Here is a 288,358-nt window from a genome sequence, read left to right as displayed (position 1 = left end):
TGCACAACTTACTACAGCAGTAATAGTCAGCCCAGAGGCATGTTTCATATTTACAGCAGTAACACTCTGTGCTCTAGGCTACTGCTTAAATATTTGATGGGTCTGAAGTCCACTGTTTATTTTAAAAATAACGGTTGCCTGTTTTTGTTCGGCAGTTTGTTCAGCTCTTTTTGTTTGGAACAAAGAATGTAAAATGTTGGAACAGTCAAAGCTAATGTTACAAAAAAAATAAAACCCTCTGTAAACTGCATGTTTATTATGCCACAGAAATAACTGTCCTCTCAGAATCTGTGTGTACTGTTAGTCTTGATAATGATGTGTTCTTCACTCTCAGTACAATGACATGATTTCTTACTTTAATAAAAGTACTAAGGAGTCTTTACAGCAAGTGGAATGAATTTTATTTTTTTTTATCTTACCTTGAAGACCGGGGGGGGGCAAAAGAAAAGAGGGTTTCTTTGAATGTGCACAGAATAACAAGTAGTGCTTTAGATCAATAGCTGTAAGACTGTGGTTTCAGCTAGTATAGTTGAAAAGTGTAACAACACATAATGTGTTTGGATGACTGAGCAGATCTCTTAAATAGATTAGTTTTTGTGGTGGTTGTTTTGTTTTTTTGTTTTTCTTAATTGTTTTGATTACAGGTTTTTTACGACCTGATTTCATGAAGCTGTTGCTTCAGGATAACTGCCCTGACCTCTGCAATCTCTGTGCTTTTCATCTGTATGTTTTTCAAGCAATTGTTAGGGGAAATCCCATGGTCAAGGCTGTTTGAAGGTAAAGGGGCCCAAGATAGTTGGTTGGCATTCAAGGATTGCTTTTTTGGAGCTCAAGATCAGAGCATCCCGACACGTAGGAAGTCAAGGAAGAGGGCCAGGAGATCTGCGTGGCTAAATAGGGAATTGCTGGGCATGCTGAAGTGGAAGAGGAGAGTTTACAGGTCATGGGAGGGGCTGGCCACTTGGGAGGAATATAAGGCTGCTGCTAGAGGATGTAGGAAGGCAGCTAGGATGACTAAGGCCTCCTTAGAATTAAACCTGGCGAGAAGGGTCAAGGACAGCAAAAAGAGCTTTTCAAATACATGGCAGACAAAACTAACACCAGAGGCAATGTAGGCCCACTGATGAACGCGATGGGTGCCCTGGTGACAGAAGATACAGAGATGGCAGAGGTACTGAATGCCTTCTTTGTCTCTGTCTACTCTGCTGCAGGCAGTCCTGAAGAGCCCTGTACCCCTGAGACCTCAGATGAAGTCAGGTCAACGGAGCGGTTTGCCTTAGTTGATGAAGAATGGGTTAGAGACCAGTTGAGCAATCTGGACATCCATAAATCCATGGGTCCAGATGGGATGCACCCGCGGGTGCTGAGGGAACTGGCGGAAGTCATTGCTAGACCACTCTCCATCATCTTTACCAAGTCTTGGGAAACGGGAGAGGTGCCTGAGGACTGGAGGAAAGCAAATGTCACTCCAGTCTTCAAAAAGGGCAAGGAGGAGGACCCGGGTAACTATAGACCGGTCAGCCTCACCTCCATCCCTGGGAAAGTGGTGGAACACCTTATCCTTGGTGCCATCTTAAGGCATATCAAGGATAAGAGGGTTATGAGGGGCAGTCAACATAGCTTCACCAAGGGGAAATCATGCTTGACCAATCTCTTAGCCTTTTATGAGGAAATAACACAGTGGATGGATGATGGCAGAGCGATGGATGTGGTCTACCTTGACTTCAGCAAAGCATTTGACACAGTCTCCCACAGCATCCTCATAGCTAAATTGAGGAAGTGTGGTCTGGATGATCGGGTAGTGAGGTGGACTGTGAACTGGCTGAGGGAGAGAAGCCAGAGAGTTGTAGTCTATGGGGCGGAGTCTAGTTGGAGGCCTGTAACTAGTGGAGTGCCTCAAGGGTGAGTACTGGGACCAGTATTATTTAATATATTCATCAACGGTTTAGATGAGGGAATTGAGTGTACTATCAGCAAGTTTGCTGATGACACTGAGCTGGGAGGAGTGGTTGACACGCCAGAAGGCTGTGCTGCCATCCAGCGAGACCTGGACAGGCTGGAGAGTTGGGCAGGGAGTAACTTGATGAAATATAACAAGGGAAAGTGTAGAGTCCTGCATCTGGGCAGGAACAACCCCAGGTTCCAGTATAGGTTGGGGAACGACCTGTTAGAGAGCAGTGTAGGGGAGAGGGACCAGGGGGTCCTAGTGGACAACAGGATGACCATGAGCCAACACTGTGCCCTTGTGGCCAAGAAGGCCAATGGCATCCTGGGCTGTATTAGAAGGGGGGTGGTTAGTAGGTCGAGAGGGGTCCTCCTTCCCCTCTACTCTGCCCTGGTGAGACCACACCTGGAATATTGTGTCCAGTTCTGGGCCCCTCAGTTCAAGAAGGACAGGGAGCTGCTGGAGAGAGTCCAGCGCAGGGCAACTAAGATGATTAAGGGAGTGGAGCATCTCCCTTAATGAGGAAAGACTGAGGGAGCTGGGTCTCTATAGTTTAGAGAAGAGGAGACTGAGGGGTGACCTTATTAGTGTATATAAATATATAAAGGGGGAGTGTCACGAGGATGGAGCCAGGCTCTACTCAGTGGCAATGATAGGACAAGGGGTAATGGGTACAAACTGGAACACAAGAGGTTCCACTTAAACTTGAGAAGAAACTTCTTCTCAGTGAGGGTGACAGAACACTGGAACAGGCTGCCCAGGGAGGTTGTGGAGTCTCCTTCCCTGGAGACATTCAAAACCCGCCTGGACACATTCCTGTGTAACATTATTTAGGTGTTCCTGCTCCGGCAGGGGGATTGGACTAGATGATCTTTTGAGGTCCCTTCCAATCTCTAGCATACTGTGATACTGTGATATGTTACAGATGCGGGAGGAACATACCCAGAATTTGAAGTGCAAAATATCGTCTGATTTTGAACATTGGATTTAAATCTCTTTAGGCCTGAATACTGTTCAGCTGAATCACATATTGGGAACCACCTACTGCTGATTCCCATTGTGTCTGTGAGCACTTAATGGCTTTGCTGAGGTCAGCTGAAGCATCTCAGTTTGGGTGTAGGGGAACACATGTTTAAGGTTTCCTAGAACAAGTTTGTCCAGCAGCAGCCTACTGTGACCACAGAAGCAGAGACTGAAGCTACTTCACTAGGATGTCTGCATGACTGTTACCTCTTCCGTTTGATTACCAAAGCCTTTCCATGCCTTCCAGTTTCTGCATCAAATGAGCACATCATAAGCTTGCAGACAACACCTGTCTCACAACATGTGTTCTCTGTGCCTACAGGGGAAATGGTCATTTTTAGGTAGTGTCACCTAAATACGTTCAAAACCAGTCTAATTGAGGTTTGAAATGCACTCAGAAGTCTCATACTTTTTATATTGTATGTGACTCATCAGCTTGTATGTTATTTCACCAATTGTGTTCAGTGAGGGTGGGGAATTTGTAACTTTATTTTATTTTATATTTTAAAGTAAATTAAAAGATCCATAGACAGACATACTAAGGTATGAGAAGTCAGTATTTGGACTTCAGAAGGACTAATGCCTTTCCTGCTTGAAACCATCAGTTTGGAACTTCCATCATTTTCTATGTGCACTTGAGTTGTAACAAAGCATGAGAAGTGTGGGACCTGAATCAATTTATGTTGTTTGGTTAATATCTCTTTTGTATTTGTGTTTAATTTCTAGTTACGTCTATTTTACACAGATACAAAAAAAGCTGTCCCCAGAGCAGAAGAAGTTTGAAATCAAGCCGTCCCCGGTATGGGGCCGTCACTTCCTTTTTGCAATCACTGGTCACTCAGGCAGAACCTCGCTTTGCTATGTTTGGGCCAGGTTTGGAAGAGCTGGATGACTCTTTAGTACAAAAGATGATGACATGCCCAGAAATTCTGCTGCTGGCTGGCCTACCTCAAAGGCAAATTCATGGTAATGCTGTTTTTGTTTTTGGCTTTTTTGTTGTATAAATATAGCAGAAAAAACTTTGGGGAGAAATGGAGAAAAAGGATGCTTTATTCTTCGCTTGAAACTCATAATAATAGTAGAAAATATAATGGTAGAAAAATAATCTGTATTACTTTGGATAACTGCAGTAAGCGTTTGAGAGAAAATTATAGCTTCAGTGAATTTATGATTAAATTTGGACAATGTCAGAGGATTCATTTTGTTTCTTATAGTTCTATTTTGATCCTGAATTCCATGTTATGCCTGTTTTTGTAATAGATAAATGCAGACAGAACTTTATTTATGCACTGCCTGCAGTAAGTGGCTAAAAAACACATTTCTGTTTTTATACAAGAAGTCAAGAATGATCCTTTATATGATTCAGTATTTTGGTGTCAAATGGTTTAAATTTAGTTTAGAAGAGTTACAGGAGGAGGGAAGGATTTTTTTTCAATGTTTAAAAAAAATCGGCTTGAACATCTGTAATTTTATTTCAGTCCAAACCAGAGTAAAAAATTTCTTAATTTTAACTAGTGTTTCTTTCAGCACAGGAGAATTTTAATAATTACACTATGTGTAGAAGGTGTGAAAATACTGTTTTAGTAGTGTTATCCTTTTTCTCTCTCATGTCCTCTTCAATACAGTTTGTAGTAAATAGACTAGAGCCTTTCATTTCCCTATTTCAGCTGAAGAATGCAAGTCTGGCTCCTCTCTGATTTAGGTTTCAAGGTTCATTATAAGTATCAGAAATATAGAAATTCCTTCTTGTGATGTTTTAATACCATTTAATTGATTTTAGTTAAATTATTATATCAGTTAGAGCATGTATAAAATTTAATTGTAAAATAGAAAATATGCTACGCTTAACAGCAACACCATAGGCTTGGATGAACCCATTTTATACCATCACTGACATTTTCAGCCTACCACTTGGTTGAATTCAGCAACCAATTGGTTGTAACCTCATATAATCATTTTTCCCTGTAGGAATTGGATCAGGAGTCAGTTTTCAGCTTAATAACAATCAAAAATTCAATATTCTGACATTGTATTCAACCACCAGGTAAGATATGGTCTTCACCAAAAAAAAGAGTAAGTACAATTTCTAGTTTAGTTTATACTTTTCCTCATATTTTCATAATGTGATTTTTATGTGTGCGTTCACATGCATAGCTGTCTCTTACAATCTGAAGCTTCAATGCATATTGTCACTTTTTCCAGCTGTTAAATTTTCATGTGCGCATAATAAATGTCCATGAAAACTTTTTCCAAACTTTACACACAGTAAATTGCTATGACAAATACATGACAGGTGCTTCTGTCCCACTTCATGCATTGATTGAGTCCCTTCTGCAGCACTGTATAAACTCATCTGCGGGGTAGTTTCATATGCATCTTTCAGATTGCTAACCATCTGCGTAGGCACACTAGAAAAAAAAGTAAGGATGGGAGCAGGCGGGGAGAAAGAAAACTGTTTTGCTGGCTCAGGCTGTTTTCTTTCCCTCTCCTGTGCTGCCAGGACTCACAAAATGTGCTTTTTGCTTTCTCAAATAACCTGACTGCTGAAATAATGAAATATCTTTCAGTGTGGAAAGGAGGAGAGCAAAGGCAGAACAAGCTGTTGCTGTGAATAAGATGTTCTACCAAGAGAACAGCATCATAGGGAACCAGCAAGCCGTGCACTACAGTGTAATAGCTCAAGTGAAAAAGGTGTGCGAAGTAGTGGATGGATTCATTTACGTTGCTAATGCAGAAGCTCATAAAAGTAAGGGTTTTCTCTTTATCTATTCATATTTTGCAAATGATTGGAATGTCATAAGATGCAAAGAATGTGCAATACATCAAAATCCATGTTCTGATTCTTTAAAAATTTCTTCACTAATAGCTTTACTAATGCTATTTCCTCATGGGTTATCCAGTAAAAGAGGTTCCCTATCTGAGATACTCTCCCTCGTTTCCCTATCTGAGATACTCTCCCTCGTTTCCCTTTGAGGAGTTATGGCACTTTTTCTTGTGACAGATACTGATAAGGTTGCTATTTAAGCTACGGGATTAAAATGACCTAGATTAAAAACAAAGCAGACAAAACCAATAAAATAACAAAACAAAAAAAAAAACCCAAACCAAAAAACCCTAGGCATGGCTATTAGAAGCAGCCTGAAATGGATTGGTGTTGGCGTAATAGCCTTAATAGCCTCAAAATAGAACCTTCACCAGTAAAACTGCAGTAAAGACGCAATTGGTCCAAATCAGGGTAGTCCTATAAGAGGATAAGCCAAATACCTATTCTGATAATTGTCTTTATGTTCATAAACTTTAAATGGAGAGAAGGGGATTGCTCAGAAGAGAGTGAAAAAGAGTGAAGGAGAAAAGTATGGCCAGTGGGAAAGGGCTGCTGACTTTGCAGCGTTTATTAGTGGCTTATTGCAGTTTTGATCTCTTTGAGGTACTTGAAAAACACACAGATGCTGAGGATGGGAATAGGCTGCCTGTAGAATCCGTGGAGATCTTTTGATAATATCCAAGTATTACATGATCCATCTGTGTGATGACATGAACGTGGATGATCCACCCTTGGGACAAGGAAGGTCATGTCCCTTCCAGCCCTCTGTTTCCTCACCTGTGAAATTGTAAATTCTTGTAAAAAAGATAGTTCCTTGCGATTTGCATGTGTTTAATACTCTTGTATTTAAAAATTATTTCCTAGAGCATGATCGTCAAGAGGAATTGGCTCGTATTTTGGCAATGATTGATCCAGCCCTTGGGCCTCCATACAGACCTCTACTGGTTTTGTCTTGTGTCTCTCACACTGATGTGAAAAGAATTCCATGTGTTTACATGGCACATCAGTTGCAACTAAATCTGCTACATCGGCCCTGGATGGTACCTGCTTTTAAACCTTTTATTATTTTTTTTCCCATATCTCTGTGGCTGAAATTTAATTTAGGCTTGTATTTCTGAGCTGTACCTGCCTAAGCAAGTGTGCAGCTTTCAAAACTAGTACATGAGGTCTCCACTGAAGTGAAGAATTTTGTTTCTCTGGTCCCCTAGGATGAAGCATTAGCCTGGCTGAACATAGGGGAGCTAAGTGGCTTGCCCACTTACACACGAGAAAGTTAAGATGGACCCAGAATGTAAGGAAGGACAAAATGCTGGTCATGAAGAGACTAAAAGGAAGCTTCAGTTAATTTAAATATGAATTTTCTGAGTCATGATCCAGGGTCTTGGACACATGGTAGATTTTTCTGCCATTTTCAGGGCACAGTTAATTGTCACTTGCTTGATGAGTTTTTGACAAATCAGTTTTTACCTAGCATGTGAGGCCCTGAACCTGTTCCTTTATGCTTGTCAAGCACAGTATATATCAGTATGTCTCAGCCACACAAAATTTCTTTTTTGTGGTGTTGTGTAGCCAAAGAGTAATACTTAGTAAAACCCCCCCAAATTCTGATTTAATTCCTTTGATTTCATAAGGAAAATGTTTACAGGCTTTTTTAAAAACATACCTCTTTATACTGCGTTACAAAATCTGAGAAGAATGTGCATTGAATTGTAAAGCTAGCAGCTTTTTTACTTTTAAGAGTTATGAGAAGAATTTTTAAGTAGATTCTCATTCATAAAGTAAGTATAATGTTCCAGAATAGCTGATTGAATGAATAGAATTCACCTTGACACAAAGAATGAAAGGATTGCCTAATGGGTCTTGCAATTAATTTTGTACAGTAGTATTTTCTTTTTGTACCTAACTCTTAAGAAATCTCTTTTGTCTAAGGGACCATTAAACCAGTGATAAAAATTTAGACTTGGTATGAGTATTTCTCACTTTAAGGATAGATGGAGTGATGCTAAAATGTTAGATCTTGTTATATGTTATCTCTGTAGTCTAAGAGAGCTGGGGCTGTTTAGCCTGAAGGAGAGAGGTCTGAGAGAGGATCTTGCCAAGGGGTGCAAATGTCCTAAGGGTGGATATGGACAGGACAGGAACAGGCTCTTTTCAGTGGGGCCCAGTGATGAGAAAAGGGTCAAAAGGCACAAACTGAAACATGGGAAGTTCCACCTGAACATGAGGAAGAACTTCACTGTGAGAGTGATCGCACTGGAATGGGCTACCCAGAGAGGTTGTGGAGTCTCCTCTGGAGACACTCAGAACCCCCCTGCATACAATCCTGTGCAGCCTGCTTTACATGAAGCTGCTTTAGCAAGAGGGTTGGACTAGATGTGGTCACTTCCAACCCCCACCATTTTGTAATTCTGCGATCTCCACTGCAGCTTTTTTTATTTTCACAGGTGCAGGACACTGTAGCTGCAACTTTAGCTGGATTGCTAAATGGAATTGAGTGGCTCCTGGAAGAGGCAAATTGTAAAAATGCACAGTAATGGAACTGTGCATTGTTTTACTGTAGAGAGGTTTTGTGTCCTGACAGAGCACTGTTGGAGATTTTAAAGACAAACCTGCATGTATTTCTCTGCACATACTTTAATAATTAATGTTCTTCCAACTGTAGTCCTGAATTAGAAGTACAAGTAGGATTACCTGGATTCCAGCAGCTGATGCAGAAGTTATTTGGGGGGCACTCTGGGTGTTCTGTTTTTTTCTTTCTTTCAAGATGGGGCATTTAAGATTCAATCTCAGTATATCAATCTAATCTCTTCTGTAAGTATACCTAACACTATGGCACACATCGCTCATTTACTAAATACTTCTGGTGGAGATCTTGACAGTGACGGTTCCCAACCAAAGAAGATGCACTGTATGTTGTAGGGTGATAGGTTGACAGAAAGACACTATCTCTTTCAAAAGAGTAAATTCCCATGTATTTTTTTCCAGAAATAATGCTAAGACAAGAAATAGCACCTACACAATAAGTGATTCCAGACCAAAATTCTTAGAAGTAAACAAACAAGGTACCATATATGAGTTGTTTCTTGTTTGTGATCATATTTAGTAGCCAACCACAAAATACTTCAACTGATCTTCTGTTTTCTGTGGCAGTGAAATTATTATTTTGAACCTTTGATGTAGTGTGAAAATGTTGAATAGAATTGTTAGTGCTTCAGGACATTTATTGAATACATAGGACCTATCAGTTATTTGAGTAGTTGTGGTTTGAAATTTTCTACATGGTTACAAGTATTTTTATAAAAAGGACAGCAACATTTTAGAGCTGGAATTGCGTTTTCTCTGTTAACGTCATTTGGGATAGTTCTAGTCTTTGCCTTGTAAAATGCTTTTTGGATTTTTTGCCTATGCATTTGTTTGTTTTGTTCTGGTTTTCTAGGTGGTTTTTTGTTGTTTTTTTGTTTGTTTGTTGTTGTTTTCTCATCTCCATGGAAATACGAAAGTCTTACAGTCTTGTCTTGGGCCTAAATATATGACTGTATTCAGCTGTAACTGCCCTCAGTCTGGTTTATGTGATGCACAACACAGCTATGTCAGAAACATTCCCTTTAAGCATTTGAGAAATTTTTATATTTTTAAATAAAAAAAGACACAGGAACTGTGTATTTTATTTTATTTTTTAATTTTTATTTCCATCTTTGCACAGCTCGCCTTTCTAGATAATTTTGTATGTTTTCTAACCAGGACATAAGGGAGTTTCAAGGGAAAATCCATGGGAAGTTATAATATGGTAATTCTGTGTTTTATCCTTGGTTGCTTTTGTTTTGCGGATTTTTTTTTGGTAGGGTATGTGTGCTTTGCCCTTTAAAATGGAGAAGGCACAAAAGCTTGTAAGTATCTGGGGGAAAATTCCATGCTTTCTGGCTGGCTGTATGTGATTTTCCTGCTAGTCATCATAATTCCGTAATGATCTGTCTGTAGGGTGTTGAAACCAGCAACCAGTTGCAATGTTAACTACAACAAATACATTTTTTTAATGCAGAATCTTTCTTCTGCTTACTTCATAGGGAATAAATTAATTTTTAAAGAACAGTATTCCCAGTCTTTCTCAGTGTGTTAAGCCGCACATATCTTCACACACACATGTGCACACACACAATGTCTGCAATTATGCTGTCATAACAGATAACATTATAATTGTCATCATTAGTTGTTAATGAACAATACTGTTGTATGTTTTCTGATTAACATACAGTAATTCACTGTAATTTTAAATGGTCAAGATAATGTAGGGATTTTCATTTTTCTTAATCTAAAGAACATCAGTTTTATTAGGTTAAAGATAGGTAACTTAAAGAATTAAGAATTGCAAGTTTTAAGGATGCAACCTAGGAAACAAACCCAGGAAATCCTAGGTGCTGAGCTGATACTCCTCCAGCTACTTAGGAATTGCAGAGCTGATGGTGGAGTAGTTTGTGTGACTGAGTACTGCGGTGGATCAATGCAGACAAGGTAGATGAGTGTGTGTGCTGTGCAGATGAACAGCTTACATGCACAGAGGTATGCTATGGAAGAGGCAACCAGCCTGTTAAGAATTCATGTGTCAGATAGCTACAGCGATGGATGCACTGCAGATTTCACCTAGCACTATGTCTTAGATTTCACCTAAAAGCCTTCCTACTATTTAAATTCCCAAGTCTACTAGTTCAGAACTCTAAGTCAATTATGCTTGCCACTTAAATTTTTACGAATTCAAAATTAGTTTGATATGGAATTAGAACATCACTAAAATGTATTTTTAAACACGTGTATGTGTATATATGTATATATAATAGATTTGGGTTTGTATTTATCACAGTAAAGGCAACTGTGATGCATTTGTGTGAAATAAAACTGGGGGGGGGGGGGGGGGGAATCAGGATCTGGAGCCCAGAAATCTCCTTGTGATGAAGGATTCTAATGGTATTATAAAGAAAATCACTTTCCTGCCCACAGGATGTTTATCTAAACAGCATTCACAAAATAAAAGCAAAACGTGAAAATGGCAATACCTGTGATTTCTAAGACTGAATTACTGAGGCTTCACTTGAGCAGCTTTCCCAAAAAGAAAGGGGCTGTGGGGGTGCTAATTTTCAAGCCTTTGAAACTTCGAATTACCGAAGTGCCTGCTGCCATCTCAAAGGCAGTACGTGAGGGTACCTACCCAGCTCACAGGTCAGAGGCCGCAGCACATTGACAGCGTTCCCAAAACTTGTGGGGTTTCTCGCCATTTCTTCTAATGGAGTGGACCTTCGGGTCTAAGTAGGAGTGGCAGTGGGGACTCCGTGCTCCCCTACAGCTTCAGAGGGGAGTTGTGTTTCATTGTGTCCCACTGGATGGCACTGCTGGTCCACATCAGCCTCTGATGCTTTTCAGACAGCATCCCCGCACCACCCTGTGCCAAAACTGCTTGAAGTAATCAATTTATCCCTTCTCAGATACGGCAGAAGCAGCTGCAGAAGAGCCTGTGAGAAAATCAGCATGCTTTTCAAGGGCTTATAAACAGGGGATGTGCTGCCTATTCCTTCATGCTGGTGGGTATCAGTATCAATTTGTATGGTAGGATGAGTAGAACAGAAAATAGCTGGAGTCACTGTCAGGGAGCTGTATGGAAATAATTGCTGGTGTCATTTCAAGGTGATCGATACTTTGTGATTTATTTGTCTTTTGTGTCATTTTAGCACTAGTGGTTCTGGATAAGTAATTTTCCTCATGTATGAGAGTAAAGATATAATATTCCTCAGCCAGTTACAGAAGATGATATTATAGCCAGAACTTATGCTTAAATCTGCGGCCAAAGGATGTTTGCACACAGGCTGCTCTCAGTTCCCTTGAGAGGATGAAACTACAAATCAAGCATGCAGGCAGGTATATAGCAGAGATGTTCTACAGGTGAGATGGAGCAAACAGCAAAATAAAGTGGGTCTGGCTAGAGGGGTATATTTAAGAACCAGTGATAGACTATCCCCTTCCAGCATTATGTTTGCTACCTCTGTCCTTCTCAAGAGGGAAGTCACAGCTGATCGATTGGTCAGGCAGAAAGCCCTGTTTGTTTGTCCTGTGCAACTGCTTGCAGGTCCCAGTCTGAGCATTGCTGGCCAAGGTCCCTGGGCAGGTGCTCAAGCCTCTTGACCTTTTCTAGATTCTGTGTAGTTTATATCTCACATGCTGCAGCCTTTAAACCAGGCATCCTGCTCCAGACTGAGACCCACAAGTCCTGGGCAGAGGGGAATGAGCACTTGTCCTCAGTGTAGCCCAGTATGTGGTTAGCCTTTATCACTGCATGGGTACACTGCTGAATTCAGGTTCACTGGTTCACCAGGAGCTCAGGTATCTTTTGCAGAGCTGCTCCCAAAAGTCAGTCCCTGGCCTGCATTGGTGCATACTCTGTTCCTTCCTGGATGCAGGACTTCGCATTCATCTTTGCTCAACATCTGGAGGTTCCTGAAGCACCTGTTGGCCGACTGAATGCATGCAATCTTTCTGGCTGGCTGTGCACAAGGAGCCTAGTATCTCTGGGAGCACTGGCCTCGCACATGAGAGCATGCAGAATCAGTCCCCTGATGGGGAGAGAGGCATTCAGTGTTTCTGGAAGGTTGAAAACTATCAAGCCATCTGCTTCATCAAAAAGGTTGAACAATGCAGTATTAAAGCCTCAAATTCCATGGTTTGACAAACTGGGAGATGATGGCTGTGAGTATGCAAAGCTGATATTGTTCCAGAAGTACATTTCACCAGCCTCTGAAAAGTGTAGCATTGTGAAATGATCCTGGTGACAACACAGAAACACCTACTGTATTCACTAAATTATTTAGTACTGCTCTGCAAAATTATAACAATAAAATAAACTCTCTGTTCTCAGCAATCACAATCAAGGAACTGAGTTAGATAGGGAAGGACCGAGGGGTAGGGCTGTATTTCTTTATCAGTAATTTTCTGTTGTAAAAAGATACAATTTTAGTGTAGCATCTTTCATGTCTTCTCCACAGACTTGAATTACAAAGGCAAGCCTACAGCCTGATGTCAGGGGAGACATGTTCTACAAATGTGAGCATATAATGGCTACTCACCAAGAACAAAGCCAAGCCTTTTTCTCTACTTTGAATCAAATCCAGCTTGTCTTATGAAAGGTTTTTATACAGGTTTCCTAAGGAAATGAGTTTAGAAACAGCAGTTGCTTAGAGAGTTCTCCTGTAAGAGTGATAGTATTCACAGCCAGTTAACTTTGAAATTCAACTGGTTTCTTCTTATATTTTGTGGAGATTTAGAGCAAGTAATTTAAATTCACATGAAAGCAATAGTTTAACTTGCATATGTGCTATACATTAAATTCTGTGGGATAAATTATTTCAGATTTTGCCATGAATTGGAATCAAGAGGATTTAAGTAAATGAGTTGCCTGAGAATCCTCATTTTAGAATATAAACTTCATTCATCATGTCCAAACCTTGCACAACAGAACATAAGGATACACTGACACAGATGCACATTATGCTTCTTTTAAAAAGCACAATTTATTTGCAAGACGATAAATGCAAATTACAATTTTAACTCACAAAAATCTTAAAGAATCTTGTATCTTTTTCTGCAATTAGAGACTCAAATTTTGTAAAAACATAAATTATTGAGAGCAAAGTAGCTAATTACCTGATTACTGCTACATTTATGTAAAATAAGATGGGCAACGTGGTTGAATTGTGCTCTTAAATTCAGTCATCTTTCAGTCTTTTGTTGGAAAGAATTGCTGCTGAGAAAATATCAGTATCCTTCTTTTTAGCTGACAGACTTAAACTGCTTTTGAGCTCACTAAAACCAAAAACTTCCACTAAGTATTTATGTGTTTTAATTTGCTTTTCACCACAGGAAGTGAGTTGATGTACATCAGCTGGTGTACAGACACACAATGACACATTTTTTCTCCTAGCAATTCTCTCACCAGTTGTTCTAGTCACAAGTAGCTAATAACTTAGAAATAAATAAGCTTAAGGAAGTATTGGGATAAAGATTTTTGAGAGTATCTTGGTATGCTTGAGTATGCAGAGGCATAAAAGGAGGCATTGGAAACTGCTGCCACAGGAGCCAACAAGATTCATGGTAGGCACTCAAAATCACCAAAAATGGAAAATTCTGCCTAACATCTCAACCCTCAATACTGATATTTTCACAGTGTCCATTGTCTATGGGTGTCCCTACTGCCACCTGAGTCATCTGCCATGTCTCACATGCTGAGTACTGTCTTGTCAGCTCCTGTCTCACTTTCTCCCAGGGGTATACTCCGTGTGTCTCTGATCTCTAAGCAGTACAGCACAGCAGTTTCCTTCCTGCTCTATTATTCGGTGCACCAAATTCATTTCATTGACCTGACCCGTGATTTGCTGAGCAGATGATCCTGAAATCAGGAGTGGAAGAAAATGCAGAACTGAGCCAAATCCACAGAAATGTCACAATATCCTGTGAAATTCCTGAAGTCTGATCTTGTATTCCTGGTGAAAATGTTGCCCAGGCATTTCTGTGCATTTGTACCTTACTAGTTCAATTTCTTCCAAGGTGAAATGGAGATATTTGGATGCTGGAATATCAGTGTTGTCACACTGCTACCTTCATGGCAAAAAGGCCAGTTTGCTCCAGAGGCACTTGCAATCATACTGAGAGAATGTCAGGCTGCATATTTATCTGTGTGCAGGTAGAAGCTGGCATGACAGCTAGGGCAACACTCCTAAGAAAGGGTATCTTTTCCTTGACTCCTCTGTGAAATACCTTAACAGACTGTCCACATTTGAAAGCTGCCTTCCGTTATAGAGTGAATTCAGGACCAATTTGCTGTTCTCGAAAAACTGCAAGTTTATTACTGTGTAACTATTCCAAAATAAGAGCACTTTGTTCATTCAGACTACACCAGAACAACATACTTGCATCCTGGGAAAAGAGCATCTGCACACTGGGTTTAACTCAGGGTTAAAATGTTATGAAATAGTTCCAAAATAAATTAATGTATGGTAAGCCTTAAGTAATAATGTCCTGTAAGCTAAACAAATATTGTATTTCCAAAATACAAGTGCAGTTGAGTTAAATCTTTGAATTAGGTCTCTGTGTTTCTTCCTGGGTCATTGTTTGACACACTGTGATCACAAGGGTCCCGTGAACCCTGTCCTGTGGCCCATGCAGGCCATGCTTGTACTGTACATCAGCTGCAGCACATCCCAGAGAGACATACTGCAGCACTGCTCACAGCTTGACAGCCCTGGGTGGTTGCTTATTGTCAAGAGAGTGCATTGTGAGCTGTATGTTTGTGGACCCAGGTCCAGAAGGCGCAGCTTGCACAGTCCATCAAGGGTGACAGCAAGCCATAACAAGGAGTAACCTGGTCTAATCTCCTCTGAGGTGCCAGACTACTGGATCCCACTGAATATCTAAAACTTAGTCATAATGATAGTGAGCCAGTGCCTAAACAGAGCATTGACATAGCCTGGATCCACTAAAAGTGTGTTCCTTCTGGCTCAAGTTGAGAGGGGATTGGGATCCTCTAACTTGTTACTCCAGATTAAGGAATCATTAAATAGTGTGTCACCCCACCACCTCCCCTTCTCTCTTTCTCCCCCCCCCCCCCCCCCCCCCATTTATCAGCAAGGTTTCTAAAGATAGGTTTTCATCATATAACTATTCAAGGGTAATTAAGTAGTACATTGTTGAGATTATGTAAAGTTAGTAACACACAGTTCCTATACAGAGAGAAAGGGGGTGTATGGGAGGGAGAGGAAGAGAGAGAGAGAGAGGCAGAGAGGGGGGCAGAGACAGGGAGAGAGATGCATCCCCAGTGAGAATTTTTGAGATTCTGCTTTACTTTAGCATATTGCAACATCACTGCTCCTAAAGAATTTGGTTTATGATATTTAATTATTTTTTGCTTTATCTCTTTGAGACAGCCTGAAAGTCTTGGGTAAAACAGTGCTGGAGTCTCTTCCAACTAATACTCTGCTGTTGTCTGGACACTGGCAATATCGTGTCTTGCTCCTTGCTATCAGTCACACACAGAGGTCACAGTGCTGTTCCCTCCAGAAAACTACCCCATTGTTTGCAGAATAACAAGGCCTTCCAGTACAGACTGTTTATTTTAAAGTCTAGGACATCAGAGTGGGTTTTTGTCATAAATGTGATGAGGTCAGTGTTATTACTCCTTTAATATGCTTAATATGCTCTAGAATCTGACTACAGATTCAAATCCTTCAACTACCACGTATGTGGCAAGGGTCATCAAAGTCAAGAGTACTCACATGCCTTAAATTTAGTCTGTGATGTTTTGCAAAATGAGTGACTTGGTTGCCCTTTAGAAATTTTAAGGGATATATATATGTAGATGTAATAATTTATCAAATTTGTTCCTTGTTCAGTTGAAGTATTGTAATCAGATTGATTTTGAAGCTTTATGTTTAGGTTCAGCTGGTTACTGGCATAACTCGGTCAACAGCATAATGAAGAATCTCTCTAACCAGGGGTGGCTAGAAGAACTAGGTTTAACAATAAACAAAAATGAATTAGCAGTATAATTTTCTGCCAAAGGACATAAATCAATACCAGTAAGGGAAAAAAAAATCTACTCAAGTCACTATTCACTGAAGACTGTTTACTTCGATTCAAGAGCTGAATGCATTTTTATTGATCTGTGCATGGACCCTTTTTCAAGTAACAATCATTCTCCCCTCCCTCCCTCCCTGCTTCCTTCCCTTCTTCCCTCCTTTCCTTCCTTTCCTTCCTTTCTTTTCCTTCCTTTCCCTCCCTCCTTCCCTCCCTCCCTCCCTCCCTCCCTCTCTTCCTTCTTTCCTTCTCTCCTTCCAACCTTCCTTCCTTCCTTCCCTCCTTCCTTCCTTCTTTCTTTCCTTCCAACCTGCTTGCAATGGGTTTGAATAGAGTGGACATAGGTGTATCACATTCTCCATATCCTCAGCATATGTACTCTTCCAGCACTCAGTATCCATGCTTCACACTTGTCCTCACAACTCCTCTGACCTTCTTCTTTCTCCCACCACACCTAATCCTGGCCCCACAGTGCCAGGGAGAGCATAGATTATCCGTTCTGATTCTCCTCTGTCTCCATGCAGAGTGTGTCTGACTTCTCAGTACCAAGGTTGGTGAAATCCAGGAGGGCTTGACCTGCCAAACCCCAGTCCCTCTTCCTCCTATCTCAAGATATCCTGGTTGTTATTCAGTTCTAACAGTTGCCTTTTAGATTGAGCTTCGACTTTCTGCCATTACCTGTACTTCTCAGAATTGCACCTTTCCTGGGCTTTCCAGACTTTCCAGTTTTCTTTTCCTTCTTTGACTGCTCATCATACCTCTGTCTGTTTCCTCAAGTATCTCTTTATCATTTACATAAGGCCATCAAAATGCCTGTTGTGGGTCAGCTATCATTTCCAGCAGATAGATGTATCATCTACAGTGGCTGGACATGAAATGTACTTTCCTGGCCCCCAGCTAGTCATTTTTGCAGACATTCTGAAGCAATCATGCTATCTTTGCATTTATTATCGGTAGTAATTTATCGTCTTTCCCCTTTTTTATACGGCTGTCTCATTTCCTTTTACATGTTTTTGAAGCCAAGCTCATCTGTTATCTCTTTGTCTAGGTGAATCATGGTATCTCTTTATCAATGTCTCTGGATCCAGATTTTATTTTTATTTCTGCAGCACCTACTGTTCTCAGCCGGACACATTGGAGCAATATGTGCAAGGTACTGTTCACACACAAAGCAGCAAGGTAAATCTTAACTCCAGTGCACTCACCGTTTAATTATAAGATGAGAAACAGAGGTAGATAAAAGTAAGTGGGAGTGCTTGGGTGGGATGAGAGTGGATGGCTCTGTGCAGCGATACAGACAACTCAATAAAACCAGTTTTAAAGACATTTTCCTTTACTTACCCACTTCCTTTCTGATATTGCTTTATGTAAACACTCATCTCCTCTATGTTTCAGGATTGTTCATTTGTTAGTTATCTTCATGGTGGCTTCTTCCTCTTTGCAAAACCAGATTGTGTAAACTTTCATTGCTGCTTCTTTCATTTTATTGAGAAGAATCAAATCTTATTTTCCTGTTCACATCTCTAAATTGGGGGAGTGCAAAGAAGCTGGAAACTCTACCACCTAAAAAAAATCCCAACTTACTTATGTTTGATAACTGAAGAGTGTCTTTTGAAGTGTTCTATCTGAATAGACCTTACACAAATTCTATAATCCACTCTTTTGATGATCATCAGTTTTAGATATTACATGAGGAGAGCCATTTCATATACTGCCCTTGAAAAGAGCTTGTGGGTTTCTGGGCCATGTGATGATCTGCTGGCTAATACGAAATAATAAAAACTGAAGCTGGAGACTTAAGTGAAAACATGAGCTGGAGGCTGGGAGAGAAACTGAGTAGTCTAGACATATTTTTTTTCTGTGGTGCTGCTCTCAGATTCACTGAATTCTTAGAATTTAAAAGGCAAACAAAATCAGACATATTTCAATGCATGTCTGATCAGAGTCTTCCCTCTCAACTCAGAATGAAGTCTTATAAAAATATCAGACTGACAATCTCTTACTTTCTATTTGCTCTGTAGGTAAAAGATCAGGAAATAGATTTTTATTTCAAAAAACTCTGTGAGTTATTTTAACTATTGTATCAAATGTGCTAATTTCATATGAAAATATAGCTTTCTTGAACACAAGAAAATTACTTTGTACTCCTAAAAATAACTGTGATACTCCTAATTAAAGCTACTCAGTAAAGAAGTTAGAAATACATTCTCATAAGGGTCATACATGAATTTGTCCTGTTGATTTTTTTTTTCCATTTATTTTGTTAAATCCAGAAGAAGACTTTGGTTATGGTCATTTTCCCTAGAGCTAGCCAAACAAGAAAAGGGTGCAGAAAATATTGGAAAATGAATTTTAAATATGTGGTAACAATTTATCCATTGTCTGCAGGCATTGTGATGGAAAGAATATGCATCTTCGAAACTGTTTATGGAAAACAGAATATGGAAATGTTGGGGCAATGTGTAATAGCAGACAGCACCTCTCAAATTAAGGATCAACAGCCAGATATCCACAGGCTTAAAGTTCTATCTTTCTAACAGAATTTTACACAAAGTGATCAATATTTCTCTCCTTATTGACACTGAGAATATCACTGCTGTCTAATTAGTTCTGTATCTGCTGCAGAAATGACAATGGATGTGCTTATCACTGAGAAAAGAGCAGAAAACACAAAACCAAATAGCTGCCACTGTGGTGACACATAGAATCAGAAAATGTTTTGAGTTGGAAGGAATCTTTAAAGGTCATCTAGTCCAGCCCTCATGTTGCAGGGGGAATACTAATAAGCCTGAACAGTACCACTGGAGAGAAAAGACCTCATATTTCACAGAGTACTGTAAAAAACAGCCTCAGTACTTGAAAGGGATCATTAACAGTATGGCAAGAGGCAATTCAGTACCGGCTTTGCAGTACTTATACCAAGTGTTTTCTTTCATTTACCTAGAAGTAAAAAAGAAACTTTAAGAGTTTGAGATTGGTATGCTTATTTCTAAATGTAAAAACAGCAGTGCAGCAATATGGGGAACATTTTGCTTTTTTTGTTTTTACTCAAGTACAGCTGCTCTTGTGTGACTAGTGGCAGAATTCACCATAAAAATAGATTTAACTACTTTATGAATGCTTACTATTTCATATTGATTACTGGTGGTTTAAGCCAAAAGTTGCACCATTTCCACCAGACCAATGAATATTATTAAATCCTAAAATTAATTTTGAGTAAAACTTGCCACATAGTTACAAAAAAATAGAAAGTTTTTTTTTCCCCTTTTGTTCTTCCCATACAGCCCGGTATGTTAGACAGTATGGTCTAGCTTAGGCAATTTGGGAAGGATGCAAATAAGATGAACTGGAAGACAGAAGGTGGAGAATAAGTTGGACAACTTTTCTCGTGGAGGATAAAGAGCTAAAGGTATATCCTACCTGGAGGAGGATGTTTGTTTGTTTGCTTGGTTTGGATGTTGTTATTCAGTTATTTTGTTCTTAGGTGTGGAGATACCTAAAATTAACTATTTTAGGTGTGGAAATACCTAAAATAGTTGTGCATACCTAAAATAGGATGGGAGTGCAGCATTATTAATAGGAAAGAAAATGCATATACACACCATGCAAGAGTCCTGGTGGCATTTTGCCTTCTCAAGAGCACCCTGCTTGTTTTGTCTGTGGGTCTGTAAAGAAACTTATTACCTGATTGTTAAAAGTCAGTGCACCCAGAACTGCTGTTACCGATTTCATGTGCATCCTCAAATATTTCTTTGTATTTCACATGTAGCTTTATCGATTCTAAGTGTCACTAACATGCCCATGTTACTCAGTAATTAAGGACCTCTGATGGAAGACTGCAAAATCTAGTAATTCAAGAATACTACTTTGTGTTTCAGTTCTGAGTCTTTACTAAATCACATCTGCTGTAAATTCAGCACATTATATAGCAACATTGGAACAGCAACCATGTCTGTAATTTAATACCACCATTGTAAATAGGCTGCTTGGCTGCAGACAGTGCTATAAAGTCCATTCACATACAGATTTCCTGAAGCACAAATAAACCAAACAAACTTAATAACCTGAACAACATAAATTCAATTAATTATCACTCCAATCTATTTCTGGAGGTCTTCATTGCCACTAGGAGGAAAAAGGAAGGGATTAAATGGAAAACCTGGCTTTTATCTATAAACTGGGTGAGGTCATCAGACTGCAATGCCTTCTAGGTATAATGTATTTTCAGTTTTATTTGAAAAAAGAAGTTCATACTTCTGTCTCCATTTAGATTTTTAAACCTTGGGCCTAAATACGTGTAACTATTGGATCATAAAGTGTGATTGTTAGAATATCAGGGTATGACACAACAGGATCCTGCAGCCTTAACAGAAAGACGGACTGAGTACCTCAAGAGATCTACATTACTGCACCCAGTTGAGCCCAGTGGTATTTTGTTTATGCAATGCCATGTAGGCGTACAAGGTCACTCAGAAGGAGCTGACACAGTTCTGAGTGGCATGTTCTGTATACCATGACCCTGCATGGCTCATGAAGTTGTCAGTTCACATGTACATGTCTAGGGCTGCACATGACTCTATGACAAGAATATGTATGACTTTTTTAAAGGGTTGAGCCAAACCTCTCTATTAATGAGAGCTTCAGGCTGTTTTTTCAGCAGGTGGAAATCTTGGTTCAAACCAGGCACTCAGTCAGGCAGAGGAGGAACTAGAATTTCTGTTTCTTCTGAAGACTGGGTGAACTTCTTACGGTCTATACTGTGTAAAAGACAGCAACACCATTGATGCAACTGCCTCTTCCTCATCTGCATTTCTTTAGTTACAGTCTAAACATTTGAAATATTCTGTTATGATAATTGTAAAATAATTCTTTTGCCACCCTGGACATTTATTCCTTGTTCTTTTTCCCTTTGGCAAATACTATTCACTGAATTCAGTCATCACTGAAACTGGAAAAATGGTTGTCAAATAAACTGCCTAAACCCCCGTTAAAAAAAAACAAAACAGTTTGTCTAGCCATGCTTGTCTGGCTAGAGACAATCATGGCTAGACAAGCATCAGACAGATTTCTCCAAACAAACTGTAGTCTTCAGAGTGGGTCTCACAAACAACCGAAAAATCTGGACATACATGACATAAGGTATTTCAGGTGCATCACCAGCAGATGTGGTACAAATAGCAGTTGTAAGATCTTTAAAGTAGTGCTACTCAGCAATACTGATAGAACAACAAGATACTTTCCAATGGAAAGAGCTAAATAAGACTGAAGAAGAAAGAGTTTGGGATTCAGAACTTAAGATCGTTTTTGTATATAATGGAGAAGCTTTCAAGGAGGAGAAAAATTTCTTTAGTTCAATAGTTTTGTGCTGTGACATGTCCCAACATGAGGAAGCACACTGTTGACTCTCAACAGCCTGCAGAGACTTTACCCCAATGCTCCAGCTAAAGAAAGAGGACAACACTCTGCAAGGCTAAGCCAGTGCAAGGGAATGCAAAACTCATAGCACCAAAGAGACAATAATCAAGAGGAATTCTGAATTAGCCACTCAGTGGGAAGACTGTCTTAAGTTCTATTTCTTGCTCCCAGAGCTTATTCAACTGCTTTTAAGTGGAAAACAAGCACATGGTTCTCCCAGAGATCAGAAATGATTTTTTTTCCTTATCTACCTAAGAGTAAGTTGATCACAGGCTCTTGCATTTCTGGTTGTGTATTGGTGTTTCTTTGCCTTCAGTCTGATGAGGAATCACACTCTCACGCACTGTCGTGCCAAACTGAAGGGCTTGATCCTTAATCTCCTGTTTCCTTTGCAAGTGTTTTGCCACTAAGCTACTTTGGAAAGGTCCTGTCAACCTCCTCTTTCATTTTCAAGTGTATTCTATTTGAACAGGGTATGATAGCATGTAAGAGGGAATGTAGGTAAAGTACGTTTGAATTGCAACAGAACTTAGACACGATGCATTTCAGGCAACTTTAGCAATTAAGAAATGGTTGACAGTGGTTGGGTTTTTTTGCACCTCTTAGAAAGTCCCAGCTGTGACACCTGAGCATGGCCTAAGTTTGCTCATAGTAGCACAGAAACTGTAGATGAGCAATGAATTCAACCCATATTGAAGAATTCAGTGGCAGTCTTGCACTTTCAATTTTAATTTGGGTAACTCATTGAATAGCTGGAGACAGTTTGTCAAGTAAAAATATGAATGACAAATTGGATTCCCTCCCTGTAGAGAAAGGAGATATTAACCCATAATAAAACTTTTCTTAGCTGCAAAGGAGCTAATAAGACGCAATAATAATTGTATTACAAGTATTCATATTATTCAAAATCCTGATGCCAGCTGGTGTTCAAACCGTCTTTGTCAGTTCAGAGACAGGGAGATTAGTGTTATGTGAATAGTACATTATGAGTCCAATTCTCTGCTGCCAGCAAGGGGTTTTCTCCTCAGCAGTCTTAAATTGCTTTTCTATCCAATTTTCTTATCACACTAATTAAATTTCAGAAGGTGATTTAATGTCCTTCTCTGTGCCATTACAAGACGAAACGCTATACTGTGTAAATGACAGAAGAAAGCACATTTCACTGGAAGAGGACGTCAAACCTTCTTCCATACCAGAGGCCCCATGATAGACAATCCAGAGCAGGACCTGGGGCTGGCTGTGGAGGAGAGAGGGACATAAGTGGCTTAGTGATTTCTGTTCACCAGTTCAAGGGGAATGGCACTATGTTGAGACCATCTTTACCACCCGAACCAAAAGTTAAACAAAACCCCAAAACACCATCCAAACTTGTAGCTGCCCCACTTTCGAAAGGAAAAAAATACAGCACACTTTCTGAGCTTTGCTCTGCCTATGGCTTCTCTGCCATATGGGAAATGACTATGTTATCTTCATACAGGAATGACTATGTCATCTCATTTGACTTGCATGTTGGGTTACAAAGCTTAATGATTGAGAAAAATGCATATAGAGATTGGGCGGAAAAGGTAATAAATTCCTTTTGGCTTATCTGTAGTGACAGATACACAGAAGTTCACCCTGAAGACTGATTGCCCCATTCCCATTTACATCACAGGTCTGACCATTCCTCTGGCACAGTAGTAGCATTACACTGGGTAGAAATTGCATTAGTTAAATATATGCCTGCTTAGAGCAGGCTCTTTTATGCAGCCCAAAGAAGACAGCTGCCTCCCAGCTGCTCCTCTGAGGGCCCTGGGCCTGGGCCACCACACAGGGACCAGCCATGTTCAGATTGCCTCAGCGAGCTCTGGGCTGGCTGGGGTGTCTTGCTGCAGCCTCCTGTTGAGCTGCAGACCCTCCTGCTGAGGGAAGATGCCAGGCTTTAAAAGGCAAAAAGTGTTGTGTTTAGGTGGTGAAGGTTCCAGCTGGCTGCCAGGAATGTTCCATTGAGTGTTTTTGCATGAAGCCTGTGAGAGATACCACATCGGGCTGCCCTCTGAGGCACCTCTTTGCAGTGACAATGGCCAACATGGCGCTCCCAGTGAGGCAGCAGTGCCGCTGCTGCTCCCTCTGGGCTTGCACAGAACACAGATGCTTTTAGAAAGTCAAGGTATTAGCTGGCTTTGCTGGGTATTGAAGCAATGCTGCTGGAGAGCAGAGGAGCTTGGTTTTGTCCATTGTGTTTCCTGACCTGCCTCCCTGCTTTGCCTTCAGACAGCACCTAAGGAGACAGAGGAGAATGGAAAAGAAGGGGAGCAGATATTACTACTTTAAATCAACAAGTAATAATAAAATTGAAAGATTCAGCTGCACCATTGATCTTCTCAGAAATGAGGCGCATGCAAGACTCAATTCTGATGTTACTGCCATTTCTCTAGAGCAGTGGAGTCCGTAAAGTTGTTTATTGCACACAGAACTAAAATAAATTGAAATAATTTGGAAAAAAGACCGTGTAGGCTCTTTGTCAGCAGTGTGCCCCTGCAGTGAGGAAGATTTCCTGTATACTGGGATGCAGCGCAAGGCAAGAGCCTGCAAGCTGAAGGAAGTGATATGTTTCTCCTGTGCCATGTTTTGGAGGCCACTTCTGGAGCATCACACCTGGTTTGGGGTGGTGATGTACTGGACGTACAGAGGTGGTGATCTACTGGAGGGCAGCAAAATCCCATTCAGTGGATTAAGGGACGGTCAGATACTGAATTTATAGAGCCCTTGTAATTTGTGGTAGTAACACAGAAGATCATGAACCCCTCAGTGGAGGTGTTTTAAAATGAGCAAATCAGAGATCTTTTACTAATTGCAATACTTAAAACCATAATTTTGCTTGCAAGATAGTTCTCAAGGCTGCTCTGCATTTACCTGGTATGAAGCAAGAGGAGAATGCCAATATAAAAATCTCACTACAAAGTTTTAAAATACATGTCAGCAGCCTCCAAATCACGCAGACCCAACATTCTCTTTCCTTTCCCTTGTGTGAGAACTGGATGTCAGGATGTGCATGCCCCATCCTTGCTGAGTGTTCCTGCCACATCACTTACACTCACTTAAACTAATCATGAAGGTCTACAGGACAGAGAGCTTAAGGGCTGAAAGTGCCCCTTCTTCTCGGCTGGAATACCTGTCAGACTATATGGGTATCAGAAAGCCAGAAGCTGCCATAGAGCTTTAACTTTTACCCAACATAAGTGTCTAGACAACAGAAATCATCTGACAACAGTTGCTGGAGCAGTTTGGCCCCATGAGGTCACTGCAGATGGAATTGTCCTACACACAGAAATGTGGTTCTCATTTTCTGAAGTGAAACAGAAGGTGATATAAACCATTCTTGTAAATAAATTGTATGCATATAAGGCAGCTCTAAGGCACTTACTGTGTGTGCTTAACATTCCCATTGAACAGGTATGTACATATGTCAATGTGACTGCATATTAATTTAGGTAATTGCATAATTTTCATGGGTATTTTTTTTAGTTATTTAGTATTTTTCAAGGAAGACAAGGTCTTCTTTAACACTGCAATACCTACATTTACTGATAAGGTAACAGGATGTTGAAAGTGTAATTGGTCAGTTGCTTCAGACATCTACATCTCTAACAGGAATTAATAGGAAACTTTGACTTTTGAAATTTAGCATTATCTTCTAGGGAAAAAAAAAAAAAGCTTATGAACTGTGAAAGGATCAAAGTAATAACACATTCATAGGCAGACTTTTCATCTGTATTCCTGGCTTTGGGAGACTAATTACTTCAGAACTTCAGCTGTGACAAACATTTTATGAGTACTAAAGGACTTAAGACATTTTCTCTCCAACCCAGGGAAGCTGGGTTTGGTTTTTGTTCCTACCCCTCTAGTCTAGAGAAATGTGTTCTCTCTGGATATACTTAGTTTATATTCTGGCACCAGATGGATATTCAGTTCACATTATAACCCCAACTGCTTTGTCCCCTCTCCTTTAGCACTGAAATTCAAAAGTTATCCACCCTGCATTTCACCTCTCATTATCAGTGACAGTACAGCCTAGCTAGCTAACACCTTTCAGGCTCATTTTAGCAAATTCTTACAAAATGGGCTATTGCTATAAAATAGTTTTTTCTAATACTTTTTAATTACAAATCACTGAAAAATATTGGGACTGCATTGAAATGATATTACATTTCTTCAACTCCTGTTAGAGATTGCTTTAATTAGTAGTAGTGAGGGGGTTGTGCATCTTACTTTTCAGTGGGTTTATGGAATACAGGAAATAAATTCTTTGATGTATTCATATAGTTGTTGTGTTTCAAGAATATAGGCAGAGGGAGCTTTTGCTTACAGATCAGCCATTGGACCCGACTTCTGATACAATTGAAACCTTGCAAATGCAAGACAGTTTCATTTCCAGGGTGTTTTTTGTAAACAAAGTATTCATGTCAAAATGGTATAAATTTATTAAATATGAATAAGTGTGCATATGCATATATGGAACACAAACACTGCATTGCTAATGTCCCCATTCAGTATGCACAGCAAACCTTCAGAAAAATCTCAAAATTCTAACTGAAAAAAAAAAAAAATCTAAAAAGACAGCGAAAAAAGACCTGTTGAATACAATGAAAAATGTTCAGTGAAATTCACTGAGCAAATATGTCTTGTTTTACAAGATTGGATAAACAGTAAAAGTATTAGCAAAAAAAAAACCCAAACTGACAGAAGTACATGTAAAAGAGAGTATTACTAGCACGAATATTCTACAGTAAATATGTTTAGTAGATAAGTGCAAGATAGATATTTATTATTATTATTATTATTATGCATTTACAGATTATAAGAACACATTAATAAAAGACCTAGTGCTGTAAATCTCCAATTTAATTGCTGCTGGCCAAGAAGAAGACTTCAGTTTTGTAAAACTTGAGCATATCACAACTTTATACAAAGTTTATTTTCTGTTTTCAGTTTGCATGTGCAAAGAGAGAAAAATCTGCCTTGTTTTCATAGGAGGAATTTAGTAGAAATGTAAGCAGAAGTAAAAACTAGGAAACAAAATAGAAATTTAATTTGCTAACCTATGCATTTCTTGGTCTCAGGTTTGGGAATGGACACACAAGATTTCACCAGTTCAGTATTTCAGAACTTGCTCCATATTCATTTCACATTTAGAAGTACTTCAGCAAAACTGTAATAAATTTTGTACTCAAATGCTTATTTTGCCTCTTTCACTAGAGGCTTACTAGTTACTACTGATCACATTTAAACCAGTACATCTGTTCCTACTTTAGAAGTCTAGCTCAAAACGTTGAGCAAACTCTGTGTGGGTGCACCATGCTTTACGTAATGCAACATCTAATGAACATGAGATCCTGTATATTCTATGTAAGAAGTATTTGGTCTAAATATTCTCAATCAGGTATTTTGACTCTCTTCCAGACTTCCAGGAGGCTTTGGTGAGACATTAGCTTTTGTCTTTATGATGAACTTGCAATATATTTACTTTTTTTAACTCTTTGGAATCTTAATACCTATATGAGCCATGGAGTTTGCTGCCATAAGAAATTAATAAAATGGTAAATATAATAAGCTTAAACTGGTCTGAGAGATTAGAATGCATTCATGCAGTTTATATTGTTTTCTTTGTTTGAGATTCTTGCAGTCTTTTGGCATATTAACTGTTTTCTCGTGACAGAGTCAGGAAAACAAACTAGTTGTTTGGATCAATTTCTGAATGGCAAATTAAAATGTTAAATCATCTTTATTACTTTAAGATAATGGGAAATGATCTGAAAGTTCAGTGTAGACTTATCTGAGGCTGACAATTTTGTCTAAATTTGCCCTTCTAGGTTCTATGTATTTATAGTAAAAGCAGTATCCGGGACAGTAAACTTAGGTCAGGAATTTCTCCATTATTCCGTGGTCACTGCTTTAGCTGCATCATAGACACATTCTTTCCCTCTCTTCTTATTTTTATTTGTCTCCTGACTGGAGCCTGAAACTGCCCCATCTTTCTGTTCCTATTAAAGATAAAAGATTCTTTTGTGCTTTCTGGAATTAAATTCTACACTGTTTCCGAACAGTGTTGAAAATACTTTAAACATCTCTTTTTCTGTTTCATCTTACAGGAATCCCATTGTTTTTATTTGCCTTGCTCTAAGTCAGATCAGGTAATTCTCTAGAAGAAGAAACAAGGAAGGAGGCTTCAATTGTGCAGTATCTGCCTCCAAACTCCCCTCTTCTCAGTGAACATTAAAAAGTACTGATTTGAGGATTGATCAACATGCCTTTTTCTCTTCTCTGACTCATTCTCTGTCTTTTCAGAATGGTTTGAAAAACGAAGTATAAATTGATGAATAAACCTTTGCAGTCTTGGACTGCAATTAGATGCACATAATGGAACAGAAGGAGATCCCTGCTGTTGTGTTAAAAGGCTAGGTACTTACTTTCTGGTTTGAATTTCTTTGATTAAATCAAAAGATTGCAGTTGCAGATCAGATGCTAGAACTCAAATGAGATCATGCACTCATAGAATGGTTGGGGTGGGAAGGGACCTTAAAGATCGTTTAGTTCCAACCCGCCTGCCATGGGCAGGGACACCTTCCCTGATGACATTTTATCTATTGCTGAGGTGAGTAGCTCGAGAGAGGACGCCTTCAACACCGGAGCGGGGGGGAAGTTCAGCGTCCGGGAGCCTCAACTCAGAGCGGCGAGAGCCACCGAGGGAGCCTCAAGTCCTCGACGGGACCTGCCCAGGAGCCGGCTGCTCAGCTGAGGCGAGCAGGGACTCACAGCGGGCGGAGCCAGGAGGAGCGGCACCGGCCCTGACTGGGTAAAAACCTGCCCCAGGGAGCGCGAGCGAGCAGGAGCGTGGCTAACAGAGCGGGTCGAGGCAGTTTGTGTGGGCAGGCGAGTGGGATGGTGAGCACTCGTCGTATGAGCAGGGCCCGGTCCGGGAGCTCTGCTCTGGCTGCCCCGGCGGTGGCCAGCGTAGGCACCCAGACAGAGCCGATGGGAGGGGAGGCTGCAGTGCAGAGCTCGGAGTGCAGAGAGGGCCTGCACTGGTCTGGTGAGGGGAGGGTGCGCAATGGGCAGGGCTGCACCCGGTGCTCCCTGGTGGAGGTCCTCCTGCAGCAGGGGCTGAGCTGCCGGATGCTGTCAGTAGGCTGCGAGATGTCAGGGAAGCTGAGAGGAAGCAGGAATGCTTGCTCCTGGCCCAAACTGGGCAGGGGCCTTGAGCTTCCCCTCTAGCTCATGAAGGAAAGAAGGAGGTCATTAACCTGGGAAGCTGGGAATTAGTGTGAGTTACATCGGAGCGATTCGTGTCAGCAACTCAGGGGTCCTAGTGATCATTGCACTTTGTGTGGAGATGGAATCCCTTGTGATCATTGTGCTGTGTGCAAAGGGTATGATAAGTGTCCCTGTCAATACCACAGTGAGGAGGAAGAAGAAACAAGGGAATAATTCCCCCGGGTTAAAACTTAAACAGGGGAAGTTTAGATTGGATATAAGAAGGAAATTCTTTCCTGTTAAGGTGGTGAGGCACTGGAATGGGTTGCCCAGGGAGGTTTTGAATGCTCCATCCCTGGCAGTGTTCAAGACCAGGTTGGATGAGGCCTTGGGTGATATGGTTTAGTGGGAGGTGTCCCTGCCCATGGCGGGGGGGTTGGAACTAGATGACCTTAAGGTCCTTTCCAACCCTAACGATTCGATGACTCTATGATTATTTTAATGCATTACAGTGTGTTCTTTGGATATTACAAATACAGCAGGTTTTGGTTTGCTTCCCAGTATTTGCTGTGCTTTTTGTGCCTCACCTGGTTCTGTTAAACCAATCCAGGTTGGTTAATTCATCTGCAGTAGTAGTAGGCGTCCTAAACCTACACCAAGAAACACTACACAGTATCTATAGAAGCCGAAAAATGGCCCATTGAACTGAGTGGTAGCTTCTGGAAGGATGGCTGCAGCCAGTACTGGATAGGACTAGCAACCTGTTTACCCAGCCTGACAAGCAGAACCGTGTTTCTGACTTAAGTTTGAGATTCTTGGGTGACCTATTTTGGAAATTCAAATCAAACGCTCTCTTTTCATGCTACCTGCTTCTCATCTCTCATCTACTATGTCTTTAGGGCTTCACCTCTTCAAAAGACATCAAATCTGTAAGACGCTGAAAAATCCAGTACTCCTGCCTCATTTTGCAGAATGCTTGAGGTTTTGTGCCTTGTGTTCAGGAAAGGTCTCTGTTGAAGTCGGCTCTCTGGAGGCCAAAACTGGTCACGTTTTTAAGTGGTAGGTTACCTTCCAGAGCTCTGAATACAGGGAAAAGAAGCCCAAGCCTTCACGTGTGCCTGGTATTGTGATGCTATACAGCTCACTGTCTGATTAGGCAGTAGAAATTTTATTTGTTGTTTTCAGATTGGTACAGTGAGCTGCAATGATTTTAAAATTTTCTTCAGCTGCAGAAAACACCTATCTAACCACAGTAAGAAGCAGGCCCCTGTAGTGAGATGCTATTCAGCTTACACTGCAGCTTACAGGAATCTTTTTCATTCGTGTTACTTGAATACAGCTTTGCAGATTTTCACACAAAATAGGCTATTCTGATGTGACATGTTTATTTAAAGAAAAGGCAGTCACAGTGGGTTTATACACATTTGTCTGTAAATTGTCTAATGGAAGAGCATGCTGGAAGTTTAATATAGTTACATTTTCTTTTTAATGTGGATTGTTTGCCAAGAAACAAACAGTGTGAAGGACCAGCAGGTGAGACAACTACAATGAGCTTGCTCTCCAGATGCTCATATTTTCAAACTAATAAAAAGAGATCATAGCTTGTAAACTCTTGAGTAGAGCCCTAACAGCTGCCCTGCAGTTGCTTTCTCTCTCCTTTTACGCACCACTGTGACTTTTTAGGCCAAGACACATTAATTTCATCTGCAGTGGTAACTTCACAAAAAATTTCAATGAATTTTCTTCATTGTCTTTACCTTAAAACGTCTTTAAGATTAAAAATGAAAGAAAGAAAGAGTTTTGCCTAGGAAGATGCTTCCTGGTTATTTGCACAATTCTCCAAGAAAAAATAATCTACTTTTTCAGGAATCATGGAAAAAGAGAATCACTGAGGTTGGAAAAGACCTTGAAGATCACTCAGTCTAAACTTTTAACATAACACTGCCAAGTCCACCACTAAACCATGTCCCTGAGTGCCACATCTACATGTCTTTTAACTAGCTCCAGGGATGGTGACTCTACCACTTCCCTGGGCAGCCTGTTCCAATGCTTGACAGCCCATTCCATGAAAAAGTTTTGCCTAACATCCAATCTAAACTTCCCCTAGTGCAACTTGAGTTTGTTTCCTTTTTCCCACCACTTCTTACTTGGGAGAAAAGACCAACACCCACCTCACTCCATCCTCCTTTCAGGTCCTTGTAGAGAGCAGTAACATCTCCTCTGAACCTTGTTTTCTCCAGGCTAAACAGCTCCAGTTCCCTTGGTTGTTCCTCATCAGACTTGTGCTCTAAACCCTTCACTAGCTTTGTTACCCTTCTTTGTACCTGCTGTAGCACCTCAGTTTCTGGCTCGCAGTGAGGGGCTGTGCTGATTTTGGCTGGGGCAGCTCAGTGTATGAAGCTGGGGGAAAAAGGAAGGGGGCACATTCAGAGTGGTGGCGTTTGTCTTCCCAAGTAACCATTACGTGTGATGGAGCCCTGTTTTCCTGGGAATGGCTGAACACCTGCCTGATTGTTGGAAGTAATGAATGTATTCTTTGCTTGGCTTGCATGCATGGCTTTTGCTTTACATGTTAAATCCTGTGGTGCTTAGTTGCCATCTGGGACTAAGCCATGACAGTGGCCCAAAACTGAACACAGTATTTAAGGTGCCAGAAGAACCTCAGGTTCAGACCCCTGATGCGTGCGCTTGGCTGAGGAGCCACTGGCACGAGGCTACCATCTGCGGGCTTATGACTGAACGCCTCTAAGTCAGAATCCCGCCTAGACGCTTTATGTTGTGCTGTTGCATCATCGGTCGCTCGAGATTGACCCAGGAGATGACAGTCGTGTTCAGAATGTGTGGGTAAAGCCCTTCCTGAATCTTCGTTAGCGAAGAGAAGCCTTCCTCATAGGAGAAGGAAAAGTCCTATCTTCAAACCCGGACAGATGGAGGTCACCTAGCCTTGTAAGGTCTTCCATGTAAGAGAAGGACACTCTTACAAAACCTACGACCTGAGGACTTTGCTGTCCACCGTCCTAGCTAGCTAGGCAGTGGCAGATAAACCTCAGGTGTAAAGGGTGGAGCCAGTTCTGTTCATGCTGTCCCTCACCTAAAAAATCCACTGCACAGGCTGGAAGGGTTTACTCTCACTTGTCTGTATGGACAGGCAAGGTTTGAAACGGCAGGTGACAAGGTGCATTGGAAGCTGCAGATCCAGCCTTGTATGTGGGCGGTTCAGGGCATGGGTCACTCGAGATTGCCCCAGGAGTTGCCAGTCCTGGTTGGAAACCTCCTGATTGCCTAAGCAGCCTTTTTCCAACCGGATTTGCCTATCCCACATGCCCTTGGTAATCGTGCTTGTAATAAGTGTGGGTAAAGCCCTTCCCAAATCTTTGCTTGTGAAGCCAAGCAATCAAACAGGGTGACAATCACTCTCCCAGTCCTGCTGACCACATTTTTTTGTGATACAAAACAGGATGTTATTGGTCTTCTTGTCATCCAGTTATGCTGCCAGCTCATCTTCAGCCAGCTGAATACGAAGCAATGCTATCGTTTATTTATTTGGCATTTTGTTCAATATACTTTCCCTTTGAAGAAAAATTCAGGATAGCTCAAATTTGTTTCTGGAAGTCTTGAACTCTTACATCATAAGTCCTAGATACCCTAGTGTGGCAGGCTTTTTAATGGAATAGGGTAAGTTACAATAAGTAAAAAGGATTCACACAACATGTGTGCCTTCTTTTCTGCCCTGTAGAAGAGTCCAGGTCTCAGTGCAAGTTTGTGGAGCAGCTCATGTGTTTATGAACCCAGGGTTTTATAGTCTTTTTCTAATGTTATGGAAATTACTACAGACTGCCTCTCCCCTTCCTGAGTTCTCAGAGTTCCCGTCTGAAGTTAACCATGCCCTTATTTCAGAACTTATATTCCTTTTGAGTTCCTAAGTGAAATAATGCTGATTTGAGTGCTATTATTTCTGCATTATTTTAAAACTGTATAAAACCTTTCAGACTTGTCAACATGCATACACCTTAAAAACATTAATTATTTCCACTTCATTTTTGGTTTTGCTTGGAAGCCACACATTAAAAATACCAGGTTCTCTCTAAGATCTACGAGTTAGAATACTTTTGCACCTCTTTCCCCCCCACTACAAGTCACAGAATCCTTGTAGAATAGACTCATAGAAGCATAGAATCATAGAATTATATCTGCAGGTCTCTAAGGACAGCTTGCAGTGTACATACTCAACACTTCTCCACTCAGAGGCATGAAGGACAGAACAGCTGTCACTCTAAACTGCCTCTTTAAAACAGCACAGTGTCAGTAGTTCTCCCCTTGCTATTCTCAATGACTTCTCTATTGCCAATCTGGTAAAGCTTGAGGAACTTCTCTCATTCATTTTCACATGTGCTTTCAGACCACTTCTCAGTCTTAACACTCTCTCTCTAGGGATCAATCTGTCCTTAGAAAAAGAGTGTTTCAAAGGCTTCAAGTATCCTAAACTTCTCATGATACGGAAGCTGATGATGCTATCTCAATTTCCTGGCTAAGCACTGGAAAAAGAAACCAAAACTGGAACTGGTGCCACCTTCAGCAACATCTACACCACCTATATCTAATCTAGCCAAAATAATGGAAGTCACTGGGGATAGCTGGTAAATGCTAATAGTGTAAATATGACTTATTCCTTATAAGAACAAAAATTATCTTGATGGATAGTCCACTTTGGGTCCCTCTCCCATGACTGCTGCGTTAAGGTGGAGAACTTGAGACCCTCTCCATGGGAAAAGTCCTTAGAGTGAGTGGGGAAAGAAACAACTAATAGTCATGGTTTTGGTGTGAAAGGGAAGATTTGGATTCATGGCTTCCATTAAGTATCTGCTGTTGTTACGGAAAAGTAGCCTGCTGGGCCCTTCAGAGATTTTGTCTGTGATTTTTTAAGTGTGGAAACCTGTGTATGCATAAACAAAGACACAACATTGTATTTGATCTAATTTGATAGAATTATATCAATCTGTGTGTCTCCAGATATACTATATCCTTTCTTGGTAGTTAAATGTTAGAGCTTTGTGATACAGCAGTAAGTAACTTCTGTTCATAAGTATGGAGGTTAGATTGTTGTTAATATTAGGCTATTGAAAACAAAATGTAGCAAAGACTTGAGAAAAGTAAGTCTTGTAATAATGACCAGGTACTAAAACAGTAAGTGGACTGTAGAGGTAAAGTAACCTATGTTGAAAAACAGTTCTCACTTCACATGTGCACTATAGTCTGTGATAGTTCCTTTTCCTTCTAGTCATATCCATTGAGTGAGCATCCTTGTGTAATCTACTTTAACAGATGTTAACAGCACTTAGCAATCTCTGGCTTTCTCTTTAAGCATGAAGTCTTCTGACTAGCAATCAGTAGTTCAGGCACTTTACACCTCTGCAACAAACCTATAAAAATGCTGATTTTTTTGTTTGTTTGTTTGTGGCTAAAACAGGAACAATATAGAAACTGGCAGAAGCTTACTTGTTTTGTAAGTATTCATAGCAGGCTTCCAAAAGATTTTGCTGGTTTTGAATATCGATCAATGCTGTTAATGATCTCTTCAGTGTAGGTGGAATTCTGACCTTTCTCATGTTAGCCAATTTTGCCATTGTGTTTCATAGAGCCAAAAATCATATTTTGCTTTCAGATGAGTTTACTAATTCTTGGTTCTGCATCTAGGCAGTCCCAGTCACTATTATGAGATCTCTTCAGGACTGGGCATGGTCATTTTCCTCATGTGTTTTTGTAATCAGTGCAGAAGCTTAAGAAGGTTTTGCAGAAAATTAAATTTTCAGAAGAGAAGCGTTAGGATGCTGCATGTCACAACTGTTATTCTTACATACTAATTAATTATAGGTCATCTTATTAAAAAAGCTGATGATGTAATATAAAGTGAAACCTTTATTTCATATTGACTATAATTGCTGTTATAGGTAGTTGTTTCTGTATGTTGAATTAAAAATTATAGTGACACAACTATGTGTATAAATAAAAGCGACAGAGTCAATGTCTGGGAAAGTTTTGTTTTTTTTACTTATACCAGCTTTACTTATATAATGCAAAGGCCCCAGGTAAAGTCAGAATTCAGCTGAAGTGGCTATTGTGGATTTCTACCTCAAATAATTTACCATGAGAATAGCTTTCAAAGAGTAGGAAAATTATAGAATCATAGAATCATAGAATATACGTATACATACATCCACAGAGAGAGAGAGATCATTCCTTAGTGCATGGACTAATCCCTATAAAGCTGCTGAGTCCATTCGATCCATAATGTTGGGCTGCATCTCCTGTAACAGTCTTTCAGAGCAGGAGACTCTGTGTGCAGTGTTGAATCGTTGCCTGCTGATGCTGATCGTTCCTTTACCTCAGAACTCGTCTTGTTTCATCAAAGTTCATTCTTTGTTGAGATGATGGTGAGAGGGAAGTCAGGGCCAGTCGCTGCTGACCTGAAGACATCTAGTTGATGGGCTATAAAAGCATTACATAGCAGGCAACAGCATACAATTGAGTTCATTGGCTGTTTTCCCCTAAAATCAAATCCCCTTGACGTATACATTGGACTTCCCCATCTTCCTGCATTACCCACCATGTATATCCAGGTCCCTGAGAAAAGCAATCCCATGAGTGGGTTTGCCTTTACCTGAAGCAGGAATAACCCAAACTGTCTTCCCCAGCAAATTCTTTATGTGCACCACAGGAACTTTATCCCCCTCTACAGTACGTTAAGGTTCTGACTGGGCTGGGCCAGCCCTGCTGGCAGATCCTCTGGTATTGACCAACTGGGTGGCCTTTGGTAAGTGTGTATCCCAATGTTTGAAAGTCCCACCACCCATTGCTCCCAGTGTAGTTTTTGACAGCCCATTGTACTGTTCCATTTTCCCAGAGGCTGGTGCATGGTAGGGGATGTGATATACCCACTCAATGCCATGTTCTTTGGCTCAAGTGTCTATAAAGTTGTTCCAGAAATGAGTCCCGTTGTCTGACTCATTTCTCTCTGGGGTGCCGTGTCGCCACAAAATCCGTTTCTCTAGGCTCAGGATAGTGTTCCGGGCAGTGGTGTGGGGCACAGCGTATGTTTCCAGCCACCCGGTGGTTGCTTCCACCATGGTAAGCACATGGCACTTGCCTTGGGGGGTTGATGGGAGTGTGATACAGTCAATCTGCTAGGCCTCCCCATATTTGTACTTCAGCCATCATCCTCCATACCAAAGAGGCTTTAAGCACTTGGTTTGCTTAATTGCAGCACGTGTTTCACACTCATGAATAACCTGGGCAATAGTGTCCACTGTTAAGTCCACCCCTCGATCACGGGCCCATCTATATGTTACATCTCTGCCCTGACGGCCTGAAGTGTCATGGGCCCACAAGGCAAAAAATAATTCACCCTTATGTTGCCAATCTAAGTCCATCTTTGCCACTTCAGTCTTAGCAGCTTTATCCACTTGTTGGTTGTTCTGGAGTTCCTCAGTGGCCCAGCTCTTGGGTTCATGAGCACCTACATTGCGTACCTTCACCACCAGGTTCTGCACCCGGGCAGCAATATCTTTCCACAGTGCAGCAGCCCAGATGGGTTTACCTCTGCATTGCCAGTTGCTCTGCTTCCATTGCTTCAACCACCCCCACAGGGCATTTGTCACCATCCATGACTCAGTATAAAGTACTGGCCACTTTTCTCGTTCAGCAATGTCCAGGGCCAGCTGGATGGCTTTCACCTCGGCAAACTGACTCGATTCACCCTCTCCGTCAGCAGCTTCCGCAACTTGTCGTCCAGGACTCCATACAGCTGCCTTCCATCTCCGATGCTTTCCCACAGTACGGCAAGAGCCATCAGTAAACAAGGCATGCTGCTTTTCACTTTCTGACAGTTTATTGTATGGTGGGGCCTCTTCAGCGCGCACCACCTCCTCCTCTGGTGACATTCCAAAATCTTTGCCCTCTGGCCAGTCCATGATGACTTCTAGAATGCCTGGATGATTGGGACTTTGTATTTGAGCCTGCTGTGTAATTAGTGCAGCCCACTTACTCCATGTAGCATCGGTTGCATAATGTGTAGAGGAGATGCTGCCTTTGAACATCCAGCCCAGCACAGGCAACCGGGGTGCCAGGAGGAGCTGTGCTTCAGTGCTAATCACTTCTGAAGCAGCTCAAACCCCTTCATAGGCTGCCAGTATCTCTTCTTCAGTTGGGGTTTAGCTGGCCTCAGATCCTCTGTATCCCCGACTCCAAAAGCCGAGAGGTCAACCTCAAGTCTCCCCTAGAGTTTTTTGCCAGAGGCTCCAGGTAGGACCGTTCCCCCCAGCTGCAGTGTACAGTACATTTTTTACATCTGGCCCCATCTGGACTGGTCCAAGTCCTACTGCATGAACTGTCTTGCGTTTAATTTGTTCAAAGGCTTGTTGCTGCTCAGGGCCCCATTTAAAATCATTCTTCTTCCGGGTCACATGATAGAGAGGGCTTACAATCAAACTGTAATTTGGGATGTGCATGCTCTAGAACCCCAAAACACCCAAGAACACTTGTGTTTCATGAATGAGATACGCAAGCTCTTCCTTACGCTTCCTTTGGAAGACAGCTTTTTGCCCAGGCAACTTTTACCCTGTCAGATACCTTAGTTTTCATTAAAATAAATTAAAATTATCACCAGGGTACAATATGAACCCCAAATTTTTTTCTTAATGTAACTCTCCCTTCCTCCATATTTAAATAGTTCTGGCATTATGAAATTGAGTCCATTTTTCCCTGGAAACATCAGCACTTCGTTTGCTGTCTGATAATGCTGAGAAGTATGTTATAATAAAGAATCACAAAAAGAAAGATGCAAGGAAGATCCTGCTTTCTAGTAATTCTCACAGAATTGCATGGCGATTGAGATTTGAAGGGACCTTTGGAGGTCATTTTAGTAACATTCAATCCAAACAGTACATACAGAGGCGGATGCATCTTCTGTGGGGTTAAAATTTGTTGCAGAGTATAATACGTCATACAGATTGGCTTTATCTGGTACTGTTTTATATTTTCTTGTCTCATAAGGTGGTGAGATGGGAAATTGCAGTTTGTATGTATGTATAAATATAAGACAGGTTTTAATTTGTTTTTTATGTAATTCAGTTTTCTTTCATGGGAGCTGATTTGCCATGATTTAGGTCTTAACTGGTTTGTTTCAGTTTTCTGTACACTCATGTAAATAGAAAGCAAATAGGCTGTATATTAAACAGCCTGAAATACTGAAAGACACTTTGAAGCAGACTAACTGTATTCAAAGATATTAACACACACAGGCAAGCAACTGGCTTGCTTAGGAGAAAAGATTTTTTTTTCTTTTGTGGTGTTTGTTTTCTTCTGCAGAACTTGGATTTCTTTTTCATCCATGTAGTAGGCAATTGACTGCTGCTTGTTTCCTTCACACCTTTATCACAAGAAGTGGTTGAATGTTTCCTTTCATTTTCCAGCCTGAGTCTTAGAACAAAGGCTGTATCTTGTTTTCACATATAAGGGACATTCTTCTTTGTTCCTACTGTAGCTTACACCCACAATCCAAAATAACATTTTGGTTCTGTTCCTGCATACAGAACTAGAAATAAAATAGATATTATTTGCTTGAGAGCTTGTTAAACCTTTATGTTTCCAAACTCCATGGCCTTTCATGGGGCCGTAGCATTGAGGACTAAAGAGAACATGTTGTTTTGAAAGGAAGACCCTGAAAACAGGGAAGCAGCAGTCTCTCATAATTTTCTTGTTCCCAGTTCATGCATTTATTACTGGAATTAGCTCACAAGAAAACCTCATTAAGTCTCTTCTCCTTACTAAAGAGGAACCTTGTAGGGATAGGAAGCGTGGTTTTCAATAGAAAACACTTAGTTTCAATAATGACTGTTAGCAACATCAGAACACACAATGACCTGAATGGTATTCTAAATGAAACAACAAAACCAGCTTGGGACAGAGGTCAAGTAGAGGACATTCTCAGTCCAGACAACATGTTTTGAAAGCTGGAATTTTCCTGAATTTTAAGGTTGGGGCTTTTCTTAAGGAAATATGAACTGCATGATAGATTTCTCCTTTTTATCTTCTGATCTTTCCATTGATTTTACCAAGTAGCTGTATTTCATAAAGTTTGAGTATCTACTTGGTTATTCTTTCGGATGTGATAGAGGACATCTTCTTCCAGAATAATTTAAAAGTCCTCATGGCCAGCAGCAGATGCTGGTCTTGCTTTATCTTAAGTTTTTGTTTTGTCATTTGGATACAAGAGAACTTTGGAAGGAAAAATACTGTGTTTTTTTTCCAAAGGATCCTTTTTGTCATGATTGATATAGTTAGTTGCCTGTTTATCATAAGGATTCCACCTGTACAGCCAACTTCTTTTCTCTGTTTCATTATTACTGTTGTTTGAACATAATGTTATGATGGAAATATGAAAAAAGAGGACAATGGTGTTAGAAAACCCAGGGAAACACTGGAATTAAAAACTCCTAATTTTAATCTGGATTTCTCTGAGGTGTTTTATGAAGAAATTCAGCAAAAAACTGCATGAGAAAAGGCTCTCTGAGACTCCAGTTACAACTAAGTTATACCTAAAGCATTGCCTCCATTGTGTCATTTTGTGGCTGTGCTGGAAACCAAATGAAGCAAATAGTTCTCTCGAAGTGGCAGCTGAAAACTGGGATCTTTACATCCCAAATTTCTCACATGTACAGAACAGTGTGTTCAAATAGATTTGGAAAGGGAACAAAAGCATCTTATCATGTTCTGCCACTGAATGACTACAAAATTGTCAGGCAAGTCACTAAGTGTTAGTGGTCCTGTTCCTCTTCTTGACCAAATTGGGCAGTATTAATTCCAGCTTTTAGAACTGAGCCTTAAAATAATGTAAATATTACTTATGTTTTGATGGCAAATCAACAGAAGTTTTGCTGTTATTTGAATGAAGCAGAGTTTTTTTCTTAGGAAAATAGAAAATCAGTGGGAATACATAACTAGCCAGATCAAATGCTATTTATCTTTTAGCAGGCTCTATGAGGTGAATGATTTGAAATATATAGTACTAGCTATGGACTAGTACTTTGAGACTGAATTTGTAATACTGGACCTTAAGATAAAGACCACAACAAACCAGCCCCTTTTGAACTGTTTTTTTTCATCTCATTTCCAAACAGCTGACTGATGCCATTTGCTGCTCTTCATTAAATTCCTATGAAATGGCAGGAGCCCTCTGCAGCTGCACTTAAGGGCTTCGAGATGCCACAGATGTGACAACCAATCTACTTTTAACCTTAGTATTTCTGGGTAGTTTCAAGCAAAGCATAACTACTCTTTACCTCTAAAACCACACGAAGAGTTCAGAATGGAAGTAGGGCCCTTAGGCTTCCTGTTTTACTCAGACCTATGCCTTTGACTCCACTGTCTGGCAATCTTAAAGAAATTTCTGAGATAAGTCATGAAAGGAACTACAGTTTGTTGTTTGCAGATGAAAACTAGATTGGCATTGCATGTTGCTTGCTTAAATTTGAAAATTTTGTAATGCCCCAGAATAGAAGAATAAAATCCAGCTATTTATTTAGATCTTGTGTGACTAGAGTTACCATTTTAATCTCATTAGTAAAGACATCAAAAAGGGAAAAGATCTTAATATATATTGCTGCAGTTCTTTAAGATGCAATAATGCCTTAAAGATTTTGTATGGAAACACAATAATATGTACTAAACATACCTTTATTGGAAGTCATTAATAGCAGGTTGTACACTGAGCAGAATCACAGAGGTGTATGTTATTGTTTGTTAGTTACAATATGTAGATTAGTAAAAACTAAATTGTGGCACATAATTTTATGCGTAAGTTCTTTTATAATAATGCATTTTGACAAGTCTTAGTTTATTGTGAAATATTGGTATTAGGCTTCAAATTTCCTCTGAAAATTTTTCTTTTTCTAGTTTGTTAGGTAAAAGATGTTATGTGCCTGTGACAACTTGCAATCTGAAATCTTATTTAAATCTTTGTTATATGGGAAAACAGTGCAACTTTCTTATCTAATGCTATTTTGTACAATTTATTTACTAAACGTATATATATACATATAAATTTATTGCCATTATTAAGAAAAAAAGGCAAAAAATGACAGAATTATTGTAGGTGTACAGAAGATCAGTATCCACACAAGAATTTAGTTTTTGAGACAGAAAATTGGTTGCATGTGCAGAAAGTGTTGAGATTGAAGAACAACCATAATTTAAATGTAATAACTGTGTTTCTACTTCTCCATCCTGCACCCTAATGTAGCTCACATAACTGAATTGTTTTCATCTTTAAATTAATGTGGCTGTCATGTGTGACATGGCTTGTATTCTAGATTGCTGTGGAGGAACTTACTATGTGCTCACAGATGTTACACACACACTTACAGAATGTAGGATGGGCCAATGACTGACAACTGGTCCTGATTACATTACGTGTCCTATTACCTTCCTATCTTTTAGGAAATGCCCTATTTTTAAGGCACCATGGCAGTGGAGTGAAAGGTGCTCAAAGATATGGGCATTAGGCAGCAGTCAATGAATTCCAGGGGCCATAATTGCTGTAGTATTAGCAAGAGGGCACCATAAGTACTATTTCTGTTTACAAAGCCTTTTGGGATTCTGTAGAAAGAAGGGACCCAAGAATTACAAGGAGATCAGGTTCTGATTTTAGCTACATTGTACCAGTGCAGCTGATCTTGGTTGAATTTGATCAAATGACATCAGACTCTGGCCAGTGTTATTTACAAACCATGACCATATAATTTCATGGCAAGGTTGAGAATTTTTTGGAAAATGTTGGTGATCTCACAGAAACCTAACAATTTTACTGACTCTTTTTGTTCGGTCTTACCTTCTGATAGTAGAAATACTAAAATTGCTGTAGTTTTTCTCCATTTCTCTCCAGCATTTTTTTAAAAAATCATCTAGTTGTCAGTGTAACTCGAGAGAAGACAAAGATAGGGACAGGATATAATAGACACTGCACTCCCATTTAAAGAAAAAAAAAGTGAGATTACTAGTCTTCAGTAGCTAAACAACGCTTGGGAGTCTGAGTACCACATACTGTTCTATAGGAGAGCAAGGACATGAATTCCAACCCAGTCCCTTATTCCTCAATAATTAGGTTCCCAAATAAAGATAGGACAATTTTTGTAGCACGTCATATGAAGTCTTGTCATCGTACACATTTCTCTGTAACAGAATAATCAAATCTTTTACCTTTGCATTACACACTGTTGGGAGATGAAGGACACGTTGACAGTGCTCCTTATGTTTGACGTCTTTGCCTCCCTAATGTAAGATGTGAGAGCACAGTCCTTCTGTCGCATAATTGCACAATTCTTAGGCACCTACGATGGTGACTAAGCTGCAGGTATGCAAGTTGAGGCTCCAGGACCTGGGCAATGAAAGGGAAGAAGTATCTTTAAGGAACAAAAGTTCTGAGATTATAGCTTAGAAGAAGTTTTGGAGGATTTGGGAGGAAATTAAAATGACATTTGAATCCCTTCTGTCTCTAGTAAGATGAACAAATGACCAGTGACAGAATGCAGAATCAGTACTGTATCTCTTGGGTGGCCAGCTGTGTAGTTTTGTATCTTTCTGGCTGATATTTAAGGACATCATAGCAGAGTTACAGAGCAAATGCATACTACTTACCTAACAAATAAATAAATATAAACCCCTGAGAAAGGGCAAAAGGGTTCTGGCATGACTAAATATCAACATAAGAGGAAAAGCGTTATTAAAAGCAAAAAGGTATCTTTCAGAAAGTTCAAGCAGCACTGGAAGCTTTTGCTAGTTAAATGTAAAACAGAATAAAATAGGCAAGAAAGCTAGAAGAACAACTAACAAAAGGTAGAAAGCAAAATCCAAGTCTAATGTAAAAACTTTTTTTAATGGTGTTGGGAGGAAGTAAGACTTCTAGACGGTATGCTGGGTCAATAGATGCCACTATTTGAAAAGAGCACTCAGGGAACATAAGCATCTGTCAGAAAAACTGAATGAGGTTTTTGCCCAATGCACATGAGTTTCAAGAGGTTTTTATGCTGGAATTCTTTTGAGGGAGAATTCATCAGTATTTCACACAAAGTGAAGTGTTACTGGGAGAAATTGTGAAACAAATAGAAACTGACTACAGCAGGTTGCTAGGAGCAGACAATATTTAACGAGAACTTACAAAAGTTCAGTTCAAGGATGAAATCTCTGAACTAGTTAACTGGAGTAGGTGGCCACGTGTTTAACATTTCCTTACACGTCAGGACTCAAAAGTCTCACATGTGATGGCAATTTTTAGAAAGAGCTGTATGGGACCCCTATGTATGTAGAAATATTTTATAGGAGATCTAGGGAAACAAAATTTCTAATCCTGGGACCTGTTAAAGGCAAATTAGTAGAAAACTGTAATAAAGAATGATTCCTGGATAAATGTGCAGAAAGGAGTAATTTTGTATAGGCTTTAGGAATCTTGAGCCACAGGGATCAAGATCTGCTCAATCTGGTCTACATGTACAGATTGGTACATGTAGACCAAAGGTGTTCTTTGAGCTTCCTTACCACAGGATCCTAAAGAAACTGCCTTTGAATAAAAACAATATTCTGTTCTGGGATAGGGAGACAAGAAAGAGGCGAGATGAGAATAATTAGAAGTTTTGTATGTGACTGTATCTCTCTCCATGTTGAAAAAAACCCCCAACATTCTAGTAGAACTAGCAAAAATGCAATGAGGAAATGTAGCAAGGTCAATAAGAAATATGACATGTCTTACATTTCAGGAACTATGCATTACACCAAAGATCCTCCAGCCCAGAACAGTGTTGACAGGTGTGTTAGATGAAAGTAGTTTGGAGATGATGCAAAATAATTGATTGCTACGATCTTTTCATATATAGGAATTTAAGTCCTCAAATTAAGTTAATAGAAGCCAGGTTTGAGAGATGTGATGATGATGACACTCCTTATACACCATATTGGTGACTTGAGAAGCCCCTTACTTCAGGGCATTGTGAGTGCTGGAAGCGTTAGTCCAGATATGACATTATAATGGCAGAGAAATCCTCTGGAATTGTTAAATAGGTTTGGCTCAAGGGTCCCTGAACTGCAAATTGTTGGAGTCCAGGTGAATGCATTTTAGAATCATAGAATCATAGAATAGTTAGGGTTGGAAAGGATCTTAAGATCATCTACTTCCAACCCCCCTGCCATGGGCAGGGACGCCTCCCACTAAACCATATCACACAAGGCTTCATCCAGCTGGTCTTGAACACTGCCAGGGATGGAGCATTCAAAACCTCCATGGACAACCTCTTCCAGTGCCTCACCACCCTCACAGGAAAGAATTTACTCCTTATATCCAATCTAAACTTCCCCTGTTTAAATTTTAACCCGTTACCCCTTGTCCTGTCACAACAGTCCCTAATGAAGAGTCCCTCCCCAGCATCCTTATAGGCCCCCTTCAGATACTGGAAGGCTGCTATGAGGTGTCCATGCAACCTTCTCTTCTCCAGGATGAACAGCCCCAACTTCCTCAGCCCATCTTCATACAGGAGGTGCTCCAGTCCCCTGATCATCCTCATGGCCCTTCTCTGGACTTGTTCCAACAGTTCCATGTCCTTTTTATGTTGAGGACACCAGAACTGCACACAATACTCCAGGTGAGGTCTCACAAGAGCAGAGTAGAGGGGCAGGATCACCTCCTTCAACCTGCTGGTCACGCTGCTTCTGATGCAGCCCAGGATACAGTTGGCTTTCTGGGCTGTGAGCGCACACTGCTGGCTTATGTTCATTTTCTCATCAACCAACACCCCCAGGTCCTTCTCTGCAGGGCTGCTCTGAATCTCTTCTTCACCCAGCCTGTAGCTGTGCCTGGGATTGCTCTGACCCAGGTTTAGGACCTTGCACTTGGCATGGTTAAACTTCATGAGGTTGGCATCAGCCCACCTCACAAGCGTTTCAAGGTCCCTCTGGATGGCATTCCTTCCCTCCAGCATATCAACCGAACCACACAACTTGGTGTCATCAGCAAACTTGCTGAGGGCACACTCAATCCCACTGTCCATGTCAGCAACAAAGATGTTAAACAAGACCAGTCCCAACACCGATCCCTGAGGGACACCACTCGTTACTGGTCTCCAGCTGGTCATTGAGCCATTGACCACAACACTTTGTGTGCGGCCATCCAACCAGTTCTTTATCCACCGAGTGGTCCATTCATCAAATTGATGCCTCTCCAATTTAGAGACAAGGATGTTGTGTGGGACAGTGTCAAACACTTTGCGCAAGTCCAGGTAGATGACATCAACTTCACATCCATGAGGGTGTGAAGGCACCCTAGAATGGCAGGGCAGGAGTCTTGCAGTCAGGCCACATCCCAGCAGCCAGTCTGGGCAGTGCCAGTCATAGGTATCAGACACCTTCTGGGTACAGGGAAGGGCTGAGGCTTGGCCAGGGACATTGTCCCACTGGTAGGGGTCACATTCAGTGTTGCCCACAGCCAAGCAGGATCATGAACTGGTGGCTCTGGGCTGGGTGAAATGGACTCATAGGCTATGATCAGCGATGGGGAGGCCCTGGGGGATGCTGGGCTGGGGTGTAAGGTGTGCAGGTGCCCTCAGAACCATGACATGAATAGGATATCAGTCAGAAAAACAAATTCGCATAACACTGGGATACAACTGTATTTTGAAATGTAGCAACTTTGGGAGAATATTCATACTGAGGTGTTCATCCTTCTCACAGCTCAAATGTATTGCAGATTTGGACAAAATATTCTGCCAATATTATTTGCCAGAAATTACCTGAAATGCTGCATAACATTCTTTTGCCTAACTCTTTCTGCTAGGAACATTTTTTCCTATCATTAATGCTAATATTAATGGTATTAAAACCCCTAAGCAGTTGCATAAATATAATATAAAGTCATCCATGTAAAAAGAGCTCCTGGCTGTGTTCCTTTATCTTCTGGTTATGTGTTTTAAACATGAGGTTATTAAATGTGGGTGTCTGTATACCCTGGTGAAGCTGATGTCATTTGAAATCAGTCATGGATAATACATCCTCCATAGATCTTTCTGTGCTCCTCCATGTTTCTCTGGTGGTAGGCTCTGGAAAATGAGACACTGCTGTATTATGCAGAACATACAGCAGTGATACCATTGCCCATTTGTGGCATTTTACAGCTCTGCCCTTGCTTTGGAAAGTCAGTCCCCAGATTTCTGGAAGTTTTTCCTGCATGGTAATCCGAGTGAAGAACTGGGAAATGAAGGACTGGGAAATGAAAGAGTATAGCGCAACTTACGTCAAGATCTTCTGGATAGCTAATGACATATACAGCACAAGGCTGTATATTGCACCATTTAATGTTTTATGCACTTGTGGTATTAAAGAGTTCTAAGTAGTTAATAAGTATCTGAAGACATTCTTTCCTCAAATATTTTGTCAGCTGCTTGGTAGGGCACTGTAGAGCACTGCAGAGCACTGCTAGATGACACCTCATTTTCCCAGAGAGAAGAGGAACCACCTCCTTGTATATGTTTTGGATTGAACATGGCCAACCTGCTTTTTTCTAGTTTTTGTTTGTTTTTGCGGTGGGCTTTTTCTGTTGAACAGACCCCACCCCAGAAGTAGTCATACCTGAACTGAAAATCTGTGAGAAGACGGCAAAAGTGAAGACCTCCAAACCAGCTGAGGGCTAGAAACTGGCAGAGGTGAAGCTCCCTTTGTCTTTCAGCAAACATACTGCAGCTCCCTCTTGTATGTATCCCTTATGATCCTAGATTGTTCTTGCTGTATTATTGGTGAACATTTCTGCCAAAGTATTGTCCAGGGAAGTGATCATTAGATAACAACAATCCTGTGTCCAGCTTATTTGCTACAGTATAAAAAAAAAAATAAATTACCCAAAACCAAACAATAAAAGCATAATTATTTCCTTCTGAATAATTCAGTAGAAGAGCTGTTTATATCCCAGGCTGGGATACTACTGTTAACCTGAGCATGCAAGTGGCATTCTAAAAAAATCATATGGGAATCAAAAAATCGTATGTGAATTTAATTCTGGTGCACTCATGATTGTTCTGCTGTGGTTCATCTGACACTTGGGCAACTTTTCACAGAGTATAAATTATTGCAGTGTTGGGGCTTCCCTTAAATTAGAGCAGTGAAATAATTTAGAGCGTTAAGTACAGAGATGTAAATTCACTTTGCAATTTTCCCTCTTTCACAGCATGAAGCTCAGCTTGGTCAGAGGGGAAAGACAGGCTCAGGCAGCCAGGAGGACTATTTGGGAACTGGCAGTCTTTGGCAGCTAGAGCTGTTTGGAAAGTTTCTATGACTGCTACTTAGGGATCTTCTAGAAGGACAAGTATGTGAGAGCTGATTCACTGAAGATAATAAAATGCTGAGCAACTAATACTTTTCTGAGTGCAGAAGTCTTGCGCAGGATCTGTAAACTGGCTGCTGTGTATCTTAGATAACTGCCAAGTTACTGGGTTTTTCCCTCAGCAAAGTCCTTAGTGTTGTGAGAAATTACTGGGTGATCATCACACATCATACCTCAGTTAACTCGGATCAGTTAAAGGATTTGAGATAGCCTTGAACTTCATGAGCACCTATGATACACTAAGTCATCCACAACTAGCCATGTCAAAAATAGCTCTTGGAGAAGCCCTTTCAGAAGTGATTTACCAGATTACAGATGTAGTTTTCTGCCTTCACCCAATCTGATTCTCCCATGACTGGTAGCTGGCATACTGCTGGTGCCTGTGGGCACCAAATATTCTGCTCTCAATTAACAGATCACTTCACTGATTTTTTTTTTTTTCCATTTCCTTTTATTAATACCCTCATCTTTCCCTTATCTTCCTCCCTCACTTACCATGTTGATGTATCTTACTGTTCTTATTTCCAACAAGAGTTCCAAAGTTCTTTATGTCAGCAAACTGAGAAACAGCCTCTGGACACAATTCCTGGCACCTAATCTAGAATGATTTTGTAATTTTTCTGGGAAATATAGTCTTCTGAATGGGCAAAATTTTAAAGAATCTTCTGGATTCAGAAGCTGACCCTGGAAAGGCTCATATTACATCCCTCGTTATACCCTACACTCAGGAATGCAGTTTCTTAATTTACTTTAATCTGGCTGTATTCAAATGTCTTTGTTAAGATCCCAGAGAATTTTATTGATAATTTAAATCTTGTGTTCTTTTTTTGCCAGAAGTTTAATGCTGCCTCAACGTGTTCTAGAGAGAGATGGAAGGCTCTTATTAGCTAAAATTTTGCACAATAGTTAATATTGATTTTCACTGATCTCAAAACTGATTTTCCTTTTATCATTAACTGAATGTTATTTTTACTAGTGATTCACTACAAACAAAGATTGTCTGTATTTGCAGTTGTAGTTAATTCTAGACCCACTGTCAGCATTTTGCCAGACTGTTTTGTCTGCTTTAGTTTGTTTAATATATCTCTTAGATGAAGCAAATAAACTTTTGCTCTGTTTTTCCAACTCAGCAGTGTTCAATTCATTATAATATACATTAATCAATAATGAATGTAGTTGCATTTTATCTTGTAATATAGGGAATTCTGATTACAAAACCATAGAATTCATTTTCATTCTACTGTCTGCATATAAACAGAAATATCTTTATCTACTTCCTGTCATGCTGTAAGCAAGTGGGTTGAGATCTGATTGAATGCTCTAGTTGCCACTGTTTCATACAATGCATAGGGAACTTAGTATTCAGACCCAGATGTTCTGGGCATCAGTTAATGATTTAATTGACAATTACATCTAGAACAAAGGGAATGTTCTTCCTGACAAACAACATAAGGAGACCACGAAGAAAGTAAGTTTTAGGAAGCAGGGAAAAATAGTGTGAAAGGAAAATATGATTAGACAGAGAAGAAAGCACTGAACTGTAAAGTGTGGGTTTTAACCATTAAGGTTTACAAATAACATTGTAGTCTGGAACCAACATTTGGTTCATCCAGGCTGACACATGGCCCTGGTACCTTCTGCCTACTCTGTCTCTGAACAACCACTCTTACACCCCATTTTCAGGCTGCTGGAGAACATTTGGCAGCACATGGGTATGTCAACGGTCACTTATGTATCAAACTTTGGTGGCATATTTCTATTCCCATGGAAATGTCAGTGTAATGGACATGCTTTGCTATGATATACATGAAAAGAAATTGTGTCCTATTGATCACACCAGCTGTATACTAAAAACTGATAGTACAAATCAGCTCCTTCTAGAGAGATGGTGTGTGAAAGCTGCTGATGAAATATATTTGTAATCTAACACAGATTATTCCAGGATTATTTTACAAGAATTCATGGTAAAATTTCTATGAGCCATCCTTTCACTCAGTATTTAATTAGAATTCAAGGGTCATCTACCCTGCTCACTGAATGTAACACTGTCATGCAGCTGCAGCTTTGTGCTGAAAGCCTTTACACACAGCAAGAAATCAAGAAGTGGTATTTCTGGGTATAATAAAGGCTGACAAATGAGCAGGTATAAGTATGAAAGGCACAACATGTATCAAAACAAAGGTGTTACTGGTATACTGTGCATGCCCAGTGCTTACATCTTCAGAAGCATTGAAGCCTTTAAAATACGCTATTTTTCACCATCATTGGCTGTGGATCATACACTGGTGTGTGATTGTTGAGGATCACTCACAACTGGAATTTCTTCTCACACCTCACTGGCTGCAGTGTTGGGTCCTGTCAGGGTAGGTCTCCCATATTTCCATGTGAGATCATTGGGATTTTTTTTCATGGAGCCAGAGATGCTCAGTGACAGACTGAACAGTTTGCTAACTTTGTGGGACATTATGTGTCTTGCATCTGTCTCTGCTGTGGCTTCTGGACAAGGCCTTTTTAAAAGAAAAAGGTTATTTTTCTTAAAAAAAAAATAAGTAAGCCCTTGCCGCCTTATGCTGTACTCTCTAACCAAACATGGAAATGTCAAAGACAACTCAGACACATCATTGCTAGCTGAGACGGTGATTGGTGATGCAGACTTCGGTAATAAAACTCAGTTATAAGAGTAAGAAGAGTTAATACAGTTTGACTGGGCACTTCTTTTTCCTTTTTCTTTTTCTTTTTTCTTTTTTCTTTTTCTTTTTCTTTTTCTTTTTATTTTTATTTTTATTTTTATTTTTCCTTTTTCTTTTTTCTTTTTCTTTTTTTCTCTTCTTTTTCTTTTTCTTTTTCTTTTTTTTTTTCATGTAGCTGATTATCCAGTCAAAAGAATATCACTATAAGTAGTAGATTTCACAAAAATACAGTGAGTGGAAGATTCATAGATACCATTTTTCAAGGAAAGCACTAACAAATAATGAAAGAACAGAAGTGCTGATTATGAAATGATGTAGAATATGGTAGACTAAAAGTCACCAATATAAGGTTCATTCACCTACAAGCAGAAAAAATTAAATTCTAAAGAACTGAGTTTGTGTATTTGTGAACAACCCAACCACAGGCTCATAAAAGTCAGTGAGACTGAACAATCAGAACTCACACCTTTCAAAATCAGAACACTGCCTTTTTACGAGATACGTAAGAAGAGTAGAATCAAGGTACTAAGAGGTAGCTTCTAGCAGAAATTGAAGCCTTGACTCTGCTGAACTCATTATGTACCACAAAGTTACCAAACTGTTCCTAAAATAATTGTCTATAAAGTGAAACAACTTATTTCTAGGGCCTAAATAAATTATTATTTTAACAGTCACAATAACATAATTTGAAAAGAGTGGTAAAATTGGAAAATCAACCGCTGAAAAAATTAGAGAGCACCAAAAAATCAAATTATTTGGTCAGTGTTACCTTGACAGCAGAGTATATCCTGTAGGCTTTCTGTTGAATATATAGTTACACTTAACCTTTCCACTTGACAATGAAGATGAGAATTGGCTTTTCTTTCCAAATACTAGCAATAAAACACTGGAAGAGCAGGAATTATAACTAGAATATCTTTATTTTCAAAAGTAGATTTTTAAAAATGTTTGCGGCTTTGTAGTAAGTGTTCTTGGGTATTGTCTCCCCTCCACCACCTCATTGCTTCCTAGAAATATTTTACAAACATAAGAAGAGGTCTTCACAGCTAATCCATGAAATGGAGCTATCTATTAAGAGTCATGTAAATACTTAACAGTTTCTAGAGATGCTTGGTCAGAACTTCCAGAAAACCTTGACTAAATAGGTGATCAGTCATAATTAAAGCAGGTGTATTTCTTTGATGTCAAAAATAATACTGAAATATTTCTGATAGGCAGACTAGTGGAAAGAGAATACGTATGTCTTATACTGTGACTAACCTACTCAGATCCTTTAAACTACCAGCTTGTTCAGAAAATCTAATTTTTTTTGTTTGAGTCATTTTGCATGTGCATATTAGGCATGGGTTAGTTCTTTGATGAAGTGATATTAGCATTAGAACTCTTTGGAATGAATCATAAATTTTCATGCATTATGTCATCTTTTACAGTCCTTCACCCACCTCAGAAGAATCATTTGTAAAGTGTCTTTGAATAATCCTGAATTAAAAATAAACACAGGAATGTGTGACCAGCAGGTCAGAGGAGGTGATCCTGCCCCTCTACTCTGCTCTTGTGAGACCTCATCTGGAGTATTGTGTCAGTTCTGGTGTCCTCAACATCAAAAGGACCTGGAACTGTTGGAACAAGTCCAGAGAAGGGCCATGAGGATGAGCAGGGGACTGGAGCACCTCCTGTATGAAGATAGGCTGAGAAAGTTGGGGTTGTTCAGCCTGGAGAAGAGAAGGCTGCTTGGAGACCTCATAGCAGCCTTCCAGTATCTGAAGGGGGTCTATAGGGATGCTGTGGAGGGACTCTTTATTAGGGACTGTAATGACAGCACAATGGGTAACTGGTTAAAACTTAAACAGGGGAAGTTCAGATTTGATATAAGGAGTAAATTCTTTCCTGTGAGGGTGGTGAGGCACTGGAAGAGGTTGCCCAGGGAGGTTTTGAATGCTCCATCCCTCACAGTGTTCAAGGTCAGGTTGGACAGAGCCTTGGGTGATATGGTTTAGTGGGAGGTGACCCTGCCCATGAGAGGGGGTTTGGAACTAGGTGATCTTAAGATCCTTTCCAACCCTAACTATTCTATGAAATAAAGCTTATTTTTTGAAGTTAATCATAGAATGAAAAATAAACAGAATTCTCCATACAGAAAAAATGAATTCAAAGAGTACTTGGAGGTTTTTTAGGTGAGTCATATATCATAAGCCAGTTCACATAAAATGAGTACATAATAAAATGAAATACATTCCAAAACAGTAAAAGCTGATAGGTGCACAGGTGATCCAACCTAAGTAACCTGAGGTGAGTAACTGAATTTCAATACATTAGTCTCTGTAAATGATGAAACCATCCCACAGATAAAGCTGTTTGGGGTGCACGTGTACAGTCTGGCATATTACTAACACTACATAGCCCTCCATTGTATCTTTGATGTTTAGAGACTAAGAGCAGTTGTATTTGTCTTCTGATAAGTAGTGAGGGGTGTAACTTTGTGCAATTGCCAATGTGTGAGTCAAAGGTTTAAAGAAACTGAGATACTGAACTTTGCTCATGGTTACTGCAGTTTCCCAGCCTCAGAGTTGCAGTTTGGCAAGAGAATAACTGAGACATTGGCAGTTTTACAGAATTCAAACAGAATTCATGTGTGCATACATGGCAGTAAAGAATAACTACAGAAATAATAACCTCCCTATCAGATAAAAAGAGTTTTCTGTTAGATTTGATGCTTTGGAATTATATTGACTACTTATATTGCCAAATAAAATTGTAAGGGAGCAAAACTGAGCACTGGATCACTGATGATCCCTATTGCTTAGCTGCTAGAAAACAACAGTTATGGATGTGCCAACCAGTGTTTGACTTATCTGTCCACTAAATTATGACATCTAGTCAAGGCACAAGGTGTAGCATGCACCAAGATCATGCTCAATAGGTAGTATGAAATAGATACACTGCACTGCCCTCCAACACTGTCCCTGCATTTTCAGATACTCATGTCTTTCTGGCCATACTCTTGGGCATTCAGCAAGTACCCTCACCTTCCAGCTTCCTGTTATGAAAACATCACTCTGAAAAGCTGCAGAACAACGCTCATTCTTTCAGGCACTTTGAACTGAAAATAATAGCAATAATATCTCAGGATACCATATATGGCTTCAAAGAGCCATATGAACTGGTATGTGCCTCCTATCACAGGGTCAGGATGTGGTTCTTTTTGGTCATATCCTGACCATATATGCTCAGATTTCTGTGAGTTTTGCAGTTGGTAACTTCTCTGACACTTGCATTTGTGTAACAGAGTGCTGAGAGGTCACTTCTGCAATATGCGGTTTTACTGCTGTGCTATGGTCACTACTGTTGACTAAGAAGGACTCCCCTTCGTAGGCCCCATCTGAGCATTGGAATAGTCCAGAGCGTTTAATTCACAGAAGTAAACAAATAAAAATAGTGGAGTATTAACAGTATTCACACTGGCTGCTTTAAGTATAGTATCTGACTTCAATGCAACTTGTGGCTCCTGACTTTAGGAACCTATGTTTCCTATATCTTGTCAAAGAAGTGATGAACTTCTATAAAGCGATCTGGATAAGCTATGTTAAAAACTTAAATTTAAGAGGATTTATCATGAAGAACATATTTGCAAACATGTTTGCTAAGACTGAAATGAAATTCTTCACCTAGAAGTCAAAAATGGTGACATTTACTGGAAAAAGCCTATGTACTTCTCATTTTCTTAATAGTTATAGATTTGGAAAGAGAATTCAATTAGGGATGTGTCTGTGCTTGTCAGTTGTAGTCTGTCACTTATTATCTGGAATTTAATTCTTCTGTCAACTTAAGTGTCTCTGACTTTGTAAGGCTTGCCCTGCACTGCTTATGGCACGTGTTCTCGTATTGCCATATGGGTCCCTGAACCTAAAGGCATATTTGATGATGATGATTCCAAGAATCCAAATGGTGGAGAATGTAATACCTAAGAGGAATGGCACTTTATTGTATCCGCTGGACAATTGAAAGTTATATAAGGCATCTTTTCCAGGAGTTCACTATAACATTCCTCTTTCCATCTAGGCTTGGCCTTCTGGCTCCTTGCTCTCCATGCACTATGGTGTGTTGAGTGTACATATGGTTATTGTTTTGCAACTTCTCTACAAGTAAAAATTCCCAAAATTATTTGCATTCTTGTAGAAAACACTTTCCAAAAGAGATTAATTTGAGAAAGAGGGAAAAATATTATCAAGTTTGCAATGTAAATTATTTTTAGGCTAGCACAAAGCCCATTACAAACTGATAAAAATATTTGGTTCATTCTTTTTAGACATGGATAGTACTATGTATAAGTTGCCTCTGTAAGATTCTAATTAAAGATTCTTTACATATTGGCATAGTCTAACAACTGAAGAACAGCTGTGAAGGATGAAATAAGATATCTGGAAAGGAACAAAAATTCTGTAGCCATTTTCTTACCATAGTATTTATAAAGTGTGCAGTATCAGCCATATGGGTTCATAAAGCAGAAGACTATGCATGTATCCAGGGGTAATACATTTATGAAATTAAGAAATGTAGGTAACATGACCCTCTAAGTGATTGAATGTGTTTGTTAAAATTTTCAGAAGAGTCAAAGGGCCAGATTTTAGTTATAAAAAATTTAGTTATAAAGATTTTAGGACTATTTATTGGCAACTCAGGCAACTGTAGGGAGGAGCCTTACACTGATTGGACTTACACATCCAAGACACTGCTGAAACCAAACTTAGGTGATGCAAATCCTTTGCACAAATGTAGGTTGCAGTTTGACTATTCCCATGAAATATAGCTGAAGATGATAAAAAAAGGTGAAGCTGAAGAGCAAGCTAGAAAATGAGTGAAGTATCTCCAGTGATGACACAGAGATCAGAAGGAAAGGCCTGTCTAAATATTCATTTTCATTTATCTTTTGAGTGTGGGAGTACACTGAGTCACTGAGCTAGAGGGGAAGTGGTAATACATCACATAGGCATATGATGTATTACTAGATTCTTTTATTTAATCTAGTTTTGTGTTCAAGCAATTAGCACCACCCTGTTAAAACCTGAGGCATTTCCTAAGGTATGTACTTTCTTATTGATCAAAGGCATTTGTTGCAATTCACTTGATAGTGTTTCAGAAGTTTCCTGCTAGGTTATGTACTCACTGATGTTTTTGCTAGTGAAGTACTGAAGAATACAGTTTTTACTTTGCTTTGTAAAGGCTCCCAGCAGACTATAAAGTGCAAATGATCAACAACAAGAATATTGTTCCCAAGGGAGTATCATTGCAAGATTGCTATGAGTCAATACCTGTTGCATTTTAATAGTAATTTTACTAGTTATTTGCTCTATTAAAACTCTTTGGAATTTAGTTCTGTTTCTTTGTCTCTTTGAAGACTGCAATGCCAGCCATAGTAATCTCTTCATGCAGAAGAATCTGAATCTCTAAGTGTTAGATGAATTTGAAATGAGCAACAACTATGCAAACTTCAGAAGACAGAACAACTTCAGTGAGCATCCTGTAGCCAACCAAATTTTTCAAGTCCAGCTATATAAATCCAGGTTACCAGAACTACTTGCAGAAGTTGCTTAAAACCAGTCTGGGCTGGTATGAAAGAATGGCTAATGAGCAGCTGGTCTATGTAAAAGAGCTTAGAAGAACATGTCCATATCAGTTAGAACCACAGAATTAAGGGAAAACTTACATTTGAAGGGACCATCTAATTTATCCCCTGCTCATGTTGAAACTGGATCAAGTTGTTCAGGGCCTTGTCCCTAGAGTGTTCTAGAAATCTGGAAGGATAAGATTGCAAAGTCTAAGGCACCTCTTCAGTGTTTAAAACCCTTATTACAAAAGTTTTTTTCTTTTCTTTTTCCTGCTATCTAGTCAGAATCTCTTTTGCAGCAATTTCTGCCAATTGCCTCTTGACTTACTGCTGTGTACCTCTGAGAAGAGTCTGTCTTGGTCTTCACTAAAACCTACAGCTGAAGCTTAAGACAGCAGCTAGATCCTCTTGACCCTTCTTTTCTCCACTGTGAACAAGCTCAAGTCCTGCAGCCTGTCCTCATACGTCACATGCTTCATCCTTTCAAACACCTTTGCTCTCTTTTTCTACTTACGCTTCAACTGGTCAATGTCTATCTTGTGCCAGGGGATCAAAACCTGGCTCCAAGCCTGGTGCCACCAACAGAATTTTGGGAGTTTTCATCATGGGTTGGTCTACATGACACCAGGTCTGCTGGTGACGGGGTACACATCTCAAAGAAGGAAAATCACCTTTGTGTAGGAGTTAGCAGGGCTCATTGGAAGAGCTTTACACTAGATTTGAAGGGGGAAAGCCAGGGTTCCTGGAGATAAGCCTGGGGACTGCATGCCAGTGTTTGAGAGATGGTGTGCTAGCAAGGTCCTTCAGTCTGCCATTTCACTGGAAGCAGTGGAGGGAGATTCACATGGGAGCAAAGACACAAGGGTTATTGATGTGTGAGAAACCATGGAAACACGTGAAAACGGTCACATAGGAATTAGAGCTTCTCCCCCTCAAAAAGATGGTGGGATCAATAGCCCAGCAGAAGTGCATCTACACCAAAGAACGCAGCATAAGCAACAAACACAAGCAGGAAGCAGCGGCACAGGCAGAAAACTATGATATAGCTGCAATCAGAGAACTGTGGTGAGTTGACTCACACAACTGGAGTGCTACAATGTATGGTTATGAATTCTTCAGAAGGAATTGGCAAAGAAGGAGAGGTAGTGGGAGAGTGTATGTTAGGGAGTGTTTTGACTGTCTAGAGCTTTACAATGAAGGTGAAAGAGTTAGCAGTTTGTGGGTAAGAATCATGGGGAAGGCCAACAAAGCAGGTAGTACGGTTGAGTCTGTTACAAACCACCCAATCAGGATGAAGAGGCAGAGGAAATATTCTGTAATTAGCCAGAAGAAGTCTCACAATTTCTAGCCCTTGCTCTTGTGAGGGATTTCAATTTACCAGATGTCTGCTGGAAATACAATACAGTGGAGAGGAAACAGTCCATGAGGTTCCCGGAGTGTGTAGAAGGTAACCCTGACACAGCTGGTGAGTGAACCAGTGAGGGAAGGCACACACTGGACGTGTTGTTTGCAGAGGACTTGTGGAACATGTGATGGTTGGAAGCCTTCTTGGGCAAAGCAGTCACAAAATGATTGATAGAATTTTGATTATGGGAGAGGTAAGGAGGGTGGCTAGCAGAACTGCTACTTTGGACTTCTGGAGAGCAGACTTTCATCTCTTTGGGGGAGTGGCTGGCAGAATCCTTTAGGAGGTAGTGCTGAGGGGCAAAGAAGTCCAGGAAGGCTGGACATTCTTCAAGAAGGAAATCTTAAAGGTGCAGTAGTAGGCTGTCCCCATGGGCTGAAACATGAGCCAGTGAGGAACGAGACCAACCTGGCTGATCAGAGAGCTTTGGCTGCAACTCAGGAACAAAAAAAAAAAGAGTTTATGAGCTTTGGAAGAGGGGGCAGGAAACTCAGGAGGACTACAAGGATGTCATGAGTTTTTGCAGTGAGAAAGTTAGGAGATCCAAGGCCAGCTAGAACTTAATCTGCCTGCTGCCATAAAAGATGATAAAAATGATTCTGTAAGTACATTAGAAACAAGTGGAGGGCTAAGGAGAGTCTCCATCCTTTATCTGAAAAGGGGGGAACCACAGTGACAAAGGATGAGGAAAATGCTGAGGTATTTCATGCCTTCTTTGCCTTAGTCTTTAGTAGCACTACCAATTGTTCTCCAGGTATCCAGCTCCCTGAGCTTGAAGACAAGGATGGGGACCAAAATGAAGACCCCATAGTCCAAGGGGAAATGACTAGTGACTTACTACATATGCAAGTCTAAGGGTCCAGAGGGGATCCACCCAAGAGTACTGAGGGAGCTGGCAGAAGAACTCACTGAGCCGGTTTCCATCATATCAGCAGTCCTGGGTAACCAGAGAGGTCCCAGGGGACTGGAGGTTAGCAAATGTGATACTCATCTACAAGGAGAGCTAGAAGGAGGATCTGACGACCTACAAGCCTGTCAGACTGACCTTGGTGCCAGGAATCTTATGGAGGAGATCATTCCCACATGGCACATACATGGCAGCCAGATCGTCAGGCCCAGCCACCATGGACTTATGAAAGGTAGGTTCTGCTAGACTAGCCTCATCTCCTTTCATGGTAAAGCGACTGCTTAGTGGATGAGAGAAAGGCTGCAGATGTTGTCTACCTAGACTTTAGTAAAGCTTTTGACACAGAGTTCCACAGCCTTCTCCAGGAGAAATTGGCTGCTCCTGGCTTGGAGATGTGCACTGTTCACTAGGTAAAAGACTGGATGGGTGGCTGGCCTCAAAAAGTGGTGGTGAATGGAGTTAAATCCAGTTGGAGGCCAGTCACAAGTGGTGTTCCCAGGGCTCGGGACTGGGGCCAGTTCTGTTTAAAACCTCATTGATGATGTGGATGAGAGTATCAAGTGCACCCTCAGCAAGTTGACACCAAGTTGGGCAGAAGTGTTGCTCTGCTGGAGGGTGGGAAGGGTCTGCAGAGAAATCTGGACATGCTGGGTCAATGGGCCAAGGTCAACTGTATAAGGTTAAACAAGGCCCAGCGTCAGACACTGCACAACAACCCCATGCAGCACTACAAGCTTGGGGCAGAGTGGCTGGAAAGCTGCTTAATGGAAAAGGACCTGGTGGTGCTGATTGACAGAGCTGAACATGATCCAAATTGTGCCCAGCAGCCAAGGCGGCCCACAGCATCCTGGCCTGTATCAGCAGTAGTGCGGCCAGCAGGGCCAGGGCACTGATCATCCCCCTGTACTGGGCACTGGTGAAGCTGCACCTCGAATCCTGTGTTCAGTTCTGGGCCCCTCACTACAAGAGAGACACTGAGATGCTGGAGCGTGTCCAGAAGCCAGTGAAGGGTCTGGAACACAAGTCTGTGAGGAACAACTGAGGGAACTGCTTTTTTTTTATTCTGGAGAAGAAAAGGTTCAGTGACCTTATCGCTCTCTACAGCTACCTGAAAGAAGTTTGCAATGAGGTGCGAACAGATCTCTTCTCCCATGTAACAAATGATAAGAAAAAGGAAAAAGCCTCAAGTTGTTCTGGGACAACTTTATATTGGATATTAGGAAAAATTTCTTTGTGGAAAGGGATATTAAGCATTGGAACAGGCTGCCCAGGGAAATGGTTGCCTCACCATCCCTGGGTATTTGAGGTATTTAAAAGATGTGTACACATGGAGCATAGGGACATGGTGGAGTCTGTGGGATACTCTTGCTAATGCAGACAGTATTTTATTAGGTCTCATTGCCTCATGGGCAATTGCCTTTGTGAGCCTTTGTTTTTTTTTCTCTTGTTGCCTTTCTGAGCCATGTTCAGCTTGTGCACTGAGACTGCTGTCTCTCCCTGCAGAGCAGCTCCCCAGCTGCACAGGGTTATTCTGCACCAGGTCTAGAATTTTCTGTTTGTCTTTATTGAACTTCTTGAGGTTTCTGCTAGCCCACTCCTTCAGCCTGCCAAGATCCATCTTAGTGGCAGCCCTGCTGTTCAGAGTTGTCTTTCTAAAGGCATAGGAATTTATATGATTTGGACATGGTAAATCTATGCTGGCTTTTACTAATCATCTCTTGTCCTTCATGTACCTGTAAATGGTTTCCATGAAGATTTACTCCATTATTTCCCAAGGGCCTATGGTGAAGCAGACAATTGTAGTGCCCTTTCTGTCTTTTTTCAAGGCGGATGCAATTTTTGCCTTTTTCTAATCAATGTAGACCATCTACTCCAGTCTCCAAGGCCTTTTAAAGATAATGGAGAGCTGCTTCATAATGACATTGAGAATTGTTCTGTTGAAACTGATTTTTTGTTGTGCCATCACCTGCAGAGAGAGTTTAAAGCGTGAACAATAATGCATGAAAAAAATCACACATTTATACCATAGCAGCTGGAAGAAGCAAGGCATGGAGATGAAAAGGAACACAGTGGAGATTAGAAAAGCTCAGGATGGTTAAGGGACAAATTTTCAGTTTGTGTCTCAAGAGCACTTTTGGCTCTACCTCTCTCATCCTCCCTTTAGCAGCAGCCTAAAACATGCTCTCCATACACAGTAGCTACTCCAGTGTCTTCCTTGTAAAAATAACTACCTCTGAGAGTTCTAGGGAGGAGCTGGCATCAGAACTGTTGCTACTAGGTCCAAGATGAGCTGCTGCTTTTCACACCAAGGGGCAGGGACAGGTAGGAATTGCCAAAATAGGAGCCTGGGAGGAGGATGCTGCAGCTGCTGGGGTGGGACTTCCTCATCCACAGTGTTCTCTGCCTCTCACTCCTTGGTTCCAGAGCCCAGATTTCCAGGATGTGCTGCCACTGTCAGGGGGTAGATGACAGAATGTGCTTGGGCAGTGTTTTTCCATCAGGCACCTGTTTCTCATGTCATACAAGAAAACGAGTAGACAATATCACAATGGCTTGGGACAAGGTGATACACAGAAATGCAGTCATAAGCTATCTTCATCAAATTGAAAGAGATAAGGAAGGAAGGATTTCAAGGGTATTTTTAAAGGTTAAAACTGCTGTAGAAGCTACACAAGACAGTGCTAGGATCCTGTGAACTCACATAACTCTAGAGGTATACAACATACATCGGTGCTAGTGCTGGGTGATAATCAGGGGGAGGAATAGTCACTTTTCAAGTACAATTCTTCTCCTTCAAAGGTGCGTTCTTGAAGTAGTCACATGAATCACTTTCTGTAAGTGCCTATTTCCAGTAATCTATATTAAGTGAACCAGGAATCATTTCCATATTCACACTTTCAAAAGCAAAATTATGTCAGTTTTTATTGGTGAAAAAAGTGAGGATTTTGAATATGATCTTGATTAAGTGCTTTTAAGGGTACAATGTCAGAATTAGATTAAAATGAAGCTTTCTTAGCAGCTGACTGTTGGGCCATCTACGTATTGTTGCCAGCCCAAGCTAATGTAGAAACTTTCCTTTTTGTGGAAGCACACTCATATCCAATTAAAAAAGATTTTCACCACATCATGAATATTCATGTCTGATGTATTTATTGCAGCTTTTGTAATTATGTTTATTGATTTATTGTGCAAACATATTTCATACTTCATTAATAAAATTTCTGAGTAGGCTGTTGGAATTCATCGTGGAAAAGAGGAAATTTCAGAGCTATGTTAGAGTTATGCATGGGCTTCTTCATCTAGTCTCAGATGTTCTGCATTACCTTCTTAGACACTTTAAGTAATAACTTCTTCAGACATACCAGTTATGATTCTGAATAAGAAGTATGGGAAGTGTGTAGCTCAAATATTTAAGCTTTCCCTAAGCATTTTGTTTGTAATATTAAACAAACCTTGAATTAAGTTATTAATTTTTTAGAAAATCAGATGCCATATTGAAATGAGCAGTCTTAAGCACATAAGACACAAAGAAGAAATGAAAAAGGAGGAATTAAATGTGAAAGACATCCCTTTGCCATTTAATGTCTTTAACTTAAATGTCCAATTTTTTTTATCAGGGTGTCTTAAGCTGCTAGGGACAAAGTCAAGTTCACAGTAACTGCCTTTTTCTTTCATATTACCTACAGTTCAGATTATCTGGTTGATCTGTTTTGGTTATTTTTTCTTTTGAATGAGCAAGAAACTGGGGGCAGGAGAGGTGACGCCTTGTTTACAGATAAATATGCAGCTTGAAAGAAAGCATGATATTCAATATTGTGAAGAGAGAAACAGCTTACTTGGGTGAGTGGCAAAAAATCTTACCAATTGCTTGACATCTCTATACTTTACTCTTTGCAGAGCTTCTAGTCTCATGTCTTTTTTGGAAGTACATAAAGTATTATATTTTTCTGTCATTTAACTTTGAGGCAAAACTTCCTGGATGTTTCTATGGCAAAATCACATTCAGTAAAAGCACTTCAATTCAAGACTATTTGGTCACCTTCCATTCCAGAAATAAGTAAATAATACCTTTTGACATTGGATTTTATAGAGAACTTGATAGTAGAGACCTTGTACTTTGTCCTGCTACAGTTTTACAGAGAAACAATCCGATGCTGTCAACTCTTAATTCATCCTTACTACCGCAACCATAATGTGGTTAAAAATGTGGAAGCCACTGCACAGTGAACACACAGTTTCTTTTCCTTAGTTAAACTGTAAAAATAAAACCACCATCTTTGTATATTTGGCTTGGAATGTGCTTCTTCACACTGTGGCCGTTTCAAACTTATGCTGGACCTTGGCTCAATCTCAAGCGGGTTTGTAAAATACTAATGCAAGCAAAGTGCAGAAAGGCAACAGAATTTTTCCGCTGACTCCTTTTCTAGTATTTAATGAACTTAAAGTATTTTTATTTTAATGTGTAGTGGGTCTGTTCCTGCTTCACAGTTCTAAATCTTCACCGCTGAAAACAAACATGCAGTTTTAGTTTGTAGAAAAATTTGCGCTTATTTTATTTTCTCAGTCCAAGACTGCGAATTGGAAATGACAATAAACCTTGAAAGGAAAGCCTAAGGAAAGCTGTTCTGCTGAAGGAAAGAAGAGCTAAGAATCAGTTTGTTCTGTACCGGGTTTCTGTATTTTGTGTGCTGTCGCATTTAAAGTTTTCATGCCTACATCATCTCCTTTTGATCCAGTTCAAGAACAGCTGCACTGAGTCAGACCAAAGTATCACAGCGTCCACCACTGGTAATTTTTAGAGAGCATAAGGAAAGTGCAAACACAGAGTGGTCTTCCCCCTACCATATCTCCCTGCTTTCTGCAGTCAGTGGGTTATGAACTCACCAAGGTGGAGGCTGACTGATTAGAGATAGATGATCTTTTGTGAGGCAGACATACGTCCCAGTAATGTTTTGTTTACCACCAGATGACTAAAGCTTGGGTTAAGGTCTCAATAAATCTGCTTGTTATGGAGCTCAGCTCTTATTCATGCTATCTTCACCTAATAGATAATCATTTAATATCCTTTACCACTGGCTATACTGTTGCAAACAGATAATGCATATCTCCAGCCATTATCCAAGCGGCTGCAAATGTTTTATCTATTCATACCCTTTCGTTTTTTACAATACTTAGTATTTTCAAAACAAGTTCTTGATACTTTTCTTCCAGATCACCACTAGCCATTCTGTTACTGTGCCAAGCCATTGTTTTGCATTTCCCAGACCAACAGACTGTTCAAAGTTTGCTGTGTCCTGTGCTTCTGTCTTCCACCACTTCTAGCCCTGGTTATCCTACTATCTTCAAGAGTCTACACAGATCTCACCCCCTTTGTATGGCTACAGCACAGACCATTCACCAGTCCCTCTAGTTCTTTCTTCCTTCAGCTTTTCTCAGTTGGGTGGCTCTAAACTGATGTGCTCACTTGGTCCATTTTCTTGCACTCAGTGCTGAAAAAATTCTCCATTTCACAAATATGTTGAAAAAGTTCTTTGAGAACATCAAGTGCTTTTTCCTCTGTTGCCTTACATCATCTTGTTGTGGTATTGGGAAAACTTGCCTAAAATTAGTCTGGTGTGTGGCTAATGATGACTTCTTCATTTTTATTTATTTTTATGTGAGTGAATTTGTTGGGGTTTTCGGTTTGTGTTGTTTTGTTGTTGTTTTCTTTTTTTTGAGGAGGGAGGAGGTTTGTTGTTTTGTGTTACTTTGTTTTTGTTTTGGCCTGTGTTGCAGACTGGTTTTGTATGTTGTATAGGTAGGGAAAGGAAGTAGGCCCGCCTCCAAGAATATTTCTGGAAGTCCAATGCATGGTTCTTATTAACTTGCATGCATTCAGAAATATGGGATGAATAAAGAAAATGCTGAGTATAATAGAATGGCACAGTTAAAGATGTGAATGTGGGCCAAACTGTACCATGCAGGAGCAGAGAAAAGATAGAATATAGGGAATTGATAGAGTAGGGTAATGCAATACCAAGAAGGTTCAAACTTTATAACATTTATGCAGTAAAGTGGTATGTGCCGTTGCTTTTGTTAGTGAACAAACATTCAGCATTCATACATCCAGAGCACTTCCTGTAAAGGCAGTGAGTGGGCTGTAGCTATGTACTACTTTGGCACGCAAAATTACTATAAAATCCAGAACCAAATCCGAAACAGTTGCATCACATCTCAAAGATAATGTAGCACATGGTAACCAGCAAATTGTGTTATTTCTTGTGTTAAATTCCATTTCTTCCTATATAGTTGTCTGAGCCCCTTCAGCAACCTCTTTCCAGGGTAGTGCCTATAGCATATTTAGAAACGAACTAAATTTATAAATAAACAGGAATCACCATTATGCTGTTAGACAGTGTCTGTATTTTACATAAAATAAGAGTATATTCTGCAGAACTGGGGGACATTCAGGCACTGAGCACCACTGAGCCTGTAACAAGGCTCCTCCAGATCTCAGCTGTAACAGCCCTGAGGTTTGGATTGCAGTCTGGGACATGGGATAAATTCTTTGTCTAGGTTCCCATGGTTTTTAATAACTTGGAATTGGGGCATTTGTGTTCCATCCTCAGCCTGTGTTAGGCTGCTGTGGTCCATCTAGTTTCTAATGTATACACTGTGTAAATGGAGCAGGTCCTATTAAGGGAGAATGTGGGTTCTGCCTGCAAAGGAGAACTGTGGGTTCTTTCCACCTTGGTAGGTAGGGTTCCAAGTTGCTGGGAACAGAAATAACTGCAAATGCTATGCTTTGCAATGAAATGACTGCAAAGCAAACGCTTTGCTCATAGCTACATCACGGTTATGCAATATTTTAATGCTCTGTGTGTGTTTGAATTCAGACACTTTGTGCTTTATAAGGACAATGACAAATAAGTTCTTTAGCTGCTGGCCACTTCTGTCCCAAGAGCACTAGCCACCGCATCTAAAATGTGTTGAAGAACTTTCTGTGGAGCTGTTCATTTTGTTGACACAGTAGAACAGTTTAGCAGTGATTATATGTGTAAATACGGGACTAGACCCCAAAAAGAATCTTGAGTGTTGTGATACTTGGCTTTTCTACAGTTCACTTGGATTCAGAAGTCTAGTATATTGGAGACACATGCAAACTTTCTGCACACATCACTGTCCACCATTTTTCATATACTATAGCTAGACAGGTATCACTTTGCTGTTTCCATTTAGAATGTGGAATTCAGAATCTTCTCCTGAAAACAGAAGTTTAAAAGCCCTGTTCTTGCAGTGGGATGGAGATCTCTTTTTTTAAATGCTGAGTGTTGTTATCTCATCTACTGAAGGATATGACACCCTCCAAAAGCTTCTGGACAAATGTCCAGATTCAAATCCTTTTTCCCAAACAAACTACAGGAACTGAATGGTTTTTCCATTGTATCCCTACAGACTTCCAGGACCTGCTGCATAAACTGAACTTTACTAGTCATATTTAGAGTGCTGCTAATCCTTTACTTGAATCAGCTGGTCTTATAGTCTGGATTTGAGAGGAGCACAGACCGGGCAAGTTTAAGGTTGCTCAACTACAGAAGTAATAGACCATCATCTTCCGGCTGAGGCATTCATGTGTTTTATTCCTGACAGAATAAATTAAAAAGGCTGGTGGCAGGCTGATGATAGCGTTGCATTTAGGTCCTAGTGTCGCAGTTCACTACTTGAGTTGTGGGGGAAAGCGTTTCTCCTACTGATTGTGTTGCATGGATAAACAGGACTATTAATCAACTTTGACAGGAAGAGGTATGAGTCATAAGAGATTTAGCTTCTTCAAACACTTACATGAATGTGCCATTTTAAAAAAATTCTATTGGGAATAGAATTGGGTGCAGGAATTGAATTTCCAAACAGCACAGGCAGGCAGCAGATGTTATTGCTAATATCTGTTCTCTAGAAAACCCCATCTGAAGAATGATCTGTTATTGTTAAAGTCAAGATTGCTGAAGAAATTTGCATTTACATCAGGGAGGAAGATGCTTCTTTCAGACTGTTATTTTCAGAACTGGAAAAGGCAACACAGAAAAACAACCGGAGTAGATTTTCTTTTTCCTTCTGATTTGAAGTTTAACTCTTCCCACAGGTGTTATGATGTTTACATCCTTTTTATTGCTACCTAGAACAGTACAGTAACAAGGTGTGTTTATGGATGGAAGATATATTCTTTTCGACTATGGAAGAAGTACTAAGCAGCTGTTGTCAGCATCTGAGCTAAATTAAAAAAAAAAAGTTATGATGTTTGCTGTCCACTGGCATTTATAATGCTGCGTTCTGTGGTACAGATTTCCCTTTCCCCAGTCACGGAAATGGTCTTTCCAAAGTTCCTTCAATTATTGTTCAGTCTTGTTAACAAAGGTGGTTCTTGTGTTGCCAGCTACAGCGTGGGCAATGTTGATATACAATCTTGTATTTAATTTACATTGAGACAGTGTAGCTCCTGGTAGATGACAGCATCTGCCTCGATTGTAGTCAGACATGCTCTTTTAGGGAGTTGATTTTTAGCCTTAACAAAATAATTACTCAGAAAACAATCTGAAAATTAAGTTATTTGAAAATACTGACCATATTTTTCAAAACATTTATTAACCTTTTATTGTTGCTTGCATTTAAGTGGATATTAATGTATATCCACTGACAAACTCTGACTAAATGAAAAGTCAAGAATATTTTTCCTGTTCTTTTTAGTACAGAACAAGAGATATTAAGAAAATACAACATGAAAGAATGCAATAACAAGAGAAAATACTTTTTTTAAAATATTCATTAATTTTTAATCTGATCTTTGAAAATTAATTGCTAAAGCCTGATTAATACTGGGTAAAGGATGATACTACATCTGCACAACTAATAAAGTAAGATGTTTTGTGCATTTAAGGTCTTTAGACTCCGTGCCAGTTACTAGTCATATAGAGTGTCTTCTCTGAAAAAAGCTATAACACACTTGTCGGGAATTCAACACCAGTAAATCTTATCTAACATCCCTGAAGAACATAAATATTTCTCTTGGTTTACAATAACTTCAAGAAGCTGTAAAAATCCTTTATATCACCAACAAATCAAAGCAAGAACTGTCCATCTTATAGAAGCACATCACTGTTGAAAACAGATTTTATTATTCTTTACAGAAAGTTGATTTTTCTTTAGAAAATAAGTAGACAGGTAAGAGAAGTCTTAAGGAGACACCAGACAGAGAGACAGGCCTGGCTTTGTTCTGAAGGATAAAAAAAAAAAAGATGAAGGAGCTGTGCATTAAATGCTAGTTAAGTGAAGAACATCTGAGAGCTTTTCCCCATGCTGATGATGGTTATTTTTCTCTTTTTAGGAAACAGGACTCAGAGAGAGGTGGTTGCCAGCACTTTCTCCTACTAGGAGTAATAAAGTGTAGTGCATAATATGATAGAGTCAAGTCTCAAAGCAGTAACCATCCTGCTTGCATTTTTGTACCATAGCAAGTACAAGATTTAGACAAAATGGCTGAAGACCTTGTCAGCTCTGATGAAGAGCGAGTGGAAAGATTCCTACTGGGATTAGGGGAAATATGCAGTGTCTAATTCTGCAACATGCTGCACACCAACAAGGACAGAAGCAAAAGGTAAAAATGCTCCAAGGGAATGGCTGTAATCCTTTCTGGATAAAACCTCAAGAGCTTATTTCTTTGTATTTGATTTATATTCAGTTCACTCATGATTTTCTTCTGGTTCTTCTCTGGACGGGAAAATGAAGTGGAAATGACTGTTGCTGGGTGCACCTATACTGTTGAGGACTGGAGTTAAAACACAGAGATGCAATCATTTACCTTGAGATGTTATGAAGAAAATTCTCATCACAATTCAAAACTTAAGTTTAATAATCTAAATCTGTGAACAGTTTGCTCGGTGTCAGGTCTGGCTTTCTTAGTGGAAGGTGTTTTCAGCTAACAATGTACAAAAATATGTATGAATGTGCGTCATATTTAAGTTGAAGTCTAAAAACCTCAGGTAAACACTATAAAGGTGAGCAACTACAAGAATTACATTACCGTACTTCTAGGAACTGCTAGTAGCAGGAAGCAACAGTAATTTTATCCACATATCTGAAAGGCAATATCATACTGCCACATCTCTCCACAGGAAGGGTTCAGACAGCTCTTGACCACCTGTTAACTGGTTGATGTTTCTGGGACAATAAGGTGGGTGTTAAGGTCATATCAGGTACTCTTCCATTGAAATGAATCTCAGCTCACACAGCTCCTAGAGAAATAAGAACGACATTTTTGTATGCAGAGATCTATTAGTTGTGCTTTGAAAGCTTGTACAAATGCAGTCATCAGCAGGGAGGGGAAAAAAAGTACCTGCTTGATATTTTCAGATTGTGAGGAAGGTACTAAGCTGCCTAATACTATCAAAAATGCCAAAATACTGTATCATGGTAGTATCCTCCATATCCCAATTAACATTAATCTTGGAAATTTGAGCATCAAGGATTTCTGGACATTTTCATGTATAAATGTTAGTAACACAGGACTTTCCAGGACTTTCTTCTTTTTTTTTTTTTTTAGGTACTTACAGTGATGTCAAGGTCTTTCAATGCTTTTGTTAATCCAGCATTAGTTCCCTCTTTATTTGATTCTCATTTATGCCAGTTCAAATATAATATTTGCTGTATACATTCACTGCTGTCATCCACTCCCAGTGATGGCAAAGATACTCAGTGCTCTTTCTATTGTGCGGTAGTCATCAGGCCTGACTCAGCAAATATATTGCTTATTACACTTGTTTCAATAGTGAAGTCATGGTTCAAGAATGGAGTATAATGTTGCAGGACATCACTTCTTTTTTTAGGACAGTGTTTAGGACATATCCTCAGTAGCAATACTCAGCTGTGCATTGCTGGATGTATGGGGATTGCTAATGACTGCTCCTGCAGGACCTGCAGATGGCAGATGTGCTTCTACTCCAGCTGTGCTGCATAGATTTGCATTTCTGATGGCCTTTTGGGATATGGAACATGGATGCTAAACTTACTGTCACCAATTTTTTGCCTTATCTTTCCTGTAACTTAATGGACTCACTAGTATTTTGCAATATGGTGATCTCATTCTCCATTTGAAACAGCTCACTAAATTGTGTATAATGGGTGAGTCTTATCTGTCTGCTGTGTGTTATGTTACTGGTTGGGTAATCATTTATCCATTCCAGCCTTAAAATAGACACATTTTGATTGTAAAAAATGGGAATTCATTTGAAGACAGAGTTTTGCAGTTCAGCTGTTCTAAATTACTTTTATTGTGATGTTTTAGTGCAAAACTGATAGTCTCCTTCTTGTTTGTCCATTATGAATAATATGAAGAGAAATTCTGATGTAAGAGTGCTTCCTCCATTTAGTACATTTTTTATTTTCCTGTTTAATATTTATTTTGCAGTCTGTGCCAGTCCTGTGCTTATCACGTTACAGCTGGTCATTCATGAAGTTCTCCATTATGTTTCTGAGCAAATCATAGAATCATTAAAATGATCTATCAATACCTCTGTCAGATCAGGATCTTTGTCAATGGCTTAAATATATTTGCAATGTTTCTGAAGGGGGTGCTATGGTCCTCTGCCCAGGTTTGGGAACTTGAGAGACAGTTGGGCTCCTTTTAAAAGTCCTCCTACACAACTCCTGACAAATTATTTAAAGGTTTTATTCCAAATCTCTCTATCCTTCAAATAATGATAATAATTATATCATAAATCTTTGCAAAGTACTTTGAGGCAAAAGCACCATACAAATGGTAGGTATGCTCCTCAAGGTTCTGTCTGACCCTTATTTTTCTTCATTCATCTTATTTACTCATTCTCTGTCATCACTGTCACTGGGAAGCTGCCTATCATGCCAAACATTTTTAGGAAGAATGACCAGGGGAAAAACAAATATTCAAAGTCACATGGAATGCCAGAAGAAGGCATTTGTAGTAAGAGATGTTTCTCCACAGAAAAATCATTGTCATAGATTTTAAGAGCAGGGTCCAAATTTTATAATACATCAGCCTGACATGCTGCAAAACAAACGTCTATAAGCCTATAATTTCTGTACTGTGATGATAAATATTCAATCAACTATTTAAAATAAATTGTTCAACTAACAGAGAATCCACTGTGTACACATACCAATGATTGTTACAGCACTTGAAAACAGTAATGTCTTTTAATGCCAGCTTCTAATTGCTGAATTCTGTTATGCCTGTTGTGCTTGATGAAGAAAGTCTCTGGTATTAGAAATCTCATCATCTATATAATTACCAACCACCTCACCTTGTCCAGATCTGACTACGGAATGGATCTCAGGATCATTCATATTCTTCTTTTCTGCATAATTTCCAGTTCAGCATCTCTTTTTCAGTTGTGGAACAAAAACTGCATACAGTCTTTCAGGAAAAAGTCCGTTATTGAAGCTACTCATATCTAGCTAACAGACCTGCTCAGGCAGGACTATTGCACTACTGTTGCATGACTTCTGCACGCAGTAGCGAAACTGGCATATGTATATACTGTCAAGTATAAGCAGTATCAGCAGCTAGTGTCCATGACCCACAGAGGTCTCCATGCTAAGTTTGGACATACAAGTGACTCCTGAGAGCTCACTATGTATAATATACCTTTATAGCCAGTGCCACGCTAACCATCCTACATTTCTCAGCGAGAGAAATATGTTATGTTGGATACTGTTTTCAAGTCATTAGTATGTAGAAAGATTATAAGAATAATTAAATTTGTTTCCTAACCAAATTATACTGCATGAGGAAAAACACAATCATTTCTGTCACAAGCACAAATGTATTAATGCTAATGAAAACTCCAGAGCAGCTTTTAGCAATTTCATTACACGCTACCTTGGAACATGGTAGTTAAATTAATTTCTGCAGTGTCACATTGCATTCTTAGCTTCTTTTCAGACAAGTTTCATTGAAAAAATTGTGTTTGATCTGCAGGCTTTAAGTAGTTAAAACAGGGATAGAGCATTATCAGAGCTCAAATGGCTAAAATTAAATGGGCTGTATTTAAAATACCAACTTTCAAGCCCTCTTAGAATAAATTTTTATAAAAGATTCCTGTCATAGGTATGAATATAAAAGTCATGAAGTCTCCAAGTGTGGCAATTTTATACTTTTCATTACAGTGGTCCACTTAGTACAAAGAAATATATAGTGTCAGCCAGTCTGGCATAAGAAATAAAACCTGTATAAGCAGTAAACATACAGCATTTTACAATGGTACAAAAGAAGAAAATACTTTCAAAGTGACAATATAAATCATTTCTGACAAAGAAACATAGGGTTTCTTTGGCTATATGTCCATGGCCTATCAAATGACATCCTTCATTAAGAATTCCCATTCTGATAGTCCCTTTTTCTTGATTTCTAGGGCTTTGCTTTTATTTTCTCTGCTAGCCAAGTTCTAATACATGTTATCATTCTCTCTGACTCTGCAAACATTTTGTTTATTTTTGGGAAGCCAAACAACATATTCACTAATTCCACTAATTCACTAATTCCACTATTACCATTTTGTGGGCTTGCTTAAAAAACACTGTTGATCAGAGAGGGATGTTTGTTTTCTGAGGGACCATTGCTGTATGATTTCATATTTTATTTATGAAGATATTTTTACGTGTGTCATCACCACTACCAGTTTCGGAAGACCTGTAGGGAAACAAACTTTTATATGTCCTCTAGGGTACCCCTACCATAAAGATTTTTTTTCCTCTTGCATAACTGTGAGTTTTCTCAATCATCTTATTGTAGGTTAGCAGGGCTCACTCACACGTAATAACCAGCAGCTCCCCTGTTCTATTATACAGCTTGAGAAAAAAAAACAAAACCAAAGACCAAAAAAAACCCCTCTGATTATTTAACTCTTAATTTTGGGGAGGTTTCCAGATACCACTGATTTTTCCCAATAATTTATTTGTCTAGCATCACATTTTCTGTAGCATCTTACCTGTGTTTTTTGACAGATCTTTCACTACAGCTCTCTTTCTGACATCTTTTATGATTAAGAGTGTTGCAAACACATTATTCTTAAGCTACTTATGTAACTCCCTTTACAGAATGGTTTATTAAGTCAAGACTGCCTCTAAAGTTCTCGAGTGTTAACACTGGGAGCAATAGACCACCTCCAGGATTCCTGCACTGTGTAATATTTCTGATTGCCGAGAGGGTTTCTGTGGTGCACTCGCTACCAAAGAAAGAGGTAACAAAGTGCAGAGGTTTCTTCCCTCTCTCCCTTCCCTGTGGCATGTCCTATTAACATTTGGTTCACAGTCTGTAACCATGCTTGTATGTAACTCGTGAAAAAAATTTAAAGGGTCCATTTCTTTATCGCAATAAGGTCTGGGTTGAATTTCTGAGTATTTTTTTCTTTTCTAGATTGAGACAGGTTGAGAGGACAGGTCTTTTTGAGGAATGAAAACTGATTAAGGCAAAGAAAGTAAAGGATAGGAGTTAATTATCACTTTTAAGGGTGGAAATAAATCAGCAGTTTTCATCAGAAGACTGGTGAGGGACAGGTTTTATTCAATGTTTTCATCAATGACTTTTAGAAACAAGAGCACAGTGAAAGCCCAGTGGTCCTTAAATAGTCTGAATTTTATCCTTTCTGAAAATTTTTTTTTTTTTAATTTTTTTTTTTTAACAATAGCAGGTACTCTGGCTTCTGTTTCTTTCACAGGAATATGAATTATGGCCAAGTTGAATTTCCTTGGCTCCTGTGGTTCTTCACCTCACTGCTCTGTGAGGTGATGCTGGCACAGAATCTTTGACTTTCAGAATGACCCAGGGAAAAATTCATCACTGGATCATTCACATCTTTAACTGACAATTAAAGAGTGATAATAGATAACTTGACAACAATTTTCTTGAAATGGCTGCTAGTTGAAGTTTGCTTACTGGAAAACATTATCGGGACAGGTTTGGCTGTGCTTCTCAAATGAGATTTGGGTATCACTGTGCAGAAAGAAGAAAGGCTTTTCTCTCTTGCTGTTCTGGAGAAGTTTTCAACCTTCACACTGTGTAGTCTGAGAGTTTTCCTTCAGCAGTGATTTCTTGTTTTCATTTTTCACTGTCACTTAGAGTGAGGTCTGTCAATACCAAACATGAAGAACAACATTTCCTGGGGTGGAAACCTCAAAATTTAAAATTTGTGTCCCTTTTGGATTATATTGTTTATTCAGATCAGTTACTCACAGGAAATGATGACACTGATGTATGAAATACAGAATTATTCCAGACAGATGAATTACAAATAAAGTAGGGTGGAATTATTTTTCTAGTGTCGGGAAATTTCAACCATTTAAAATAACTGTGTCTATGCCTCCTAAATAAATTAAATGGAGCTATCTAATTACCATTCTCAGAACGCTGCAACTATTTTGCAAGCTGTCAGACATAATGCTGTAAAACTGTCGCAAGCTTCAGCTAAACGTCGCCATGCAAATGAGCTCCCTGTCTCTCACCAGACAGTGGAAGCTGCTTGCCTGTGGCAGTTATTTTAAAACATTAACTTGAATCCTAAATCAGGCAGCTGACAACAGGGTATACAAACAAATCCTGAAGGGGGGGGTAAAATTTTCTTCACCATTTCATTGCAACACATTAGTTAATATTTGAGACTAAATGACTGTCGAACTAAAACCATAGTGATTACCTTTTTATTTTCTCTTTCCCCTTTCCCCCTTTTTCCTTCTATTGAATGCTGTAAGGTGTCATTAATTTCTCTAGGAAAGCAGCCATTCAGACCACATAATAGAATGTCTTACATTGTACACTGGTGCAAAATAGAATAAGGAATAAGCGGGTATTTGATGCCTTTCAGTGCTTTCAAATCTCAGTGAAATAGTGTTGGTTTAGAGCTACAGTCTTTGCACATGATAAGTTTCATTACTTTTTGAACAATTTTTTTTTCTTTTTGATGTTATGGATGACTTCTGAAAATTATCTGTGGTTTTTTGCAACCTTATACTGTTGTTCAGCCTTATTCTGAGAAAATTTTAGCACATGAATAATGTCATCATAGTTCTTGTGATGTTTTAGGACTTGATATTTCAAGTTTTGCTGGTCTAGGATGATACATAAAAACATTGTTTGTCAGGTATTCTGTATGTAGTTTTTGCCACATGCGTGCAAATCAGGGTGTGAATACTAACCTACTCCAGATAGACATGTACCTTTATTCAAGTCAGATTTCCAGTTACATCTTCCAAATGCACATATTAAACAAAACAAAACAAAACAAACAAACAAAAAACCCACAAAAAAAAAGTCCCAAAACAATAAAAGAAAATGTGGATCTCAATAGAACATTAGATCCTAGTGAACGCATCTTGTAAATTCAAGGGCCAGTAGTCATTTGAAATAAATATAGTAGCCCTGATTTTCTGCTGATATTGGTTTAGGTTTTCTGTTTAAACAAATTCTGGATCTGTTTGTTAGTTTATGATATCATGCTTATTCATTCGTAATTACATGGATATCTTTAAAGGGAGCACAGCTTGTTTAGCAAAGGGCATACTCCACATTTTATGAGCTCTAGAAGCAAGTAAGAAATAAATGCTCAGTTTCTCATTCAGTTATAAAATTATTGTGGGTGGTGTTCTTATGCTTTAGCACTTGGTATTCTGTTTCAGAAAACATGGAATCATAGAATAGAATCATAGAACAGTTAGGGTTGGAAAGGACCTTAAGATCATCTAGTTCCAACCCCCCTGCCGTGGGCAGGGACACCTCACACTAAACCATCTCACCCAAGGCTTCATCCAACTTGGCCTTGAAACATAGACAATGATTCTGAAATATTAAAAAATTACTTTGCATATATTAAATTCAGAAGAGAAAATTAACTATGTGTAAGTTAAAGAAACAGAGTACCTTACAATTTTGAGTATATTAGGACTGATGATGTAGGCTGTACTTTCATTTATATCAGTTTGGGAAACATGAAAATCACTAATAGCACAGATGATGAAGTTGAATGCCTTAAATTGCTTACTTAATATGGGAAGATAAAAACATTAATTTAAAGTCTAACCAGAATTCATAAAGATGATGATAATTCTTACAAATGGATTTTCAATCTAATTCACAGTAAAGCAGAAACAGCCAGATCTGGTACTTTCAAGAAGATTGTCGTTATTTGCAGATAAATATTTTACAGTTTGAGTCCAGTCTAACTACGTACAAATGGTCATTTAAGAGGGGAAATCAGGAGCGAGGAAGGAAAGTAATGATGAGGATGTAGGTCTCTTACAAGAAATCACATCACTTCAGTTTTGGCTGCAAAGGAGGCACAACAAATAAACCTGAATTGTCAGCCTTAAAATGCTTTTGAAAGAAGACTCAGGTCTGGATCCAGATTTATTTTGGTGCAAATCTTTGAGAAAGCATTGCTGAGGCTACTCATTTACCCCACAATAGACTGAGCTTTGCAAGCTTTTAACTACGTAACTAGAGCCTTCTTTGCTGCATGGCTTCCAGACAGCTATGCCTTAGCTAGACTACAAACCAGAGGTAACAGTTTCTGCAGGGTCTGATTCCTCAATACGAATAAGCAAATAGAGATGGAAAGAGAGAAAAAACACATGTAAGGAAAGGGATAAAGAGGAGGATTATTCCCAGAAGAAAGGGTAAAACTGAAGTGGCCTCAAACAAACAAACAAACAGAGTGCTTGTGCTTGCAATTGCCACCTCTTTTGAAGAAGACTTTGCTCTTCCGTATGCTCAGCAGATTGTCTTTCACAATCCTCCCACCCTCTCTTAGCTACCAAGTAGTGCCTACAGAAAGAGAGGTTATAACCCAGAAGCACAGAAATGTTTTGTCTTGAACCTAAGCCTGCCTTCTGGGGACAGGCCAACAATTCTAGAGCCAGTTCTGCTTAGGAGGAAGCGCCAGGTTCAAATGGGTGCTGCCACTGGTAGTGACAGTGAGCACTGGCTGTGCCCCACATTTTGAGGCAAGGCACAGTAAGTGGTGATCATTAAAAGTGCACTCCTGTACCAAAGTAAAATACTTCTGACAGATGTGATGTTTGTGGTCAGCACCTTGCATGATGTATGCTTTAGAAACCACTGAAGAAATCTGAATATTTGTCACTCCAAACCACATCATCAGGGCTCCTACCAGCTAAAGCCCCACAATGGTCATGTCATAGAAAGAAAAATCTGTTTGGTGTTCAGCATCACAGATGACTGCCCTGCAGTGCTGTTTCACACAATTTGCTGTGCAAGGGGGAAAAGAGAAACAAAGAAAAGTAGCAACTGGCTGTCATTGCTGCCAGAGAATCAGTATAAAATAAATCCAGAAGGAAAGAGGCTAACATATTTGGAGGTGCGAACAACACATCCATCATATATTTGAATTTATTTTTCGTATTTAGCTTACTGCTAAAGTTTAACTGATCTTGCTGAGTACTAAAAGGTTGGAACATGTCATGGAATCATGGAATCATGGAATAGTTAGGGTTAGAAAGGAATTTAAGATCATCTATAGTTCCAACTCCCCTGCCATGGGCAGGGACACCTCACACTAAACCGCGTCACCCAAGGCTTCATCCAACCTGGCCTTGAACACCGCCAGGGATGGAGCATTGACAACTTCCCTGGGCAACCCATTCCAGTGCCTCGCCACCCTTACAGTAAAGAACTTCTTCCTTATATCTGATCTAAACTTCCCTGCTTAAGTTTTAACCTGTTAGCTCTTGTCCTATCACTACAGTCCCTAATGAAGTCCTTCCCCAACAGCCTTATAGTCCCCCTCCAGGCACTGGAAGGCTGCTATGAGGTCTCCACACAGCCTTCTCTTCTCCAGGCTGAACAGCCCCAACTTTCTAAGCCTGTCTTCATACCAGAGGTGCTCCAGTCCCCTGATCATCCTCGTGGCCCTTCTCTGGACTTGTTCCAACAGTTCCATGTCCTTTTTTTATAGTCATCTAAGCCCATCGATTATCAAAACTTTTAAATTTTTGTAGATCTCTCCTTTATCTGTCTAAACTGAATTGCTAAATTAAAGGAATACCTATGGGACCATGATTCCTGAGACCCACTAAATACAGGCCAATAACTAAAATGTACCTGTGTAGCTGTGGCTGTTGACTGCGTAGCTGATGTGGGGGTGGCAGAAATTTTTAATTTTTTTTTTTTTTTTTTACTGCTGCAGTGAAAGAAATAAATAAATTACATGCATAAATTCTTTTACGTCCTTTTCTGTCATCAACACAAAAATAGATTAAATGGAGTGCTAAAGCTATGGTTTTAATTTAAATATCTATGCCTTTTTAATGGCTTTAATTTTTATTATTACTTATGTTAGCATTTAAGAAACATTAACAAAGTAACTGAGAGAATTGTTAAATGCTAAGCATGTTTTATGAATGTTAGGATGCTTTAATAATAGCCCTGTACGTGGCCCTAACACTACCAATTATTTTCCTCTGTCTTAAAAAAGATCAGAAACAGACTGCACAAAAACCGTAAAGAAGTCATACAGTTTTTATAGAAACTAATCTTATGTTTCATGGCTCATCACAAAACAGAATAAAAGTGCTATATATATTTTTAAGAAAAATAACAAGTAGAATTTTGTATGATTATTGGCTAGAATACTTGCTCTAAGCAAATTGCCAAATGCTTCCAGCTCTTTGCTCATAATGGTGTGATCTCTCAGTCTGGTGAATGTTGGCAGAGCTACCTCAGAGAGATGAGGGATGAGGACAGTTCAAAGCCATTCCCTACAGCAACATCTTGGCAAGATTAAGAGTTTAACAAGCCAGAACTAGTAGGTTGTGGTCTTCCAATTCTAATTGTTTCCACTACATATTTGTCCAAGGCAACTTCTAAACCTTTCCAAAGGTTTATTATCTCTCTTTCTGCGATATTTTTCTGTATCTAATATAAATGCATTGAGTAACTGTTATTCTTTATAAAAATAGAGTTAATGAGTATCAGTGTTTAGACACAGGTCTGACTAGATAGTTTTGGAAGAATTCCTATTCTTTCCTAAATTAGTCAATATAGTTTTGAAATACTAATTGTGCCTATAAAAAGGAATCCAAGCAATCATTAATAAAATTAAAGTCTGATTCAGAAGCTAAACATTGTGGGGAGACAGAAGCAAAAGAAGAGATAGAGCTACCTATTCTGTGCTGCCTTTAAGTCCAGCTCTAACGAATGAAACAATACAACCAACCTTCCTCATTGACAGTGGTTTCTGAATGGTCCTTCCAGACTGACAGCATCAGCAGTAGAAGGGGATGGAAACATCCAAGGAAATTCAGATGATGGGATCATGTGTACTGCAAAGGTTAGAATCTTTATGGGTATACAATGTTTGCAATCACATGCATTCATATTTTTTTATTTTTACAAGAAATTTCAGACCAGCTTGGTTTTTAGCAAAGCAATGATACTCACATGTATTAGGCAAAATGTTGAATCTAGCTTTGTATTTGTAAAAATGTGAAAAGCAGTCTTCCAAAACAATTAGGTTTCTGATGTTTCAGTTCTTTATCAAACATTAAACAGAAAAGAAAAAGGAATTTGCTTGGCTGCCTCACAAGCGAACATAAGTCTACCTCAAAAGAAGCAGAAGAGTTTACAAGAATGACAGAGTTGAAGACTTGCTTTCAGAGACCAAATTCAAGAATTTGTATTTTAACATTTGCTTGCGCTATCAGCAGGAGAGGCACAAAGAGAAGCAGAGATCCTCACAGAGGAACTGGAAGAACCAGCTGTTCTAAGATGTTGGTGTCTTTTTCCTCATTATATCTGGAAGATATGAACTTGCTGCTTCTAGTTTCTAATTAGAAAGGAATTCTTTTTCTGAAGAGTTTCACTCTTCAACATAGTATAATGAATATCTTTCCTATAAATTAAAAAAATATAAACTGTTCTATGAAGCCAGTAGAAGTTCAAATTTTATATAAAATTCCTTCGTAGTTGCTGTTTCAGAATATTCCAGTGTGATTTTGTGACTGAGCAGATAGATACATTTCCCATAATTTCTAGGTATATTAAACTATAGTTAGGATAGAAAGGTAGTAGAAATTCAGTGTCATTTAATAAAAAACATGAATGGGAATTTTTCTGTGGCATTGAGAATTTTATTTTTCAATGTTAGTCGGGAGTACTTTTTCTTATTTTTTCATCCCTTTTCTCATCTCATTTAAATTAAGGCACACTTTTATTCTTAAAAAAAGTAGTTATCAGTGATTTGGGGCTGAATTTTATGCCACGTATGGTTTTATATATGTAGTTCTTTCTGCATGTTTTATACTTGTCACTTTTTTCCACTTTTAAATACATTATTAATGTTTATTGTCAGTGTATTCTATCACATTCTTGAATGGTGACACCTAATGCAAAACTCTCATGGTAAAAGCTCTCACTAACTTCAGCAGGCTTCTGCTTGGGATATATCAGTTGAAAGACAGGTTTTAGCCTGGATGCCTAACTTTAAGAGCACATCTGATCCACATTCCACGGCTCACGAACTGAGTAATATCTGTGTTTTTGAACAAGTTCTGTCATGACTGTCATAATGTCCCTTTGCTTCTTTTAGGGAATTTGAACGGTAACCTCACTGCTGTCTATGCAAAGATTACAGTAACAAGGATCCTTCTGAAGATTTACCCAAAAGTGTTTTTCTTGACTCACATCTCTTTGCTATTCTACTCTCTCAGACTTGCCTTATTTTTTTTTCAGGTGTCTCTTAAGCATGAACCCAGAATTTATTTCCTTCTGATTTGATTATTTGATGCTACTCAGTTCAGGGCTAGCTACCTGTGGATGAAAAATTAAGATCAAATGTGTGTCCTTGCTGCCCATCTGCCTTTCCAAGACAAGGCATTACTTAACAGTCAGTTACTAATAGCTGTGCTATTTTGCAAGCTTTGATTTTGCATTTGTGAATATGGCTAGTTTTCAGTTCACCCAGTTGTCAAGCTCTACTGTTGCGATGCAGCAGAAGTACTGTTTTTTGTAAGAGCTGTATTAATTGAACAAGCGACCAAACCTGTGCTTGATCAGCTTAGTGCAATAAAAGCACATTTTGGCTTAGTACAGAAAGGCAGAGGAAAATAACTAAAACTGATTACGCTCTTTATCGCTGACTCTGTTGGTTCCCTTGGCAACTGACATTGAAGTAGATGAATTTACTAGCAGCCTGAAGAAGATCAACACACAAGATAAACTCAAACAGAAAAAGAAAGACTACAGAGGATGGAAAGAAGCTCAGGTAGCCTGGGAAAAATATAGGGCAATTGTCTGAGCAGTCAGGGATCATATTAGGAAAGCTAAAGTCCTCATAGAATTAAATCTTGCCAGGGACACCAAAGGAAACAAGAACAGCTTCTCTAGCTACCTTGGTGATAAAAGGAAGATGAGAGAAAATGTGGGCTGTCTCCAAAAATAAAGGGAAGATATGGTGACCAGAGATGTGGAGAAGGCTGAGGTACTCAACTACTTTTTTGCCTCAGTCTTCACCGGCAGGTGCTCTAGCCACACTGCACAAGTGACAGAAGACAAAGGCAGGGACTAGCAGAATGAAGAAGCTCCTGCTGTAGGAGAAGTTCAGGTTAGAGACCATGTAAAGGACCTGAGGGTGCACAAATCCATGGTACCTGATGAGATGCTGTAATTGTGCATCTCTCCCTCACTTCCTAGTCCGCTGGGCTGCTCCACAGTCTCAGGAGTTCCTGTCAGCATTGGCCTTTGTGTAACAAGTTGCATGGTGAAAAGTTTCTTGACCATACCAGGAATTCTCACATGGCTAAGGAGGGAGGGAAGCACTGTACCAGCAGCTACTTTTCCATGGCTATGGTGAGAAATGAGAGAGGGGATAATCGGTCACTCCCTGACAGCCTTATGACACTCCTACCCTGATCATAGCATGATTGCAACAATAGCATTTTTGCTGGAGTTTTGAAAAATGTTTAGTAATTATCAACTTGGGCTGTGGCCAGGATGGAAATTCACTAATGATTAAAGCAAACCATCTTGTGACCTTATAAACAGTGGTCCTAAGAGAGGCCCTTTGAGCTCTCCTAAACCACAGTGGGCTGCCAGCAGCATGGCCCTCTAAGCAGGATGCCTCTCAGATTTGCCAAACTCTCAAGCTTGTAGTGATCAGAAGACTGTTAGTGACAGACAGAACCTGCCGTGAGGTCCTCCTCTCCTTGAGATCCGACCCTCAGCTGCTGAGAAATGCTAAGACAGTAGACTCAAGTAGAATTTTCAACAGGTACCTTTATACGTCTTTATGTCTCTGTGTGCGTGTGTGTGTATGTGTGTATAGATTGTGACAGCAATTGCAGTAAATTCTATTGACTCACTTTATAAGATCCATGTTAAAAGTGCAAAGTGCTGCTAGGTGGCACTTGTAGCCCTTCAAATGTATCCTGTTGAGCAAGTCTGAGACTGAGACTAGATCCAGCTGCATTTACACTTCTTTGGGAATTTAGAAAGCAAGGGATCTATTCTGAACCTCATGACTCAATGAGAAGATTTTCTTATTCTTTATCTTTCTTCCATTAGACATAAATGTAAGTCTGAGATTAAGACTGGATTCAGCCACACCTAGGCTCTGTCAGGTGTTTAGAAAGCAAGAGTCAAACCTGAACCTTGTGACTTAACAGGAGGAGAGTTTCCCCTACCCTTCCAACCTTCAACTTATATACAGATCATTTTAGCATGATTCTACCTTGATTTTCATTTATATATTCCATTATACACAAACCATTGACCAAGTCTAAGAGTAAAACTAGATCCAGCCAAACCTAGGGTCCATTAGGAGTTTAGAAAGGAAGGTGGTCCATTCCCAACCTTGTGACTCAGTGGGAGGGTCTGCCTTGTTTTTTGCACCTACAGTCTCTTTATCAATCATCTAGACCTCAATTTTACCATGATTTTCCTTTTATGCTTTGTCCATGTAATAAATGATAGAGTGAACCTTGCCATCAAATTCTGTTTAGTGCCTTTATGAATCATATTAAAACTGCTCTTGCTCATACCATTGATACCAACCCTAAACCACTCTTTCTCACAACAGATATACATCCATAACTCCTGCGGGAACTGGCCGATGAAGTGTTTAAGCTGTTATCTATCCTATTTAAGAAGTCATGGCAGTCCATTGAAGTTCTCACTGATTGGAAAAAGGAAAATATAATCCCCATTTTTAAAAAAGCTGAAAAGGAAGACCTGCAGAACTACTGGCAGCCTTCCAGTATCTTAAGGGGACCTACAAGAAAGCTGGAGAGGAATTTTTCACAAAGGGGAATGGCTTTAAACTGACAGAGGGGAGATTTAGATTTGACATTAGGAAGAAGTTCTTCACTGCAAGGGTGGTGAGGCACTGGCACAGGTTGCTCAGAGAAGCTCTGGCTGTCCCACCCTGGCAGTGTTCAAGGTCAGGCTGGACAGGGTTTGGAGCAACTTGGTCTAGTGGAAGGTGTCCCTGCTTGTGGCAGAGGGTTTGGAATGAGATGATCTCTAAGGTCACTTCCAACTCAAACCATTCCAAGATTCTATGATTCTATAATTTCTATTTCTATAGCCACATTAACCATCTTTTCATTGTCAGAAGAATGGAGAGAAAGTGCAAATTTAGTGGATGATTAGATTGCTATCAGTCCAAATGTAGCTACTCTGACCTAATTATTTTTAAAATATTTAAATCATGCTGTCAAGAAAATGGGAGACTATTGCATTATACTACTGCATCCTTTTTGTTTATTGTTCTGTTGTAAAATTTAATCAGTGTTTTGTGTGAAAAAATCTCTAAGAAAATAACCCTCTTTAGAGCTTCTCTGAAATGTGATCTTTGATTTTATGTATTACTTCTGCACTCTGATGGGTATTTGACATAAAGTTGGTGCACTTGAGTTTTGGTGGTTTTTAACCTTTGTTGTTTAAAATGCTTGGAAATCCTATGAAAATCAAAAATGGTGATTTACAAGAGTAGGGATTTTTTTCACAGATTACGTAGTTCGCAAATCCACTGGACGGAAGGAAGCACTGTACAGAGTGGCAGTATATTTCTAGCGAGGGTGTGGATTTTCCACAGTCTTGGTTGCCTATTTGGATGTAGTAATCTCACTTGGATGTATTTTAATTTTTGAATGCTCTCTCCCGAGCTTACAGAAGGAGTGGCTGGGAAATTACATTGTTTGTTCTGCTTACAGGGTGTTGTTCAATACCAGTACTACAACATTTCCTCAGAAATGTGTGTTCTCATGTGGTATGATTTACTGCTGAAGATTTTCTCTTCTGCCTTAATCCGGCACCCACGGATCCCTATTTTTGACTTCTGATGAAAGTGATCCATAAGGATCTGAGAGTTGGGATCTGAATATTTTAACATTAGTTATTCACAATTCTTTCTTGCTTGAAGACAGCTTTTATGAAAAAGCAAACAATGGTAGAGGCTTATAGGCCTGTTTTCAGACCCATTTGGACAATTGTATCATGAAAACCAGAAAACTGGGGAGCCAAACCCTTGCTCTTTGTGGCTATGTCTGTACTTTGGGATCTGGGAAACTTCCCAGTTTCCAGACCTGGATACGTGCCCCGAGCATGTTGGCTCCCTGTGGGACAATATCTATGCAGTTTTCCATACACACACACACACACACACACACACATACGTGTACATTCTGTTTCTAAGGAGAAATTCCGGGCACGTAGGCCAGCAGGGAGACCTAGTGTGTTCCCACAGAATACCTCCTCTGGATTGTCTGGGCTTGCCAAAAAGCCTGCTTGTGATGCAATCTAAATGGATTTAATGTATTTGGAAATACTTTTTTTTATATATATATTCCCTGAATTTTAAGTGAAATCATCGATTTCTTCATTGGGATACTAAGAGCAATAGCCCATCTCTACATGTGTAAAAAACGACTTTGAACATTTTACAGAGCAAGAAATAATTATATCTGAGAAATTTCTTTATGGCTCTGCTTCAGAAAATTTTAGAGCTCTTCCAGTTAATATAGGTCAAGAGAGCAGGATTCTTACACACTGAACGGAAAACATTCAGTTGCCCATAAGAAACATATGCACTGCTGGCAGTAATATAGCAGCAACTGCAGTCATCTTTGGCAGAGTCAGATACTTCTTGTTATGTAGAAATATTTTCTCTTCTATTCTGTTTCCCTCTGCTGTTGAATATGGGTCTAAGAGTTTGTAGACTTCACAGTGGACTTATCTGCCTACAGATTTTAAATCTGTTTCATAAGGAGCTGCCTCCAAAAAATAGAACCAGAATTAAAATAATAATAGTAATTTCAGTTTTCCCCTTTGGTGTTTATTTTTTTTGGATGTTTAACTAAATAAATAAAGCCTTGGAGCTTTTTACTGCATTTAGTACTGAGTGCTTACATATTAACAGCTGCACACAGAGAAACCTTTTAAAACAGTGTTCTATTTAATTAAGCCATATGCTAGCAACAAATCCTAACCCACTCAATTGTAAATTGTCACAGTTGTGCAGTGTGCTTTCTCCAGCTGAAATCTTATTTGCGTGGTTTTCTGCCATAGGGCATATATCTGGAACAAACCAAATTGTTAGGCTTAATGAAGAAGAAAGTAAAAGGTCCTGACAGCCTGTTTTGTTTGTGAGCTTGAGTTCACCAGAAAGGTCAGCAACACTGAGAGTTCTGTTCCAGGGTGGAGCTCGTACAGGAAACAGTCATAGAAATGCTCTGAAGTGTGCTTTTCAAGACACAGACACTGAAATGGTCCCATCTGGGACCAATGTCCTAACAGACTGTGCAAAAGATCAAAATAGGGAAGGCCTTCTTGGCACTAAGATATTAGGTGTGCTTACCTGTTTTTCTTCTAAGCATTCTCCTGTGGGTTTACAGAAATAAAGAAATCAGAAAGGAAGAAGTACAGTACTTTGTTTTAAGATTTCTTTTTCTTTCTCTCTGTTGCTGATTAAAACAGGCCAAGTGGTAGTATGAGTAAAATGTATAAAGTCATAGCACTGCTAATAGAGATTCTGCCAGTGCCATCAACGAAACCATAGCAGAAGTGACACATACCATAGAGACAATGATAGAATTGTAACAACATATTGAAATGAGGTAAGGACATATTGCTGCTGCCTTCTAATAATGGAAAAAAAAATCTGGCCACTTCCCTCGGCGCAAGATTTCTCATTCATTTCCATAATGCCGATTTTAAAGCAATTTTTCCCCTGCCCACATATGACAGCGAGAACTTGTCACCAGCACTTTCCCCAGTGTTCCATGATGCCTATAGAGCTACTGCTCTTTCCAGACCAGGAAAATAATGTAGATTGCCTCTAGGGATTAATTGTTTTTATTTAGTGTGATCCAAATCATGATGAAGTCAATGAAATATTCTTTCTCAATTAAATTAAGATACTTCCTTCTATCCCAAATAAGTTACGTATGAAAAGTATCTGCTGAGCAAGAAACAGTCATTCTGTTTTGTCAAGAAAGATTAAGTGAATTCAAATTAACTCAGTTATTTTCCTCTGAGGATATTTGTGTGATACTCTAGTTTTAGTACTACAACAGTCATTTTAGAAATTTAGCTTGATATGTGTATTAATATTACAATATATGTTGACCAGCATTCCAGGAGCTTCCTACTCTCCTTCTTTAAACTTGTACTACTTACTGGCCTACAGCATTTGCCGTGAAATACGCCTTCTCTGAAACTGAGATTGTAAATATGAAGCTATTCAAGTGCATCCACTACTAGCAAAAAATGATGTCACTAAAACTCAGCTTTATCATGAAATAACTCCTTTATACAATGCACTACTTTACAAAGGGTCCTGATACTTAACATTTCTATCTAGAATGGCAAAAGTCTTTTATAATATCCTTCAGGTTAATGGGGAACAAAGAACTTTAACTTTTTCAGCATACAAAAGACAAACAGATAGAGCCTTGGGTGACATGGTGAGGTGTCCCTGCCCATGGCAGGGGGGTTGGAACTAGATGATCTTAAGGTCCTTTCTAACCCTAACTATTCTATGATTCTATGAAAGCTCTGTAAATTTGTGTGTTAAGATATGACATGATTACAGCTGCATTGAATTTAGAAATTAAAGCTTATATCCAAGGTGCTGCTGCTAATGGTTTTTACATTTTCTGAAGCAAATAAATTATTGGTGCAATTTGTCACTTGCATCAGCTCTTAACAAGCCTTTTAATATCTTAAGTCAGCACTCTGCAAAGAACAAAACTGAATCTGATCTTGTTAATCATATTGTCCGCTTGATCCAGATGTGCATTAGAAGGAAAAAAGAAAACGGCCAGTTTGTGCTGAACTTCTGTAACTCATCTTCCCAACTCTCATTTTACCTTTCCAGCTATAATTCTGATATTGTAGGAGTCAACTGCATCAACACTACAAACCATGGAAAACTGTGCCTACATTTGTTCAGGTATTGTGTTGCTGTTAGCTCCCTATCTAGTCTGTTTACTTTTGCAAGACTTATGATCTTCAAAGTGTTTAAAAAAAAATAAATTGGTGGTTAAATATTACAGTAGCACGTAAAAGAGATGTTATGTGTAGTCTCTTGCAGAATAAGTGGAGAGGAAAATCACACATCAAATTTACGGTGCAGTTCAATGAGAGTTTTGAAAGATATTTGAACTATAAAAATCAATGTTTATTCTCTGAATTTTTTTTTTTTTTTTGTTCTGGCAACAGTGAACCTGCCATGTTAGGTTAGTCATTCTTAAGCACCAGGGTAGCTACCTGAGCAAATCTTGTAGGGTGAGACTTTACACATGTGTTCTGCAGTCCTGAGAAGGCTTCGATGCACTCTCTGTCTTTAAACCATGACACTCTCTCTTCCATACCAGAAGTAAATTACTTGATTACAACAGAATTTTATTAGTTCATAAATTTAACCATGTGTACATCAAATGAATAAATATGATGGGTCTTGCTTTATGTAAAGTTGAAGAACTATTATTCACGAAATATTGTTCACAAATTATTGTCACTCAGGAGAAATTTCTGAATAATCTCTGTACTATAGTCCATCTTTCTGAAGAGACACTGAGAAATTCATTTGTAAAAGGGAGACAGAGTGTATATATTACATAATATTTGAGGATCTTGAGCAAGGACTGAGAAAGGTCCTGCCATGTATTTCCATACCAGTAACAAATGAACAGTGATTTGTACTTTAGATCATTTTTCTCTTCAGTTTCATGAAAATAGATTTTTTTTCTACTACAGACCCATCACTCAGAGGAACCTTCTCAGGGTGCAAATTCAGCAGGACACCATGGGGCTCTCTTTTCAGAGGGATTCAAGATTTTTTTTTGCCTCTTTAGCTCTCTGTGGTTGTATCATTTTGTTTACTTAAGCTGCACAGAACTCAGTGCCATGCGCTTGATGAGACAAGGTGTGCAGAATTGATTTTTGAAGCACTGTTCTTTGAATGGAAAGCCTGTGTCTTCTCTAGCATTTCTAAATGGGTGGTTTAGTGCTCTTTGAAGGTTAGCCATCTTCAGGGTGTGCCCGGCTCAACAGTCTAAAACTGAGAGCACATTAGACTTAATCTTTTAAAATGCAGGTTGAAACCTATGTCATTCCAAGGGGAAGGATTGTTTCTGTTTTACATTGGTTTCTTGAACTTTGCTGCCTTCAAGTTAGTATAAAATTTTTATTTTAAATTATGCTTGTTTCCTACCGAAAAGGCTTCAGGCTTGGTTTCATAAACATCTGAAACATTGGTTTGATAATAGTCATGCTTTCAAACAGGAAGAACAAAATTTATTATATTCTGTACCTGACAATTTTCACTGTTTTTGGAATATGCATGGACTTGTACATACAGCCTGTATTAACAGTATGCTTCAATAATACTATCCAGGCCATTTTATTAGTGAGATTCTGTCAAGGCACTTGGAGTTGTTCACAGTTTATATTGTCTTTTTTCCCAAGTTTTCTTGCTGTTCCCTTAATTTCTCTAATAATTTTTGCATTTTGTTCTCTGCCTACATGTTTTTATTGCTATATATTACATGCTAAATCAAGTCATATTTTTTTTCAGTAACTTTTCATAAATTGTGTCCATTCCTAGCTTTCCATGATCTGTTCAAGTACTAGCTACAGTGACTCGTCAGGAGTCAGCTATTCTACAGACCTGATTAATAAGCCCTGGTCAGTTTAGGTACTCACCACATGAATGCTAGAATTGACTTTATTAGTCCTGCAACAAAACTTCACTGACTTTTCATAGGCAAAAATTAATTTTGCCTAGCACTTCATCTTGGCAAACAGAAGTTTCTCTAGCTTTGTTTACTTTAGTATTTAGTATCTGCCAGGAGTACACCTTTGGCAAAAAATTGGGATTTCCTTATCTCACACAGTTAACTAAAATGAATGAATCTAACTCAAATGTTCAGGTACATCTTCATCTCGCAGTGCAGCACTACATACAGCAGGCAATATGCTTAGCCAGAAAGCTCTATTCATGTTCTCATGCTGCCTTCAGCTCATTCACAGCTAGCTCAAGTGTCTGCATACTGTGCAACAACATTGTTTTATTTTCTAATAGAAACTGTCATTAGTGAAATGATAGAATCATAGAATGGTTTGTGTTGGAAGGGACCAGTAAAGGTCATCTAGTCCAACACTCCTGCAATTAACAAGGACATCTTCAACTCGATCAGGTTGCTCAAAAGCACCATCTAACCTGACTGTGAATGTTTCCAGGGACAGTGCATCTACTGCCTCTCTGGGCAACCTGTTCCAGTGTTTCACCGCCTTCATTGTAAAAAAATTTCTTCCTTACACCTAGTCTGAATCTCAACTCTTTTAGTTTAAAAGAGTACTTCTTGTCCTATCACTACAGGCCATATTAAAAAGTCTGTCTCCATCTTTCTTACAAGACCTCTTTAAGTATTGAAAGGCAGCAATAAGGTCTCGCCTGAGACTTCTTTTCTCCAGGCTGAAAAACCCCAGCTCTCTCAACCTGTCTTTATAGCAGACATGCTCCAGCCATCTGAACATCTTCATGTCCCTTCTCTGGACTTACTGCAAAAAGGTCCACCTGCCTCTTATGTTTAGGGGCCCAGAGCTCAACATGGCACTGCAAGTGGGGTCTCTTGAGAGCAGAGCAGAGGAGTAGGATCACTACCTTTGACCTGCTGGTCATGCTCCCTTTGATGCACACGCAGAGGTTTGGTTTGTTCCTCTCCACTTTCCCAAGGCCATTGTTGGCAAAAGAGACTCAGGGTCCTACACATATGCTATGTGCATCTGTAAAGCAGGTGCTATGACAAGGGGTAATGGGTTTAAACTTGAACAGGGGAAGTTCAGGTTAGATATAAGGAAAAAGTTCGTTACTGTGAGGGTGGTGAGACACTGGAACAGGTTGCCCAAAGAAGTGGTAAAAGCTCCATCCCTGACAGTTTTCAAGGCCAGGCTGGACAGAGACTTGGACAACATGGTCTGGAGTGAGGTGGCCCTGCCCATGGCAGGGGGTTGGAACTAGATGATTTTAAGGTCCTTTCCAGTCCAACCTATTCTAAGATTCTATGATTATGGAACTCTTCAGTTATTAAATAATAAAACTGTTCGTTAAAAAATACTGCCTCTGTAACTAACGTGACAAATTAGTATAAATATTTTAAATTAATTTTCAAAATGTAATGGGGCATAGTACTTACTTATATATGCCTATACATTGGTCCATTTGCAGTTCAACTTTAAGAACCAGTCTGGGAGCTGGGAAATCTACAATTTCCATAAACACTTACGCATTTTATTTTTTTTTGGTTTAGCCCAATAGTCAGTAGGCTGATCAACCCCCTGACACTTCTTTCTGCCACCCCTTTTTATACTGTATTTTAGCTGGTAGCATAAGTGGCTGACATCCAAGATTTTAGCTGGTATCTGGAAATAAGTAAGGCAGGTATTTCTTCAGAGAATGCAGCATTTCATCCCTCTATTCCTAATTAATTCCATCAGACTCTCACAACACTAGGGAGATCATCTAGAACTTTTCTGTTGTACTTCATGTTTGCTGTTTACCTTAGTTTATCATATAAATTTTTGCAACTCTGAACCATAAAGGATTATGGAAACAGCAGTGTTAACGGAAAAAAACATCACCAATTTTTCAATATACCAATATAACATATGTATCAATAATACATGTCTCTTGTGATAGAAAATTTAATTAATTTTTTTAACATATTTCTCAAACCCTTTACAATTCTGGGTACAATATATAATTTTTTATTTCCAGTTTGAGGGGGTTTTTTGTTCTTTACTTTTTTGTGGGTTGCAGTTTTGTTTGGGCTTTTTTGTCTCTATTTACATGCAGCTCTGACTGTTCAGCCTCCTTCTGACTCCCGTGGATAAATCCGTCCTTGGAAACCCAAGGTATTCATAGCACATGCTTTACAGCTACACAGCATATACGTAGGACCCTGGGTCTCTTTCCCCATAAATGTTCTTGGGAAAGTGGAGAGGAACAAACTTAACCTCTATGGGCGAGTGTAAGACTATGATGTGATTTGTAACCAGCCATCAATTACTGGAAGTCTCTGCCTAGGCTGAGCCCCGTAGTTGCCCTTAATTTGTTACTGCGACAGTTGTGTGATACTGCTGCAGCTGCAGATTGGCCTGCAGGGGGCTGACCGACAGTTTGCTGCAAATACAAGGTATATGATGGGACTCTACGCCTTGCTTTTTCCTACTCACCGTGTCTTTGGATGTAGGAAAGACTCATGCTCTGGAGTGCCTAATTTCTGCTTCTCTGTCTCAGTTGCTCCTTTGAGTCCCTTCACCCAGGGAACAGGATCAGTGAGGGAGCCTGGAATCACACAATAATAGAATAGTTAGGGAATGAGGAAACCCAGGCAGTAGTGGGATCAGGACTCAAGTGTTGGGATGATCAAAGTTCTCTCATCATGCTCAGGGTAATGCCATCTCAGACCAGTAGCAATTCTGTACCAAGAGCAGGATTTAGCACTGATTAGGAGTAATCTGTATTACGTCTGCAACTTACAAAAGCTGCTATTAAAAGGATGCCTTTGCAGTTGCAGGTCTCCATGAGCTTATTTTCATATTTATTTTAATAGGGGCAAGCTACTACAGTAGCTTTCATGTAAAGAAACAGCAGCCATGATAAAAGTGATTATTTTAGTCTACTCTCAGTTTGTACTCTTTTGAATGCCAAGCAGTCAGTTGGTGAGGAAACTTAAGATTAAATTACAGGTTTTGCATAATTTCAATTAGATTAAATTACTTATGAGATCCATCCTGTTAAGAACAGGGTAAATTTGGAGCTTCGTAACAAGAACTTCTCAATTTGCATGAGCAAGTAACCTTAAATGAACTGGTATTTGTGAAGAATTACAAAGGTCAGAGTCTACTCTAATAGGCAAACTTTTTATCATCTATCTGATTATTCTTTTACTCTTTTGTTTGCTAAGGCACCAAGTCAATGCCGCATAACTCTGCCTCACTAGTTAAAGCAGAGGAACATACTGTACTAATAAACAGTAATGTCTGAGTTGCAGACAGAGCTGTAATGTTTGGTGAGGAAACAAAAACTACAGACAGGAAACACTTCTATGTAGTTTCAGGTAGGACTTAATAGATATTCATATTTCTTCACTTGCAAAACTCACCATATATGACTGTACATCAAGCTGTTGACTACAGAAAACACTGTAAAGCTTAAGCCCGTTTCTTTAGTACTGGAAGCTAAGTTTCAGGTAAAATAAACATGAGAGTTTTTTTAGGTGCAAATAAAAGTTATTGAAATAATGCACCAAATTATGACTTCTGTACCTGAGGCAGCTTTTGTGGATATTATTACTGTTAGTTGCTGGTGGTAACTGGGAGTTGCACTGGTGGATATCAGCCCATAGCTTCATAAAGTCACCTCTGCTCTCTGAGGTAGCTCTGCTTTGTGCTTTTTCTTTCAATTTGCTTTGCCTCATAGAAATAACAGAGGCAGCAGTATCAACGATGTTTAATTATGTATAAGGAGCATTGTTTCATTTGAGCAGCATTCAAATCAGGGAATGGTGGTGTGATAACAGCTGTAGAAAGTTGTTGGAACATGATATTAGGCCACCTCATCCATGCCTGTTTCCTCTAACACAGTATGAAAGATTAAAAAAAAACATTATTCCCTACCCAAATGTCAAGGTTTAGATTCATGAATTGTAGTTGTATGATAAATTACACGGTGACATCTGTGGCAAAACACATGCAGATGTGTTCTTCAGCTTCCTGTGAACTTTTTTAATTGAGGGGTAAGTAGGCTTGAGGTACTTAATGTTTTTCATGAGAAAATAAAGCAATTTACCACAGGCAATTTGCCTATCTGTTGAAGCTTTATTTGCACCATCTGAACATTTCTTTCAGCATCATATTGAGAGACAAGGAAAGATGCTTTATGAAAAAGCATCTCTTCTCAATGAACACAAATTCCTTCAGGGAATGGACAGGCAGATCTCAAGTGCATAGCAAATTCAAGATTACTTTAGATGCAATATAAGGAAGGCTCAAAAGAAAGATGGTGTCACCATTTTAAATTTATTCCTAACTTATCTTTCACAAACATAAGCTAAGATTTTCCTAAAACCATTTCTAGTGCCTTATTTTTAAAGTGGTAATGTAATCATGGCATATATTTTCTATTTTATTTCCTCCTAGATAAGATGCAGTGCACTATTGCACTCCTCAAGACTGTCATGAAAAGTTAATGCTATGTTTCCTTTACATGTAGACTTTAAATGTGAGTGTATAGTTTTAATTGTAGATCAGTTGTCATTTTATTTCTAACCAAATTAGAAATTAATTACTGAAAACAACATTAATTACAATTACAACAAAAAAACCCAAAACTTAAAACTAGTGGCAAGGCTGTTCTAGGGTTTCCCTGAAGCCGTTCACTCCCCATGCTGAACATCCCAAACTCTCTCAGCCTGTCTCCATAGGAGAGGTGCTCCAGCCCTCTGATCATCTTCATGGCCTCCTCTTGACTTGCTTGAGCAGGTTCATCTCCTTGTTATTTTGGGTGTCCCAGAGCTGAAAACAGTACTGCAAGTGGGGTCTCACCAAAGCAGAGTATAGGGGCAGGATCACCTCCTTCAACCTGCTGGTCATGCTCCTTTTGATGCAGCCCAGGATACAGTTGGCTTTTGGGGCTGCAAGCACACAGGTCATATCCAGTTTTTCATGCACCAAGATACCAGAAATTAAAGTTCCATTTGCTTTTCTCCAAAGCCATTAAGTTATAAACCAAAATTATCAAATTGTTTTGTCTGAATTAATGTTTTAATTAACCCCTTGAAAAGAAGAATGAATATATCAAACAAAGGAGAACACATATAGAGTAAGGTATGTATTATACAAATATGAGTGCACCACTTAAGATGCTGGGGGAAAAAAAAAAGCCAGGTATACTCTTTCCATCCCAAATATTGTGAAGATGTGTTTTGTATTTATGCTCTCACTATATATATACCAGTGAATCAGGGGCTGATTTTCTTGTTTAGAAAGATGTATGCTGTAGCTTTTATTTCAGAAACTTTGGCATTCTAAAAAGTTGATCTTTGCCATAAATTTGGGCTACCAGTCTTTACTCACATATATCAGCTGTAGCTCAACATGCAAACAACCTTCATACTGATCTAGACCCACAAATCTGAGTTTACCTCTTTCCTAACAAGCGTTGTCTTATATGGGCTGAAAGTTCACCCTGGCTGTAACAATATTTTTGAGAATAAGAACAGTTTATTACATACTTTTTGGCTCTGCTATAGGAAAGATGTTTTTCTGATTACTTCTCTTCAGCTGTTGTGATAAATAGTACAAAAAGTTTGAACACAAAATTAGAAAAGTAAATACAATTATGATGCTTTCTGCGGAGCTGAAGGAAATCTAAGTTGCCAAACCTGATTTAATGTACGTGTCTTTGAAATTTTACTGATAAGTAGCTTTGATGGAGCAACCTGCTTTTGAGATGAAAGATCCTGATAGGAGCTCAAGTTAACAAGATGTTCTAGTACATTAAAGCCAGCCTTCGAAACCTAGTATATTACCCCAGGTCAAAATCATTAAGGTAGAAAAAAGTAGAAAAAACATAAGGTCACACTATAGCAAAAAAAAAAAAAATGTTTGAAATGTAGAGCTGGGAAACACCTAGTACAAGAAAAAGTCTGAAAGGTGTATTTGCCTCTGAATACCTTCACAGGATTATGACTGAAGACAGCACAGGAATACAGACAGATCTGGACAGAGATTGCTGTGCAGTGTGAAGATTAATGTTTGAATGGGAGGGAGCAGAAGGGGATCAGCTAATATAACCTGTGAGCCTTTAAGCTCAGAGCATAAAAGCAAATTGTTCTATGAAAGCACTAGTTTTGTGCTTACTACTTGCATACCAATCCTTGCCACCCGAGACGTAGCCTTAAAGAAATTGAAAGAAGCTAGTCAGAGGTTAAAGAGCTGGTCATGAAGCTGGAGAAGAAGCCACTGCAGAGACAAGTAAATCCTAACAATATTTCCTTAGTTCTGACGGGACCTTTTAGCGTTTTGGTTTTATTTCTTTTTTGTGTAAGCAAATTCCCATCTGAGGCACTGTCAGCAGTGCAGCTGAGGCAGCAAGGTTGGAAAGCTGGAGTAAGTGAACATTTGGCAAAAAAAGTAAGCAAATGGTTGGATGTGTAGTGTGCTAAACTTCACATTGCCATGTCTTCACTGCTAGAGTAGCAGATGTATCATTCACAACTAGACTGGGTATGTTCAGTCACAACTGTGAAGTTATTCCTATTTTCTCCTGCACAATACTCTTACTTGATATTTTCATAAAGCTTATGAAAAATTAGATAAGCTTCAGTGGAACACTGTGTCCCATTCTGTTCCCATATATCCGCTTAAGATAGCACTTCATCATTGCCATTCTTCATCCCAAAAGTTCTTTGGAGCTTCACTTCCAGTGTGTTTGTTCCTCTACTAGGAAATCCTTTTCCAAAAAAGGCAAAATCTAACAACTATGTAATGCCCTAGTCTGTGATACAGAGAAAGCCATTTAAGACACTATTTCAATATGTTCCTGTGTAAATTTTTCCAGGAATGGGAGCTGAGGGTGAAACTGCAAAGGTTTGAAGAATGCCCTGTGAAAAATCACCATAGCTGCTGATGGTTCAAATGTAATTTTTCTCCCTTTCACTAGGATGTCTTTTTTATCTATGTACAGCTGTGTATATCTGCAAGTAGGAAGAAAAACTTGCAGCATGATTCCAAAAGCTATATTTGTACTGCCTCCCAGATTCTTTCATGGTTTTTTTCTTGGCTTTGGCTGGTTTGCCAGTTCCGTCACTCTACCTAACAAAAAGGACAGTTCAGAAGTGGAAATTTGTTTCCATTGCTGCTGCTAACATTCAAGGGTCAGCCTTTTGGAAAAGGTTGGTTGCCCTCCATTTACATATATTATCTCTCACTCACTGTTACATTCATGAGAATGGCCAAGTTAACAGATTCCAGCTGTGCAGAACACCAGATGTTTAAATAAGCAGTATTTGCCAACATAAACCTCAGCTAATTTATGTTTTTGAGTCTGTTTTGAATCTGGATATTGCAACAAATAGTCAGGTAATACAAAGAATGATGTGCTACATTTTGATAATTTAGTAGAACATACAGATTTCTCTTCTTGAGGTCACTTGGAGCTTTAGCATCATCTGAGTGACAGTAACATCAGGACTTACACCTAATCATTCAGTTTTCATAAGGTCAAAGTAACAACAGTCAAGAGGCAAGAAAGAAAAATAATAGCAGAGAGCTAGTTATACCTTCTTTCAAAAAAGTTATTTCTAGAGTTTTAAACATGATCCTTCCCAGCTACTCTGCTCTCATGAGACCCCACTTGGAGTACTGAGTGCAGTGCTGGTGTTCTCATCATAAGGACATGGAGCTGTTGGAACAAGTCCAGACAAAGGCCACGAGGATGATCAGGGGACTGGAGCACCTCCTGTATGAAGATAGGCTGAGAAAGTTTGGGCTGTTGAGAATGGGGAAGAGAAGATGTGTGGAGACCTCATAGCAGCCTTCCAGTATCTGAAGAGGGCCTACAAGGATGCTGGAGAGGGACATTTCATCAGGGACTGTAGCAATAGTACACGGAGCAATGGGTTTAAACTTGAACAGGGGAAGTTCAGGATATACTTAAGGAAGAAGCTCTTTCCTGTAAGGGTGGTGAGGGACTGGAGCATGCTCAAGGAAGTGGTAAATGCTTCATCCTTGGTAGTGTTCAAGTCCAGGCTGGACAGAGCCTTGGACTACATGGTCTAGTGTGAGACATCTCTGGACATGGCAGGAGGCTGGAACTAGATGATCATAAGGTCTTTTCCCATCCAAACCATTCTATAATTGACTCTATGCAGTCTCACAATATTGTCTCAATCTTACCTCCCCTACCCCACAAAAAAAAATTTTAACATCTCTTTAGTTTACATACAAACATCACATTTCCAATTTCTTTTTGTTTCAGATCAAAGAAACGTATGTTTGGAATACTATGAGAATTTAAAACAGCCAAAATTTCTCAGTTTGAAAGCTGTCTTCTAAACATGACCTTCCAAATCACCTATACTATTCTGATTTTCTTCCAATTTTTTTATTTTCCCAATCCAAACTGTAGGTCTGGTTCATTACCATACTGAAAATGGGACATTTCCAAACCCTGTGTTTATAGAGTTTCGTTAAAAAATAACATAAACTGATAAATATTTGATTGAATAAGAAATTTCATTACCAAAAAGATGTGCTCCAAATCTAAGTAATAGAGCAAAACTTTCTTCCTCCAGCCCATCAGCTTTCACCTGTTTATGTTCTAGCTCCTTCTAGCTCCTTGTATTTCTTTTTTAAGCAAGTCTTATATAAAAGGGGGCAGGGAGCAGAAGATTCATAGCTTTTTACTTGCTAATTACAGAATACTCGAAATGCTTTTCTTCTGACTGTAGTATTCGAAATTCAGGGGCCTGCTTGTTTCATTTTTCCTTGGACATCAGCAGTACATGCAAATTATAAAACCACCAGTAAGCTGATGGCTTTTTATTTTTCTTCCCTCCTCCAAGTGAATTCATACTTCTTAAAGAAGACCTGGAAAGATGTCTTGTCTAATGAAGGGCCATTGGAAAATATATTTTTTATATAATACATCTTGAACAGTTAATCAGTCATGCTTCCTCCATAATAAATGAATGCTTGTCAGTTTGACTATGAATCAGCTTACTCTGTGTACTGATTTCCAGGAGATTTTTACGGTGTTAACACAAAATGTTTAAATATATTCAAGAAGCTTTTTGAAAATGACCTTCTCCCACAAAATATTTTGGTTTAGATGAACCAATTTTTCCAATGGAAACATGCTTCACCAAAAAGAAATACTTTCCAATCAGCCATAGCATCCACTGCTGCCAACACTAAGCACTTAAAAACTCATCTGTTGAACCTCTGAAAATCTTTATGAGTTTAGTACATCTGGGATTCATTTAATTTTCTTTCTGGTACATGTGAGTCAGATTGTTAAGCTTGCCTCCATTATCATATGGATTAAGGTCTTAATAACATAAAAACAGATCCTGAGATGCTCACCTTATGAAATATGTTACAGGCCTTGTGATGATATCTGCATAACATGCTGGTAATGCTTATATGCAATTTAGTAATCAAGAAAACTGCTCTTTGCCCTTCTTATTCCTTCCTCTGTGCTCATTGCAGGGACAGGGCAGAAAGAAGCAGGGCTCCAGGGTCTGCAGGTGAACCAGGAGAGAGCTGGAGGTCAGACCTAGTCAAGGAGCACAATCAGTGGAAACTTCATGGGGTGGAGAGGTGAAGTAGACCACAGTGTGTACAGGAGCTGAACTGGTGAGAAGATCCCCAGAATATAGCTGGTTAGAGCTTGATGGGAAGAATCCATTATATTTAGCCCTGAAAAAAAAACCTTGAAGGAAAACAGGGAGCATCCTTCAAATAGCTAGAACTACTGCTATTAATTTTATTAATATTCATGTCAGCCATATCTAAGAATAATATTGCAAGTTTTAATGGAGCTACTAATTTGCTTGAGACAGACAAAAATTACTCCAGGGAAGTTTAAATTTGAAAAACAAACCAAAATACAAAATGTAATCTCCGAATCAGATGTCTCACACTTCTTAGAAGGTTTGTGCGGATTGTCTTGTTGCATTTTGCTTGATGTGTGATTTTTAAATTAGGGAGTAGGCAGTGCAGCAACTTGTGCTTATGTTATGCATCAGATAACTCCCAAGTGTGACTAATGTTCTAGCACTGCTTTTAAGATGTCTCTCTTGTGAATCACTGATGGTTGTATAAGTAGATCCAAATATTTTTGCCTATACTAACAACTTAAAAGGAAAAATAAAATAGAGCAGAACCAGTATGTCACCTGCCAATTTCTCTCTTCTACCTATGTTATGAGCAACATATTATTGTGTTGACTGACCTTATCTGACATGGAAGAATATTGCCACTACTGTGGAGATCGTTTAAAGAATAATAGAAGTACAGAAATAAAAGTATCACTCTAGATTTTAAAAAGATTTTTAGGTACTTGAAGCTATTTAGAGTTTTGCTTCTTAAGGAATGCATGTTTACTGTAAAGCCGTAAATGCCAGAGTGGCAAGGATAGGATTCTTGCCCTGAATACTGAATTTATGGCAATCAGATTCCACCAGAAAAAAACACTTTTGTAAACTAGTAAAATATTCTGCAACCTGAATGAGTGATTTAATTGGGATATCTTGAATGTATTTGCAGACACTGTCTGACCCTAACCTTTAAGTCTTCATAGCTAGGATTTTCTGAGGCTGCCTGCACAACCTCCATGAGGTTACAGCTACCTTCTCTTGCTCCTTGCTACTGGCTTCTGTGGGTAACACCAAGCTTATACAGCACAAAACTGATTAATGGTTTATATAAAAATGAATCTGTTTTAAGATGACCAAATAAAAGAACTCTGGCCCACAGAACACTTTGTTGAATAAGCGAATAGGATACCAGGTGGCTTAGTATAAGAAAATTAGTGCTCCTTTTCTAATTGAATTAGTTCTAGACCTATCTAGGCATACCATGTGAGCTATGGGCTTTATTTTGGTGGCTTCTGTTGAAACATACATTGAGAGGGCTACTATTCTGAAGATAAATAGTCAAAATAGAGAAAGGAATACACAAAGAACTGTTGAAATCAGTATTTGAATCAGGAATAAAACCCAGTTCTCTTTTATTTATGGAAGAAGGCATGAGTTCCCAAATCACACAATTTCTGTAGTTTAGACTCTACTGTAAGAAGTTTTCAGGTTCATAACATCATTAATAATTGTCAATAGTTGATTCATTCTAAAAAAACCCTGAAGATTTTGTACATGAGATTTTTTATAAGAACTGTGTATTTTGCGTTTCAGTAAGGGACAAAATTGTAATTTTTCAAAGGAAAATATGAACATGCTATTACGATAGGGATAATTAGACATTCTGTTCTGTATTATAACTGCAATGTGAGTGACAACATAGATCTTGAAATCCTTCATTAAAATACATTTTAAAGTTTGATAAAGTTATAAAACAGACATTTCACATTTACTCTTTCATTAAAACCATGACAGTAGATTTAATATAAGTCTTTCAAACTAGGAATGTTGTCTTTCAGTGAAATTCTTAAGCAAAATCCTGAATATACCCGCATACTTTCCTTTCTAAAAGAAACAATAATGAGATCACCCAATTTTGTAATGAGAAAGGTCAAAATGGAAAGGGAATTCACCAGTGGGCAATGGGGAAAAATACCCTCAAAGTCCAAGAGGTGAATCAAGCCCTAAACAAACACCTTGAACTGATCTTTTCTTAACTTTGAAAGAATTAGCTTGCAGTGCAGTAAGTTATATGGCACACAAACTCCTTGCCACAGGAAAATCAGAATCATAATACACTGAATACAGTCAAACACTGTTCAGTGAAAAGATGTCAATTCTCCATGATCACTTCAATTTGTGTAAACCCAAACTCACAATTCTAGGAGCTACTCTAGCCTCTGAGCAGGAGATGATTGTATGTTCTTCCTGTTAAAGCTATTTCTCTTCACGTGAAAATATCTAAAACAATTGGTAGATGAAAAGTATAAGGTAGACACAATCTCAGCATGACTTGCTCTTTCAGTGGTATAATTTTTAGTTGGCAGAGACATGGATGGGTCTCCATTTCTCCAGAAAACATATATTGTTTATATGAAGAATCATAGAATCATAGAATAGTTAGGGTTGGAAAGGACCTTAAGATCATCTAGTTCCACCCCCCCTGCCTTGGGCAGGGACACCTTACGCTAAATCGTATCACCCAAGGCTTCATCCGACCTGGCCTTGAACACTGCCAGGGATGGAGCATTCAAAACCTCCCTGGGCAACCCATTCCAGTGCCTCACCACCCTAACAGGAAAGAATTTCCTCCTTATATCCAATCTAAACTTCCCAATGGTTGAATAATATGCATACGCAGAGATTCAAGCAAGGATCTGGGCTAAATCCCTACACAGAAGCTCACCTAGGAACAATTTGCAGATTCCAGCAGGATCCAATAGCTAATAGCTGTTCATGCTTCTCCAACTTAGAAAGCATTTGGGGATGCCTACAAGTATACCTTAGACACATGGCATTTTGAGCGTCAAAGATGTGCATCTAACAATTTTAAGTCTTTTATGATTAGGTAGTGGTAGAGTGGGAGTCTGAACACATTTTATGTATCTCAGGTGTGTGGATGCCAAAATATTCATCATTTTTCACCATATACAAAGGCAATGGCTCTCAGACTGTAGAATTTCATTTTACAGTGACATTATTCCATTCCACCTGATGGGAAAACAAAGGGAAGTAAAAATCAACACTTCCTACTTCAGTTTTCATTATTTGCAATTTTTGTACAACCACTAAGATGCTGTAGCTTCCTCAGACCAGCACTGAGCACTGTTAAGCTTTTATGTGGTGCTTTGTTGTTCCAAAACATTTAAATCCACTTAGCCTGTTTCAAAATGTTGGAGCCATCATAGTAATCATGATACATTTTGCTGACTGCTCCAAATCTGGAAGAGTGGAATAATACTGAACTCATTCTCCCCTACCTTTTTAATCATGAGTGTTCTCAGTATGCACAGCCAAAAGCACTGTGATGTTTTAAAAGGCTATGACTACCCTAATTAGGTATTGCTGTCATTTTAGACTTCAGAAGTGTGATTTTTTTTACTTTGTGGCTTTATGGCACGACTTTGCACAAGAGTTCAGCACCCACAAACAGAGGAATATTTTATTTCCTTGGTGACAGTCACGGTGCTGAGTTCCCTTGCAATTTTCACTTTATGGAGCTGAGCTCTGCTATTAATCAGGCCTGGTTTTAAATAATAAGTTCCTGAAAACGTGGACTTCAGAATAGTGTAATGCCTGGCTCACTTACCTGGTTCTTTCTCTGAACCATTCTCTAGTTTGGTATCAAATACGGCGCTGGAATACAATAGGCTGCCTGAGGGGAAAGCAGGACATGTCGGAGATATTGCCGGTCTACAGCTGATTTTCTGGAATTCATTTTCCTATATTGGGATGAAACATCAAAAATATACAGATGTCCAGGACATGCCAACAGCTGCCTTTGGGACCAAACCAACTTAAAGATCTGCTCAGACAGGGAAAGTTACTTTTTTCTTTTCCTTTTTCCTTATTTTCTGTCAGGTCCTGATTAGGACTGCTTGTAGTTTTGTTACACTGGATTTTTATTGAAAGCCAAATGTCATAGGCATAACACTCAATTGAAAACTAAATTTCCCACAGATACATTCCAATTCTAATAACTGCTGCTGAAGTACAACCTGGGTTTCCAGGAAAACTCATCCCTTAAATTGCCAGGGGTAGCCAGGGATCTGGTGATTCCTGAGGAGCCAGAGCTTCCAGAAACCATGGGTACATACTGACCAACTCAAAGCCAAGGGTAACTGCATTTCCAGCTTGTTACAAAATAAGTGGTTTAGGGTTGCTCAAGAAATCACCATTAATGGTATTAGCAAATGTAGTTTTAATACGAATTTGTAAAAGTGAGGCTTAGCAAAGTTCGATGACACAGTTCACTCTATTACTTCTTACATGGATGAAACATACAAAGGAAAATTGAGGTAAAATTGAAATAAATTAACTAAAACAAAGGCCAAAGGCACAAAAAGGTAAGGGAGACCCTCCTGTTGAGTCATGAGTTTCAAGATAGATCCCCCTTGCTTTTTCAAGTCCATATGGAGCTTAGGTGCAGCTAGGTACAATCCTAGTCTCAATATTGGACAACAGTTTATATTTAATGTAATATATAAAAGGAAAATCAAATAGAATAAGGCTAAAATTTCCTCATAGAAACTGAAGATGCAGAAGGGTGAGGGACACCATCCTGTTGAGTCACAAGGTTCAGAATAAACCCCCTTGTTTTCTAAACTACTGGCGCAGCTTAGGTGTGGCTGGATCTAGTTTTAGTCTCAGATTTGGTCAATGCTTTATATCTAATGAGGTTCAAGTGCTCCAATTCACCACAGATGGGATTTTACATGGATTTAACCCAGCAGCAGTCTGAAGTTTTAAGGTTAATCTTGACATTTACAAAGTGTCTCAGCAGGATTTACTGCACTTGCTATATGGTTTCTGAATTAATTTACACGCACACATGAACTCACACACAGACACAAAGATATATAAAGGTACCTGCTAAAAATTCCCCTCAAGTTCAGTGAAAGATTCATGTCAAACATCTTGGCATTTCTTAATGGGTGAGGATCTGGTGAGGGACATCAGCCCATGTCCCATCATCAGCTTTTAGTGACAGTTCTCTGATCACTACAAGCTTGAGAGTTTGACAAATCTGAGAGGCATCCTACTTAGAGGGCCATGCTGCTGGCAGCCCACTGTGGTTTAGGAGAGCTCAAAGGGCCTCTCTTAGGACCACTGTTTATAAGGTCACAAGATGGTTTGCTTTAATCATTAGTGAATTTCCATCCTGGCCACAGCCCAAGTTGATAATTACTAGGTATTTTTCAAAACTCCAGCAAAAATATTGTTGCAACTGTGCTATGATCAGGGTAGGAGTGTCATAAGGCTGTCAGGGAGTGACCGATTATCCCCTCTCTCACTTCTCACCATAGCCATGGAAAAGTAGCTGCTGGTACAGTGCTTCCCTCCCTCCTTAGCCATGTGAGAATTCTTGGTATGGTCAAGGGACTTTTCACCATGCAACTTGTTACACAAAGACCAGTGCCTGACAGGAATTCCTAAAATTGTGGAGCAGCCCAGAGAATAGTAGGGGTGAGGTAAATGCACCGCCATACAGCCACATATGACACAGAGGCATCTGACAGCTCCAGCTCAGTTAGGAACACATCAGTCTCCTGAACTGATCTCATGTGTTTCTCTGCTCTGACACATTTTAGAAATTGTTCAATTTGTCCAACTTAACACTAACAAAACCCTTTCTTTTCTTGTTTGCTTTTCTTATGCTGTTGTGACCACGAATTGTACAAAAGGGCCTTCTACTGGCTGATAAGCAATGTAAACAATGACTCTCACCAATGCCAATTTCTCTCTATCTTTTCCTGGGAAAAGTTTATAGTCAACAGCTTGTCAATATGATGTTTGACAAAGGCTTCAAATAAGCTGTTATGTGCTTATGCTGGAGAATGCACACTGAAGAAGATTGCTTTGGGGCTGTATGCAGGGCATGGGAGACACAACAACTTTGAGTTCATGGGGAAACTCTGCCACTGCTCTGGCTCCAGAGGGCTTGGTAGAATATACCTTTATGCCTAAGAAAACAGCACAAATTGCCCTTTTCTGATAGCTGCAAGTTAAAAAAAAAAAAAAAGTGCATCCTTTTCTTTACCATGTACTGTCACAGGATCCAGAAGAAAAGTGCTTGGAACCACACTTCCTGGGATCTGGTGGAAAACACTGTTAATAAATGGAACAGCCAGCCTAGAAATTTGGTCAAAGGGTTATTGTTTGGTATGATGCAATCTGTAGAGAGTCAAAGAGGTAAACTCTGTACCCAGACATCCAAGAGAGAAAAACAAAAGTTCTGTTATTCCGCTCACCCTCTAACTATATTAAACTACACCTGTGGAAACAGGATAATCAGAGATATGCAAATCAGATTGTGATTTGGAAATAATAACTCATTACCTTTGATGAAAGACCAGAAAAAAAAACCAAAACCTTTAGATGAGGTGACAAGGACATGGAAATAAGGATAATAAGAAGGCACTGAAACTATCCATACAAATGGATGAGCTCAAGGTGTTAACTGGGATGATTAACTCATGTCATTTCACACTGGGCACACACAGAATGAGTGATGAGGTTAACACTTCCACAAAATCAACAAAATGTTCTACTTTATCCTAGCAACCTTAAGTAACTTTCTGGATGCATTGTACTATCTCAGCAGGTCTGGCACCTGCTATGCTACGTTGTTTTCACATGCAAATCATATGCATATGCAGTATTTAAGCCTTTTGCAAAAACAACCACACACCATATTGTGCAGCATTCCTACCGTGCCTTTCTTCTGCAACCTAGGCAAAACTTTGAATCTTTGTTTGTAGTTTATTTAGGCTTTTTGCTTGCTTGTGTGTGTAAAGATTTGGTGTCTTTGATTTAAATTTCCATCTTGTGTGACAGACCCCCTTGATGTTCTGCGGGCCAGAAGTCAAGATGAAGAATGCTTTCCAAAGTATTCTCCTTCATAATTTATTTCTGCCTTTCTTGGCAGGGAGGATGGTCTATAGAAGGTAAATATTCTATAGAAAATGAAAACCAGTGTCATAGGGATGATTCCTGGGATTTTGTCAGGCTAGGGATGTCATTTCAACGTGATACTAAATTAATACTTAAAGTAATAAAAGAATTTTGGTTTTGCTTTTTTTAATTCCTTCTTGCAACCTCCAAATTTTAGAGAACATTTCCCCAAAGACGTCTTCCTTTCTTATTCTGCCTCCAACACCTTTGGTTTTCATATCCTCTTCAAAACTGTTTTATTTTCATAAAATTATTTTTGCCCTTCCCAGCTGTAACCCACTACTAATGACCAAAACAAAAATTTTGAGATACTATGTTCAGGCCTTTTTACCTTACTGTTCTCTTATCAATTAACAGTGATTTATGTAAGGTCTATAGAAAAAGGGGTGTAGTTATCACGGTGCAGAGTACAGCGGGTATCTGCTTGCAGAAGTACACTTCACATCTCAGTGTTTGGCTGTTAGTTTCTGTAAACAACATGTAAAAACATTAAGATGCTTAGAAAACATATCCAAAATAGCCAGCACACCAGAGTACTTACCAGATGAAGTCTAATAGTGTTCATTAAGTTTTATACTTTCAGGAGGTAGAACACAAGTGTTTGGGTCTATCCAGGAATACAAGGGACTAAACCCAAACTTCTGCCTTCTGAATGTTGGTCCAGTCTTTTAGCCCAGTGAAAAGGGCATGCAACTGTTTCTTTAGCCCCTTTTTGTGTGGAAGCTAGGCTGACAGGCACACATTATTGAGCCTTGAAAAAAACAAGGAGCAAAAAGCTATCTCACAAGAGTCATAGACAGAATAAATTCCAGAGAAAGTTTTAAGCCAATGAACAGAAAATGAGGCACTGCCAGGAATGTTCTGAATAAAACCGTAGGAAGCTTAAAGTTAAGCAGAGACATTGACTAAGGTGAAAACAGTCTTCTGATTGTGCTGCCTCCTGAGTTGTATTGTGCAGAGATTACAAGGATTATCATTTCAATGGCCTCCAAACAGAAAAAAAAGTAAATACTGGGAGATACATTGTTTAGTTCCTGCCTCCCCAGCGTTTATTATTGTAGTGTCCTTGCAAAATGCAAGATGGTACTCATTTATGCTCAACAATAGATGTCTAATATCAGGACCGATAGAATAAAACTTAAACTGTTTATATAAATCAGTTTGATTTTTTTTTTTTTTTAAATTTATGTAAACCTTGTTGAAACCACTGCAGTGGTCTCATAACACTGGTTCCACTTTCTTTGAGAAAACCAAGCACCTTGCTGATACTTCTCTCTATATTGCGCTTTTATTTAAACCAGATTCATATTATTTACTTACAGCTGACTTTTTTCATCCACTTTTCATGATTGTATTTTTGTTAAGTTGAGAAATACTTAGTGTTTAAAGGTAAATATTCCAAATTTCTGATCTGTAGAGATGTTTCTTCATGTTTATATTCTGGTGCTTAGTCACTTGTTTAGATTTGGGAAATCTGAAACTAGCAGAATAAAACTACTGTTGTGGGGGTAGGGGATTTGTGTGTGTTTGTTTCTTACAAACTGAGAAAGGGCTAAGAATGTAATTCCATACATAAACACTCAGTAGTCTCAAAACATAAAATCCCCAAACAATACTGAACCCTACCTGTAAGTAAACCAAGTTTCTAAAGTTCTAAGCGTCAGCACATGCTCATGAGAAATCCAGAATGCACAGGAGAATCTAACCAATTCTGAGGCTTTCTTTCTCTCTCCTTGTAAACAAGTAGGAACACCTGGCAACGTAACAGCTGCCTATATATGTTTCAAAACTGTAAAGAACAAGGCTAAAATCTGTTTAAGTTAACTTAATCACAGTTCTACCATTTACTTAAAGGATTCCTCGATTTCATCAAAAGGAAGGTTAACAATTAAATCCATATACTTGTTTTAACAAGAATAAATTAGGAAAGTTGAAAAGAAAAATGTGGACTATGAAGAAAGACATTCAGAGCCTTTAAGGTCTGTTGTGCTAATGACTACTAAAACACATTGTGATATTCCTATTGCTGAGAGAGAAATGACCAGTAAATGTTCTTTGCAGGCAAGGACGAAACCAAAGTATATTATTAATGAGAAATGCAGTCAATGAGCTAATTCTTGCCAAATGAAATGCTGTAGTGCAGCATTTCATTACAGTTACATAAATTATAACCAGTCTTCCAGTCTACAAGGTATCTCTGGAAGATTATTCAGTGGTGATGTACAGACATACCCTCTTTCTAGTCCATTAAATAAAAAAATACAAGGATTAACAGGCACTCATATAGAAGAGACTGAAATTAAACAGTACTTGATGAAGCAAATCACCAATATTGTATTTTGGCCAAACCCACAATTCCTATTCTTAGAAGAAAATGAACTTTCACAAGAAATACTGTTTAGTGCATATTAAAAGCAAATCTACTGAAATTTATATTAAATAATTGAGTAGGATCAAAGGTGGCTCCAATTCAGCACTTAAGGTAGGTGTGAATGAGATGAGAGTCATCCTGTCCAGTCTCTGGAGCAATTGCGTATCTGTTTTATGGTTGCTAATATGCAACACCTTACTTAGCTGGAGAGTGTTAAAAATCTTCCATAGCTCTGTTACCTCCATATTAACACGCATATTTCAAATCCTAGACACAACCTGCTACTAGAACTCATCTTCATGTCAGGTAAAATCCAAAGTTCCAGTAGTAAGGGGCCTTAATAAATACATCAAAAACAAGGCATTAATGGTTGTTTGAAAAAGGTAGTGCTCATGTCAAAGGAAGAAGAAAAACAAACATACCTGTAAGAATGACTTTATACTAAGCTTTAGAAGAAATTTTATAAAATGAATACTGACAGGAAAGTAATTATGAAGCAGGATAAGAAAACAACTGGAGTATATCAGTTCAGATTGTCTTAATATCTGTTTTCTGTGCCTTTCTAGGCAAAAATACAATAAACCTCAGAAGGTGCTTACCTCCCCCCTGGACAGCTGCCAATCAAAATACAAACAATTTCTTGCCAAAAGGCACACATGAATTTAAGGATGATGTTGCAAACCAGAAGGCGTATCTATTCTCATTAGTAAGTCAGACAGCTGAGGCAAATACAGGGTGTATTTCAGCCCGCAAAAACACCTAAAACTACCTAAAATGACTAAAACTGCCTAAAACCACCTTCTGCTGCCTTTCAGTACTCAGGCCAAAGAAACAGGAGACAGGAAACATGGTGGTATGCAGGGCTGTTTGCAATAGGAAGCAGAAGAAGGAAGAGAAACAAGATTTCAGAAGGGAGTGGAGTATACTACATCATGGCAGATCTGGGACTGGAAATATGAGTGACATCATATGTTATTGTCTAAAAAGTGGGTGGATGTACCACATGGTGTTGTATGTGATCTCATCATCTGGTATTTGGGATTTAGAATGGCTTGCCATTTTGTTTCATTGTAGTGTTTTGGTCTTATTTGCTCAATGATTGCAAACACAGAGTTTACCTGCTCCTACTGTCACCTTCTGGGGATTTTCCCAGAAGTCACTGTGAAGGAGTTAAATTCCTTTAGTTTCATTCTCTAATCTGTTGGGTGTTTCCCTAGTCCACAGAAGATCATAGAATCATAGAACAGTTAGGGTTGGAAAGGACCTTAAGATCATCAAGTTCCAATCCCCCTGCCATAGGCAGGTTCACCTCACACTCTTTTTTGATCTTTGGATGTGTTTCTGTCTCAGACTTTTTTCTATCATTCAAAATATTTTTCTATTTTCAATAGTATTGTGATAACTTTGTTCATACTCCGTGTATTTTGGTATGTAATGTTTAACACAGATTGAATCATAGAATCATAGATATTGAATCTGGATATGCTCATAGGCCCTCTCTGAGCATTTGGTGTTTCCTTTGGGTTTTTTGGTTTGGGTTTTGGTTTTTTTTTTTTGAGTTATTCTGATTGCCAGCTCTATGATATTTTATCAGAAATTCTAACCCAAAGTTTTATCTACATTCCTGCAAATGGACTGGTACATAAATAATGGGCTAGTAGCTTAAAGGTCATTCACACACAGATATTTTCAATTATATGTCCTTTTGCAAAACCTTCATTAATCTAACATTACTTGCCTTAACATTTCTCTGTTTTGATGTAAACCCCACAGGGAAGGACTGCTCTCTCCACTTGTGTATTCCTGGGATGCTGTCTGCAGTAAGAACCCAGTCTTGGCTATGGGGATCTGTTGTTATGTAAAAAACTAATATAGTCGAGAAGCTACGCTTGTATAAATGAAGATACAATTTCCCTAGCAGAAGCTGTGTGCATTTGACATACATCAACTATTGGATGAGGGGTTATTTTAGAAGAAAAATATTCTTAAGCCATAAAAAACAACAGGAGACTAAAAATACATATTAAAAAAAGAAACAAACCACCCTTCTATTTTCAGCTTTCAACTGGTCAATTTACCATAGATCTAAACAAATGAATAATGGAGTGCCTTGAAAACCTTAGTTATGGGTTTAAGTGCTTCTTATTTTATTACCTGCAGGTCAAAATGAGCTGTCACATTAAGATGGAAAATACAGAGACTCTAAGACCATCTTCCTCCAATTTGGCATATGCTGGGAGAAAATCAAAGAGAACATTTAGTTTATTGTTGAGATGGCTGTGTAGGAGATGCAGATGCAGACCATCAATAATGTCAATATTATACCTTTTAACAGAAAGACTGTGGAACTGTTACAAACATGTAGTAAAAAGATATGGACTTCAGCCTGTAACTAAAATACTAAAGGTACTGAACAGAAGCTGATAGCTTTCCTTCTATTCATAGCATAATTGCAGTTGTTTTCAAGCAAGCTATAACATGATAAAGAGTAAAAATTCAATGTCAGTAATATAAGTCGGTATCATATATCAGTGTTTCTTAGCAACAACCCATAATGTCCAGTGAAGGCCATGCTCAAATGAAGTAATAAATATCAGTGGAAAATGTTTTCAATGAATGGTTATGCTTCAGGTTTTTCCCTCTTTGAAAAACCCCCTTGCTGATCTAGGTTGAAAACATGAATCACTAGATTGTTTTGCTTTGACCAATCTGTGTATAATTCAGCTGTGACAGCGTTCCATTAAGCCAAAACCAAAACTCACTTCAAAATAATTCACTTACCTTTGTTGTAAAAGTAATTTTTTTTGTGCTGTCAGGAAGGCTGTCTTTCAGCCGCTGAGAGCTCTCCCTGTAACAGACTTGTGAAGGACCAACAGTGTTGAACATGTGTATGTATAAATCATCACTTGAAGGAAGAAAAATGCTTTATTTCCCATGTTCAAGATACATTGTTTAAGATATGTTAACAAGCTTTCTCTTCTGAAGTTCAACCAATTTCTGAAACCAGGTAAACTTTTAACATTTCAGCATCCAGACATGAATTACTTTAGTCAAATAATAAAAAACAGATAAAGCCAAGGAATAAGGAATATAAGTGTTTTTTTAATACCATGACATTCTATGTTAATATTTTGAAAACCTTCTGATTCTTTATTCATTACCCGAAAGTCAAAAACTATTCTGAGAGCAAGTCAGATCAGGATCAAATTCTCCTCTGCCACTCACAGATGTGGCTTCATGGACATTTGCGTTATGTGAATCTTTCACCCCTGGTCAGAACTCTTGAGAAAACCCATCTTGTGGGTTTTATGTCTGATGTACTTTGCTTTTGAGAGAGATTCCAAAGTGTTAGGGAGACACACAATCTTACTGCTTTCAAAATATCAACCTTTTGTGACAGGGGAGCATATAACATGATGTTAATGTTACAATCATTTCATAAACATTGGGGTTTTTTTGGAAGTGGACTTCGATCAAAGAATGAGCTTTCCCTTCTCAACACAAATGCTTCACGTACATGTATACCATTTACTTTAGAAGTATTTTTCTAGTGTGTTAACAAGCACTTAAGGTCCAGCCAAAGAGCTTAGCCTCTGAAAAAGACACATTTTGTGTTAAAGAGAAAAAACAGATGACAGCTGAAAATAAGAGTAGTGGGCAACTGACACACATTAGCTATGAAGCCAGTAGGTATCCCTGGAAGTGGAGATCTGTGTCCATTTTGGTCCAAACAAGTCATTCACTACCTGACTCTCAGCATCTAGGGTTTCACAAGGGTGTGGAAATGTTAAACTTGGCAGGGCAACATTTCTATCTCAACAGACCACTGAAGGCTTTATCTGGAGTGGAAAAATAACCAAAACAAACAGTTTTTCTCTAATGAGAGCCCTTCCCAAATAACATATTTTTGGACTGGGCCTCTGGGCCAGTCTCTTTGCATTGACAGTTCCACTCACAAGAGATAAAGCTCTGATGTCATCCAGAGAACATTCAAACACCGATTGCAAAGCTGACAGGATTCATAAACCCTGGGAGAGAAATTACTTATTTTTCCAACTTCTCAAAACAAAATTGCCTTGTATCACACCATGCAGTCAATCCCCACTCCAAGGCCGTGAGGAAAGGCATGTTGTTGACATAAGTGAATGCTGATAGTGCGTATCTCCCTCACCCTCACTCCAGTCAGACAGACACAGACCGGCTCTGGACAGGAACCCTTGAACTCCTATAAACATGCCACTGAGGCCAAGGTGATATACTTTATACCTTTCAAGACTTTTACTGTAGGTCCACCAGCACTCTAGCATTGCTGTACAGCTTCTGAATGACAGCCAGCTTCCATCTGCCCGGCCTCAAGCAGGCACAGGACAGACACACACAGCTGCAGCTGCTGCTGGGGATATGCCATCCAACTTGCTCAGTACTGCATAGTTAACATAGGAGAATGGAGATTTCTATAGAGGCTCAGGCTATAAAACCTGAACCTAATGGCTGTCAGCACTGGAGGCTGCAGAGAAATCTGAAATTGGCATTTCTAAATCAGTGGACCTATCAGAAGTGCGTTCTATGCGGTTCAGCCATCTGCATTCAATCTGGCGTGCTGTTTGGGCTGAGGCTGACACACATGAGAGGACTGTATTTGTCTCTCCCGTCTCCAGTTCCCACATGCTCTTTTTCTTTCTTTTCTGCACTGCAGATGGTGAGAGGAGAAAGAGGTCAGAGGGGGAGATTTTTAACAAATCTACAAACCACAAAGTATCTCCACAAATCAAAATATGCTTTCTGTTTTCAAAACAAGAGGGAAGATAGGAAGCTGAAAAAAGCAGAACTTCACTCTTTTTTTAATTATTATTATTATAATTCTGTGATGCCTAGAAATCTGATATTTAATTTTTAGATTTTTTTTTTTCCTTCACTGGAGGTTTCCTTTTGGGAAATTAATTTTAGATTTATGTTTGTGCATAACAGCTTACCCTAGGATCATCAGCAAAATATGTAAATATAAATATGATGTGGTATGTGTGGTATTACTTTGAAAAGAAAACTAAATGAAATGTATACCACTTAAAATAGCATTAGCCTGCTAGGTAAACAGCACAGGCAACCTCTTAACTATCTCATAGCTGCATTCCACTTCACATAGAGGCAATGGTGGTTAAACAGATGGTGTGATGATGTTGCATTTGAGGGGATAAAATTAACATTTTACCTGCTTATCATATCATGTTAAAATCATTTGCTCTAAATCAGTTCCTGGAGATCCCGTCAGTATTTGCTCCAAGACTTAACCAACCTTGAACTATATCAGTAACACACTAGGAATCTTGCTGCCTGTGCAAAGGTCCATGGTGGGGCTCTACAGGTGTGACATGCTTGACACAGGGTAAACCCAAATCTTCGAGGAATGATCAGTGTTGAAACAGGAGGTGTGTCCGGGAATGCTATGAATTTCTTGGCTCAGTTAAACCTACTGCTCTGTGCGAAAACCCTGGCTGCACTACAGTATATCCAGACATTTCTAAACACTGATAGAGTATTTACAGTTCATCTTAAGTATACAGAGACTGTAGTGTCTCTACACAGCAAAAATAAGAGTTTCATGATGGTCTTGCAGTGTGTCTGTTCAGTCTATTGTTTCAAGTGTATTTTTTAAGTCTTTTTAGACCTAAATATCGCATTTCAATGGCTGGTATATTTGACATTTTAAATCTGACTTATTTTATCTATTGGGGTGCCTTTCCATGTCAGAAAGAAAATTTGGAGAGGTAGAAAAGAAAGAAGGATTTATTTGGATGAAACTGAAAAAGAGGATTTTCTGATTTCTTATACAAGAAACAAAAAAATCTTATTTTTTACCAATATCAAATTAGTCAAAATCTGTATTCACAAACTTCATTATTTATTTACTCTCCTGACTATTTTGCCCTTTTAATAAAACATTCTGTGGGTTTTTTTTTTCCTTTTTAAAAAACTGTGGATCAGTTTGTTAATGTATAATGTCATTTCAAATATAAAAAATTGAAAAGGCTACTTTAGCAATGTTGAAATCAGATAATTTCATTTGCATCAATTTCAAAATTTCCTCAGTTTTTCTTTTTCTAATAAAAATTTTTTATTGAATTAATCTTATTTTTATTAATAATTTTTTTTTAAATCTCTGTTAGTCATTTAAATGGTTTATCTATAATTTTAAACAACTGCCACTTTCTGTAGGAATTTGAAGTAGTTTTGGTGGAATGTCACTTAAGTCACATTTACCTCAGAGCTTCCTAATTCTTAGAAAAATTGAAAAGTCTGAAATGCTTGGGATTACTCATTTCTAAAGACTTACATTCTGTCTGAGCCCCTAATTTTAGCTGTATTTGTTGTTTCTCTGGTGATAAAACCAAACATCATAAACCCAAAAGTGAACTTTTCATGAGCTTTTACACATTACATAAGTATACTAAAAACAATGCAGGATCATTGTCAGCCTTTTATAATTATCAAATCCTATGAAAACTTTATAAACTCTAAACCAATTAATTCTGACTTCAGTGATATTTTACTTATGCATACTCTTGTCTACAATGAGGCTAAACTGGTGAAAACAAACTTGTATAGATTGTGTAATCCCAACACTGCAGTTTGTACAAAGTTCCTGAAAACCTTTAGACTGCATTTTATTAGGCTTTAGGAACCTGGCCTTAAAATTTTGTCACAAACCTTAGCAATTGGAATATGCTTTCAGTATGGCAGAATCTGAGAGATGCTCAGATGTGCGTCTATGAGCTATGAACCCTCACGTTACCACATAGTTTTCTCTAGCTGATGTTTGGAAACGATTTTGGGAATTTGCCCAGAGCTTACTAACTACTTGAACAACAAGGTGGTTATATTAGATTATGATATTCAGGTTATTTTATGGAACAATAATCAGATTATTGAGTGTCTAGAACAAGAGCTCAGACATCGCCTCATAAAACGAAAGTAGTAAGTAGGTTAATTTTTTCAGAACAAGATTATTCACATTATAATACCCAATTTATCTAAACTACAAGTGTAAATAATGCTGGTTTTCAACAGGCTGATACGACATTTGTCACTAAGTGGTGACATTATTGTATTTCTAATTAGAATTGCTAAAACATCAGATGCCCTTGTTTGTGCTTCTTCAGTTGCTGTTAGAAAGTTAGGAGAACTGGTCTCCAGCAAATCAACAGTTCTGACTGCTCTATAGCACTTGGTTTCAGAAAGCTCAGACATGCCAAACAGTAAGGCACATCCTTAGCGTCCACTGGCATCCAACATGATGGAGAAGCATTGTGATTATAAGAACCCAGAGTAGAAGGCAGTCCCTTCCCTGAAACTCCTGTGCTATAAGCAGAGGAAGGGAAACACAGCAAGTCTGTGATTTATCTAAAGTCATGTAAGCAACTACTGGAAAAGTCAGGAGTTTCCCATTTGCCATATTAACTATTTTATTATTTTTAACTGAATAATCTTTGTTATTATTGCTATTTATAATCATTATTCTGAAAGAGAAGTATCAGACAAGTGGAAAGGTCATAGGGTTTAGCCTTCTCTTAAGTGCTTTGTTCAGCTCTTTAACCATATTTGACATGCTTAGTATTAAAATTGAGAAATAAAGAATGAATATATGCAGTGGAATGCAGACAGACAGAAGAGTTATCAGCAAATTTAGCAATATATGAACTCTTGATTCTAGATTAAAACAGAACATTTTCTTCCATTTCAGAGTGGGAAGACAGCATAGAGATGTGATATATCACCTTTCAGTGGGGAAGAAGTGGTGTTTTCATGTTACTGATTACTAGGTCATTCTCATGCCAAAATCTGGGCTGTGATATTTCAGTATCATCTGATGCCATTCACATCTCTCTGTCTACATGTGCAATGCCAGAACAAAAACATGCTCTCAACTGTTTCTGCACTATATAACTGTTAGTGTCTGTGCAGTTAATCTCTTCTGCTAACATTAAGTAGCCTTTTAGTGCATTGCTAAGAACAAAGAATTGAGAAAAAAGACTGATGAGGTGGACCCCAAGGATCTGTAAGGCTGTGACTCTAATTGTAAGGAATTAAGAGGTAAGAAATAATCCAGGAGCAATATAAAGGGAGAATTAGAGAAAAGAGTGGAATAGACTGAAGAGATAAATAGATGTTCATGTCATTTATGGACAAAAAACATTTCTGACTGCTTGCAGTATTCAAGAAAATACTGTAACTGCAGCAGGATATTTTGAAGATTTAGTACTACTCATGTATAAAGAAAAGGTTTTTATCACAAGTTTCATGGCTTCATCAATCTGCAATTGATGAGCATCAGACAAGGGCAGCTGCAGTATTATTGGTTACCTTTTCATAGAAATAATGCATCAGTCAACGTAGTTTTAATATATTATGATTTCCTAATTTTAGAGGAATTTATAATCTTCTAAATTTGTCTGAATATTCAGAAAATAGTGTTATAGCAGCCTGTGCCTAATCTTTGAAATAACAGAATTGGTAGGAGTATATTTATTTATCTATGTACTTAATTGATTTTCAGTGTTTATACTGCTGTTTAGCAGCATGTATGCTACGCCAGCAAATCAGCAACTGTGACCTGAAGACACATTTTTAACCACCTATTAATGAAGGGATTCAGGGACATAGTGAACAGAATCTTGATGACATTTTCCTATGTGATTCATTCAAATAAAAGTGTATATAAATTTGATGATGCCCCTGAGTTTGCAGGTATTTAAGTCTTCTAAGGGACAGGCTCTGATTTCATTCCTTAAGAAAACATAGTTTAGTGTAAAAAGTGTAAAAAGAAAGAAAGATAGTATTCACAAGTGCTAAAATTTGTCCTCTTCATTAATATTAATGAAGCAATTCTAGTAAGACCTGAAACTTTGCTTAATTTTTTCATCTGGTCTCAGAGTACTGAAAACTATCACTTTGAAATGCTTGAGAATATTTATTCTTTTTTGCAGAAATCTGCATGGATATGTATTGGTTTTTTGTTTGTTTGTTTGAGGTTTTTTACCCTGAAATTTTAAATTTTTTATTCAAATTTAGCATGTATTCATGGCCAATGGTTTACTAACAAACTGCTACAGCCAGAACTGCAGAGTGCATAATGCCAAGTATCTCCCAAAACTTGTTTCCCAAAGGTGCCACAGTTCAGAAGGAGGTATGTGACGACTCTGCAACCCCCAGGGTGACAGCTGAGCCATCCGGACACATAGGGACCAGCCTGGGAACATGGTCCTTCTCAGCACATCCTCCAAAACAGGCCTTGCATGGCGCTGTTCATGCTATAGCTGAGGCAAGTGTCACCTGGGGCAGCTCCTTTTCAGCACCAGTTCTCAGCAGGTTTCCAAGCTATGGGACAGAATAGTGCAAACTCGCTGTCCCTGGCCCATAAGACTGATGAAACAAACCATGGGTGGAAAGGGAGCAGTCCCTGTATCCTGCACTCCACCTCTGGACTTGGCCTGTTCCTATGCAGTAACACCAATTCAGGTTCAAAATTTCAAGGAACCTGGCAGCTTACAGGCTTCACAGAGTTTCTTCACTGAAGCCTTCCTACATCTTCCAGGAAAAACAGCAGAACAGCCATGTTAGGCCAAAATGAGGGCCTCTTTATCTACCCTATCTAAGTTCTGGTGTCTTATGTGTATATAAGCCAAGCATAATGGCTCCTCCTCATAAGCCTGCCTGGAAATGGCAACCAACAACTGAGGACCTTGCCACTGTTATTTACAAAACCACAATGTGAGATGCATTTTTAGGGGTCAAAAAGCTCACTAGATGTGGCTTAGATATGACTTGAACCTTGCAGTCATATTTTTTCTGAGTAATTGTCCTTTGCTTATCTATATAATGTTCCTCATTACATTTAAATGTAGTTGATAGGCTACAAGAAGTATACATTTAAAAATCACTGCATTACTACCACCAAGCAACTTTGTCCAGTGTAATGGACATGCAAAACTGAAATAACTGATTCTCTGGTATCCTTCTGTGTGCATCCCATCAGGAGCAATCGCATTTCCATTCTCCATTGACCTGTATGAGTTACAAGGCAAGCACATCCAAGGTCCTGGGCTCTATCAATTAATTTAATTACTAGCCTGGTATTTTTTATCGTCCTAAGGTATTTTTCTACTATTCTATTATTCCTCAAGCCAGGCACTTTCTCATTTTGAGCTTTTACAGTAATATATTGATTACGGTTTTTATGGCACTCTCTGTTGCTTGGAGACAAGTGTCTATAAAACACACCTGGAGGCATTTTCTTCAGTTATGCCTCCCTTGCCTGGCTCCTCTCTTACTCCTGTTCAGAAGGAATCTGTATGATCAATGAATTTAGGGTGCTGTTTGGTCATGGTTTTGACCACCCTTGGGGCTTGCTTCAGCTTTCCTCTGATCCCATAGGGAGACACAGTAAGATGCTTGAGTTTTCCCTGTGGTGCTTTCCAAAGCTTACACAATCATGCAGGATCAACTGTAGGAGCTGCAGTGTTTCACGTCCATCTTGCTAGGTAAACTCACTACCTTTGAAAACCATTCTCCAGTCACAAATGGGTTAAGGTGTTTGCTATCTGGGGGCTTCAGCTTGTTTAGGGGTGTGATTGAGCAAAGTCAGAATTAGACGAAGCCATAACATGAATTATTGTGCTGAGAAAGTTTTAGGATTATGTCAGAGTTCAGACAAGGAAATCCAGACTAACACTATGGTTCACAAGGGTAGTCGCTGGCTTTCTCCCATGGTCGCATAGCAGTATCACGTGCTCTGGGACAAATACTCTTTTGGATTTTATAAATAAAATGTGATATTTTTATGACAATTATTTAAATGTAAATTAAAAAAACACAGAGGAGGGTCTATCCCGTATTTCGAGACTTTCTACATGCTTGTAAAATGAAATAAATGTACATACCTCAATTTTACACATTAAATAGATGTCTACAATATAATTTTCAGCAACATGAATTAATGTTGTTGTGTCTATTTTTTGTAATGCAAAAGTCTCTCCAGCTGCAATTAAAGCTTTCACTCTGAAAAGTAGGTTAATACATTTGTATCTGTGCACAATTTTGACATCAGTTTAATTGTTACCTGTTCTCATAACAGGCAAGATCCTCCTGACCTTCCCTTCTTCCAAAGACTATGAATACAGAAAACTTAACCATGTTATCTCAGATAATTGCAGTAATTGGCTCCAGTGTGGCTGTGTAGTTGAGAAGGGATATACAAGAAAAAAAAAAGAATCCAGCCTGCCTCTTCTCTTTATGTAAACCGTATCATAAAATAACAGGAATAATTCGAGCAGTATCCACAGCAAAAGAAAATTGTGCCCCTTGAAATAACTTTGAAAATTTCTTTTAACTTTATTCCTAATATATACAGATGCAATCATCTATACAGAAACACAAACAAATATTAATGTTTCAAACTGTTTGTAAGATAAAGTATGCAGTCTGAAGCTCTTTATGCTTTGGGAGAGCTCAAGATAGCTTCAAAACGTGTCCAGGCAATACATTAAGTACTTTTAAAAACATCTTTTTCTGATGTGCAGCGTGGACTTTTAGCATCTGTGAAGGATCTTAAGATCAATTTTTAAAATAGCACAAAAATAGAGAATTACATTTCATTCTGCAGTTTCATAGTCAATCATTGTTCTTAAAAAATGTTAAGAAAATATGTTAGCGCTTATCTAACAGCGCTGACTACATGACTGGTAACGCACTTTGTTTGGAGTCTTTGAAAGGCTTTATGACCCCCTTAGCTAAGAAATTAAATCAGCCCCATTCTACGTACATGGCCACAAGCACAGCCACTCTGCCTTCAAAAGAGAGGTCCATATGCCATAGCAAAGGGCAGCTAACAAAGGAGCACAAATGTTTTTCATCAGTCCATTAGCTACATAAGTGTTTCACGATAGTGATGGACTGTTCTGATAAACTCTTTATGAAGCTTCTGCCTCCCTGGGGATTTGTACTCTTTTACCTGCAGCTGAAATTGATATGCAAGGTTAAGCCCTAGGTTTTCCTCTTCGTTACTTCTTGTATCTATTTCTACCGAATACTATTACACTGCTATCAACAGCTTGACTTTCAAATTTTCTCTGCTGAGATTTTAGAGAACATAAAATTTCCAGCCAGAACAAAAATAAGATCTTGTGCTTAATCTCACTCACAGTCATAACTGTCCTACGGGGCAGCTCTCTGGTTGATCCTGCCATGAGTCAGACACTTACATGCATTGCACAGCAGTGACCACATATGGCAGTGAGTGAAACACACGTATATATCTGCAAGAGTGCCCACACCACACATCCCAACAAATTGTGACTTTCAATATTATATTCTATGTGTCCACAAAATCTTTTGTGTGCAAAAATAAATTAAAAAGCAAACACAAACTTTTCTGATCTTTGTAATATTTCTTATGTTTGAAACAAATCAGCTGTTCACTGCACAAAGCTATGCTATGCACAGCGTAGGTTATGCAAAGAAGATACTGATAGCAGCTATCATCCTTTTCTCCAGGGCTTATTTTACTGTTTGTGGTCGTTCAAGCTGCTAGAAAAAATATTGTTCTGCAATATTGTTTTTATCAAGACGATAGAAAGGAGAGATGCCAAGCTGTGCATTGTAATATGTTCATAAGACCTAGTGATGCCATTGCCTAGCAATACACCAAACCTTTTGCCCTGCTATCAGCTTGAAAATTTCTTTCTTCCAATAACATGTAGAAAATACTTGTCAGAATTCAAATATTTTTTCATGTAGCAGGAATAAAGTCAAATGATCAACAAGTGTGAGCTTGAACAGCAGACCATGGCAATCAATTCTGTTGATTGCAAGAACCCTTCAAGATCCCTCTTTTAATTAACACTGCAGTTGTTTCACTGCCTTGAGGATTGTTACGGCAATATTTGTGGCTGTAATTGAGTAGAAAGCATTTGTAGTGGAGAAACACACACATGCCACAGCTGGTCTTGCACTACTTCTATTACATGATAATAAGTACCACTCAAGCATTTTCAAACTCTTAAGAGGAAAATATGCTCATACGTCAAAAATCCCAGTCCTCTGAAGGGTGCACTTTTGTGCCACAGATCCGCCAGCATGTCGTATCTGAAGTTGTCTCGGAATGCTTTTTAGCAAAAAATGCATGTCCTTTCTGTTATGCATGCCAGCAGAAAAAGGAAAAAAAAGGGACCAATGACAATTATTTATCACACTTCATAGTCAGTAACATTGCTTTGATAAATATGTCAGTAGTATAATTGGCATACATAGGCTGACATTTCTTCTAAACCTTGGATAATTGGTAAAAAGTTTTAAATTCAGCATTTGAAGCTCAAGTACTTGTTTTATTATTATTGTTTATTTAGCTATATCTTGAAGTTCCCTCTTCTTGTTTTGCCAGGTGTTAATGTTTTGCATGGTAACAGCCACGTAGTTACTGCATATTCAGATATGAACTCAATGCAATATTTCAAGGCCAGAATTCACTTTAATTCTAAAGATTGCAAAGTTTGGACAAGATTTGTGCTTTAGGTGTAAATGGGAAATAATTGTTCAGATAAACAGAATTACTGTTACATTATATATATAGAATCATAGAATCATAGAATCATAGAATAGTTAGGGTTGGAAAGGACCTTAAGGTCATCTAGTTCCATGCCCCCTGCCATGGGCTGGGACACCTCACACTAAACCATGTCACCCAAGGCTTTGTTCAACCTGGCCTTGAACGCTGCCAAGGATGGAGCATTCACAACTTCCTTGGGCACCCCATTCCAGTGCCTCACCACCCTTACAGTAAAAAACTTCCTCTTTATATCCCCTTTACCGCTTGTCCTACCACTACAGGCCCTTATGAAGAGTCCCTGCCCAGCATCCTTATAGGCCCCCTTCAGATACTGGAAGGCTGCTATGAGGTTTCCACGCAGCCTTCTCTTCTCCAGGCTCAACAGCCCCAACTTTTTCAGCCTATCTTCATACAGGAGCTGCTCCAGTTCCCTGATCATCCTCGTGGCCCTCCTCTGGACTTGTTCCAACAGTTCTATGTCCTTTTTATGTTGCAGACACCAGAACTGCACACAATACTCCAAGTGATGTCTCATGAGAGCAGAGGAGAGGGGCAGGATCACTTCCTTCAACCTGCTTGTCACGCTCCTTTTGATGCAGCCCAGGATATGTTTGGCTTTCTGGGCTGCGAGCGCACACTGCCGCACACACACATATATAAGAACTATTCATTTGAATAGATTTTTTTTAAGGCCTTGTCACATAAATTCTGTATGAGAATAGTAGAGAATTATGCAGATAAAGTTCAAAGAGAAAGTTAGAGAGCAAGAAAGGTCCTGGGCAAGCAGCCTCTCAGTCTGACAGTGCTCGAACAATTCTAGATCAAATAGCTGCCAGTAGGCATGCCCACACTGTGAATATGTGTATAGGCAATGTTTTCCAAAGAACCATCACTGGTAAACTGACTTCCTTCTTTATATTTTCATCTAGTTGTATATAGAGTAAAACCTTCTTTTTTCCCCCTCCCCAGTAAAATGCACTCTTACTGAAGCAGGAGAGTCATGTAGACAAGGTGAACTGATTTTAGTATTTCAACTTTTTATGTCTAAATGGCCTAGAAATAGTCTGATAGACTTGGTCTATGTACTCTTTGGTCTCTCTAGCACTGCTAGTTTTCTCTTGCTAGCTGCATTTAATCTGTCCATCTTTGGGATCCCACAGGATGAGTTTTTGGTTTTGTCACAATTCCTTTAACACTAATAACTGTATGGATATTTTTTCTGTCTTTAAATGAAGTTCCTTTTAATGCTCTCAAATAATCATTGCTCCAAACAGAACAGTAGTGTGACCTGAACATAATTGTTCAATTCAGTGCTGTAAAGTGTGTATTCCAGGAGGTAAACCTTATTAAGGAAAGACAACATAAAATTAATATTTTACTTTCATTCATAACTCTAAATAATATTATTGCCTTTCAATAAAAAATAAAATTACAGTTAAAGTTTAATGTATGAATAGTGCATATTATATATATTACATGTTGTATTAAATTACATAGCAATATAATTAGCAGTCAATTGAAATGGCTGTATTAGTTAACAGTATTAGGTTAGGCAGTGTTATATGTGCAGCATTTTTGACAAGACATTGTACATAAGGGTCTGTCTCTCTTATTTCTTTATAATACTGATTATTTTCTCTGCATTTTTTACTCTGAATGGTAAAAGTCAAGAGAGTAAAAATGACAAAATTAAACCTGCCTCTTCAACCTTCATGTTGCACAGTTTTTGTAATATAGTGATACAGAATGCTTTGCGGCAGAGCACAAGCACCATTGTTGAGCTGAACAAGTCATTTAACTGCTCAGGTGAAGCCACTTGAACCTTCTCCTTAGTACCCCAAACTTGATGGAAAATGTAGAGTAGATGAGATAATGTTAGAATATTTATTTTTATTCCCCTCATTAATCATGGGATTTTGTCTTGCTTATTGCATGCAATCTGAACCTCGTATCCACAATGAAGTAAGTTCTTTTATCTTAGGTTTCAGTCTGACGTTTGTTACCATAGGATCAGAGTAGCCTACAAACACTGAGGAGCTGGCTGTCTCAGTTTCCTGATATGGTATTTTGTAAATTTCATAAATATCTATGCAAGTATTTACAGAAGCAGCCTCTAAACTGAGTGCTTCATTACTTGTGTACTTCACTGGAGATGTTGTCCTATAGCTAGCTACCAGCACAGCATCTGCTGGTTTCAGCTGTACTGATTTGTCAGCATCTACAAAATCAGACTCTGACTGTCTCAGTCTGGGGACCTAAAAAACAGGGAATATGTCATTAGTGGTCCAGTGTGGTTGTTTTCTTAGTATGAAAGGAAAATCCACAAAGCTGCAGATGGGACTCAACTTGCATCACAGTCTGCACTAATCCTCACTTTACTAACTTTATAGCTATCTGTTGAAACTCTTATTGTTAACCTCATCTTTTGAAATAATGCACACGGTTCTTTCTTTTATATACATGAGCGTCACAGTGAAAATAGTAGTGCCATCCCTTCCAAGGGACAGGGTGTGCTGATCAACTTGAATTCTTTTACATATGTGTCCCAGTAAATGTCAGTATGTCAGTCTTTTCACATATTAACAAAGAAAACTCCCAGAAAATTCCAGAGAGATGCTATGATTAACATAGATTTATTTATTACATGAAAAGAAATCAAGAAAGAAATTTCAATAAAGATTTTTCCTGCACTAAAAAAATGTGACGAGTCAGAACATTTGCATTTTCTGTTAGAGGAATCATTTAATTGCATCTAGGCTGTGGTAGATGAAAATGCACTTGATTATAAAAGATTATAAATGCTTGATTATAAATGAAAGTTTTCTCATGGGACAGGACTGACAGGTAAGGAACTTCGTTTCACACCATTTTTCTTTTTAAGATAAATTAAATGATCCTTTTGATCTTTTATCTTTGATAATGATGGCACTTTAGTCATTTTAGGATTTTCTCCTGGTGTTCATTTTTGGTTTTACTTGAGGTGGGTTTTTTTCTTAATACTCTGTCTACCCTCATAAGGTTGTTTTTTTATTAACCTGAAAACTCCTAGAATCTGTGTTTCTGACAAGCCAACTACCAGTTTTACGTTACGTGTAGACATAGAATCATAGAATCACAGAATGGTTTAGGTTGGAAAGGACCTTAAGATCACCCAGTTCCAACCCCCTGCCATGGGCAGGGACACTAAACCATGTCATGCAAGGCTGTGTCCAGCCCAGCCTTGAACACCACCAGGGATGGAGCATTCACAACTTCCTTGCACAACCCATTCCAGTGCCTCATCACCCTTACAGTAAAAAATTCATTCCTTATATCTAACCTGAATTTCCATAGTTCGAGTTTGAACCCTTTACCACTTGTCCTACCACTACAGGCCGTTATGAAGAGTCCCTCCCCAGCATCTTTATAGGCCCCCTTCAGATACTGGAAGGCTGCTATGAGGTCTCTACACAGCCTTCTCTTCTCCAGGCTCAAGAGCCCCAACTTTCTCAGCCTGCCTTGACCTGGGGAGGTGATTCAGCCTTGTGGCCCTCCTCTGGACTTGTTCCAACAGTTCCATGTCCTTTTTATGTTGAGGACACCAGAACTGCACACAATACTCCAGGTGAGGTCTCACAAGAGCAGAGTAGAGGAGCAGGATCACCTCCTTTGACCTGCTGGTCACGCTCCTTTTGATGCAGCCCAGGATACAGTTGGCTTTCTGGGCTGCGAGCGCACACTGAAGCTGGCTCGTGTTCAGTTTCTCATCAATACCCTCAAGCCCTTCTCAGCAGGGCTGCTCTGTATCTCTTTTCTGCCCAACCTGTAGCTGTGCCTGGGATTGCCTTGATTTAGGTGCAGGACCTTGCAATTTCCTATGTTGATCTTCATGAGGTTGGCATTGGCCCACTTCTCAAGTGTGTCAAGGTCCCTCTGGATGGCATAAGAAAGACTGTTAAGGTATGGTATGAATCGCTGAAGGACAGAATCATTGAATACCAGGTTGGAAGGGACCTCATGGATCATCATCATCCTTGGCAAAATATGATCCAGACTAGATGTCTCAGCACCCTGTCCAGCTGTACCTTAATTCCAACACTGGGGAATCCACTCCTTCCCTGGGGAGATTATTCAAATGACTGATTGTTATCACTGCAAAAAATTTTCCTCTCGTGTCCAGTCAGAATTTCCCCAGAAGTAAATTGGGCCCATTGCTCCTCGTGTTTTCCAGGTGACTCCTTGTAAACAGGAAGTCTCTATCTTCTTTGTAGCCACCCTTAAAATACTGGAACATGGTGATAAGGTCTCTCCTGAGCCTTTTTATCTCAATGCTGAACATGCTCCCTCAGCCTGGATACTGTCAGGGCCCATTGACATGTAAGGGGTCAGGTTCCTGTAATAGTTCATACACCAGCTCTTTTTTCAGTAACAGTGGGTCTGTGTCTGCATAAACCTGGATTTTTGTTCCAAAGTCCTGGGGCCCAACAGTGCTGGTAAAGGCAGAGGTGAGGAAAGTGTTGAGAACCTCTGCATTTTCAGCACTGTTGGTGACTAATTCAACTCTCTTGCTTAAAAGAGGGCAAACATTTCCCTTCCGTTTCTGCTATGGAACTCTTTCGTGTATATTTTGACATCTCTGGCCAATTTCAATTTGAGTTGATTTGTTTTTCTAACTGCATCTCTGCACAACCTGGCAACGTCTTGTAGTTCTCAATGGTTATTCATTCATTTTTCCATCTCCGGTATGCTTCTCTTGTGATTTTCACCAGACACAGAATGCAGCACCTGGGCCCACACTAGGTTTTGCATTTGCAATGTGTTGTGCTATGCCAGAGGCAACAAGCCGACCCAGAGCACCAGGGATAATAGAGAAGTGCATTGTACTTGCTCTGTGCAAGACAGATGAGGTCAAGGCGAACTGTTTTTAAACCAGAGCTAAAAAAGCCTATTTGTTTCCTGATGGAGGCCCTGGGGATGCTTTGCACTACATTCTGTCTTACTAGCTGTATGTCTTTCAGGCAGGTTACTCCTGCTTTTAATTTGATCTGTAGATTCCTATATAGAAGGCGTAGCCACATATTCTGAATTTCGGCGTCTAATTTAGGTGTTAAGAATCACCATCCAATGATGTCTACATTCCTCTGCAGGCTGTTGCAGAGAATTTAGGCTTTTGGATGTAGCTATTGCACTCCAAGCAGACAAGGTACTTGAAAGTAGGTGAAAGTAGATAGTATATGCGTCTAGCAGAATGGGGTTCAAGTCATACTGGGCCCTTGTATTCTATTACCCAGAAAAATTACTTCAGAAATAATTACCTGAAAGTTATTGTTAGAAAAAAAATTAATGTAGAAAAAATATTTCAGCCTACTGTTCTCCCTGGTAGAGCTGTTCTTCAGTTCAAAGTAAACAGAAGTAGAAATACTTTATAGCTACAAAAGTACTTAATGTGGGCAGGCAGCTGTCTGAGAGAAGTCTTCTCTCAGTATCTGTTAACAAAAAGAGGAAGTAAACAGCTGCACCAAACATCAGTTACGTGCCAGATGTGCAACAACTTAGGATACTTTTATTAGAGAAAAAGTAAATTATGAAGTTGAAGTAATTGTAGGACTGCAACTCATGTCTGGAAACTTACAGAAACTAAATCTTTGACAAATATTCCCACAGGGAATTACCCTCATTGCAGCTGCAGCCAGTAATGTTAGGGTGAAAGAGCTTGAGAGAAGAAAATCATGGTCAATACTGGCTGTTTTTGAAGTAAAGAGTAAGTTTGTATTCTCTGTAAGAGTGAAGCACTGAAGGAGTCTCCTTGAGGGCCTAGAAGAGCTCACGTATTGAAGGTCAACAGCAGTTGGGAAGTGCTGTAGTAATGATGACAGATGCCTGTTGTGAGCGAACAAGATCCATGGTATAGCTGAAAAGCAGCAGTATAAATAAAAAAACCTGCCTTTTTACACAGCAAAACATCTCCACAGTGCCACATACTTCAGATACTGATTATTTCAGATACTTCTTAGATGGGATAAGGTTAGCCTTCTTCAGACTTCTGCCCTGGACCTGTGAGAAGGTTAGTAATCTTGCCTGCTGCTTTTTACTATGTAATCTTTTTTTTTTTTTTTTTGTCTTACTGGTTTATTGTTTTACCATGCTTCTTTATCCTCTTGTTAAAGTTATGTTTGTTCAAACCACTTTGATCAGTGGACTCATCACTGGTTTGTGCCTTATTTCCCATGTTATCGAGACTCTTACAGCACAGTTTCCTAAGTTTTCAGAAGGCACTGGTAGAGCTTGTACTGGCTTCCTCTGAGTGTTAATGAATACAGCCAGTTTATGATTGCTACTACCTAGGCAGTCATAAACTTCCAACTCATCTTTACCTTCTATGACAAGATTCAGAGTTGAGTTCAACATCTTCTGTGCTGAATTATTTCTTTGTGTTTTCAGAAACTCTTATTGAATAGCACTTGTACAGAAGGTTCCTCTCTTTGACTTTCTTCTTTCAGAGAAGATCTGTGCAGTTGCAGCATGTAGTATTAGTCTGAGCTGTATTTTGACATCGTAGTACTTTCCCCTGCATTTGTAACTGCTTTCCTGGCTGTACGGTTTGGTGGCTGGATCCAACCCCACTGAAATCAGCATGTGGGTTTTACAACTGGTGGCAGTTTGATCTTGTCTTGCAGCCTTGAAACCAGTTAGTCAAAATACATGAAAAAAACAATGGTGTTCTGAAGTAACTACATAATGCCTACTAAATTAAGCTGAATTAATCTGAGAGGGAGGAAAATCTCTTTCTGAGGAAAAGGTTAATTAATCCCATTGCAATACTCCTTCATGGCTTTTTATGGGGATGTTTTGTATCACCCCTACACAAGTTTTCCAGGCTCACCTAATCATTATTTACATAAATTGATCCTCGAGGCAGAGTACTATGGATGTCCTTAACAGCAAATGGGCCATGCTTGTATATCCAACCAGACAGCTACGGTAACATATGGGGGAAATGAAATTCTGAAATAAAGCAAAGAAACAGTAATAATGAGCAGTAATAATGTCGGTCAAGATTGAAAGTGATTAAAATGAACAGCATATTTAGTGAAGACTTTTGGGAGAGTGTGTGCAAAGATACCAAAAGACAGCATCAGGAATTACTGTTCACCTCTTCATTTGTGGTTAAATCCTTGCTAATAACACCCTTGCTACAAGGTGTAGCTTATCCCTCTCCCCCCAGCAGTGTTGACAGAGGCTGTGGAAATTCTCCTTTTGCTCAAGATAAAATCTGCTTTAATTCAAGATCGTGCAAGGCAGTATTTTACTTACATCATACTAATCTGGCGGTAATGAGTAGGTTTGTCTGTACATGCTCTTGTAGCTTCTGACTGTCCTTGGAAGCATTGGCATAAGGGGAGGTAAGTCATTGGAACGTGCATCTGTAATTGCCCTTTGAATCCCATGTGCTTTCTCATTACGTTTTTTGCATGCTTTTTTAGATTAAGAAGCTGGTACGTCTAGATTTGTAAGTGAAATTGAGAAAAAGGCTTACTGCCTGTTGTCTCTAAAGCAGAAGTTTCTGTTCTTGCAACGCTGTGTTTTTCCTGTGGGGCAGATGTATTCTAAATCTGACCCTAGAAGCACCAGGAACCCAGATCCTCAGAAGATGATAGGAGCTGTAGATGTAGGGATTTTAGGGAATGATGAGGCTTGCTATCTCATTGGAGGTAGGGGGAATCAAACCAAGGGAAAAGGAAAGTCAAGAAGTTACGGTGTTCAAATGAGAAGACACATGGATAGATAAGAACACCAAGACAAGGAATGAATAGTGCCAACTGGTAAAATAAGTTGTAGGCTAGCTAAAGCATATGCATTTTGAAGAAGAAACAGTAGAAGGGTGCATAGATTAAGGCTAGGATAAAATGATAAAACAATGGCACAGAAATTAGGGTTTTCTCTTACCACGACTTGTACTGTCAATGAGTATTAACACGAGAATTCTTTTTTTTCCTCTTATTAGCAAGATAGCCAGGCTGATGTGCCCACTGCCCTTTGCTAAAAAACCTGGACCCCTTGAAATCTGTATTCACGGAATTACATTCAAATAGATTCTCACTAGCAACTCACTGCAAGCAGACTGCTTAACAGGCTACTTTTCCCCACCATTTGAAGGTTATTTATCAGAAAGTTATGAGATCATTGCCATAGTAATCCAGTAGCTGATTTCTGAAAATGAATTTTGCTGACTTGCAAGACTAGGCATTCAGAGCTATAGAAGCTTCAAATCACAGCATCAGTCTGTTTTCCCGGCATTTTCAATATACATAACAGCTGAGTCTGACTTGGATGAACTTTTAACTTCTCCAAAGTGTGGTTTGGGTTTTAGGGTTGGTTTGGTTTGGTTGTTGTTTTTGGTTTTTTTTGTTTGGGGTTGTTTTTTTTTTCTGTCAAAGGCCCTGAGATCAATGTTTTACAGTAAGATAAACAACCTCTGTAATGTTTTTAACTGATTTTAAAGACCATGTATGTGCCATCAAATAAAAAGTCCAAATGTCAAACATTGCAAGAGTCAGTCAAGTGCTTCCTCTTGCATACAACGTTCTGTCTCTTCCAGCTGGCAACTTAAAGGTTTACTTACTGAATTTATTGAATTAAAGGTAGTTTTATTTTGTGCTCTGAACTCTACTTTTCATTTGAGCAGCAGTATTCAGCATGGGTACCTGTAAAAAAAGTGTTACTGTACTGCTAGATTTTTGATTGATGGTATTTGCAATAGGAAATGCCTAGAATCTCTGACGGCTGCCCAAAAGAATAGTTTGCCCCAATTTGATCTTATGATCGGAAATAGACCAGTTCTTCTATCTTTTTTTTTTTAGTCTGGGAAGATCATTAAGGTTCAATCATGAGACTGACACTATTGCTACCTTGGAAATTACTACAGTGATAGTTTTCAACAGTAGTGTGGCAGCATGATGTCAGCGTCCCTGCCTGCCCAATTCACTGAATCACTAACTACTTCCTCTGCTGTTTTCAGTGAGAAAGAAATTCAGGAGAGGATCTAACTCATGTTTACATATTCTAGTTTCTGCAATTCTCAAGGGTTTCTCTACAGGCAGTGGGGATAGATAAACATGTCCAGAGGGTGAAACTTTTCAAGACTCACTCTCTGGAAGCCTCAATTCCCATTTACAAGCAGGGATAAAACAGTTTTTTGCATCAGAAATGTATTCTGAGGATAAATGCATTGAAGAATGTAAGGCATTTGCACTTTGACACTACAGCTGTGTCAGTGCTGGAGACAGACCACATTGCTTCGCAATAAGAATGGTCAGAAAACTTACTGTGTCAGGGTAACTGTGTAATAGAAAATGGAGTTTAGCTTGGTCTGTGCTTCTGAAATTTCCTTAGGCTTTTGTGATGACTGAAGATACAGAGGCTGTGAGGACAGTAATTATTTCCTTCAAATAGAGAAGAACTGAGAGCGCGTTTTTTTGCTCAGAGCTGAGCTGAGCTCTGAAAGGGAAATGAATTCAAGCAGAACACTTAAACGGAAAATGAATGGTTGTGCCAACTGATCATAGGCACTAATGAGGGTTTACAGCAATAAGTAAACTGAGTAGAAAGCACTATTGTAGAGCAAAAAACAACTCTTCACTACAAAGACAAGTGCATCCCAGTGTAATGTCCTGAATCTCAGATGAATTTGGTGGGAATGTAATCTTTGAAGATTGCCTAAGAGATAAGTACTCAGAGTTCACAGGCTGACTTAATCAAAGCAAGTCGTCCATTAACACCTCCTTCATATTCCAACAGCTTTGTACCTTACAGTATTTCCCCTCTCCGGACACAGAAAGGAAGGCTTTTTTCCATAATTTTGTTAGTGATGAGTGATTTTATACCAAAACTACCGTAAGAAAGTCATTTATGCCTCACTTCTATTTCATAGGATTTTTTTGGTGTGGTGTGGATGGGGTTTTGTGTTTGTTTTTCTTCAAGCTGAGAATAGGATATGTGTTATGGACCCTTGTATTCATTTCCATTGCCCATTCTGAACCTTGATCCGGGACTTCTCCTCACCACAGAGGAATGCTCGGACCAGCAACATCCTACAGTAGTGAAATTACATACTTCTAGAGCTCAGATGTTGATGAAGTATCACCCATCAGGGTGAAATGCTGTCAGTGGCAACTTGGGGCATGAGAGTTATAGAACACACCTCCCAGGTTACCTAACCCCTGGGAAAGGAGGAAAGGTGAATTGGATTACCCAAGCTGATTGAGTCAAATCCAAAGATGATGTCTATTAAACAGCTCCCACGTTTCTGAGGCCTTCTGCTTTGCCAGGGGAAATTACTGTATTCACCATTCCCCCACAGTAACTGACAGAGATGCCGAAGGACCACTGTGTGGAGCAGCTTCTAGTACGAAAAAATAGGGAGATAATGAACAACTGGACAGTTGGAGGGATGAGGCTCCTCGTTTAAATGACCTTGAGGTGTGTCAGTCACACGGCAAAGTCTGGCAAAGATGCATTCATGTTACTCTCAGTCTCTGCCCAGGACATAATCGGAGGTCATGCCACAAACCCTGCTGACCTGGGAGCTCTGCTGGTATTCATCACACTAGCAAATAGTACACTTGCCAGCCCCAAAAATTAAGTAGCTCTAAGGTGAAGCTGCAACATATGAGGCTCATTAGCTTATTGGGAAATAAGCAGAATGTTATGGAATAGTACAGATTATCAGAAAAGTACCCCTCTGCTCTTGTGAGACCCCACTTGCAGTATTGTGTACAGTTCTGGTGTCTTCCAACATAAAAAGGACATGGAGCTGTGGGAACAAGTCCAGAGGAGGGCCACGAGGATGATCAGGGGACTGGAGCACCTCCCATATGAAGACAGGCTGAGAAAGTTGGGGGTGTTGAGCCTGGAGAAGAGAAGGCTGCGTGGAGACCTCATAGCAGCCTTCCAGTATCTGAAGGGGGCCTACAGGGATGCTGGGGAGGGACTCTTCATTAGGGACTGTAGTGACAGGACAAGGGGTAATGGGTTAAAACTTAAACAGGGTAAGTTTAGACTGGATATAAGGAGGAAGTTTTTTACTGTAAGGGCGGTGAAGCACTGGAATGGGTTGCCCAGGGAAGCTGTGAATGCTCCATCCCTGGCGGTGTTCAAGGCCAAGTTGGACAGAGCTTTGGGTGACATAGTTTAGTGTGAGGTGTCCCTGCCCATGGCAGCGGGTTTGGAATTAGATGATCTTAAGGTCCTTTCCAACCCTAACTGTCCTATGATTCTAAGATTCTATGAAAAGTAAACACAGGATCAATGTTCTGTTTGTCCGTGCAGGCAGGATTTATCAGTTCATGATATAACCATAGCAAGCTGCTGCTTCCTACACTTACAGGTACATAACTGCTCTAAACACCTTGTTTAACCATTCTGAGCCCCTGATTTCCTTGAGACATAGCTGCAGGTCCAATTTTTGATGCTTATGAAACAGAGTAAGGAAAAGAATGATAGTTACATGTACTATGATAGTACAGCAGCACTTAATTTCTGTTCTTCCAAGCTGCATTTCACATTCAATACAAGTTTCTTGGATTGTACCTTTAAAGAAGGCAGCCTCATCCTTCTCAAGGATCAAGGTTTGGTTTAAAAAAAGGTAATGAAAACTGTACATTAGTAGATGGAGCTCAGATATTCTGCACTCTCAGCTGCCTACAGATGACCAGGCCACTGCTACATAAATAGCTAGCATGCAGGAATAAGGGAAACATTTCTCTTAATAGCCTAAAACATTAAAAAATATGTTGTTACGCTAGATTATGGGAACTTGGAGGACTCTATACTTTTTTAATTATAAGAAAATAAAAGAGGCAATTTTGATATGGGTAAAAGAATAAAATGGAAACACTTTGAAATGGAGTTGAAAAGCAAAAGATAGATACATCAGTATAGCAAAGGAAACTTCTAAGTCTAGTGTCCAGAAGGACTTCCATTATATGTGAAGATACGTAAGTATTTTGGGAAAGAGGAGAAGAGGTAGTAACTATGAACTGAGCTGTCATCACTCAGAGGCAAAAGGAACAAAAACCTGCTCTATAGAAGATAAATGAGGCCTGAATATTAAGAATGAGAAGAAAGATAATGATCACACCAAATTTGTACTTCAGAGTGTAATGATACAACACCGATAGGATAAAGGATGAGTGATGCAAGTCTGAATGCTGCAAAGAGTCTAGGAAATACAGAGGAGAAGTGATCATCCTTACTGAGAGGCAAATTGACCCTCTTCTCTTTGAGCAACATGAAGATGATCCAGGTTATTATAGTAGGAGAAAGGACTAAGACATTCAGTGCATTTACTCCACTGCTATCAGTAAGAATCAAGTCATTCTCATCTGTTGTAATCAAATGTAATTAGATGAAAAATGAGCAAATGAGTATATATCAGGCTTAGCCTGCTAGCATTGGATTTTGATTTAGACTTGCTTCTGCAGTTTTATTAGCTTCACATGCCTTGAAAGAGGACATTTCAGGCTGTGACCCAGGGCTCTCTGCAGTTGTTTATCATTCCTGTTCTAGGAAAAACACAAGGTCTATGAATAAAACAGGTAGAAAAAACAAGCAGCAAAACTGTAACTAATAGAACTGATTAGCACCTTCTGTTATTAATGAAAACACAGTTTAACATCAATATAAGGTTTTTGTTTAGTTCAACGACAAATGTTCCCATTAGACTTAACTTCAACTCTTGTAACAATCATCATAGTTTTCATTTTGCTGGGAAAAAAGAAAAAAAAAAAAAGAGTGATGATTACAAAACAATGGGGGCAGATGGGATTAGACTCTACTATATACAATATTGTGTATGTTTGTAAACTTAACTAGTGTATTTCAATAATTCATGACCAAGTCAGTCTGACTTGGAGACTTGATAGATACTACGTGAGTGAGACTGGCAAAAAAGTTTTTGTTTCTTTTCCCTCTAGTCCTATTGCTCTTTGATTTCAGAGATCACCCTATTTCTTCACAGTTTTGCTTATCAGACACTGAGTTCATTCTTGGAGTTGGTGCTCTTAGACCAGACCCAGCAGATTGTGGAAAGGGAGCTCAAATGTTGCAAGAAAGGGCTCCTGTAATCATTTATCTCATTAAGTAAATTTCTCAGTGCTCAGTGGTCTCACCTGCTTTAATTCAGATGCTGTCTTTCTTGCTACAGCTGCTGTGGATAGCAAAACTCTCAAGAGTATGTGAATAGCCAGGCCCTGTGGTATGGCCCTTATTTCAGCCTGGGAAATAAAAAACAGTGAATATTTTAAACAGCAGTGCTCAGAGCAGTCTCTCCTAATGTTAAGAATTTGTGGGTTTTATTTTAACTATGTAAATGAACAAGTCAATTCAAAATAACATTAAATGTTGTTTCTGTCAAGTACCTTCATTGTCTCCTTTCCCCTAACATACTTATTCAAATGGATCTTTCAAGCATGCATCAACAAAATACTTGCAAGAAAATAAATATATCTTGAGAGCAGGGAAACAAAGATAGCTCCCCCACCACGCAATAGGGAAGGAGTTAACTGACTTCTGATTACAGAAAAGCCTAGGAGTCCGAGGTACTGCAATCATAGGTGCAGATGCAAATAATCAGATCAGCAACCAGATAAGAGACACTTTCTCCAGCAAATCTTTGAAATTTGTAGTTCAATTACAAGAGCAGGCTGGGACTGATTATCAGAAACCTCAGCCTCTTTGAAAATATTAAGCAAAATTGAATTAGAGCTGTGCAGCTGAAAGCAGGGAAGGAGAAAGGTGGGATCCAAGAAGGCTGGCAAAGGTTTGGAAAGAATATTAATATACATAAATGTTAATGTTTTCCTTTTACATGTAGCAGACTCCCAAAAGGGAGGCTTGATGTAGGATGCAGCAGCTGAAAGGGGCAATTGAGGCAAGAACAACTGCTCTAGTACTTCTAATTCTATACTAAAAGTATTATTCAGAAAAGTGTATTTCTGAACTGTGATCTCTAAAATCTATGTCTGAGTCCAGGACAGGAGGGTTGTGGTTGGAGATTACCATCTGGGAGGAAAACTCTCAGAAGTTCACAAAAAGCACCATTGCATTGGCTCAAAGCAAGCTTTCGCCTGGGTTATGTAGGCAGAAAACTGGTAGATGTTTGGGTAGAGTATAATAAGACCCCCCTTGTTTTCACCCTACTGAGTTTTAAATTATGGAAATTAATTAGAGACAGCCCAAGGAAGCAGATGACCATGGCTACAGCTGTACTGTTAAATGAACAGAACCAGTCACAGATGGGCAATGCCCACACTACATAGCTTTTGGTCATGGATTTCCTCTGGGCCCCTATCCAGCTCTTGTATAGCATAAGGGTTATTTCTGTGTGGTGGCTAAAACTGTGTGAAGCCTCAGCTTTCAGTCTGCCAGACCACTGTTTTCATCGCGTGAAACTGAGGGCATGAATTGCACACCCCTGACATGTACTATGCCATATACCTGGGGATTCAGGTGCTGCTGGGAGTACACAGCACTTCCAGTACACAGCACTGGAAAACTGTGTAAGAGTAAGGAGGTTTATGCATCTTCATTCTGTCTACTGGAAGCAGTCCCCAGCAAGTATTATCCCCCTGACATTATTTAGGACTTGTTGACTCAAGTCAAAACTATGGCAAGGAGTGTGTTAAGTGATGGGGGTGATTTAGAGCCCAGTGAGCAAGCTTATTGCCTGGTCCTGTTTTATTTAGCATTATACTGAAAGTATTTTCATTAAAATAGAGAAGATGGGATTTAGATCAAAATGAAAAAGGGATTGCAGAACTGATGTCTGCATGCAGCTAGTGATGCTTAGGGAACCAGAGTACATACATGCACATACTCCCGTTAGGACTTCCAAATGCACTGCCTGTCCTGCTTCTCATGTGGCATGGCTTCACTTCTTCCACAATAGCAATGGCATCCAGCAACCACCAGCTCCACCCAGCACTGTAGTGACTGTGGGTTGCTCAAAAGGAGGGACTATGGACAGAAAGATGTCTCAGACAAGGGACTTTGTACAGAAATAGGCAGTATTGACAAAACACAAAAAAGATATTTACTGAACAGTGTATTTCACACACTGAAATGTGTGATCTGTGCAGGTGTCCTGGGTTCAGCAGTCATGACTGCTACTGCTGAACCCAGGACAGCAGGCCATGAGGAGCCTCAGCAGAACCCAAGGCATGCTTGCATTGCTGGGAGCCTCTCAGAAACCAGGCACTTTGCTCCACTAGATTCAGCAGATGGACCACACAAAGGCCAATGCTTTGTGACTGGGATTTCAGATTTTGTGACTCCAAGGCAGTCAGATCCAATATATGGGAGCCAAGCACCTGTATTTCTCCCCTCTAGTCAAAGCTGTGGGCTTGGGACCTTGGGTAGTAAAACATGGTGATCTCCATGTGGGCAGTTTTTTTATTTCATTTTCAGAAATTCAGTTCACTGGAAATATCAAAATACTCAGAGTTTGGTCCAAATCAAAACAAAGCAAACAAAAAGGAGTAAAAAATAAAAGTATTCCCATTGAACTGGAAATTCTCCTATTTGGTCAGGTCAGCAGCAGCATTCACAGGAAGTGAAGTACAAAGAACAATCAGGAAAATATCCATTCATACAAGAAGCAATTATTGTATCAGCATCCTCCCTGGGAGAGGACTAAAGCAGTACAATAAAAGCAAAGTCGAAGACAAGAGGCAATAAAGTAACTATCAATATAACTAGCGAAAGCACTGGGGAGGTAGTGAGTAATTTCAGGTAAAGGACAATTTTGACACACAAAAGAAACAGATTTTCATGGGCTATGAATATATTTAAGCATAAAATGAGATGAATAATAGTCATTACAGAGGCTGAGTTCCAATGACACAAATTCAATGCTGTGTTGCATAAGATGGGGTTTGAGATGTTTAGATGACAAAACAGCTGAAAACAGTGAACTAGATGGCTGTATATGAATGGCAGAAGATGTGTTGAAGAACATCATCCTTCCCTCTCTGCCCACATGAGTAGCAGTGGGAGTCAATGGTGTCTACTTGTATCCCATGACACCTGTCTCTCAGGATGTATGTAGACCCTACACCTGATCCTATGGGTTGGGGATATCTGTGTTTCACTTTTCAACACATTAAAAACTTTACGCCCATTTCTGGTTTTCTTTCTCAATAAACTCCATTAAAAACAGAAGATGAGGGGGGTGGGGGGGGGGGGGGGGGGGGTGTAGGAGTAAGACATCCCCAACATACGACAATATCTTGTTGGAACCTCTGAAACATGTACATACCAAAGAGTAATCCTACTGTTGTAATTCGTGTTCTGCCTGTCTTAGCCTACCCTACCTAGCTGTAAGTTTCTCTGAATCTTCCCGCTGCAGATAAATGTACGGGGTTGGAAGTCCCAGTCCTTTAAGCAGCTATGAAAGCTCAACATTGAGATTTCACTTCTTCTGCAGGGCATCAGAAACAGTATCTGTGCTCCGTAAGTAACAGAATCTATACTTTCTTATGTGATATGTTTGCAGGATTACAAACTTCCCTTACAGTTCCCTGCCCCTGAGAAAGTCAATGGCTTGATCCATTATGTAAATTAAAGTTCAGGACCTAACAGGAATACTCCAGTGGCTCTCCTGTGCAGAGGCTTTTGACAGGCATGGATTGATCTGGGAGTGAGGGCAGAGGCAAACAGATCTTAAACCCTGTGTCCTTGTGCTCAATGAAGCCATGGCGGCGGCTGCTGGCCCCCTCATCAGTCAGGGCTATGACTCCCCTGTAGCTGAAAACTACTACTTCAAACTTATAGAAGGTTGAATTTATGAAAATGGGAAACAGCAATGTTGTGACAGTTTCTTCCTGGAGGAAGTGCATGTAAACACATTGTGTAACGCATATAGCCCATGCGAAGTCATGAGCGCAATCACTAGGGTGAAAGTCAATACTCTTCTTGCTAAATAGCATGTATGCAAGTAGCACAAGTCTCGATATTGCAGGGCCCTCCTCTTGTCTGTGTCAAATATTTTATGGGATTATTTCTGTACAAGCTATTTCTAGATGTGGCCTGTGTCAGAGGTTTCGGCTGGCTGGCTATCTAAGCATCTGTTTACAAGTGTCAGGACAGATGGAATGTTATCAAGTACATTTAAAGGGAACTGAAAAGGACACATCTGCTGGTGCTCCACTTTGGGACTACAAGTGTAGTGATTAAAAATAAAATAGAATTTACAAACCACACACTGGGTAAATGTCACTGCCATTGTTTGAAGTCATTTAAACACTGCATTTGCAAATGACTTCAGCACTGATATCTAAACTGCACTGGGCTCAAGTCAACAATGATAAATAAAAGCACAATTCAACTCAGAATTTTGATAAAACACCTCTTACTCTGGCTCTTTGGTCTTTCTGTTCTTTCTGCTCACTTGGTCAGTAATATAAAAATCCCTAAGAAAAAAGCCTTCAAACAAAAAGTACAGGGAAAAGGTTATGGGCTTAGCCTTAATTTTATATACAATGTGTCACTCTGTATGTCAACTCTGTATATATCCCTCTGTACCACTCCATATGTCAGAACTTCAAGTGCATAAAGCAAATTCAAACAAATTTAATTTTAAAAAGTGAAAAACATGAGGAAATACTGCAAATTTACAAAAGGAGTGAGGATATCTAAAACATGACAACAAAATGAACTTCTTGGCAAAGCACAGACTTATGAGTAAGATAACTCGCATTAATAGGATTATCTAACAGTAAGGATACAGCTTTGCACTAGTCCCGAGTTACAGACAGGGGAAGAAGCTGGAATCATTGAAAGCCACGGGTGATTATGAAGTAAGAGGACATAACTGCTGCTGTTGTTAGACCAAACCACTCAGAGAATGTCTGCTGTAGAAGCCTTTTTTATGAAAAACATGACAAATCATTCAATTCACAGGACCAGAGAGTCATGAGAGAGTTTAACTGTCCAAAGAATAGATAGAAAATGAAACCATCAGGGCAGAGATTGATTAGCAAGCTCTAAATTGAAAAGCATTGGTCATCATTTCTGGTGCAGTGGAAAAAACAGAGAGTAGAGGCTCTTCTGGATGTGGCTCTAACCCATGAAGTGTAGTTGTTTGAAAATAGGATGATGAAAGGCAACTTGGAGACAGTGACTATGAAATTACAGAGTTCACAATCCTAAGAAATAAAATAAGGGAAAAGAAGAAAATCATGGACTTGAAGCAGGGAAACTTCCACCAACTCAAGTCAACAACAAAGTCAAAGGACAATGTAATTAAGTTATTGTGGCAGGAAACAGAAGCTATCATCTCTATCAGAAGGGGAAGTACTGAGGGATGATTTAGGTAAGCTAGAAGCTTTAGCCGATCTCAAGCTCACAAAGTTGCACCTGGAAATTGGAAATCAGATCAAATTCTAAAACATAAAATAACAGTGCATGTGTATAAATCCCAATCAGAAAACTAAGGCACAAAATCAGCATACAGCCAGGAAACACTTTAAAAGATAATGTGCATTAATAATAAGGAAAATTATTTTTCTTGTCTATCTGGGGGAGTGGAGAGAAGGTGATGACAAAACTGATGATCCCAAGAAGGTCAGAGTATTCCAAACCATTGCATGTCAGCTGTAGGCACACGAACAGCATAATTAACATTCACGACAAACAGTTGAGAACTCAATCTAAAACTGGGAAGAAATAGGATGGGAGAGCATTAAAAAATGTCCTCAAGTCAGTCAGACCAGATAGACCATAGTCTGGGATATTTAAAAAATTACGTGAATTAGTCAGGTTACCTATTACTTGAAGATGGCTAAGATACATAAGACTGGGAAAGGATAAACAGCTGCCTTTCAGAAAAAGAGGGGAGAAAGAGGAAGAAGAGCCTAGAAATAATAAATTCCAACTCACAAAAAAAAAAAATAAATCTAGAATCAAGCTATTTGTAAATGTTTGAAACAGAGCAGGAAAAGTAACAGCATAAAAAATACCTAATTTGCCGATGCATATCTTTTAAACCCCATTTTTGATGAGTTTACATTTAAACCCAGTACTTTGATACTGTCATATCACAAAATTAGGGGTTTTACAGGCACCTGTCTTTGCTATGACTTTATTCAACATTTTATTAACAATCGGGATAACAATCTTAATACACTTGCAAATGAGACGAAGTTGGAAAGAAGTGCAAGTATAAATGTGTTGGAAGACAATATTCAAATTCAGAATTATCTCTAGTAATGGAGTAGAGGAATGAAAAATGGATGGAATACAACAGGGATCAAGTTCTATATTTAGGTGGGAATAATCAAGTTTTAAAAAATACAGGCCAGGGAATGACTTTTTAAGGATTAGTTTTCCAGAGAAGTACCTGGAGATAATAGGTCACAAATTGAAGACATATAAAACTTAACAATCTATTGCGAATGCAATACACAAGAAATATGCTGTGATCTATAAACAGCAGTATAGCTCTCAAGCCTTCCTCTTCTTGGCACTACTTGCAACACTGGGTAGAGGGCTTGGTCCTTTTGGGGCACTGTACAATAAGACTGAGTAACAAGAGTTATGATAACTGAATAATAACAGTTAAGCATTAAGGAAAATATTCTAATAATAAACTTGTGAATTTCTGATACAGGTGGCTTTGGTAGGTAGAGGGGCCTTGTCCTGGGTTCAGCAGTAGCAGTCATTTTTCTCCTTCTTAGTAGCTGGTGCAGTGCTGTGTTTTTGACTCTCAGCCTGGGAACAGCGCTTATAACACCAGTGTTTTTAGCTGTTGCTCAGTAATGTTTACTCTCACCATGGAATTTCTGAGTCTCATGCTCTGCCAGGGCAGAGGAAACGCCGAGAGGAAGTAAGGACAGGACACCTGACCCAAACTAACAAAAGAGGCATTCCATACCACAGCATGTCATGCCCAGTATATAAACTGGGGGCAGTTACCCTGGGGGCAGTTACCCTAAAGGGCTAGATCACTGCTTGGGTCAGGCTGGGTATCGGTCAGAGGGTGGTGAGCGGTTGTATTCTCTTCCCTTGTTATTTCCCTTATCATTATTATTATTGGTGGTAGCAGTAGTGGTTTGTGTTATACCTTAGTTACTGCACTTATCTTAACTCATGTGTTACATTCTTTCGAGTCTCCTCCCCATCTCTCCAGGACTGAGGGGGGAGGGGGAAAACTTCTTAAAAAAGTCAAGAAAATACCAAGAACAAGGTAAGTACAGTTAATCCTGCTCTGGAACAAGTGAATGAACTATATCAAGAGTTGGTAACTTGTAGGTTTCAGCTGCATTTGGCTCCTCAGTAATTCAAATGTGGTTACCATGTCAAAATGATGACATATCAAGAATGTCAAGCACCTGATTAGCAGGTGGTTTGCTCTGGTATGGGAGCTACTGCTCAGTCTGGCTCTCCGATGAAAAGAAGTGGTCTTCAGGTCCTGCTTTTAGTGAAGTCATCTATTTTCCTGGAACACAGCTTTATATTGTGGCTGCCCCCATTACATGATACAGCTCTGGAGTCCTATAAGAACACTGCTGTTCACAGGACTCCCGTTCTTTGGCCTCCTCAAGGCACATGGTATGCATCACATGGCTTCCATCCAAGGTAAAACATTGTTATGCAGCTCCATTAATCAGGCTGGACACTCCCTGAACTGGATAACTCCGGAGGTAATTTCTCTGTCAGCTGACTTTTGCCTTCACTGCCTTTCAGTACTGTTGTGAACACTGAGAATCATCAAATTACAAAAATCCAGGATGAAAACAGTTTGAAGTAACTGTGTGCAATTACACCCAGGCAGTGGTTGAGGGCCAGAGGACATTAGATCATGTGGATGGGCAACCAAATGGTGTTCTGTGAATGGAATGGAAAGAGAACCCCACAGAGAAGAGAAGGACTTGTCATATAAGACCAAAAAGGTCCAGAGATCTGCATTTTGACTGCAAGGTAGTTATGTCTTAATTAAGATTTCTGAAAGGAGATCTATCAGTGTAATCCCATCAGCAAAAAGGGCTCTATAATAAGAAAACCAGGGAACGACAGACAAGTGTGTCTGAGTTTTACTCCTGACTAGGTGAATGATACAGAATAGGACTGGACAACATGTGAGTGAACACGGTCTTTCTGAAGAGTCAAAGTGCCACCTATCTCATATCATCTTATGAATTTCCACGTCTGTAACAATTATCTGCCTTGAAAGACTCTGTAAACATTTGAATGACACGCTAACAAAATAGTATTAAAACAAGATCTCCCTTTGCTGATGTTTTTCCCAAAATGGAAAAGCGATGGAAAAAACAAAGCTCTTCAGAAAAAGGTTAATGTTGCCGTCAACAGAAAATGTATCAGTTATGTATAGAAGACAGCAACACACATTTTGTCAGCCTGTCTCGAATCCCTTGCTGTCACATATGCTTAAGACCTGCCAATTATAGACTTCAAGCTGAATCATAAATTAAAGGATGCTGCTGTTCCTGGAACTAGCAGACTTATGGAAACAACAAACGAAGTTACTCTGTGGTTTGTTTATATTCTTCAAGGAGGCCAGGAAATTTAAATCTTATACTTTGTAAACTGTGACCTTGGTCAAATTCTTGTCTGTTGTCTTCTGCATGGTAACACTACTGTTTTAGATTAAAGTGAATTTGAGTACCCAAATAATCAGTGACTTTGAGTACTCAATATTCAAACACAGTCTCCATTCTAGCTTTTGTGATCTCTTTTCCACCTAAATCTGACAGACAAAAGAACTTGGGGTGGTGAAAGGGAATACACAGTGAAAGCTGCAGAAAAATGCACCTAAAAAGTGGGTAGAAAATGAGTGACTTTTGAAAGCGAGACAGTTGGTCTCTAATATGTTGGAATTCAGGAACCTAAACGCAGAAAAGCAAGCCAAGAAAGCCTTGTTTACTGTGTTTAAACCTTTGAGACATTTTAGACACCAGCATTTTAGACAGAAGCTTCACTGGACAATTAAACCTGTGCTACTGACAGAAGGAAATGGAGAACAGTGTGGACATATAGGTACCAGAGGTGGTCTCAGGCTCTGGATTCCAGTTTTGCAGTATGTGCCTGGTCAGTGCTCAATAGGCACTGAAAAGACTAAGGATGGTGTTCAGTTAGGATGCACAGGGCAATAATCACACATTATTTATCTTAAAATTGATTTATGTTTTTCAGTCTTCATTTGCTGTAGTTCTTCTAAAGGTAATATAATCCCCATTTTCAAGAAGGGGAAAATGTATTACCCAGGGAACTACAGACCAGTCAGTCTCACTTCTGTGCCTGGCAAAACCTTGGAGCAGATTCTCCTGGAAGGCATGCTAAGGCACATGAAAAACAATAAGGTGCTTGGTGACAGCCAGCATGGGTTCACTAGGCGGAAATCCTGCCTGACCAATCTGGTGGCCTTCTATGATGGGGCTGCGGAACTGATGGACAGGTGTAGAGCAGTTGATGTCATCTACTTGGACCTGAATTCGCACTGTCCCACACGACATCCTTGTCTCTAAATTGGAGAGACATTAATTTGATGGATGGACCACTCGGTGGATAAAGAACTGGCTGGATGGCCTCACACAAAGAGTTGTCAACGGCTCAATGTGCAGCTGAAGACCAGTAACGAGTGGTGTCCCTCAGGGATTGGTGTTGGGACCGGTCTTGTTCAACATCTTTACCAGTAACATGGACAGTGGGATTGAGTGTGTCCTCAGCAACTTTGCCAATGACACCAAGCTGTGTGGTTCGGTTGATACCCTGGAGGGAAGGAATTCCATCCAGAGGGACCTTGACACACTTGTGAGCTGAGCTGATACCAGCCTTATGAAGTTTAACCATGCCAAGTGCAAGGTCCTGCACCTGCATCAGAGCAATCCCAGGCACAGCCACAGGTTGGGCAGAGAAGAGATTCAGAGCAGCCCCAATGAGAAAATGAACATGAGCCGGCTTCAGTGTGTGCGCATAGCCCAGAAAGCCACCCATATCCTGGGCTGCATCCAAAGGAGCGTGACCAGCAGGTCGAAGGAGGTGATCCTGCCTCTGTACTCTGCTCTCGTGAGACCCCACTTGAAGTACTGTGCACAGTTCTGGTGTCGTCAGCATAAAAAGGACATGGAACTGTTGGAACAAGTCCAGAGGAGGGCCACGAGGATGATCAGGGGACTGGAGCACCTCCCTTATGAAGACAGGCTGAGAAAGTTGGGGCTGTTCAGCCTGGAGAAGAGAAGGCTGCGTGGAAACCTCATAGCAGCCTTCCAGTATCTGAAGGGGACCTATAAAGATGCTGGGGAGGGACTCTTCATAAGGGCCTATAGTGGTAGGACAAACGGTAAAGGGTTCAAACTTAAACAGGGGAAGTTTACATTGGATATAAGGAGGAAGTTTTTTACTGTAAGGGTGGTGAGGTACTGGAATCGGGCGCCCAAGGAAGTTGTGAATGCTCCACCCTTGGCGGTGTTCAAGGCTGGGCTAGACACAGCCTTGCATGACATGGTTTAGTGTCCCTGCCCATGGCAGGGGGGTTGGAACTTGATGATCTTAAGGTCCTTTCCAACCCTAACTATTCTATGATTCTATGATTATGGCTAATGTAACATCTAAAATGCAAGACAGCCTGTGTAGTGCTGGAAGGAAGCCAGGGTATCAGTTTTGAAATTCCTTACCTTAAAAAACGGAGGACTGCATACACTGGCTGAAGCAAAACCTTCACTTCTTCTCTCCTCCATCTCCCTTCTTCAGAAATAAAGCAAGCAAAATACCTCACTTTTCCCAGAGAACCAGAAATTCAGTGTATTCATTACACAATCAGAAACGTCTTCATTTTATATAAGCTGTAGATAACAACACGATGGATGCCTTAGAAACTTCAGAGAGTAAGGGACTGCAGGCTGTGTCAGGGTGTTCCTTCATTTTCCTCTCTCGCTTTGCCTGTGCCTTCTTATACTGCATGCATATTCATATAGATTCCTTGGAGATTAGTTCCTTAAAGAAAATTCTCTGTTTTCACAGATATTTGTTGGTTAGGTAATTATTCTGCTTTCATATAAAGCATTCAAGCGAGCTTCGCTCTGTTGCTTTAAAGGAAGTAACCCAGACAACCCACAACCTAAAATTTTCCACATATTCAGAGGCTGAGAGCAGAGCTGCTATTAAATATTGTTTTTATTTTTGCGTACAGCAAGCACTGTGCATTCCCAGCTCTTGGCACAAGTCTGATCATGGTTGCAATATGCATTTTATTAGTGTGGTTTCTCTTCATGGCAAGCAATCGTGTGCCGTAACAAAACAACCCAAATGGTACTTTTTTCTGCAATTCAATTTATGACGGAAATTTAGATTAGAAGAGTGTTTCTCTTCTCTCAGCTATTCTTATTTCTTAGATTAATAAAGAACATTAAGAAGGTGAAGAAAGAGGAGGCATTAACCTACCTACTGCTCAGAATTTTGACTTGCTCCTATCCTATGAACAGAAATTTTGATGGAAAACACAGTATGGGCTTAAAAGACTGATCTACTCCCTACAGAGGTTATAAATTTTCACACAGCACCAGTGGACTTCTTTTTTTCCCTAAGCTTTCTGAAGCTATGACATAAAGGGGGAAATACACGTCCACCTGAATCATTCTGTATCTTATTTCTAAAAGATTAACATGTTCCTTTTGCATCCCCCATTTTTTCATTACCACCTAAATAAGATCAGCGGCGACTGACTAATAAAAGACACCATATTACTAAAAAAAATACGGATTTATAGTCCCTGTGCCTGGAGGCCAGTAACAAGTATATACGAGTAGAGTACCAAAGGATCGATACTTGGACCTATCCTGTTTAATACCTGTATGAATTACTGGAGGAAGTAATGTGCATTCTCATCGAACCAAACTGGAGGAACCAGCCAATATGCTTAAGGGCAGGGCTGCCTTCCAGGGGGACCTACAGAGGCTGGATGAATGGGCTGATGAGAACCACATGAAATTCTGCCAGGACAAATGCAAAATCCTGCCCTGGCAAGAAAGAAGCCCATGCTGTAATACAAGCTGAGGACTGACCCTGTGGGGAGCGGTCCTGTTGAAAAGGACCTTGCAGACCTGGTAGACAGCAAATTGCCAGGTTCCTCAGCAGCAGTGAAGGCTAACAGCATCATGGGCTGTGTGAACAGAAACATAGCCAGGAGATGAAGAGAAGTGGCTATCCCCCTTCACTTGGCAGTCATGAGATGATATCTTGCATAATGCATCATTTTTCCTTCCCTCCACAAAAAAGATGTTGCCAAACTGGAGTTAGCCCAGAAGAGGGCCACCAGGATGCTCAGGAACTGGAGCATCAGCCCTGCAAAGAGAAGCTGAGGGACAAGGCTGTTTCAGCCTGGAGAAGGGAAGGCTCTGGCAGCACCTTAGAGCAGTTTTCTCCTTGGTACAAGTAGGTCATTGAGAAGACAGAGCCAGGCTCTCCACAGCAGTGCAATGGTGGCAGGAGGAGAGTCAATGAGCGTAAGTTGAACTGAGATGGCGTTGTGGTTTAAAACCAGTCAGGCAGTTTGTTCACTCACTCCCCCCCGCTTCTTTCTCTCCCCCTACTCCCACAGGGATGGAGACGAGAATCGAAAAGAATGCAACTCCCACAGGCTGAGATAAGAACACTTTAGTAACTAAGGTGTAACACAAATCACTACTGCTACCACCAATGATAACAATGATAAAGGAAATAACAAGGGAAGAGAATACAACACCTCAGCACCAGCTGACCGCTAACTCACCCCACCCCCCTGACCGAGCACCAACCGATACCTCGTCCAACCCTGCAGTCCCAGCCCTTCTGGGTAACTTTCAGTTACATCCTGGGCATGATGTGCTGTGGTATGGAATACCTCTTTGGTCAGTTTGGGTCAGGTGTCCTGTCTCTACTTCCTCCCGGCTTCCCCTTCTCCCTGGCAGAGCATAAGGCTCAGAAAGTCCTTGGCCAGACCAAACATTTGAGCAGTAACTAAAAACATTGGTGCTATCAGCACTGTTCCCAGGCCAAAAGTCAAAAATACAGCACTGCACCAGCTACCAAGAAGGAGAAAAAAATGACTGCTACTGCTGAACCCAGGACAAATGGTTAGCCTGGAGAAGAAGGGAAGCCTTTTTCCCCATGAGGACAGTGCAGCAGTGGAGCAGGTTTCCCTAAATATTGTGCAGTCTCCACCCTGGAAGTTTTTGAAACCCAGCTGGGTTAAACCCTGAGCTGTAAGTTCTGACCTCTTAACTGACCCTGCATTGAGCACAAGGCTGGAGTAGGGAGATCCCTTCCAAGCTGAATTTTCCTGTGATTTTATGATTGATTTTATTTTTTTTTTTTAAAGAAAGTGAAGAGAATAAACAAGAACATAGATTTAAGCTGCAGATAAGAATGCGGAATATGAACAATGTCTTGATTTAATCTCAGTCTCCTGCAGTTTTTCATGCACTTCTGAAAAATAAGAACTGCTTTTGTAAATTAATATAAGGTAGTTCCTCACTCAAAACACATTCATACTCACTTAAACCACAGACGACTGCTCGGACTAGACTCAGAATTTCAGGCCTCATCTAAAAGCTCAGCAGGTAAAGCAGTATCAATTAAGAGTGCATTTTGCAATACTGTATGGCAGAATGCCCAGCAACAAAAAAGTCACTTTATTTCCTTCCAGTATAAACTCTTACTAGGAGAAGACTTCCTTTTTATGTAGCATAGACCCTGCACATGAACCCCATTAAACTGATTCAGAAAGGTCTATATTAACATAGCTTTTGCTAACTGTAGGAAACTATTGCCTGCTAAATCAAGCAGAGTTCAACTGTTGCAACTCCACCTATGGCAGGTTTTACCATAGCTACCTTTCTGCTGTACAAGCACAGACCTAAGCCAGGGTTTACACTAGGCATTCACAGCTAGTCTTGCAGAAATTATTGCCAATCATAACATACTGTGCACTAGCTGTAGTCACTTTAAAGTGAAGGAACCTCTTCAAGGTGAAGAACTAGTATTAACTAGTATGAACTACTATAACATACTGTGCACTAGCTGTAGTTACTTTAAAGTGAAGGAACCTGTTCAAGATGAAGAACTAGTATGAACTGAGCTGCTGGAATCCTATTCGACATCCTGTTGATAAACACTGCCTTATGCAATAACATAAACAGAGAGCAATGCCAGATCCAGCTATCATTTCAGCTTCTGAACATGGTTCCAGAGCATCATGGTCAGAAAGGAGAGCACTTTCCATACACTTTGGAATGGGCTGAAGTGGCAACTGTGTGTACAGAGTATTTACATTAGCTAGTGTTGGTATTACTGGATATCATGTCATAAGAAATGTTTCATTCCAGGACAATGAATTTGGGTATCTTTACCAAGTGTATTCAAGCCAGACTTGCTTTTTCAGGCTTTTTAAGGGGATTGGAGGGAATCTGGAAATTGTATAATATAGCCTAAATGAAAAAGTACATAAGCATATGTGAAATAATACATAGTTTGATAAGTAGGTATTTCCTAACAGATGTATAAAGAATATAATGGATTTCTATATTGTTGCTAAGCTAAATTTAAGATTCATGCTCCATCAGATACCAAACTCAAATATTCTGAAGCTAATTTCTGTTAATGATTAAAATACTACCACAGAGTAGCAGCACAGATTATAATATCCTCCAAAATCCTTCAATGAAACTGAGTATATTAGTTATTAAGACAGACTTAATATGAGAAACCCAGAGGTCACTGACCATTTACTATGCTATTTACTTGTATTGGAGCAATAACGAATTTTTCCTACAGATGCTTAACACATGTGCTTTTGTAGCTCCAGGACTAGCTGTGGACAGTGTGGAAACTTAAATAATTAGGGGTGAAGTCCTAATTATTAAAAAAATTACATAAATAAAAAAACCTGAATTCTCTTGTTTTACAACTTGAGAGAATTGATTTCACCAACTTTCACCCCCTTCTACCTGCATATTGATGACTTTCACTCTCCCCAGACCCCCCTGCTATGCCAAGCCAGGACCCCATCATAGCACTCTATCTACACTCTTACCTGTCTCATGTCTTCCCAGGTCCCATCCGCAGTCCCATCAGCTTTCTGACTGAAGATTACTTAAGCTGCTTTTGCCTACATCTGGTCTTGTTGGCAGTGAACTGTTTCCCATTAATCCCCATGAAAGTAAACCACCTGCCATGAGAATGTTACCTAGCATACAGAAATCCAGAGATGTAGAAGTCCAGAATATATAATAAATCTACTGATTTTTATATTATCTATGCTTAATTGTACATATAATGAGGGACTAGTAAAGAATTTCTTCTGGTTTATCTATGTGGTATTTCACACGTTCAACTCTCACTGCTAGTGAGCCAATACAAAACTGTTTGTAATGATCTCAGAACTAATTATATTACAGGAGTGTTGTATTAAAACATGTCTGGAGCTGGAATACAAGCCTCTCTCTCCTCCCACAGTGCTCCAGCTACAAAACTACAGAGTCGGGATTAGGTCTGTGGTTGCAATTTCTAACCCAATGAGTTACTAATCATGCTTTGCCAGAGCTTCAGTAGCAGGAGGTAAGAATGAAAGGCCTGAGGAACAACCACTAATTTGACAGCACAGGCATCTCCCACAAAATATGGATGTGAATACCCTAGCTAGTGATAAGAACTGAAACTTAACGTCTTTGCACATCTATTACTGGAAAAGCTTTGGTACTGGCACTGTCTAAAGAGGGTAGAGTTCTGTTTTGTGATTTTTTTTTTAATAAGAAAAAGGCAAGGGATGGTTCTGATGTAGGAATAAGAAAGATGTCTTTGTGTGCCTTAGTTTAAAACCTCAGAGATGCTTCTGGCAGATAGGTATTGACATGCAAGGTTTAAATTCCATTAAGTCAATTGAAAATTGATGAAGTCACATCTCACGGTCCATTTCGCCCCAGCTACATGCTTCTACCACCCTCTTCACCCCCCATGTGGTCTGGTGCTCATGGGAGTGGGCAGAGTGCCAGCCTGGCTGAGGACTGACAACTTGCTGTTTGCACGACAGTCTTTGAGGCACACCATATGCCCCAGGCTATGCAGCGCCCAGCCACACCCCTCCTCGTGCAAGAACAGGGTAAAGGTAGCACCAACCTTAGCAGCAAAAGTTATTAAGACTTAAACGTCCCTGGCCCCCGGAACCGAGTAACTTCCATGCAGTGAGTGGCACCAACAGTCCTGTTCATTGAGCCACAACAGGCAACTCGGGTGAGCTACAGTTCTCTTCTGCTCCGGATTAATTTCAGAGGGGGTTTTGCATCATAGCTTACCAGATGATTGTGAAACTCTTGCAACAGTGGCTTGTGTGACTCTTGTCCACCTCTGTTGTTGAGCCAGCATGAAGTGAGGGGTGGGATGGCTGCTGCAAGAGCCTTAGAAGATCTGTATGTCAATGCTGAAGTCACCTTTGTATATGCGGGTCCACCTTTGCTACTTCATCAACCTAAATAAACTGGTGGCAATATGCTTATTTGGACTCGACTCTTTCCTAAGGTGTTTCTCAAGTGGTATCTTTATTATTGTAGGAGAAGCCCAAGCAGCCGTTCTCCCTTTTGCCTAGGCTCATGCATGCACTTACGCTGCTCCGCCGCACACCTAGTCAAGCTACTCGCTTTCAGATGCTCAAAGCCGCTTCGTCTCAACCCAGCAGTAGCGCGGGTGACCCTCTTCTCCTCAAAACCGGATTCACCGCGTTCCCCAGAACAAACTCAGGGCTAGCCCTGCCCTCACAGCACACACCGGGGCCGGGAGCCGGGCTCTGCCCTCCCCTTACCCCCGGCGATCTCCGCGGGGACGCCCGCGGCAGCCAGTCCGCCCGACCGGAATGACTCCGCGGCGGAGCTGTCGCCCAGGGCCAGCTCTGCCCGGCACGGCTGAACGCTGCAGTCGCCGCCGCCTCCCCCTAGACGGAGCCTCGTGGAGCAGAGAAAGTGCCCCAGGGCAGGGGGCCCCGGCGCCCCGCCCCGGCAGACGCTTCACCGTGGCGCGGCGCCTGTCCCAACCCCCTCCCTCCCCTCCGCAGCAGCGGCGGGGAGCCACAGCCGGCGGTGATTGGGGCGCGGCGGCCATGGGGGGAGGGGGGAAAGAAGGAGGAGAAAGAAGAGGAGGAGGAGGAGAAGGGGGCAGTCACGAAACACCCCGCGCCCCGGCACGAGAGGCGGCGGAGGAGGAGGAAAGCAGCGCCGCTGCCGCCGAACGGGGAGCGGAGTAGGGTGGGCTGTGACCCCGGCCTCTCGCCCCGCCCCGCGGGAGGGGTGCGGGCTCAGCCCGGCGCCGGGCCGCCCTCGCTCGGTGCTGTCGGTCGTTGCTGCCTCAGAAGTTGGGGCCGGCTGGGGGCGGACGCAGCGCGATGCCCGGCGGCGCCGCCGCCGCGGCGGCCCCTCGCTGAAGCGCTCTGATGGTGCCGGCGCCCGCCGAGGGGGGCCGCGCCCGCCGCCGCCCGCAGCCCCGCCGAAACTTGGGCGAAGTTTCCGAGCGAGTCGGTGAGTACCAGGTGGCGGCCCCGCGCCCTGTCCCGCCCGCCCCATCCAGCGCCGGGAGGCTGTGAGGAGGCTTCCTCGCAGCGTCTGACTGCTGTCGGGCTCCGCCTGCCCCTCCCCGGTTCTCGCCCGGGGTTTGTGAACGGCCCTAGCGGCCGCGGAGCCAGAGGGAGCACACGGCGTGTCCCGCTGGCTGGGCAGGCGGACCCGGTGCTGGCCCCGCGCTGTGGCAAGCGGGAGCGAGCTGCGGCACGGCTCGGTCCCGCGGCTGGGGATGAAAGTTGTGCGACCCGTTGTGCAGCGCGGGATGGAGGGGGAGGGAAACGCGGCCTGGGAGGTCTGGGGAAACGGTGTTCTTCGGGAAAACCTTTCCTGTACCCGCTTGGACTGAAAAAGAAAAGCAGAGCTTTTTTAAAAAAGGTGAGCTGCCAGCTCCTCGGTCTTCCCTGTGCCACAGACCTGATCGGAGTTTCCCGTCTGTGTGGTTTATTCCAGTTTATACAAACTCTCCCTCAACCTCCCCCCCCTTCTTTTTAAACTTTTCATGCCATCACTAATTGATCTTAGTGTGTGGTCTGCCCTACCTGCTGCACGGGGAAAAACGGAGAGAATACTTTTAAAGACAAAATACTGCAGATACTCTGACCATAAGTATGATAAGTATGGAGAGCAGTGGGTGTTACTGCGGAGCAGTGACTGGTGTTTTCTCACAGCAACGTCTTCAGTGATATCAATTACAAACTCACGGGCTATTTCTCGAGATCGAGTAAGTGGATGTGCATTAGTTATTTTTTCAGTAGTGTGTATCTCATTCAGAATCTCGTGTGTTATTAACGTATTCAGTCACAGCTTCACTTTCCTCCTTGTGTAGCAGCTACAAAAGATCCGCACCTGGTCATCCTTATGTTCATGATTAAATCGGAAATAAGAATGAAGCAATTAAAACCGTAGCTCTCCGCTTGAGTTGGATCCCGTTCTATAAATGCTTTAAGGAAGTGTTTGCTGGTGGGAGAAATTGAAGTTAGTTACCAGGTAAAGAGCTGCTTAACTTAAATCCGAGAGACTCTTAGCTGTAGCATACACTTGATTGCTCATACCAACGATGAAAATGTAGTTAGGAATAAAATCAATATAAGGAGATTTGTTAAGACTCATTTGAATACTGGTATTTATTTAAAAGATGCTATTTTAAATATTGAGATTAGAGTAGATAGTTGAGATTTTTTTTTGTGGCTGAGAGTGGTAGATACAAGTGTTACTGAAAGTTATTCAGACAGATTGAAATGTTTAAATAGGAATGTGGTGTCTTTCATCTCTACCACATCTCAGTCTCGCATTACTAGAATTGCTGCTTACTGTGTTAATTGGGATGTTAGTGTGTTTTAATAATTATAAAAGACTGGCAAACCAGAGAGCTTGCAATGTTTCTGAGGGGTAATTTCTAAAATTGCCAGTAATGGTAGTGGTACTTTTATTAAATATATGAAAATAATTGTTTAAACTTACTCAAATGTATAGTGAAGTCATGGATACCTCCGCAGATATTTTGGAGTCAGATTCTCCAAGGGTGGTCAAGCGTTGTTTCCATTACCATGGGACGTTTCATTGTCTCCCTGTGTTGATGTATCTGCACAGCACAGGGCAGCACCATGCAAATACGTAACACTGGGGAGACATACAGAGCTCGATTCTGCACAGTTCTACAGTAGCACATGCTGCTTCAGTCAGTATGTGACCTGTTGTGCCCATTTCCAGTAAGGAAACATCAGATTAATCTTTGATGCCATTTCCCTATTTCTGGGATGGTAACTTTCTTTTCCATGATCTCAAGATGGAGCAAATATGCTAAATATACACCAATATGTGTATATATGTACCTATATATATATATTGGTCCTTTAGGGTTTAACTGTCACTCATAGTGTCTCTTCCCTTGACCATATGCACATTTCTGTTAATGTGTATATAAACTCAAGGTAGCCCTTGCTCCTATCAAATGAAACTTCCTTTTGCTGCAGAAATTGTTTGGTTTGGTTTTTTTTTTATCAAAGCTAGTGTTTATCTTCCACTACTAATGGGATCATCGAGCTGAATAAATATAACGTCATGTATCTTATTTGAAATAGCAGATTTCCATCGGCAAAATAGAAGCTGTGAATATTTTTCATTGAGAAAGCAAAGTAGGCAGAGATGCTTTGATTTATTTTTTTTCCCCTGATTTTAAAAAAACAACAAAAAAAATTTATTAGGCATGACAGCACTTGCATTCAGCCCAGGTGAAGCTCTTGCAATCTTAAGGTAGGTGCCAAAACATTTTTTAGAGCATTGCAAATAAATAAAATGGTAGAAATAACAAGAAGAGGAGATAAAGTTGATGGGGAAAGGAAGGGCAAGGATACCAGCAGTGCAGTAATGTGTCTGCTTAGTCCACATGGGTGTCCCGAAATGATGGGTTAGCTTGAGGATTAGGTTCCTTTTAACTAAAAGGATCTTTTTTATTTTTATATATCTGATGGCAGGCCCAACAGAGCTGGAATGGTAAATTTGGGAGGAGGACAGTGTGAGGTAAGCAGGCAGAGAGGTAGTGGGGCTGCCTCTACAGTTGTGGCGAAGGGGAAAGGTTGACGCAGTGAGATACTAGCTTGGCAGGAACAGATTTATGTCAGGACTTGAAGGAACACTTTGTGCTCAAATTGTTTATTTCAAGAGAAATCCCAGTTTAAATTCTTTGTATGAGGTGTTTGTGTACACATAATATAAATTTATGATCATCATTTTACCAAAGAGCTGGTTTTTAATGAATGAGAAACAGTTTTATTCCCAGTTAATTGTAAAGGCTGTTTCCTGACAGAGATAGATGTTGTCCATATCACATTTACTGCAGATTATGAAATAAAAATTAATTTAAGCATGATCATATACTGTATGTTAGAAAACAGGTATTCAACTGAAACTCATCACCAGAAGCTTCTTTAATTATAACTTAATATAAACTTCAGAAACAGTTCACAGTAGCAGGGTGATTTGTTATAGGATGGGATTTAACTAAACAAGGTAATGTTCCTTACTGTTACCTGAGAATTTCAGAGGCATGCTGTTGTGAGTGTATAGAGAACAATTAAAATTATTTTTACTGAAGGAATAATAGCTGGAAAACAGCATTATCCAGCCTTCTGCTTCAAGTCACTGATGCATGAGATACTTCTGTTAAATGCGTGGATGCATGTGTACAAAGAGTAACTTTTCAGGAGTAAGGTTGTCCCACTTCATTTGTTACCCACTCAATAGCTGAAGGATTATAGTAGTAATCAAGCATTTGTGAACTTTAAAAATTAATTTGTCATGCTGTTCATACTTTACCATGTTAATCACATCTTGACTTTCCAAAAAAAACCACTGACCGTGATGCTGACATCTCTACTTTCTAAATCATGCTCAGTTTTCTAACTTTGAGTAATTAAGAGACTCCTATTTTTAGCGTAGTCTATTGTCCTGCTACATGTCCAAGCTAGTGGTTATGTTTTGTGGAAGGGATCCACTTCATGGGATCATGGTCATGAGGGAAGGTCACACAGGGCTGCTGGAGATGTGGTGAAGACCATGAACTTTGGGGAACGCTGATGGGAGGATACAGAGCTCTGGTAAATTTAGCAGAAATTGTAAACTCTGCATCAAGAGAGTTAACACAGCACCCATTCTCCTGATGTGAAGGGAGTTATGGTTTCCCATTTCTCCTTCTCTGTAGCCAGAGACACAGCATTAGGGTATCTCAAGTGCCAGACTTGTTAGGCCTGTGCATCAAGCACAGGTGACTACCAAAGTGGGTGTGTAATGTGGGAAACTGAACTCAGAACGTGCAAAGAGTGTATGTTTCACCAGCTTTACACACATTAAGGCAGAAGGTTTCTGTCTCTCATTGCTTAATAAGCTTACTGCTCATAATCCTAGAACAAAGATGATGTATGAAGACATAAATATGAATAATCAGTTGCATTTGGATACCATTTAAACACTGGGCAATAATAGGGGTGGAGATAATTAACATTTAGAACTTCAGAAGCTGCCATAATACTGTCATAAATCCATTACAGTCTTCAGACTCCATTCATAAGTAGTCAGTCCAAACATAAAGTAGTATTCAGATGTGCTACAGAGTAATTTCGTGCAATACAGATTTGTCAGCAGCTAGCACACACCAGCTCTGAGGGGCAGCTGGAAAGAGTTCAGTTATTAGTAACAACCATCATGTTGTATCATTCAGGCACTTAAATTGAGTTTGAAGTTTGACTGCCTCAGGGGAAAATGAGATTGGTAAAACTTGACCCTCAGTGAGAGAATAATCAAATCCTGACATTACCAGGAGCTGTTCCGGCACTGTGCCTTTGCTGTTCATTTGCACCCCAGGCTGTTGTGGTGTTGTGGTCCTGGGCAGCCTCATACAGTCGCTCAGTACTCTAGCTTTTGCCATGGTGCTGGTTCAAGTCTGGCCAACCTAGAACTTGCAGAGAGCAGAAGTATTTTTACCTGCTCTTCTCCAGTTAGAGACATCCAGTGGCTGTTTCTAATCTAGAAAATCTGCTGCACCTGTAGAATGCTGGCTTTGTTTAAGTCCAAGTGGCCTGGCCCCGTATTCCAATAGATGTTTAGGAAGCACTGATCGTACCCTGGAGGTAGAAACAGTCCTGATGTTAGTTCTGTGAACAGAAGTTTGTGTGCCTGACCAGTATGCAGCAATTTTGGGGTTTAATCTGTACGTCATTCATCCCTACAGCATTACTGATACAGCCAAATAATTCCGTTTTGTCCTTGTTGGAGTTTGAGGATTTGGTAGGGATACTTTGACCATGAAAGAGAGGCTGCAGGCCAGGAGAAACAGGCTGAAAGAACCAGTAAGTTTTATTTCATCTGTCTCGGTTAAATGAGCATGTTTGTCAGTTTTTGCTTCACTTCATGAATGGCATGCGTTATTCTCAGCTGCTCTCAAATGTTCAGCTAGCAGGCTGGTTTCTGCTGTAATTCATGTTTTTTCTTTTTTTTGCCTGCCTTTTTCACACACATGTAGGAATTTATGGCAGTGTTAACTTGAGAATGAATTGGTGGAGACGGCTCTTCTTTATCGCGTGACTGCAAATACTGTTTGAATTTGGTACTGAATGCTTATTAAATTGTGTTTACCCAAGAACTGTGTTGTGAACCTACTTTATAATTGTTTTGAGCAATGCCTTGCATACTGTTTTCATCCAAGAAAAAAGCTTGAACTGTTTGGTGTTTTGACTTAATGAGATTCCTAGTGGCTTTATCTGATGCTGTGAAAAGTAAATGAAAAGAAAGATTTCTTCTAGATGGTGGTTCTTGTCCCTTGCTTTGCTTTGTTTGCATGAGTTGAAGAAGACTAATTGTGATTACATTTGGGACCAAGCTTTTATGTTCTGCCTAGAGTAAGGAAGGTCTGGGGTGAGGATTTAGAGGAGAAAAGCAATTAGAAGCAGTGAGCTGCTGTACCTCTGGCTTTGATTACTTTTTGTGGCTGAGCCCAGTAAGGTCTGTCTGGGGGATGCTATAGAACTTGCAAAGAAACCCCCAAGAAATCATTGCTTTTGTAATGACTGTGACTGAATTTAGACAGAGAGCAGCTCCAAGTCAGATGTTAAATAGGGCAGAATAGAGCATGGTCAGGACTCCACGAGCCCATCTTTACTTCACAGCATGTGCGGATCAAGCCCAGTGAGCTCTGCTGGAGCTTTGGTCTGCCGGGTTGAGCCCTGGCTTTTGTAGGGCACACATTAGGGACATGCTTGTGTGTTGAGCCTCCAGAAGGAATGATTTGCAACATGCAGAGGGACATCCTGTTCGTTTTTCTTGAACCTATTTGCAGTTTTTGGCTCATCCACACATGTAACTGAAACACATACAACTAAAACTTTCCAGACTTGACTTATGCTCATTCCAGACAGTGCCAGCCTGCTGGTCCAGTACACGTGGGTGAGCTGTTCTTACTCCTGGCTGCAACTTCACTGCAATAGGATCTGAGAGAGTGTGCAAGACGGTGTTTTATGCTTGTTAGCTATGATTTTTGACCTTTGGAGAGCAGCAGTGAGTCCCTCGGTTCACTCTTGCTGGGTGGTGGTAACAAACACTGCACAGGAGAGATGCTTGTTACATGATACAGTCACTGCTGGCTGCCTGTATGCCAGCCAGTCTTGCTGGTGCAGGACAGCGTGTACGGCATTGAGAGACTGCAGCCTGGGATGAAGAAATTGCCCCTCCACCTCCCTGGCAGGAAGACTATTTTTGTGGAACCATGTGATGAGCTCTGGTATCTTTCTGCACTTAGGTGTATTTAATAAGGGTGGCCATATCAGTTCAGAAACCATTTCATAAAAAGCAGCCACTGTTGTAAAGCAGAACCTCATTACTGCTGGTTCTTATTTTTTTGCTTGAATAGCTAATTTCATTGAAATAATAGGTAGCTTTGAGAAAATGGATTTCTTTGATTGTACTGGGTCCAGACACACTTTTTTTCAGTGCATGCAATTTATCCACCACAAGTCACACGAAAGTGATTTAACTACAGTTTAAAGCCTGTTCAGTCTTCAGGCTTTAGCTGACCACAGGTATGCTGGCGGTGATGGCAGGAAGGATGGTATTTACCGGTTTAAGTGATACTAGGGGCCTGCCTGACACCAGAGCAAGGAGGAAAGCAAGAATACTTGCATGAAGATCCTTTACACATCATTGATATTTCAGCCTTACTGCGTATAACTGTAGAACCTGTATCTGACATACAAGGGAACTAAGCAATGTATTGTGCCCTTGGACGTTTGATACTGCTTGTGGCATAGGTGAATGCACTTAATGCCATGATGGAAAAAGTAATTCTGTTTACTGTTGTACCCATGCATTTGTTGCTGCCTGTTCTGTTGCTTTTTTTCCAATTACAAAAAAGTTAATGCTTTCTTGAAGTAACCACAAGTATTGTGAAAATAATTTTAGCTCTCTTTTCCTCTCCCATTCTACTACTGAAGGCAGAGGGCTCTCCCTGTAAGAGCCCAAGGACGCTTAATGGATCCAGTGATAATATGAAGTCCCATCTGTCAAAAATAAAGAACATAAGATTTAGAAGGATGGGTGACTCCTGATTAGTGGTTTACACTGACATTGAAGAAAATGGAAATCGTCATACAGAGCTTCCATTTCTGTCATCATACTCCTGCTTTGTATGCTGAGGTATGATTTCAGGTGTAATTCATTTTTTAAGAAATTTTGGTCTATCATTTGAATGTTATTTCAAGCCTAAGGAACCTGGTAGCCCAGTTAATCACGAGATCTCAGAGTAGAAGAGGGAAGTTTTCCCCAATGGGTGAACATGTTCTACAGGTGTTTCAATTTACTAAATCATGCAGAAATGAAAAGGAGTTTTTATGATGTGAGGGATCAGGAGCCAGTGACTGCACACAGATTTTGGATGATTTCTGGAACAAAACAGAATATGTGTATGTAGAAAGACTAGGACATGACAGCCTGAGGAACGTTGGGAAGACTGGAGTTACAGACTCCAAGCTATTTGATTCCAGTGTCTTCAAAACCTGACATAATGTGACCAGTAATCAAAAGGGCATGCTTAAGAGCAAGTGTAATGATTTGTTTAAGGATATTTGAGATGACTGGACTAAAACACAGTAAGAAACCAAAACCCTCAAGATGATTAAAAAATTAAAGTAAAACTTGAATTGCGCCCAGAAGGACCTTCTCATACTGCCTTTTTTTTTATAGACTTTTTAATTAATACTACTGTAGAAATTATGACACTTCATGGATAAAGCTGTGTTAGGAGTAGAAATGGTTTTGGTAGCGTAGATGTCGTTTTGCCAGAGGCTTGCATTGCTGTGCTTTCCAAATGGCATACTGGTTGCAGTGTTTCGTGTGAGCCTGTCAGTGCAGCAGCTCATAAAATACAGGAACAGAAAAATGGTATTTTTGCATCAAAAACTGAAGTCTTTCACCTGCTAATTTTGTATATGAGCAGTTAGTACACATACTGTTTGTATTGTACGCTTTCATTTATTGAAGTGTGTGTGTGGGAAAGGTAAGATGTCAATAAAAATGACTGGCACCATTTCTTGTTAGAAATGAAACAGAATAGGTGTCTCTCACTAGTTGTTTTTTTTTTTTTGTCTGGAGTTTTTAAACCAATTTTACAAGGCTCTTGCCAAGGAGTGACAATAGGCTGTGGCTTGGTAATCCTGTTTGTGTGAAGCAGAAGCTTGCACTTAAGGGTAAAAGAGCAATCATCTCTCCTACTGTCTACGTGTCAGTCACCTGCACTGACCAGATATCTTGAAAGTGAGTACAAGAAGTACATTCATTCCTATTCACACTGAGCAGTGCTACACAGCAGTGACCTTAGCTGTGGCTTCTGGATCAGCAGGTCACACAGTTGTCTGTTCTTAGGGCTTTTTGTTTGCTCCATTGGGGGTGGCCAGACTCCTCTGCTCATGGAGCCATGTGCCAAAACCTTTGCTCAGCTGAGACCAAGAGCTAAATAGTCTTAGTCAGTGGATTTCAAGTTTGAATCCTTAGACACTTTCTAGTGTGGTACAAACTATTTTAGAAATTCCTTATGTTTACAGTATATAACAACATAAATAATGTTTATATTTTTCATAAGCTGTCTGGCAGCCTGTGTCTCTGTAACCTACTAAGTGACATTCATTCATTCATTACAGTTACTGACTTATTCTGTGGAAAAGTTACTGTGACCTGGCCTGCCAGACAGGGTGCAGAGGCAAAGGTGGAGAGGGGAGGGAGGAATGCTTTTAATCTCTGCTCTGTCAGTGTCAATACTGGCCGTGAGGAAGAAGTAGGTATATTACTTGCAGAGGCTTGGATAGGAGTGTGTCTTACTTTCTTCTGGCTGTTCTTAAGCAGTCATATTAAATAAATGGCAAAGGCAAATACCAGAATGCTGATCCACAGCTTACTGGGTGTATAGTCAAATTGCAGACATCTTTAACAGAACAATCCCTAAAGAAGGAACATGTATCAACTTGCGTGTTTTTTGTTTTATAGAATCTACATTGAGCCTCATGTTATTGTTATAATTAATACACCTAGCAAAGCTACTTCCTGCACTTCGTTCCAGCTCTTCTGAATGAAAGTTGACATTCAGTTTTGGGTAGGATTTTCTCAATTGTGTGGCTTAGAGGAAGCATGGAAGCACTGAAAGATACTTCTTTTATGGGACGTAATCCTAGTAGATTGGTATTCTCAGGATGCTCTGATTGCTTCCTACCTTAACAATACAGATGGGTGCTGTTCAAGAGTGATATTAAAGTTCCCTGTCAGAAGCAGCACACTTATTCACAAGCTGGCTTGTGGAGCGCATTCAGACAACACAGGTCAAAGACAGCTCAAGAAGAGTGCTGAGCTGAGCTTGGCCGGAGGGTTCGGCAGCTGCGGCTTCAATCACCCATTCAGCAGCCTGCGATCACGCCTGCCTGTGTGCCATCCCCAATTCCTCCCCAGTCCTTCTCCCTGGGGTGCTGCCAAGCAGAAATTGAAGTCCTTGTGAGTTCAAGCTAATGTATGTGAACTCAGCAATTGGTTTCCTCTGATACCAGTGCAGGAGAAGCAGCAGATGGTAAAGTCCTTGTGTTAAGCATCAGTAAAAGAATAGAGCTGCAGAAGCTGGGGAGATGCAGCACTGGTGGAGGTGGAAACTTGTTAATAGAGAATAGCAGGAAGCCTGAACAAGCAACCGTATTCATTATGGCAATAACTGGACAGTAATAAGGCATCTTCTGGGGAAAGATAAATGTTAATCTGCATTTTGTTTGCTTGGTGCAGTTCATGGTGCAGGTGGCTGTTTATCATTTGTAGGTGCCAAAATAGTGTAAACAATACCAGATGAATTCAGACATTTGGAAAGCAATAACAAAAAAGCACTGAAAGTATGTTGAACAGGCTAGCATTCTTTATTTTGCATAAGCTTTCTGGGATGCATTAAGGGGCTGAGACATGGAAGTAGATGGTAGCTCTAACACAGTAGATGAAGCATGGAAGGTATGCACTTCTAAGTGGACACCATGGACCTTTTTCGATGTTCTGCATTATAAATAGCTGTTTATTGTCAGCTCTGGCTTTAGGCCCTGACTTTTGACCCCTACTGGTCTTACCATTCATTCCTTTGTCTTAGAGCACTTCAGTTAGTACCAAGAAGGACTAATGCCATTTATTATGTTTTGTCATTCAGAACAGTAAAAACAAATGGAACTGCTCATATTCCCTCAAGGACTTCTTTGCAGACCCTTGTATGTCTGGGTAGTGAGGGATAATGCTTTCAAAGCCATCCTGGCAACTCCTTTTGAGGAGTGATGCAGTACCTTACTGGGCTGTAAGTAGGGAGCTTTCTGCAGATGGCTTTACAAACTTCGGGTGCATTTTACCTAGCATTAGTATTTCTGTCCACTCTTTGGCTCAGAGATGTAGCCATGGACATTAAATGAAGGCTGCTTTTCTTCCTCTTACTACCAGCAAGTCACTGTGTAGAACACAGTCATTTAATTGCAATGAATTGAAGCAAAAGTTGAAACTGTAAAGAAATGCCACCATGGACCATTAAAATTAATTACCATGGAATTAAGAAGACACACAAAAATAATGTTTCATCTTCAGCTGTTAATACAGCGGTGCATTGAGAAGCTGTGAAGGAAATCTGAAACAAGCTCTCCAAGTTTTACCAAGATTACGCAGTGGAATCACTTGTTGCCAGATGCTGAATGAGAGAGACCATCAGTCAGAACCGGGGGGATTAGTTTTCTGAAATTATTCGAAGTCAAGTATCAGTCCAGTTGTTGTAGGGGGATATTAATACTCTGTGGACTACCCTCCAGTTTGAATGACAAGCAGGTAAGTATGCTGTTTTGGAGGGAAGTGTTTCTCACCTATCCTGTTAACTCTGGGAATGCATACAACATCATTTATTTGGGAATTTAATGTAGCTGTGGAAAAGGGATTGTAGCATAGGATGTAGGATTGGAGTGAAAGATTTGGGCTGCATTTCCCAAGCAGTAGCTCCTGGAAGCGATATGCAGCTTGTGGCTAGGAACAGGGCCATAGTCCTGGCCGTGACAGCAAGGGAGGCTCTGCAGTGAGCTCAGAAACCTCAACCAGACATGAGCCTTCAGAGTCTGTGCTCATGGCACTGGTTTCCAAACCCTAGCAGAACCACCACAGCTGTTCTGTTTGGTTTTTTTTGTTTGTTTTTTTGTGGATTTTTTTCTTTTGGGGAGGAGTTTTTTTTGTTTTGTTTTTTTTTTTTCTCTGTTAGAACAGGGGACTACTTGGTTGAGTGGTTGAGTGTTTGGGTGTTGTTTGAACGTATTATGCTCTTCATTTTTATGTAGTCTAGGAATTAGTAATAAGCTAGGTGCTGTTTGTATTTCATGGGTGTTTGTCCTGGGTTCAGACAGGCCTCAAGTACAAACCAGTCTCCTTGTGGAGACTTGCCCACAGGCCCTCTGATGTGCTGGGTCTTGCCCTGCAAAGTTAATGTAGACACCTGGAGTGGTTAGTGTGATCGTCTTTCCTCTGTTTAATTTTTCTGTTGTCTGAACTCTGCCTGAAAAGTAGATTGACACATGTTCTCTTATTTTTCAAATTAGTCATGCCAGCTATGCATAAAAGAACTGGAGCAAAAGCATTCCATATCCATTGTCGTGTTTCATTTTCCAGACTAAAAACTGAATACTTGCAGCTCACATGTCATTATATGCATGTTATTTCTAATTACTTTTTGGCATGTTCCTGGGTGTTTTGTAGACAGGAAAATATATTTGATGATTTTTCTTTAAAAACACAGCTGAAATGCTTCCATAATTAGGCTAACAACAAAAAAATAATATTCTGTGAGGGGTAAAACTGTTGGGAGAAACACACGTGCAGATGCATTAACTTGTTCCTCTCTGAAAAAGTTGTCCCTTATTGTCAGCAAGCATTTTGTCCTGAAGGAATAGGACTATTAAATTTCATATTGGAAATTAGTCATTAAGCATATTTGGTTGTTTTCAGAGTATGTAAGTGTGTGATTTTCCCCTGCAGGTATTCTGTATGCTGCATCGTGTTTTACCAAAGGAAACTGTGGTGTTTGCATACCAGATTTTATACATACAAATTTATTAATGTACACAGAAGCAAATTTTCGGTTCCTACCCTTGAGATAAGCTACTAGCGAGCTACAATAACTCTCCTGAAGCTGGTGGTAAATAGAAACTGAATCAGTGAAAAATTGAGTTTCCCAGCTGGCATTCCCTTTGTTTCTTGGGATTTTATTCTCTGTTGACTGTCAGTTGACTATCCTGAAAGTGTGCTGGAGTATCAGAAACCTATTGTCTCCCAAAATAGCTGTGGTTCCTGACTCTGAAAGTAAATCTTCAGGCTCACCACAATTAGGAGTGGTACAGCTTTGTGGAGCACATCTCAGTACACAGGCAGCTTAGGATAGATGTGAAATACATTAGAAGGCTGTGGCTGGAAGTTGAAGGCATTTCGTACATAAGGTTGGCTAATTGGGACGCCTCTTGTGTCTCTGCCATGGGGGCTGTAGCATACACTGCGGTTTAGGGTGCCTGAGCTGCCTTCCTGGCTGGGAGCAGGTTTTTTGCTGGACTGATGCAACTTGTCCCACAGCTGCTGGGGTAGCAGGAGAGGCTGGGAGCCTGTGGCATCAAGAAGGGTTAAGAGAGCTCCTTTTGGCAGCAGGTCACAGCCAGATTGGTTTTGGCTAGGCATGAAGCTACCTATTGACAGCCCCATGTACCACATGCTGCCAGCGTTGTTGCAGGGCTGGGGCTAGAGGAAACCTTTTGGGCAGCTGGAGCCCCAGGACAAAGTGGCCATTGGGATCTGCTCTGTCACCTGCAAGGTGGCCCAGGTTCATTGTGCGACTCAAAGGTTTGTTGTCATGGAAAAAGAATCTGAGAGCTCTACAGCAAAGGCATTGCAATCAAAGACAAATGTTGGGCAGGATTTAGTTGTAGCAGTAGATGGGAAATACGACCAAATGGTGGCTGGTCTCTCTGGGTGATACCTCGTAAGTTTGTTAAAGTTGCTGAAGAGTATTCACATGGTGTAATATTAGGTATCTGCGCTAAATACCTGAATTAGTCACCTTCTGTAGAGGTTCTACCAATTATGATAAGCATAAGACCGTAATTCAGCCACCTTGGTTTAGTCCCTGCTCTTCAGTGCTGTGTGCAGAATTTCCCTGGTATGTGCCATGCTGTGATAAACGGGAGCAGGCTTTTGCTGCAGGGGACAATAATTTATTACTAATACAGTGCCTTATCCATAGTTTGCAATTCAGTCAACTATGCTAAATAAATACGAAGATACCTGCCCCAGAGAACTGTCAGGCGGCATTCGGGAATGGCAGGATAATTTATAGTGCTGAACAAAACAAATACAGTCACATGCAGCTGCACTGTGTGCTGTTTACTTGTGCTTGTAATGCGTTTTTTGTTGGCTGTATGCCTGCTGACACTCCCCAGTATTAGTTGCCTCTTTGTGCCCTGCTAAAATAGCTGTAGGAAAGTATTTTTATGAAATCCGAGTGTTTAAGGGAATTTTGAACACAGCCTGGTGAGGTATGAATATTCAATTTAAAGTGAAGATAATTAGTCTCTTCTGTGACGTATACAGGGTTTTCATTATAAGCTTGCCTCTGACTGAGGAAAGCGAAGTGGTATTTTCTGGAGGAAAAAACCCACAAGTGTTCAAGAAGCCAAGCCAGTTAAATCTTTTGGGTTGAAATAGACTTAGACTAATAGTTTCATCTCTTAGAAGTAGTTGGGACTATATAACTTACAAATGCTGGGCTGGTTAAACACATTTTAATTAAAAACAAATTTATCAGTCTGAAGCATGATTTCAGGGAGTTGAAAACTGCCAAACAGAAGTAATTTCAAATAAATTCAGATAATAAGTTTGAATATTCTCAAGTATATTCAAATTAATCAAAATATGTTTTATTTTGTATTGCATAAAATGATACAAATTGACTAGAAATAATAAGAATAGAACAGTCCTCCTGTAGGATTATATAGCAGTATGAATAGAGCCAACTCATTATTTTTTTTTTTTTCCATCACACAGAAAGGATCTGCTACTGAATTGTTTTTTGCTGTTAGGCTAACTGCTGTCAGTTTTCTTTTATAGCTAAGCCATTGTTCGTATGATGTTTATGAGGATATTAAAATGCATTGAAACGGATAGAATTTTACTAAATGATTATTTACTGTTGCCAGGTATTAAGTGTAGAAGATAACAATCTTGGTTAAGGATTATGCTAGGCGTGATGCTGTTGATACCATGTTAGACACTGAGTGGGGGACACATCTCTCTGTCCTTGAAAGAGTGTGCAGTGTGTCAGGGAAGCTGTCACCCCTCATGCAGATGGGAGAGCAGAGCCCCAGAGCAAGCTGCGCCAAGTGAGCTCCACAGGGTCTGCGGAGGCTCTGCAGCTCTTAAGGGCGTTTTGCTTTGCTTAATTTCCTAGCTGGAAAGTTAATTAACAAGCCTTCTTCGCTGCAGTCAGTGCTCATGACAGCATCACAGCCACAGCAAGTCAAGTGCTGCTTCCTCTGCAACAGCCTCTCCAGGCTGCAAGGCTTTGGGCTTGCCTCCCTTCTCCTGCTCTCCAGAATGTGTCTCATCTCTTCTGTAAGCCACTCTAAACCTTTCTCTGCTAGTCAGGTTTTCCAAACAGCGTATGTTCACTGCCGCCTTCTGCGCACTCTTTGTTTGGCAACAGCGCTGGAAAGGAGAAGGGAGAAGCAGCCCAAAGGGAAAGTGGTGTATGTAGTCCTGGGAGTGGAGCAACTAATCACCTCTCTTGCGTGTGCTGCTCCCGTTAATCACTGCGGCATTCCTGGTGCCTGTGAGACAATGGGAATTTATCATTGACTCGCATTCAGTTTGTGGTTCACCACAAACACAAATTTTTTTCTTCTTTTTTTTTTTTGGTTGGTCTTTTTCTGTTTTGCCCCTTTTTTTGTTGTTGTTGTTGTTTGGTTTTTTTTTTTGGCAAAACTGCTGTCTAGCCTATCAATCCTTACTTATATTGTGCAGTGGTAGAACATGACACTGACATTTAATCTTGTAATAAAGCAGTGACAAAACTGTGTTGAATCATGGGAAATCCCTGTATGTAATCATTTTTTAATTTGGGTTTTGCTTTTCGGGTGGGGGTTGGAATGTTTTTTGTTTAAACACTGCCTAGATTAAATGTGCCTTCGAAGAAGCTTCAGACTGAAATATGCTTCAGCGAAATACACAAAATCCATTTCCAGGTTAGGGGTGGGCATAACAGGTTTAGATTTTGCTGTGGGTGAGGACAGGCCACACAGTGTGGCATTGGTGCCCTGCTGCTGGCACTGTCCTTTGTGAGAGCAAACACTCAAAGTCCTGTTTGGTTTGTGGTCAGTAAAGATCCTGGCACTGCTTTTTTTCATGGGTTGAGGGGTTAACTGTAGTGGCCAAAACTAAGCTTCTGACAGTATAGTTTCCCCTTTGGCCCGAACTGCTACTTACAAAACTTTGCCAATACAGCTCCTAAGCTTAAAGGCTGGTTTTCTTCAGCTAAAGGGTGAGCCCTTCTAAGGGCTTCTACTCTCCCTGAGGTTTATTGCAAAATGAGAATGTTCCCTTTGGCATTAAATCAGGTTTGTAAACTTTGTTAACCAAAGAAATACGGAGTTCATATTCCAAAATACTTGGAATCTGGTTGTTGACTTTTGGGTACGCAAGGCCATTGCTCTCACTCAGTGCAGTTTTGCCCTTAAGCTTCCAGATGATCCCTGTACACATTTTCTTGTTTATTCCCTTTTCTGTCAGAGGGCTTGTTCCCAGAAAATCGAACATGAGCAGTTTCCAAATTATGCTGAGGGTGATCACTTTCTTCTGCTGTAAGAGCGGTTGATGGGATGGATTGTGGACATTTTACACGTTACTGATTTTTTAGCACTGCAGATGGGAATATTTGAATTACCAAAGATGATGAATGGATGGGGTGCACACCTAGAAAGGGAGATTGGCAGGTAGGATACGAGTGTGGGGTTTAACTGGGAGTTGCTGCCTGTAGGGAGAATGGGAAGGGGTGGTAGCTGGGAGGGACTGTGGCAGACAGTACTCACCAGCAGTGATTTCCTGACCTTCACCCACTGTCCTTGGCACAGCTTGCTGCCCCTCTGTCCTCCAGCCCATCTCCTTCCCTTGGACATCACAGCTTCTTTCTTCATTTGAAATTGACCTTGGTGCCAAAAGGTGAGCTTCCATTGAACAGCCTGCTTCTCTGTCTTGGCTGGGCTCCCACTCTGGGTGCTGGATTATCTTTTAATTGTTATCTTCTTGGTTTGGAGGGGGGGATGGAAGAGACAGAAGTCAGTACCGAATTATAAGGGCTGTTACAAGATTTTGAGGGTGAAGCTGTTCAGTATTGAGGAGCAATGCTTTTTGTTTGTACAGTGTTAATCAACTTGCATTCCATTTTCACAGTGACAGCTCAGATACAATTACTCTGCACCATGGGCTGCTTAGGTGAATTCTGTATATTCAAGTGAACTTTTTAACTTGCTAAATGAATCACATGGAGAAAATTAATACTATTTATATTTAATTAAAAATTTACAAACCAAGCAGTAGAGTGTACACAAAGGCAGTGTTACCCTTTATGCTTAAGCTAATCGAGGGAAGCCTTGTGTTTTTTTGAGAGGTGAAGAGTATGAGCTTCTTCTACAGACAATTCACTGCAATAAAAGGTTGTTTTTTTTTTAAAAAGGATGCTGTCCACTGGAATATTGTGAAATCCTGAGCAGGGGTATAGCCTCCTTTTCTGTTTGGTCATGCAAATTTCTTAATAATGTCATCTTCAGAGGGTTGGGGGGTGGCTGAAAAGAGTGGAGTGCATATAGCAAGGTTCATTCTGTCTGGTTTACTCCCTGTATAACTCCAGTCTGTGTAGGCATCTTGATAGAGATTCAGTCTTACACTTAGTGCTATAAAATGCCTGAAAACATTTCATTTTGAAGGAGGAGGTGCAGTATGCCTTTCTCTTGCTTTTAATGAAAGTTTATAGCCTGCCTTGTTGCCTACAGAATTTCTCAGATGTGACTCCTGAAGGCTGAGGCTCCAGAAGAAATAATAAAGGTCATTTTTAAGTGCAGTTTTAAGCCAAACTCATGAATGTTGAATGCCTGTGGTAAGCTTGGCGAGTCAGATAACTTCTTAACATAGTCCTGTTCGATGCCTTTGGTGTATGAGTGCTTCAGCTACTTGAAGAGAGTGGAACAGCATCTTTTCCTGCATATTCTTTTTCAGCTTGTGAGCAAACTTACTTCCAGATATACATGTTGTGTATTAATTGCTGTCTCTGTATGGACACTGCTTAGGTCCCAGTCATGCAGTGAGATTTCTAAGCATAAGCAGCTGCTAAAATCACTAATGCAGGGTGAGACAGCATGCATGTCTCTGAACAGGGCTTGTTTCATGTCTGGGTAGTGGTAGGGGAGAGCAACAGGGCATGTTTTAGCATAGAACTATTGGACAGGCTGTTTCAAGTGCAGGGAAGGGACAGGAAGTTTTAGCAGTTAAGCTACTGTGTAGGACTGACTCATCCTTGTTTATATATTAAAAAAAATAGTTTTCTTGTTAAAATAAACAGCAGTTAAAATAAGTAGCAGTTAAATTATTTCAGGAGAGTGTGCTCCTGATTAATAGGACATTACCCAAACATTACCAAAACACAGGAATTTCAGAACATTTCAGAATTAAGCTGCTTTTAAAAGTAAATCATCTTGCCCTCTGTTCTTTCTACTGTTTCTTTAAGCAACAGTTAAACCAGCTGACTTTCAATGCCATTTGCCATTGGGAGAAATGTGAACACCATGCTGGTAAACAGTTTTGCCCATTGCAGTTTATAGGCACCTTCACGGTGGTGATAAAATGGCTTCTGTTAAAGAGAGAAACAGTTATGTTTAGTTGATTGTAGTGGAGTGGTTTATGCCTTTTTAATTATGCTACCTAAGATGTTTTCCTCCTTAGACACTGTTACATTTATTTACATGTTTTTCCATGTCTTAGTGCAAGTACTAACAGCATTCTAGAGCATTCTTCTCTCACAGGGAATGGTACCAGTTATATCCTTGTGATCTGTGGCTCATAATACTGTATCCAAACCCAAATCCTTCATGTCCTGATAGCCCAGAATACAGGCTTGAGTTCTTACTGTGCAGACTGTTAGCTGTAGCTAGTAGGCCCCCTTGGTGGGTTTGAGTTGAATGCAGCTACAGTGGTGCAGTATTATTTCTGTGTTTGTGTAACTGGCATGCTTTGTAATCAGCAAGACAACCTTTTGGAAAGTATGGCTGACTGAATAAGTGTGTTTCTGATGGCTGTTTCTGCTGGAAGAGGGGTTTGGAGAAGGGAAGAGGAGTTACTGAGAATGAGAAAAATGACTCAGAAATATTTGTCCTTTTTTCTTTCCTGTGTTTGGCTATTTCCATCATAAACTTTGGAGTGATTGATGCCTGTCTGAATAGGATTGAGGATGTGAGGTAACTCTCAGAAAATGAAATATTGTGCAGTTTTTAACCTCCTTCACTACATTTAAATATGCTGAAGGCTGTCAGAGTTTATTAACCATGAAGGATGTTTGTCTAGTTCACACTGACTGGATTTATGATGTCCTGCCTTTTTTTCCAAGGAGAAAAAGAAACACCAATGTTTATTCTAATTTCTGAAATTGCTAACATGATTGCTTATATCCCACACTAGGTATTGAAGATGAGCTCCTGCAGACAATTAAAGTTGCTCTCCATTAAGAAGTGTGTGCACTGCGCTTAATGAAGCAGCACTTAGCTTTGCTAACATTGCTCTGGAGCAATACGGAGGCTCTTTTAACACGAGTAGATTCCCAGAACTCTTGCTTTGTAAATAAGGTCTGTTCCCAGCAAGTCCTAATTGATAATGACTGTTAATGTAATACCTGCTGGCTACGCCTAGCCTTTACTAAAAGAGTTCTTTGAAACTTATTGATTGAGGCAATCAATTTAGTTTAAAAAAAACCCCTCAAAATAACAAAACAAAAAAAAACTCCCAGACAACCAAACAAAAAACCTCCACAACATTAATTTGGCCTCAGTTTTCTCTTTTTTTTTCTTTATTTGGTTGAATGAGTGAGATTAAAGTCTCAGAACCCTTGTCTGCCTTTTTATTTGTAAAGCAGGTGGTGGTTTTAGGTTTACTTGTAATGATGGCTCCAGGAATTAAGATTATATGGATATTAAATAATGTTATTTTCTGTCCAGGTTGACCAAAGGCTGTCCAGAAACAGATGAACAGAATTTGCTGAACTCTTTGTATCATCAGTTCTATATAAACTAATTATTGTTTATTTATTTATCCAGAAGGTGAGGTTTAGTTGCAAGGTTGAAATGGCATTCCCCTCTTGTTCTCAGTCATTAGTACTCTGTATTTGCACAGTGCTGTACAGACATCAAGTATTGAACCCTTGTCTCAGCCAGGTCTGCCGCTGTCTACAAAAAGGACGGGAGCTGTGCTTTGATCCTTCTTACTGCTCCTATTCTCTTAGAAACCTGAGGTTTGATTTGATTGCCATTATCAGAGAATGGATAAAGTTAAACATAGATCATCCAGCAGTGGCATTCACCTAATGTTTTTCTGTCACCCTGTCTTCCTTTGCATATACCTCAGTAGTTGGATTTCTAGTGATGAATTAACCATTGGAAAGTAGTCAGCTTTTGAAGGGATACCTCTTTATTCTCCTTTTGTGTATTTTTACTTAAAAGTGATGCAGTTACAATTTTGCACAACTTGTACTAGATACTGTACAAATGCTCAGCAAAAGATAAAACTTAACTACAGACGAGCTGGAAAAATGGTAGTCTCTAACAGGATGTATGAAAAAAATGTTGATTCTTAGTAAAGGTAAAATATAAAAGTAAAGTAAAATATATAATTATTATTCTCTCTTAATTGTTGTGTGTTGTTTGCTTTGTGCTTCTGACTGCATTTTAATGTTGCTTTTAGTTTGTGTGGTGCAGTTTTATCTAGCACTGCACCAATAAGGGAGACATACACGTTGGAAAAATAACCATACAATTTAGCAGAATATTTTAGTTGGATGAATTTAAATTTAATTAATTTAAGTAACAGTTTTTAGTGAATTTGATTGTAATTTTAAGTGTTTTCTTACAAAGGGGTCATTTGTGCTACCTTGGAAGCTTGTTTGTGCCCTTATTTATTTTGTGTATCCCAGCTGTATTTGGCAAGACAGTTGTACTCTTGAGTGTTTTGTTACAAGTTTATCAGCTAGTTCAGGTAATCTGTCAATCCTGCATCTGAAGTGGACACAAGATTAGTGTGGTTCAAAATTTATAGCTCAGCATGTGCTTTACCACTGACTAATCCAAACAGTGGAGAATTGCTGCAGTTGTAAATGTTCTAAGGGACAGATAGTGCAATAAAATAATTAAGCCCACAGCTGGTCCATTAAAAATTAAACATTGGTATGTATGTAGTCATAAAACCAGAAGAACAAATTACACAATGCACTTTTATTTTACCTTGCTCTGTAAAAAACATTAATTAAAAATAATAAAAAAAATTATTAAGCATTTCTTTCCCAGCTATTGTTACAGACTAACATATTACTCTGTAATGTATTTGGTGAGAAATGTGCTTAATAAAATACACCCTCATTTACAGAAAAGTACTTAAAATATAATAGAAAATGATAAACATTTTGTAGTTCTTCTCAATATTCAGTAGTGTCATAAACAGTTTTGAACTTAGGGATTTTGTAGACTTAAAAAATGTAACATTTTTCAGTCTCAAAATTTTTCATTCTGCATATTCTGTTGTTTGTTTTCCCACCGTGTCCCCTTCTGGACCTCCATGGTTTTAGCCTTTGTTAATAGTTGCTGTTTGTTAACAAGACTGCATCTCTGCTGAAAATGGCTTGACAGCTGGTGTGATTGACAGCATTCAAAACTAGTAGAGAAATCTGAATTTTTCTCATGATGTTAAATTATATTTGTTTCTCTAACACTGCAGTTACCCTTCACTTCACTAGGATCCCCTCTTGCCAGTACCATAGGGTTGTGATGATGTTAAGCAGTGCCAAGCAGTACTGTCTAGTTGTACATCCTGCCACCCCAGGAATATTTTTCAACAAGTGGTTTTGCTGAACACTCTTGCTCTTGATTTTCATCCTTTTGTGACTTCTGCATGGGAGCCTCCTTGGATGTTGTATTTTGGGAGGCCACAGGGTTATTGGGAGTGAGGGCCAGGAGAGAGAAGGCAGGACTACAGCATTCCTGTTGTCATACCACAACCATTTAAAAATGGCATTTGCTGCACCCCTCTGAGATTGGTGTCTAGGGCGGGTGGAAGTGGCTGCCTGGGAGTGAAGGGTTGGTACCATAAGGATGCCTGGGACTGTTCCCAGAACTGGGAACCAGCTGGTGCAGAATGGCCCACCTCTTTCCTATCAAGTTGTTTTTCTCTGAACTCATGCTTAAGAATGGTTTCTAATGACTGGTACTTGACCCAGCTGAGGGTTCTGCCAGACGTCATAGTAACATTTTAGCTCTAGAGATAACCGAGGTTCATGGGAAATGGATGAATGCACTTGCAGGGAGAGTGTGCCTGGGAGCATTCTTCTGCAGTGTTTAGTTTAGGCCCAGCCCAAATGGGGTGATGAGGAGATACTAGTCTTTTTCTCCTCTTCACCATTCCATATGGAGGTCAGCATCGGTTCAGCAAGCTCATGATTAAGACATGGATAGACCTCTGACGTTTTGAGTGAAAAGCTGCAGTCATCATGCACATCAGTAGCGAGTCCTATTGATGGATGAAGGGATGTTGGCATGGATACTAAGGCCAAACTGGCCAAGGATTTTGAGCAGGAGGAGGGGCTTGACTTGGAGGAGATACCATAGAATCATAGAATAGTTAGGGTTGGAAAGGACCTTAAGATCATCTAGTTCCAAACCCCCTGCCATGGGCAGGGACACCTCACCCTAAACCATGCCACCCAAGGCCCTGGCCAACCTGGCCTTGAACATTGCCAGGGATGGAGCATTCACAGCTTCCCTGGGCAACTCATTCCAGTTGCCTCACCACCCTCACAGTAAAGAATTTCTTCCTTACATCCAATCTAAATGTCCCCTGCTTAAGTTTTAACCCATTACCCCTTGTCCTATCACTACATTCCCTAACGAATAGTCCCTCCCCAGCATCCCTATAGCCCTCCTTCAGATACTGGAAGGCTGCTCTGAGGTCTCCACACAGCCTTCTCTTCTCCAGGCAGAACAGCTCCAACTTTCTCAGCCTATCTTCATACAGGAGGTGCTCCAGTCCCCTGATCATCCTTTTGGCTTCCTCTGGACTTGTTCCAACAGTTCCATGTCCTTTTTATGCTGAGGACACCAGAACTGCACACAATACTCCAAGTAAGGTCTTGCGAGAGCAGAGTAGAGGGGCAGGATCACCTTCTTCGACCTGCTGGTCATGCTGGTTTTGATGCAGCCTGGGATATGGTTGGTTTTCTGGGCTGTGAGTTTACAGGGATAGCAGAATGGCATTTTAATTTCAGTTTTTTTTTAAAAAAAAAGAATGTTCTGCTACTTTTGTGGCTTTCAAGGGTGTCTGGGTCATCCATAAAGATGGATGTAACATCGTAAAGATGGAGTAACAAGAAGAAAGCCTGGAGAGACAAGGAAAACTCTCTGATGTGTGATGAGGGCTTTTTTGCAGTGGCTTTGACATGGATTCTTGTACAAATAGACCACCTGACAATGCACATCACTTAATACTAACGGTCTTTTTTCCTCTGAATCTTTAATGAATTGTCACCTGTGGTTTAATCTGTGGGGCAGGGACCTGGAGTGGAAACCTGTGGTGGTGACACTTTGTACTGCTGATGTTGTCCAGTCAACGCTGTCAGAATGCACTGAAGAAATGGGTGTTTATATTTAGAACCTAGGTACATTTGAGGGTATATTTGCGTAATGTTTTTGCTAATTCTGTGTCCAACCCTCCCTTTTATTTAAATTTCTTTTACTGTTTTTCAGAGGTTTGCTATGAGAACTTTCTCCACATGAAACCTGGATCCAGTTGTCCCTGCTAAAGTAGTTTTTGTTGTTGTTGTTGTTTTTATTTTTCTAAATTTAAAATCTCAGATGGACCACCATGGCCCTTCACTTTACAAATTCTGAAGTTAAGCACATTAAATAGGAAAATCTACAGATTTCCAGTGACATCTTGACAGGGAGTGGTAGAACTTCAGAATTACTGATTTCCTGGTATCTGTAAGAAGGCATCAAAAGAACTTTTTTTTTGCATATGCTGCAAACGTCTGTTGAATTCATTTAACTCAGTGTTCAGTGAATCCATTGATGATGTGCAAGAAATGCTTTTTTTTCCTCTCCACTGATGTGTAATTTGGCTTCTGAAATACTTTTTGCTCTTGACAGAACCTGAATATGAGCCACAGCTGAACGGTGTTACATAAGGTGTATGGAAGCATCTGGATGGCTACTTGATGTGTCTTACTCATGTACTTAATATAAGGTTAGACTAATGAGGGAACTATTAGAGAAGGAGTTGGCTTTGTTGTAGCATGTTGTGATGGTGTAGGCATTTTCACCTAATACCTAGTTTCACCTAATTTTCACATTGTTTTTGCAGTTCCTTGATCCTGTCCACACTCTTCTTCTTGATCAGGTTTAAAATTTCAAGTTTATAAAATCCTGTCTAGATTCCTTTTACAGCACTCTCCAGTATCTTGAACTCATAACATTTTTCTATAACTGAAGCATAGCTCAGTGTGCTTTTACAAAGTATTTCCATTTACATAGGACTTGTGAAGAATGTGATTATGATCAATGTCGTGGTTTAAACCCAGTCAGGTAACTTGTTCACTCACTCCCAGTGAGTGGTGCCGAGCTGACAACAATCGAGGTCCGTTTCCCCCCCCCCCCCCCCCCCCCCCGGAGGAACGGGGAGGAGGATTGAAAAAGTGCAGCTCCCACGGGTTGAGACAAGAACAGTCCAGCAACCAATGTACAACACAAATCACCACCGCTACTATCAACTACAACAATGATAAGGGAAAATAACAAGGGAAGAGAATACGATACCACCGGCCAAGAAAACGAGTTCCACCCGGAAGCCCCGTGTCCTTCCGGGTAACTCCCAGTCACCCCCCACCCCGGCCATGACGTGCTGTGGTATGGAATACCTCCCTGGCTAGCCTGGGTCAGGCACCCCATCTCTGCTTCCTCACAGCTTCCCCTCCTCCCTGGCAGAGCATGAGCCTCACGAAGTCCTTGGTCAGGGTAAACATCACTTAGCAACAACTGAAAACATCGACTTCACCAACACTGTTCTCAGGCTGGAAGTCAAAACACAGCACTGCACCAGCTAACACAAAGGAAAAACAAACATGACTGCTACTGCTGAACCCAGGACATTATCCACCCCTTATTCCATACCATTCACGTCGTGCTCAGATCCCACATTTTCAATACACCATCGCTCTCCCATATATATATATATATACATCCATATACATACAGACCAAGAGGAAAAGATCATTTTCTTAGTGCATGGACCAATCCCTGTAATGCTGCCGAGTCCATTCGGTCCATGATGTTCAAAGTTCATTCTCTGTTGGGGTGATGGCTGGAGGGAAGTCAGGGCCAGTCGCTGGTAACCTGGAGACATCTAGTTGATGGGCTATAAAAGCATTACACAGCAGGCAACAGCATACAATTGAGTTCACTGGCTGTTTTCCCCTAAAATCAAATCCCCTTGAGGTATACATGGGACTTTCCCATCTTCCCGCATTACCTACCAAGTATATCCAGGTCCCTGAGCAAAAGCAATCCCACGAATGGGTTTGCCTTTACCTGAAGCAGGAATAACCCAGACTGTCTTCCCCAGCAAATTCTTCATATGCACCACGGGAACTTTGTCCCCCTCTACAATATGTAAAAGTTCTGACTGGGCTGGGCCAGCCCTGTTGGCAGATCCTCTGGTGTTGACCAACCAGGTGGCCTTTGGTAAGTGTGTATCCCAATGCTTGAAAGTTCCCCCACCCATTGCTCTCAGTGTAGTTTTTAACAGCCCATTGTACCGTTCGATTTTCCCAGAGGCTGGTGCATGGTAGGGGATGTGATATACCCACTCAATGCCATGCTCTTTGGCCCAAATATCTATAAGGTTATTCCAGAAATGAGTCCCGTTGTCTGACTCATTTCTCTCTGGGGTGCCGTGTCGCCACAAAATCTGTTTCTCAAGGCCCAGGATAGTGTTCCGGGCAGTGGCATGGGGCACAGCGTATGTTTCCAGCCACCCGGTGGTTGCTTCCACCATGGTAAGCACATGGCGCTTGCCTTGGCGGGTTGGTGGCAGTGTGATACAGTCAATCTGCCAGGCCTCCCCATATTTGTACTTCAACCATCGTCCTCCATACCAAAGAGGCTTTAACCGCTTGGCTTGTTTAATTGCAGCACATGTTTCACACTCATGAATAACCTGGGCAATAGTGTCCATTGTTAAGTCCACCCCTCGATCACGGGCCCATCTATATGTTGCATCTCTGCCCTGATGGCCTGAAGTGTCATGGGCCCACAAGGCAAAAAATAATTCACCTTTATGTTGCCAATCTAAGTCCATCTGAGCCACTTCAATCTTAGCCGCTTTATCCACTTGTTGGTTGTTCTGGTGTTCCTCAGTGGCCCAACTCTTGGATACATGGGCATCTACATGACGTACCTTCACCACCAGGTTCTGCACCCGGGCAGCAATATCTTTCCACAGTGCAGCAGCCCAGATGGGTTTACCTCTGCGTTGCCAGTTGCTCTGCTTCCATTGCTGCAACCACCCCCACAGGGCATTTGCCACCATCCATGAGTCAGTATAGAGATAAAGTACTGGCCACTTTTCTCGTTCAGCAATGTCCAGGGCCAGCTGGATGGCTTTCACCTCGGCAAACTGACTCGATTCACCCTCTCCGTCAGCAGTTTCTGCAACTTGTCGTCCAGGACTCCATACAGCTGCCTTCCATCTCCGATGTTTTCCCACAATACGGCAAGAGCCATCAGTAAACAAGGCATACTGCTTTTCACTTGTTGACAGTTTATTATATGGTGGGGCCTCTTCAGCGCGCACCACCTCCTCCTTGGTGACATTCCGAAATCTTTGCCCTCTGGCCAGTCCATGATGGCTTCTAGAATGCCTGGACGACTGGGATTTCCTATTCGAGTTCGTTGTGTAATTAGTGCAGCCCATTTACTCCATGTAGCATCAGTTGCATAATGTGTAGAGGAGACCCTGCCTTTGAACATCCAGCACAGCACGGGCAACTGGGGTGCCAGGAGGAGCTGTGCTTCAGTGCCAATCACTTCCGAAGCAGCTCGAAACCCTTCATAGGCTGCCAGTATCTCTTTCTCAGTTGGGGTATAGCTGGCCTCAGATCCTTTATATCCCCGACTCCAAAAGCCGAGGGGTCGACCTCGAGTCTCCCCTGGAGCTTTCTGCCAGAGGCTCCAGGTAGGACCGTTCTCCCCAGCTGCAGTGTACAGTACATTTTTTACATCTGGTCCGGTCCGGACCGGTCCAAGGGCCACTGCATGAACTATCTCGTGTTTAATTTGCTCAAAGGCTTGTTGCTGCTCAGGGCCCCATTTAAAATCATTCTTCTTCCAGGTCACATGATAGAGAGGGCTTACAATTGAACTGTAATTCGGGATGTGCATTCTCCAGAACCCCACTGCACCCAAGAATTCCCTTTTTTGTAGTAACATAGAAACTTACCTGCAGGTTTGTAAGTCGTTATACAACAACTTCATAATCACACAAAACTGCTGTTTTTAATGACTTTCTAATAGAGACACTACCCAAGGATTTTATTTTGTCTTTCTTGTTCTTATTATGTTGTATAATTGGCTTCTGGTAGTATCAAACCACTAGGAAATTTCTCTCAGTAACATAATTACTCTTTAAATGTTTCAATTCAGTCTTAGCAAGGTCTGCTTTCCCAGAACCTCATATTTAACAATGAGACACTTGGAATTATGTGTGTGCCTGGCTGTAATTTTGGCAGTTGATGCAGTGATGTGTTCACATTGGAATACCTAGTGCTTTCATCACTTCAGCTTTTGATTACCAGCACTGTCACTGGGTAGTATTTACATCTAGATGTATATATACGTCTATCTACATCTACAGTTACAGACTGTAATTGGATTCAAAAGCTTATAAATGCATAGCAGCTTTCTCAGAAGATTCACAGCAATCCAACTTTTATTAACAGTAAAATAACATCCGAGGTAAAAATCTCCATGCTTGACTTTAATTGTCAAGGATTTCAGTACATGAGCTTTTGGGTTTATAATCGCTTTTATGCGTTATATATCAGTTACTACTGCTACTACGACTACTAGCATATGCATCTGTAGAATTTGGGGGGGGGGGGGGGGGGGGCAACCACAAAGCAAAACAACAAATTTTGATGTATATTGAACTTAATGGGATGCTGTTTAGAACATCATGGCTACATTAAGTGTGAGTTGTATTCAGCAGCATGAGTTTGCAGTAGGAAAATACCTGAAATCAATCAAGTTTTTGGAGTACACCTATCAAAACTCCTCAGGAAATTGTGCAGAAACCTCACTGGATTATACTGTCTGTAGACTACTTCTGTGGAAGCTGATACACTCTTGATGCCTCCTCTGGCACCTGATGCAAGTGCTGTCTCCCCATACTGTGGCTACCAGCATGCGTCCCTACCACAGTCTAGAGAGAGGAGAGATCACTGTGCTGTGGTGCAGGTGGTGTAACAATTGAATTTTTCTCCTAAGCAGCTGGGAGGATGGAGCAATAACAAAGAAATCATGTAGTTCTTGTTGGACCTATTTGGTTATCACAAGCCCAGTTTCTGTAGATGGTGGTAGAACTCTTCAGTGAGCAAATTCATGTTGCACAGTAGGTAAATATAAGGTGTGAAAGCTTTGAGTGTATTCATACTGAAGACCTGCACTTAAAGAAGAATTCTCTGTTTAAATGAAAAGAGTTTTTCTTGTCTTTATTTGGTTCTGTTGAATGGCAAATTAATTTGCTGTTTCCTGTAAGTAGTGTTTTGTTTCTGAAGCTCTCAACTAGCAAGTAATGTGCTTTCCAAGTAGGATGGCTTAAATGGAAAGGACTAGCTAAATAAAAGAAACTGATTAATGTGGTGTAGAAATACCAGGACTTTTTGGTGGAAGTGAATACACCTGAAAGTAACTGTAGGTGATATTAAACCAAAGGATAATAATTTGCATCTCTGAGACATTCTTTGCATATGCTTTAAAAATACCTGAAATATGTGATCTCAGCAAAGAATAAAGACCAAGAGTTTTTTCAGGATTTGGACTAGAAATAACCCAAGGATTGCAAGTTTTGCTCTGGAAAACCACTGATAGTTCTGGAGGCCTGAAGCCTTTGTCTCCAGAAACCTAGAAATGTTTATTTGTCAGGCTCTTAAGTGGCACCTAAGTTGTGCAGTGTGCACAATTGTGAGACATTCTTCTCTTTAATACTGTATTCTTCTATTTTTAGCTAAACACTGTATGAGGAGGTTGTGGATACCTAATATTCTCAGTCAAAATAAAAATAGCTACGCGACAGATACAGAAGAACAAGAAAAGATACACACTTTGTGGCCTGATCCTGTTAATCTTAAACTAATGGAAATTCAGGCATCTGCTTTATCTTAACCCACCACTGCTGGTAGCTTAAGCATTCCACTTTTTTCACAGCTGGAAAAGCAAATGCCACTTTCTAAATAAGGGGACAGTAGTTAATTCTTTCAGCAGTGGGGTAATAGATTATTTCAGCATTACTCAGAGTTCAGTACAGTCGTATGATTGCTTAAACATCTGTTAATGCAGAAAAGTAATGCATTGTTTCTGCTCATGCATATTATCCCATGTGCTTCTAATGCATAATTTTCTGTCTGTGCCTTTGCTGACAGGTCCTAGAAGATGATACGCCTCTGCAGAAGAGTTTGGATTAGTAGTGACCTATAACTATGGATATTTTTTTATGGCCATGCAGGTTGTTGGCTTTTTGGGGGGGTTTGGTGGTGGGATTTTTTGAGTCTGGAATTGTGACAATACAGTTTGACCTCCTTCAAAGCAAGGGCTAGAGTAACATACCCTGGGAGACTTAGTGCTGTGCTTTTGATATGTGTTTTTTATGGTGGTATTGTGTTAAGCACCACACATTCAGCATCAGGGGTAGCAAGCCTTGGCACTCAGGACAGACAGGACAGACCACGCACAGGAGAAGAGTGATGTGCAAATGAAGGCACCAGTGAACGGCTCAGTGTCACACAAGAGGGCATTGCTGAGTTCAATCCAGAGATGAGCCTATGTCCACTTGGGCGAATAGGCAGTGTGTTTGGCTGCTGCAGGCAAAGTAATATTTTGGGTTTGAAATATATTTCTGATAGTTGCTCACCGCTGTATAGATAGACATTGTCAATAACCATGCTAAATTGCTAGTCGGTATTGTTGGTTTGGGTTTTGGAATTTTTTTTAAATTTAGAATCATTCTGTAGTTTATCAGACTATTTTAAATATAGATTATTACAGGTCAGTTCTGTTGCTTAAGTTAGAACTTGTGCTTCCGTGTTATAGCAGAACTTAATACACAGTTAAACTAGTTTACAGTCTTTCTTCTGTTTGTGTTTGTTCCCTGAAGCAGAACTGCAAAGTTTAGCTTTAAGAGACAAACCTTATCTTCATCATTGGATCTTTTTCTGAACGGTGGGTATATTGTTCTTCTTTTCCCGTATTGGCTTGGTTTATTTAAAGTTGACATTCATATAAACTGCTCAAGTACTTATATATGTAAGCTTTAGAGAAAATAAGGGAAAATAATTTGAGCTCTTCACTTGAAGACAGTTAATAGCCAGCTGGGTTTCTAATGATACTGTATTTTTCCATTGCAATTTCAGCTGAGTAAGGATCTGGTCATAACACAGTTGCCTTCTAAGGTAAACCCATCCTGTTTGAGGCTTTTTTGAGTTAAAGCCAAATTCAGTATCTGTTGATGCTTTGAAAGATAGCAGTACTCTTTAGATGAGCATTGCGCTTGTGATAGTAGTGGTTTCAAGTAGTTATTTGATTTTTATAGTAAAGCAGACCTGCACAGCCACCAGCTCATAGTTTATTTAATTAAAGGCAGATTTTCAAGAAACACAGTTATATCTGCATTCAGGTGGTAGCTAATGATGATACTGTTTGCAAAATCTTCACTTTATTAGAAGACAGTTACAAGACATGTTCCTGCAACTGCATTTGGAAAAGAATCAGTGGTCTGTTTTAGGCACATGTAACTTGGGCAAGCCACAAGGGTAGCTGGAGGAAATCCAAGCCCAGAGTAAGCAAGGAGCAAATATACCTCTGAGGAGTTGATGTCTCTCCAGGGTCAGAACAGCAGTAAAACAAACCTGATTGTGAACTCAGGATTTGAGCAGTAAAAGGGAGGGTCTATGTGCAACATTCATCTCGCATTTCACCCACAGCAGTGCAGGACAGCATGTAAATGATGCCATTTTAGGGTTCCTCTTGCTTAGATAGGAAAGGATTTCCCTCAACCACCAGCTTTCTTCACTGAAATTCTTAAATCTGTCATTCATTAAACCTAAATTCCTTAATAGAAGTGTTAGGTGGCGCTTTGGTGGACCCTGCTTTTTTCTTTGTAGTTATTTTACAGAGAAATACTTCTAGGCTGCCCACTTGGTGTGATTCATAATTTTTTTCCTGAAGATGATGTATAAAGAAACCTTTCTTATACATCCCTCTTGCTTCACTAGAGTGAAGTGATATTTATTGTAACATTCTGTGTTCTTCAGAGCTCCATGTCAGTCATGTAGAATTAACTTACTAATTTTGCTGACAAATCTCTCCACTAAAATGAATGTAAGAAGTGTAAGAAAAGAATGACCTAGAGTTCTGTCTGATTCATTACTCATGCTTACAAAGGGATCTTGCCATAATTCATGATCCTAACTTCGGAAAGAAGCAGGTATATGACTGCTGTTAGCTTTGGCAGTAGGCGTCTTTGTAGGTTAGAGGCTTAATTAAAGTTTTAAGAGCCCAAGGGGTTACTTAAACATCCATGCAATTATCTTAGCGTTCAGGAATTTTATATGTTTATTTTTAAAAACCTTTCTTCTTTAATTTCTCTTCTGGGACTGAAAAGAACAGATTGCCATACTAAACTTGTTGTTTGTTTGTTTGTTTTTGCATTAAATGTGTATTATGATAAAGGACTTCTCACTGTGGCTCAGAATAGGAATTATATTCAGAATGTGGTTGCCAGTCCTGTTCCCTGCTGAATTTCTCCATCTGGTAATATTGCTGTTTAGGAAGTGATAACATATGCATGTAACAAGTTGCCTGTAAAAGCCCAAAATAGGCAATTTGATTTTGCTACTAAAATAATAATAGTCAAGCCCTCTGGTCTGCGATTGCCAGCTTTAAATTATCATGGTTGTTATAAATCATGCAAGGGGATTATGGGAAATAGAGCTTTCAGCTTTTCATTACAAATCCCCCATTTTCTGTCCAGTGATCTAAGGGGGAGTGACAAACAGCCAGCTGTCTAATAGCCTTACAGACCATTACCCTCAGCATTCCTGGGGATAGGAACAGGAAGAAGGAACATGCCTGAATTTTGCAGTATCTTTGGGATCTTAGTGCTTCTTACTACACAGATTAATAGCTAAGAACTGCGTCCACCTCCCCACATTACAGCTACATAAGGGGGCACTGGCAGTTTTCCATGTTAGGAACAATGCATATGTTACACATGCATAATTGGCTAGTTAGCACTGAAAACAAAAAGAGCCTTTTATATGTGTTCATCTTCCCTGTGTGAGAGATGTTTCTTCTTTTTACCTTTAAAAAATAGCATCGAACTCAAGCATTCAACTAATGTGTTCTCTGCCCCTTTGTAAGTACATGTATGTACTGTCAATGGTGAGCACATCGGGACCCTGGAGCTACCTGTATGAACCCTTTGAATAATCACAGGGGAGACCGTCACAGTCTAAAGACTTCAAGCACTGTGTAGAGGGAAATAAGTATTAATTTTAAAATGAAGTCGTAATAATTTCAATTTTCAAACTTTTCATTTTACATCTTTAGATACTATCAGTGTTGTTACCTGCACAACTAAGGCATAGACTTTTCCCTGGAGACCCTGTTCCAATTGTATTCTATGCTTGCTGTCCACTGACTTTGGGGGCTTTAGGCTGCTTCTTTGGGATTGTTTCTTCCCAGCGTGTTTAACAAAATGACACCAGAAGATAATTAGTTCTTGGTTAATGAGCTCTGAGCTAAGAAAAAGGAAGAATTTAGTCGGTAGGAGACTAAATCGCTGGCTCAACATCTAACCCTGCTAAATCTTTTTTCCTATCTAAAAATTATGGGAGCTTATATGAGTAATGTTAAAATCACTATTCCTGTGGCTGAAGTTATTTGAGTTAGTTGTAAGACATGCTTAACTTTGCCCTGATCCTTCCTGTGGCCTGTACTACTTGAGCACATCTGATGGCCATGATGTGTACATGTGAGAGTGAGGATTTCTGAAATGCCAGTGCCTACATCTGTCACAAATATGTCAAATGTTGTCAGGTTCCTTCTCTTGTTTCTGCCTACCACACTTATCTTGACTCTACTTTCTGCTTGTACCCACTCTTGTTTGGAGAGGGGTCACTGCGGCAAGAAGCACTCTCAGCTTCTCGGACTGCTATTGCAACCTGAACCGCTGGAGGCAGTTTATTTCTTTTTTTAGGCCTCTGAGTAATCGGCTACCAAAGTAAGGTGTATTTCATAAAAGGGTCAAATCACTGATTGCTCAAAAGTTACAAGTCATAAAATCGTCAGAATGTTCTGATATTCAAGATGTGCTCTGAGAACTTAGTGCTACTTTAGAAGGGAACATAGTGCTGTGGAGATGCATAAGTCTTAGGGTTTTTTTTAATCTGATCTGTGACCAAATGCTGGTATGATACTTTTTCCTTTATAACCATTGTTGTGAGTTTTCAGTCTGACAGTGATCTATTGTATGATTTGTGCTGCCCTGGCAATCTAACTGCTGTCCACTGTTCTGATTCTTTATTTTTAGCAAGGGAAGTTAGCATGCACAAGAGTTATGGAGAAGAAGTTGTGTTGAAATTTGTTTGAAATAGGACCTTTTTTTAAAGTAATGTTTCTTTTCAGTATAACTTTTTTTGTTGTTTATCTGTATAGATCACTTGTTTTCATTCTGAGTTTGGTATTTTGTTTTTAAAACTTACATTCAGGTTTGATTTCTAGAAAATTGACTTTATTTTTCTTTATGCCTAATACAGAACTGCTTACAGAATAAACTACTTGTCAGTAATCTTTTCAGAGACTCACAGAAAAACAAAGTGAAACCCTTGATTCTTCAGTCTAGATTCTTGTACACTGACAAGATAAATTAGAGCTTCATTAAATTAATGATTCAATAATTAAAAAGGTGTATTCAGAGGAAAGGCTCAGAAAAATGGATGAAGTGTAAATGAGCTCTGCATTAAACTTACCATTGAGCAGAAGAACAATGAATCAAAAATTGCATCTGTATAAATGCACATGCTTTTTGTGGGGAGAAAGTAATTGTTATGCCCAGAAGCATTCTCTGTAACATCTCCCACTCAGTTACTGTCAGCATCAATTAGTCCATTAAGATGAAAACTTCTAAAATGATCCGAGGTTAAAGAGACATTTAAATTTACAAACACTTTGATAAACATATCTTAGAAATGCAAGAAAACTGAAAATTATGTCCTTTTACCATCAAGTTATAAGTGTTCCAAAGGAAGTTATTAGAGATTATCTGATTTGGCATACAGTGATATCTTCAGGGCTGTCTTGTGATATCTGCATACTGAAGTGGGAAGAGGAAGTACTTTCCATTTCTTTTAACTGAAAATGTTAAGTGAGTTTATCTTGTTCTCTGTTGCGATTGCTCAGTACATTTCATTATACTGTACTTTCTGTCATGTACTGTATAACCAAACGTGAGAGAATTGATGAGAAATACTCACATAAGTTTATATATGTGAACACAAAAGTACATTTATATTCCTAATATAGTCTTACATTGGCTGCAGGCTGGAAGCTGTTTGAATCCTGCCACCAGTGGTCATCCTGCCAGTGCCTGAAAATAGGCCTCTTTGGATTCCTGAGTCTGATTTAAGATTGTTGATTTAATATTTTTAGAAGAGAAAACAAGCCTAAATTATTCAAGACATAATTGGCTGAAAATATGAATTGCACAAGATGCATGTTCTCACTTGGCATATCAGGAGAAACACACTCTGGAGGAATTCTCGACCCCACTACTGTGCTAATTTTGACCACCACATGCCCCCAAAAAACTCCTGCCAAAGATACTTTCTGTTGTCTAGTTAGCCACATGTAAAGAAATCTTACATTTTGGTACTGATGCTCTTATAGTTGGACTCCATTTTGCATCAGATGGGCAGTGCATTGTCTTCTGACTTTCCTGAGGTGTATCAAAAGGATTAAGGAGGCTGTGTGGATGCAAAATATGCAGGAAAATCAGGGGCAGGACTTAAATGACAACCGTGATGAGAGCTCACAGCATGAAACAGATGTGTGATACAAACATGTCATATGCATATATCCTGCTTTTAAAATAGAACCAAAGAAAAATACAGAAGTGACTATATAGCGACATACATTAACAAATTTGTCACATGGGAAATCTCTCCTGGGTTTCTGTTCCATGGATTTTGTAGGCCAGTAATGGCATGGGTAATGTTTATTTGAAATAAGGAGCTGGATTTGAGATCTCCCAAGGTGAAGTATTTGACTGCAATAAAATGCTGATTGCTTTCAGATGAGAACTTAAAAAGTTTTATTTTCTTCTTTTTCTGTAGGGTCACTTTTTAGATTCAGAATTTTTAGAGGCAGAAGTGTTTGAAAGCATGAAGAAAAGGGAGACTGAAATCAGCACTAAATGTTTCTTAAGCAATTTACTATAGAGTTTGGAAAAATCACTATTTGAAGTCATAGTGTATATATGGCTCCTGCGGCTTTGTTAAACAGTGCTCTCTAACATTAAGGCTCTTTGTTATTCAAAATTTTAGAGGAAAGCCAGAAGAGAAATAGATTAAAGTATGAAAATGCACAAAGTATATGTGTATCTTGCAAACAGTTCATCACAGAAAACTAACAGAGGGTAATAGAAAAGCCACAACTAGTATGTAAATCTTAGTGACTCTTTTTGCCTTATACGAGATGGCATTAGTGATTGTTGGTGAACAAAAATAAGATCAATATTAAATTTTAATAACATGTTTATCTTTATCATGATTATGAGGTTCGCTTACATTCCAGTAGTAGCTGAATCCACGAGTACTTTAGCATAATACAGAAACAGCTGATGAGGCTTGGATGCCTCACTCAAGGAAGAGCGTATGGCTGGGGATCTAGAATTGCTGAAGGGGCAGTGTTTGGCCCTTCAGCCCTACATGAGTACATGCCTTCCACCTGCAGTTTTCTCTCCTGGCTGAGTTCAGCATCTTCCTTCTTAACAAACTGCAGTAAATCCCTTTGTTTAACACTTAACCTATTCACATGCACTCTTTGTTGATAGCACCACTCAGCAGACTTGGAGGTCTTATGTTCTGGATATTACTCTGTATAGCCAAGTACATCCAGATTCCCTGTCTCTGCAAAAGGGCTAAGGAAGTGCCGTTCAGGTCTCCAAAGCTTAGAGCCATCTGACTTCAAAAGCAGGGAGAGAGGAGATCAGTCTATTTGCTAAATAGTTTTTGGTGCTCCTGAAGAGTTGAATTTTCTTCTTGTGCTGGAAAAATCTGACCCTTGCTAAACAGAAAGTGAACGTAAACAATGATAAATGTTAGTTTTTTGGTGAAACAAAATGACAGTGTTCAGTGACTAGTGAGGAAGGCAGGAAATGAAGTAGATGTTTTGGAACTTAACAACAAACTGGGCTTTTTAGATTTGTTGTTGAGTGAAGAGAAGGTTGAAGAAGGTGGCCGCTGTCTTAGTTCGCAGGTAATGCTTTGTTTGAATGCGAGCCATTTGTGGAACTTGTAAAGCTAGCTCTTTAAAAATGAAGCTCTTTAATAATACTTAGGATAGCAGCTGCAACACTTAATAGCCAAATTAAACTCAAAAGTGCAAGTGATGGAGATTAGGTAAATTTGCAGCTATCCCCTAAATCTCCCTCCTTTTTTTCTCAAAAACACTGTCCTAAGGTTACACCATTTCCAAAAGTGGGGAAGAAATGAGAGGAGTGGAGGTTTTAACTTTGACGAAGTTACACACTAAGGCACCAGTCAGGCTAAAATAAAATCTTTGTCTGTGAATTTTAAGCCCTGTACTTTGAAGCAATAAACTGATCACCCACAGTGTCGATTAGTCTAAGCTTTTTTGATCCCCTAAATTTTGTTTGTATGTTTAACAGTTTGCCAAATCATCTCATACATTGTGTTTTTCCTTAGAACAGTGACAGTTTTGGCAGCATACAATTAATTAATAGGTGATTTTCTTAATATTTTCCTAATATCCTGTATTTCCTTTTGGAAAAATGTTTTCTTCTACCTTTTTACAGCCTTAGTTCCTTGGGCTACAGTTTTCATCTTTAGTTAGTTTAACAGCTTTGTCTTTCCAGATCCTTTCATATTTTATTTGCATATTTAGAAATGTTTAATCAAAAAGGAGTGGGAGATAGTGAGAGGAAAGGTATTCGTATTATTCAAAAGCCAGGCGTTCCACTTTTGCAGAAAATCATCTGGAGCTGGCTGATGGTGAGTCAACAACGTCGTCCTCTTGTGAAAAGACAGATAATGGTAGGATGTGTAAAGCTGAAAGAGAACTATGTGGGGTAATCCTTTCATATTAGCTTTGATAAAGCCTCAAATAGATTGCTATTTCAGACTTGGGCTAACCAGAGGAAGTCTAAAGGAAAGTTATGAGAATGATCAGTCCAGAAAACTTCCAGTTTGCACTTTATTTCAGCCTGTAGAAGATTTGTTTTGTTATTCTTACTTCTGTTCTGGATTTCTCTGTATCTCTTCTACTTCATTAAAGAGCTTCTTCCATGTAAGGGTTACTATCAGTTGCAACTGAGTGAGCCATTGCACATTTTTCTCAAATCAAAAAGATGTGGCAAGTGAGAGGCTTCAGATAACATTTTTAGGTCCTTTCTCTTTTGAGTTTTTTTAGTCTCTGAAGTGTGGACATGAGAACTGGCTACAGTAACCCAGTAATATATTCTCAGCTTATACTTGGTATTTCCCTGTTAATTTATCAAGAAAATTTCTCTTTTAAGTTACTGATATGTCAGCATCAGTTTCAGCTAGTAGAGTTCTGGATTTCCAGCTGCCCAGATCTCAAAGTACCTTATATATAAACAGTGACTGAACTATTCGTCATAACATTCCTTCACCTCATGTAGATAGTTGTAGCTGGGAATATGACATATTTCACTTGTGGAAGACAGGCTGAATTTCTGATACCCCAAGAGCTACCTTATATGTCAAGTGGAATTGCTACCTACTCACAAAGCTTGAACTTTTTGTCTATGTCCTTCACAATGCTGATGGTTCCTTTTAAAACCCAGAGAGGTCTATTAATGCCTGTATTTAGCTTTGCACAGCAGTGCAGGCTGAGCTATCCTGTCCACAGATAAACTTGTAAGCCTAATGCAGTGGAAAACATAAATTCATCTTTCATCCCTACTACGAGTGCCAAAACAAATTATCAGTTGTTAGCTTACTGCTACAAAGAAAATCTTCTGGTTGTTGTTATGTCAAAGAGGAAGGGAATGCCAAATCTGTAAGAAAGAAATGTGGTTCAGTGAAATATCTCAAAAGTGAATGGCAAGATTTATTGTTACACTCCTATGTATATGAAGAGATTGAGAAGGGGAAAAAAAGGCTCTGATTTGGAATTAGAATGCAACCTCTTGTCCAGAGTATGAACAAGAACAACTGGGAGGATTAAAGGAGGAAAGCAGGTTAAAAAACTTAGCTATCTGAATAGAGGAAAAAAAAGTGAAAGTTGATGGAAGGTTGCTTAACTGAAATGAAAAGAAGTAAAATACAAGAGAAACGCAATAAAGAGAAAATTGGGATTTCCTAGGCCAAATCTTAAAAGAACGAACAACCTGGAAATAGTTTATCACAAATTCCGGAGATACTCTCATGCTAGTAGCCCAGCTTGAGGGGCTGGGGAGAGGACTTCTAAGCAATCTGTAAGGACTTGTAAGTCCAGGTCATGTTTCTGCCTGGAAATAATTCATAGAATCATAGAATAGTTAGGGTTGGAAAGGACCTTAAGATCATCAGGTTCCAACCCCCCTGCCATGGGCAGGAACACCTCACACTAAACCATGACACCCAAGGCTTCATCCAACCTGGTATTGAACACTGCCAGGGATGGAGCATTCACAACCTCCCTGGGCAACCTATTCCAGTGCCTCACCACCCTAACAGGAAAGAATTCCCTCCTTATATCCAATCTAAACTTACCTGTTTAAGTTTTAACCCGTTACCCCTTGTCCTATCACAACAGTCCCTAATGAAGAGTCCCTACCCAGCATCCCTATAAGGCCCCCTTCAGATACTGGAAGGCTGCTATGAGGTCTCCATGCAGCCTTCTCTTCTCCATGCTGAACAGTCCTAACTTTCTCAGCCTATCTTCATACGGGAGGTGTTCCAGTCCCCTGATCATCCTCGTGGCCCTTCTCTGGACTTGTTCCAACAAGTTCCATGTCCTTTTTATGTTGAGGACGCCAGAACTGCACACAGTACTCCAGGTAAGGTCTCACGAGAGCAGAGTAGAGGGGCAGGATCATCTCCTTCGACCTGCTGGTCACGCTCCTTTTGATGCAGCCCAGGATACGGTTGGCTTTCTGGTCTGCAAGCGCACATTGAAGCCAGCCCATGTTCATTTTCTCATTGACCAGCACCCCCAAGTCCTTCTCTACAGGACTGCTCTGAATCTCTTCTCTGCCCAACCTGTAGTTGTGCCTGGGATTGCTCCAATGCAGGTGTAGGACCTTGCACTTGTAACGGTTAAACTTCATAAGGTTGGCATCAGCCCACCTCACAAGCGTGTCAAGGTCCCTCTGCATGGCATTCCTTCCCTCCAGCGTATCAACCGAACCACACAGCTTGGTGTCATCGGCAAACTTGCTGAGGGCGCACTCAATCCCACTGTCCATGTCAGCGACGAAGATGTTAAACAAGACCGGTCCCAACATCGATCCCTGAGGGACACCACTCGTTTGTGATGTCCAGCTGGACATTGAGCCATTGACCACAACTCTTTGTGTGCGGCCATCCAGCCAGTTCTTTATCCACTGAGTGGTCCATCCATCAGATTGATGTCTCTCCAATTTAGAGACAAGGATGTCATGTGTCGTTTGCACAAGTCCAGGTAGGTGACATCAGCTGCTCTACCCCTTCCATCAGTTCTGTAGCCCCGTCATAGAAGGCCACCAGATTGGTCAGGCAGGATTTCCCCTTAGTGAAGCCATGCTGGCTGTCACCAAGCACCTTGTTGTTTTTCATGTGCCTTAGCATGCCTTCCAGGAGAATCTGCTCCAAGATTTTGCCAGGCACAGAGGTGGGACTGACTGGTCTGTAATTCCCCGGGTCATCCATTTTCCCCTTCTTGAAAATGGGGGTTATATTTCCCTTTTTCCAGTCATTGGGAACTTCACCTCACTGCCATGGTTTCTCAAATATGATGGGCAGTGGCTAAGCACCTTCATTTGCCAGCTCCTTCAGGACCCATGGACTTGTGCACGTTCAGATTTTTAAGATGGTCTTAAACCAGATCCTCTCCTACAGTGGGCCCAAGGTCTTCATTCTCACAGTCCCTGTGTCTGTCTTCCAAGACTTGGGTGGTGCAGTCAGAGCCTTTGCCAGTGAAGACCGAGGCAAGGAAGTCATTGAGAACCTCAGCCTTCTCCACATCCTGTGTAGCTAGTTCTCCCGAGAGCTTCCTGAGCGGGCCTATGTTGTCCCTAGTCTGTTTGTTATTTGCTACGTACCTGTAGAATCCCTTCCTGTTATCCTTAATATCCCTAGCCAAGTTTAATTCTAACTGGGCCTTAGCTTTCCTAACCTGGTCCCTGGCTTCCCGAACAACACCCCTGTACTCTTCGCAGGCTGCCTGTCCTTGCTCCCACTTTTTATAAGCCTCTTTTTTTCATTTGAATTTTCCTCAGGAGCTCCTTATCCATCCAAGGAGGTCTCCTGGCCCTCCTGCTGCACTTCCTTCTAGTTGGGATGCAACACTCCTGAGCTTGTAGCAGGTGATCCTTGAATATCAGACAAGAGTCTTGGGCCCCCCTGCCCTCTAGGGCTATAACCCATGGAACCTTACTAAGCAGGTTCCTGAGGAAGCCAAATTCGGCTCTTTTGAAGTCCAGGACAGTGAGCTTGCTGCACGCTCTTCTCACTGTCCTGAGGATCTCAAATTCGAGCATCTTGTGATTGCTGCATCCAAGGCTGCCCTGGAGAGTCACTTTTCCAATGAGCCCTTCCCTGTTGGTGAGCACGAGGTCAAGCATGGCATCTCTCCTTGTTGGCTCCTCTATTACTTGCAGAAGGAAGTTGTCTTCCACACAGTTGAGGAACCTCTGGATTGCTTGTGCCAGGCTGTACCGTCCTTCCAACAGATGTCAGGGTGGTTGAAGTCCCCCATGAGAGCAAGGGCCTGTGAGTGTGAGGCTTTTCCTATCTGTCTATAGAGTTCTTCATCCGCAGGTTCTCCTTGATCAGGCGGTCTGTAACAGATCCCCACAGTAATGTCTCCCATCGCTATATTCCCTCTAACCCTGACCCACAAACTCTCTGTTAACCACTCACCTGTCCCCAGACAGAGTTCCATACTCTGCAGCCTATCCCTAACATAAAGGGCAACTCCCCCTCCACACCTGCCAGGCCTGTCTTTTCTAAAACGCCTGTAACCTTCCATTGCAGCACTCCAGTCATAGGAGCCATCCCACCATGTTTCTGTGATGCCTATTATATCATACCCCCGTAGACGTGCACACATCTCTAATTCCTCTTGTTTGGTCCCCATGCTACGGGCATTTGTATAGAGGCATCTGAGCTGAGTTCCAAATGAAGCCGGCTCATTGGCTGGAGCGGCTGGAATATCTCTACATTGCTCCGAGCATTTATTATAGGTGTTGGCAACTGACTTGAGTGCGTTGGGATGGAATGATGCCCCCCCATCTAGTTTAAAGCCTCCTTGACCAGTCTGGCAAGCCTTCTAACCAAAACTGCTCTTTCCCTTCCTTATCATCAGACCAGCTCCACCAGCTCCCACTAGACCTGGCCCACAAAGTTGGGTCCCATGTTCAAGACACCCAAACCCCCCTGACTATGACACCACCCTTTTAACCATACATTAACCAGGCCAATCCTCCTAGCTTTTTTTAGGTCCTCCCCTGTATCCTGGAGAATTGACGAAAAGACAATCTGAGCTCCAGAGCCCCTAACCACCTCCCCCAGGGCTCTGTAGTCCTTCCTAATGTTCCCCAGGTTATTGCTGTCTATATCCCTAGCACCCACATGTATCACCAGAAGTGGGTAATACTCTGCCACATCCCTGATCCTTCCTCAGTGGTCCATGCAATCATAGGGTTTCCATGTTTTTTACCATCTTCAAAGCATGCCATTGATAGCCTCCTCTTTTTTTGCCTGCTGCCAGCAGCTCTTCAGTTCTGTACCTAAACATACAGAATCGTGGAATCACAGGATCATTGGGGTTAGAAAGGAGCCCTTGACATCATCTAGCCCAACCCTCCTGCTCAGAGTGGGGTTTTATTAATGCAGTTGTCCTGGGCCATGTCCAACTGGGTGCTGAGTATCTCCAGAGGCCATAACCTCTCTAAGCAGCCTGTTCCACTGTTTGATTATCTCTTCAGTGAGGGTCTTTAATGAAGATACTAAACAGCATTTACCCTTGGGGTGCTTCACTAGTGACTAGCACTCAGCTGCACTTTGTGCACTAATTGAAACACTGAGCCAGGCATTTCAGCCGATTTTCAGTCCACTGTCCACTTACCTGGTTTGTACTTCATCAATTGCCAATGAAGTTTTACACAGTATCAAAAGCTTTTCTTATATCTTTTCAGCACTGGGCCTTTGCTTAGATGTTCTATTGAAGATCAAAAGATCTTTTCTCATATTTGGGAACCTCTCATCTTCTTCAGTATATTAATCTTTGGTAGGTTAGCACAGGATGTATTGAGAAGATATAATGGGCATAGACCGCTGTCAAGGGAGTGACGAGTCTGAGTCTCTTTGTTCGTGAAACAAGCTAGTCTTGGATGTCCTTCCTCCGCACGTTGGATGGGTCCTGTCTTAACTCGGTGCTGCAATCGTTTTGCTCGCCATGTGGATTAGAATAATCAAATGTGTTTCTGAGAAAATCTGTCTTAAGAAACCTCACCTGTATAGTTTATTCACATGAATCTGTGTTCTCCTTTTGCTGAAGTTGCAGTTTTTCCAAGAATCATTTAAAAAGTGGCTGCTTGCCATTTAAACATCTAGCTTGCTACCTTGTGTGCCTCTTTTTCACACATAATGAAGTGTCAGAGCCAAGTGCAAATATAACTTAACTCTCTTCATGCTTGTGTGGCTTGTTCTAAACTGCAGTATTGCAGATAAACAGTGTCACTGCATGCAGTTTGTGCTATCACCACTTGCTACGAAGAGTGAAACAAAATATTCTAAGTACAGTCATGTAATCAGAAGTTATGACATACCCTTTTTATTGCCCATAAAGTAGCTAAGGGATCTTTTATTCTGTTAAGCAGGATTTCAGAATATTTTGGAAAGACTATGGGAATAGTTTTCTCTGTTGCATTATAGTAAGATTCTGATTTTGTCACATGATCATTTCCACTTGCTAATACACTACCCAGTGTTTTGAAACAGGAATTTGTCAGTAGTCCTTGGTAACAAGCTTAAGTCAGCAGCTGCCTCAAACTTCGCAGCTTTGTTTCAGTCTAAGCTGTCCCTTTGTTTTTGGAGAAGAGATTTCTAGCTCACTGGTCAATTATTCTCTCTGAAATTAAGAGTTCTTTTGAAAATCATCCCTTAAGTCAACATAAGACTCCTTGTAGAATATAGGTAAACGGGGCACACAGTCTGTTAGATTCTCACACTGATGTGAGCAGGCTCTTTCTGAAAAGTGGGATATTAGGACTTGGCTGTGCCTATTATGGGGTAGACTAGATAAAGGCTTACTGTGTTTGGACCTGTCTAATCCCAATTTCATGATGTGAACCAGGAGAGAACCCTGCTTGCGATTTTCACTTCAGCTAGCCACACGTAGAGTGATTTATTTTATAATATTGCCTATTATTATTGCTTTTGCATGGAAAATACCCTCTATTATTTTCAACTGTCTATTTTCTGTTTTTTAAATGTTTATTATCTCTGTGTTCAGTTCAAGGATTTTCTCTTTTGGTAGTTGTAGAGGGTGTTCTGTTATTTTTTAAATGAAATGCAGAGGTGACACTTAGCCTTTTACACATTGCACTGAAGAAGGATTGCTGAGAAGTATCATGAAATTTTCACTCACAGTCACATTTTGATTTCAGTTCTTTGTTGTTTAAGGAACTAGGCATACATTAACATGAAACACGTAAAAGGAAGAAAAATCTTCTGGTAAAAATCAAGAATCGTGAAGAAGCTAGTGCTCATACTTTCATCAGGGAAAACTCTCTTTTTAAATATTACTTCCTCCTTGTTAAGGCTGGGGCACTGTGGCCCTAGGCATTCAGTCTGAATTTATACAGCATTTCTTTAGATGTTACCTGTGGGGTTTTTGCAGACTGTTTTCTTTTCCTGGTTATTTAGAGAGCCAGGGACTGTGAAATCTGATCATATTTTCATAGTCCCACCCACTAGGAACCAAATTATTATGACTTATTCAATTAATGTGGGCACCATGGCTGACTTTTCAAAATGCTTTAAAAAGCTGACTTGCATCCTTAAGAAAAAGTGACCTTCCATGTTGAATTAATGTTATTTTTATTTAAATACAGAAGTACTACTAATTCAAAACTGTTTTACATCTGCCAAACATCATGGGGAGTGATAATGTGCCTGGAATTCTGAACACAACAAATGGTGTACTTCTTTTTTTTAACAGCTTGCCATCTTCCTGGGACTTACACACTGTCCTTTTAGAGAAAAAGGAGATGTTGCTATCTTCAAATCACCAGTTTATAAGTTACTACACTGTAATTTATTGTCTAAAGTATTAGTAGAGAGATACTACTCACACACCCCCTCTTCTTGGTGACTCAGAGTTTACTTCCAGTTCAGCCCATTTCCACAGTGGATGTGCCCTGAAAATGAGTCTTGATCAGTCACCCCGACTTCTCTTTGCCATTTAAATCTGCCTTTGTGCATTTCAGTGTCAAGGTTAACATGGGATCCCACAGTTTGGCAAGCCCCTGGTGGCATGAGGCGTTTCAGGCAGCCGCTGCCCTTTGAGTGAGAAGCCCAGGTGCTCCTACAGGCTGCCCAGCTGGTGGCCTTTCCCGAGGTGCCCTTTCCTGGGCGACAGCAGTGCCAGAATGCCTGATTGGATTTTGTTATGTCGCCTTCCTGCTGCCTGTGACCTTTTCTGATCTCTTTTATGTTTTCCCTGACTTTGTGTAGGTGCTGGGATGGCTGGAGAAGATCGCAATTCACAGCTGACCTGAGGGAGGCGTGAAGCATCACACATCCCCTGCTGACATTTGAGGTAGTGGGATAACCTTTATCTTACCTGCAAGTGACTTTAGGGTGAAAGTCAGCTAAGTTGAGTGATCAATAGTGTCGTGTTGTGCTCTGCAGATAATCCTCACAGATCTGTGATCTGTTAAGGTGGTAACAATAATATGCAGTATACAGAATTCTGACTGGGATCCAGTAGTTTTATTTTAGTACTCCAGACCACAAAGATACTTGAATTAAGGCTGTCACATTCAATCCCAATATAAATTGATGACTTCAAGCTCATTTCTACCAATCTCTGGTAGCATTTGAGACACAGAGCTTGGCAACTGTTAAAAGTGCTTCAAAGCCATTTTTTCTTGTCAGAGAAAAATTGTACTGTATTTTAAGGAGCTATTTTTCATTTATGTTATTTGACGTATTATTTGCCTATCAAAATACACAATACTCAAAGAAGTGGAGGAAAAAAAAATAATTTGTTTTTCCAGGGAGTGAGAATGTTAAAATGCATATCAGAGCATTGTCGATAACAAATCCTGGTTTAAATGACACTTAAATGATACCTAATTTAAATGTATGTAATGTTTGAATGTAATTTATATCTGGAGTGTATTACTGAAAGCTTGATCAGATTACAGTGGGGTAAACTTGAATCAAACATCACACAGAAATACACTGTGGTGTAAGGGATTCAGACCTATGCTTGCTCATGCTGTGGAACTGAAAAGCTGTTATCTGGTGTTAAATGGCTGCACGAGACTTTACAGCTGCTATCTGTGTACTATAGCAGTTTTATGAGACTTAGCTGGCTGTTCTGTTCAAGTGTACACAAATGTAATGCCATTAAACAGAAGTGAAATTGTAGAGATATTTTGCTTTGGTTGCGATAACGAAAGGTAAATCTTGCCACCCACGTTTTTGCTGTTTTTGAAACCAGATGGTGGAATTCTAAGTGCATTCATTGCACCATGGATCTCTGCTTGGGAGATTTGTCTAATGATATACTAATTTCACTAAGAAAATAAGAAGGTAAGAATAGTGAAAAATTACTTGTAAAAATGCTTGTAAAGTAAGATAAGCATCACTTAAGAGTCATTATGGACTTCCTCAATCAAAGCTGCCTTTGTTGTGGTTGCCATGCTTTCTCATGCAGAGTTAAGCGCACCAGAAAATCAGTTTATGAATGACTTCTCTTATTTTATAGCTGATGCATGACAACACAACGATACAGAAAGCTGCTTCTGTGGCCTGTTTTCCTGGCTTTCCATGCCCAGTGAGTTAGTCAATCCTTAGCTAAGCTGTCCCTGATTCCTCCGCAAGCAGAACTGCAAGAAGCATGCCCAATGGTGAGAGCACACAGTTTGAACAAGGGGTTTGGCCTCGCTTCTGAGCTCCACCGTGGGCTCACTAAGGGGTTCTGCCATGTTCTGTAACCTCTCTGTATTTCAGCTTCCTATCGGTGAGTGAAGGCTAATAATTCTAAACCACCAGAAAGGACCAAAGCATCCCGATCCTTAGGAAATGCTGTTATTTACACAGCTTCTGTTCTATTTGATGTGGTACTGACACTGTGTTACCTGGGGAGAGCTCAAAACTTTTGCATTCAAGTGTGACCCTTCTTTTATTCTTTGTAATGTATGGGTCCATTTGCCTGTTATCAAGTCTGATTGCTGATGATAATTGTTATCAGTAGTCAGACTTGAAATTAATAATTATTATTGATAAAAACTTGTATGCAGTAAGTGAATTCTTTCCTGTTAGGGTGGTGAGGACTGGAATAGGTTGCCCAGGGAGGTTGTGGATGCTCCATCCCTGGCAGTGTTCAAGGCCAGGTTGGATGAGGCCTTGGGTGATATGATTTAGCATAGGGTGTCCCTGCCCACGGCAGGGGGTTGGAACTAGATGATCTTAAGGTCCTTTCCAACCCTAATGATTCTATGATTCTATGATGATTCTATGAACTAAAAATCATGACAAATTATGTATGCTGCCATACACTTTGTAGTAGAACATCAGAGCAGTCAGTCCCATCAATGCTTCCTGTGAACATTTTTGCTTATACAGGATTCAAGTATGGTTGGTAAGTGTTATTTATATTTTAGGAGCAGATGATATCATCGTTAATGACTTCTTACAGAAAAAAAAAGAAAAGTGATTTTTTTATATGGTAATGTTTTCTAAAACCAGAACCCTTTATCTCTCAAAAAATGAAGTTCCCTGTGATACTATAGGATTATAGAATGCTATTGTACTAATAGTATTCATCATAATATAATATTAAAGTTTTTCAGTGTAAGAACCATTAAAAAAAGGCCGTCATACTCTTTCCCTTCTGCGTAGGCAGTTTCCACACATTATCATGCATGTGAGACTAAGAAGACTGCAGTTTTGTCTACGGGGCCTAGTGTTGAGTTGGATGGTTACTGATGCACTAATTAAACTGGAGAGAGCCAGTTGCTAAGACTTTTGCTGACAGGCCCCTGTGCAAGCAGCGTCGCTCCCTATTTCAGTATAAAACTGGGTACTGAGGCAAGACTGCTGGTCAGGCTTCAGAGGAATTGGGTATCATGCTTAGATCAGCAGAGCCTTCAGCAGGGAATTACAAAACTCTCTGTGGCTACAGTCCTCCCCTTTAGTCTTCTTGTCTTTGTTGTACTGTGTGTCTAATGTAAGTCCTGAGATCTAGCTGGTGTGGGTTTTATTTTTGAGGATAGCCCTCACAAAATGGGTTTGAGTCTAAGAAATACCTGTGGTAGTGATGTGAATTTTGTCTGTAAACATCTATTTCACCACAGTCCTGTGTAAAAATAAATAAATAAATAAATAAATAAATTAAAAAAAAAAAAAGAAACAACCAAAACCGAACAACAAAACAGCAGTGGAGAAATGTGAATGCATTAGTCTGTTTTAATAAAAGACAGTTGAATCTGCTCCAAAATTGCACTTTCTTAATCAGATAGTTGTAACATGTTGGAGTTCCTGCAGAGGGTGGAGTCTTAGCATCAGTGGTGGTAGAGATGCTTTCAGCCAGCCAGCCTTGTACTGTGCAGCTCTGTCTCATTTGTAGCACCTATTGCAGTGTATCCCATTTTGAGTTGATCAGTTCAGAGTTTATGTATTTTATCTGTGATGTCTAAAGGCAAAGTTGCAATGCATAACTGTGCTTATTTTAGTCTCTGACATTTTAGGATTGGTAAATATGGAGGGAGAGGTTTACATCCAAACTGTTAGGTTTTAATTTTTTCTTTGTTTAATCCATTGTAGCCTTATTTTGTGATGCTAAGATAGCTGGCAATAAATCCACTCTGTAACGTTCTGTGGTTGGTAAGGCATTGGAAAGGGGTGCAGCCCATGCCTTACTCTGCTGCTGAGCTGTGGTGTAAATGCAGGCAAGCCACTCCTCTTCCTAGTGTTTCCATTTTCCCATCTGCAAAGTGGATGATGCCACTTACCCCACTGCACATTGTTTGAGGGTTTGCTGATGGAAAATATTGTCTGACAGCATTAAAAAACCTCTTTAGAAATAGTTTTGGCACATTACCTTTAAAGTTAATATGGCTGTTTCTATTGCTTGTTTTGCAGACACTTCTTAATTTCTTGATGGATGGGGTTCCCTTAAGAGCAGATGTTGGGCACTGAGACTAAGCTTTTTCAGGTTTCAGTCTGAATTTCTAACTGCAATTTGGCGTCTTCCTTATTCCAGAAGATAGCTTTCCTTGCAGTGCTATGCCAGCTGCATGCATCCACTGGGAAGGTTATACTGGGCAATTTTCATCTTCACTAAACTAGTAACTGTTCAATGGGTCACTAAATTTAGTGATTACCAGGCATGGCTGGTCAGTTGATTCCCCTTAAAAGTCAGGCTGGCTTGATTGCCCACTGTGATCTTATCGTACTTATTCCTCATCAGATCTTGTCTTCTCCCTTGCACTCACCTGCCTCATGGGGTGAAACCATTGTAAGTAATAGCAAGCTAAATGCCAGCTAAATTACACCTTCAACTTTCAGCAAAAAAATATGCATGTGTTTATGTTCTGTGTGTGCAAGCTCATGCACACAAACCAGCCCCCACTGCTGTTTCTTCCTTGAGAAAGAATTGTTTCAGGACCTGTGATAAATGGACCTGTGAAGTAATGCCATGATATGATTTAAAATGTGATCTGGGGGAAAAGTTGCTTGAAAGCATTAAAAAATAAAGCAGCATAACCAGTATATTCGTTACACTGAGTTTGAATAAATTCAGTTAGTGAAATGATCTGATTTGTCTCCCTGTACCTTGAAAAGTCTCCAATTAAAACAAGAACTTAATAGCATCTCTCCTATGGCTCTTGACTTAGAGGTATCAACAGCTGTATCATAAAAATGTGTATCAGAAGTGATTAGTTCAGTGTAAAAGTTCTAGAGATCCTGTTTGGAAGATATCTAAAAGTGCTGATGTGTTTTTAAGTCACACTTTGTTGAGTGTGGAGATTGTCTTCTTTTGTATGTGAAGTGCTTCATCAAAATATACTTTAAGCTTAAAAGTTGGGTGTTTCAATTTCCAGATCTTACCAAGTGGAGAAAGAAGTTAAGTGCCTTCTTAAGATTTTATGAAAGGTTTGAACAGAGATCATCGTCTTCAAAAATTATTCCTTACCTCATGAAAACTTCTTTTGGTAACGCTGCATTTAAAAGTACTGAATAATCTGCTACTGGTCTCATTTAGTATCTCTTTCAACTTAGCGCTGATTTACATTAATAAAGTTCTCCCTCGGAATCTTTGTCTATGGCTATATGAAGTGGTTTGCAGTTGCTGAATGCAATACACTGCTTTTTGGTAGGTGTCCACAGGTTTTATATTCAGATTTGTACAGACTTAAAGCATCAAATCAGCAGAGAAACAGCACCAGGTATGATCGTACAGAGGGCATAGAAAAAGAAATTGCAGTCTCATTGTTTCTCGTTAACACAGACCTTCTTAAAAAGAGATACTCACTTGCAATTCTGAAAAATGGTTTTATTGAGTAGACATGCTACTCTATATTGGTTGGAATGAGATTTAAAATTAGCATCAATCTGTAAATTACTGATGAAATTAAATCAGTATAGTTCATATTTTAAACTGATGAGAACTTCAGGACATACACAATTGCACCAATTTAAAATGTACTGTTTACCCTTATACCTTCTGTCTAGCTGATTGATCTTTGTATGCTGACCAAGTGATAGTAAATACGTGAGTACTTTGAGTCATGAGTGGCTGTCCAGAAATGCTGCTCAAGTCCTTTGTATGTCATTTTCCAGCTTTTGCTTAATCCACTATTTAAGTTAATGGCTTCATACATGCCATACAGGCTTTGTTATGTAGTCTTTAGTCTGATTAGGAGTACATGAATAATTTAGCATGTAGTTAAACCATATAATTAATTTGGCTCATGGTAGTGCACCATTAAGTGCTTCCATTAGTCTAAGGTAAATACCAGAGTCATGAACTTAAATTTACAGCTTCTTGAAGATGTTTTTCCTTTCATAAATATTTTTTATATATAAAATATTGCTTAAAATTAAAACCCTGCTTCCCCCTGATTTCCTGAAACTGCGCTTTGAGGTCTGAAAAGCAGGTTTGGCTTCAAGGTGAAGAAGAAATTGAGGATGCTTTGTTCAAAACACTAGTCTATAACCAAACACTGTTTCAAAATGATGGAGCTCCTGCTGAGCTCCTGTAAAACAGGGTTTGGTTGTAGCCCAGCATTTTGAACAAGTTAAGGGTTTCAGGGAATCACGGGGTGCAGATCTTTCATGTTACAGAAAAGCTCCAAGAGATCAGATGCAGATTTATGGTGTGTGCAGAAATGTAACTGACTATATTTGCCCAAGTACTAGTATGTTTTTTTAATTTGAGTGATACACAGGTACTAGCACACAGAAGAAGGCTTGCAAAGAAAATGCCAGTTGTAACAGTGACATGCCAGCAGCACAAATAAGAGGGCTATGTAATACTAAGCATGTGAAAAATCGTGTTTGTTTTCCGTTGTGTTCTAGCATTACTCCCAGTAATGTCACGTAGGTGGCTTTCCACAACAATTTCTGTGCTTCACCATTTCTTCATAGTTTCTGCAATGTGCTAAGGACCCTGGCTATGCTAGGGGATTTACTTGGCCGTGTCCTCTTGTTAAATATTTAACCTTGCCTGCTTAAAATCGAATGTCTTTAACTGCTTTGCTGGCTTGGTATCACACTGCTGAGTCCTGATAGGATTTAAACTTCAGTGCTAGAAAGGCACTGAAGAGTTTTTTGGTTTTGATCTTTCGGATTGTGAGGCTTGGGGGCTTTTTGGTGGTGGTGCTGGTTTTGTTGGGGTTTTTGGGGGGGTTTTGATGGTTTGGTTATTTTTTTTTTACACTAGCACAGAAATGTTTTACAGCCCTGGAAATATTTAATCATAAAGTGTGAATAAATGTGTCGGTGAAATCTTTTGCTTTGAGTAAGAACACATTTTTAGTACAGATAACGATGGGGTAGGTTTGGTTGGTTTTTTTTTTCCTTTTTTGTCATGATACTTGACATTAAGTTAATGTATTATACATCTTCAGACAAATTGGAGTATACTTTTTGCTTCTATAGAGAAATTCTCTTCTTTGCAATTGATTGTAAAAATAACAGAGCTATTTTATTTCTTTTGGATGACATAGCTAAGGATTAATAATAATTAAAAAAAAAAAGTAGCCTAGGAAAAATTACTACTAAAGTTGAGAGACGTGTTTATAGCCTGAAAAAATTACCACTCTCATAAAGAAGCCTGCATCCTCTTTCTTAATCATACAAGTACATGTAAAGCTGAGTGTCAGCTCAGCGTTCACATCTGCATGATAGCAGCTGAATGTTGCAGTTTCTTTCAGGTGAGACGCATGTATTTTACTGCTTCAATATGTTTTGGGGACTGAAAGGCAAACAAGTCTCTTCCAATTTAAAAATTATCTATGCAGAAGACAAAAACTTAAGGTGATAACTTCCATTCTCTTTGAGCAATTTTCTTCTTATGGAGATAATCTACTAGTCTTACAGCTAAAGTCCTCCGTTTACCTAGTCCCTTATGTTACTGCTGTCAAAGCATAACAGATTTTATTGTAAATAAAGAATTGATATGTCATATGCCACAACCATCCTTGGACTTTATAGCCCAGTTCTGGAGTATGACTTTGTAGCTAGTTTAACCTAGAGCAGCTTTTTGTACAACCCCAGAGCAATATCCAAACTCAGGATTCATTGTCGAGCTCCTTAACTATGTCCAAGAACTGATAACTATTTTGCCTGTTACAGGTTTAAGTGCAGTTTAAAACAGAGTACTTAGCTGACACATCTGTCTGCGAGGAAAAAGAAATCAGCTCTGGTAAAAGCATTGAATGTGTCTGTTACAGTGGGGATACACATAAATTTGGTGTTAAAACAAAGCTTTCGTATAGTCTCTATTCCAAAACTAAAAGGTTGTTCAGGTGAAAAGCAACCAAGTTTTCTAAATCCAAAGTGAGGAATTATTTTATTAGATTCAGTTTCCAATTTTAACAATTGAAACTATTGTAAATTATTTAGCTTAAATAGAACTTTAATTAATAATATAAAATTGCCTTTTCCATAGTTTTAGTTAGTCAGAATGATGTACCTTTTAATAAACTTGAAATTTGTGTCAAACCATGCATAATAAATGCAGCTTTACGCCGGCATCCTTCATTCTGTTCCAGTGATGCTGTCTTTCGTTGTTAAGCTTTGTTGGTTGCTTGGGGGTTTTTTTGTTTGTTTTTTTCTATTTTCCATGAAATGTGCCCGTTATAAGATCTGGGATGTTTGGTTTTTTTTTCAGTTTACCTTCTGTGGTATTATTCCTTGTTCTTTTTATATCCCAACTAACCTCACGCACTAGGTGAATGGTGTGTTATTCATGCCAACTGAGACAATTTGTTATTTCTCTTTCTTAACAGGGCTGAGTGTATAGCACTGACAAGAGTTCTATAAAAACAGACGTTCATCCAACTGCCACTGATGACTCAATCAAGCTGTAATATCAGCAAGCAGGGGAAGAATTCTTTAGGTCTGTGGCGGTTTTAGATTGTGTTGATTGAAAGGGCTGTAACTCATTTTGTCTGCAGAATGACTCTGTCCTGTTGGCATTCAGGGGGGTGAGGGTAAGCAGGCAAAATTACTTCAGCTGTGTATGATTAGTCAAACCAGTGTGCATGTTTTTATGCAAGCACAGAAAGAAGATTTCCTCATAATGTCACTATTCATGTTATGAGATAGCTGATAAGGAGTATCCATGCTGAAAAATAAAGGCCTTTCACCCAGAAAAGTTTGGCCAGGATATGTATGTATCTGTGTCTGTAATTTGTAGATGTATAAACAAGATGCAGGACAGATCTGGAGAGCCTGCAGTTAAATTCCCTTCTCGGAACTTGTTCTTACTTGGTAGTGGATGTATGTATTGGTATGTATTCACCTGCATTGCAGCCTCCTGTGTTCTTGTCTGCGATCTGGTGGAATGATGAAATGTAGCAATGTACAGAAAAGCTCCTCAGATTAATGCTTCACTCATTAATTTTGTGGTTAGGTTTGCAGGAGGGAGGCCACTTTTGGTTCTGGACTAGCTATATTTGTTCTGCTTTGGCAAGCAGTGCTGAACTGGTTGTGGTTACAGGGGGAAAAGTCTCTTGTATTTGGAGTAGAGTGAGTTAATAGAGATGACAAAAGCAGAAGTCCCTTCACAGGCTGTTTAACAAGGTGTAATGCCCTTGTCCATCCTGTAGGTCCTTTCAGGTTAAGGAGCTATATAAATGTCAAGATCTCACTTCAAACAACAGTTTTGTTTATAAGCAAAACTTCTCATGGTTTACTTTGAGTGTTAACATTGTTACCTGACCAGAGTAGATGCAAACTGTTCCGTATGCTGTGACTAAACTATTTCTTTTCTCAGGGATTATGTTAGCCCGGTTTCCCCTATTTATGCTGACTACGTTCATGAACCACTGGAGAGATGTCGTGTTTAAAATCACTTGTGATTGGCCTTACTCCAGCATTGCTATAGAAAAGGGCCAAGAATTTTTTTTATCCTTTTTATAACTCCTGGCTCCCTTTCTGTTCTGAAGCAATTAGCCTGAGCTGACCCCTAGCCAAATGTTCCTGTGGTCAAGTTTCAGCTGGCTTGAGGACAGTCAGCTGCTGTTTTTTTTGGGTTTTTTTTTCTGGTTTTAGCTCTCTTCATTCTGACAAACTGCTGGAGTTGGTAAGATACAGAACATTATTCCTTAGAAAAGTGTATTTCAGACACTGAATTTTTTTCCTACTAAATAAGAGGACTTCATTAGTGGCATGTGTCTTTCATTTACATACAGGAATAGTGTTGGAAGGCAAATATGACTAGGTTGTAAAAGGTCAGTTTTGTCCCAGAGCCAATAGAAAAGCTGTTCCTTGCTAAATTAACAGTGCAGCTTTTGAACAATACTGTTCTTGTTGGCAGCAAGCTTGCAAGCGCCCTAGAGGAACAGCAACGGGTAGTGACAAGACAGATTTGTGAGAACTGTGCAAGGCAGTAGTCAGCTGGTGGGGAGGCATACGGCACTTCAGAGAGCTCTTCTTTCAGAAGTTTTATTCTGTATCACCAGAAGTGGTACATGCTGGGGCAGCTCCTGCTTTGTACTAGGTTTTCTTCCATGATGGAGCTGTGTCTGTGTAGCTCTCCCTTGGCCTCTAATACCTCTGGATGCATAAGTTGTACCTGCAGCCCAGCAATGCATTTGGTGCAGGGCAGTCACAAAGTCCCTGGTGCTTCACAGCCCCTATAGAGTGAGAAAAACCTTGCATATGAGCACAGCCCTAGGGACTGTGGGTTTGAGCTCAAGGAAACTAGCTCAACTTGCCCTTTCCAGAGGCTGTTGTACAAAGGGTGAAGTGTGGCCTATCCATATTTTCAAAGGAGAGCAGTTACCATTTTTGAGCTCAGTTGTGTCCCTGTTGGCAGGTTCAAAGTACACTGGTTGGATTTTTCTCACACATGCAACTTGTCTGAATGGATAACTCAGTGGAGGATGCCATGTGGATTTAGGCTGAGCAAGACACTTTGCCTTGCTAAGGTAGTGCATTTGTGAGAATCCACAGAAGTATAATTTGTTTCTATGCCACATTTTACTAGTAAAAAGGCCAGGAATTACGCAACAATTTTGATCATCTTTGAGGTTTAGGACCACAAACTAATCCTGTGCGCTGTTTCAGAGACCTAGGTGTTTTAATCGAAGTCTGGCTCAGCAGGGACTTGTGCAATAATTACAGAATCCCTCTTAAACAAGTAGTAGCAGCAGCTGCTGGGGTGCTGTGTCCTCCCCTCCAGCTTGGCTTCTCACGCTCATGCCTGTGCTGCTCCTGATGTGCATCTCTGTGGACTCCTGATAAAGCTGGTCAGCAAACAGATTTGTTAAAATAAATGTTTATGGATTAATTATAACTGGACCAGTTTTTTGACAGTTCAGTTCGTGCAGCCATGTAAACAAGTCTGCCAGCACAAGGGGAAGAGCAGTACTGGAATGAGATTGGTTTTTATCTGCAGGATCAAGATCTTTCCAGAGTTCAAGCACGATTTTTGATCACTGGAATGTATTTCCAGGCTCTTGGGTTGGTGTTCCAGCTGTCAAACCCCTCTTCCTGGGAGGAAGCCAAGATGGCTGCTAGTTGCAGTGCAGGGACAGAGGGCATAGCCCTGCTGTGACAACTGCACATCCTGGTCCCACCACAGAATTGCTTGATGCTGTTATGAAAAAGGAGACAGTGTTCACAGATGTGCTTTGAATGATCAACTCCGTTGATGACATTTTCTTCTCACAGGAGAACTCCTGTGAAGATTTGGTCTTTTCTTGTGGCTGTTACTAGGCAGGAAGAAGTAGGAAGGCTTGGAGAAGAAGAGCAATAGGAAGATCAACAGGGGCTGCTGAACTTGGAGAACAGGGACGTGTGAATATGGACCAGCAGGGAACGCTTGTGTATTGATACAGGGAGGGAGCAGGAGGGGTGTAAATAAAGTGACCTTGTGCTTAGGCCTGTGAAAGAATAAACAAAACTGTAAGGAAAAAGTAGAAGGGCTGAAGGAGAGGGGGAGACTGTGTGACGGGTTAGAAATCATGTAAGAGGGGGGAATTGGCAAATACAGGTGAGCATTTCAGTGATTTAATAAGAGACAATAAGAATCTTTTAGACAAGAGTACAGATGGAGCAGTAGAAGGATTAAGCTAGCTGAAGGCGTAGCAGATCTCAGGTGAACCTCATGCTGTGTGAGTGTAGCTGCTCTCCAAGGGCATTGCTGGCCTGTGATTGCTTTATTAGCTCTTCCCAGCAGCTGCAGCCTTCACTGCTCCTGGTCCTGTTGCTCAGGCTGCCTCTCTCTCACACTGCCCCAGATCCTCCCTAACATGCCTCCAGCCTCACTGTATCCTTCTCTTCCTCCCCATCCACTTGAGATTGTCACCTCTGGAGAGACCCATGCACTACTTGGCCAGGGGAGAGCCCTGCCCAAAGCCTGACAGGTCCCCAGTGCTCCCTCAGCTCTTCTCTGTGCAAACGGCCCTGTGCCTGCTCACACCGGCTGCAGGGTGCAGTGGGAACATCCCCTGGCTTCCCTTTGCAGGTCTCGGTTAGACTCTGCCAGCCTTGAGCAGTTTCAGTAAATGCTTAGTGTGCTGGGCCTGAAACTCAAGAATTATTGAACAGTTGCAGTAATGAGGATGTGAGAAATACCGTCTGATTTTCCAGTTTTGCACTGAACAGCATGAATGAGAAACCCGGTAACGGCTTTGTTTTTTTTCAGTACTGTGATTCAACCTGTTCTCTTGCAGTAAGAAGACAAAGGAGGGAATTATCTTTTAAATGCAGTGTTAGCATAGTTTTACATACTCAGTGAGCATGTGTTTTACAGTTTCTGACTAAATTCAGACTTTGCTGATTCTATGAGGAGACTGACTAGGTTTTGATACCCAGATTTGACAGCACCAGTTGTTAATCAGTAGCGTCCGCTTAGAAATTGTTCCTCATTCATGGGCTTGGTTGGTTGAACACTTGTGATTTAGTCTCCTGTTAGATGGAGAAAGAAAATGTCCAACTGAAAACACTCCAGTGTAGAAACAAGGTTTGTCATACCAATGTATTGTCAAATGTAAAAGTGGAGCTATTAGACTCACTCTCTGCTGCCTCACTGAGCAGGAGTGACTGTACCTTGGCAGTTCTGCGCCACAGAACAAGAAACTGCTGCCTGACCTGTTTCAGCATTTGTGTTCATTTTGGTGTTGTAGCTTTGTTTTTTGAAAGTCTCCAGTGGTCTCTGTGCTTCACTGGCATGGCTGTAAAGTGATCTATGCCGTGTATGTTTTCCCCTACTACATATGGTGACTTGGTGAGCTTTTGGGGGCATGGGAAAATTCTGTGCAGAAGGCTGTACTGTCCACAAGTCTAGTGTATCCCAGTTTCTACCCTTCCCTGTTGTTATTGGATGCTGGTGATGGCAGGAGCAAAGGAGTGATGGAGTTGTAGACTATGTGTGTGTCATCCAGGTAAATTAGGGAGGAGTGTGGGGAGCTTGTAAAGGCCTGTTGGGTTATGCTTGGGTTGTAAAAGTTTGCATGGATGTGCTCACGTCCATCAGGAAGTGTCATCCCAGAAGTATCACAGCTAGAAGCTTCCAGCATCTGACAGCCTCCATGGCAGCCCCCAGACAGCACTAAGGCCTGTGTTCCAGGTTCTGCAGGGTGCCACTAGGGAACAGACCAGAGAATTAGCCTGGGTAGCTCTCATTCTTGCAGTACCATAGCTTCTGCTGCCCTCCCCACTCCTGTCATGCTGCCTGCCATGGGCAGTGACTGAAGGTACTAAGCCAGTGTTTTGCTGTTAGCACCCACTTGGCTTTCTGGTGTGGCATCTGGCTTATTAAACTGCCATCACTCCTCTCAGCTTTACTGCATGTAGTTAGTTCTAGATCCAGGAAGGATTATACATAGTGTAAAAGATGAATACAGCTTCAGAAGAACATGTGCTAGAAACGCAGCCATCATATCACAGAACCATAAAATGGCATGGGTTGGAAGGAACCTTTAAAGGTTATCTAGTCCAGCCTCCCTGCAACGAGCAGGGATATCTCTGAAGGAGATACTGTCCTTTTCCTACTTTGACATTTACCCTAGCTTAGTCATTGGAATCCATCCCCCAAAGACTGCTGGGGGAGAGTGTGGCTACTGCTTGGAAACAGGCTAGAGATCAACAGTACTTGTTTTTTTTCTCCCTGTATATTAAATGAACTAGAAACTCATAAAGCTAGTTCTCATACGAAAATACTATTTACTCTCTGTCCTAGACTGCAAGATGGCTTACAACTTTATGGGGCAGTAATCTGTAAACTAAATACCCTTCTGGTTTCAATCCAATCAGAAATTCAATAAAACTAGATCATATTTTAAATGTCATGTCATATTGCTTAGTAATATTGGTATATAAAGAAACTCTTACTGTCTTCTTTTATTACAGAATTAGAGGTATGGATCTTCGGCATCTGCTGTTTGCTTTGGCACTGGTCTGTGCAAATGACTTACTTTCTGCAAGCGACGGTAAGTTCTATCATACCTTTTTATGCCTTTGTGTGTGTACATATATATATCTTTATATAAAAAGTATTTTTATACTGTATGTATCAGGACTATGCAGGTTCCTTGATTTCAGCAACTTGGATACGTAATGTTGAAATGTGAAAAATACATCAGTTGATCTTGTAAAGATAGTGGCTGCAATTGAAATATGTTGCAGAACAAAGCTGAATTTCATATCATTAGATATGTGTAATGTGGGAACAGGATGGATCAACGTGGTGTTAAATACCTGGGTTTTCTTTGGTCAGGTACTGAAGTAATGAAAGAGTTGTACGGGGTTATTTTTTTTTCTTTTTTTTTAATTGAAACTGGTGGGGGTTTACCTTAAGTCTTTTTAGTACATTCGTGTGTTAAATATAGAATTACTTGGGCGCACAGAGGAAGCATTTTAAGTCTGTACACTTTGGGTCTGAGGCCAATATGAACAAGTTTCATAAAAAATACACTTAGAAATTCTTGAGGAGAGGTTATAAAAGGGATTTGAAAAGAACATACAGCCTCAACCGGCCAGCTGGCTGTGGGTAGTGAGCAGAAGCCTTTTTAGCAAGAAGCTCTGAAGGCACATCCTGTCGTGTCCATGATTCAATAGATCTGCTAAGGGTTCACATCCGCTGAACATTTCTCTGGTTTTCCACAGTTGTTCTTCGATCCTTATCCACCTCAGTTCTTCCATCTTGTGAATTAAATGCCAGGCTAGAAAGTACTTGGTTCAACTGAGCTTTCTCTGATGTTTTTTCTTGTAAACAGCAATGATTTAAAACCATATCGGTATCATCCTGAGTCTGGTGGGTCCATTAATTCCTGTGGGAGTTTTAGGTTGTGTTAAACTGATCTGCTTATACTGGTTGCTCCTATAAGCAAATACAGCTTAAGTTGGTCTGCTCTGCCTTGTTCTGGCCTATGGAGAGCAGTAACAGTTTCCCATAGTTACTAATTTTATGCAAACGTGTCGCTGCTTCTCCCAGAGCCACAAAGCAGAAAAGTGGCTCCTTAAGCCCCTCCTCACTTCCTAACCAAAATCATGTGAGCAGAGGAAGGCAGTTTGACAAGTAATTTTTTGGGAAACTGGGTTGGAAACAGCTTCCACAACGAACTGCAAGTCAGTGAGGATTTCTGACATCTCTGGGTGTTTGTTGGTGTTTTTTTTTTTCTTTAGGTCCATATTTACATGTAACTGAATGAAAATTAAATACCTGTAGAGTTGCAAACCATGTTTCATTAGCATTTTTAGTGATAGTTTTAGAATGTTACTAAACCAAACAGCTATGGCGTAGTGGCCTGTAGGTATAACTGTACTAGAGTTTAAAGGTATAGTTGCCCTCCTTTGCACTGGTACAGTCCTGTATTTTGTTGGAGTTGTGTATTTAAAACTTCTGAATGCTGATATTTGGAGAAGCACTGGAGAGATAGAAGGGGTATTACCTCATTGTTAATGGAGACATTAAGCTGAAATAAGATATAATTAGAACTAAAATCAGTTTTCAGACAATTCTTCCATAAAGGTAACTTTATTTATTAAAAAAGGAGCTTGGATAGGGGAAACACAAGTTTCTGTTATTTACTTCTATGTTATGTGGCTCAGACACCTGTCTTCTGTGTTATCAGGAAGAGATTCTCTTCTCCCTGGAGGGGTATTTCCTTAACATTTACCAAATTTGATTTTGGTTTCTAGTGTATCCAGCCATTGAAGGCAATGAATGAATCAAGTTTTCACTTTTGTTCCCTACTTTCATTTCTTACTTGCAGCAGGACTTCATTCTGGGAAATAAGAGTGCCTGTTTAAGAAGTGTCTAAGGAAGTGTGGGGCAGTGTTTATTTTCATATTGTAATCGGGATGAAACAATATGGGGCCTTTAATGTGTTTTGAATCCTTCTATGCCTTCTGATTAGGTTAAAAAAAGAAGAATTTTCAGATAGTAATTTGCAGAATAAAGCTTTTTCTCCCTTTGTGTAACCAATCTCTCTAGTTAAACCTATCAACTGAAATAAAATTTGCTAATTCCTCCTTGGTTCTGCTCAAATGTGGGAAGTCAGTATTTCACAGTGAAATATGATACATGTACCAGCTTCTATTCATTGCCTCATACAGAATGGTCAGTAGAACACAAATGCGTGTGTTCTGACTTGCTCCTTACCCCACAGCATCTGCATTTTACAGTACATTCATTCAATAGACAAAAATAATCCCTGCCCAGATACAGTCTGCTGGACCAATTGATTTCTCTCTCGAGGTTTAAGAGCACATGAGGATTTTTTGGTCATTGGTAAATGAGGTGTGGTCCAGATGTCCTGCGTTTGGTAAAAATCTGTGTTATGAATAAAACTTAACCATGACCTTGCCTTTGCGTGACGTTGTCTATACTGATGAAACAGTAATTTCCATGAGCTTACCTTCAGAAACAAAAATTGATGAATATTTAAGTTGTGTTCCTGTGATTAAATCTAAGACACAGTACTAAATATACATGTCCTGTTTTGTTGCATTGTTAAAGAACTGTGTGTGTTGAAGGGAACTGAGGTTTGTTGTCCCAGGAATAAATTTCTAACCTCTAAACTGCTTGTAATACTAGAACATATTTATTCTGAGTAGCAGAAATGCTCCACTGAAAAAGACAAAAAAATGTAAGTTGAACAGAAATATTTGAGAGAACATCCATTTGCCATTCTTGCATGATTTAGAACAGTGTATTATATGAGATCTGTTTATTAGATTTTTTTTTTTTTTTGTCCTCCGTGTGCAAGTGCTTGTACCTGCAAAAGTTCTTAAGAGCGTCCAGCCTCGCTCAGGTAATGTATTCTGACAGTCTTACAGAGCTCTGCCCAGTGTAGTCTTGCGGAGGCCTTCCCATAAACTTAATTAGATGTGCTCCATACCTTCATGGTATCTCATACGTTGCTTGCGGGACTTATCTACAGCCTCATGGTTCCCTAAAAAATCCACTTCAGTAATTGTATTTCTTCTGGCAGCATATGCAGAAATTAAGACGTACTTGCTAATCTTGCACCAAAGCATGTTACTGAGACAGTGTAACACTGACTTGTACGTGAAGGCTTTTATGTCTTGAAAGTAAGTAAAGCTTACATGCAGCCTTACAAGAGCCTGTGCTTTAAGCTGGCTGGCTACTGTGGGGCTGGATCCACCCTTGGCACACAGTGAAATCCCATACGTGTTTCCTCCTGGCAGGAGACAGTGTGTGAGGCTAGCAGTTGGCCAGGCAACGGCACAGCATTTGAGACCAGATACTGCAGATTTAGTCACCTATTTGCTGTCCCCAGACTTGTGCCAAGTTCTGCTGGAGGCTTTTCATAGATTGAGCTCGTTTTCATGCTCTCCTTCTTCAAAGAACTTGACTTGACAGCTTCTTAAACGGAGGCTGTGGCTAGCATGAACTGACAGGGGTACACCCCCCATCTCTGAGATGGTGATCCTAAATGTGTCTAGTGCATGTCTACTTCAGTTCCTTTGTAATTCAGAGCTGAGCAAGTCTGGGACTTTCAGCGTCCTACCAGGGCACACTGACCCAAACACACTTTCCGTGTCCTCAAGGTGCATGCTGCACAATGGTTAAGAGAAGAACAGAGGCAGTGGTAGAAACTAAGTGTAAAGGCCACAATAACAGGAAGGTAATTTATAACGAATTTGTATTACTATAGGTAAATGGAGTTTGTGCCCTAAGGGTTCAAAAACCATAAGGGCCATATTTACAGCTAATGAAGACATTTTTGTCAAGTCAACAAAATTTATTCTTATAGAGAGTTTAGGTTGCTTTAAGGATACAGAATTGTGTGATTGTAAAATTTCATTTAATTTAATTAGGTACATGAACAAGAAAGAATACTGCTTCAAGAAAGATTACCCACATCTATGTAATATTAATTGCTCAAATTAAAAAAAAAATAGCTTATATTCATGTACGCATACACAATTTGTATTTGAGCTGTTTATATTAGTTTAACTGTGGTGTTTCAAGTACATACCCAGCATACACCTAGGTATTTTGGTTTACTGTACCTGCTGACCTGCTGTATTTGAGGGGAATTGCTTCAGACACAGATTGCAAAATGTTTAGGAAACAATTTTTGTCTGCTTGTTCCTTCTCTACAACTTGTGAATGTAGGTCACATAAGGACATGGAGGAATAATCTGGGAATTCATCCCAGTTAATAAAACAATACATAAGCTCACACAGTTCCAAAACTGTTTTTTTCCCAGTGAAAAGTGGGAAATGTCTTTTATAATTCTTTTTATACTAGATCAAAGTTAATTCCAGACTGTTACAGCTATGCTAATGCAGCCTCTGAAGCAGGTTTATAGAGACATTCATATTTAATTTAGCACAATAAAAATATTTAAATGAACTCGTTTTGTACAGTGATAATTTTAATAGCTGCAAGCCTGAATTTATTTTTCACTTTACCAGATTTTAGAAATATATTTATTTTTTTCCATCACAACTTCCTTTTATTTATTGTATGGAACTCGATTTTTGTTATGCTCGAATGTTCTACTTTCCTCCCTTTTAAATAAGAAGTAGGATTAATAATTTTCCCTTCTGAGACATATCAAAATACAATTTTTACTTGCATAAAAATGTCCTTCTATTATGCTAGTGTCTGCTCACTTCTCGAACTTGGATTCTTTTCATGCATTATGTGTTCAGATTAAACCATCTAAATGTAGATGTGCAGTGGATATCAGAGCTCCCACTTACAGAGCTGCAGATGGAATCTGCAGTCAGGAATCTGTGCCTTTTGGAGGCACACTTGAAAGCAGGAAAAATATCCTAGGCAGTCTGAAATACCTTCAGCTATTTAGGCAACTGGTTTTTGCCCTATTTTGCATAGAGAGAGCTAAATATAGTTGTCTTCATTTTGAACTAAACCTCATACCTTTAGCTGCCTTGTTTGAATATGCATAATTCTGCATTCTTTTTTCTGTGTAGTATCATAGAATCATAGAATAGTAAAGGATTCCAACCCTCCGGCCATGGGCAGGAGCACCTCACACTAAACAGTGTCAGCCAAGGCTCTGTCTAACCTGGCCTTGAGCACCACTAGGGATGGAGCATTCACAACTTCCCTGGGCAACCCATTCCAGTGCCTCACCACCCCCACAGGAAAGAATTTCTTCCTTATATCCAGTCTAAACTTACCCTGTTTAAATTTTAACCCATTACCCCTTGTCCTGTCACTACAGTCCCTAATGAAGAGTCCCTCCCCAGCATCCTTATAGACCCCCCTTCAGATACTGGAAGGCTGCTATGAGGTCTCCACACAGCCTTCTCTTCTCCAGGCTGAACAGCCCCAACTTTCTCAGCCTGTCTTCATATGGGAGGTGCTCCAGTCCCCTGATCATCCTCGTGGACTTGTTCCCACAGCTCCATGTCCTTTTTATGTTGGAAGACACCAGAACTGTACACAATACTGCAAGTGGAGTCTCACAAGAGCAGAGGGGTACTTTTCTGATAATCTGTACTATTCCATAACATTCTGCTTATTTCCCAATAAGCTAATGAGCCTCATATGTTGCAGCTTCACCTTAGAGCTACTTAATTTTTTGGGCTGGCAAGTGTACTATTTGCTAGTGTGATGAATACCAGCAGAGCTCCCAGGTCAGCAGGATTTGTGGCATGACCTCCGATTATGTCCTGGGCAGAGACTGAGAGTAACATGAATGCATCTTTGCCAGACTTTGCCGTGTGACTGACACACCTCAAGGTCATTTAAACGAGGAGCCTCATCCCTCCAACTGTCCAGTTGTTCATTATCTCCCTATTTTTTCGTACTAGAAGCTGCTCCACACAGTGGTCCTTCGGCATCTCTGTCAGTTACTGTGGGGGAATGGTGAATACAGTAATTTCCCCTGGCAAAGCAGAAGGCCTCAGAAACGTGGGAGCTGTTTAATAGACATCATCTTTGGATTTGACTCAATCAGCTTGGGTAATCCAATTCACCTTTCCTCCTTTCCCAGGGGTTAGGTAACCTGGGAGGTGTGTTCTATAACTCTCATGCCCCAAGTTGCCACTGACAGCATTTCACCCTGATGAGTGATACTTCATCAACATCTGAGCTCTAGAAGTATGTAATTTCACTACTGTAGGATGTTGCTGGTCCGAGCATTCCTCTGAGAAGTCCTGGATCAAGATCTTCACCCTCACAGTAAAGAACTTCCTCCTTATATCCAATCTAAACTTCCCCTGTTTAAGTTTTAACCCATTAACCCTTGCCCTATCACTACAGTCCCTAATGAAGGGTCCCTCCCCAGCATCCTTACAGGCCCTAGCTGCTCAGTCGGAAGCTGTAGGCCTTCAGCTACAGCCAAGATGAGGAGTCTTCTCACTGGATTTACAGGATAACAGTGGGATGAAGTGGCAGATGGGAGTTGTGTAAAGGCATAGATTTGACTTTTGTGATATATGGAGAAAGTAGTCTAAACAGGTAGGTTCCTTTGAATTGCAGCATATTATCTGCTGACAAAGGGAAATTTGTCCATCTCTTCATGGAGTCTGGGGGTACCAGGGCCATTGTGGCTTGGCTTGAAATGTTCAGAAGGAAGATCAATAGCTGTGTGGAGTCTGAGCTGACAAAACATTTTATGGTTTAGAAAAAACTCTAGTTCTGTAGATTGGAGTCAGTGTAATGACGAACTGTTTCTCACACATGAAGAGCATTCTTTTATTTTTAATTATTTTTTGATGTTCAGAAAGACTAGACATACCTGCATATGGAACAATTCTAATCTTGTTAGGAAGGGACAAAAGATAATGGAAAAGAGCAGAATCTTTATTAGCTTAAGCTACGAACTCTCTCACGTCCTCTCAGACAGTAGTGCCATACTATAGTTGGTAGTAATTTTTTTTATTGTGGTCATTTACTCATCTTAATTCTTCTAACTGGTGTGTCTTTGCTGTGGCCTTTCTCTGCATTACATATTTTCTCAAGCATAGGCAACTATCAAGTATGAAACACAAGCCAAAGCAGACCTGGCAGTAAAACCTGAAAAACTCAAAACTGTGATCCAGCATAGTGTATCCTGGTTTACGTGTACAGGGGTGGAACTGTCGAGAATGTAAATTTGAAACTTGTACCTACAGACAAAGCCTTCAAAATAGATGCCTTATTTCTGGAGGTTTCAGGTATTTCTGAGCAAGAAATCTGTTCCATAATGTAGAAGAAATTGCTATAGAGTCATTCCAGGAGCCAGGATCAGAAAGCTTGGCACAGGGAGGTGTAAGTTCTACCACTCTGCTTTGGCTAAGCCATTTCAGCTGGAGGTAAGAGTCATTTTGGCAGAGAGCAGAGTAGTATTTCCATCATCACTTTCCACTGTGATTAGGCTTGGCTCTGATGGCTAGCAGAAAAATCCAAGGGAAAGCCTTAAATCTCTGCACTTCTGAGTTATTTTCACCACTCTTGCTTCCTCGCCAATTGTATATATTTCAAATAAGCCATTTGTCTTCCCTCTGTGATAGTATGTGTGCTCTCATATTGGTAAGAAAGGATTTCACCTTCCTTTCTTCTCTGTTGGGAGCATACATAGACTTTAACAGGAAGGGATTTGGGATTTCTAAGAGTGGAAGACACATACTGGAAATTAATTACAGACAGGCCTATATTTTGTAAGAAAACACAGAAAAAAAACATAGTGCTGAAATTTTCAGGTATAGTAAAATTATGCCCCCAAAAATCTGTACTTAGGCTTGTAACTGAATGGATCCAGTGTTTCAAATGCTAACCTATATTGCCAGAGACTTATCTCTTTTTGTCAGTTCCTCCAAACTATGTCTGTGACTCCCAACATTTACTGAAGTTTCAAGCCCCTGGATATCTTCACCCACAAGCCTGCCAAAAGCACACGAACAATCAGCTTTACTCAGACACCCTGCAAAATAACGTACTTCCCGTAGTTATCCCATTCACTTATCTCTGTTATCTTTAACATTCCTGCTATTGTGTTTATTTCCTTCATTGCTCTATAGTTGACATTATTATTTTCTTCTCTTTTGAACACAAACTTGCCAGTTTGCTGTCTTTTGATTGCTAGGTTTTGAGGTCATTTGCAAAATTGGCCACACCTCTGTGGTTAGTGCCAGATGCAGTAAAGTCAGTCTTTGTGCCTCTCAGCTGCAATATTTGTAATCCCAGTGTACATCTTCGCTATCCCAGGCAGACCTGTAGAATGCAGCCAAGCCATCAGCATGCATACTGTTCCTCCTGTGAAACAGAACTGTTCCTCCTTTACCAGTGATGAGCTGTACTGAAAACTGCTGGCTGGTGGTGGCCACTTGTGTCTTGATTTTTGAGAAGCAGCAGTGAGGCTGGTTTGAAATACGAACTTTTGCCCATTGTCTAAGAAGCTAACAAGTGGGAAAAAATCCTAGTTTCAGTTTTTACTTTCACTTCTTTTGATTTTTTAAAATGTAGTTGTATATTTAACGGATGGGGGTAGAACAGTTGATGTCATCTATCTGGACTTGTGCAGAGTGTTTAACACTGTCCCGCACGACATCATTGTCTCTAAATTAGAGAGACATCAATTTGATAGGTGGACCACTCGGTGGATAAAGAACTGGCTGAATGGCCGCACACAAAGAGTTGTGGTCAATGGTTCAGTGTCCGGCTGGAGACCAGTAACGAGTGGTGTCCCTCAGGGATCGGTGTTGGGACCGGTCTTGTTTAACATCTTTGTCGCTGACATGGACAGTGGGATTGAGTGCACCCTCAGCAAGTTTGCCAATGACACCAAGCTCTGTGGTTCGGTTGATACGCTGGAGGGAAGGAATGCCATCCAGAGGGACCTTGACACACTTGTGAGGTGGGCTGATGCCAACCTCATGAAGTTTAACCATAACAAGTGCAAGGTCTTACACCTTTTTGGGAGCAATGCCAGGCACAGCTACAGGTTGGGCAGAAAAGAGATTCAGAGCAGCCCTGCGGAGGACTTGGGGGTGTTGGTTGATGAGAAAATGAACATGAGCCGGCTTCAGTGTGCGCTCGCAGCCCAGAAAGCCAACCGTATCCTGGGCTGCATCAAAAGGAGTGCGACCAGCAGGTCGAAGGAGGTGATCCTGCGTCTGTACTCTGCTCTCTTGAGACCCCACTTGAAGTACTGTGCACAGTTCTGGTGTCATCAGCATAAAAAGGACATGGAACTGTTGGAACAAGTCCAGAGGAGGGCCATGAGGATGATCAGGGGACTGGAGCACCTCCCGTATGAAGATAGGCTGAGAAAGTTGGGGCTGTTCAGCCTGGAGAAGAGAAGGCTGTGTGGAGACCTCATAGCAGCCTTCCAGTATCTGAAAGGGGGCTATAGGGATGCTGTGGAGGGACTCTTCATTAGGGACTGTAGTGATAGGACAAGGGGTAACGGGTTAAAATTTAAACAGGGTAGGTTTAGATTGTATATAAGGAAGAAATTCTTTCCTGTGAGGGTGGTGAGGCGCTGGAATGGGTTACCCAAGGAAGTTGTGAATGCTCCATCCCTGGCAGTGTTCAAGGCCAGGTTGGACAGAGCCTTGGGGATGACATGGTTTAGTGTGAGGTGTCCCTGCCCATGGCAGGGGGTTTGGAACTAGATGGTCTTAAGGTCTTTCCCAACCCTAACTATTCTATGATTCTATTTTATGTGAATTATTCGAACAGTTTGCACTGCGCTAGCCAAATGGACTGGGTTAAAAAAGGGACTGTGCAGCAGAAGGAAAAGTAGCTCAAGCAAACACTAATCCATATTATAAAAGCATATTGCATGGGTTACAATGAATCATTCCGTGCAGCAAAGTACACACACAGAGCAAATTGCTTTCAGTACCACCCATCTGTACCAGGAAAAACAAATCCTTGTTACTGCACATTCATGGCATACAATGAAGTGACCATGGCAAGGGGTAACATTTTTTCATTCATTTAAACAATGGTGCAGTTATTGTGCAGTAACTTGCAGGTTTTTAAAGACTTTTAGAACCAAGAGGCTGTCTACAGCATTGCACCTTTTCTTTCCGTGCTGTGCTGTTCAGAAGTGGCAGTGTGACTGGGAATTGGAGAGCCATCATTGAGCAGACCCTGGTTCCCACCAGTATAAATGAGGGGGTATTGTGTGCATCTCAGCAATATTTTTGTATACCTGGGTTCTCTTCAGGTATTCCAAGGGATCAGACATCGAAAAGATACATTTTAGCATAGGAGTTCACAAGATGCCATCCTTGAAACACACAGAGCATCCCTGAAAGCTTTGTGCTGGTCACCACCCTCATTAGAAACAGGATTCTCAGGGTTGCAGCAGCACTTCCAGCATGGTTGGATACTTGATGAACTGGAGCTGCCATTTGGGGGATGCCTGTGTCGAGCCTTGCAGAACATTTTGTCAGAGGGGCTCCACAGAGTCCCCCAGTTGCTTGTTTCCAACCTCAGCTGCTACTGTTGCACTCCAGCAGAGTACAGGTATCCAGGTGTTTATCTGCTTCTGAGGGTAACAGAAATGAGAACGGTCATGAGATAGTGCTGGGAACTTGGCTGTTGTGTTTCTCTCCACAGTGGCAAGGTTCCCTGTGGGGAATAAAAATACTTGACCTAGGCTGTTTTCTTTTTCTGCTGTTGGAGAAGTGCTCAAATAAGCTATGATGCTGCAGGTGGGAAGCAGAGCTGCAGACTACCTTTAAGGACTCTCCAGACTCTCTACTTTGTTTTCTGCAAATTAGAGATTTCTCTACTTTGCAGAGAACATTCCTGCCTATTGCAGAAGCATGCTGTAAAATTAAATAGTAACAGCAATGATTAGTTTTCTGCAGAACTTTTAGAAAACACTCATCCTATTATGGATTTTAAATTCTTTTTGCATGATGTGGTGAAGACTCTCAGAGAGATTTATTTTATTATAGATAGTTAAAAACCTTCTGCAGAGTAGGAAATTCCATGCTAAAGGGTATAGAATAGCAATAAAGTAGGGTGATTGGTCTGTTATCTAAAGAGCCATGCATTATGTCAATTTAGTCCCATATTTCATTCTCGTTAAGTTGTTCAAGGAAATTTTCCTGGGATTTTAAAAGAAAGCAAAAGGAAACTATTAAATATTGTGTAGCTGGAATTTATATTGTGTCAGCCTTGCACCAAAGAAGTGAGATGCAGCAAACTTCACACCAACTTTAAAAAAGGACTCAAGGAAATCACACATCACAAAATTTGTACTCTGGGCAAGGCAAATTGGAAGAAACTTGACAAAAGCTTATATTGGTAAATTAATTGGCAAATATTATATATTTGGGAGTCTGTGTAAGTTATGGTTCTTTCAAAAGACACTTAATGTCTGTCACCTGTAGCTACTGACTCAAAAAGAGATTTCAGCATTCACACAGAAAGTGGTGGTTCAATTCCTCCAATGTGGATTTTCAGAGAGCCTTTGATACAGCACCATAGTAAAGGTTCCTTAAAAAAATGCCAGGGGATAAAATGGAAGGATTTCCGTGGATTAAAAATTAATCAAAAGGGGAAACAAAGGACCAAATTATGAGCTCCCACTGCAGAAACACTGAAGCATGTTCTCCTTTAGTAGGCCATACAAGCAGAAACTAAATCAACAGGACCTCTGCTGCTAGGAAAGCTCCCTGGCAGAATGGATTAAAAAAACAGTGCATGGTGGCAAGAGAAGAGAAGAATGTGAGTGAGCAGGAGCCCTCTGGTGCTGCTGGATTTTATTCAAACCATCTGTTTTAATCCACTTGCATATATCCCGGGTTGATCTTTGCTTGCAGTGGAGTGTTTTTCTGGAAGTTGAAAAAGTAATTGTTAAAGGAATGGAAATTATTAGTGGTTCATGGTTTGGCAAGAAAAAGAAATGCCTTTTAAAGCTCTTAGTGTCTGTTCTAGAGGGCTTCTACACCAGAAATCATAGAATCATAGAATGGCTTGGGTTGGAAAGGACCTTAAGGTCATCTAGTTGCAACTGCGCTGCCGTGGGCAGGGACATCTCACACTAGATGGTGTCACCCAAGGCTGTGTCCATCCTGGCCTTGAACACTTCCAGGGATGGAGCATTTGCTGTTTCTTTGGCTAACCTGTTCAGTTGCCTCACCCTCACAGTAAAGAATATTTTCCTTATATCTAACCTAAACTTTAAGTTTTAACCCATTGCCCCTTGTCCTGTTGCTACAGATGAAGAGTCCCTCCACAGCATCCTTATAGACACCCCCTTCAGATACTGGAAGGCTGCTCTGAAGTCTCCACACAACCTTCTCTTCTCCAGGCTCAACACCCCCAACTTTCTCAGTCTTCATACAGGAGGTGCTCCAGTCCCCTGATCATCCTCATGGCCCTTGTCTGGACTTGTTCCAACAGTTCCATGTCCTTTTTATGTTGAGGACACCAGAACTGCACAAAATACTCCAGGTGAGGTCTCACAAGAGCAGAGTAGAGGGGCAGGATCACCTCCTTCGACCTGCTGGTCACGCTCCTTTTGATGCAGCCCAAGATATAGTTGGCTTTCTGGGCTGCAAGTACACACTGAAGCCAGTTCATGTTTCTCATTGACCAACACCCCCAGGTCCTTCTCTGTAGGGCTGCTCTGAATCTCTTCTTCACCCAGCCCTGAGGGACACCATTGGTCTCCAGTTGGACATTGGGCCATTAATTGCAACTCTGCCTGTGGCCATCCAGATAGTTATTCATGCACCAAGTAGTCCATCCATCAAATTGATGTCTCTCCAATTTAGAGACAAGGATGTTGTGCAGGACAGTGTCAAACACTTTGTACAAGTCCAAGTAGACAACATCGACTGCTCTGCCCCTGTCCATCAGTTCTGTAGCCCCATCATAGAAGGCCATCGGATGGATCAGGCATGATCTGTCCTTAGTGAAGCCATGTAGGCTGTCAGCAACCACTTTGCTGTTTTTTGGGTACCCTAGCGTGGTTTCCAGAATGTGCTCCATGGTCCTGCCAGATATAGAGATGATATTGACTGGTCTGTAGTTTCCTGGTTCTTCCTTCTTGAAAGTGTTTGAGGATGGGGTGTAAAGGTATCATAATCTATGCATTGATATTTAGGGTTCATCCCAGTGGGGTGTTTGGAAGTATAACTCACTTCTCTGATTATTCTCCAGCACTTAATTGAGTCCATTTATTTCACAAGGGAAAGGAAATAGTGGTTTATTAGAAAGGGGGTATAAAATACATGGTGAACAGTGTAGAAAAAGAATTTATCTTCTAGTGAACTATTTCATTTTCCAGTGTGTTCTTCAGTGTATTTGCAGGGGATATTTCATCTTGCTGACTAGTTGAGTTAGCTCTGAATGCAACTGCCTTAACTATTTTAGTCATAAATTTCCCTCTTATCCAAGGATGCCTTCACTTGGCTCCAGAGCTCAGCTTTTCATGCTGTGAAGATCTGTCAATCCATTTCACAAGAAAAACACTTGCATCTAGAGCATTTCCACAAAAAATGAAATGGATGTGAGATCAATAACTTACTATCTTTCCTTTCTGACTCTGTAGCATTTGCACTATAGGAAGCTGTAGAAGTTAATCAAAAAAACCCAAGGTATCTCTTCTTACTCTTGGCACATGCCTTTCAACACACCTAGGGCCCTTGAAAACTAAATTAAAGTCCTGGCTGGACTATGCCATTCTTCACAGAGGTAGAAGGCAAGACTTGGCTCTTGAAATGATGCACTGGGAGCCCTTCATGATATGCAGCTGCCACAGCTGAGACTGTTTAACCTACCATTCCTGACCAATCCAGTTAAGTAGTTACATCCTTGTCTACAAAACTCCTTACAATAATATTGCAGAACCCTTCCAACCAGCACTTTATGTTAAGAGAGGTAGTCACAACAAAGCCAGCAAAATTTAATGTGGTTGCCCAAAATATCCAGCTGCTATTATCTACTTTTCCAAGGGCAGGAACACTGCTTATTGAAGTAGGTTTTTCTCTGGGTTGCACTTTCTTTCCTCCCCAAATCAAGAAACATTTTTTATTTTTTACCAGGAGGAATATGCGTTACAGAATTTTCACATTTGCATGTGGTGCAATCTTGTGAATGTTTTGTTGAGATAAGTGAGTGACAGCTTCCAGTCGTTGTTCTGCAGGAGGTGAAGGCTTCTTTCCAGAAGTGCAGACCATCTCAATACCAAAATAACCATATTGTCCTTGCAGAGCTCCCAGCCTGGCATGTTATCTTATCCCCTCAGTACAGTAGGTTTGATATTCTGCCATGACAGTTTATCTAGCTAATAGACTTAAGTAGCAGTTCTAGTTGCGGGAAAGACTGTGCAAGGATTACATCTATCAGAGTTAGTGGTTGGTCTGTGCTGTCCAACCTTATAACAGAAGACTTGATTGTACATTATTGTTAAATGCTGTTTTTCAGTTGACATCTTCTAACCACTGGAATTCAGCAGGGTTTTTTTTCTTCCAATTTGTTAAGCCAAAGTGCAATTTTTCTTAAGAGAATGAGGTTGTTTTCTTGTTTAGAGAAGTGTCAACAGTTAAAGTCTTGCTATTTAATTTCATTATATGCCCTTGAAATCCCTTAAGAAACATGATCTATGGCCTTGTCAGTGATTCATAGCTTTTACATCTCAGCAACTTGCAAAGATGTGTGAAATACAATTAAGATCTCCAGTAATCCCAAAATACCTGTATATACGCAATGGTTTTCTAGAAACAGCATGATTTTTCCCAAAGTCATAGCTATCCCTAAAGGAAATAGAATATTAGACTTAGTATGTGACTCAACCCTCTTTAAGGACAGAAGTGTCCAATAAAAATCAATAAAAATAATGTATGTCTTACATTGATAGGATCCTGGATTTCATGAGAAATGGTCTCTGTATGTTGTTCTACTTGTCTGTGGCAATCCCATCATGCATTAAGTTGCTGTTTATGAAAAGCTTCTGTAGTGTTCTTCAAAATTACTTTTAGAAAAGCCCTGAATCCATCATGTATCTGCTACACTGGGGTTAAAGTAGAGGTAAGCTGCCCTGACTTCTTATACCGGTGGGAAAGTCCCATAGCATTTCCTTGTTGTCAGCATAGTACACTGTAGGTTTTAAATACAGCACATAAGAAAGATACCTTCCTTTAAATCAGGGCAAGGCTTAGGTCATAGATAAGGAATAAAAATTATTCCGTATTTGGGATGACTACAGAATGGACATGTCCCTAAAAGGAACAGAACTGTCATATTCAAATCCTTGCAGCACAACATATGGGATGTGTCAGGAGAGCTGCTGTATGGAGTACTTTGGCTGTGCTCAGTTCTCAAGTGCTTTTTTTGGTGCTAAAATGTGACATTTGTTCTACTGATTAAGCCTATTTTGTTTGGGATTCTTTTTATTTCCCACACAAGTGGTGTGAAATTGACATTTTCATTCTTTTTGTTTCCTAGAGGAAGCGTGCCCCAGTTACCTAAGTTGTCACTAGCACTCATAACTGTCATGGATCTCAGCAGAAAGGCAAAGGGGTGGCAATAAGCTGAGTTCTTCAATTGAGGCTGAGGCATGTTGACAGCAAGGGGTGAGCTTCCAAAGCCACTTACTTGTCCTAAAGTAGGAAAAATCCCTGTGACTCCAGGAAGTGTAATAGTTCTGTAATAATGACACTGGTCTGAAACAAGCTTTTAGCATCTAACTGTGCCACAGAAATTCCTCTGTGTCCTTGGAAAATTGATTAATATTTGTGTCTCTAGCTGTAAAGTGAGAAGGCACTTTAAGGATAAACTCCTTAATCAGTTTGAGTTGATCAGATATTATAGTGATGAAATTGCTGAGGTTGTGCAATATCCCTGTCAACAGATTACGTTTATTGTGCAGAGCAAAACGATAGAAAAATATTTCTTCCAGCGCTCACAAAGCTGGCACAATACCTCCAAGGCAATGGAAGGTGTCAGTGTGGCTCTCATGAGGCAGGGTACGCCACCAGCAAGCAGAGAAAACATTGTCATTTGATCAGCGCATATTTTTCTGTATAAATTTGCATACTTGCAGAAACTGTGGATTTCTCCTAACAGGCAAGAACTTGTGCTAAAGTGGGCCCATAACTGATTGTTGCCATGGGAAACTCTGAAACAGCCACCCACACTTTATATCTGAATGGAGCTTGTGTTCAGATATAGTCTTCAATCTGTGTGTCAACAAATGCACATTGTGTGTGTGTGTGTGTGTGTGTGTGTGTGTATGTTTCTTCCCTGGTGTAGCATGGTTGAGTTACAAAAGGTTGCTTTTGATGTTGAAGATTTTGGTAGTGTCAGCAGCACCTGGAACACTGTGGGGCTGCTCAAGTGGCTGAGATGCCTGCAGTACTGTTTTGTGTTGCTTCAATTTATTGATGTGCTCTTAGCATATGGAAAGGCACAGCAAGTTCTAAGAATTTCATATTTCTTTCTTCAGTGTCCTGGGTGGTTGTCCATGTGACCCTGCAGCCCTTCTCCCCACAGAATAACATGATACAAACAAAAAATTGGAAAGATGGAGCTCTTCAAAGAACAGAATATTTTATTATGAATTATGAGCCTATTTTCCCCTTGTACTCAGAAAGGCTGTATTGTCTTCTGTCATGTTTTCTAAAATACTTCTGTCATGAGACATCCACCTGATTTAGAAAATCTCAGCTCAGGTTGGTAACACTTGGAGAAGCTGTGAGTGGCTCAGTTGTCCACAGCAGCAGGATGGGACATCTCTGCTGGGACAGAAGAAGGGGTGTCACAGGTCCGTGGTTTCTGCTAACTACGAGTTAGTGGAAGTGGAAGTGGTGCTTTTGGAAGCTGCTTGTACAAGAAGGTGGTGCCTGTAACAATTCTAGAAACACTTTCTGACATGTTAAATTCTGCTTATTTTTAAGCTGCTTGGTTTCTGAAAGTTTTTAGATATGCTATTGAAGCCAAGGTGCTTGCTAATAAGCTGCATTAGAAAATCACTACGGTCAAGAAATGTAATTGTTTCACTATTATGTGTCAGCAGAGCAAGGACTTCTCTAAGGGTAGCTGCACCCTAAGTGTAGCTGCACCACCATCCTGTCAGGATCTGTGTAAAGCACATTAAAACATATTGATGAAATGTTGTGGAAAAGACTGCATTGTCACTGGCTGAGCTGCACATTTGTTTTGGACTGTGGATTTGGCACCATTTATTGAGACAAAAGAAACACCAGCACTAGAGTACAATGCTTGGCTTCCTCCCTGCCTTCAGAACAGTCTAACCTGCCAATTCCTTCTGCGTACCCAAATACTGACTGGATTAATATAAATGCCATCATTTAGGACAGCAAGCAAACACTTGTTCCTTCCTGACACTTCTGTGGTGTGTGTGAGCACCTTTAGCACCAGCAGGTCCTTTGCTAAATAGAGGATGAGCTGCAGTTGTCACACAAGCATGGACATTGGTGATCCCATAACTGTGTGGCTTTATGCCTTTTATTAGGTTGTTCCACTCCTATCTTCCCTTTTTTATTATGAAAGGATGGAGACTGTACACATTATTAATCTGATTTGATTATGATAGAGGTACTACCATAGCCTTTGATTTTTAAAGATGAGAAGAGAACTATGGATGACTAGATGCTTAGTGGGATTTTGAGAAGTGATAGATATTTAACTGTCATCTAATGTTTGTGTGCTTATATTTCAAAGAATCATAGAAGAGCATATTGGAAGGGGCCATCAAAGGTCATCTAGTCCAACCCCCCCTGCAGTGAGCAAGGGCATCTTCACATAGATCAGGTCGCCCAGAACTACATCCAGCCTGGCTTCAAATGTCTCCAGTGATGGCGCATCCACCACCTCTCTGGGCAGCATGTTCCAGTGTTCTGCCACCCTCATTGTAAAGAATTCTTTCCTCACATCCAGCCTGAATGTCTCCCCTTTTAGTTTAAAATGATCACCCTTCATCCTGTCTCAGCAGCCCCTGATGCCTCTACCCATCTTTCTTAAAGGCTTCTTTTAACAACTGAAAATTCACAATATGGTCTCCCCAGAGTCTTATCTTCTCCGTGCTGAATGAGGAGATCTCATATTGGACTAAAATTTTTTACATATCATTGTGAAAGTAACATCTAACAATATTGAAAGTGAAAGTAAAAAATTAAACATTTCCTTATGAAGCTGCCTGTTGCATACTACCTCACTTTCTTAGTCCGAGTAGTTTACTAATGAAGAAAAGATATTACTAAAAGCATGTGAATATAAAACATTTTATTGAAGTTTTACACTTTTTAAATCGTCTTAAAGAATTTTAAGAATTCATTAAACTGAATTGCTTAAATGCAGGCAGAAGACAGTTCAAGTTACAAAAGATTTTACTGATCCTAGAAAGTATCTTTCTCAGTGAAAAATCTATATTGTAGCTTTCGAAGGAGAATAGTTGTCTTTTCCACTCTCAAGGTAACTGTAGTAGTAAGTGTAACTGTTATCTGTGTTTTGATGAGTTACCTTAATATTTTGTATGTGCTGTGTGGGCCACTTGAAATACTTTTTTTAGGTTTCTGAGTAGGTAAATCTCTGCTTTCAATTCCTTGACATTACATAAAAGTAACCACATATCTGTCATCTTATAGTTGCGATTGTAGAACTGTGGGCAAAATGGAATTTTCTGATTGACTCCATTTTACTCTCACTTTGTAAAATACCTTCATGAAGAAGACATACGTAGGAGCATGGTTTACTTTAAGCATTAAATGTAATACGTAAGAACATATTCTAGATGTCATATTTAATCCTTTTGCCAAACTTACCTTTGCAACATGAAGAAAACTTTGTAATCACAGAATTCTATAGTCATAGAATAGTTAGGGTTGGAAAGGATCTGAAGATCATATAGTTACAACCCCCTGCCATGGGCAGGGACATCTCACACTAGACCATGTCACCCAAGGTTCTATCCAACTTGACCTTGAATACTGCCATGGATGGAGCATTTGCTGTTTCTTTGGCTAACCTGTTCCATTGCCTCACCACCCTCACAGTAAAGACTGTCTTCCTTATAGCTAATCTAAACTTCCCCCGTTTAAGTTTAAACCCACTGCCCCTTGCCCTGTTACTACAGTCCCTAATGAAGAGTCTCTCTCCTGCATCCGTGAAGGCACCCCCTTCAGATACTGGAAGACTTGCTCTGAGGTCTCCACACAGCCTTCTCTTCTCCAGGCTCAACAGCCCCAACTTTCTCAGCCTGTCTTCACACGGGAGGTGCTCCAGTCCCCTGATCATCCTCATGGCCCTTCTCTGGACTTGTTCCAACAGTTCCATGTCCTTTTTATGTTAAGGAGACCAGAACTGTACACAGTGCTCCAAAGTGAGGTCTCACGAGAGCAGAGTAGAGGGGCAGGATCACCTCCTTTGGCCTGCTGGTCGCGCTCCTTTTGAACGCAGCCCAGGACCTGGTTGGTTTCTGGGCTGCAAGCGCACACTGCCGGCTCATGTTCATTTTCTCATCGACCAACACCCCCAAGTCCTTCTCCGCAGGGCTGCTCTGAATCTCTTCTCTGCCCAACCTGTAGCTGTGGAAACCAGTCCTTTGTAGTAACTGAGAAAATTGGACTTAGTTGTGTTTTCAACAAGGAAAATTCTGCAGATTTACAGGTTTGGAAAACATTTTGAAATTTGTGTTGTGTCGCGTTTTGTTTGGTTTAGGGTTTGTTTTCTTTTCATCCTTTACTGTGAACTTTAATCGTGTTGAGCTTAGCCCAAAGGTTTCCTTGTTCCAGCTTTTTAAGCTGCCTAACCTGTGTAAATACATTAGGGCAGTTCTAAACCATTAAAAACAAGAGGAGATGGATGTGTACAAAGTTCAAATGTGTTCTGGCTTTTATCATCAGTGTGAATCATGTGGCAATTTAGATGCTTAAAATAGTTTGTTGTTCATAAAACACAGCAAAATACAGCAGGTGAAATCTCTGTAAAAGAGACAGAAATATATATTGGAAAAAAAATATATATAGTGTTGTGGGAGGTTTCTTACTGGAAGGGAGTAGGGTTTTTACCATTTGTGTGTTTTCATTTATATTTAAAATTGCTTTTGGTGTACTTGATATGGTGTGCATTGAAAGCTGTGAAAACCGAAATCCCTCTTTTGTCATGGGAAGTTTAGAATATATTCTGCCAGCACAAGGTTAAGTCCATTTCACAAAACAGGGTTAGTTATTCCTGCTGAATTGGTTTCTCACCTCTCTCTGTTATTTCCCAGGACCTCCAGTTTAATTTCACATTGCATGCAGAATGGGTGAATAAAAATGTTTAGAAAAATTACATTTCTTGGGCCAGACACACATCCTCTCTGGATGCAGCCTGACAGCCCATCCTTAAAAACAGCAGGCAAAACCAGTAAAGCCCTGTGGGAGAGTACAAGTTCAGGAAAGTAGATAGATTTTAGTTGATTGACTGTGATTGACTGGAATGTTTTTTCATCTTGAATTATCATTAGGGTGCAGACATAAAACAATAGGTACTTAAGAAGCAAGCATAGTAAAGTGGAATCCAGCCAAATCCACGTAAGGAAAAGTTAATCCCTAGACAGAGTAGGCAGTACTTGCACGAACAAGCAGGCTAGGAGACAGCTGGAGGCATCTGTGCTGGGATCTTTTCTCCATGTTCAGAAGCAACTCTGCAAAGGAGCTGAATGCTGAAGTTTGGAAAATAAGAAGTTTGCTGATGCTCCACTAAACCATGAAGGGCTAGCTGAAGAGCTGCAGAAAAGCCTGACAAGGCAAGTGCCTGGTTAGTAAATCAGGAAATGATACTCTGTGTCAATAGAATAATAAGAGAAGACTCAGGGAAGACCTTACAGCAGCCTTCCTACTCTAGGGTCCTACAGGAAGTCTGGAGAGGGACTTCTTACAGGGACATGTAGTGACGAGACAAGTAGTAATGGCTTTAAACTGAAAGATTCAGATTAGATACTAGGAAAGTAATTCTTCACTGTGAGGGTGGTGAGGCACTGAAACAGTTTGTCCAGAGATGTTGTGGCTGCCCCATCCCTGGCAGTGTTCAGGCCAGGTTGGATGGGGCTTTAAGCAACCTGGTCTAGTGGAAGGTGTCCCTGCCCATGGCAGGGGGTTTGGAACTAGATGATCTTTAAGGTTCCTTCCAACCTCAAGCATTCTATGATTCTGTGAAATGTAGAACAATGCTTGTAATCAAAATATAACCCTAATGTGCCATGTAAATCCACAGGCTCTGAAAGTTATGTCTCAGAGCTGGGATTTTGCCATTGTGGCACCCTGTTCTCTGAGGTCAGCTCACTGCTTGTCGCAGTTCCACTCGTCCCCACCACAAAAACATGCAGCAGAGCTGGAAAAATGCAGAGAAGGTCACCAAGGATGATCAAAGCTGTGGAACAGGTTCTGTGGAGGTCTCCCTCTGCATGGCCTTCCCTAAGCTGTTATTCGTCAGATACTGCTATAATTGATGTCCTGATACAAAGAACCAACAGCCTCAACAACAAAGGTGTCTCTCACATGCACTCTGCTGGACTGCGTCTGGGATGTTGGGTGTAGATGCTACCTGATGGCAGCAGGCAGGCTGCATCAAGCTATACCCTGGAGGGAAGAAGCCCACTGGTGTAGTTAATTTTATACTGTGTTCCAGTGTGTATGGAATAGTGAAAGTAATTCTGGTTGGATCTAGTCCGGTTTATACTAAGTATTGTATCAGGTACAAGGTTTTTGTAGTAACACATTTAAAAATAGTTTTAATTGAGATAAAGACTTCACAGCTAGTTTTTAAAAGAAAGCAGTAAGAGAATAAGGGTCTCAAAAGTCTTACTTTTCCGTGGATCTTTCCTTTGTCTGCCAACCTTGTGCTAGAGTTTAAAGACATTATGCCTAAATGAAGGTTAAGGTGTTGAGCAGGAGTAATAGAAATGCAGTGCAGAATAAGGGCAGCTCCTGTGTTGGTATGTCCTCCTGAGTTCTGGTATTTGTGGTATTTCCACAGAAAATACTGGAAGTAGTTGGGTCTGTAGTCAGCATTAGGGAGAGCATTAGGGAGTCCTTGGCTCCTTTTCTGCTTTTGGTCTGAGATAAGTACCATTCCAGTTAGAGGAAAAAAAAAAAAAAAAAAAAACAAAAACCAAACAAAAACAAAAGAGGGACAAGGGGAAAAACAGCACAGGGAACAGCTTCAGAATATTTCAGAACAAGTATGAGCAGCCCTCAGTCACTCTTCTGGTAGATCCTTCTGCAGCCAATTTTTTCCAGCTGAGGAGGCTTTATCCCTCCTCAGGAACAGCAGACTTGTCCAAGAACATATGCTCTTGGCAGTGAGCTGGTGCCATCTGATGTAGCTGGAGAACTGAAAATAATTTCAGGGAAAAACTTCAGACCTAAAAGACATCAGGCATGGCTATCCAATGCTATTAGATTTTAGTATATTTTGTGTGATTAAGGGAATTGGAGGCTGAGAGTGGGGTTTTGTTTTGGGTGGGTTTTTTTCTTTCCTCTCAGAAATAAGCAGCTAAACAGTCTGCCCACAAACATAATACAGGGCATAGGGAATTGTGTCAAACCTGATGTCACTTGTGAAATTCTCTCTCTGTCTTTTTGAATAATGTGGAAAAAAATCAGTCATTGAAATAAATATTCAGTCTTTGTTTTGTACTTCTTTGTAAGTGCAATTAGCTTATTTTCCAGTTTCTTCATTTGTGTTAAAAGCAGAGTTGTACAGCCAACCATAATGTTGGATAAATCATTATCAGTAAAGCTTTAGCACATCTGGCACAGGCAGAAAAAATGTAATTGTGAGGTTTGAATCACCACATTATTTTAATAGGGAGAGCTGCTTTCAAATAATTGTTTGCAGTGCCCATTAATTTAAAGCAATCTCACCAGCTGCTGCTCTGGGAGGATTATGACCTGGTCACCCATTCAAGGCAAGTGCAATGTAATTTCAAAACAAAAAATCCCTAGCCTATACTAGTGTTAAAATTTGATTTAAAATAAGTGAAATCATTTAGCAGCAGCAGTGGTACTAGTATAGCATGTTATGGTAAATGATCTTTAGAAAGATCTTGATGCCTTCATATACAGTGCAGATTTGGAAACAGAACCATATATATAAATTAAAATATCCATGGTGTATGCTGCTTGTGTTTGAGAATATTAAAATACTTAATGGAGATTTAAGATAGAATCACAACATGTTTCACAGTATTATTTTCATTTAACTGCTGAGGGGAACAGATACAGAGAAACAGTAATTTTCCATAAATCTTAAGGAGAATGTGGTGGAGAAAAAAAAAATAAAATCCTAATGGTGAAAAAGCTTTCTCATTTTATTGGGTGTTGCATTTTCTATTATATTAGTAATAAAGGTGATGTTTTTATAGTATGCATTATCCTAATAGATTGTAATCCAGTAATACTGCGAACAACCTTACTTGACTTTTCAGTTATTGAAAGGGAAGATCAATAGAACCTTGTGTATACAAGTCAAATCTGGTGTTTTGGGAAGGGGCAAAAGAAAATTTCTCATGTGTTTGCTTTTATTTTATGTTTTACTTAATTACACATACTATTCCCCTCACTGTTAGCATGAAATAGAGAGATTTTGTCTGCAGTGCTGGTCACTCTTCAGATTTTATTAGCTCTTAGGCCACTGAGATCAGAAATTCCTGGCGAGTAATACCTTGAAAATTTCACTTAGTTACCGTATATAATTTATGAGAATACTTTGGCATTTCTGAGAGAGATGTGTTTATGAAATTATGTGAAGGATGTCTGAAACCTGAAAAAAAAAAAACATGCAAAATGTAAAAAAAAAAAAGTATTATGGTACAGATCATGCTATATATATTCAATATTGGCTTGGGAAGGGCCTTAGCAGCCTGATAGAACTTCAGAGTTGGCTTTGAAGGTGAACTAGATAGCCACCAAAGAGACTTAACATTTTAATTATTCTGTACTTGTGTGATCCCAGATAGGCTGAGATGGTGAGTGTTCAGAGGTGACCTCTGTTGAGTACCGGATACCCAGCCATTCCATAAACAGCAAGCAAGCCCATTGTATAAGGCGGTGTTGTATGCAGGTATGCCCAGGTTGCAATACTCTTTTACTAATTAAACAAATACATCATCTTGTATATATTGCATTGAAAGCTAGGAACAGCATATCTGTGTTCTGAGAGAACAACATTCAGAGTTTACTGAGTTTCAATTACATTAGCATGTAAATACTTGCAAGGATTGTTAAGTGACTCAGGGAAGCTAATGCTAGAAAATGGTAAGCTATGCTGAAGGACAGCTATTCTGCTAGATCCATGATTCTGAGTGCTAGATTCTGAGTGCTCACTGAGCAAAATATGGAAATGCAAACAGATGAAAGACTGGAAGGCCAGAGCAGTTTAAAAAGGTGAACTGAGTATGGAACTTTCTGGAAAAGGGAGGAATGCATGAAGAAGGGTGATACTGGGTTTTCCTGCATATGAATGGAAACATAGATTCAGCAAAAGCTATTTTAGGCTTTTTCTTTTCTAGTGAAAAAAAAAGGAATCTGTAGGAACTTCATCTTTTTAACTTAAATCAAGATTACAAGGTAAGCAATATTTTCAGTTGATGAATATCCAAAGCTCTGTATATGAGCTCCATGCATACCACAGTCAGCATAGGTACCCATTCCTATGCTTCTAAAATTCGGATTGCAAGACTTGAAATGCATTGATGCTTTGAGTTAGGTTGGCTCCAGAAACAAGCAAATGAATTCTGTTCAGGTTTAGGCAATAGTAAGTTTCTCACCATGCTGAGTGACTTGATCTTTCTGCCTGCAGTCACAAGCTGGATAGTCGTGTTTACAGTTTGGAGAATAAGTAAGCATCTTTATTAAGATGATTCTCTAAAAAGTAGACATTCTACTCTAAGAACAAATTATGGCTTAAGTCTGTCAGGCTCGTGATGCTTTAACATGATCTTAATGAGCAGACACAAATGGAATCTACATGCAGCATTAACATGGAAATTGGAGATGTTTGTTTCTCTGTCAGACTAGTGAACCTTAAAAACCTCTGCCTGTCATAACTAACTGTTAATATATTACATTTGTCCTGAACATGACAAGATGTTCCATTTGTCAACAGGACTTAGTTCTCCTCTAATTATGGCCTTCTTAATGAGTGGCACCACTTTTTACTGGCAGAGGCAAAAGCATTTAAAATGATGTTTTCCAGATTATCCTTTTCTTTTGCAAGGAATAGCAAGATGTTCCAGACACACAGTAAGTTTTACTGTTGGAAACACTCCTCAAGGGTTTAGAGATTTGCAACTATCATTTTCCCAGTCTTGTTGCCAGATGTCTAAGGAGAGTGTTTCTAAATGTTAGAATGGTGAAAAACCTGCAGTGAATCACCAGAATTTGGTACACTGTTACACAAATACCCACTTTCTAACTCTGTTGTGAGCTGTGTAAAACTCTCTGGAATAAGACAAAAAGTAGACAAGTGTATGGGAGATGAGGAAAAAACCAAGTATTATTTGGCCACTAGATGGAAACAGAAGCAGCAAGTGTGTATATGTGAGTGTTAACTATATAGTTTTGCATTTCACCTGGATATTTTAATATCTTCACATGAATATAAAGAGGGTAAATAAAGTCATTTTTAGTATTGGTGTTCAAGTCAAGAGTAAACTGGACAGCAAGGTATAGCTGGAGTAGATTAAAAATGCGTAAGATTGAGAACTGAAGTAGGAAGGGTAAGAATACTGATCTGAGAGAAATCAAACTCAGGGAAGCTCTAAAAAAATGTTGTGTACCGTGAGGGCTACATAATGCTGGCTCATCAAGAGGGGCACAGTCTGTAAGATTGCCTTCTCCTTTTTTTTCTGTTTCTTTAGAGTTTTACCAATTTTGTGTTCCTTCGCAGCAGCAGGGAAGAAATCATCTTGGGTTGTCACATGTTTCAGGAGTGACTTTCTGTGAGGAAACCTTGCCCTTTGAGAAAAGCCCTACAAGTTCTCACCGTGTCTCCAGATACTACTGTTCTGATTCAAAGTTGAATCTCTGAACCCTGTATTATTAAACTGTGGAACCACAGCCTGCTTAGTTTACAGTTAAGCAACTGCTCTGCATGGTCCCTATTGAGTCACGGAATTAATTGGTCACAGAATAACTTAGATCAAAGAAAACTCTCCAGGTCTCTAGTTCAGCTGACTGCTGAAAGCAGGGCTGATTCTGAAGTTAGACCAGGTTGCTCAGGGTTTTGCCAAGTTTTGAATGTCTCCAACAACGGAAACTCCACAAACTCTGTGGCAAACCTGTTGCTGTCCTTGACCACCCCCACTGTGGTCTAAAAATCAATCTTTATGTCTAACCAGAACTTCAGCAGAATTTCTATCACCTCCACCAGCTCTGAAGCTGCTGTAGAACTTCACATTTCCTATGAGCTCTTTCGTAATTGCAGGCCTTGCAAAGCATTTCATTCAGTTGGCCTTGTCCAGTGTCTGCAGTAATAAGCTGTCACGATGGGAGTCAGTTTGTCTGGATTTTGAAAGTAATGTACCTTCTTCAACATTTCTGGGGAAATTTTAGACATCTGTAGCTAGAAATGCTTTGAAAGATAGATTGACAGCAACACAAGAATGATGGGCATGCTTCAACCTTGTTTCAGTTCATCCTAAAGCAGATGACCGTAAAATGCTACGTGAACTGCAACTGTCGCTCTCCACTGAAAGAAACGTTTCTCTCCTGAGAGAAGGCTTTCTCTACTAAAGGCTGCTAACTTTTCTCTGTACTTCATAGGTGTCTAAAACGGGATTAAATGAATCTCACCTTTGCTAACTTCAGTAGATGACCGCATCTTTCTGCTGCTTGTAGACATTGAGATCTGTTCTGCAAGTCAGGTTGCAAACTTCATGAATGTGATAGATGCTGTATTTTGAAGAACTTCTCCAACAGGGGAATGTTATTGTGGCATTAACAGCACCATATTTACCAATTTAACATTCACATTAATTTAACATTCAGTAGAATGTACTCTAATGTAGCACAACACTTTTATTGGCACTAAATACCCTGTTCCTTTGCTCGAAAATATTTGCTAAGCCTTTTAAATTCATGCAGATTATAAGGGCTTTCTCTTTTGTTGTTCACATTTGCTGATGTGTTGGTAACTTTGTGTCCTGGTTCTGTTCCACAGTGACATTCTATAACTTTTGGCTGGATTAGGCAGCATGAATTTGTTGTTCAGTCTGTGCAAGCCTAGACAGTTTTAACAACTGTTGACAGAAAAGGTCCATCATGGACAGGTATGTGGAAAAATGCCAGTGTGACTGGGAGTTCAAAGGAAAGCAAAAGAATTCACTTTCCAGCATCTTGGGAAGAAACCTGAATCTGTTTGCACAGATACTCTGGCCTTCTGAAAAAGGTGCATGGGTGCTTTTTATTGTTTCAGTGTGTAGAAAAATTAATAGAGATGGAGCGAAAAGTTGTTTCTAACTTGCAAGGTTCCTTTTCCTGCTGAAGAGCCCCATTCTCAAACCAGCTAAATATCTCTCCCTAATCAGTAGCAGATGCAGCAGTACGTGCACAAGCGAGTGTCAAGAGGACATTTGGAAATCATAGCAGAAGGTACCATGCCAGATAGGAAAGGAATATGTGAAGCTGAAACAGGCATTTGTTAGGAGAGTTTAGCAGTTGTTTTGTGAAGATAGACAGGAAAGGGGGAGAGCAGTTATGGGCTTTTAGGTAACCTAAACACATAACCCACACTTCTCTTCAGCAGAAGTCTTAATATGTTATTTAGATAAGTCAGAAATGCATAGAAAACACAACTCCACAATTCATCGTCAAAAACATGTTTTAAAATATTTACAAACTTTCCTCCTATCCCCAAGTCCAGAAGTCTTACAGCAGTCTATTGTTCACATTTTCATTTTCCTTTCTTGCTATCACATTGTGGTGTAAAGGCAGACCAACTGCAAAGATATTAAACGTCTGTCTTGGTATGGCTGCTGTTAAAAATAAATTAATACAGTATATGTTTAATTGAAATTGTTATTGAACCCTTAAATGTACCTGCTCCAATCTCAGCATACATAGGACTTCAATTTCAAATCATAATGCTAATTCTTATAAGTTGAGTTGGTATTCTTTTTTTTTCTTTTTTTTTTTGTGGGGTTTATTTTTGTTTTAAGGTAGTACCACCAATAAATATTTGGAGTTACATTGCAAGGATTCTATCAGTCTCACTCAACACCATAACTACAGTCTTCTACATACCAGATAGACTGTGATTTACAAATACTGATGTTTTCAGTGCATTTTTTTACCAGCCTTTGTAGCCTTATCCAAAATAGTGCAATTTCACTATCTGAAAAATAGATTAAAACCATATTTTTAAATAGAGTTGGAGAAGTAGGATCAGTCCTATGGGTTATGAATGAAAATTAGAGTGCAGAGTATTTGGGCACTTGAGCCACACAGCATGACCAAGAGTGTCACCTGTGGTATCACATAGACAAGTAGCATCAAGCAGTATTGATGTCCACTTCCCTTTGTGAAGTGCTGTGTGGAGGCAGGATGCTTGCAGGAAACCTGGTCTGGCATTTCCCCAAATGCTCTAACACAGTTTTGGTGTGAAGAATACAGAATCATAGAATCATAGAAAGGACCTTAAGATCATCTAGTTTCAAACCCCCTGCCATAGGCAGGGACACCTCACACTAAACCATGGCACCCAAGGCTCTGTCTAACCTGACCTTGAACACCACCAGGGATGGAGCATTCACAGCTTCCCAGGGCAACCCATTCCAGTGCCTCACCACCCTCACAATAAAGATCTTCCTCCTTATATCCAATCTAAACCTACCCTGTTTAAGTTTTAACCCATTACCCCTTGTCCTATCACTACAGTCCCTAATGAAAAGTCCCTCCCCAGCAACCTAGGCCCCCTTTCAGATACTGGAAGGCTGCTATGAGGTCTCCACGCAGCCTTCTCTTCTCCAGGATGAACAGCCCAAACTTCCTCAGCCTGTCTTCATACGGGAGGTGCTCCAGTCCCCTGATCATCCTCGTGGCCCTTCCCTGGACTTGTTCCAGCAGTTCCATGGCCTTTTTATGTTGAGGACACCAGAACTGCACACAATACTCCAGGTGAGGTCTCACAAGAGCAGAGTAGAGGGGCAGGATCACCTCCTTCAACCTGCTGGTCACACTCCTTTTGATGCAGCCCAGGATACGGTTGGCTTTCTGGGCTGCGAGCGCACACTGAAGCCGGCTCATGTTCATTTTCTCATCAACCAACACCCCCAGGTCCTTCTCCACAGGGCTGCTCTGAATCTCTTCTCTGCCCAACCTGTAGCTGTGCCTGGCATTGCTCCCACCCAGGTGTAGGACCTTGCACTTGTTATGGTTAAACTTCATGAGGTTGACATCAGCCCACCTCACAAGCATGTCGAGGTCCCTCTGGATGGCATTCCTTCCCTCCAGGGTATCAACCGAACCACACAGCTTGGTGTCATCGGCAAACTTGCTGAGGGTGCACTCAATCCAACTGTCCATGTTAGCGACAAAGATGTTGAACAAGACCGGTCCCAACACCGATCCCTGAGGGACACCACTCGTTACTGGTCTCCAGCCGGACATTGAGCCATTGACCGCAACTCTTTGTGTGCGGCCATCCAGCCACTTCTTTATCCACAGAGTGGTCCATCCATCAAATTGATGTCTCTCCAATTTAGAGACAAGGATGTCGTGTGGGACAGTGTTGAACGCTTTGCACAAGTCCGGGTGGATGACATCACCTGCTCTACCCCTGTCCATCAGTTCTGTAACTCCGTCATAGAAGCCCACCAAATTGGTCAGGCAGGAATTCCCCTTAGTGAAGCCACACTGACTGTCACCAGGTACCTTGTTGTTTTTCATATGCCTTAGCATGCCTTCCAGGAGAATCTGCTCCAAGATTTTGGCAGGCACAGAGGTGAGACTGACTGGTCTGTAGTTCCCCGGGTCATCCATTTTCCCCTTCTTGAAAAGGGGGGTTATATTTCCCTTTTTCCAGTTGTTGGGAACTTCCCCAACTGCCATGATTTTTCAAATATGATGGACAGCGGCTTAGCAACTTCATTCACCAGCTCCTTCAGGACCCGATGATGGATTTCATCAGGTCCCATGGACCCGTGTACGTTCAGGTTCTTAAAATGGTCTCGAACCAGATCCTCTCCTACAGTGAGCCCAAGGTCTTCATTCTCACAGTCCCTGCGTCTGCCTTCCAAGACTTGGGTGGTGCGGTCAGAGCCTTTGCCAGTGAAGACCGAGGCAGAGAAGTCATTAGGAACTTCAGCCTTCTCCAAATCCAGGGTAGCTAGTTCTGATAGCTTCTGGTGAGGCCCATGTTGTCCCTACTCTCTTTTTTATTCACAATGTACCTGTAGAATCCCTTCCTGTTATCTTTCACATCCCTAGCCAACTTTAATTCTCGCTGGGCCTTAGCTTTCCTAAGCTGGTCCCTAGCTTCCCGAACAACATCCCTGTACTCTTCCCAGGCTGCCTGTCCTTGCTCCCACATTTTATAAGCCTCTTTTTTCTTCTGAATTCTCCTCAGGAGCAACTTATCCATCCAAGGAGGTCTCCTGGCCCTCCTGCTGCACTTCCTTCTAGTTGGGATGCAACACTCCTGAGCTTGTAGCAGGTGATCCTTGAATATCAACCAAGAGTCTTGGGTCCCCCTGCCCTCTAGGGCTATATTCCATGGAACCTTACTAAGCAGGTTCCTGAAGAGGCCAAAGTCTGCTCTCTTGAAGTCCAGGGCAGTGAGTTTGCTGCATGCTCTTTTCACTGTCCTGAGGATCTTGAACTCAAATATGAGAGGGATGTTGGTGGCCCTGCTACTTGCAGTGGCAAGTATTGTCAGAAATGCATCATTTTTATTCTCCTTGGGAAATATCATAACTGCTGCTACATCCCTGCTTTCCCCATCATTTATCTGCATAATGAAGAGAGACAGGCTTCGTGGTGGCAAGAATAACTCAACTTTTACCTGGCCAATCCATAAAACCATGTGTGAGGGCTACAGAATAATGCCATAGGATAAGCTAACTGCCCTCTCTGTACTACAAGAGTTCTCATCAGTTGCTGTTTCCCAAGGTTGCGGGTTGAATAATAACAGAAAGGAATTGAAACTGAAAATGTGTAACCCGTACTTAGCCAAATGTACTGTCAGTTACTTCTTTATGAATTTCCCAAACTCCTCAGTGTATTTTCCACCTAATATTTATATTTTGACAAAAGCTTTATTTTTTAATCATTTTGTAGGACATACCTGCAGAAACTGCTCTGTGCTCTGCTACAGTTACTACCCAGATCTACTACTTTGCTAGCAATCATTTTCTTTAATGAATCATGAAGGATCCATAATATGTATTCATAATACTTATTTTAGTGCTGTTAAGTCAGTGTGTTCTTGTGGGACTGTGCCATCTGGAGAGCTTTATAAATACTTACAAATACTGCTGACAAGCTGGAGGCAGTCCAGCGGAAGGCCACTGGGTTGGATAGAGGGCAGGAGCACACAATACACAAGGGGAAACTGGGGTTCACCTACAGGGGATTTTTGGACAATCTGGTTTTAGAATCATAGAATCATAAAATAGTTAGGGCTGGAAAGGACCTTAAGATCATCAAGTTCCAACCCCCCTGCCATGGGCAGGGACACCTCCCGCTAAACCATATCACCCAAGGCCTCGTCCAGCCTGGTCTTGAACACTGCCAGGGACAGAGCATTCACAACTTCCTGGGCAACCTGTTCCAGTGCCTCACCACCCTAACAGGAAAGAATTTCCTCCTTATATCCTGTCTAAACTTCCCCTGTTTAAGTTTGAACCAGTTACCCCTTGTCTTGTCACTACAGTCCCTAATGAAGAGTCCCTCTCCAGCATCCCTATAGGCCCCCTTCAGATACTGGAAGGCTGCTATGAGGTCTCCACGCAGCCTTCTCTTCTCCAGGATGAACAGCCCAAACTTCCTCAGCCTGTCTTCATACGGGAGGTGCTCCAGTCCCCTGATCATCCTCGTGGCCCTTCCCTGGACTTGTTCCAGCAGTTCCATGGCCTTTTTATGTTGAGGACACCAGAACTGCACACAATACTCCAAGTGAGGTCTCACAAGAGCAGAGTAGAGGGGCAGGATCACCTCGTTCAACCTGCTGGTCACACTCCTTTGGATGCAGCCCAGGGTACGGTTGGCTTTTTGGGCTGCAAGCACACACTGCCGGCTCATGTTCATTTTCTCATCGACCAACACCCCCAAGTCCTTCTCCCCAGGCTGCTCTGAATCTCTTCTCTGCCCAACCTGTAGCTGTGCCTGGGATTGCTCCCACCCAGGTGTAGGACCTTGCACTTGGCATGGTTAAACTTCATGAGGTTGACATCAGCCCACCTCACAAGCGTGTCGAGGTCCCTCTGCATGGCATTCCTTCCCTCCAGCATATCAACCGAACCACAGAGCTTGGTGTCATTGGCAAACTTGCTGAGGGCACACTCAATCCCACTGTCCATGTCAGCAATGAAGATGTTAAACAAGACCGGTCCCAACACCGATCCCTGAGGGACACCACTCGTTACTGGTCTCCAGCCGGTCATTGAGCCATTGACCATAACTCTTTGTGTGAGGCCATCCAGCCAGTTCTTTATCCACAGAGTGGTCCATCCATCAAATTGATGTCTCTCCAATTTAGAGACAAGGATGTCATATGGGACAGTGTTGAACGCTTTACACATGTCCAGGTAGATGACATCACCTGCTCTACACCTGTCCATCAGTTCTGTAGCTCCATCATAGAAGGCCACCAAATTGGTCAGGCAGGATTTCCCCTTAGTGAAGCCAGGAGCTTCCTGAGGGTGTTGTCCCTAGTCTGTTTTTTGTTTGCTGTGTACCTGTAGAATCCCTTCCTGTTATCCTTAATATCCCTAGCCAAGTTTAATTCTAGCTGGGCCTTAGCTTTCCTAACCTGGTCCCTAGCTTCCCAAACAACATCCCTGTACTCTTCCCAGGCTGCCTGTCCTTGCTTCCACTTTTTACAAGCCTCTTTTTTCTTCTGAATTTTCCTCAGGAGCTCCTTATCCATCCAAGGAGGTCTCCTGGCCCTCCTGCTGCACTTCCTTCTAGTTGGGATGCAACACTCCTGAGCTTGTAGCAGGTGATCCTTGAATATCAACCAAGAGTTTTGGATCCCCCTGCCCTCTAGGGCTATATTCCATGGAACCTTACTAAGCAGGTTCCTGAAGAGGCCAAAGTCTGCTCTCTTGAAGTCCAGGGCAGTGAGCTTGCTGCGCACTCTTCTCACTGTCCTGAAGATCTCAAATTCAACCATCTCGTGATTGCTGCATCCAAGGCTGCCCTGGAGTGTCACTTTTCCAATGAGCCCTTCCCTGCTGGTGAGCACGAGGTCAAGCATGGCACCTCTCCTTGTTGGCTCCCCTATTACTTGCAGAAGGAAGTTGTCTTCTACACAATCAAGGAACCTCCTGGATTGCTTGTGCTGGGCCGTACCGTCCTTCCAACAGATGTCAGGGTGGTTGAAGTCCCCCATGAGAACAAGGGCCTGTGAGCGTGAGGCTTTTCCTATCTGTTTATAGAATGCTTTTCTTCTGAGATGTACACACAAAAAGTAGCGAGTCGCAGACTGAAACAGAAGATGACCCCTTTGAGCATAAGGAAGAGAATTCTACCCCTGCAAGTGCAGCAGGTTTTGCCTGAGAGACCACAGGATCTCCATCTTCTGGCAAGGCACTCAGCAGCTTGATCCAGTTTTGAAGATGGCCTTGTTTTGACTACGGGGTTGGAATAGCTGACACCCAGAGGTCCCTTCTAACCTAAATTATTCTGTCATTCTCATAAATAAATGCGTCATACTGTCCTGGGTTCAGCAGTAGTAGTCATTTTTCTCAGTGTTAGTAGCTTGTGCAGTGCTGTGTTTTTGAGTTTCAGCCTGGGAACAGTGTTGATAACACCGATGTTTTTAGTTGCTGCTCAGTAATATTTATTCTCACCAAGGACTTCCTGAGTCTCATGCTCTGCCAGGGAGGAGGGGAAGCCAAGAGGAAGCAGAGACAGGACACCTGACCCAAAATGACCAAAGAGGTATTCCATACCACAGCATGTCATGCCCACTGTATAAACTGGGGGCAGTTACTCCAGGGGTTAGATCACTGCTCGGGTTGGGCTGGGTATTGGTCGGTGGGTGGTGAGCTGTTGTATTCTCTTCCCTTGTTATTTCCCTTATCATTATTAATATTGGTGGCAGCAGTAGTAGTTTGTGTTATACCTTAGTTACTGGACTGTTCCTGTCTCAACCCAGTGGCAGTTACATTCTTTCAATTCTCCTCCCCATCCCTCGGGGAGTGGAGGGAGGAAGTGAGCGGCTGCATGGTTCTCAGTTGCCATGTGGGCTTAAACCACAACACATATGTAAGCACAACCGTGTGCATCTCTGTGCTTCCAAGCTCACTGATGATAGAATGACTGCAGGCAGTGTTGCTAACGCTTTGTGTGATTATGATTACCTAAGTCATCCTACTGAAATGTTCCCTCCTGCCTGTAGCTCACCAGGGAATTTTTTTACCTTGTCTGTGAAAACAGGCTCAGATTTTGATACTCCCACAGGAATTCTCAGGTTTGTGTGTGTGTGCTCAGTAGAAACTTGTTTTCATTTAGTAACTGAAATCTCCAAAGATCCTGACATCACAGTTTGCTTAGGCTGTCCTAGCAATTAGCCCTGATGAGCCTGCATGCGCTGCAGATGGAGGGTGTCTGAGCACACAGTGTCCCAGGGCTGCAGAAATGGAGCAGAGTTTCTCTCAGTGGCCACAGCCAGCTGCTGCAGGCTGGGTTATGGCCAAGCCCTTGAAGCGAGAGCAGGAAGTCCATCTCTTGTGTGCCTTCAGTGAAACCTTGTTGGTGCCAAGGCGGTGTGGAGGAGTGAATAGGTTCAAATTTAGAGGGGACAGGAACCAAACTGGGGGAAAGGGATATGGGCAAGGGTTGTGTTTATGCAGCTGTTTACACATGAGCTGAAGTAGTCCCAGTAGTCCTGTAGATGCCTGTCTGCATTATTTGCCTGCTTGCATGCCTCTTGCATGGACTTCCTGGAGTGACTTTATACATGCTGCAGGGGAAGCTTCCTGAAAGTATTAAAATTTTGTTTGGATAAGCTTTAGAGTAAGCGTACCTGCCGTGCAGTTGGATTCAGCTCTCTGTACAGTCTCTACCTGAGTTATCTGTTGCTGGCTTGTTGGCATCATGCAGATATTCCGTAAAGGTGATCTAGCATTGTGAAACTTACAGGCAGATGAGAAAAGAAGCAGACAGGGTCTGAATTTTACTATTACAAAGAGACATGTAGTACTCCATCCAGGGGCAGTGCAGGACAGCAAGTGTGAAGGATATACACCCAAGGAGCTAGGCTGGACTGGTTTAGATGGGGTGGGAAAGAAGGTACCTGTACAGCATCTTGCTGTGTGTTGGAGGACCACTGTGGCAAGCAAGGAAAAGATCGGGGCTGTCAGAATGGAAAAAGTGGGGCTAAGCACAAGAGCTTGAAGACTGGGTCCTGTGGTAAGGACAAGTCAGAAGCAAATGAGAGGTTTGTGATATTGAGACACAAGGGATCACATCGGCAAAGTGTCGTGGTTTAAGTCCAGTCAGTAACTCAGAACCACGTAGTTGTTCTCTCACTCTCTGCCATCCTTCCCCCCCCCCCCCACCCCACTCCCAGAGTGATGGGGAGGAGAATCGAAATAATGTATCTCTAAGGGGTTTCAATGAGAACAGTGCAGTAACTTAGGTGTAACACAAACCACTACTGCTACCACCAGTAATAATAATGATAAGGGAAATAAGGGAAGAGGATACAACAGCTTACCGCCTGCCGACTGATAACCCAGCCCGACCCAAGCAGTGATCTGGCCCTTCTGGGTAACTGCCCTCAGTTTATATAGTGGGCATGACGTGCTGTGGTATGGAATACCTCTTGGCTAGTTTGGGTCAGGTGTCCTGTCTGTGCTTCCTCTTGGCTTCCCCTCCTCCCTGGCAGAGCATGAGACTCAGAAAGTCCTTGGTGAGAGTAAACATTACTGAGCAGCAACTAAAAACATTGGTGTTATCAACACTGTTCCCAGGCTGAAAGTCAGAAACACAGCACTGAACCAGCTACTAAGATTGAGAAAAATGACTGCTACTGCTGAACCCAGGACACAAAGAAATTCACAGAAATGCTCTGCATAAGCCCTACAGCCTACTTTCTTCCAGAGCCTGAATTAGAACTGGATTTCTTTGTCTTATCAGTCTGCTGCTTCATACCAAGGAGATGCAAATTTCACTGGCAAAGCACATGTCCAAGCCAGCTATGGAGCACCAGCAATTAGTCCTTTCCCATCCAGGCAGTGTTGCTGCAGTTGACATTCAGGAAGACTGTCTCATATTTACTGCATGTTTTCTTCCTCTGTGCATACATCTCTTTTCCACTGTGCACTAGAGCTGCAGGGAAAAAAAAAAAACATAAATCTGCTGGTGACTGAGATTCATGTAGGCACAGCACTAGACATACACCGGTTTGGTCTCATTAGAAGTAACAGATTAGCATTTTAAGGCATTAAAAAGGGAATATTTTATTACAATTATTTTTTCAATTTAATCTGAACAGGCCTGTACTACATTTTGCAGCGGGTGCCTTCAGGGAATTGTCTAGGTACACGCTGTTCAGCATGAGTAAGCGTGCTAAAGCCAGTCCCACCCTCTGTTCATTTCATCATGAACTAGTGTCTTTATTAGTGTGAGTGATAGGACTTAAATTGCTCAGAAGTCACTGTGATCCTGGCATTTTTAATTTATAAGCCAGCTTTCTAAAAAGCTGTTGAAATGTTAATGGCTATTCAGTGTATCATTGATGTGAACTTAAAAGATGGTTAACATAGAAGAAATTTGCCATTGTCTGTGTCAACAAGAGGTTTCTCACCACAATGACTGTGTCAAAAGGTAAATCCATTTGTAAATTCTGTAACAAATGGCTAAATGCTCCGACAGCTGCATTGTACAAGGCTTTTAGAAAGGATGACAAGGATTCTGTGTCAGCAGCTTGTTGAGAGCTTTGCAGAATTTTAGGGACTTAGTGCCTTTTCACTCACAATATTTGTGAGATTCATTTGATGTTTTTAGTGTTGTGCTCTTTAAGCAGGCTTCAATAAGTGCTCATGGTCACGTAGCAGAGCTGAAGTTGTCATGGGCCCTTCTGGACTTCAAAATGCACAATAAAGTTCACACAAATGTTCACCAAAATTCTGACTTTTTAGGAATTGAGGTTTTGTTGTCTTGATAGTAAAGTTTGGTGGTTTCTGTGGAGAAGGCAACACAGTTGTCAAATGCACCCTAATTGCACTACGTCAAGATGCCAAGATCTTGAAATGCCAATCTTTGGGTTTGGTTGGGTGTTTTGTTTCCCCCTGGATTGAGCTGAACTAGCCTATTTCCAGCCTCCCTCTTCACAAAGTTTGCTGGGAACTTTTGGCCCTGAACAGAAAAGAAGATCTGCATGCTGGTAGGGTCCCAGGGTCTGTCCCTTGGCAGCAGCCTGCTCTCCTGGGCATTCAGCAATGGTACATCACACACTGTCAGGGGTGAAAATCAACTCAGAATCAGAGTCAGGAAGTATGGGATATCAAAGAGAAAAGGAAAGAAAATAAATGTAAAGGGAAAGCATCTTGGGAAAAGAGGCAGGGAATTCATTGGTGGAAGCAAAGAACTCAGGGAGGGAAAGAGGGAACAAGGGAAGACAAAAAGGAGGAAATGTAAAGTGCAGAATGATTTCTGTCACTAGGTTAAGTGATTAAATCTGAGATCTTCACTGCTCTGGAACAGCATGAAAGGGAATTTATTCTCTGATCTTCCCATCATGTGAATGTTTGTTACTGTTTGTTTTTTTGCAAACTGGACTTAAAAAATGCCAATGTTGCCTTTCCTTTGACTCTCGCGCTCCTAGAAGGCTGGCACCAGGTGTGCTCAGTTTCAACTTTAATGTATAAAAGTTAATTGAGTACTTGGATTAGATTATTCCACTAATCATATTTCCTTACTAGTGTGTGGTGGGCCCTACTGCACTATCACACATCACTCACAAACAATACCACATATTTGATTCTTCAGAGCTTGGAAATGAGAGGTATTTCTGGCTCTTCTCACTTACAAGCCGCGATGGCCCCTTCCCTTTGTTAAGCTCTCCTTTTCATCTCTCAGACTGATCGTGGTGTATCATGAGTGACTGGATCCCCAAAGCTATACATCCTTTGCCTTACCTTCACGTGTAGTTTTGAAGCTGCAGAGAAAGAGTTAATGCTGCATGAACTGCTCCACAAGATTTACAAGGAGGCTGGGGAGGAAAGACCATAACCTGCAATAAATCTTTTTCCATCTTTCTCTGGTGCAGTCTCAGCAGCAGAATCAGTGCATGGCAAAGTTCAGGAAATACTGAGTTACTTCAATTCTTCGAGTCACTTTTGCTTTTCACAGTTCTGCATAGGGAGCAAGCTGAAAACCACCATGAATGCTGTATGAATTCTGGTAAGCTGACAAATTAGCTTTTTTTTTTTTCACAGCATCAGGAATACCAGCCTTGTTAGTGCTAAATGACTAGATGTTGAAGGGCTTTATTAAGCTGGCTTTCTGTACAGTTTGGTATGTCAGCCCGTTTGACATTCTTTCTTCTTTTTTATAAAGAAGACCAAAGAAATTACTTTGCCAATGGGGTGAACATGGGGATGTGGCTTAGAATGCCCCATGCTTGGCTACACTGCCAGAGCAATGCTTATATAGTAACTTGGAAGCAAGCCTGAGGAGGCAGGGTATAGTTCAAGAGAAGAGGACAGGACTTCACATCTTTCTAAACCCTTAATTTCACACTATCATTGCCATACTGCTCTTTGTCAGCTCTCTATATATACATTATACATAACTCAGGTTTCCTAGCAGCAGTAAAATTGTATAGCAGGTTTTGGCAGGGAAGTATGAACAGATCTGAGCTTGCCCAGTATTTTCTGAATAAAAGTAGAAAAGAAAGTTTGTATCATGTTGGTGCTACATAACAAATGTTACCAAGTTTGTTACTTACTGATGAGGGATGACAAAACTAGGCTGACTAATGAATGTGTCATTTATTTTGTACCAGAAAAAATATTTTAAACCACTGTGTACTCATGTCTGTCTTCCTAGCAGGTTTCTCTTTTCAAAAACATTGTAAAACAGTAATAGCTGTGCCAAGGAAGACCTAAAATTCTTCAGCCTTGTAACCTTTCTCCTGTATCTTCAGTGGTTGATTACCAAATGCACACTGAAGAGCAGAAGAATAGATCAGGCACTGAATATTCTGCCTTCCTCCAGTGTTGTGTGTTCGGGTAGGGGAGGCTGGAACCAGAGGTGGTGCCTTGATATTTATCACCCACCACCTGTGAGGTTTTTTTCCTGTGAAGTTGACAATTGTCCTCTTGAACATGCAGATGTACAAAATTTTAGTGTCCCAAATGCCATGTCATAAGGACTTCCACAACTCAACTACAAGTTGAGTGGAGAAATGTGTCCTTTTTTCCTCTGAATCTGCTACTTACAAATTGCATTAGCATCTGCTCTTCTTTTATTTATTTCAAGAAACAGTGAATGGTCAATCCCAGGTCATCTCTTCTGTTCTTTCTAAAACTAGAAAAATCTCCCTACTAAGCTATCTCTTTTCCAGGCTGGAAAGTCCTAGCTTACTTAATCATAAAAAAATCTCTTGTTAGCTTTTTTGATCACCTTGTCTGAAAACAGTTCAGGATAGGAAATCATTTTCCTTTCCAGCAGTGCTGAAGAGAGGAAAAAGAGATACGTATATGTGACCATGCATGTGTACGTGCACTCCTGCTCTCTGCACTGTGGTGGTTTTGTACTCACAGGTAACACCATTGTAGGACTGGCACATCGCAAGTGGGTGAGGGCAGACCAGAGCACAGAGAGCCCAGTCATGCAAATCCACTGCAAATACAATGGCAGCTGTTTGAAAGAAGTTTGTTGGCTTTATTCGATGATAATGGGTAATGACTTATCTCCTGCAAGGCAACATTAGAGACACTCCTTTGTAGTGCTGCCTCTCTAAATGCTTAAGCAACTGATACTTTAATCTGCTCATCAGTTAACAGGTTTTGAAAAGGGCTTGGCAATTTATGAGAAAAAGGATCCTGATTCGAGCTCAAAATATTTGCTGAATGATTTCTAAAAGAAGAAAACTTGTAAAAACATATTTCATTTATAGCTTGGTGAAACTTACTAGTTATGTTTGGGGCCAGGTGTAGATTTCTGTCAGCATTTTGCCACTGTTATAGGAATTTCTGACATGTGCCACCATGTTCTGTGCCCTCAGGGCTCAAAAGGGATCATTCCTGGGCTTGGTTTCCCGGCTCAGATAACAACACAAACATATGACCAAGAAACCGAGACCTATGCTGACCTACAATAGCATTATATAAGCAGTCACTTTAATAAACGTAATAGGTATGTCTGTGTCTTGTGTGATAAAACTGTGCCCTGTGCAAGCGGAAAGTGCAAATCTAGGCACGGTGTGAAGCCCTCACTGTGGTGAATAAAGGAGTTGGGTTTCCACCAGATGGTGGTGTGTTCCAAATTGAAAAGCTGTTTTCGAAATCAAGAACACCTAAGTACTTCGCATGAGCAAACCGCTTTCTCTGATCTGTTTAGGATTTCCATAAAAAACAGGAGTCTGATACTGAAATTGTCATCTTGAATAAATTACAGCAAAACATCAGCAGTTGAATACCAGATTTTGTAGTGGGATGTGTAAGGAAGACTTAGCAGATGGTGTTGTTCTGCTACTCATACATATTTTAATATGTTTCTGGCCTCTCATATCTCTGCTCTGTCATGTGGACAATATGTCTACCCAAACTTCTCTAACTACTCTTCCCATCTTCCTGTTACTACTCTAACTACTCTTCCCATCTTCCCATTTTTCTCTGTTATGCTAAGATAAAAGTCCAAAAACGATGGAGTTTGAGGTTTTTTTTGCAATTATAGCTACAGTCTCTTGACTACCATAATTCTTTTTTCTCATTTGAAGTGTTGTGATTTAATTTGGATGCTTACCTCAAGCTTAGTCATCTAGAAATAAACCTGGTTTTTAGTACAACAGTATTTCACATGTATTTCCCATGTTCTTTGTCTTTGTTGGAGAAATTTATACTTTTTTATGTATCTTTTTAATGATAATTTGACATTTCCATTTCTTCGTCCTTGTATAGCTAAAAAGTATAGTTAAAGAGTAAGAAAAATGGTAAGAGTGAAAATAAAACCCTCCAGTTTTTCAGATTTCAAACAAAGCAAAGCTAGGTGGTAAGCTTGTATAAAACTTCATGCTGTTGTTATTTCCTAAACTGACTTGCTTATTCCTCTTTAATATACATGTCTCTCAAATTTGTTTGAGTCAGAATTGCTGGAGCTGGTTATACTGTCAACACAGACCTGTTACCCAAAATTCCAGGTTCATTTGATCAGTATAAATTGCAGTCCATAAGTCCATGTGTGGCAAGTGCAAACCATGCATGCTGATTTATCTTTTTTGCTCATTCCTGCTGCTGGAGTCACACCATTAGTCAGGACAAGGGACCAAATGGATTTCTGCTTGAGCCTCTTACTCCATACCACATTTCCCCCCCATCATTTTTAAACTGGCACTCAACTTAAGGCACCTCATAAGGAGCAAGGGTGGTTGTTGGCTTTTTCCCGCAAAATGAGCCAGTGAAAGAACTGGGCTCATCTGTGCCTGGCTGCTCATTACCAAACCTTCTTCACCGGTGCCTCACACACATGCTGGCACAAGCCTTTTTGCAGTCACATGGGAAGTTGGTTTGAGGAACTGATTTGGCTGAAAAATACTCGGTTTTCCCCCTTAGTGCTAGCTGTCACCTGCTTCCCTTTCCTGGTCTAGCGTACCACCTGGTCATTCAGGCTCTTGCAGCAAGAGAGTGAGTGGCCCTGGAGCCTCCTTATTCCAGCCCTCTTTCCACAGCCACCCATACCTTCTGCAGGAGTTGACTAAAGTCAAGGGGGAGAGATCAGTGTCTCCCTATGCCAGATCAGAGCACCTCAGCTCCTGCCTGAGGGACATGAATTATGGTCTGTGAAGTTCGAAGGCAAGAATCCATGTCTTCTCACCCAGAAAGCATGCTTAGAAGCCTAAGGAAAGGAAAGGTGGTAGATCCCACCCTGAACAAGGAAGGCTTTGGGACAGCATTTATGGCATGTGTCCGTAACACCCTGGGAGGCATTTGGTTTTCACAACACTGTGCTGGGGTTGTTAAAGAAGACATGTCGGGCTTGTTCGTAGAGCTCAGACACAACAGATTGGAGCATGGAAGGGTTCCCTGTGCTCCTTTGCTTTGATACTAGCAGGGAACCCATGAACAGATTACCTAGCCTGTAGCTGTTGTATATACTATTCCTTCTGCTTAGTGGAAATACATTATTTTAGGTCATGACTTAATTTGCTGTCTAGGTTTCTTGTCTTCGTATGGTCAAGAAAATACATGGTAGCATTGGATCCCAATCAAGGGACCAAACTGAGCTAGGTCTGCATAAATGAGGTTCTTGGGAGTTTGACATAATGATAAACCTGCATCAGGTAGTTGTGTCAAAAGGCATTGCAGGTCCTGTAAGCGCGAAGAAGAGCTTTGTGAGCTGTGGGTTGTAATAGCACCATTAATTTTAAGTTTACACTGCCTGGGAGCAGCAGCATGTACTCAGAAATCCCTTGCAGAGCCAATCCTGGCCACACATGCTGCAGCATGGGGAACACTGCTCCTGATGCCTATCATCAGGATCACAACCCTTCACAGCTCAGTTGTCCTCTCTTCTCTTAACTGTTGTAATTTCTTTTCCGGTGTAACATCTGGAGACATTCAGCAGGACAAAGCATAGGAGGAGTGAGCTGTGTGATTGCATGGATACTGCCAGATAAGATTCATGGTTTTGCTTACTTTTTCTAAGAGCAGCTGTAGAAAGAAAGATTTTCATGTTTCTTAAGTTATCAACTTTTTTTCATATTTTATAAGTAAAATAGTATTCTTCGTATTTTTATTGTCTTGGGCCTGACTCTGCTGTGCTAGGTCTACACACAGTTGGTAATCATACATCCTAATACCATATTCTGTGCAGATACAGCAGAATTGGTTTGTGTTTTATTTCAGGAGTAACTATCAGAATGTGATGGCTTGTATCGTTCACTGTAGTGTTGTCTTGGTCACTGAGATAAACAGGCTGACAGAAACATTGACGTTTCGCATAAACTCAAAACTTTGCAGATTTTGGTGCTCTTTAGAGCCTTAAACAGCCCCTGTGTGGTGTGCATATTCCCTCAGGACATTGTTCTTTATATGTGGCATGGTGCTGAGTGTTTCAGAGTAGGTAGAAGCAATCAGTATAGCCTCCCTAGGCATGATTATTTTTTCCAAAACATAAATGAATTCCTGGTTCTAGCATTGCTTTTAGCCCAGCTATAAAAAGAGGGTGATGGAAGTCACAGGAGGGGCCCCACATAGGGACTTCCAGCTCAGCTTTTGCAGGCCATGGGGCAAACCCTCTTACACTTGCGTCGCTAAAAGCAGCAGGATTGCAAGCTGAAGAAGAATTTGCCTCTAGAGAGAAAGCATCCAAGTTTGAAGTGCTGAGGTCAGCTTTCCTGATATTAGTCCAGCACTGTGAGCAGCATTTAGCACTAGTGAACATCTGCTGAAGAAGGGCTTTTAGTGGAAATAGTGTTTTTCTTTTGGTAAAGTCTCTACTGCAGTGTTTCAGGAGACAAAGCCATGTTTTTCACAGTCTGCAGGGTTCAGTATTAATGGTTGATGTAAACCTGTCTGACTGTTTGGAATCATTCTAGCCTGACAATCAGTGATGAAGAGCAAACATTACGGGCTTTTATTGATGAGTTCACTTTTCAGACATGCCAGTAAGTGCAAGTGGGTCTGAAATGTTGCAACATATACAGACTGTTTGTTCGCTTTTACCATCTACTTTCTGTCCTAAGCTTTCTGAGATCTAATCTTTTGCTGTAGCTAATCTGTTTGTGTTGTGCTTCTTGAATGTCAACCTTCCACAGAAATACTTTGCTCTTTCTTTTTTTCTGTTTTCATTGAAAAATAGTGCTGTAGCTACCCGGCATAGAAAAGATTGAATTTTCTGAAGGAACCAGCATTTGTTTCAGATGATTTTTTTTGTCTGTCGGTGACAGCTTGTGCATGAGCTTAGGCTGATTCTTAAGGCAAACACCAGTTTGTGCAGTTTTTACTTTCTGACTTTTTGGAAAAAACAGAGTAAGTATTACCTGTGGCTATAATACAGAAGAATTGGTATCACTGTCAAGTTCAGTTGAATAAACCATATGTGCATATTTGTGCAGGGGCTTTCTGTCCACAGGCAGGTATATGTCACTGAATCTTACCTTCTTATCTTATGTAAAATTATTTAGCCAATCTCCTTTTATAGCTTCTGGCTCTCTGATGCTTACTCAAGCACTAAGCCAAGTGTTTGTTTTCACAAGTAAGGCAGCAGGAAGAGCTGGCCTCTCTTGTGCCATCAAGTTTGTATGAGGCTCTCTTGCTGTCCAGAGTTGTAAATGGCTTCAAATCTCCTACCCTTGAAATCAGCTTGGCACTAGGCAGCCGTTCCCCACTGGATGCGAAGCATCACCTCACCCTGCTCTGCTGCTGTGTGTGGTGAAAGATAGCAGAATTGCTGCAAAGAGCTGCAGTGTGGTGCCTGAGGCAGGTGGCATTCACCCAGATGACAGGGACAGGGAACAGGGAGACTGCACAGGCAAGCAAACAGCCTTCTAGTGCAGGGATGGGCAGTGACGACCCCCACCGTCAGGCAAAAGCAAACCTCTCATTGCAAATACAGGTCTTTGGGATACAAAGAATCACAAAATTTACGTTCACTTTTAGCAGTTGCTTCCTATAGCATACATGTAAAAAGAAGCAGCTTCCAAGTATAGGTGTCAGGATTTATAGCTCATGGTTGCGATTTTTTTGTCTTGCTTCTCAGTGCCTTTTTTTTTCCTCTGCCTTTTTCCACCTACTTATTCTGGGCTGCTTGTAGCTCAATGTAACCTCTGAAGTAACTGAAAATACAGAGTTATTTAAAGGTTAGATGAGGGGTTCAGCACTATAATTCTCAAGGTAGAGGTTCTGCAACTGTCTCTGACAAATTCTGTTGAAACATGGCCCATAAAATATAATTCACCTCACCTTTCTGAACTCGTGCTGGCCCTGCAGAGCCTTCAAGGTTTAGCATTTGCTTAAATAAACCGAGGCAGTATGATTTAGTGTATAATTAAGAATTGTACCTAAGTAAAAGGGTGACATTTCACAAGATCACTCTTTTAACAAAAGCAGATGTCTGTATAGTGTAAGAACGCCAATAATGAAGAAGACTTTTTGAACCCAGTTAAAATTGCAATCAAGAAACATAGTATAATGCAGAAAATATACTGGGTTAGACGTCATAAATGTTAGTTTTCCCCTCTCCAGGTACTGCTTTATCTTTAAAATCTGATCAATGAACATATGCTTATTGTAGATTTTTAAAACTCTGCCCCTTAAAATTTTGGAAAATATCGCTATCAAAATCTTCCTGTTGAAAAAGGAGGTAACATCCTTCTTTATTGAGGTCCATTGCATTTGGACCTACCAGGACTAATGTGAAAGATCTGTGACTTTGTGGCATCATGATGACATCTATGAGACTTCCTTAAAGACACATTCCAGGGCAATTTTTTTTGAGAAATTTAAAGATCCTGAGCAAAATTGGTAAATCACACAGGATATTAAATAAGGCTGCCAAAATTAAATGTGGTAGAGTAGCCTTCTACCCAAAAATAAACTATCTTAGTTTTGTCTCTGTTTGTCTTTGTTTACACAAGTGTAGAACACTCATGTAAATCCATTTTACCTGCTGATGTTGATTCATACAATTGTAAATCCAGCGCCAGTTAGAGAGGAATCTTCCACCAAAGTGGAACAGTTTCCTAAAGTAAAACCTAATAGCATCGCTCAAGGATGGTCTCACATGAATTATCCTTATAGCTAATTCCATTTATTGTTTTAAAGACTAAACCTCTTGCACTCATCATGTGTTTCTGCTCACCTGTAGAGGGGGTGATTCAGTCACTTACTCCCATGTGCCTCAGTGTGCAAAAAATGTAGTTTTGGTCATTTTACATAACTACAGCTTGCAGTTGTTGCTGAGGAAGTTATTCTTGAGACCTGTCTGAGTAGCAAAGTCTCTTACTGTGCAGGGAATGTTGATGGAATTACACTTACTGAGGCTATAGTCAAGATACCAAAATCTGGCTAAATGCCAGATTCAGGGGATTGTGGGCTGATGTAAGCTCAATTTTCTCTTAGTAAGGCATTGGAGCAAAATCAACAGAAAGACTGCCAGCTTAAATGGTTCATTTGTTGACACTTGCAGAATAGCAGAGGGATACCAAAAGAAAATTTAAGAGAACAAGGAAGTTGGGCCAGAAGTGAAGTGGCACACAGTCACTATGGGAAATGAGTTCTGCAGTACTTGCCCTCAGGCTTTCCAAAGCTACAGGGTCTCCAGAGCAGAAAAGGTGTAGCTCATAGTAGTAATACCTCATGCCAATCTATAGCACATATATCAGTGATTAACACAGGGACTTAGAAACGTGAATGTAAATGGAGCTTCCTAACTGATTGGCAGTGCAGTTCTAGCACACCAAAGCAACTTCTTGGTGCCAGGATTTTCTGAGTAATCATTTTGGCTTTGGCAATGGTTCTTTCTTCTCACTTTCTAAGCTCAATTTGGATTCATGTAATGAACCTCTCTTCTTCCCCCTTTTTCCCACTGTAAAAAAAACAGAGAAATGCATATGTCACCGTAATTTTAGGGAGATTATGTGTGATTATTTGAATGACAGCTTGAATGAGGACATGTACTCTTAATGTATTGTGTATGGAATGTCCAGAACCTGCTGATTTCAAGTGTGGACTTGAAAGCTCCTCGAGGATAACTATTCTATGGTTCAGTGGTTCCGTGATTCTGTGATAAGCAAGTACTATTTCAGGTGGTATGTAAGATGATTTTTTGACTCACCTGTATTTCTTTGATTGCTTGAAACAGTTATTAGTTGTACCCTTATTGACAGTGCGTATTAGTCTTTTGCTAATTTAAATAAACTGAAAACTGTGTTGCTTCTGCATGAATGTCACTCAGGTGAATGAACATAATATCCTTCAAGTCTGTGCTTTTGTCAGAAGTGTAGTCCTCTTGGGCATGCTGAAGACTAATATAACAGTAACTGAGAGACCTAGGTTGGTCATTAGTTAACTTGAATGTTTCTCTTTATTTTGTCCAGTAAGGAAATGGCTGTTTATTCAAATGAAAATCAGGTCTTTTCTCTACACTCCTCCTATGGTTATTTGAAAAGACACTGGAAGAAAATGAGAAACAAATCAAATGAGAAATGCCCATTTCTTAATAGTGATGAAATTTCAAATCTGTCCCTGGATCCTCTGTTTCAAGTACTGAGAAGAAAAGCCCACACCACCTCTGCCAGCAGCTCTTCCTTAACTAATCTCTAAAGCCGAGGGCTCACAGCACTGGGTTCTCACCAAGAGGGAGTGGGTGTTAGAGAAAATCAGACTCAACTGAGGATACATACAACTTAAATCACTTTTAGGAGTTTGTCAGAAAAAAAATATTTCCTTTACAGATTACTGTGCTTTTGAATATGATTGTTTTGTCCAAGTCTCCTCTGCAATAGTGAAATGAGTCTGGAGGCTTACTTCGGGGCACTCAGCACCATACAGAGGATCAGAAGATTCTTTTAGACTTATAGTCAGATCACAGAAATAAAAACTGAAGGAAAATATGTATTATTCTGTTTAGCTCAACTCCCTTCTGAGTCATGAATCCTCCCTATTTGCATTTTGTCTGGTGCTTTGTTTGTCCTAGAGCTGAATCGCCAATACTTCGGGGAAGGAGGGATGAGTGTAGTTTTTCCACTGCTAACTTAATTCCATCAGTCTAATATCATTGGCATGGTTTCTCTCTCATTTGGTATTTACATCATCCTGGATTTCAGAGAAGTTAAAATGTATCCAGCTCAGCAACTTTCCCATTTTGGGAAGAAGGTCAAATAGTCCCTGTTTGTAACTTTAAATGTGTCAAATACATTTCCTTTCATGTGCATGAGTCCCGCTGGGATCCAGAGTCATGGCCAAGAACTGATTGGTACTCTGGTTGGTTGGTTGGGTTTTTCCTAGTTTGTAAATTAGCAAGATTTTTACATGATACACCACAATACTGGCTTAATTTCTAACAATTAAGAGTGGAGATTGTGCTTTATAAATAATGTTAAAAGGACGGTCTGGTCCCTTCCAACCCAAACCATTTTATGATTCTGTAAGTCTGTTTAAACAGGGGACAGAACTGTCGTGACAATCATTTTCCTTTGAAACCCAACTAAGCAGGATGCTCTTACAAGATCACTGCAAAATGCAAAGAGGATAAATAAAGTGGAGAACAATGCTTTTGTTCTTCTCTAGAGTGTTTCTAAAATTTCACTGGATGACTGAAAAAAGGGAAATATAACCCCCATTTTCAAGAAGGGGAAAATGGATGACCCGGGGAATTACAGACCAGCCAGTCTCACCTCTGTGCCTGCCAAAATCTTGGAGCAGATTCTCCTGGAAGGCATGCTAAGGCACATGAAAAACAGCAAGGTGGTTGGTGACAGCCAGCATGGCTTCACTAAGGGGAAATCCTGCCTGACCAATTTGGTGGCCTTCTGTGGTGGTGCTACAGAACTGATGGCCAGGGGTAGAGCAGGTGATGTCATCTACCTGGACTTGTGCAAAGCTTATAAGGATGCTGGGGATGGACTCTTCGTTAGGGACTGTAGTGATAGGACATGGGGTAATGGGTTAAAACTTAAACAGGGGAAATTTAGATTGGATATAAGGAAGAAGATCTTCACTGTGAGGGTGGTGAGGCACTGGAATGGGTTGCCCAGGGAAGTTGTGAATGCTCCATCCCTGCCAGTGTTCAAGGCCAGGTTGGACGGAGCCTTGGGGATGACATGGTTTAGTGTGAGGTGTCCCTGCCCATGGTAGGGGGGTTGGAACTAGATGATCTTATGGTCCTTTCCAACCCTAACTATTCTATGATTCTATGATTCCTTGAAGCTGGTAATTTATAGTTTATGATTTATTGCAATAATAAAGCTATGAATTACTGAACAAGTAAATATCCTGGCTACAGTAATAAAACAGACATGCTGAAAAGCACAGGAGAAACACTGCATGCCAGAATGCTCTAAAATACTAAAATCAATGCAGTTTTCTTTGGGATCCAAGAAAAGTTATTATGGTCCACACATGCAAAACCAGTGAAAATACCATATAACCCCCCATATACTTTACAGTCTCTGCAAAGATTATGTTGGATGGTTCTTATCATGAAGAATTTTTAAGATTCAGCAAGACTTTCAGTCTTCAGGTATTCAAAGCCAGATAATTTTCAGTTGTCCTTGTCACTGATCAGAATATGGGAAGGAACTCCTCTGACTGCTTTGGAGGTTCAACTTTTATTCAGTGCACGTGCCCTTGTTGTAGCAGGACTTCTCCAAGGAATCTCTGAATGAAACAGGTCAGTGATGTCTGTTGGAGTTTCACTCCACGTTTGGAAGGTAACAAATGATCCTCCTGATAACAGCTCCTGGGTGTTTTTTGCCTCCTTAGTTTCTATATTGACAGTATATATGTGGTGACTGTAACAGGGAACTTAACCTCTAGACTGAAGAACAAGATAGCTGCTGACTTTTGGGAGAATCCTTCAAAGGCATCAGTTAGTTGTTCTGTGGACAAAACTGGCATTTTTCCTTCACTTATTTCACTTGACTAAAAACCACACCAAATTGTACTACTTCAAATTTCAAATGGAGATTGATGATTTGTACTCCATGACAGTCTCTGTAGGGCACTGTGTATGATTCTTCTGTTGCGTGTTACTGCACATAATTCCGCAATCATTATTTTGAAGACTGGTTAAAATCTGCAAAAGCCAGAAGTAGCTTAAAAGTTCAGCAATGGGAAGCACAAAAATCTACGGCTTTATACTGCTCTTCCAAAAGCAGCGTGAATTAAAAGACCAATAGCCATAGCAATCAATAGCCATAACAGATAAAATCATTATTCATTATTATTTTTATACACACTTTATTGAAAATGTAATTTCAATTTAAGTTACAACTATATAAGCAATTAAGAGATAATTGGAAATGGGGTTGTTACATTAACTGCCTTCCATTTACAAATACTGTGACCTCCAGTTCTACTCCCCTTTATATGTTATACATCTAGGCAGGCCAGTTGATACAGCTTGCCTGTGACAGAAATCATGTGATTCCACTACTGCACATGGGAAGGCATGATTTGGAAAGCACACGCACAAGACCATGGAACATGGCACGTATTTATTCACATTCTTGCTCGTTCATGTACTGTCGTGTGGCCAATACTACTGAGCAATACTGCTTTCACCCTAGCCTTGAGCCTTGCTTATTTTTGTGTGTACCTTTATGGACACCACATCTATGAGCCACACTGATGACTGGTCTGTGGACTCAGAAAGTGGGGGAAACCAGTAGTATAGCCACTGAGCTTTGATGCTGTGGAAAAGTTCTGCTTCAGCAAGGTTTTTATTTTTCAACTGTATCAATCTCACTTGACCAGGAAAAAAAAAAAAAAAAGAGAACAACATGATATAGAAGAGCCATTGCCTCTTCATTCAGTGTTACCAAGCTCCATGGTTGTTTTTTTATTCATTTGGTCATTGATTATGTTGCAAACTTGCTAAAAAGATCTTTCTGGCATTACTCAAAGCACTGTGTACACCCCCCATCTATTAAGTGGGGATGCCTACATATTATTGCTCAAAATAAAACAAATCCACTGCGCAGGCCCGAAGGGTTTACCCACACTTGCAAAGCCCTGTAGCAACAGGTGAGGGATGAAACAGCAGGTGATCAGGTGCACTGGAAGTCGCAGACCCAGCCCTGCATGCAGGCGGTTCAGGACATTGGTCGCTCGAGACTGACCCAGGAGATGACAGTCTTGTTTGGCAACATCCTGAATGACCAAGCAGCCTTTTTTTCAAGGAGAGCACTGCTTGCTCCATATGGAGAGAGGCCTAGAAAAGGTGGCCTAACCAAAGCTCATCTCCCCCTCCCTGGTTGGCTAGCTGTGGCCAACGGGCATCTTCTGTTGTGGTCGATTAAAGACAAAGAGACAAAAGCGTACACCTGCTTCCAAAGGTGTGTCCAGATTGACACTCGCATGATGGAACATCAGAACCATGCTTGATACTGTGAACAGTGGGCATTCCAAGCACCATTCTGCACTAATTGCCCATGAATTGTCACAACTTAACATCGATGTTGCTGCTCTCAGTGAAGTTCGCCTTCATGAGGAAGGTAGCCTTAAAGAACATGGTGCTGGCTGTACACTCTACTGGTCAGGGAAATCCAGAACTGAAAGTTATCTTTCTGGAGTTGATTGCATGATTAAAAACTCCATCATCTCTAAACTTGAAAATTTGCCGATAGGTCATTCTGATCGTATTATCTCCTTACGTCTTCCACTACACAATAAGCAACGTGTTGTTCTTTTCAGCATATATGCTCCAACTCTGCAAGCTGACCCTGCAGAAAAAGACAAATTCTACTCTGATCTGCGTTGCATCACTCAAAAGGTTTCTATAGATGGTAAGATCATAATCCTTGGTTACTTCAATGCCCGAGTAGGTAAGAACTTTGAAGCCTGGAAAGGGGTACTAGGCAAGCACGGTGTTGGTAGCTGCAGTGGTAACAGTCGCCTCTTGCTAGAGTTTTGTGCAGAGCAGCAGCTTACCATCACTAACACTGTTTTCCAGCAGAAAGACAGCCGGAAGACAACCTGGATGCATCTTCAATCTAAACATTGGCACCTTATTGATTACGTCTTAGTGCGCCAGAGAAATGTTCATGATGTCTGTCACACCCAAGTGATGCCTAGTGCAGAATGTCAAACAAACCACCACCTTGTGCGTTGCAAACTTAACTTCCGCTTCAAGCCCAAACCTAAGAGGGGCAGCATTCCGAGGAGGAGGCTCAATGTTAGTAATCTCCAAATAGCTGCAGTGAAGGACACCTTTCAGGCTAACCTCCAAATTAGGCTTGAAGACCATCTTACACATTCTTCTCCTGAAGTGCTTTGGCAACATATTAAAAATAGCATCCTGCAGTCCTCCGTAAAATCCTTTGGGTTCTCCTTAAAGAAAAACAAAGACTGGTTTGACGGTAACAATCAGGAGGTCCAGGAATTGCTGACAAAGAAGAGATCTGCCCATCAAGCACACCTTGCTCAGCCATTTTGCCATGTAAGAAAAGCAGCCTTTCTTCTTGCATGTAGTAAACTCCAACAGAAACTTCGAGACACCCAGAACATGTGGTGGCTCAACCTAGCAGAAAAGACTCAATTATGTGCAGATTTGGGTGACCACAGAGAATTCTATGAGGCTCTAAAAGCAGTGTATGGAGCCACATTTCAGGTTCAAAGCCCCTTACTTAGTGCAGATGGCCAAATGCTTCTTACAGATAAAATCTCCATCCTGAATCGTTGGTCTGAACATTTTCAAACAGTCTTTAGTGCTAGCCGTGTAGTCCAAGGTTCAGGAATCCAGCACATTTTACAACATCCGGTGAAAAATGAATTGGATATAGCCCCTACCATGGGAGAGACTCTTAAGGCTATACAGCAGGTGAAAACTGGCAAGGCAAATGGGGTCAATGGAATCCCACCCGAAATCTGGAAGCACAGAGGCCAAACACTTCATGCTAAATTTCATGAGCTACTTGTGCGCTGCTGGGAACAAGGTAAATTACCATCAGATTTTCATGATGCAATCATCATCACTCTGTATAAGAAAAGAGGTGTAAAGTCAGACTGCTCAAGCTACTGAGGTATAAATCTGCTCTCCATTGCTGGAAAAATCCTTGCAGGAATGCTATTGAACGGATTAGTACCCGCTATCGCAGAAGAACTTCTACCTCGAAGTCAGTGTCGTTTCAGAGCTAATAGAAGTACCACAGACATGGTATTTGTTCCCAGACAACTGCAGGAAAAGTGTAGAGAACAGAATAAGGGGCTCTGTGTAACTTTTGTTGACCTCACCAAAGCTTTTGACACTGTGAGCAGAAAAAGCCTGTGGCTGATCTTGGAACGATTAGGTTGTCCCCCCAGGTTCCTCAAAATGATTATTCTGTTACATGAGGATCAGCAAGAACAAGTCAGATAAGGTGATGCACTCTCTGAACCCTTCCCAGTAACCAATGGTGTGAAATAAGGTTGCGTTCTCGCATCAGCTTTATTCACAATCTTCTTCAGCATGATGCTCCAAAGGGCTACAGTAAACCTTGACGAACAAAACGGCATTTATATTCGATATCGTACTGATGGGAGCCTATTCAGTCTAAGGCGGCTGAAGGACCACACTAAGACCCCAAATCATCTTGTCCGTGAGCTGCTTTTTGCTAACGATGCCACCCTTGTTGCTCACACAGAAGCAGCTCTGCAGTGTTTAACATCTTGCTTTGTGGAGGTGGCTGAGGTTTTGGGGCTGGAAGTCAGCTTGAAGAAGACAGTAGTTCTCTACCAACCTGCACCACAAGATCATCACCATCCAGATGATTGAGGGAATGGAACATCTCCCTTATGAGGAGAGGCTGAGGGAGCTGGGTCTCTTTAGCTTGGAGAAGAGGAGACTGAGGGGTGACCTCATCAATGTTTACAAATATGTAAAGGGTGAGTGTCAGGATGATGGAGCTAGGTTTTTTTCAGTGATGTGCAGTGATAGGACAAGGGGCAGTGTGTGTAAACTGGAGCATAGGAGGTTCCATGTGAACATCAGGAAAAATTTCTTTACTGTGAGAGTGACAGAGCACTGGAACGGGTTGCCCAGGGGGGTTGTGGAGTCTCCTATGTTGGAGATATTCAAGGCCTGCCTGGACAAGTTCCTGTGTGATGTACTCTAGGTTACCCTGCTCTTGCAGGGGGTTGGACTAGATGATCTTTTGAGGTCCCTTCCAACCCCTGGAATTCTGTGATTCTGCAATTCCCAGATTACAATTGGTGAGTCAGAGCTTAAGTCAGTTCAGCAGTTCAGCTATCTGGGAAGCATTATTTCCTCGGATGCCACGATCGACAAAGAGACAACAGAATAGCAAAGGCATATAGAGCCTTCAGAAAACTCATAAAAGAGTCTGGTGCAATAAACACCTGAAGAAAAGTACAAAGATCAGTGTCTATAGAGCCATTGTACTGTCTACTCTTTTATATGGGTCTGAATCATGGGTTATCTACCGCCATCACCTATGACTCATCAAACACTTTCATCAGCACTGCCTCCCTGCAATTCTAAACATTCATTGGACTGACTATGTGTCAAGTGTTACTGTCCTTCAACAGGCAGGGGTCACCAGTATCGAGGCCATATTGCTGAAATTGCAGCTGCGCTGGGCAGGGCACGTCTCTAGGATGAAGGATCATCGCCTCCCTAAGATTGTGTTTTACGGTGAACTTGGCACCGGCTCCCGCAAGAGAAGTGCCCCAAAGAAGAGATATAAGGACTCCCTGAAACAATACCTTAGCCTTGGCCATATTGACTATCATCAGTGGTCCACCTTGGCTTCTAATTGGGAGACTTGAAGACACACCATACATAATGCCGTTATCTCCTTTGAGAACATACGCAAAGCTAGTCTCAAGGAGAAAAGACAAAGCGCAAAGAATTGCGCCCTGCCTATACCACCCAAGGAGACCTTTCACTGTGCTTTTTGCATCCGGATTTGCCTATCCCACATTGGCCTTTTTAGTCATCAGCGTGCTTGTAGTAAGCATGGGTAAAGCCCTTCCCAGATCTTCATTCGCAAAGTCAAGCCATGATGATTGTTCAAAGTAGCTGTCACCAAATTAATCTTCAGTGCACAGGTGACAACATACTCCTTTTTCATATTCCTTAGCAAAACACCCATACTTATCAAGAAGTATTACAATATTTAGACCTTCTCCATGGTCAGAATAATCCCTTGCAGCATTTCTCTTCACTCTGGACTGCAATATAGCATCTTAGAGTTGCAAAACTTTGCTTTGTTTCTGTTGAGTACTTTCTGGTACTGATGTGAGAAATACCTCCTTCTCCCCAAGTCGTTCCAGTACTTTACTGTTGGCCCTCCAAGGACAGGTTGTACCTAGAGCAAAAGCAGAGTTGGACTAGCAAGCAGCATGATGAAGAATTGACTTTGCTCTTGTCTCCACTTACTGCATCCAACTCTTCCTGTATATGTGATGTTTGATAATTTGTTAGTACTAGAATGTATCTTATTCAAAATATCATCCCTTGACAACAAATGTTGATTTTGCTGCACAGCTTGAAAGACTCAGAATTTCCTGGTACCAGAGAAACCCACCCGCCCTTATTAAAGTAAATTGCCCAACATTTGTTGAGCTTGATGAATTCAGGAGAAAAGCCTAGTTGATGGAGCATTCACTTTCGATATACAAATACGAGCTACAGTAAATAACATTCCAGGTCTTCATAACTGTTTCCCATTTTAAATGTTGCTAATTCCCCTGTTTATGTTTCCATTTCCATCTTTTATGCTGTAGCAATGATGAGTTGTGTATGCTTTGAGAGTGCATATACACTGTTGCATAAGGGTCATTTTGCCATTGATTTGCACATTGGAACATGTTACTCTTCTGTAAGTTTAAGTTTGAACTGGGTTTGATAGATATCCTACATTATGATAACTGATAATTCTACAGAAACCTTCTACGATTACCACAACCAGAAGTACTGCCTTTTGTTCAGGAAAAAAGAAATTATCCTCTTTTTTAATTTTCTGTTTAGTTAGCTTGATTTGGGATCATTCATATACTCATTGTCTCAACTAAGTGGCATAGTAATAAGAGACATTTCTGTACAACTTGCATACTGCTTCACCATTGCTCCCACAGAAGTACTAGGGCCTTGGTGACAGTAAGACTTTCCCCAAGATAATGATAACCTATTTTGTTACACCCTGGTTATAAACTTCCTTACTCTTCCACACTCAAGGCTAGCTCCCTCTGAAGTTAAATTTTACTAGAGGGACTTTAAGAAAAAAAGACTAAGGGAACTTGATCTCTACAGGAATTAGCCTTCTGACACCTCTAGATTATGGGGTGGTTTTTTGTCTTAAAGTCATAAAACTTCCAGTAAGCTACAGTTAAATACTGTGTTCTTTTTTAAAAAGAAAAAAAAACATAAAGAATATATAGCATTGAAACTATGCTAAATGGAAAACTGCAGTCTGGTGACCCACAAACAAATGTTAAGTTGAAGAGATGGCACATCTGCATTGCTGATTCTTTCCATAAACCGCACTATTGTCTTTGCTACTGTTTTGGCAAAGTTTCTTCTGGCTGAGCCAGCGTTCAGACCATAGCTAATCTGTGGTCATAACATAATGAGAGCAGAATGTGAAGAGATTTTACTCTTTTGCAGCACAGTTGTGGCAGCTGAACATTTACTTTCAGCCAAACTGAGGCGCAGGACTAGGAACCTTTCTACCTGTCCTGGTTTCAGTTGAGATAGACTTGATTTTCTTCCTAGTAGCTGGGTACAGCACAGTGCTGTGTTTTGCATTTATTATGAAAATAATGTTGAATAAAGCCAGGAGGGAGCACAACCAGGACAGCTGACACAAACTAGACAAAGAGATAGCACAGCACGTCAAGCTCAATATATAAACTGGGGGGGGAGCTGGCCAGGAACCACTGATGACTGCTTGGGTAGAAGCTGGACATCGGTCAGTGAGTGGTGAGCAATTGTATTGTGAGTCACCTGTTTTTCTTAGGGTTTATTCCTCTCACTCTTTTTCATTATTATTGTCATTATGTCTTAATTTAGTTCATTATTAAGCTGTACTTTTCTCAACCCACGGGTTTTACTGTTTTCCAGTTCTCCTCCCCATCCCACCAGGGTCGGGGGGCTGGGCGTGCAGGTGCATGGTGCTTAGTTGCCAGCTGGGCTTAAACCACAACAGTACCAGTCCTTCGTTGTAGTCACAGTGGAAACCACAGGTTTTCCCATGTGTTCTACTACTGAACCTGCATATTCTGCAAAGCTATTATCTTGATTAAAGTGAGTGGTCTTATTCATGACAATCTGACTGGAACTTATTGGATCAGGTAGGAAAAGAGCAGTTGTTTATCCATGTTTTGTTTTGCTTTTCTAGCCTATTTAAAATCTCAGTTTGACAGCCTTTACTTTCCGTACCGTGCTGCCTTTATGCCTAAATGCATTCAGCTGTGTGCTATTGTGTTCATTTATCACATTCTGGCACAGTTTGCCCAGGAAATGGAGCTCACACAGGGTCCTGTACAATTTTGGTAATTTACTTGCATGAGAAATAAGGAATTCAGGATATCTATCCCAAAAGTGCCAAGTGTTATATAAGTCAATATAACAAAAGCTTTCTCCAGTCAGTCACAAAAGCCTGATGTTTTGGAGGCTAGAAACTTGTCATAGATAATGGAAACAAGCCATCAGAAGATAATTTTTCTTACAAATGCAACTGCTCATAAATATATATGAATATATACTAAAAAAAAATAACCGTAAACCAAGAGTATTTGAATCCCAAGCAGACTGCTTCCTGCTCAAAAACTCTTGTGTCTGTTGAAGGAGTATTTGTGAGACAAAGAGAAGTCCTGTCATGAGGAAGTGGAAAAGAGAGTCAGACCTCAAGGATACATTCCTCTGAATTTAAAGTGTAAGAGAACAAGTCTTGATCTGTATTCTGTGTGCATTGCTAATCCTCCCCATTGTAACTGATGCCACTTCTGGCTGTGCTATGATTTATTTTCCTAGAAGAGTTTGTACATCTTGCAGTCCTTAATTTAACTTGAGTATGAAGCTGATGAATTCAACAGAATTCATTATTAAGAGATTGTAGAGTTTATGTCGTAAGATCCTGCTGAACCTCTCAAAATGAGAAGTTTTATTCTATTCAGTTCATTTCATCATATAAAAAAGTGACAGTGTAACCTTATTGATCCCTGGAGATGAGGACATGGTCTTCATGGGCTTTAGATATTTTATGTTCTAGCTATAATATGGTGCAGGCATCAAGAGAAATATTCTAATTTAGGAGGGCTTTCCAGTGTTTCATTTTCTCAAATACTTAACCTGTTTCAGTAAAAATAGCTATATTTGTTCTTGATGCATGTAGCTGAGGATAGAAACAGGAAAAGCTGTAACATGTACTTCTGTGCACACTATTTAGAGAAAAAGGGAGAGACTCCTCTTTTGTTGATTATAGCTATTATGCAGTTGAGGCAATTTTACTTATGTTTTCAAAGTAAAGGCATGAAATTTAGTTTATTTTCCTTTCTTTTGTTTTTAAACAATGATTTTGTTTTCAGTTAAACAGAAAAGAAAGTTTAAGTTTGAAAGCTGAACATATTTTAAAAGTTACAATACTGTTCTTGAATCTTTTATTCTGTTTTATTTTGGATGTATGACAGTTTGTAATTTCATGGTCATGTCCTGGTTTTAACAAAGATATCTACCACATGAAAAGTGTTTTATAAACGATGTAAAAACGTGTAAAAGCTTAAATCCAGGTCAGTCAAAAGCATTTTGGGATTTAGGCCAAAGCTGTTAAATACTGAATTCCATACCAAACAAAATCACGCGTAATTGTAAAAATTGTCACAATATTTTCTGAAAAAGAACTGTAATATTTTTTATTTGCTGCAACACTTCATTTCAAAATTTGTTTCGATTCCAAAAATTTATTTAAAGTTCAGTGAAGTGGAACGTGCTGACTAAGAAAGAGAAAAAAAAAAAAAGACTGTTTAAATCTTTCCAAGCATATATCAGTTATTTTAGGTTGGCAAGAAGAATTCTTAAGGCTTTGGGGTGGAGGTGAAGGGGTATAAGCTGCCACCCAACTCATGAAATCTGTTATTAACATGCATATGTTCAGGCCTTGTGAAATGTCCAAAGTGTGAAATGAGGCAGAAATATGGGATGAGCAAAACAGAAATTCCTAATATCCATATATTTTTGGATGCTTGGCAGCATATAATATAAAGCACATCATTTGAACCACTTAGCTCAAGAAATGCAGATTGCTCTGGTGTGGAGTGGCTGTGTCTGTCTGAGCTGTAAATAAAGGAGTAGACATGCAGGAAGGCTACAAAATCCTTATGTGTAGGAGAAAGCCTCTGGTGTGGGTATCTCCGCCTTAATACTTTTTCCAGCTCTTGAGTGTAAATGTTTTGAACCAAATATTATCAAAATATAACCAAATAGAGCCACAGAATGGTTTAAACCACAACAGGGTTGACACTTCTATGCGCGTGATCTCTATCTCATCTTCTATGCACGTGTTGCCAAATAGTATCAGTCACTTCACGGCCCTCCATCACTGCAGTTCTGACAAACAGAAATTGTGAATATAAAGTGACGTGCAGAACAGGCACATGCTTACAGCTTCCCTTGTCACTCTCAGAGCAAGGTTGTATCTACACAATGTCATATATACAAATCTGAACTCAGTTCAAGGTAGCTACTCTAATGAGTAGACACATTGCAAAACTGCTCAGCTGTGTAAATGCTAAACTCTGCAGTACTACAGTTAAATCAAATGCAGGGCTAATTCAGGTTTATCTGTACTGAACTAACCAGACACAGCATCACCAGCTGGTCGACAGAGGTGATTCTCCCGCTGTGTTCAGTGTTGGTGCATCCTCACCTGGAGCACTGTGGGCAGTGCTGGGCACCACCATTTAAGAAGGATGTGAAGGTCCTTGAATGTGTCCAGAGGAGGCCGCAGAGCTGGAGACGGGGCTGGAAGAAACATCTTGTGAGGAGTGGCTGGTGGCTCTGGGCTTGTCTAGTTTGGAGAGAAGGAGGCTGAGGGGTCACCCCCTTGATCTCTTGCAGCTTCCTGAGGAGGTGAAGTGGAGAGGGAGGTGCTGAGCTCTGCTCCCTGGTATCCAGTGACAGGATGCATGGGAGTGTTTCAAAGCTGTACAAGGAAGGTTCAGACCAGACATCAGGAAGCATTTCTTTACCAAGAGGATGGTCAAACTCCCTAGAGAGGTGGTTGATGCCCCAAGCCTGTCAGTGTTAAGAGGCCTATGGAAAATGCCCTCAACAAAGGCTTTAACCAGAAGCTGTCAGGCAGCTGGACAAGATGATCACTGCAGGTCCCTTTTGTTTAAAATAGTCTATGCTATTCCATTCAACTGCAGTGATGGGGTTGGCAGATACGCAGGCTGTGTGTCAGGTTGTGATACTAACACTTCTACACTGCACAATAAAGAGCTTGCCCCATCTTTCAAATATGGCTTCCTACAGGTACAGTCAACTACATATATGAATGTAAGAAGTCCTGACTCATTGTACATATAAAATTCGGAAAAAAAATGTTAATTATTCATAAAAAATGCTGAGTTTAATTTTAACAGCATGTTAGTCAGGCTTATGGATTTGTTTAATGTGTCTTTCTGTCCTCTGCCATTTTTCCTGACAGACCTTTCACAGTGGCCACAAATCAGCAAGTGCAGATCACCTGAACTGGAGACATTTTCATGTTATTGGACTGATGGCAGCTTTTATAACCTCACTGCTCCAGGAACAATACAACTGTTGTACATGAAAAGGTAATGATGTGGAAACAACAAAAGAGAGAAAAAGAGAGAGAAGTCATATATTTTGCTATGCCTGTTAGCTCATTGCTGTTAATTTTTTGCTATGACATGAGCCATACTTTTCTATTGGTATTGTGTTTTAAGTGCATATTTTTTAATGTCAAAATTTGCTGTTAAGTATGAAATTATTTGTGGCAACAAGCATTACTTGGAAGATAATTAAGAACATGATCTTGCTACACTTAGGTCCAGGTTGCAGAATCCAAAACTGAACACTGTATGGCTTCAGGGGAGCTTCAGTTTATTCCTTATCAGCCTAATGTAGAACTGTGAAATTTGTTGTATCTGTGCACAGATATGGAGTTTCGATACAAGCCCATTCCAAATTTTTATTAAAGCTTTTTAAAGCTCCTGTTGATCAGTTGCTAGATTAAAGTCTGTGTGTGTAGGTCCAGGGGAAAAGGGTGCTTTGAGACCGGGGATTGTCTTTCATTGAGCTCTGTTCAACTCTGATTCACATTCTGCTTAAGTTCTTGCAATTTTCAGGTTGTTACAATGATTAAACTGAAACAGGACATTGACATTACCAATAATGGCTATTTAGGAAAGCAGGCCTTTTTTTTACAGGAATAGCAGGGTGTAAGGTTTTGTTCCCTCTAATGGCCAGAGTTTCAGGCTGTTTTATCTACAGACACATACTACTGGTGATGATAAGTCTAAAGGCAGATGTAAGCCTAAAGGCAAGGATGGCCTTCTTTTCTGGGATCTCTGAGCGATAATAAGGATCCAAGTTAGAATCACCATTTAAATGTAAATGTTTAGCTGACTGTTGTCAGTGTATGTACTATGAGGATTCAGACTTTAAAAATTAACTCCATGATAAAGCAGTACCATGTACACTGAGCAGACCACATATTTCATCTTTGTACTAGAAATTAGGGTAGTGCAATGAAACATGTGAATAAAGAATCCACATTAAAAGTATTTACATTTCAATGTGTGAGCAACATTTAAGGCTCAGGACTGAAGTCTGCAACCTAACCCAGTCTCCTACTCAACACAAGCCGTAGTATCTAACCACTTACAGCCTTACCAAGTCCTGACTCTGCAGAGCATTCCCTTTAAAAAAGTGTTTGGTCTCATCAGCTAAGCACAGGATCGGTGCTTACTGGCAATTTATGTAGCATCTGCCTTTTTACTCCTTAAGCACCCACTCCACTACTGAAGGCTGCACTTGGCATAATTGATTTAGCTTAGTCCTCCTCCTGTACAGCTTCAATTGCTCTTGATAAGAAAAGGCATTTATAGTATATTTTAATAAACCAAGACTGACTTTTTAGAAGATTCCTGTTCACTCTGTATTTCAGCTGAGAGATAGTATCAAGGTAAAGAATAGCAATAGCGGATCTGTTTGCTACTAGATTTATTTTTCTATAGTGGCTTTAGAAATACTGAATAAATATCTGTCACTTTTCCTATAGACTTATTTCTAACAATTTGGTCATTCCCATTTTTCTCAGTCTGAGAGTTCATGCCACTGTTTATACCTTTGGTATCTACAAGATGCGCTTTCTGACTGTTTTTTGGAAGCAGCATCCAAAGCAGAGAAGTTCCACTTACAGCACATGAGAACCTAAACACATTTATGCAAGTTACTTACATAGTGGGTTGGTTTCATTGTAAACCATAATCAATATTGACATGTTTGTCTCATTTCCATGGAAGTTACGAGTTACCAACCATGTGTCTTGTGACATCTATAATTTGTATTTTGTAAGAGCTGTAAGTCCCGCTTTCACGTGTATTACATTTTTGTTGTCATTCTAGGAATGATGAAGACTGGAAAGAATGCCCTGATTATATCACTGCAGGAGAAAATAGCTGTTATTTCAACACATCCTACACCTCTATTTGGATACCATATTGTGTTAAGCTTGCCAATAAAGATGAAGTATTTGATGAAAAATGTTTCAGCGTTGATGAAATAGGTATAATTCCATTATGCATTTTACCTCTATATTTTTATATGGCAGTAGGTATGATGCTGTAAGCTTTTGTATTATTTCATTTAAATTTTCCGTTGCAGAAAGGTTAGTTTCCAAAAATATACATAGGAAGGGATTTGGGTTTGTAACAAATGTAAGGTGATCCACATCAGAAAATACTGCCCAAATCAGAAGAAAGCTAAAAGGATAAAAGCAAATATATGGTTTCTCTTTCTGAACACTAGTGATCTCTCAAGTGTGTGCATATGAGCTTGCCTTTGTTGTCACTGAGCCATTTCTAAAGGATGCTACATGGCCTTCTTCTGTTTGAGCAAGAGTAGCATGAAAATCTTGATTCTGCAAAGTTCTGGAACTAAACAGTTTGTTGCTGAATCAACACTAGTCTACAGAATCAGGATGTTTAGGATGTATAAGCTAGAATAAGCAATATGAATTGTAACTCGCTGGCACCTTACAAATGTTACTGCTTTTTCAGAGCAGTGGTGTACATATTTACAATTGATTTATTCCTGCACATGACTAGAATACCCACTGCTCTCTTCAGTTGAGCAAATTTAGATTAATTTTTCAGATGCAAGTGTTTCAATGTACATCTATATTAGTTACTAAATATTTAATTTATCTTACTGCGTTACTCCAATTGCTGTTTTTATTTCTAGTAAGAACCCTAACTTTAAATTTGATGAAGAATTGTTTATGTCTCAGTGTTTTATAAGCTGATATTAGGAAATGTGGCCTAACAGTCTTCTTTATTAGTCACTCAAGTGAGATTTATGCAGAGCAACTCTACCACCAATGGCAGGGTGCCTTCTTGTTATCGAATCCGTAGTGACTTGTCATTGACTCATAGCTTTAGATTTTAATCAGCAAATACATGCTTAGTATGCTTTTTTAGTCTTGCAATCATTTGTTTATAGTAAAAATGATCATTTCACACTGAAAACTGGCTGTTTTATTCCAAATACTCTGTTTAAACAGTACTACCTGATCCCCCTGTCCACCTTAACTGGACTCTGCTAAATACTAGTCAGACTGGGATCCATGGGGATATCCAGGTAAGATGGGATCCACCGCCAACTGCAGATGTTCAGAAAGGATGGATTACTCTGGAGTATGAACTGCAGTACAAAGAAGTTAATGAGACAAAATGGAAGGAGGTATGAAGCAAATATTTATTATGCAGTAGTCATAGTACAGTGAAGGCTCATTCTTTCCCTAACACTTCTGTACTACTATGAAAAGTCAGAAGCTTTGTAATTGCTAATTAGATGATAACCTTAAGTCTTACACAATAGACCCATGTTCCTCTGAAGTTTTCTAGCAAAAATTATAACTTCATGTGTCAAGATAGTTGGCATACAGGATAGTAACAACAAACCCCAAAATCCCTGTGTTGGATTAGAAAATTTAGTAGCAATATTCAGATATCTGCAAGTTTTTTGATAAATTGTTTTTTCTCAATCTCAGTTGTTTGAAACTGTGCTTGGTAATTTTAGTAGTTGGAACAGGAATATTTTGCATGGAAAATGTCACCTTGTCAGTCCAGATTCTTTGAGATACCTGTAGAGTTCTAGTATTTATAATAATCATTTAGGTTGATTAAAAAAAAAAGTCTTTGTTTTATAATTTAAAATTTAATACAATAATCAAATAAAAATAAAGCAATGTGGATAAGATATACAGATTTCATACCAGATAGCAATGGGAAATTTCTGACTATATGGATAGTCAATGAAAATATTAAACATACATACCTCAAATCTTTTCAGTTTTCTTTTTGAAAATCTCTTAGCTTTTTATATAGTCAGTTTTTCTATGTGGGGAAGAAATTGCCCTCAGCAATTTCAGACCAAGTGCTAGAGTGTCATGGCATATTTGTACATGGGTAATTCTTCCTGAATACCAGTTCAATGCAGTAAGAACATCATTTCAGAACGGAACACTTCCGTTGCTTTTTTAGCAATATGAGCTAACTGACAGAAAGCAGGCAGATAATACTGTTACGAATTTGTCATAATCTACAAAAGGTAAATTTACCAGTTGAAACATAAACTGGTTTGCTTGCATTCATCTGTGAAAGACGTTGGACGTCTGTTTATTTCTGATCCATCTTGATGTTAGCAGTTTCTGTGCTAACTATTCTTTCTTAGCAAGTCTACAGCCAAATCACCTATAATGTCTATAACCTTTTCCTAGTACTTGTCTGAATTTCTCTATATACTGGTTTAAGCTTCACTTACTTTATCGCTTCTGTATTTTAAACCCTATAAAATGAGTTAAGTTTAGGCAGTAAATCAATACTCCTTAAGAACTTAAAAATCTGCAGAATATTTACAGGATTTACAAAAGCAAGTGGCAATATGGAATACCTCTTTAAAAATGCACATTTTTTACTTTTTTATAAGGCTTTAGGTATCAGTTGCATAAATACCCTAATAAAGCTTTGTTCTTGCTCCTGTACCATCAATAATTGCAGCATGCCTTGAGAATAGCTCTTCTCAGGAGAGCAAAGGTTTGAAGTTCAGTGTTTTTCTTTCAGAAAACAAATAATAATTGATGAGTACTGTACTTGCCTCAAGAAAAATAGTACTGTAGATTATGTTTTACTGCAGCTGTATATATTGTATGTTATTGTGCCTTTCAGTTTAAAAGCATAGACATGGCTTAATTCCCTTAGACACTGTCAGAGCACAGAAGAAACTTCTGAACAAAAACTTGGCCTGGCATAAAACAATAGCAGAACTCACCTCTGCATTTTTTGCTACAAATATCTTCTGTAATTAGCGTTGAAACAGCAAAGAGATGTCCGGTTATACTCTTATTACTAGTTTTTTACAGAAATTATAATCTTTGACTGCTTAAAGACACCATAATGCTTTGTACATATAACTGATAAAAAATTACAGTACTTAAAATTGTACTAAGCCTCATCATTACCAAGAGTCCACTGCAGTCCTTCTAGATGTTTTGGAATGTCCCTGTTTGATTTTTCATTTATAGCATTCATTTCTTTCAGTCCATTTACTAACTGAAAATAACTTACGAATTGAAAGTAAAGTATTAGTAAGATATAGTGATAAGATCTACCTACCCAGGGTACCTCTGAACCTTTCTAGTAATGCCCATCTCCCAGTTTTCCACATTTTTCTGTTAAAACTGGTGAAAGCCATTGCCTATGGCTGTTGTGTTGCCTGTCATGCCTGGGTCAGCCTCTGCCTCTCATGCTCCCATCCCAGTGGGCACTGTCAGGATCCTAGGGGCTCCAGCTGACTAGTGACAAACAGTTGTTCTGCACCCTCTTGCAGGGCTAGTCTCACACAGGCAGTGCAGGCACACAGCTCAGTGTGGCAGCAGGTGTGTCACACGTTTCTTCAGTATGGCGATCACAAGCCATGTATGCTGACTGAACAGCCTGCATCAAGTCCAGCAACCCAGCAGTCTGGTTCCAAGCTCCCCTTCACATACTTTAAATGAATTTGCTATTTGCTGTCGTGCATTTTTATTAGTTCTTTTAGCATGTCTCTCTCATACAGCTTTTAGTTGATTTAATCCATATGATAGATGCCATTAATCTATTCAGTTCATTGGGAACCTTCCCCAGTTTGTGCAGCTTGTTCCATCCAGGTGTCTTACGTGAAGTTTTGCTAGTTCATTGATGGTCTAAGGACATCCTGCCCATTAATCAGTCATCCGCTGTTTAGCAACACTTGCGATTTCAGATATGCAGCTATAATAGTTTTACCTCGTATTCTTCAGGGCTCTAAATTAGCTTGCACACTGCTTTTTCAAAGTGCTGCCATTATTTGGGGTACATAAAATTTTGTATTGTCCAGCATCCCTAAGAATCCCCACTAATTGTATTAGGGAAAAAAAAAATGAAAAAGGAGAAAAAGAAAGAAACAAAATAAACACAAAAAACTACCTGTAAAACTTTAGGTTTTGTACCATTTCTTTGTGGCTTCATAGCACAAAATATGAAACATTTTTAATTCTTAGCCTATGACAAGTTTCGCCAGTATCATCCTTGATTCAGAAGTAAAAGTAGAATGTAACATCTGCCACGTGCATTTCTATTTTGAGCACATTTTCTTTATTTTTACACACATTTGCTTGGCTATTGGAGCTAAAATATCTGTTATCAGAGGAGTAATAGAAGAAGAGAGGTTTCACAAAATAAGACCTCTAATGTAACTTCCTGTATAATTTGATATTTGGCAGTGTCTATGTTGCACTTAATACGTAATATAGAAGTCTTAAAACAGACAACTGCATGCCAGAAACTCTCACAGAGTTTCCATTATCACATTTTATTTATATATTTTATTTTATATATGGGAGCTATGCAGTATTCCCAAATGAACACATTTGTAAGATGCAGTACATCTGATTAGAAGGCCTTTCAGTCATTCTTCTTAAAATCACTTACTTAAGTAGTTGAAACTGCACTAGTTTTATACTCCTGTGTTATTTTAACAGTGATCTTGGCATTGTGAAGTCAGTAGTGTTGTATTACAACAGTAAAAGGGATTTACATCTTGGTAAATTGGAGAGATTCACACCAACTACTTAGGGCAAGTAACTAAGTGGGGGCTGTTGTCTTTCTTCAGTATTTACAGAGACCTTGGATTTTCCACTCATGGTCCCCTGAATCAAAGCAAACTCTGATGGCTAGTAAGTCAAAAGTAAAGGGTGTGAATTTTCTCTGAACTCTTCTTGTAATATACATACAGTTCAAAGTAGCAAAAACACCCTCAAATGTTTATTTATGAGGTCAAGAAGCAGTGAAAAATTGCCAGTACAACTCAAACAAATAAAGCTTCTCTAATATAAAACTCAAAACTTCTTTTTTTACAGTTGGAACCCAGGCTCTCAACAATGGTTCCACTGTACTCTTTGAAGATTGGAAGAGATTATGAGATACGAGTCCGATCAAGACAACGCACCTCTGAAAAATTTGGGGAGTTCAGTGAAATCCTTTTTGTATCTTTTTCTCAAACAGGCCTTGAACTTGTACAGTGTGCTGAAGGTAAATAAGTGAAGTGCTGCAGACTGTTCTTATAACGGCACTGTCCTTTTGTCTTTCTGGTGGTGTTGCTTTTCTTCTTACTGTTGATGTCATATGCTTGAATAGGTTGATAATTCAGCCTATTACGTGAAAATCATTTGGTGAGATGGAGAATGTCCAAGTTCAGAAGTAAACTGAGGAAGACTGTGTCACAGCTCATCAGAGAGCAAAAATAAAGATGGCTTAAGTATCAGAAATAATAACTGCTGTTGCACATCTTGTAGAGCCTAAAATGCAGCTAAATCTCATACTTCATTTAAAATAAGTACTCTGATAATGAAGAGAACGGTCACTTCTAATTAAGTGCTGTACTGCTAAGTTTGTTACCAGAATGTTGTGCTTTTCTGATCTGACCAATGCTATCAAAGACAGTGGTTTTCTGATTCTTGTTTCTGTCTTGTACTTGTTTTTAAAGTGCTCTTCAACACAGAAGAAGCAGCCATTGAGCACCACATTTTTTTTTCTTTTAAAAGAGTGAGACAGTGCCTTTCCTAAAGCATTCTCAGGTCTGAGTAACTAAATTAATTCATTAAAATATGAGCTCTTCAGCAAACTCTTTTAACAAGCTGATTCATTTCATTTTCCAGGGTATTAGTCAAGGTGTGAAATAAAACCACTCGTAAGCCTTATCTTTACAAATCTCTTTAGATTCCCCTTTTTAACTCTTATTACTAGTTACCATTCCTAATTTATGTGAACAGCTAATGTTCTGGACATGTGGTATTATTCTATTAACCCCAGTTGTCACGGTTTTCATGTGAACAAAATTAAAATACTATGAAAATCTAAGACCATCGTACAAGCACGGTTTTCTTCAGTTTCTACAACTCAGATTCTGCAAGTTGATCATATCCATCTCACACAGCAGCAGGGATCTAATTTGGTTGAGAATTTACTCTTGCTTGGTTTGTATATCACCTCTAGGGACACATAATTAAAGTTTAAATTTTCTGTGTATTAAAAATTTAAGGTAGTTAAATGCAATATTCTAACCTTTTGAAGCAGCTGGCTGTTCACAGGTCTCACATGGCAAGGTGTTAACAGTTCTCCATTAAAATAGGGACCTGTCTAATACAGAGAAATGCAAACAGGATTTTACTCATGCCTGAAAACATGTCCAGTCGAAATCTAAGCTGGGAGCACAGATGTAAAACTGGTACCTAAATTTTATTTAAGTTTTTTCCAAAAAAATTACATATTTTAATGTTCATGTCTACAGTTCTAAAGCTTTCTGTCCAGTATTCTTTGGCCCCAAAACCAAATGAAATGTTAATGGAAAATTTAAAATTGGAAACAAATGAGAAGAATCTAAGACTACAGCCAGAATAAATTTCTCTATACATTGTATTCTACAGTGTCAGCTTAAGTAACTTGGAATTGCCAGTATTTAAAAGATAAAAAAATTTAGCAGCATTGATCTTCATACCTACCAAACTGGAATTCTCAATGACTTAAATTCTTTGTAACCACCTGCAAGGTAAATAAAAAGGAAAAATCTGTATTTTTTTACTTGGTAGTTCATAACATAATTCATGTTCAGCCTTTATAAGGAGGAGTAATATGCTTTTTGACATAACCATATTTTAGAGATTTTAGTTTCTGTGAGAAAATAATAGTTTGCCTATGATTTAGTATGCTATTAATAATGTTCTCTCAGCTTGGGCGAGCAAGCGCTAACATAGTCTGCAGCATTATATGCCAACAGGATTACAGGATTGCATGTTCCAAGCAGGCAGAGTGTTCTTCCTGGCTGGTTTTGCTACATATATTGTTTGTACTAAGATCTTGTTTATATTTAAAAACTCATTCTGGTTTTGCAGAGAGTTTGAGTGGACTCTCAAGTGCAGTATGGAAACTGTTAAGATCAAAAGGGTATTTTTATTTCTTCTTAAAACAGAATTTTCACAGTTAAGTGACAAAAAGTTTTCCTATCAGTTTTTACCATTCTGGAATCCTCAAGTGGTGAAAGAGGAGGTTGAGATTAAAGGTGCAAGAGAGATGCAAATTCCCGCTAACATGATTTTGTTGTTTCAGAAATTGAGTTTCCATGGTTCTTGGTTGTTATCTTTGGAACATGTGGGCTGGCCATAACAGTGATCTTGATCCTGCTGTCTAAACAACCAAGGTAGAGAGGTTTTATTTGTCAGAATTTATGTACTTGTAGCCTGAAAAATAGGGGGCTTCAGTTGTTTCAAATCGGGGGGACTAGAAGCTATTTTGAGCATTGTAGTCCACTCTCCTAAACTACATGGATGCTGGTATATATACGTTCTGGGCCTTCAGTGGTAGGAATCTGATTACATTGACTTCTCCTTTCCGGGTTACAGAACATTTTCTTCTACAGCATTTATGTAGTTAATTTACTTAGGCTTTGAAGGGGGTTGGTTTTTTAGCCCATTCAAGTTTTGTAAATACCATTTTTACCCACATACTGTTCAAAAGTTTCACACAAACATATGTCTATATATTTCTTTTTGTTCCTAGACTATTCCACTAATCTCTGTCTCTTCACTGAGCACAGGAGAAGAGCTTGAGGCATAGGGGAATATTTGGTCTCTGTGGACAGACTGCAGCTTCTACAAAATCAAAGGAATAAAATAAAGCACAGGATTGTGTCGTTTATGAAAATTACGAAATTGTATCGTTTATAAAAATGAAATAATGTTGAATTTTCCTTTAGGAACTACTGTTTTTCAGTTTACAAAAGAAGCAGAGGTAAAATGGAGGAGATAGGCATGACCTGCTAGTGTTGGATTATTATTTAATGGAAAATCATCCTTCCATTTGGGCTTTTTTTTTTTCCCCCTCAGAGAATTAAAAATTCACTTCATGAAGAGTTAGGACAATATGTATTTTCACAGTGCACAAATGCGTAAGCAAGTTACTAGTCCTTGCTCCCCAAGGATAAAACCCTATCATTCTTTTATATTACTTGTTATGCTAATAATTCAGAAAACAGAAATGTCATATAGATGGCAAAATACTAGCTTAAAGTTTTGCAGTTGTGTTTCTGTTTATTATTTCTAAGGTAATTAACTCTCCCAACTCTATTTTTCTGACCCCTTGTTTAAATTTATTTGGTTTATGCAAGACAGTATACTGTGTCCCTGAAAAAATAATTGGCAAAGTCAGTCTGCACAGTGAGTATCAGGTTCCCTTCAAAATTAAGTGCAAACGGACACTATTGACGGAACTATAGGAGTTTGCAGTCTTCCTATGAAGCATTAAAATATCAAAGACTGGACTACAAAACGGGTTCCCACATAAATGTATGTGTTTTCAAGAAGGAAGGTTGCAGAAAACATGGTTTCTTATTTGCAGTGAGATAAAACATTCTTTTCCTTACAACTATTTGAAATTGAATCTGCAAACATGTCAGTTTTGAAGAAATTCAGTGTAAATGCAGTGTAAAGCTCTCTTTAACTTTCTCAAAAAGGACCTCTGTCAATTAAAAGCTGCCATTTATTTTTTACAGGTTAAAAATGCTTATTTTTCCTCCTGTGCCAGTTCCAAAGATTAAAGGGATTGACCCAGACCTCTTGAAGGTAATATTGTACTCTGAAATCTACAATGGAGATCATTGTAGTAGCAGCAGGTGACAATTGTTACCTCAGGCAGAACAATTCTGTAGGAAAAAGTTATGACATGGGGGGAGTTGCCACTGAACTTGTTTTCGTTAAATAATAAAAAAAAACCTTGCAGTTATTACATCAGCTACAGTTACCTTTCCTTAAGTTATCATCATAAAAAGCATGAGCATTTTCACTATTTCCTGTATAATACTTATTTTTTCTTGCTTTGTAGAAAGGAAAGCTAGATGAAGTGAACTCCATATTAGCCAGCCATGACAACTACAAGACACAGCTTTACAATGATGACTTGTGGGTTGAGTTTATTGAGTTGGACATAGAAGACCCTGATGAAAAGAACAGAGCCTCTGATACCGACAGGCTCCTGAGTGAAGATCATCTGAAATCACACAGTTGCTTGGGAGCAAAGGATGACGATTCCGGACGGGCCAGTTGTTGTGAACCAGATATTCCAGAGACAGACTTCAGTGCAAGCGACACATGTGATGGCATCTCTGATACTGATCAGTTCAAAAAGCTAACTGAAAAAGATGATCTCTTGTGCCTTGATAGAAAAGATGAGTTATTTGCAAGCCTTGCTGACACAGATGCCGGACATCTGCATATGCGTGCCCAGTCCGAAAATAGTCAGCCATGGTCACCTTTTGCAGACAGCATTGATTCAGCTAGTCCATCGGTCCATACCCAGCTAAGTAACCAGAATTCACTGACAAGTACTGACTTTTACGCGCAAGTGAGTGATATTACTCCAGCAGGCAGAGTTGTACTTTCACCAGGCCAGAAATACAAGATGGGGAGAGCACAGTGTGAAGGCTGCACAGAACAAAACTTCACCATGGACAATACATACTTCTGTGAGGCAGATGTGAAAAGGTGTATTGCTGTGACTTCCCAGGAAGAGGATGAGCCACATGTTCAGGAGCAAAGCTATAATGAGGATGCTTACTTCACCACAGAGAGCCTTACCACTACTGGTATCAGTCATGGAGCTTCAGCAGCAGAAAACCCAAGTTCAGAGCTGCCTGTCCCAGACTATACATCTATTCATATCGTTCACTCTCCACAAGGCCTTGTGCTCAATGCAACCGCACTGCCTGTGCCAGAAAAGGAATTCAACATGTCTTGTGGCTATGTGAGCACAGACCAGCTGAACAAAATCATGCCATAACTCTTCTTCAACTAGATGTGCGCAGTATTTCACAGCAGAGAGTCAGCTCAGGCTTCTGTGCTGAAATCAAAATGAAGTCTAAAAGTTTCTCATGGTTCTTGTAATTTTACCTGAAATGTTGCAACATAAAATAGTCATCAAAATATTCCTATTGTGCTCTGTAAATATCATCTGTGAATTTGTCTTGAGACTGTTCTACTAGCAGTGACTGTCTTGTTCTTGTGGGTGTTGATTTTTGTGATACTAAACATTGCAATCACTACATTTGATGTACAGTAAAACATGCATTTTGATAAAGCTAAAATTCAGGTGGTTCAAAGTCTAAGAACTTAGTAAAAACCATGCTGTTGGCAGAGATCTTTATATCAGTAATTGGGAACTGAACATATAGGTGAAAAACACAAAAGTAGCTTGAATAAATAACACATCTATTTTGATTTATATAAATTAATAAAATATATTTTAATATTTTAGTCATAAACCAAGTGCTTTCTATAACACTACACACTGTAATCCAATTATGATAGCCCATCTAAGGAATGCAGTTGCTGCAATCTTAAGGAGTTTTCTGTTTTATAGAAGTTTTCTTGGCAGCAAAAAAAAAAAAAGAAAAAAAAAGATTTTTACAGAGCTATTTTATACCTCCAAAGAAATCTGTAGAGAAATTTTGAAATATTGTAGAAACAAAGTAACTGATTCTTTACTTTCTTATAACTAAAATGGAAATACACATTCAATTTAAAGTTTTGTAGAAAACTTTAAAATACACAAAACGTGGGCAGATTATTCTGTTCTTCATCAGATTCTGATTAATGCTACTAATATACCTTTTTATAAGCAAAATCTTGTTGACCACAGCATTAAAGAGTGTGCATCTGTATTTTCACTGAAAATTTTTGAGAATACATGAATAAGCTCCAGTAATTTAGCAGCATAACCTCTTCACATTTGAGCAACTTGTGAACCCCTACTACAGCCAAAGGTATTGCTACACTTACTAGTTTGTGCCACATAAAGACTTGATTAAAAAAATAAAACAAGGACTTCAGGACTTAGCCAGCAGTTCATTTTTAAAGATACAGCAGGATTAAAATACTTCAGTGGAACAAGGGGATTGAATACAGTATTGTTCAAAAATGTTTCTTTTTGCAGCCTAACTGCATCTCCTCTGACAGCGTTAGGCAGACTTGCAGAAGGACAGGAGAGAAAACTGAAACTCAGTGGGAAAACTCCCTTTGTTCTTGTGTTTATAAAGAACTTAATGGAGCTTTGCAATGAGCTATTACTGCTTCAGAAGTTGCCTTCCTAGGCCGTGTCTTCATCATAGCAGGGTTCTTTTTAGACAGTAAATAAGGATGTTAATTTCCTTTCCCTAACCCTAACAGAAGTGTATGAAGTGCAGCATATGCAGGTCTTGCTCATGATGTCTCCCACTGAACTCACTCATGCTCTCTTTGTGACCAACCGCTACAGGACTGGGCCCAACCATTGGGTGGGGTTTTTAAGTTTAGCACGAACTTTATGGTAAATGTGCATTAGTCTGCTAATTTGCTGCTATATTTTTCTAACAGCTGCATTATTTAGTTTCATATAAAATTTCATAGATGATAGACACTAATGCAAGTAATGCCTATGTGTGTGTTTGGAAGAAGTTTCTTACTCTGTTTCTATTACCAAAAATAGTTAAATACCTCAGTCAAACTCAGAATGTCATTTTGGTACTTTACTGGTCACACAAGCCATTATACGCCGGTCAGAAGATGTATCTTTCGGTTTCTATTTAACTTCCCTTATGTCAGTGTTTTGTTTGTTTTTCTCAAAGTTTAATAAATGTATTGTCTTTGATCTGTCCTGACACAGTGTGTTTTATTGCACATAAATTGTTTGTTTCTTTTTCTTATGGAAAATATGTATTTTACTAGGAGACATCAAGTATTTCTCATTGAATAAAGTAAAATGCAGCTGTTCTTGGAATAGAAGCAATGCCTAATGAGATCAGTGTTTTCACTGATTGATATGTATACTGTTAAAAATAGAAACACGACCTAAATTGTAGATGGAGATAGGACATGGTGTACCCAGAACTGGCCAAGGCATGTGTTACTAACTTAGCAGACCAGTTTACCTTTGGCTAGAACAGCCTGAGGTTGCAAATAAATACGCCACAATAGTTCAAGATCTACACGTACAGTTCAATCCACAAATCAGATACTCTCACAAAACTTGGTAGTTTTCTTTCATTGAGCATGAGCATCTTACTTCCATTCAGACACCAAATATATGCATTAATTAAGGCATCTTGATGGAAATGTGACCTTAACTGTTGGACAGGAGAAGTCAGAGAGGGGTACTGGTGTTCTTTCATGGTTTATACTCTCTGTAGAAACAACTTTGTAGAACTCAGTGCAAATGAGCAATTACTATGAATACATATGCTTGCTTATACCTGCTACTTGCAGAATTAAGCTTCAGAAGGCTTATGCCTTTAATAAGGCTCTAAAAATACCTGAGCTCAAGTGGGAGTTGGAGGATTCACAGTTGGACTTAAAGAAATGGCAGGAACATCAACGCTATGTGGAGAACTCCTGCTCCCACTAGTCTCACCTGTGCCAGTTCCAGTGCTCTCTGCCAGTGCCCTTCCATGAGCTGATGCAACTTCCTAACGCCTGGGAAAGCTGGGGCAGTATCAGAAGTTACCAGCTGTTGAATAATGAGTTAAACTAATGGAGAAAAGCGTCTGATGAGCGTAAGGGAAGAAAAGCAAGATCACATAGCCAGGAGCAAAAGAACAGGGAGCCAGAGTGATCTTTATCTTCTTGGTGAAAAGAGCTCACACATGCAGACAAGAAACAGGAAGAATATGCAGCTCAAGGTCGGTGTGTGTTTGCAGGGACATAGTGTAATGACCTCTTTTGATGGTAACTATCACCTAGCTCAGCTTAAAGGGACTTTGGAAAGCCAGCTTGAGCTCCCTCCCACCTTCAGCAGCAGCGCAGCTCAAGTAATTGCATGCCTAATGACTGCAGTCTCTGTACAGTTCATATGTGGGTGCTTAGAAGAGAAATCCAAGTGTCAACCTCCAGTTGTCTGTGAACTTTAAATTTTATGCTGGCAATCTACTGTTTTCTTAGAGAACTCAGCAACCTATTATTTCAAGATATGATGCACTCACCAGACACAGAAAAGCTTGAATTAATGTGGTTCCAAAACAACCTGTTTATTTACTTTCACCTTTTCTTTGAAGTGGGCAAATATATAGCTGCTCTACAGAAAGAGCCCCTGGACCAGAAATTTTTTATCTTCTCTCTTATTCACACTTTTAAATGATGCCACATGTTGTCCCACTACCACACATACGAGTCAATGTAAAAGGGACAGAATTCATTATTTTAGAAATGCCTACTAAGCCATTACTTCCAAAGCTGAATCAATGATTAGAATGTACAAGGTGAAAAGAAACACATCACAGAAGGACACTGAATTTTTTGGGGGTAAACCAAGCAACTAACTAAATCGAAGCTTTTCACACATAAACTGGACACACTTCTTCCCATTCTTGGAATGACATTTTATTAATTTATCACCTGGCAGAGGCTAGCATGCCGGGCAATATATACAAATATACATACTCTGCCTATAGAGACATATGTATATCTCCATATGCAGGAGATATATACATATATGTATATTTCTATATGCAGATCTGTATTTGGAAACCATGTTGGTTATCAAAAGCTAGGAGGACTCAAGTTGCTCTACTGGTTGCTTTTTGGTGTCATCAAGAAGGACACTCAGTTTGGAAGAGCCTCTTTTGGCTTTGAGCTTCTTTCTTCCATTAAAGAAAACGTGCATTTCCAAGGCTTCAAGTTACTGTTAAAAAAAGAATGAAACAGCAACATCTAGACCAGTTTCCATTAAGAATGAACAATTTTGTCAAACATAGTGACTTATACTTCTACTCTTTACTACATTGAGTTGAAATATTTTTCCTGGCTAATGACATAGGAGGTGAGATCAACAGATTATGAGAGCTGTTCACTCTTTCTGCCTCAAAATTAGCATTATCAAAGGTATGTTTTGTATTTCAAAATAGCAGGAGTATTAAAGAAGTGATGAGTGTTCTACGTTTTTAGAAATGCTTCAAGTTAATGATGGCAATCTGTGTTGGGAACACTATTGCCATTCACCGCATATGCACCAGCACAGTTGTAAGAACTGGAAATAATACTCTGCTTCAATGAGAAACTTAAAACTATTTGACATGCAGCCACAGGCAAACATTTTTCCTGCACTGAGATGTGCTGTCTCAGGGGTTCATTACCAGGTACACTACAAAAAGGAGTGCCTGATCTGAGAGGAAATGGGAAAAGACATTTAGAGCATGCTCTTGTTTTTATTAAAGAAGCAATGCAAACTTGGGGGCAAGCAAAGAGGTAAACACTACGGAAAATTAATTTTTTGTCACCCATTTTTCAGGTCTAATTCAGAATATCCTGGTTCACAAGAACAGTGTTATCAGTAAGAATTAAACTAGCTTTTATAGCAAGTTGACTTTGAGGAAGTATCAGTGAATGTGTTTCTGTCTTGGAATTGCTTCTGTTTAAATGTAATTTTACAGTACAAATTCTTCTTTCTGACTAATCACTATTAATTTCACACAGTCAGTGCTTTAACTGCCATAGAAAACATGCCCTCATGCCACACAGAACAAAGATGCAGCCCAAATCCATTTCCATGATTTGCATATTACTTAAACACTCTCTTGAGCAAGCATTTCCCCACCTTCTCTAATGAGGGCTTTTAGAGAGAGCAGGCGACATTCAGAAACAGATGGAAAAGAAGAGAAACAGCAACAGTGGTTACAGAAACAGGTGTGTGTAGCTTCCAGGACTCACTATGCACAGGGTAATTAGCTGTAGGTAGAGTTGTCGAGTGCTGTGGATGACAACTGCGGTCAGTAGCTGTAGTGAAAAGCAGATGTAGCTGTTAAAATTGATGCATCTCGTAAATTGACACAACTGTCTGACAGATCTAATCTTTTTTACTGGAGGCTTTGTTATTTCTTTTGTGCAACATGAACTTCCTTATCCTAATATATGAAATTTACATGACTAATGATAAATTATCTTCCTGAAATTAGTCAAGAGAAAGCAGAGGATCCTTACACATTTTGTTACACATAGTTTTGAGAGAAACTAGCTGAACATCCCTCCTCCAAACTGGGAGGAATAAAAGTCTACAGAAGGTTTAGTGGGAGTAAAAGCAAAGCTGAAGAGCTGACAACTTTCTGTAGCTTCCTATCACAGATGCTATAAATGACGCTTCCAATACTGTCCTTGCTCTGCTTTCAAGCTCATGCTGAAGGAAATAAAATTTGTACCACAAGAGACACTTGAGGCCTAGGCATGTGTCATGGTTTAAGCCCAGCTGGCAATCCGGAACCACGCAGCCGCTCACTCACTCCCCCCGCCTTCAAAGCTGCGGAGGACACACGTGCACAGGGCTTGTAACATGGGGCTCTGTTAGTATTTGGATGGCAGACCGCCTGGGAATCCTGGGTGCTGTAGGCTTTAGCACCCAAAATGGGGCACGAAGGGTTGAGATAATGACAGATCTGACCAGACTGTGTCTAACTGTATTTGTGATTATCATTCATTGTTTCAGGTTAGTAGTCACTCATCACAATGCTAATTTACCGGCTCCCAAAGTTGTTGCTCTTGATCTCGGAGTTTCAACAGGTCGCACCTTACTTACAGC

General features: G+C 40.1%; 2 protein-coding genes across 7 annotated transcripts in view; both read left to right on the top strand.

Annotated features, from left to right (window-relative positions):
* The window catches only part of FBXO4 (F-box protein 4), a 9,715-nt gene extending 540 nt beyond the window's left edge, over positions 1-9,175 (top strand). The window contains exons 3-7 of the mRNA XM_061469459.1: positions 3,714-3,934; positions 4,937-5,012; positions 5,536-5,714; positions 6,657-6,832; positions 8,237-9,175. Of these exons, the coding sequence (XP_061325443.1) occupies positions 3,714-3,934; positions 4,937-5,012; positions 5,536-5,714; positions 6,657-6,832; positions 8,237-8,326 (742 nt within the window). The 3' untranslated portion in view covers positions 8,327-9,175. The remainder of the gene's footprint in view (positions 1-3,713; positions 3,935-4,936; positions 5,013-5,535; positions 5,715-6,656; positions 6,833-8,236) is intronic.
* Positions 9,176-151,221: 142,046 nt separating this feature from the next.
* On the top strand, positions 151,222-284,456 carry GHR (growth hormone receptor). Of its 6 annotated transcripts, none has more exons than XM_061469456.1 (11): positions 151,222-151,458; positions 152,327-152,487; positions 196,313-196,397; positions 209,897-209,976; positions 270,655-270,784; positions 272,600-272,760; positions 273,757-273,935; positions 277,633-277,804; positions 279,878-279,968; positions 281,319-281,388; positions 281,648-284,456. In XM_061469456.1, the coding sequence occupies exons 4-11, from the start codon at positions 209,907-209,909 to the stop codon at positions 282,599-282,601; spliced, it is 1,827 nt and encodes a 608-aa protein (XP_061325440.1). In that variant the 5' UTR covers positions 151,222-151,458; positions 152,327-152,487; positions 196,313-196,397; positions 209,897-209,906; the 3' UTR covers positions 282,602-284,456. The 6 variants fall into 6 exon arrangements, with proteins under 6 accessions (XP_061325440.1, XP_061325438.1, XP_061325442.1 ...); XM_061469454.1 differs by lacking the exon at positions 196,313-196,397 and adding an exon at positions 158,481-158,682; XM_061469458.1 differs by lacking the exon at positions 152,327-152,487.
* The last annotated feature ends 3,902 nt before the right edge of the window (positions 284,457-288,358 follow it).

The sequence above is a fragment of the Pezoporus flaviventris genome, unplaced genomic scaffold (genome assembly GCF_033815535.1).
Source record: "Pezoporus flaviventris isolate CSIRO_AGI_PZ_B2104156 unplaced genomic scaffold, CSIRO_AGI_Pfla_v1 ptg000057l, whole genome shotgun sequence".
Classification (NCBI taxonomy): Eukaryota; Metazoa; Chordata; class Aves; order Psittaciformes; family Psittacidae; genus Pezoporus; species Pezoporus flaviventris.
Note: the sequence above shows the minus strand (reverse complement) of the source record. Positions and strands in the feature narration are given on the sequence as shown.

Coding starts and splice junctions, on each gene's coding strand:
- GHR (XM_061469453.1), top strand. CDS start 167,431: ATGGGATGGATTGTGGACATTTTACACGTTACTGATTTTTTAGCACTG. Junction 209,977..270,654: donor CTTACTTTCTGCAAGCGACG/GTAAGTTCTATC, acceptor TTTTCCTGACAG/ACCTTTCACAGTGGCCACAA. Junction 272,761..273,756: donor TTTCAGCGTTGATGAAATAG/GTATAATTCCAT, acceptor CTGTTTAAACAG/TACTACCTGATCCCCCTGTC.